Source organism: Dama dama, chromosome 25 (genome assembly GCF_033118175.1).
Source record: "Dama dama isolate Ldn47 chromosome 25, ASM3311817v1, whole genome shotgun sequence".
Classification (NCBI taxonomy): domain Eukaryota; kingdom Metazoa; phylum Chordata; class Mammalia; order Artiodactyla; family Cervidae; genus Dama; species Dama dama.
Window position 1 is genome coordinate 53,200,345 of NC_083705.1, and position 288,358 is coordinate 53,488,702.

The window sequence follows — 288,358 nt, forward strand, 5'->3', positions numbered from 1 at the left end:
AAAGAAATCAAAACATGTGACACACATAGAATAGCTATTAGATTAACTTTTGAGGAAACATTTTTCTTCTCTCAATTCTCTACAGCTTCTGTTATTTGTATGGGCAGCCTCCTCTTTTGAAGCTTTGAGATAACTGTTTATAACAAATTTCTTTGATTTAAGAATCCCTGCTTTTAGTAACTAAGCTGTTAATACCAGGCTTTTCAATATCAAACTTTCTCAATTCATATTTTTCTTTTCAAGTTTGGAAGAGCAAATGCCATTATATTTTGTTCTTTTATAAATCAATAGACTAAAACCTAAACATAGAGCCTGAATTACTATGAGGAGTGAACACAGATACATAAGCTTCCTTCCTGATATCTAAATGAAATATATCCCAATGAAGAAAATAGCAGAAAAGAAGAGTGTAGTCACTAAAATTCAAAAATTTAAAAACAGGGAATTCCCTGGCAGTCCAAAGGTTAGGTGTCTGAGCTGCCAGTGCAGGGGAATGACTTCAATCATTGGCCTGAGAACTAAGATCTCAGCATAGTCAAAAATAATAAATAAAATAAACTTGAAAACAAGTGGCTGTACTGTTTCACTAAGCAAGGCAAATTCAAAAATTGCATTTGAAAAAAATTAATATAAATGTAAACTTTAAAAAATTCATAAATATTACATAAAATATTTAGCGACCTTTGAAGCAATAAGTTCAGTTCAGCTTAGTTCAGTCACTCGGTCATGTCCAACTCTTTGCTATCCCATGGACTGCAGCATGCCAGGCCTCCCTGTCCATCACCAACTTCCGGGTTTTTCTCAGACTCATGTCCACTGAGTCAGTGATGTCATCCAACAATCTCATTCTCCATCATCCCCTTCTCCTCTTGCCTTCAATCTTTCCCAGCATCAGGGTATATTCCAATAGGTCAGGTCTTCGCATCAGGTGGCCAAAATATTGGAGTTTCAGCTTCAGCATCAGTCCTTCCAATGAATATTCAGGACTGATTTCCTTTAGGATGGATTGGTTGGATCTCCTTGCAGTCCAAGGGACTCTCAAGAGTCCTCTCCAACACCACAGTTCAAAAGCATCAATTCTTCAGTGCTCTGCTTTCTTTATAGTCCAACTCTCACATCCACACATGACTACTGGAAAAGCCATAATTTTGACAAGATGGGCCTTTGTTGGCAAAGTAATGTCTCTGCTTTATAATATGCTCTCTGGGTTGGTCATAGCTGCTCTTCCAAGAAGAAAGTGTCTTTTAATTTCTTGGCAGCTGTCACCATCTCCAGTGATTTTTGAACTCAAGAAAAGAAAGTCTGTCACTGTTTCCATTATTTACCCATCTATTTGCCATGAAGTGATCAGACTGGATGTCATGGTATTAGTTTTCTTAATGTTGAGTTTTAAGCTAACTTTTCACTGTCCTCTTTCACTTTCATCAAGAGGCTTTTTAGTTCCTCTTCACTTTTTGTCATAAGGATGGTGTCATCTCCATATCTGAATTTATTGATATTGCTCCCAGCAATTTTGATTTCAGCTAATGCTTCATCCAGCCCAGCATTTCTCATGATGTACTCTGCATATAAGATAAATAAGCAGGGTTAAAATATACAGCCTTGGTGTACTCCTTTCCCAATTTGGAACCAGTCTGTTGTTCCACATCCAGTTCTAACTGTTGCTTTTCTGACCCGCAAACAGATTTCTCAGGAGGCAGGTTGGGTGGTCTGGTATTCCCATCTCTTGAAGAATTTTACACAGTTTGTTGTGATCCACACAGTCAAAGGCTTTGGCATAGTCAATGAAGGAGAAGTACATATATATTTTTTCTGGAACTCTCTTGCCTTTCTGATGATCAAACGGATGGTGCCAATTTGATCTCTGGTTCCTCTGGCTTTTCTAAATCCAGCTTGAACATATGGAAGTTCACAATTCACGTAATATTGAAGCCTGGCTTGGAGAATTTTGAGCATTACTTTGCTAGCGTGTGAGATGAGTGCAATCGAATGGTAGTTTGAGCATTCTTTGGCATTGCCTTTCTTTGGGATTGGAATGAAAACTGACCTTTTCCAGTCCCGTGGCCACTGCTGAGTTTTCCAAATTTGCTGGAATTTTGAGTGCAGCACTTTTACAGCATTATCTCTTAGGATTTGAAATAGCTCAACTGGAATTCCATCACCTCCACTAGCTTTGATCATAGTGGTACTTCTTAAGGCCCGCTAGACTTCGCATTCCAGGAAGTCTGGCTCCAGGTGAGTGATCACACCATCCTGAATATCTGGGTCATGAACACCTTTTCTGTATAGTTCTTCTGTGTATTCTTGCCACCTCTTCTTAATATCTACTGGTTCTGTTAGGTCCATACAATTTCTGTCCTTTATTGTGCTCGTCTTTGCATGAAATATTCCCTTGGTATCTCTAGTTTTCTTGAAGAGATCTCTAGTCTTCCCCATTATATTGTTTTCCTCTATTTCTTTGCACTGACCACTGAGGAAGCCTTTCTTATCTCACCTTGCTATTCTTTGGACTTCTGCATCCAAATGGGTATGTCTTTTCTTTTCTCCTTAGCCTTTCACTTCTCCTCTTTTCACAGCTCCTTGTAAGGCATCCTCAGACAACCATTTTGCCTTATTGCATTTCTTTTTCTTGGGTGATCTTGGTCACTGCCTCCTTTACAATGTCACAAATTCTGTCCATGGTTCTTCAGGCACTCTGTCTATCAAATCTAATCCCTTGTATCTATTTCTCACTTCCACTGTATAGTCATAAGGGATTTGATTTAGGTCATACATGAAAGTTCTAGTGGTTTTCCCTATTTTCTTCAATTTAAGTCTGAATTTGGCAATAAGGAGTTCATGATCTGAACCACAGTCAGTTCCTGGCCTTGTTTTTGTTGGTGGTATAGAGCTTCTTCATCTTTGGCTGTAAAGACTATAATCAATCTGATTTTGGTATTGACCATCTGATGATGTCCATGTGTAGTCTTCTCTTGTGTTGTTGAAGGAAGATGTTTGCTGTGACCAGTGTGTTCTCTTGGCAAAACTCTACTAGCCTTTGCCCTGCTTCATTCTGTAGTCCAAAGCCAAATTTGCCTGCTACTCATGTATTTCTTCACTTCCTACTTTTACATTCCAGTCCTCTATAATGAAAATACATCTTTTTTTTTTTTTTTGCATTTAGTTCTGGAAGTTTTCTTGGTCTTCAAGGAACCATTGAACTTCAGCTTCTTCAGCATTAGTGGTTGGGGCTTAGACTTAGATTACTGTGATATTAAATGGTTTGCTTTGGAAACAAACAGAGATCATTCTGTCATTTTTGAGACTGCATCCAAGTACTGCATTTCAGACTCTTTTGTTGACTGTGATGGCTACTCAATTTCTTCTTAGGGATTCCTGCCCACAGGAGTAGATATAACGGTCATCTGAGTTAAATTCACCCATTCCAGTTCATTTTAGTTTGCTGATTCCTAAAATGTCAACGTTCACTCCTGCCATCTCCTGTTTGACCACTTCCAATTTGCCTTGATTCATGGACCTAACATTTCAAGTTCCTATGCAATATTGCTCTTTACAGCATTGGACTTTACATCCATCACTGGTCACATCCACAACTGGGTGGTATTGTTGCTTTGGCTCCATCTCTGCATTCTTTCTGGAGTTATTTCTCTACTGATCTCCAGTAGCATATTGGGCACCTACCAACCTGGGGAGTTCATCTTTCAGTGTCCTATCTTTTTGCCTTTTCACACTGTTCTTGGGGTTCTCAAGGCAAGAATACTGAGATGTTTTGCCATTCCCTTCTCCAGTGGACCACGTTTCGCCAGAACTCTCCACCATGACCCATCCGTCTTGGGTGGCCCCACACGTCATGGCTCATTAATTGGCTTCTAGAGATGTTCGACAATATACTAAGTGGCAAAGCAGGATTCCAAGATGGTAATAAAATATATGGTCTATTTTTAATTAAAACACTAATACGTAGAGCAACTGATAAATAGGTGATAGAAACATAGATGCATAGATAAAAGACATACAGATTAAAAGATGAATAGACAGATTTTTAACTTTGATTACAGAAGGTACAGAAAATTATATAAGAGGCTCTTAATGTTAGTACCTACATTGAAAGAAAGGGTTGGAAAAGAAAAGAAGGACAGAGAGGAAGAAAAATAAGGGGAAAAGGGGAAGTATAAAGAAATTTAAAGTTTCCATGATGAAAATAATATACGGGATATAATCTCATTTATTTAAAATTAAATGTGTTGATGACTTAAGTTACATGCTAAAAGATAGCGCTAGAAATTTTCTTTTATTTGAGTGATATTGAATAATCTCTGTTTAACTTTTAGAATAAGCATACGATGCTTATATACCCACTATTATACCAACACTATTTTAAGTAAAGAAGAAAATAAATAACAATATTTTTTACTAAATTTTCATTTTGTTTGAAACAAATAAAGTGCATTTACTGGCTAACTAGTTTTATTTCATGTGCTAAAGAGATACAATGATGAGTAAAACTCTAGGGATTTTTAAAATATATTTTTCTCTAATGTAGGTGTCAAGGGAATTTTTGTTATAACACATTATTTTCAGAAAATTTATCTGACTAACATAATCTGGATGAGCATTTCTAAGTATTTCCAAAGATTTACTCATGAGCCAGAAAAAGAGAAAAAAAGCTTTAAAATATGCTTAATACTTATAAATCATTTATAAATTGGTGTGTTCTTTTAACCTAATTCCTTACTAAAACTTATTGTAAATGTAGATACACATTTCCTATGTTATATATAATAAAATACATATAGTAAGAATTTACATTTTAGGTATAGTTCTATGCTGTATAGAAATTTTGTGGATGAAAAATCTTTCCAAAGGATACACGATATTACAGCTATGTTTGGCCAGCAGTGCCTAGAGTCGTGATGCATTTCATTGCCAATGAGCAGTTGAAGGAGACTGTATAGTGCTTAACAGAATGGGCATTAAATTTAAATAGAACTGATTTCTACTCCTGATTCTATCAACTGCCTAGCTAAGTAAATTTTGACAATTTCATTGACTGTTAGTATCCTTGTATTATATCAAGTGAAATCAACATTCACCTTCTAAATTTGAGATATTTGTAAAATACTTGTAGTTATTAATGAAAATATGCAATAAGTCAGTCATTGCTATTATGATAATCAGTTGTATCATTATGAGTGATAGCAGTAGCAGTTGCAATAATAATAATAACAGTGATATTCAGGTGACAATTATAAATATCAACAGAATTTTTAAAAAATAATAAAGAACTCATATAAGACATCCATGTTCTGCATGGTTTATGAATATCCAAAGACTTTAAGGATTCTGAGAACTTCCTGTTTTCACCATCTACATAAAGACAGGAAAATGTTGAAGGTCTTCAAACTGTGATGAAAAACAAAGAACAACTATGAATAATGAATCCAAAATTCTACTTCTGCTGCATTATTTGGTATATGCTTCAATCCAAGATCCCAGAGTCTGTCCATGGTTCATGTTTCATTGCCACAAACATGAGAGTAAACCTACTCTCTTTTATATATCTTTTTTTCCAAAAATTTAGAAAAGTATCGCTTATTGCTCACTAGAGCAGTCAGAGTGCATGCAGTTATGAATCAAGAGTAGAACAAGAGCATATGCAAAGAAATAATTTTGATAATGGGCCCTGGGATTAAACCTGAGTGAGCTGAGAAGTAAGAATCACAAAGGGGTGACAAACATTGAAAGAAGTTATGAGGTCAATGGGGGAGAGATCACAAGGAGAATTAGAATGATGGTCATAAGATTCAAGGAGGAATCAAAATAGGAAAATCAAAGCAAGGAGGAGTCAGTGTGTTGTGTGGAGAATCTAAGTGATTGCTGAGTTTATTAAAAATGATGGCAATTGTTGAAGAGAGTGTCATTTCACCATTGTACATTCTTTCCACCTTTGTCATGGATTAATTGCCCATATGTGTGTGGATTTATCTCCAGACTCTCTTTTCTGTTCTATTGATCTGTGTGTCCTTTTTTGTGCCAATATCATGCTGTTTTGATTACTGCACCTTTGTAGTATAGTTTGAGACCTGTGAAGGTAATAATTCCACTTTGTTCTTTTTCTCAAGACTGATTTGGCAATTCAGGATCTTTTGTGGTTTCATATGAATTTTAAGATTAGTTGTTCTAATTCTGTGAAACAATGAGATTAGAATATTTCTCACATCATATACAAAAACAAGCCCCCCATGGATTAAAGACATAAAAGTAAGACCTGAAACTATAAAACTCTTAGAAGAAAACATAGGCAGGACATTCACTGACATAAGTCATACAAATATTTTTTACCTGTTTCATAAAACAAAATCTAATAGCAAAAATAAATAAATGAGACTTAATTAAACTTAAAGTATTACAAAGCAAAACCCAAAAGATGACTTATGAAACAGGAGAAAATATTTGCAAAATGGGGGAAATTTTTTTAAATTATATGACAGAGAAGTTAATTTCCAAATATAGAAACAGCTCATACAACTCAATATTTAAAAAAAAAAACTGATTAAAAATGGGCAGAACACCTGAATACACATTTTTTTCCCAAATAAGAAATGCAGATGGCTAGCAGGCACATGAAAAGATGTTCAATATCACTAATCATTAGAACAATGAAAATCAAAACAACAAGATATTACCTCACAGCTGTCAGAATGACTGTCATCAAGAAGCCTAAAAATAGCAAATGCTGGAGAGAATGTGGAGACAAAGGAACCCTTACCCATTGTTGGGGGAAAGGTAAATTGGTGCAGCCATTATGGAAAACAATAAGGAAACTCCTCCAAAAACTAAAAAGTAGAACTACCATATAGTCTAGCATTTACATATCTGAGTATACAGCTGGAAAAAAAACACAAAAAACAACACTAATTTGAAAAGATGCAGGCAGATTCTTTACCATCTGAGATACCAGGGAAGTTCTGAATGTTCATATCATCCTTGCTTACAATAGCTGAGTTAAGAAAGTAACCCAAATGCCCATCAATACATGAATGGATAAAAAAAGATGTTTTATATATATAATGAAATATTACTCAGCCACAAACATTGAAATTCTGCCATTTTCAGCAATGTGGATAGATTCAGAGAAAACTATATTTAGTGAAATAAGTCAGATCAGTTCAATTGCTCAGTCATGTCCAACTCTTTGCAACCCCATGAACTGCAGCACACCAGGCCTCCCTCTCTGTCACCAACTCCCGGAGTTTAAACAAACTCATGTCCATTGAGTCAGTGATGCCATCCAGCCATGTCATCCTCTGTCATCCCCTTCTCCTCCTCCCTTCAATCTTTCCCAGCATCAGGGTCTTTTCAAATGAGTCAGCTCTTTGCATCAGGTGGCCAAAGAGAAAGACAAATACTGCGTGATATCACTTATATGTGGAATCTAAAATAAAACACAAATGAATGAATATGCAAAACAGAGACAGATTCACAGTATAAAACTACTGGTTGTGAAAGACAAGGGGAAAAGGGGGTGGAAATGAGGGATATGGGATTAACAGATACAAGCCATATGTATAAAACAGACAAGCAGCAAGTGTATACTGTATGGCAACAAGAATCCTAGCCATGATCTCATAATAGCTTTTAATGGAGTATAATCTGTAAAAATACTGAATTACCTTGCTATACACCAGGAACAAATACAATATTTTAAGTCAACTATAGTTCAAAAAGGACTTCCCTGGTTTCTCCGCTGGTGATGAATCTGCCTGCAATGCAGGAGACCCTGGTTTGATTCCTGGGTGGGGAAGATTCCCTGGAGAAGGGATAGGCTACCCCACTCCAGTATTCTTGCCTGGAGAATCCCCATGGACAGAGGCACCTGACGGGTTACAGTTCATGGAGTCCCATAGTGTTGGACATGACTGAAGGGACTAGGCAGCAGCATACTTAAAAAAAATGATGATGTTGGTGGTTAAAACTAATAGTAAGAAGAAGAAGAAAAGTAGTAATAGTAAGAAGCAGCCGCAGCAGCAGAAGCAGCAGCCAACCAAGTACTCAGTTTCAATGCATGAGGATTAATCATCTGGCCATTAATAAAATGATTTCAACAAGGAGAATCAGGTATGATGAAATCTATGGCAAGAATGGATAGAAGAGTAAGGAAAAATGGCCCTAGCAATGACAAGCTAGGAGATCACTGATCCCAACTGGAGACCTGTGGAACTCCAGGCTATGGGAATGACACCATTTCTCAAGTGAGAAACATGAAATGGAAAAGAATCTTCAGACAACAGCATGGTTTGAGTTAAAACAGGGAACTGAAAGTAATGTTCAAAGAAAACTCTGAGAATACAAAGGATTTCCTAATGTCAAACAGATCTGCCAGTGGGCATATTTGGAACAAGGGAACTCTGATGAGATTTGGGGATACCTCAAATCACAGAGTGATAAAAATCATGATGATGGTAGATGATTAGAGAAGCTTCAACTGTTGTTTTCTTGCATGCATGATCAGTTGTGTCTTTCTCTTTGCAATCCCATGAACTGTAGCTGTCCAGTCTCTTCTGTTTACAGAATTTTTCAGGCAAGAATATTGGAGTGGGTTGTCATTTCCTCCTTCCTGATTCAGGGATTGAAGCCTTATCTCTTGTGTCTCCTGCATTTCAGGTGGGCTCTTTACCACTGAGCCACCTGAGAAGCCCTGGAGAGGGCCTGATTTAAGTAGGAATGTGGGCAATAATGGGGTTACTGTAGTAGGTTGTTTAGGGGAAAAGAATAGCTTATAACTTTTGCTTCATTCCTGAGTATAATCTTCATGGGAGATTGGAGATATACATATGATAGTGGTACACAAAAGCTCTTGTGCAAAGCCTTTTGAGCTGAGAAAGAGGAAATAATTCTTTCCCAGCTAGTGGTCTTAAATCCCAGGATAGTCCTATGTGTGGTGTCATAGTGCAGGAAGCCTCTCACTGTTGTCTCAGTGCAATATCCATGCCTTTATGGTCCTAATTAAATGATGTAGGACAAATTGTATTTTAAAAAATTCACTTGAGTATCAAGGTTATTTTATTCATTAATTCTTCTTCTTTAAAAAGGTTTTTCTACTTCAGTGCAAGATAAACTAGCAGAGTGACTACTTAACTTTTTCAATGTCTTTCTCAACAAAAACATCAATCTCAGGAATAGCCAGGTGAAAGAGATACATAGGGCATGGTATGGGGAAAAGGTTTGGAGCTTCCATGTGATAGCCAAGAACACCACTCTCCTCAAATTTCCACTTTTATACCATCTGGATGCTCTCCAAATCTGGTCTTTTTGGTTTTCCTGTGGAGGTTTCATTCAGTTCAGTTCAGTTCAGTCTCTCATTCATGTTCGACTCTTTGCGACCCCATGGACTGCAGCACACCAGGCCTCCCTGTCCATCACCAACTCCTGGAGTTTACCCAAATTCATGTCCATTGAGTTGGTGATGCCATCCAACCATTTCATCCTCTGTCATCCCCTTCTCCTCCCACCTTCAATATTTCCCAGCATCAGGGTCTTTTCAAATAAGTCAGCTCTTTGCATTAGGTGGCCAAAGTATTGGAGTTTCAGCTTCAGCATCAGTCCTTCCAATGAACACTCAGGACTGATCTCCTTAAGGATGGACTGTTGGATCTCCTTGCATCCAAGGGAATCTCAAGAGGCTTCTCCAATACCACAGTTCAAAAGCATCAATTCTTTGGAGGCTTTGTTACATAGGTATAATTGATTAAATCATCAGACACTGGCCATTGAGTCAATCTCCAACTTCCCTCCCCTTCCTAAATCAAGGGAGTGGGACTCAAATCTCCAACCCCTATAATCACATGTTCTGAGCTCAGGCAGGACCCTCTGGGGCCCCTAAGCATGGAAATCTTTCTGTCCCCTGTTTCCTGACTCTAGCCTTAATGACCTTCTTTGAGTTCCAAAGGATAGACTCAAGTAGCTGCTAATTCAGGAAGGGAGAGGGAGGCAAAGACTATGGAAGAACAAGCCAGTAAACGAAGAGTGCTGTTTTGAGGCAGGGTCCTGGCGCAACCTCAAAGGATACACATACCAATGTAATTAACTCCTCTAAGGGGTCAACCTCTTTGAGAATTGGACCATAAAGAAGGCTGAACACTGAAGAAATGAAGCTTTCATACTGTGGTGCTGGAGAAGACTCCTGAGAGTCCTTTGGACAGCAAGGAGATCAAACCCGTCAATCCTAAAGGAAATCAGCCCTGTATTTTCATTGGAATGTGATGCTTCCGATGCTGAAGCTGAAGCTTCAATAACTTGGCCACCTGTTGTGAAGAGTCAACTCATTGGAGAAGACCACGATGCTGGGAAAAATTGAGGGTAGAAGGAGAAAGGAGCAACAAAGGATGAGGTGGTTGGATACTATCACCGACTTAATGGACATGAGTTTGAGCAAGCTCCAAGAGATGTTGAAGGACAGACAAGCCTGGTGTGCTGAGGTCCATGGGGTCACAAAGAGTGACTGAACCACAACAAAGAGATCAACATTCTTCATACCAGAGAAAGACACCACCCTCCATGCACGTTGCCTTAAAGTAACCAGAAAAACTCATTGAGAAGATTGTGCATGCTCAGTCAATTCAACCGTGTCCAATTCTTTGCAACCCCATGAACTGTAGGCCACCAGGCTTCTCTGTTTATGGGAATATCCCAGCAAGAATACTGAAATGGGTTGCCATTTCCTCCTTCAGGGGATCTTTCTGACCCAGGGATCAAACCCTTGTCTCCTGTGGCTCTTGCAGTGGCAGCAGATTCTTAACCACTGAGACACCCGGGACGTGCCAATCTTTTCAGCATCCCTCTACGTAAAGCATTGCCATGAAAGTTCTCACTAAATCCCCCTGGCTTGGGACTTTATGAGGGCAGAAGTCCACTGTGCCCCTCTTTGCCTGGCAAACCAATAAAGCTATTCTTTTCTACTTCACTCAAAACTCTGTTTCTTAAGTTCAGTTTGGCACTGGTGAACAGAAACAGATTTTGGCATCAGTTCTCCTGTCATCCAGCCCCCATCCTTAGGTGTAGTTTAGTAGTCACCTCACTGACCTAAGAAGAGGTACCTTTTGGATCTTACTATTTAGGGAATTCCAATGATTTTAAGGAGCTCTGTGCCAGAAACCAGGATGAAGATATATATATATATATATATATATATATATATATATCTTATTATATATCACAATATCATACAGGAGTAAGCCAATTGCTTTGAATCGTGTTATATAGATGAGCCCCCAGGTATGAAGACACAGTATATTCAAAGACTAAGGAAAAAAAAAAAAAACCACCAAAACACAGGATTTTTTTTTTTTTTTTTGCAATAAGGTAGTACTTTTAAAGTTCCAAATAATTAAGAAAAATTAATTCAAGCTAAAGTTATATTGAAAAGAATAATTCAAATAACATTTTATATTTACTAGAAATGAAATATACTCCTACTACTGTTAATAATGACGATGATTAATAATTTTGTGCAAACTTTTTGCTAAATATTTATAAACACTATACTAAGTATCAAAAGCTGTTTTGTATAATGCAGAATGCTACTTATATTTGAAACTTAAAGATAGCTATACACATAATATAAAGTAATTTTCAGTAATCCCAAGGTTTAGGCCTCCTATTTTCAAATGCTCCAAATCACTGTGACAAAGGATAGAAAGGTAGGGGATTTCTGAGACAGTAAGATAGTAACCATTTTTTTAGTTGGCAAGTTCCAATCTCCCACCTCTAGAAGTAGTAAAAATAACTTCAAATCAGGCAACAGAATGTTTTGTTGGATTTTGAATTTCACACAAAACAGCCTTTCCCTACAGTTGGGTTTCCGTGGGAAATGAAATGCATGCGACTTTAGGGATTTAAAGCTTTTATTTGTGAACATTCACCTTAAACTATGATAAAATATTTTGTTTGGTTCCTTTTTCCCACTTTACAAGCATTACTTTATCAGCATTAACAGAGAGACTTCTATAATATGTTTATTTAAAGGAACAAGGAGACCTGGAAAAAATGAATATAAAGGAGAATGTGAATTTTATATTAAGTGTCTTTGCCTCGAGAAAACTCTCTTAGCCTCTGTGAAAAATTCACTAAGCTGTTCTTAACCACTTGGATCTATCCAGTCTTGGACAATATGCTTTATTTCTTCTTTCACTTCCTTCATTTGTAGATAAGTTAAATCCCTTTTTGCTGTTGTCCATCTGTCGCTAAGACATCAGACTCCTTGCAACCCCATGGACAGACACTCCAGGCGCCTCTGTCCTCCACTATCTCCAGGCGAGTTTGCTCAAATTCATGTCCACTGAGTAGGTGATGCTGTCTAACCATCTCTTGGTTGAGGGCTGGATGGTGTCCATTTCCTACACTTTAAATTCACAAATATTTAAAAACTGTGTACTATTAATTAAATTATCATGCATTAGCTATGTCACATTTTATTTTGGGACAACTGGAACTGTATTTTCTAAGTATTTATTTTCCCTTTTAAGAAAGGAATTTCTATAATGCACATAAATAACAATACCTCAGATAGGCAGCTCTATTATCTGCACTTCATGGATAAGCTTCACCACTGGGGGGGAAGAAGTGGCAATTTTATTTTTATTTTCTATTGTCAGTGTTCCTTTGAAGCATCAAATAGAATATTGATATTTTTGACACTTATGCTATTTACTTACTGTGATTTAACGAGCCGTTATAAAGTGAGCCATATTCTCACTATGCATTTCATACAACTATTACTAGAACTTCTTTTCAGAAGGATTTATCTACAAATCAATATTTCTCTTATTGTGCCATTTCCAGAAGTACTAAAGAAACTTCTCTTCTGAACCAAGATTTGATTCTGTTACAGTTTACCCTCTCTAATAGTTGTACAATATATAGCAGCAAATCTAACAGGTGGAATATTTAGTTTTTATGATGTTGCTATGGTCACAATTATATGTGGACATTTCCAAGAAAGGTAGAAAATACAATTGCATTATCAAATAATAAGCAAAATGTTATAGAAATCTGAGATCATGATTAAAATCATTTTCTTTACTGAAAAAATCACGTTAAGATATTAGATGTCTTAAAATTATTGTTAATGAAAGATTATTTTAGTCTATAAACTCGGAGACACAGATAAAAATTCATGATCACTGATAAATAGAATTTAGATTCTTTCTCTTCCTTTTCTTAAACTTTGAAATTGAAACAGGTAGTCATGAATTCTGCGGGGACTATACACAAAATTCCTTATGAGTATCCACACTGTCCATGTGATATATATTTGCTGCAGATGATTTACAGGTTACAGACATGCTGTGACCTTTCTCTCCCCACTGCAAACATATTAAGCAGAGCTGATTAACGGAGACGGAAAACACTGGGTTGTTTTCTCTAACGGGAGTCTTTGACAAAGCCCTCTTTGAGCCCTCCCACTTCATTCGCCTGCAAATCGCCGTGCCTAAAGAGTCTTTAGTCCCCAACCCAAACCTGGAGCCCTGCAGCGCCATCAGCGGCAATATCTTCCTATGTGAGGGACGTCTCTTATTAATCAGAAACGCTGAATGGAAACCAATCAGATAGAGAGTTCCTTCGGCTTCAGCTTCCTGCCTGTCTGAGTTAAAAGTGATGCTCGCTGAAAGAGGAAGGCACATTGAGACTTAGGAAGATTCAGCTGAGAAAATACTATAAAAAGAGAAGAGAAGGAATGAGAGAGAAGCAACGCCGGGATCGTCAGCGCTGAGCAGGGCTAAACTCAATTTCATTGCGGAACAAGGTAAATGTCATTTACTTTGCTTGACATTCTAAGCTATTTAATTTTTGCTTTCTTGTAATGTAGTAATACAAATAGTGCTTTTCTCCTAGTTGCTATATTTTGCTCTTTCGTTTTCTCTCTCAACATTTGAAAGCAGGTAAGAGTCCATTTTTTAGTATTTGGATAAGATTAAAATGCTCAGGGAAAAACTTGCAATGTTTGCTTCTTATTTTACTTTTACAAAACTGATACCACCAAGGCTCTTTTTATAGTGCTCAAATTTGCATATGGAGCTTTATTAAAAAAATAAAACTAAACTTCACATCATGTTGATTTGGGTGGCTTTGAAACATATTAATTTTGTTTGTGTGTACTATTATTAGATTAATTTGAAATAGACTCCTGTTTTTCTCATAACTTTTGCTTACATAATTTGAGTCAGAACTGTCAAAAATAAAACCATCTTGATCATGTCTTAAAAAGTGATTTATTTTTAATATTAAAATGAAATGGCATAGAAATAATAAAAATACCACATATATAGATAAACATAGGATGCCAGGATAATAGTAATCACTTTACCTGGTGAAGGAGGTTTCTTCACATATTTGTGGTTCTCACTCAGGTCAACATTCTGAATGTGTACATCTGTTGGCTATAATTGTTCTCCATTATTATGGGCAAATGTATCTTAATGTAATAAAGCCAGGATGAAAACCACAGGAGGGAGTTTCAAAGGCAAAATTGGTGTGTTTTATTTGAAGTGATATGGAAAATGCAACAACTTAATGGAGCTTTTTTTTTTTTTACCTTGCATGCTCAATGTAACCCTTCACATCAATTATATTTTCAAGCACGCTAATCTCTAAAAAGCCATGATGAATTTTAACTAAAAGGTCATCAATATTCTATAGCACTTACATTTAGATACTGTTAACAGTGTATGTTCTCAGAATCTATTTTAAATGATAAAAGTGCACAAAAGAACAGTGATCACCTGTAGTAAAGTTCACATTTATTTGTATTATCAACTTTTGGAAGTCTTTTCTGGGAGACTTGTAATATAATATTGTGTTGCATATCTAAGAGATTAATAATCAAGATTTTTTAACAAGGTCTTTGAAATCTGTAGCATAAAAAATGAGTGATTTTTGTAACTGCCTAAGGTGGTAACTTTTGCATGACAGGAGGAAATCTCCATGTGGCTCTCTATTTTTCTGTGGAAATAGAATGTTGCCCATCTTCAGCCATTAACTAAGAATGAACTTGATGATTCAATGTTCTTAACTTGGCAAAAAAGTACAATTTAAAAACCTCTAGCATTCAGTAGAGGATGGATCCTATTTTCAGACTGAGACACTGCTTCATTACCTAGTCAGTGCTATGTCAAGGGTAGACATCATTTGTGTAACTACAAAACTTGTTAATACAGGATTGAACAGTAGATATTTTTTGAAAAATAAAGAAAATGAAATAACATGCTATTCCAGCACATAGCAGCAGAGAAATGGGACTCAACACAAGCAGCATGTATGTGTGGTCTTGTCGTCAAACATATTATGGATTCAACTGAAGTTTTCTAAAATGAAGTGAACAAAGTAATTGTATGCACTTAATAGATATATGCTGAGGTGTTGAAATGCTGTCATCTCTGTATTTGTTTTGAAACATGAGAAAGTGTAAGATAAAGCTCATGATATGAGAAAATCTAATTCTGGAAATAATGAATAGAAAAATGCTTCAGAGGAAGCAGATTAGTAGTATCAATTTAGAAAGAATTCACTAACTTTAAGTCAGAAAGGTTTGTTAGGACTGAAAAGCAAATCATTTAAGATCATATTACTTTCTAGGATAGAAAAATGATTTTCCCCTTATACTATTTAGAGTTTAAGAACAATTTTGATATGGTTCACATAATTATACCACCAATATTGTATTCGTTGTATAATTGGAATAAAAATGTCTTGTACCACAGCCTATGTATAAAAGATTATGGTATCAAAGTTAGCTTTGAAATTATGTCTTTAAATGTTATGTTGCTCTACTTGATGAATTACATGTTAGATGAGACGCTCTTCTGAATGTCACCTTGTGTAAAAAGATTTCATTGGGTATTTGTTATTTTACTGTGACCCTCATACACACAAAGTTTAGTCAGTTTAAAGTCCCTTCTTTGGTACATGCCCTAAATACAAAAAAAAAAAAAAAAAAAAAAAACCTTCATCTGAGATTTTTATTCTGCTGAGTTACCTCTTTATAGACATCAGTAGTAATCTAAGGCAGACATGCATTCCCTACAATCTTTGCACAGTCTGGAGGGGCAGTTAATCAGAATGCTTTGGACAATGCTTAAAATTACATAACATAAAATATGTGAGTAATATGGCAGTATATTGTATGCAAGAAAATATAAATTAAGCTGTGTTAATTAAAAAACATGCATGTGTGTCATGAATAAACATTGGCTGTAACTTGTTCTCTATGAAAGTGAACAGACTGGATGGATAATTGTTTAGTGTTAATACAAATGCTTCAATAAACTATATCATTAGTTTGTTATACTCTTTATTTTAAATATAAAGTATAAATAAATCTAATGTTTTTAAAAAACAGAGTATGATACTTTAAAAATGTCCAATGTGATATTTTTAGTATTTGCACCTCTGACTTCAAGGACACATATATAAGTATCTTATAATATATATTCATACAACATATATTATAATATATTATTCTATTCTATTATAAAAGCTCTAGGTAGGTTCTTAGGCATTTTACTTGCTAATTTATCTACTTAGGTTTTCTTAAGAAAGAAGAAAACATTCTAAATGGTACCAAAGGGTATTGGTCTTAGCTTTGTTTTTACCTAATGTAAATTTATGAATAAATTATTTTTACTGTAGAATAAGACATTTCTTAAGGTAAAGAAATAATTTCCTTTGTAGCTTGCATATCTGTTTTCAAAATGAGCTGTGTCTTAAAATATACCTGCCTCAAACCTCTTAATGTCTATGACATCTTATCCTCTTATTTGGGTGTTAACATAAAATCCTAGAACTTTAGAAAAGCGGTTTTAACCACCTACAACTTTGATGTTGCACAGGAAAACTAAGGTTTAGGAAAATCAGATTATATAACCAAGGATGTCAAATTATTTATGAAAATTGTCAACACTTTGTGAAAATATATCATTACGTGGGAACATTATGTGAAAGTTGAGCATGAGAATCATATCAGGGGTACACACACACACACACACACACACACAGTGACTAGCTGAAAATACTAGATTGTTTTAAACATCCTGAAAAAGTTTATTTTTTTTTTTTTCTTATGAGTCACTTCAAATTCCTCTGCCTGGAACTACCATTATCCTCATCAATAAAATAAGGAAAGGAATGCACAGTGAGGAGAGTATCTTTATAGCACTCTTATACATTTTCATAGCAGTCCTAATATGTTAATGTACTTATCCCTAAATTTAGCACTGCTGAGAGATGGTCTTATAGCCACATTAAGAATGCAAAGTGCCTGAGTAAAAGAAGGATCTCTGGAGCCTAACCAAGACATTTTATATTAACACTATCAAGACACCTCCCAAAGCATAAAAGTCATAATAATGGATCTTACTACTTATGAAGAGCAAATGGAAATCTCATGAGGTTATTGTTGCTGTGGTGTGTGTGTGTATAACACATAGTCTTTATGCTACAGTCCATGGGGTCACAAAGAGTTGGCCACAACTTAAGGACTGAACAACAATTTATTTTTAAGAGAAAAGGTGGAGACAAGGAGAAGGGAGAAGAACTGAATATTTTCTTAAAGTGACATCCAAGGTTTTCCTTTTTTTCCCTATTCAATCACTTTGCTAAATTATAAATCAATTGCAGGAAGAATGGCTGTACTCATATTCTATATTTCTATTCATGAGCAAGATAATTATTGGTCTTTCTGATTAATCAATGAAACACCAGAGCATATGATTGTTTTGTAAGCATTAATTAAAAAACCTACTCCTTATATCACTGTCTGAGATTAACATTTTGGAAAGAATGCAGATAGCAGTGACTAGTAGTTGTTATTTGATTCTTGAGTTTAAAGATGAATGTGTAAGAAATAGATACACCTGATAGAATTTATATTGGAATATGTCAAAATCACTACACTTTATGTATTATTAATAGAGTATCCAATGAATATTCATATTTTCCTCATATTTACTGAAACAAGATCTTAGGAAATTCATAAAAAACAAGAAACAATATTTACAGAAAGGAAGTGTAATAAGGATGACAGCAATGCATAGAAATGTGTAATCTAAGAAAATAAACACCAGTAATTCTCTTCCTGTGATAAGAGATATCATGTGAAATATAGTGCTTTTATGAACTAGGCCCTCAATACTACAAGTTTTCAAAGGGTGTTTTCCTTCAGACAAATAATTTCTTTATCATCTATTTTTTTCTAGCAAAACAGGTTATTGAACTGATTTAATATAATTGCTTTAGATATTTTTTCAAAATATTAACACCTATGTGTTATAAACACGCCACAATTCAAGGCTCTTTTCACTGTAATGGTAATTAAGCCACAGATGAAACACTGGTGAACATTTACAGGTCAAATTACAAAGTAATATCTGTCTCTCTATGCTGTGTACTGTGTTTGGTCGCTCAGTCATGTCTGACTTTCTGGTACCCCATGGACTATAACCTGCCAGGCCCCTCCGTCCATGAGGACTCTCTATGCAGGAATACTGGAGTGGGTTGCCATGCCCTCTTCGAGGGTTATCTATCTATATCTTTATATATTTATCTATGCATCTCCATCTGTACGTATTTCTGTATCTGTATCTATAGGTAGATCTGTGTGTATGTGTTTGTGTGTACCCAAAAATAAATAATGGAAAAAATAGAAAGGAATAACATGATCAATTGTTTCTATGTACAAATTATTATAGCCTTTAAATTAGTAGAATGGTGTAATATTAAACAGTAAAAATCTATTTTATTGGCAATCATGGATATTATGAACAAATGATGAAATAGGAGTTAAAACTATGTTTTAATACTGGAAAAGTTTAAACACAAAGTTCATGTTTTATGGCTGACTTTTTTAGATAAGGAGAGTTACCCTTGCATTTTTTAAAACCATAACTAGAAATAATCACCTTCCATTTGACGTGCACAATTCTTGAAGACTTCATAAAATTATAATCTGTTTACCCAATCGTATGGTGGGTAGAAAATAAAGTAGGAATTTTAATGCTATCTAAAGCCAAATTGGTTAAAACAGATTATTTTTATTGGAAAATAACATCTTTATTATTTATTTAAAATATAGAAATAGCACATCATATATGATGACATTTTAAATGATTTATTTGGTCATTTTTAGCCTCCAACTAATAAAAAAAAAAAAAAAAACTAATATAAAAAAAAAAACTATTTGGTCATTTTCCATAGTTGAGGGTGTCAATAGCCATTTTATATTTCTTGTATTATTGAGTGAATTAACTGTTTGCTTATCCAAATTTTCTTTATAATAAAAATATGACACTAAGATTAAATACCATTACTTTATGTCATATAACTTATATACAATAATTTAATAAATCAATGAAGGATAAATATGTGTATTACTTCCAGTCCTTCCAGGTTAATTTTATAACTTAGCATACTACAAATTAACTATGCATGTACCGAGCAGGGTTGAAATAGGTTTAACTATTAGAATAAAAGCAATACTTTTCCTTCTCCCCTAAATCTTGTCAGTTTATCTAGGTGATGTGACATTTTATATATATTGTCAATTCAGTTATGCTTTTTTGATTACAAGAGCATTAAATAAGATTCAGGTTTGTATTTCTGCTAATACTTAACTCTTCCAAAGACTAAATAATTAATACTATTATAATAACACATATGAAAATCATCTTTCTTAAATGTTTAACTTAGAATTAAGTTTCCTGATGCAGTCGTTAACAATGAAGAATGTTATCATATCGGGAAGAAATAATTTTTTTATAATTAAAATTAACTTTGGTCAATTTAGAATAGGGAGTTCTATTGAAATAAAAATAGTGAATAACAATAATAAGCTTAAAATTTTTAGTATTATAGTTATTTTAGCTCTTTAAAATGAAGATTTTTTAAATCAATGCTATCTATATCTATATATTTAAATGTCTCTCTATATATTGAATATATATATATATATGTATATATATATCTCATGTGTCTAAAACTCACTACTTTGGACCTGAGACCTATGTTAAATTTTGCTTTCAGTAGGTAAATAAGGAAGATTGTTTTATTTAAATAAAAAAGTTTTAATTTTGGAAATTTAGAAAATTGATTTCAGAAAATTAAGTGGGCAATTGTTCTAATAGAATTTTTTAAAATAAATATATATCAGGAAACTACTTGAGTTTATAATTACAAATGCCCAAAGATGAATACTGAAACTGATAGAGACCAAATGACAGAATGGAGACTAAAAAAGTAGTGAGATTCAATGGCAGACTCAGTAGCAGAGACACACAATGATTTAATAATGATGCTATCATGAGGGTCTGATGTCTCCCCAAACCTTCTTGTGGTTTGCTGCTGACAAATGAAGGATTATCTTTGTTGTCATTGTAACTCTTTATTTAAACACAGGCATAAAGATTCCTCTCCATTTCACTCAAGACTAAACTGTGTTTATTGAAGTTTTACATTGAAATTGAGCTTTAAGCATTTTCAGGGAGGAATAAAATTTTACTTCAGGATAAATAGGTCCATTGTGTATGTCTTGCATTATACTTCAATGACCATATTATTAAATTGCGGGTTTCCCTGGTAGCTCAGTTGGTAAAGAGTCTGTCTGCAGTGCAGGAGACCAGGGTTCAATCCCTGGGTAGGGAAGATCCCCTGGAGAAGGAAATGGCAAACCACTCCAGTATCCTTGCCTAGAAAAACCCATGGATAGAGAAGCCTGATGGGCTGCAGTCCATGGGATTGCAGAGTTGGGCACGACTGAGCGACTAACACACACATTAAATTGCACTCGTCTAAAACTATAAGAAAATGTAGGTAAACAACCCAAATGGAAAGAATGTTGAGTAAATTCTACCCCAGAATGACAATTTAATTTAGATGGTGGGCTTTGACAAACATATCTTTATATATTTATAACTAATATTTTTATATAAAATATGGATTTGACACAGATTTTAGAAAACAAATAACTATAGAATTCTATATATAGTCTTACAATGCAATGACATTCTATAAATAAGAGATGTTTTATAAACTATCAGTGATACACATTTTATTAAAATTACAGCTCTATATCATTTTTCTAAATGTAATCATTTAATGTTTTTATTACTTTTCATCCAGCATTTTGACTTATGTCAATGGAACCCATATGAAATTAATCTTTATCCCCAAGATGACAAAAATTTTAAGTATTAAGTAGTCATTTTACTAAAAGTAGATTTTTTTTTTTCTTGGTCATGCCACACGGCTTGCCCTTGACAATGAAAGCACACAGTGAAACCACTGGTCACCGGTGGATACATTCTCAGTCGCTCAGTCATGTCCAACTCTCTGTGACCCCATGCACTGTAGCCTGCCAGGCTCTTTTGTCCATGGGTTTCCCCAGGCAATAATACTGGACCACCAGGGAATTCCCACTAAAAGTAGCTTTTTAACCTATTTAATATATAGGAAAGTAAGCATATGTTAAGATTATGTAAAGAACTTTTTGTCTTTAACAAGTGATTAAAATGTTCTCAATGATAAATTCACTGATAAGATACATCAAGTGAAGGAATGACAGAGGATGAGATGGTTGGATGGCGTCACTGATTCCACCGACATAAGTTTGAGAGGACTCCGGGAGATAGTGAAAGACAGGGAAAGCTGGCATGCTGCCTTCCACGGGGCCACAAAGAGTTGAACATGCCTTAGCCACTGAGCAAGTATATAAGTATTTAACTATATATAATGCATTAATTTTCTAATATGCTTGGTGACATGTATTGTGCTGAAAATGTTAAATATATTTCTCCTTTAACTATGACTATTATCTCTGAGGCAAAAAAAAAATGATCCACATCCATCTTCTTTTAACCTTTCACTTCTGTTTGAATTCTGAATTGTTTGGTGGCTAAAATAGATTTCATTTGAGTTGTCTGTTTCCCAGTGATTTCTACCAAATAGAATGTAAATCTGTACTGATTCATGGAAGGCAGATTTTTTTTTTTTCCGATGCAATGACCTGTGATAATTTATTTCTCTTGCTGCTTTTAACTACTTTAGCTTTCTTACCTTCAATGAAATTTTAGTTTTCTGCTATTTCTGTTTCCCTGTTTACTGCTTTGCTCCTTCCACCTACCGCTACACCTTCAGTTTTTCCTACCCCTACACCTTCTCTAATTCCAAGACAGAATATATTTAACTACAAGTGCTTTTTCATTCTTCATTTGGCTTGCTTTTCAGGGAGATGATTCAGTGAACTGTAACAGAAAAGTAGCCTAACTCGAGGAGCTCCTTAGATGTGACACTAATAAAAATTGGTCAGTATATTCAACGGGTGATTTTATTGATGGAAACACTTCTGATCCATTCCACTTCTCCCAACTTTACCTTCTAATTGACTGGATGTGGGCCTTATGGTGGTGGTTTAGTCGCTAAGCCATGTCTGACTCTTGTGATCCCAGGAACTGTAACCCGCCAGGCTCGTCTGTCCATGAGATTTTCCAGGCAAGAATACTGGAGTGGGTTGCCAGTTCCTTCTTCAGGGGATGGGCATTATGGGGAGCTGAATATTACCGAGGTCACAATTCATTAAGACGAGATAAGTGGAACAAAGAGAAATGGTACTACTGACTAGTGGGTTTGACTACAAGTCCGGGAATGTAGCCCTGACTTGCATTCAGCTGCATGAAGATTTTGGAGAACCATTAAGAAAAATCAGGACTTGAAACTGGTAAGGCTGTTTTTTATATAGTTAATATACATAAGGTGTATGTGTGAGGAGACAGATTAGCAAAAGTATTTTCATGCTGACTGCTCAAGAATCCCAAAACTGATACTTATGAACTGTTCACATTAAGAAGCTGATTGTGTCCCATTTTCATTTAGTGGAAATGACAGCCCATCTTACAGTTCGCTGACACTGGTAGAAGCAGTGCTTCTCATAACCTCAATAGCAGAATGTGTTGTTCTAAATATGTGCAGGTTTATTGAGAAGTCTGTTCAGCATCCTATATGCATCCTTTATGTTCTTTTAAGCTCACTATCAAGAGAACAAGATCTGATTAGTTGTAGAAATTAATTTATCCATTGGCTGATTATTTCATTTTCTTAGCTTTGAATTTATTCATCACTGAAGATCTGCTTCACTTCTAAGGCTCTGTGCTATTGTGGGACATGTGCTGGGAAGACCATCGCATGAAAATCACTTTTATTTCCAAACAGCTTCAGTTGTTAGAGAATCTCCTCTTGCCATAAGTGGCAACATTTATCTTTACTGTCTCTCTTTATTTTTTCTTAGTTTTCCTTGGTATTAATTTTTATTTCACCATTATGTAATAGTATTAAAAGAAAAGCATTAAAAAAACATTGTCCAGCCTATACTTTCCTTTCAGTGTGAACAGGCCTTGTTACTTCAGTTTTAAAATAAGTAACATTTTATAGACTGCTATACCATTCCAGTTGCCCTGTGCAAATTGAACTCTTGTTTGATATTATCCCAAAATTGAAATCAATAATCCTAATATGAAATAGGGAGCATACAATAAGTTGGACTATAACTTACAAGCTACTTTCCAAGTTAAGCTAATACCATTTTTCTATTCTTCTTCACTGCTTTCAAAAGACATACATAGAAAAAAATGTCTTTATGATTTGTAATTCTATGATACAAGGCAAAATACCAAATCCTAAGAGATAAAATACTACTCATATCTTACATTGATCTTTTACTGTCTTGTCCTTCAACCAGTCTTCTTATGAAAACTTTCATAGCTCTTTTCTCCAATAAGATAAGAAATTTTACTTGCTCACCTACCCAACAGTATGTTTAATAATTTTTTTTTAACATATACGCTTCTTTTTTTGGATTTCCTTTCTATTTAAGTCATCATAGGGCATTAAGTATCCCTGGATTGGGAATATCCCTGGAGAAGGGAAAGGCTAGCCATTCCAGTATTCTGTCCTGGAGAATTGCAAGGACTGTATAGTCCATGGGGGTCACAAAGAGTTGGACATAACTGAGTGACTTTCACTTTCACTTTCTTTTCTTTTTTCACTTTCTTTTCAGGGCATTAAGAAGAGTTCCCTGTGCTTCACACTAGGTTCTCATTAGCTATCTACATTATGCATATTAGTGTATATATATGTCAATCCCAATCTTGGTCTGTTCTCTAGTATGTTTAATTAATGATATATTCCACAAACTATAATCTTGTAAATTAAGAATATATCTCAGTAACTCTTTCTCCCTTACCTCTAACCCACCCTTCATCATATCTAGAAATACATCAGTACTTCTCAGCCTTGGATCTGAGTCTTCAGCAATTGGTCTATATATTTTAAATTTTTCTGCTATATTATGAATCTTAAAAGTATGTTCACAGCCTTAAAGGGCCCAAAGTATACATTTCAAATGATCAAAACTATCCTGGAAACCTTATAAAAATATTTATGATTTGGTGTGAGTTCCATGGAAGAAAGACCAAAGCTTTCATGATATTTATGGAGTTTTTATATTGACCTCAAAGATGTGGACTGCTTAACAGTTTATAAGTTAAAATATTTGTAGTTAACATACAAGTTTATCAAAACAATAGCAAAAATGCACTTGACTGATAGTATAAGTAAATATGCAATCTCTTCCCAGCTCCATTTACAGGTTCTGTCTTGTTGGTAAGTTATCTTCTTTTCTGGGTACAAATTTTCTCATATATTGTAAAATGCAATGAGCAGGAAGTTTAGATAGGTAATATTTTATGGTCATATGGGCAAGCAAAGTCCTGGAATCATACATATAAGAGTAGTTTTACTATACACTTCATGTATGAGGATGAGAAAGATTTTTAATGAGTCAGGGCTCTTGGAACTTCCTGGGTAAAGATATTAGCAATACCTACATTATAGTATATTATGAAGAGACACTACTGATACTATAACAACCACTGTTATTGTTATTAAGAATGTTATTGCTCAGGTTCATTATATCTAGGTAAAGTGTATTGAAACGTTCCATGTAGAGAAGCATAAGAGTGACCTAGCTTAATTTGATGACTACTTTCATTGTTTTTGGAATTAGATAAGGTAAATCTGAAAGTCACATACATTATCAATATAAATATGCATGTTTATCATGTGATTTCTTAAGTTGACATAGCATACAATGACAATATTTTACATTTTGAAAAATTATGTGGTATAAATTTATACCATATTTAAAGTAAGATAGGATATGTACAGTCATAGATTGAATACTATAAAGTTTATTGCTTCAAGTTAGGATGAGTACATTACACATGGACCTTGACAATGTGAATGAGTTATGAAAGTCTTTTAAATCAATGGTGATAACATTTCATAGTAACTCATATCATCACATATTTTAGCCAGGTATTTAATTTTCCTTTTCTATCATTTTTATGGTCTTCTACCTTTTATTCTTTGAATTACATTAATAACTATAAAGTGAATGACATTCTTGACCTTAAAGTGCATAGAGTTTATAAAGATGGTTTACTTGTATAAGAATTTTACTATGATTTGAAAAATATAGTTAAAAATGGTAATAATGATTGCAAGCTTGTGACATTCACTAAAATTAACTTGTAAGCTATCTTTGTGATTAATGTTACTGATTTGATGGTTTATTCTTAATCCATGTAAAATGGAGTTAATATTCATAAAATATAGAAACTATTAGTTATATTTATTAAATATTTACTATGCAGATAGCACTTTTCTGAGTGCTAAGGTTAATGCAGTAAACATGATACAAAGTGCTTCTAGTCATCAGATTGTACTTTCTTGGGGAGTAATATAAATAATAAATTAGATAAACATGGTACTGATGAATGCAAAGGAAATAGGCAGTGGTATAGAGAGGTACTGAGGGGGGTGGGGTGGAACTTATCAGTGTAGTTAGGAGCTTTTTTTTGAGGTGATATTTAAAATGGTTCTGGATGGTAATATCATAAAAAATATCATTTTAGGCAGAAAGAATGGCAAGTTCTAAAGTTCTGGTATGTTGATAAATTTTGCTATTTTTTATAATATTCTGATTATAAATGCTTTAATTTATAAAAATCAGGTTGTTATATTATGTATACTTAGATGCTTATAAGCTTCATAATAAAGATATGAACTGGACATTTCCCATTTTTCACCTATTGGTAACAATGTACATTCTCACATTTTTCCTTGCTTCATGAAACAAATGGTTCTGATATAATAGTCATCTTTGTATGCATGCAAAGCTAGACTTTTATTAAATGTTACTATTTATATAATGGTAGGAATTTCAGACTACTATAGAATATATAAATATTAACTCTTAGTGTCCAAAATGTTTATTTCTCTTTTTTCTCCTGGTTATAAGTTGAAGATCCACTGAATCTAAGGCAGGAAAGAGTATCTTATTGTAACGAGGACATATATATCTGTATATGTCTCTGTATATTTCTTTATCTATAATAAGGGACAGTTAGTCTTACAATTCTCCAAAGGGGAAAAATGAACTCCATAATAGGTTTGATCCTCTTTTTTCCTAAATATTGAGGGAAATTCTATCCTTCTTGAAGGCACTAAGCGCAGCAGGGTATGTTCTAGAATTGTCTCGAATATCTCCAAATGTTGATTCATTCCTATCTGTGTGATTATTCTGAACATAATTTTCATACTTCTCTAGAGTTTCCAAAAGAAAGAGTCTAATTATGTGGCTGGATTTTTTTCTCTACTTCTGAGGATCTGCTGTCCTACACGTTCCACTTTCATCACTTTATTATGTTGTGCTTACCTTTATATTCTGGCATATAAAGTTCAGTTTCTCTTTTGTTACTCGTTTCCTCTTTTTTGATGATCTGTGATTAAAATTTCAGAGATAATTGTATTACTCTCTTATTTCTTTGTTCCAGGACCCCAGACAATCTTTCAGCTGGTGCTCAGTATTTTGAGCACCAACTAAATTAGGTTGTTGATGTTGTACAGTCACTCAGTCATGTCTGACTCTCTGACCCCATGGACTGCTGCACACTAGGCTTCCCTGTCCTTCACCATCTCCTGAAGTTTGCTCAAACTCACGGCCATTGAGTCGGTGATCCCATCCAACCATCTCATCCTCAGTCGTCTCCTTCTCCTCCTGCACTCAATGTTTCCCAGCATGAGGGTCTTTTCCAGTGAGTCAGCTCTTCACATCAACTGGCCAAATATTGGAGCTTCAGCATCAGTCCTTTTAATGAATGTTCAAGGTTGATTTCCTTTAGGACTGACTGGTTTGATCTTGCTGTCCAAGGGAGTCTGAAGTCTTCTCCAGCACCAAAGTTCAAAGCTACAATTCTTTGGTGCTCAGCCTTCTTTATGGTCCAACTCTCATATCTGTACATGACTACTTGAAAATCATAGCTTTGACTAGATGTCTAGACCTTTGTTGGAAAAGTGATGTCTCTACTTTTTAGTACGCTGTCTATGTATGCCATAGCTTTTCTTCCAAGAAGCAAGCATTTTTTAATTTCATGACTACAGTCACCATCTGCAGTGATTTGAAGCCCAAGAAAATAAAATCTGTCACTGTTTCCACTTTTTCCCCATCTATTTGCCTTGTAGTTATGGGACCAGATGCCATGATCTTTGAATGTTGAGTTTTAAGCTATCTTTTTCATTCTCCTCTTTTACCTTCATCAAGAAGCTCTTCAGTTCCTCTTCACTTTCTGCCATAAGGGTGGTGTCATCTGCATTTCTGAGGTTGATATTTCTCACAGCAATAGTGATTCCAGCTTGTGCTTCATCCAGTCTGGCATTTCACATAGTGTACTCTACATAGAAGTTAAATAAGCAGGGTGACAATATACAGCCTTGACGTACTGCTTTGTCAATTTTGAACTAGTCCATTGTTCCGTGTCTGGTACCAACTGTTGCTTCCTGACCTGCATATAGGTTTCTCAGGGGGCAGGTAAGGTGGTCTGGTATAGTTGATCCTAGTCATATTCTCTTGGATCCCTGATATACAATGTATTTGTGGAGAAATTGACCTTTGACCTCATCAAGGACTGGTTGGACACCCTTCTTTAAAAGCACCTGTCAGCACAGTACTCAATGTACATGTATAAGACTACACCATTTGTGCAAAATATACAATTATAATGACAAGATTCTCAATCCAAATGACATGTAGAAAATATGCTTATCTTTCACAATTGTGTTGATTTTGGCTAAAATCTCATTTGCAGTTATAAAACAAAAATGAAAACATACCCAGTTTAGAGTTTTAAAATTATATTATAAAAAGTTATTGGATGTTTTCAGTAAAGAAACACAATGGCCTAAGTATTTTGGGTGAATTGTGCTTTGCTAAATAATTCCTTCCATAAGTTCTACATTGCTTAATTATGAAACTGATTCATATATCATATTGGAAGGTGTGTTATTTATAACTTTTGATTTGATGCTAACTCTGTGTTTCCTATATTCCTCCTTCTCCCTTTCCCAATGCAAATCTGGCTGCCATTCTTTTGAGCTACAGAGTAGGGAACAAATCCTATTTACTTAAGTGCTAACTGCAATGGTTAAAAGCTTAGATTCTTAAGCCAGAAACACCAGCTTTATCTCTTGCCTCCAGTGTGGTCTCAGGAAACTTATTTTATCTTCCTAAAATTAAATTTATTCAGGTGAAAATGTGGACAATTGAATCATTAAAATTATTGCAAGAGGGATTGTGATAATACATACATCAAAGTGATCTCTGGTGGCCTTGGCTTGCAGTGGCTCGAAGCAGGGCTTGGGTTCCCATCCAGGGACTGAGGTCAGGTCTCAGCAGTGAGAGCACCAAATCCTAGTCACTGGACCCCATAAGAGTCTTGGCCTTTCAGCTTTGCAGAAAAGAATTCCCACAAAGATGGAAAGTAGTGAAAAAAGTAAAGTATTTATTACAAGGAAAAAAAGTCCAGTACATGTGGATATACATACGGGTGGGCAGACACACAAATGAGTTCAGAGAGAGTTGCTGAGTCTTCCCTTGTGGTGGCCTGAATTACTTTTATGGGGTATTTCTTCCACATTTTCTTAACCAATAATTCTGACTTGCTTGGTTCAGAGTCCATATTTGGTATATCTCAGGATCCTCCCATGTGTGTGTACATATCACCTAGTCAAGATGGATTCTACCAAAGAGGTCTATGGGTAGTGTCATCAATTGACACTTTTCAACCCCAAGGAGCCTTTCTGCTCCTGTGTAGTCAGGAAGATCTTCGGACTCTGAGAATGAGAAATATGTGGTCTCTTATCTTCTATCTGGGCAGGACCCAGGCTCCTCCCTCAATTTTCCTGCTATTCTTATCTTGGTGTATTGTTCCACAGGGGACAAATTTCCCAGTGTTTCACCCTGGGTCGCCATCTACCTCCTGCCTCAAAAGTGCTTATATAGTAGCCATTTAATAAATATTAATTTTGCTAACTATTCTTGTTATATTCACAAAATACTCAAACTGTCAGTTTCTAATACTGTTTTTAGAGAATTTTACCCTTGTATTTGGAAAAATGTAGTTATAAAATCCTGTACATGTTTCAGGACTTTTCCTGTCTAAACTTTTATCCATTTTTTTTTTAAGAAAGAAAACTCACCTTTAATAAAGAAAATGCCCAACTTCTTATGTATTTCATAACACATTTCCAAATACATTAAACAAGAATGGACAAAACTGCAAGACTTTGAGAATCTATGTTTAGAGTAGCATTATTTTATTTTAATTTTTGAATTTTTTTTTTTTTAATTTTTGGCTGTGGTGGGTCTTTGTTGCTGTGAGGGCTTTTCCCTTCTTGCGGCACACGGGCTTCTCACTGAAGTGACTTTTCTTGTTGTGCAGCGTGGGCCCCAGGGCACTGGGGTTTCCGTAGTTGCAGCTCCTGGGCTCTAGAACACGAGCTCAGTAGTTGGGGTGCACGGGCTCAGTCGTTCCATGGCATGTGGGATCCTCCAGGATCAGGGATTGAACCTACATCTCCTGCATTTGCAGGCCAACTCTCAACCCCTGAACCACCAGGGAAGCCCCAGATATTTTATTATGAACTTGCTCAGTGAGTAAAAATGTCATTAGTAAGACAGTCTAAAACACTCTTAAGAAGCTTGACCATTCAAATACTGATGAGCCCACCCAATACTGAAGAAATGCACAGCATCTTGAATCACACGAGGAATTACAAAAAATTGGCCACATACTTACTTTATCATTCTAACTCTGAGTTTTAAAACCTCCCCCAGAATTGCCCAGCAGTCCAGTGGTTAAGACTCTGCACTTCCACTGCAGGGGGCCTGGAGGGTTTTTTGGCTACAGCATGTGGGATCTGAGCTCCCCAACCAGGCCAGGGATGGAACCCATGCCCCCTGAATTGGAAGCGCAGAGTCCTTCAGCTGAATCGCCAGGGATGTTCCGGGCCAGGAGTTCAATCCCTGATTGGGGAACCAAGATCCCGCAACAGGTGTGGCAAGGCCAAAAACGAAATAAAAGTAAATAATAGCTTCTACTTAAAAACAAACAAACAACAAAACTCCCCTGAAATGCTTCTTAACCAAATTAGGGCTTTGCTTTATGGAATAAATTTAGACATGCAATCTACTGCAGCCATGAAAATCCCCAAATATGCCATTCAAATACAAGAGTGAGAAATTGTGTATTTATATTTGAGGATCGTGTTACTGTGACCATGACCTTCATTTCAATGATCCTCAAGTTGCATGAGCTAACTCAGGGAATATCATGCCATTTCCAGAGCGAAACAAAGGAAAGAACAGGGGACTTGGTTAAGAGAGAGTAAAGAACATTCTCTTCTTTCCAACAGCCCTCCAGGAATCCAAACCACCTCCCTCCTTACTGGCAATAAGCTCCATTCACCATCAGATATGAGAAAGTCTGAGAAAGGCATTTCTTTTCTTTCTTTCTTTCTTTTCTTTCTTTTTTTTTTTTTTTGCTGCATGGCATGTGCGATCTTAGTTAACTGAAAAATCTTAGTTCCCTGAAGAGGAACCTTGCAGCGGAAGCGCGGTCCTAACCACGGGACCACCAGGAAAGTCCCGAGAAATGCATTTAAAAACATTCCACAGGGACTTCCCTGGTGGTCCCATGGTCAAGACTCATGCCTCCACTGAAGGGGGTGTGGGTTCGACTCCTGGTCAGGGAACTAAAACCTAACATGCTATGTGGCGCTCCCCTGCTCCCCCCACCAAAAAAAATCCAACTGTGCTAACTCTGGAAAAACAAATCTATGTCCCTTCAGTAAAGAGGATGAGAAGAATGTGGTCAGGCAATGACAGAACTGGTCCCATCATGAGACCAAAATGAAAGTCAAGACAAGTATCTCCTATCAGTACCACAAAGATCACATACTCTGATCATAATGCAGTCAAATCAATGGACAGAAATGGCATCACGAAGCACAGCAAACCTGAGTTTAAATTAAACGTAGCTCAAACAGTAATTCACACGGGTGCAGTGATGCATCAGTGAAATGTTATGAAGCTCCTACAGCTCAAAACTCACGTGGCAGAGCTGAAAGGATCTGCAGTGGGGTAGTCAGCATTCTTGTGGGATTTTATTAGAAATGGTGGCAAATACAGAATTTTGGTTCTAATGGAAGGAAGAGACATGGATAATGCTAGTGATCAGAACATCTACCCTGTTTCTCTCCTACTATTAGGGGCTTCCCCGGTGGCCCACCGGCTAAGAACCTGCCCGCAAGGCAGGAGACGCAGGTCCGATCCCTGGGTTGGGAAGATCCCCTCGATAAGGAAATGATAACCTATTCCAGTACTCTTGCCTGGATAATTCCATGGACAGAGGAGCCTGGCGGGCTACAGTCGATGGGAGTCTCAGAGTCAGACACGACTGAGCTTAAGACTCATTTGTGCCCTGCATGTGAAGAGAGGGAAATAAAGGCTTTCTCAAATCTATTACTGATGAGAGGGTCTCTCTCCAGGGTTTGGTCACATGTGTAAAGTGAGGGATGAGTATGTAAGGTGTGCCCACATTCCTTAATCCCATATGATGCCTCGGCAGTGTGAGTTTTGTTTTTTACTTTTTTGGCCCTGCTACATGGCATGTGGGATCTTAGCTGCCCCACCAGGGATCAAACCTCTGCAGTGGGAGAGTGGTGTCTTACCCACTGGACTGCCAGGGAAGTCCTACAGTGTGTCTTTACAGGAACTGTACATTTGAGACACTGAGGGCTTCCCCATATTCCCCTTAAAAAAATAAAAGTATGAAATCTCACATTTCTGTAAGATCTGAGAGTTCAGAGAAGACGTTTCCATCTTTGTTCATTCACTGAGCTCCCTTCCACCACGTCCTCCTTCTGCACTCAGTACTTTGAGAAAATGAATGAAGGCTTCTCCCCATTCCTTTCATCCGCAGACCCTCTTCAGGTGGGTTTTAAGACTTGAAGAATTAGTGTAGCTTGTCCCACATTCCTTACATTTATAGGGTTTCTCTCCAATGTGAATCCTAATATGTTCCTTAAGCTTTGAGGACTTGTTGAAGCTTTTCCCACATTTCGGACATTCAGAGGTCTTCAGGTTATGATTTCTCATATGTTTATTAAGGTGTAAGATATATGTGAAGGTTTTCCCACAATTCTCACATGCGTAGGGCTTCTCTCTTGTGTGAATTTCCATGTGTTTCTTAAGGGACGATTGATACACGAAGGCCTTCCTACAGTCCCTGCACTTATAGTTTTCCCTCCCATCGAAGTTCTCCTCTGCCAATCAGAACTCGGAACAGGGACAAATGTCTTCCCATTTTGATTATTCTCATTATTTGTCTCTGCCTCGTAGGGTTGCGTCTGCCCGGCAGGGAGAGTTATTTAGGAAGGTGTTTTCACACTGATGAGAATGACAAGGTTTCTTTTTCAGGGGCATCCCTCGTGTCCTAAGGGAGATGTCTTCCCCTAAGGCTTTCCCACGTGGACAGTATTTGTGGATGCTCACGCCCATGTACATTTCAGCCTGCATTGAAGCAGGTCGTTCTGATGATCCATCCGTGCCTTTGATTTCAGCTCTGTCTGAGTTCTCGCATGTGGAATCCATGGCATTTCCTGCCACTTGAGTCGGTCATCTTCGTTGTTTGTAAAGATTTTTTGATCACTGTGTAAGAGGAGAATTTGTTTCAAGATGTCTGGGTTACATCTGGGTTATGTTTTCTTGTGGAATCTCCCTGTGATGGCACAATCTTCTGGCCAGGGTTAGAGATGGCCCTCATTTCGGGATATTCCCAGAATGCAATGGGAAAGGCGTCTTTCTCGTGGGCAGCTGCAACTTGTTTCAATGTTCACCCTCCTTGCTTGCCCGGCACCTCTATTCTATGGGACATCCAGTCTTCTCTGAGATCGGAGAGTCGGGAACCGCTGCTCGCCAGATGTGCTCTGTTCACTTCCTGAAACGTCCGTTTAGCAAGGTTGTTCTGCCGAGGGGTCAAGTCTTTGGTTTGATGTCGAGTCGCCCAAAACAGGCCAGGTGACCACAGGTCTCCAGGATCACATCTCTGTAGAGCTGCCTCTGTGCGGCGTCCAGCAGGGCCCACTCCTCCTGGGTGAAGTTCACAGCCACATCTTTGAAGGTCATTGAGTCCATTTCCCCAGACAACCGGCTCCTAAACGGGTCTAGACTGCTGGTGGCAAGCGCTCATTCCAGTCCCAGAGGTTTGCAGGGTGGCAGGCGGAAGGAATGGAACTGCTTCCTGATCCGCATGCCTCACTGTGGACGATGTCGAGGGAAGGAGGTAGAGGCAAGCCCTAAACTTTTAAAATAAGGCAGAAAATGAAATATAATTGTACCTCCAAATAATTGACTGAAAAGATGTTTTTGCCCTGTGCGGGTTTTACTTGATTAGGCAACATATTTTTTCAAAAGAAATCTTCACTGACTTTTAAAAATACCATACCATCAATCATGAAAGCAGAGAGTAGGAGTAACAATAAGAACATATTGGAAACATTGAAGAAATGTTTTAAATTATGTAAGCAATCACACTTTGAAAATACACAGAGCACTAAAAAAACTCCCAATTATCAGAAGATGAAAAATATGTTTGAAAATGCATGAAATGGACCTTGAGAGCTTGTTTGGAGGTTCTAGCAGGGGAGCGCAGCTACTCGTATACCCTTGACCGAAGACCGGTCCTCCTCTATCGGGGATGGTCGTCCTCTTCGACCGAGCGCGCAGCTTCGGGAGGGACGCACATGGAGCGGTGAGGGAGGAAGGGGACACCCGCCTAGCCAGCCAGATCAGCCGAATCAACCCTGGCGATCAATGGGGTGACAGAAGTCACAACCAGATCGCCCTCACATCCAAAAACTAATCAACTCTGCATATAGAGAAGGAACAATAGCCTTATGCCAATTGTCTCTGCTGTCTGCAAGAATGAAAGTGGGGTTGACTATTTCTAAAATTTTATGTGATGGAATTACATTGCAATCTAGTTTAGTAAAAAAGAAAAAGAGATGGGGCTAAAAAGACTGGAGATAGGGGCTCTGTATTCATTTACCACTTTGAAATGTCTTCATTTTGAAAATGATTGATGGAGATAAGAAGACTTCTATCTCCATCAGAACTGAAAGGGCTTTTTCAGTTCTGAAGTCAACTAAATTTGTGAAAACAGTTATATTAATATTTAACATTCTATTATTTCGCTAACAAGCTTCCATCTTGTGGGGAAATAAAAAAACAGAACAATGGAAATAAGACAGTTTGAAAGTACCCAAAGACCTGGTCACTATGTGCTTATACACGGTCCTTTTGAAGGCCTTTCCTGAGATGTGGATCCCTCTGTGTTGATGCCCACTCTAGTATTAGAGCAATAGCTTGTGTTCAATTGATATTCTCCATATTGCCTAAGTTTCCCACGTTGATATCAGACTTTATTTACTTTAAAAATATGAGTTTGAATTTTATTATTGTCACAAATATTCAGAAATGTATTAATTTATCATGTTTACAGCACCAAACATTCTGTGCTTCTTCAAGCACATTCACAACTATTGTATTGTATTTGTATTTATATATAGCTTATTGTATACAATAAGTGATACATAGTTTATTGTATAAGCTATGTATGTAGAAATACATAGCTTTCTATAGAAATTATCTTGTTTTTTGTTCAGATAACTGAAATACTGTAATCTACTCATTTGATTGAACTTATATGCATGTTTCTGTAGTTATAAAATTATTTAACACTATTTATGTATTTTTATATATGGACTTCCCTGATAGCTCAGCTGGTAAAGAATCCACCTGCAATGCAGCAGACCCCAGTTTGATTCCTAGGTCAGGAAGATCCCCTTGAGATGGGATAGGCTACCCACTCCAGTATCCTTGGGCTTCCTTGGTGGCTCAGATGGTAAAGAATCTGCCTGCAGTGTGGGAGATCTAGGTTCAGTCACTGGGTTGGGAAGATCCCCTGGAGGAGGGCATGGCAACCCACTCCAGTATTCTTGCCTGGAGAATCCCCATGGACCGAGGAGCCTGGTGAGCTCACCATGGACAGAGGAGCAGAGCGGGGCAGGCTACAGTCCGTGGGGTCCCAAAGAGTTGGACACAGCTAAGTGACTAAGCACAGCACAGCACTTGTGTGTGTGTGTGTGTATTTTATTATTATTATTATTTTTATTATTTCTGTAGTATAGCAAAGATTCCTTGAAATGGAACAGTTTGCTAATGCAAAAGCTCAATCTTTGTGAAAAAGAAATTATGTCAGTTTCCCAGTTTCAAAGATAACAATTAGATTCATTTAAAGAATATGTAATTCTAATATCAAGTGAATTCCTAAAAATACACTCAATTTGTAAATGACTAGATTTAAAAAAAGAAATATAGGTCAGTTATTTCTTCTAGACTTAAATATTCATATCTTTCAATAATTCTATCCTTGGATATCATCATGTCATTGGTTTATGTCGAAAAATATGTCAGGCATTTCAGATGTTAGATCCCTCGTTTAAACCTAGAAGAATTTGTTACCCTTAACTATGTTTTATTTATCATGCTATCAGAGTAGTAATAGCATAAATGTGTAAGATAAGTTCTCCCAAATCGCAAAGGAGCAACACCCTCTGTTTCAATGTAATGTCTTGAGGAAGCATAACAGTACAAGTATTTGATAGTCAATTAAACATTTTGCTTTCACAATCTATTTACATGAAAATTAATTATTTATAGGTAAATTATTTCATCTCTGTGATTTCCTACTGGACTTAGAGATTTCTTTATGATGTTTTGGAGAAGGAAATTAAACTGTACACTAAATAAATTAATCCCACTGTAAAGTAACATTTTGTAATAAGGAACTACAGGCTCTATTTTTCTTTGGCAATGAACCTTTATTAATAATGGTATCTTGCCCTAGTCTATGGGGAAAATGGATCGTAGCTGTGCCGGATAAAGTTCACATATTATTAGTATATAAGATCTCTTTGCCAAAGATATCACTGATTATGTAAAATATATACTCTTGGTGTCCTTTTTTAAATCCATCATATTTTGTTTTATTTTAATTGTATTCATGTAGATGAAAACAACCTCCATGTTATTGGCCCTATTTATACGAGTATAGACAAAAATCATGTGATTCAAGTTACTTGAAGATTATGTAATTTCTCTCTTTATAAGACTCAATTTTTAAGAGTTTGCATAATGTAGCAATGTTAATTTGTCAATATCAGACCTAGTTAAATTTACATCTAAACACATGCCTTCAATTCCTATGTGAAATTTATCCATTTATAAAACCAAGCTATGTAGCACAATACTTTAGCGCCCTCTTATGGTTGGCCCAGATTGCAATATGAAAATTACAAGAAAATGCTCTAATAGGCTTTCATTTCTACTGTCATTTTATATTTGAAACAGTACTTATTTCATTGTTCCTGCATAAAATGAAACATCTAAATTACTTTTATAATAAAATTAATCAAATCTATTTCTGGACTATTTTTACATAGGTAAATGCTAACTTATTGGACACTTCATTTTAAAGTTAAAGATATATTTTGTCACAGTTTTACAACACATCATTTAAAAAATAGTATTTACTTAATTTTTTAGGTTTTAAAATATTATTTCTCCAAATAAAACATGAACATATATATCACTTATATGTGTTTCCTAATATCTATCAATACTCATGTCTCCAAATCTATATTCTCATCTGGATTCTCATCTATAGTTTCTAGCCTCATTTTTCCAGTCTTCATATTTGTGGCTTTCTTTCATAACCTATACTTAATCCTCGTTCCAGTTTTCATGATTACATCAAACTGAGTCCATCCCTCTAAATATTTCCTTAAAACTTCTGGGACTGTTTCCAAGTTCTGAGTTTCACCTATTAGTACATACTTAGGATCCCTCTTCAAGTTTCTCAGCTGACCAATGCTCAGCCCCAATAGGCCTCTGCTGTTTTCTCTCAGCCCTACTAATTCTAGGACATAATAGTAACTAATAATAATATCAATAATGATAATGTAACACCCTTAAGGGAAGGATGGGCTTCCCAGGTAGCTCAGCAGGAAAGAATCCACCTGCAATGCAGGAGCCATGAGTTTGGTCTCTGGGTCGGGAAGATCCCCTGGAGGAGGGCATGGCAACCCACTCCAGTATTCTTGCCTGGAGAATCCCACGGACAGAGGAGCCTCGCAGGCTACAGTCCATAGAGTCACAAAGCGACTGAGCACACACACACACTCAGTGAAAGATAGAAGAACAAAGATTATGTTAAGGAACAAAAGGGAAGAAAAATTACAACGAAGCACTTCACTGTTGTTGTTTAGTCTCGAAGTTGAATTAGACTCTTTTTACGACCACATGGACTATAGCCCACCAGGCTCCTTTATCCACGGGATTTTCCAGGCAAGAATACTGGAGCGGTTGACATTTCCTTCTCCAGGAGACCTACCCAACTCAGGCATTGCACTCACATCTGCATTGTAGGTAGAATCTTTATTGCTGAGCCCCCTGGGAAGTCCTGCAGTTCACTGATGAATCAAAATAGTTCCTGCAATTTCCCAGAGCTTGACTCTAAGAATTCTTCTTCCTTTGCTCTCAGCCTGCTGACTAACCAACAGGTATTGCCTTGACAATAATTGTCATTTGTGACCCCCAAATCCTCAGTTCTTCTCAGACTATAGAAAGAGTTTAAAGGAAAAAAATGAAATAAGTTGGGCTTCCCTGGTGACTCAGTGGTAAAGAACCCGCCAGCCAATGCAGGAGATGCAGGAAACTTGAGTCCGATCCCTGAGTTGGGAAGATGTCCTGGAGGCAGAAGTGGCATCCCACTTCATTATTCTTGCCTGGAAAATCCCATGGACAGAGGCGCCTCCTGGGCTACAGTCCATGGGTTCACAGAAGAGTTGGGCATGACTTAGCGCCTAAACAACAACAACAAAATAATTTACTCTAATATTATCTCAGAGATGCCAATATTTTTGAAAATTACATTATTAAAGAGTACACATGAGCATTTGGAGTTTTTCATTAGAAATCACAAGGCCATCATTTAACCTTTATCTACATGACTTATAAGGCTTTCTGTGCATGAGGACAAATCACACCTTTGAATGAGATAATCTAAAAAAATAATACTATTATCTTTGTCAATGATATTTTGTCACTAATTGCTATCCAAAGATCAAAAGTATTTTGCACTGTTTTCCCTCCTAATTTGGGGTATATATAAAAGTACTTAAATGTTTATGCTTACTATGTGGTTAAGTGAAGATTGTATAAATTTGAGAAACCTTCTGTATATAGTATGTGAAAGCCAAATTCCTTTATCTCCTCCTGTAAATAAACAGAGACCCAAATCACTTTGATTAGCTTTCCATTTTTTTTTTTTTTTTTGGTTATCCTTGTTTATGACATTTGTAACATAAGAATTGGTTCAAAAAATTTTTAGAAAGAAAATGAATCTTAAACTGTTTCTTTTAAAAAAAGAATAAAAATTAGAATTACTGTCTTTTGGCCTTATTAGAACCAATATCAGCCTTTATTATAAAAACCAAAGACAGTATAATCTCTGTCACAACATATCATAAGAGGAAGAACATATGTGTTAGAAATAGTTGGCTCTGAGATTAAAATGGTAGCATGGGTTACTAATGGAATTGAAAATTAGGCAGAAGGATTTGAACCTGATCTAGGTGGCAGCACCAGAGGCTGGTCTAAACAAGTAAACGAGAGTTTATTTACAAACATGTGCTTGGAAATGATATCATACAGTTTCATATTCCAACCCAGTCTTGCTCTAACTCCAGTCTTAGAGGAGTGATTTGATCCTTCTGAGGCCCAATTTATTTCTGTATAAGAGACTCATAATAGTTTTTCATATGTATTCCTTTATGAGTCTTGATGAAATATACCTAAAAAGAATGTGTGTATTATGATAAAAGTAATATTTGGCAGAAAAATATTTTAAGAAAAGCACTTTGACACATGTATGTCAGAAATCAAAGAATAAGGAATAGAAAGAAGATAATAACAGTATAAATAATGAGTTCCTATATTTATTAAGCTTGAAGCTTATACTATTGAAGTTGTTCTTCAACTATACATGTTGAAGAAGAGGAGACAAAGAGAAGAAATTAATGACAGAACTTGATAATACTCTGGCACTGAAACTCCGAATGATCTTCATTCAGCCCTTTGGAAAACGATCAGGGATTAATTCCAATGAATAAAAATATGTCTCTCTTCTCTATGGATTAAGGTATGATGTGTTTTTGTAACTTTATGCTTCCTTAATTTTCTTTTAATTTCACCAAAACTCCATAAATAAAAAGTTAGCATATCCTAAGTTTTAGGTTCTTAAAAGCATTTTTGACAGCTCATTGAAAAGAAAAAAATAGAATTTTACTTCATGAGTGATTTCCACATTGGATTTAAGTTACCCTTGGATTTCAGAAGGCAAAGAGAAATATCAACAATCTCAGATATGCAGATGATACCACTCTAATGGCAGAAAGTGAAGAGGAACTAAAGAGCCTCTTGATGAGGTTGAAACAGGAGAATAAAAAACTGGCTTAGAGGAGAACAGGATGGCGGAGGAGTAGGCGGATGTGGATCTCTCTCCATGGATACATCAGGAATACACCTTCAGACACAGAAGCACACGCAGAACACCAACTGAGAGCAGACAGGAGTAGCTGACCAATGGAAAAGAATATATAGAACCATGCAAACTGGTAGGATTCAAATGAACTAGGGGAAAAACAGGAGTGTTAGAGGGAATGGACCTGCCCTCAGCAGGTCCGGGAACTGAAGCAGGGGTCAGATCCCCACATCAGGGCGATTGGCTGAGTCAGAGGAGAAACATTTAAAGCTGAATGTGACACAGCTGATCTGTGGCAGCCTAAATGGAATGAGAATCAGACAGTCCTTGCCACAGCCATACATACCTTGGATAGGAACGCCTACCCTGGAAGGCGCAGGAGCTGGATGCTGGAGTTTAGGGATTCTGGAGCCATCCCAAGATAAGGGCTGCTGTTGACTGCAGGGAGATGGATTGAGGGGATGTAAGGGAGGAGATTGTGGCAGGAAGAGGGAAGTTTATAGTAATACAATCCTACCTCAAGAAACAAGAAAAACATCAAATAGACAACCTAACTATACACCTAAAACAACTGAAAAAAGAAGAACAAAACCCCCAAAATTAGTAGAAGGAAAGAAATCATAAAGATCTGAGCAAAAATAAATGAAAAAGAAATGAAAGGAACAATAGTAAACTAAAAGCTGGTTCTTTGAGATGATAAACAAAACTGACAAACCTTTAACCAGACTCATCAAGAAAAAAAGAGAGAAGAATCAAATCAAAAAAATTAGAAATGAAAAAGGAAAGTTTACAACAGACAACACAGAAATAAAAAGGATTATAAGAGACTATTATAAACAACTATATATCAATAAAACAGATTACCTGGAAGAAATGGACAGATTCTTAGAAATGATCAGTCTTCCAAGACTGAACCAGGAAGAAATAGAAATTATGAACAACCTAATTACAAGCACTGAAATTGAAGCTATGATAAAAAAAAAATCTCCCAAAAAACAAAAGCCCAGGGCCAGATGACTTCACAGGAGAATACTATCAAACATTTAGAGAAGAGGTAATGCCCATCCTCTAAAACTCTTTCCAAAAATTTCAGAGGAAGGAACACTTCCAAACTCATTCTATGAGGCCACCATCACCCTGATACCAAAATCAGACAAAGACAACACACACAAAAAAGAGAACTACAGGCCAGTGTCACTGATGAACATAGGTGAAAAATTCCTCAAGAAAATATTGGCAAACAGAATCCAGCAACATGTCAAAAAGCTCATGAGTCGTGATCAAGATGGGTTTATTTCAGGGAAGCAAGGATTCTTCAATATATGCAAATCAATCACTGTGATACACCATATTAATAAATTGAAAAATAAATGACCCAATCCAAAAAATGGGCCAAAGAACTAAACAGGCATTTCTCCAAAGAAGACATACAGATGGCTAACAAACACATGAAAAGATGTTCAACATCACTCATTATTAGAGAAATGCAAATCAAAACCACAATGAGGTACCATTACACGTCAGTCAGGATGGCTACTATCCAAAAGTCTACAAGCAATAAACGCTGGAGAGGGTGTGGAGAAAAGGGAACCCTCTTACACTGTTGGTGGGAATGCAAACTACTACAGCCGCTATGGAGAACAGTGTGGAGATTTCTTAAAAAACTGGAAATAGAACTGCCATATGACCCAGCAATCCCACTGCTGGGCATACACACCGAGGAAACCAGATCTGAAAGAGACACGTGCACCCCAATGTTCATCACAGCACTGTTTATAATAGCCAGGACATGGAAGCAACCTAGATGCCCATCAGCAGACGAATGGATAAGAAAGCTGTGGTACATATACACCATGGAATATTACTCAGCCATTAAAAAGAATTCATTTGAATCAGTTCTAATGAAATGGATGAAACTGGAGCCCATTATATAGCGTGAAGTAAGCCAGAAAGATAAAGACCAATACAGTATACTAACGCATATATATTTAGAAAGATGGTAGAATTTAGAATTTAGAAAGATGGTAACGATAACCCTATATCCAAAACAGAAAAAGAGACACAGATGTACAGAACAGACTTTTGGACTCTGTGGGAGAAAGCGAGGGTGGCATGTTTTGAGAGAACAGCATCGAAACATGTATATTATCAAGAGTGAAACATCACCAGCCCAGGTTGGATGCATGAGACAAGTGCTCGGGGCTGGTGCACTGGGAAGACCCAGAGGGATGGGGTGGAGAGGGAGGTGGGAGGGGGGATTGGGATGGGGAATACATGTAAACCCATGGCTGACTCATGTCAATGTATGGCAAAAACCACTACAATATTGTAAAGTAATTAGCCTCCAACTAATAAAAATAAATGGAAAAAAGAGAAAGATTAAAAACCATATTATACTCTCAATAGATGCAGAAAAAGCCTTTGACAAAATCCAGTACCCATTTAAGATTAAAACTCTTCAAAAAATGGGCATAGAAGGAACCTAGCTCAACATAGTAAAGGCCGTATATGATAAACCTACAGCAAACATTCTCAATGGTGGAAAACTGAAAGCATTTCTCCTAAGATCAGGAACAAGACAAGTGTGTTCACTTTGCCACTATTAATCAACATAGTCTGGAAGTCCTACCTACAGCAATCATAAAAAGAAATAAAAGGAATCCAGATCAGAAAAGAAGTAAAGCTTTCACTGTTTTCAGATGACATGATACTGTATGTAGAAAACCCTAAAGATAGTATCAGAAAATTATTAGAGCTAATCAATGAATTTAGCAAAGTGTGGGATACAAAATCAATACGTAGAAATCACTTGCATTTCTATATACTAACAATGGAAAATCAGAAAGAGAAATTAAGGAATCAATCCCATTCACCACTGCAACAAGAACATTTATATATCTAGGAATAAACTTACCTAAGGAGACAAAAGAACTGTACACAGAAAATTATAAGACACTAATGAAAGAAATCAAAGACGACATGAACAGATGGAGAGATATTCCATGTTCCTGACTAGGAAAAATCAATATTGTGAAAATGAATATATTACAAAACACAATCTACAGATTCAATGCAATCCTTATAAAATTACCAATGGAATTTTTTACAGAACTAAAAATAAAAATTCATAATTCATATGGAAACACAAAAGACTCTGAGTAGCCAAAGCAGTCTTGAGAAAGAAGAATGGAGCTGGAAGAATCAACCTTTCTGACTCCAGGTTACACTACAAGCTACAGTCATCAAGACAGTGTAGTACTGGCACAAAAAACAAAAAATGTAGACCAATGGAACAAGATACAAAGCCCAGAAATAAACCCGTGCACCTATGGGTACCTTATTTTTGACAAAGGAGGCAAGAATATACAATAGGACAAAGGCAGCCTCTTCAATAAACGGTGCTGGGAAAAGTAGACAGCTACATGTAAAAGAATGAAATCAGAACACTTCCTAACACCATACACAAAGACAAACTCAAACGGATTAAAGACCTAAATGTAAGACCAGAAACTATAAAACTCTTAGAGGAAAACATAGGCAGGATACTCAATGACATAAATCAAAGCAAGATCCTCTATGACCCACCTCCTATAGAGTAAAGGAAATAAAAACAAAAGTAAACAAGTGGGACCTGATTAAACTTAAAAGCTTTTGCGCAGCAAAGGAAACTATAGGCAAGGTGAAAAGACCCTCAGAATGGAAGAAAACAATAGCAAATGAAACAACTGACAAAGGATTAATTTCCAAAATATACAAGCAGCTCATATAATTCAATGCTAGAGAAACAAACCCAATCAAAAAGTGGGCAAAAGACATAAACAGACATTTATCCAAATAAGATATACAGATGGCTAACAAACACATGAAAATATGCTCAACATTGCTCATTACTAGAGAAATGCAAATCAAAACTAGGATGAGATATCACCTCACACCCGTCAGAATGGCCAGCAACAAAAAGTCTACAAAAAATAAATGCTGGAGAGGGTAGGAGAAAAGGGAATGGTCTTACCATATTGGTGGGAATGTAAATTGATGCAGCCACTATGGATGGTCGTATGGAGATTTCTAATGAGGTGGATGAAACTAGAAACTATTATACAGAGTAAAGTAAGTCAGAAAAAGAAAGATAAGTATTGTATTCTAACGCACATATACAAAATCTAGAAAAATGGTGCTGAAGAATTTATTTACAGGGCAACAGTGGAGAAACAGACATAGAGAACAGACTTATGGACATAGGGAGAGGGGAAGAGAGGGTGAGTTTTATGGAAAGAGTAACGTGGAAACTTACATTATAGTATGCAAAATAGATAGCCAATGGGAATTTGTGGTATGGCTCAGGAAACTCAAACAGGGGCTCTGAATCAACCTAGAGGAATGGGATGGGGAGGGAGATGGGAGAGAGTTTCAAAGGGGAGGGTATATATGTATACCTATGGCTAATTCACCTGGAGGAGGGCATGGCAACCCACTCCAGTATCCTTGCCTGGAGAATACCCATGGAAAAAGGAGCCTGGTGGGCTAGAGTCGATGGGTTACAAAGAGTTTGGCATGACTGAACAACTAAGCCACACACTTGGCAGATTCATGTTGAGATGTGACAGAAGACAACACAATTCTGTAAAGGAATTTTCCTTCAGTAAAAAAAAGAAAACTGGCTGAGAATTCAACTTTCAGAAACAAAGATCATGGCATCTGGTTTCATCACTTTAAGGCAAATTGAAGGGAAAAAATAGGAAACAGTGACAGATTTTATTTTCTTGGGCTCCAAAGTCACTGGGGATGGTGATCGCAGCCATGAAATTAAAACAAAAAAAATGCTTGCTTCTTGGAAGGAAAACTATGACAAACCTAGACGGTGACGTCAGCATCACTTTGCTAACAAAGGTCTGTATAGTCAAGGCTATGTATTTTTCCAGCAGTCATGTATGGATGTGATATATGGACCATAAAAAAGATTGAGTGCCAAAGAATTGATACTTCTCAATTATGGTGCTGGAGAAGACTCTTAGACAGCAAGGAGATCAAACCAGTCAACCCTAAAGGAAATCAACCCTGAATATTCAATGGAAGGGCTGATGCTGACGTTTAAGATCCAGGAATCTGGCCTCATGGTGTGAAAAGCCAACTCATTGGAAAAGACCGTGATGCTGAGAAGTTCAGGTCAGCTCAGTCTTGTCTGACTCTGCAACCCCATGGACTGCAGCACGCCAGGCCTCCCTGTCCATCATCAACTGCCAGAGCTTCGTCAAACTCCTGTCCATTGAGTCGGTAGTGCCATCCAACCACCTCATCCTCTGTTATCCTCTTCTCCTCCTGCCTTCAATCTTTCCAGCATAACAGTCTTTTCAAATGAGTCAGTTCTTCACAGCAGGTGGCCAACGTATTGGAGTTTCAGCTTCAACATCAGTCATTCCAACGAACACTCAGGACTGATTTCCTTTTAGGATGGACTGGTTGGATCTCCTTGCAGCCCAAGGGACTCTCAAGAGTCTTCTCCAACACCACAGTTCAAGAGCATCAATTCTTCAGCGCTCAGCTTTCTTTGTAGTCCAACTCTCACATCCATACAAGACTACTGGAAAAACCATGGCCTTGATTAGATGAACCATTGTTGGCAAAGTAATATCTCTGCTTTTTAATATGCTGTCCAGGTTGGTCATAACTTTTCTTCCACGGAGTAGATGTCTTTTAACTTCATGGCTGCAGTCACCATCTGCAGTGATTTTGGAGCCCAAAAAAAATAAAGTCTGACACTGTTTCCACTGTCTCCCCATCTATTTGCCATGAAGTGATCAGACCAGCTGCCATGATCATAGTTTTCTGAATGTTAAGCTTTAAGCCAACTTTTTCACGCTCCTCTTTCACTTTCATCAAGAGGCTCTTTAGTTCTTCTTCCCTTTCTGCCATAAGTCTGGTGTCATCTGCATATCTGAGGTTATTGATGTTTCTCCCAGAAATCTTGACTCCAGCTTGTGCTTCATCCAGCTCAGCGTTTCTCATGATGTACTCTGTATATAAGTTAAATAAGCAGGGTGACAATATACAGTCTTGACGTTCTCCTTTTCCTGTTTGGAACCAGTCTGTTGTTCCATGTCCAGTTCTAACTGTTGCTTCCTAACCTGCATACAGGTTTCTCAAGAGACAGGTCAGGTGGTCTGGTATTCCCATCTCTTTCAGAATTTTCCACAATTTATTGTGATCTACACAGTCAAGGCTTTGGCATAGTCAATAAAGCAGAAATAGATGTTTTTCTGGAACTCTCTTGCGTTTTTGATGATTCAATGGATGTTGGCAATTTGATTTCTGGTTCCTCTGCCTTTTCTAAAACCAGCTTTAACATCTGCAAGTTCACTATTCATGTACTGTTGAAGCCTTGCTTGGAGAATTTTGAGAATTACTTTACTAGCATGTGAGATGAATGCAATTGTGCAGTAGTTTGAGCAATCTTTGGGATTGCCTTTCTTTTGGATTAGAATGAAAACTGAACTTTTCCAGTCCTGTGGCCACTGCTGAGTTTTCCAAATTTGCTGGCATATGGAGTGCAGCACTTTCACAGCATCATCTTCTAATTTGAAATGACTCAACTGGAATTCCATCACCTCCACTAGCTTTGTAGTGATGCTGGGAATGATGAAGGCAAAAGGAGAGGATGAGATTGTTGGATAGTATCACTGACTCAATCAATATGAGTTTGAGCAAACTCTGGGAGATAGTGAAGGACAGGGAGCCCTAGCATGCCCCAGTCCATAGGGTAGCAAAGAATGGGATATGACTTAGCAACCTAAAAACAACTCAGGGGAAAATTATGTGGCCAAGCATTCTAAAATTTTTTCCTACAATGGATAGAATCAAATCCTCAGATTTTTTACCACAACCATTGAAAAACTCAAAGTTCACAAATAGCTAAACTTAGATAAGCATTCTTATAAGACAAATATCATATGTGTTTTAAGTTTATTGGCCAAATGAATTCCTTTTCTGAAATGATGGTAGACTCTAAAGTGCACAGTGTTTAACCTTTTTGTGTACATATCCTCTACCTGTGTACACACAGTAGCATTTTGTGATAAGTATACATATATATTTTTTTCATTGAACGACAGTCCTTCTCAACTGTCTCACCTCTATCTACTAGTCTATTGATTTCAGATCTGTGTTGTATTAATAGAAATGAGTTTTAAGTGCATGGTCAAAACCCATACCTCATATTCCATCAGTGTTCTGGAAAATCCTAGATAAAGTTTATGAATAGTGGCTAATCAAATACCAGTACTGTCTGTTATAGATTTATTGAAATGTTCCAGTATCTAAAGATGGTTACAATTAAGGAAAGTAATAAACTGCTCAAAACCTGTAAAATATGCAGAAATTAAAAGGATAGACTATCTCACTAATACAACGATATGTTAGTGCACATTGAGTTTGACTTTATTCAATCCTCCTATTTATGTACTTATGTTAGTTCTGATGATGATGATGATGATGATGGTGTCTCATTAGATTAAGATGGTGAAATCATGGACTAGAAGTAGTTGTTCTCTAAGTTATTATCAGGAAATAATGATATACTGGATCTTCTGAGTTGCAGTGTTGGCACAGGTGATTCTCATATGCTCAATAAGCAGAATTCTATTAAAAAAGACAGCTGGGTTAAGTATTTGACAGAGTATGTGGTTACAATATTATGTAATGGAAACATGAATTAATTCTGGGAATCACTATTAATGCTCAAGAAACCAGAGCATATATTAGAATTTATATCTAGTAATAGGTATCTTCCTAAGAGGTAAACATTTGAGGGCATTTTGACTTTAGTTAATATATTGGAGAAGACTCTTGAGAGTCCCTTGGACTGCAAGGAGATCCAACCAGTCCATCCTAAAGGATATCGGTCCTGAATATTCATTGAAAGGACTGATGCTGAAGCTGAAACTCCAATACTTTGGCCACCTGATGAGAAGAACTGACTCTTTTGAAAAGACCCTTATGCTGGAAAAGATTGAAGGCAGATGGAGAAGGGGAGGACAGAGGATGAGATAGTTGGATGGCATCACCGACTCAATGGACATGAGTTTGGGTAAACTCCAGGAACTGATGATAGACAGCGAGGCCTGGCATGCTGGAGTCCATGGGGTTGCAAAGAGTTGTACATGACTGAATGACTGAACTGAACCGAGTATATTACATTTAGTATTTCATATCTCTGACACTTAATGATGCTATTTAAGCAGTAGGCATATATTCCTTTGGCAAATATACAGAGAAAAAATTTTAAATAAATTGATTTTATCATATAGCTTACTTAAACAAGTTTCCTATAGAGAAGGATCCATAGCTGGAAGAATAAGAAGCTCAATAAAGTCTGACTTTAGAAGTTATTTCTGACCTATCTTTACTTCTTGGAGTTTCTCTTATAGCAAAGAAAATATATCCTAATAAAGATTAATAGTGAAACTGAAGTGACATAGCATGAATTATAATTTAAACTGAAAATAGTAAATATTCTCTGCTTGGGATTCAGTGGATTAAGAAATATTTCAAAGCTTTATTAACCTCATTGGCTGTGCAGCATCTCTAACTAAATTTTTAGCATTTTTAATGTTACAGTGCCTTAAAAATGAGATCCAATTATGTGCAATATGTATAGAGTGAAAGATAACATGTTGAAGTTGTCTGTTATAGTTAGTTGTTCCCTAACATCCCATTCCTTAATATACAGACTCAGTGCATTGAGTTACTTGAATTCTTGGTCCATTATTCTTCCTCCAAATCAAACCATGATTCTACACTAATCTCAAGGGTACATGATGAGGATAATTAATTTTATTATAAAACACTTTGATTCCCAGGTTATATTATTTATTGAAAAATCCGTAAGAAAACTGGAGGAGGTAAGAATGGCAGATGGGAATAAAATAAAAATAAATCAAGAAACAAGAAAAGGTCCTTGTATGATCTGATAATAATTACAGTTCATGAGCTGAGAGTATAATTTATTCAGCCCCCTGCCCTTGAGGTTGGGCACTGAGGTAAGAACTGAGTCTATTCTTTAACAACCTTCCTTATAAATTCATATGTGTGTAAACACACACACACACTCATACACACATACCCCAAAATGTCATATTTGTGTCAGTTTTACTACACTCTTCTTTGACAGTTTGAACAATTCTTTGACAGTGATAGTTTTAATCTTACCCTTTGATTTATTCAAAGTAAAAACTATCTATCATGGAATTATGTTAAGAAAGGAACTAACCTCAGTAACCTCATTGATTCTCAAAATTCATGCCTCTTTGTTTCAATTACCGCATAATTGTTGTGTGGTGGACGATAAAACCAGACTTCCCAGGTATAAATCTCGATTCTCACTGAAAAGTCGAATGCCTAAAGGACAGCCGGGAGCACAGTTTTAGTCAAAATTTGGCATATTAACTTCCTGCAACAAGGTATACTGCCATCATGGGGAAACTGGAGATATTTTGGGCAGAGGAGTTAAGTCTGTCATATAGTTTGGGGGTATGCTGGGGCATTTGGAATGTGTTTATAAAAGCAGGGATCAACACTAATTTAGGTAATACCAGGAAACTGAGGCAATTCTGTACATGTATGTTACTTTCTATATGGTACCTGGGAAAACAGTTTGAAGTTGTTTTTGATAAAGACATAGTAACTAAAAGAGGAAGATATTTGGTCATTTTGAGGGTGCCTAGTGCCCAAGAATTTTATCTTGTTTATTCATAGAGGGAGCTCATCTAGTGATGGTATTCTGCTAAATTTTTTGTGCTCAGCAGAAGAAACCACAACCTCTTCTTAGTTGCCAGAGCAGATACCAGCTGTCAACTCTCAGAGCTGATTTTAATTTTCTCCCTTATCACCTAATGGATGTTTATCTTGGACAATTTATTTAAACACTCTAAACCTTCATTTGTGTGTGTGTAAAATAGGAATAATATAGCACTTCATCAAGCAGGTTTTGAGACTGTTATGTGATTTAAGATAGATTCATCAGTCCTAAAGGGCTAAGGTGTTCAGGGAACTTAAACAAAAATTTTAATTTTTTTCTCCCCCTGTTTACAGTATCTAGTGGGGATGTCAGGGAGCTCCTGTAGTCTTCATTTTGGGTCCTAGTGGGAAGTCCTGCTATTTGGTATGGCAAAGGGAAAAACATAATAGCAGGATTATTTAGCAGTTCATACATTTTCTTCCAGAAAGAACAGAGATCACATCCACTCAAACTTCAGTGGCTAAATAGCTATAAAGAACTTCAAGATGGCAGTGCAACATAGCCCCAGTGGACTAGAATTTGGATAATGAGCTGTTTGTGAACTGAACAGACACATTACCAAAACTGTGAGGCACTTAGAACAGTGCCTGGGGTATAAGATGTGCTTCAAAATGCTAGATATAACAATAATAAATAACATTATTATCTTCATTTTCCTTCCCTCCATAAGATTTCATAATAATGACTTACTTATCATATGCGAGTTTATTTTCAGATGAACTTTCCAGATGAAATAAACACTGGATTTTTAATATCAGTGTCTGTTAATGACATATGAAGCAATTTCTTTGTAAATTTATTGTGTTTGAATAGGTGGTTTGCAAGGGAACAATGATAATGTATTTTTACCCTAGATTATTTGTAAAGTTTAGTGAGTATTTGAAATTTAAAAATTAGGGATGGTACGTGATTAATGCTTTTTTCTTTTTTTGGCCTGTTTAGATTTTATTGACTGGTAAAATTAAATAATCTGTAGATCCGTTATGAACCTGCCAAGTGGTACATTAAACTCATGTTATGCTGTGACTGTGAACACTAATTGAAAACATTACCATAGTGATTGCTATAGTAACATTTAAATTGGCATCAGTGCCAAGCAATCTTTTTTGTTGATCTGATAGAGATTAATTCATAGTACATTTCAAGAATATAAATGAAATTTTGCTGGTATTTTCATTCATATGGGCTGAAAAAAGAGCTTGTGTATATGTTCATAAAATAATAATTCTAATAAAAATTGCTTAAATGCAATTTGCCATGTTTCATATATGATTTTATATTTTAATGACATCAGAGTACCTCATATAGTTTTCTTCCATAATATCACACTATATTTTCAGTTTGAAATATAAAAGAAATTAAGATATACTCTAGGTAATTCAATATATAAATATTAAGCATTTTAAGTCGATTAAAGTGTTTAATCCCTCAACATATACTTCTAATCTTCTCCTCTGCTCTGTGCAAGATCATTTAATATAAAGACAGGAAAAGCCTGTTCTGGTTTTGAATAACAGTCTGAAAAAAGAGAGTCATATGTAATTTAAAGATAGCTAAACTTAATTGAGCTTTTTCTAAGCTTTTTATGAGAATTAGCAACAAGTTCATGAGTATTAAGTTTTACAAATTAAGAAACTAAGATGTAGAAAGAAGTTAGTGTCTTATCTAAAGTTACACTCTGATAACTAGTAGGGAACATAGCTTTCTGAAATAATTCCAATTTATGGTCCTAAAAATGCTTTATGTTAACTCCCTTCACTGAATATTATGTACTCATTGATATTGAAGCATCGAAAAGAAATCTCTTAACTTTACCAGTTACAGTGAAGAAAATCTTACAAATTGGTAATAAATATTAATATTTAGTTAGCACTGTATTAGTTTCCTAGGGCTGTTGTAACAAAGCACAGTAAACAGGATGGTTTAAAAAAAACCTGAAATTTATTATTTATTATTTTACAATTATGGAACTTAGCTATCTGAAGTCAGGGTATTTGTAGGTCTCTACTCTCTCCATAGACTCTAGTGGAGCAGCCTTCTTTATCTCTTCCAGCTTCTGGTAGGCTGTCGTGTGGCAGCACAAATCCAGTATTTATATCTGCCTTTCCATGGCCCTTTTTTCTCTACATTAGTCTCTTCTCTTCTCATAATCCAGTCATGTTGGATTAAGGCCCACACTAATTCAGAATGACTTCATCTTAATTTGGTTACATCTTCACAGATCCGATTTCCAAATAAATTCACATCCATAGGTGCCAGGGTTGAAGACTTGAATATATCTTTTTGGTGAACAAAATTCAACAGGTAACAAGCACTCTCATAGGCAATCGTCCAGACTGTTGACCAAATATTTCTGGATTTGTTTCTTCCAAATACATTGTTAGACTGTCTTCCTTCCTAACCTCTGAATTTAAACATAACCATGGCATTTGTTTTGCACATTAAAATATGAGTGTAAGTGAGTGTCCCTCTTCTGTGTGGACAGCCTAGGGGCCAGCTTGAGAGACTCCATGATCCTTTTTCCTTCTCTTGGTAAACCTGGGGGCATGGAGATGGGACGTCCTTTGCCTTGGGTTCCTGGTGACAAGGTTTATTACAGCCTCCCAGGAAAACCACAGTGTTGTATATCTTGAGCAAGAATAAGCATTTGCCTCCAAGCCACCGTGGAACAATGTGACTGGTTAATAAATATTTGCTAGAGCTCATATGCTGTCCCAACAACAACAACCCAAGCAATTTGTAACACTGACTTAAAGCCTGGCCATTCAGCAGTCAAGAAAGTCTTGTCAGAGTCTCAAAATGCAGAAATTCATTTCATACAGGGTTGTAATATTTGGCAAAACTATCACCTGTGATAACTTGGAAGGTAGATTCTGGGCCCAGTGAGCTTGTAGCCTGAGTGGAAATGTGGAAAAACAGAGTATCAGTAGAGTGTACTTGTCACTAAGGCTGTGTCAGCCAAGTACTATAAAAAAACAGATAAATTCAGAGAGCTATTGCTTCCCTTGTGGCTCAGCTGGTAAAGAATCTGCCTGCAATGCGGGAGACCTGGGTTCAATCCCTGGGTTGGGAAATCCCCTGGAGAAGGGAAGGACTACCCATTCTAGTATTCTGGCCGAGAGAATTCCACAGACTAATGGGGGTCTCAAAGAGTCGGACACAACTGAGCAACTTTCACTTTTCAATGCCAGTTTGTTGGCAGGAAAAGGAGATGGCATGAATGGAGTACTGGCAGGTTGAGAAAAAGATGCAACCTTTTGATGCTCTTTCATAAAAGAGAAGTAATATTTTGTGTGAAAATGGCTGATTCAAACTTATCAATGATAAGTAAGTGAAATTGATGTGTATCAATACTAGGTGGAGATTTTCAGAAACTGAATGCCAAAGTTACTTTTTTCCTACCTTGGCAAAAGTGAAATCAGAGATTGGAGCAGGTCTCCTTCAGCCTGAAATTCTGATAAAGTTGAAGTAGAACAACCTTCACTAACTGACCGATTATAAACATGCTGTGTGTATAGGAGGTACATATTATTATTTTACTATAAGATTATCATTGTATTAACTAGCCCATTCAAACTAGCAGTGAGGAGCTATTCCATTTAATATCAACTAATTAGTATCAACTAGTGTAACACAAAACACTAAAAAATGATTATACAACTTTTGCACTAAGGCAACTAGGGAACTATTCAGGACTGCCTAGCTAGGACTTGAAACCAGAAATTTGTGCTTCAGAAGTCATGTCCTCAAATAATGACCTGTTATAACCTAAGTTTTAACATTTGAATAGTTTTCAAGGTTGACTCTATAGATAAATAAAATCACAGCAGATATTAGGACATTTGCAAATATATTCATCAGTAAGAAAAATTGTAGCACCTTCTAGTACTTAAAAGCTAGACCACTTGAATTTTTTTCATATTTAGAGACCATTTGAATAACCCAGGTAAACTATAATCTGCATTTACTAATAAAAGCATTGCAAAATATTAATTGTATAGTGAAGACTGTAGTTTCAATTCAATGGGCAGCTTCTAGTCCCCATATTTTTGATCACTTAGCTTGATGTCATCACCTCCTCCTTCATATGCTTTCCTCTCTGGGCTACAAGAACCTTCCTCCACCCACTTTCAGTTTCTCTGTCCTCTTCTTCTACAATCTCCCCACTTCTTTCTCTCAGACAGACACAGCTGAAACAAACCAGCCATGCTATTGCCAACTCATTGGAAAAGACCCTGATGCTGGGAAAGATTGAGGGCAGGAGGAGAAGGGGGTGACAGAGGATGAGATTGTTGGATGGCATCATTGACTAAATGGGCATGAGTTTGAGCAAACTCCGGGAGATAGTGAAAGATGGGGAAGCCTGGGTGCTGTAATACATGGGGTCACAAAAAGTCAGACATGACTGAGTGACTGAGAAACAGCAAAATTGCTTTAGGATCTTTGATTTGGCTATTTCTATAACTGGGCTTCCCAAGTGGCTCTAGTGGTAAAGAACCTGCCTGTCAATGCAGGAAACATAAGGGATGTGGATTTCATCCTGAATCAGAAAGATCCCCTGGAGTATGAAATGGCAACCCACTCTGGTATTCTTGCCTGAAGAATCCCATGGACAGACGATCCTGGCAAGCTACAGTCCATAGGTGGCAAAGACTCGGACACGACTGAAGCGGCTTAGCATGCACGTGTATGCATATAATTGAAAGAACACCTCCTACATATCTAATTGGATGTTTCCCCTTCCTTCAAATATTTATTCAAATAATGCTTTCTTAATAAGACCAACCTGGAATGTCACTTCCCTTCCCTTGCTCAGCCTCTATATTCATATCCCACTGTATTGCTTTAAGTTCTTTCATTTAGTTCTTTCATAAGATTCCAGATTAGCACTTATAGTAAACCGTGGATGTGCTTATGCCTGTAAAATAGTTAATGTGATAGTTTGCAATGACCCTCTCAAACCTCTCATTTAAAGTTTTCTAGACAAATGCATAATGTTTTATTGCACATTAATGTAATATAATTATATAATGACCTAATCAATAGGTCAGTTTGAGTGAAAGAAAGAGTTTAATTAACACAGATCAACCGTATTTCAAGCTCTCTTTATGCACATGATGTTATTTAATCATTATACCTTCTTTTAAGATAGACTTATGATTCCTATTATAGATATGATGAAAATAAAGACTAGTTAATAAATTCCCCTATGCTTATAAAAAGTTACAAACTCAGGATATTAACCCATATCCCTCTTCACAATTGCTGTTTATTCCACTCTTCTGACTACATCTATAATGTCAATGTAAATATATTTTTTTTCAAATTTTAAGTTCTTGTTACTTTAAAATATGGAGTCCATACATTTAAACTGGGAAACATTACATTAATATCCATACTAATTTCTTACTGAAGTTTCAGTTCAGTTCAGTTCAGTTCAGTCGCTCAGTTGTGTCCAGCTCTTTGCGACCCCATGAATCGCAGCACGCCAGGCCTCCCTGTTCATCACAAACTCCCTGAGTTTACTCAAACTTATGTCCATTGAGTCAGTGATGCCATCCAGCCATCTCATCTTCTGTTGTCCACTTCTCCTCCTGGCCCCAATCCCTCCCAGCATCAGGGTCTTTTCCAATGAGTCAACTCTTCGTATGAGGTGGCCAAAGTATTGGTTTCGGCTTCAGCATCAGTCCTTCCAATGAACACCCAGGACCAATCTCCTTTAGGATGGACTGGTTGGATCTCTTTGCATACTGAAGTATAACATATCCCAAATTTGTATTTATAGGTATCAATCTACAGAAGTTTTAGAAGTATCTGTGACTTTATCATTAATAGAAATAAAATAACATTCTAAATATCGTGTTTGCTCACTTTTTCTTTGTAAATTTTGGAACCAATCATATCTGCTGCTAGGTCTTATTATTTATTGCATTACTTAAGAAGCATGTGCATTATTTTATCATATATGTGGGTGCATGTGCTCAGTTGTGTCTGACTCTTTGCTACCCCTATGGACTGTAACCTGCCAGGCTCCCCCGTTCATGGAATTTTCCAGGCAAGAATACTGGAGTTGGTTGCCATTAGCTACTCCAATGGATCTTCCTGACACAGGGATTGAACCTGTGTCTCCTGCATTGGCAGGCAGATTCTTTACCACTAGCACCACTGAGGAAGCCCTATTTTATCACAATCAGTTTTAAAAATAGATTGATAGCTGTATTTTAATAAAATTGATCTCTATTTTAGTACTACACATCTTATTTCTTAATTCATGCATTAAAATATTGCCATTAGATTGATAGATTCATGAAAGAAGTTAAAATTCCTGTTTAAAATCCATGTATGTGTATTAAGTCACTTCAGTCATGTCCAAATCTTTGAAACTTCATGGTCTCTAGCCTACCAGGCTCCTCTGTCCATGGGGATTCTCCAGGCAAGAATACTGGAGTGGGTTGTCATGCCCTCCTCCATTTGATCTTCCCTACCCAGGGATCGAACCTAGGTCTCCGAGATTGCAGGCAGATTCTTTACCGTCTGAATCTTTACCTGGTAAAGATTCCTTTACCAGGGAAGCCCTTAAAATCCATAATACATATTTTTTTATTAAACTATTAACTTCCCATCTGTATATGTACATGGTAATTAGTATAAGTGCTTGCATATTTGTTTTGTAACTTGTTCTTCCATAACTACTTAATTTTCCCTCCACTCCTCTGTACTTCCAAGCATATCCCACCACCCACTTGATCCTGGAATCTCCTGCTCTACCCTAAGACATAAGCTGGGCAGCAGTTTGGTGTGAACTGCTGCTTTCTAGAGCTACTTTGGGAGAAAAGCTGTGTAAAATCAAATACAGTTTTAAGCATGGACACTTTTTAACACTGTGTTCTTTCTTAAATGAGAAATACTTAGTGTAGGCTGGTGCATGTGAGACACTTATTAACTTGCATCTGTCACGTTCTGATGTTCATTTTTGACACTGGAAGCTAATATGAAACCACGAGTAGAAAATGTATTTATACCCTTCTCCACTGATTAAAAATTTGAAATATAGAATTTTATTTCCTTTTCCTGATAGATTAAATATTATTCAATAAATCACTTGTAATCTCAGTTACCTCTTCAGATATGTGTCATAAGCACATTTTCTCATGTTATAAATGTAGAACACATTCTTAGATTATAAACTCCTTAGAATATAAACCCTACCTGATGAGAAGAACTGAGTCATTGGGAAAGACCCTGATGCTGGGAAAGATTGAAGGCAGGAGGAGAAGGGACAACAGAGAATGAGATAGTTAGATGGCATCACTAACTTGATGGACATGAGTTTGAACAAGCTCCGAGAGTTGGTGATGGACAGGGGAGCCTGGGAGGCTGCAGTCCGTGGGGTCACAAACATTCCAACATGACTAAGCAAATGAACTGAACTGGAATGAAACTCCTTAATGAATCTGCAGTTCTGTTCACCTAGAAAAATGCCTAGAAGAAGAGTAGGCATTTTGGACATAGTTGGTGAAAGAATTACTAAGTGGATTTTTTGATGACTTCATGTATGATCTCATATTACATGTAAGTTGTAGTCTTAGACAATTAGTTCATTTCTATCTTTCCCCCAGTGTTTCTGTCAGGATATTTTCAGGAAACAGCATATCGAATGATTGTGAAGGACTTAAAAGGGTGTTTGTTGTTGCTTTTGCTTAGTTGCTAAGTCATGTCTGGTTTTGTGGACCCCCATGGACTATCGCCTTCCAGGCTCCTTTATCCAAGGGATTTCCCAGGCAAGAATACTGAAATGGGTAGCCATATCCTTCTCCAGAGGATATTCTCAACCCAGGGATGGAACCTCCATATCCTGCACAGCGGGCAAATTTTTTACCACTGAGCCTCTAAGGAAGCCCCCAAAGATGGCATGGGTAGGGTTAAAGGAATTGATTAAGGATGGTGCAATGTTTGGACTGTGTTGTTGGAGAAGACTCCTGAGAATCCCTTGGACTGCAAGGAGATCAAACCAGTCAATCCTAAAGGAAATCGGTCCTGAAAATTCATCAGAAGAACTGATGCTGAAGCTGAAATTCCAATACTTTGGCCACCTAATGCGAATAACTGACTCATTGGAAAAGACCCTGATGCTGGGAAAAGGCAGAAAGAGAAGGGGACGACAGAGGATAAGATGGTTGGATGGCATCACCGACTCAAAGGACATGAGTTTGAGTTGGTGATGGACGGGAAGCCTGGCATGCTGCATGCGGTCCATGGGGTCGCAAAGAGTCAGACACAACTGAGCGACTGGATTGAATGTTTCGGGTGTGCGTGTGCATGTGTATGTGTGTGTGTGTGTGCGTGAGCATATACACACACATGCGTGTGTGTGTTATTTTAAGCACTGCTTCACTTTCTGGCTTCCTTGGTGGCTCAGACAGTAAAGAATCTACTTGCAATGCGGGAGACTCAGGCTCAGTTCCTGGGTCAGGAAGATCCCCTGGAGAAGGGAATAACTACCCACTCCAGTATTCTTGTCGGGAGAAACCCATGCGCAGAAGAGTCTGGCAGGGTTACAGTCCATGGGGTCACAAAATGTACGACAGGACTAAGCAACTAACGCTACTACTCACTTACTGGCACTACAAAATGCTACTGGCTTATTTTGTATGTTTCCTGCACTAGTCCTACAATCAGACATTTCTCCATGAATCCCCAGTTCCTTTAATTTGGAAAGTTGTATTAGAAACTAATATCAGTGTACTAGGTGAGTTCATTGGTACTGGATAGTATTGCTGGCAAGCCATCTCAACTAATAAAGTAAGGGTTACATATACATGTACTTCATAGGTGTAACCCATATCTATAAATATTTCAACATATAAACATCTGTCTTTACATTAAAGTACATAAGTTTTCACTGATGTCTCCATTTCTAATCTGTTACCACATGGATTATGCTGTCCTCATTTCCTTTATTGTTCGGTCACTAAGTCATGTCTGACTCTTTGTGATCCCATGGACTATAGCACACCGGGATCCTCTGTCTTTCACTATCTCCATGAGTTTGCTCAAATTCACATCCATTGAGTTGGTGATGCTATACAACTATCTCATCCTCTGCCTCCCCCTCCTCCTTTTGCCATCTATCTTTCCCAGCATCAGGATCTTTTCTAATTAGTCGGTTCTTCCCATCACATGGCCAAAGTATTAGAGCTTCAGTATCAGTTCTTCTGATGAATATTCAGGGTTGATATCCTTTTGAATTGACTGGTTTGATCTCCTTGAAGTCCAAAGGATTCATTCCCTTGCTTATCTGTAAATTCTCACAATAGCAGTGAGAAATGTGACTTCCAATATCTGCCATCCAATTACTTAATTGTTCAATTTTGGTATATACATAGAGTTGCATAATTTGTAACCTATATCCTTAGAAGAAACAACTTTATTGGCTAGAAGGCAATGCATATGTTCAGTTTCTTTCCATTTAGTCTTAGTGACTCATTCCAAAAGTTGTTTAGAGCAGCACCTTTCTCCCCCCTCACCACCCTTCACTCAAGTGGTTTCATATAATTTTAATGTTAGATTCTCTTGTAGTAGCCTGCATTCCTTCTTGGATTCAACCTCTGCAGTTTTCAATTCCTAAATGATTTTTTCAAGTGCATAAATTAAAGCTAATTCTTTGAGTAAAGTTGCATGGGTTTTGACAAATGTATAATGTCATATAGGCCACTGTTGTAGTATCATACAGAATTCACTGTTCAAAAGTTCCCCTTTGTACACCTATTCATCCTTATTATCTTCCTCCCAAACCATCACAACCACTGGTTTTTCTATTGTGTCTGTAGTTTTGCTTTTTCCAGACTGTCATTCAGTTTTAATGATTCAGTATTTTCAAACTTGAGCACTGAATTTTAACATTTCACTTATCACAAGGCATTTGTTTTCTCAATTTTGTGAGTGACTTGATAGCTCATTTCTTTATGCCCCTGAATAATATTATATAGGTATATCCCATTTTGTTTACCTATTCACCTATATTTTGTGCCAGTCTGAGCCTACTGATAAGCAGTGTCATGGCTAGATCATCCCTTACATTCTTATTATGATTGCAAAACACTCTCAGCACCAAAAAATCAAAAAACTTTGAAAAAAAAAAAAAAGCCCAAAGGTTTATTCTCACAACTCCTGGAAAGCACATGGGACACCTGAGCCCACATACCTATTTCCTGGTGGGGAGGAGGAGTTGAGGGAGAAAAAGACACACACACACACATATACAGAGATAGAGAGAGCAAGAGTAAGTCAGCTAGCCAGTGCATACTTCTGGAGTTCTGCTTTTACTACTAGGGAGAGTGAGGGCTTAGGGCTTCTCATTCTTTATTGGTGAACTGAAAATGTAACAGCAGAAATTTAAAGGGTAAGAAGAGAAAAACAAGTGGCTCTCAGGTTGTGAGAAGTGTTGAGTTTGGTGACTTTTAATTTCTATATGAGCATAATTATTCTTTCCTATGGAAAGCCTTCTCTTCATCTAATTGCCTTCATTTTCACAGACCCACTGTTGTGCTTTGATTTTTATTCTTCCCTCAGATGAAAGTGTTGTATGTGCTTATGCTGATTAAATGGTGTGCATTTCCCTTAGGCTTAGTATAGTCCAAGTTTACGCTGCATGGTATGTCATTTTGCCACACCAACTTGAAAGTATTTTTGTCCAGTTTTGAGTGTTTAAGAACACAGAAGCAAAAATTGTCTCTCTTTGTGATATCAAATTCCAGCAACACCTTACTAGCCAACATTCTTAAACAGGTTGTGAACATATCTCTTAACAGTTTTTCCATCTCTGACCCTGACTAAAATGATTCACTTGTAAGGCAGATCCCCCGATTAAAATATGTCCAAAATAACACCCCCTAACATGTCCCTTTTTTCTTTATCTTGTTATATTATAGGGGGGAACCTCAACTGAACAGATACAGTAGTATCTTGGCCAACTACAAAGGGGGCATCTGTGTAATAGATGTTCACATATAAGTTTCGATCTTTTTGGTCCCATTTAGGGCACAGAGTCGGACACGACTCAAGTGACTTAGCAGCAGCAGCAGCAGCAGGGCACTGATATTGGGGAAAAATTTGCTTGCCTATCTCCTTTTGTTTGAGAGTTGATGTGTTTTCCAGAAATCATAGAGAGTCATCCATTATTATTTATTTTTTAATCTAGAACACTATTCTTACAGAGTATTTCTCTTAGATTCTGCCAATAGATTGTTTACATGTCTTCAGATTTTATAATTCTATATGTACATATTTATATCCTGTTATGTATTTAATATAATGTTATCATTGTTATTTTGATAGTTTATTGTCAAAACCTGTTGTAGAACTTCCTTCAGACCCAAGTTTATACTCTGTTTTCTAGAGAAGACCTAAAGCTGAATTTTTAAGGCTTAGTTTAGTGGTGATAACTGTTAAAGTTTGCTTATAGAAAGCTGGAAGTTCCTATTTCTTTCATTAATTTCTGGTTTTGTTTTGAAATAGGTTTACCAGATTTAATTAGATAAAGATAGAATCCCAAATATCAAGATGCCAATAACTGAACATGAAATTATTGAGAAAGAATCAGTAAATTATTTTAGAAAAAATATATATATTAAATAAATATAACAAAATGATAAATTTCATATGTATATGTGTATTTATATAGTAAATATGAGAAGTATCAATTACTATGAAAAATAGATATGTTAAAACATAGGTTCCTAAATATTCAATAGATCCTTGATTAAAAGACTTACAAGACTTGTAATTTTGGTGTCTATTCACATTCATAGTATTGATTCTTTGTATATGCATCATTTAACTAGCTAAACTGTTAGACTTATCTCACCAAACAGTATAATAAACTACAATAGTGTGTTGGAAAGATCACTAGACAAGCAGAAAACAACATATGTATGCCATTTGCCAAATCCACAGAGTAACTGGGTAATCAGAAATATTGATAGTTTTCTTTCTCTCTCCAAACTTTATATATCTCATCTGGAAAAGGATTCAGAATATACGACCATAACCCCAGAGGTTTATTTGTTGTTTCTTTTGCTTGTTTGTTTGTTTTCATTTAGATAAATATGTTAATGTGTGTGGAAGTAGATTGTTGACTACAAATCTTAAAATAAGATACTAAAATCAATCATATACACTTGTTTTGTGTGTACATTTTATCTCAGAAACTTTGCCTGAAAAACATGGTTGGAAATTTGAAAATACTTTGTCTGAGTTAAGGATAAGAAATAATGATATAATTCAAGTCTGGTTGGTAGTTTTATATTATGAACATCCTACTTAATCATAGTAATTTACATTTTTTCTTGGTTCACGAATACCCAACAGTCATTTTTCTCAAATGCAATTGAAACATAATTAAGAGAACAAGAGAATGATAATAAAATAATTTTCAGTTTTTAAAGTTAACAACACTTAGTGAATTTCTTGATTACAAAATCAAGATTGAACCAACCTTAAAATATGGTACTTCACAATACATCTGATGTTTTTTATTTATCAACAAAAATGTGATTAAAATGCAGAGCATTTTAGGCTGATAGAGATAATTAACCATAGAAAATTTAGTAACCAGCTTGTTGCTATTGAATAAATAAAGGATATGAAGAATTTTTAATAAACCCTATGGGATAAGAGCTTGCTAAATTTAAAAACAAATACAATAGAACCCTTTATGATGTGCACTATTGTTCAAGAGTTGAGAAATGTACAGGTGTTAAATTGACCACACAAGGGGGTACAATAATTTTTCCTAAAGGTGAATGAGTTACGCTTAGAATCATGAGGAAAATAAAGAAGATATTTAATAAAAGGGCTTCACTGTTCAGTCTATAATTTATACCAGTCACTGTGTGAAGTTCATACTTAATCCCATGTTATGCAAACTTTTATGAACATCAGTCTTATTTCACTGCAGCATGAGTTTTACTTGTTAGAAAAAACACTGAAACTCTTTTTTTTAAGACGTTTTTTCCACCAGAACTCTTTTAAAAAGCACATTTCCTCCCAGTTAATCTCTTTCTGTATCTTTATTAGATACTTATGCAATCAGATATCATCAATCTCATATTTGATCCCTGGCTCAAATGAGGATTATCCAATTTAGGCATGAATCAACTAATAAGTTAATTTTACAAATACTTATTAAGTACCTATGGTATATCAATAATTGTTTCATGCAGGACACAAAATATCCCACAACCATCCATTATAACTAGACGAAACTGTCAATAAACATATAATCTACTAAATGAAATATATAATTAAAATCATTGTAAATTATATGAAAGAAATAAATGGATGGTATGAAAGAAATCAATAGAGACTGAAGTTGGCTAAGCTATTTTTGAAAAGGTTATTTTGGAAGATTTTGAAAGAAAGCAAAATATGACATAGAAATTGAAAATAATGAGAAGGTGTTGACTATGGATGAACCAGGTAACATTGTTCAAGGTCAGAGTGTGAGTAAGGCAAAACCTTGATTTATGCAAGCATTTAAAGGTCATCAAGGAGGCCTCCAGATAAGTTGCATGTGAAGCAATATTTCTTTACAGTAGTACAATTAATACCAGGAACACTGATATCAGTCCAACAGAATTCAAGTCCTAGGCCCTTCCGCTTTCCCACAGATTCCTGACTTTCTGTGATATTAGCAAGTTACTTCAGTTCCAGTTTACCCCTCTTTCTAGTATGGTCATACTTTCCTTGTAATATGGTTATGAGGAAAATATAGAAACTGTGTTTGAAAAAAGACTTAGCACAGTGCCTACTACACAGAAGGCAAGTTGGAATAAATGTAAGTTGCCAGCATCACAGATGTTAGTAGTATATTTCTGGAGCAGTAGAGCCCAACTGCAAGTGAATGCCTGGCTTTAGTTTTTAGTCTTTCTGTTGCTATTTATGTGAACTTGTGCAGCCAGTTAAACTCTCTGTGCCTCAGTTTCCTTACAATATGAAAACTATGAGGAGTTATAGAAGACTTTAGTTTAAAAGGTTGCCATAAACTGATAAATTAAACTATATAAAGTCAGTAGACCAGTGAATAACTTTGATTCCTATTATTATGCTGAAATGTTAGTAGTAGCAGTAAAAAAAAAAAAAAAAAAGGCTTCATTTTGACCAAGAACAAAGAGAAAAATGAAACAGTTTTTCTAATGAATCTTCCCCCCTCCTGATATAAATGACACTCAAAAGTGGCTCAAGATTTTGCTCAATCATTTGCCTAGTTCACAAACTAATAATCTAATACAATAATTTATTCCTCCTTTATTTAATACTTTATAATCAATACAAGGACTGATGCTGAAGCTAAAACTCTAATACTTTGGCCACCTGATACGAAGAACTGACTCATTAGAAAAGACCCTGATGCTGGGAAAGATTGAAAACAGGAGGAGAAGGGGATGAGAGGATGAGATGGTTGGATGGCATCACCGACTCGATGGACATGAGTTTATAAAGCAGGTTCTGGGAGTTGATGATGGACAGAGAAACCTGATGGTGCTGCAGCCCTTGGGGTCGCAACAAGTTGGCTGCAACTGGGCAACTGAACTGAACTAAATCAATGCAATCAACATTCTCTTTTGAATATTGACTATGAAGATTTTATTCTGGTCTTAGGTCTGGTTCCCCAGAAACAGGCAAGGATTTGGGTGCAAGTGATTGGTTAACAGATTGCTTCCAGGTCAGGAAGTGTGGGAGAGAGTGGGAAAACAAGACAAGAAAAAGAGTCTAAGTGAGTGTTATTTCAGTCAGTCCAGGCTCAGCATGATTCTTTAGGGGAGCTGCGGGATCCAAATAACATATTGGTTTTTAATATTTCTGCACCTGTTAAACAGTGGCTCAGGGATTCCACGAAAGACAGTTGTAAACTCGCAGGCACTTTAGTCTCCCTGTGCCTGTGGGCAAAGTGGCTCCAGTAACCAAGGGAAGTCCTTCAAAGAGAGTAGCAGGTGCAGGCCATTAGAAGCAAAGCATACAAAAATTGCAGTGCATGAAGTGTGTGTATGTGGCCATATTAAAGAATCAAAGGAAATCTGAGCAGAGATTCGGTGTCCACTTCAAACCACTTCTCTGTGAGCTATCATCATCACTTTCTGGATTACAGTGATAGACTTTAACTGTCTCCCTGAATCCTTTCCTATCCTCTAACCTGTTTCCCAGTCTGTAGCCAAATTGGTCTTTTCTAAGCATGGCATGTAAAGCCTTCCAAGAGCTTTCCATTTTGCACTGAAATGAAAGCAAATGTCTTATGATAGATTATAGAGACCTGTGGGATGCTGGCCTCTGCCTGTCTTTGGCTCCATCTAATACTGCTGAACTTTTCAGCTTAAAGACTTACATTCTACCTAAAATAGGTATCACAGAACAAATGACAGGAAATGAAGAGCGCTCTTCAATTTCTCATGGAAATCTCTCAGTGGAAAGAAACAAGGTTACCCAGTGTAGTCTACTAAGGAAGTGTGATTATTTATCAAAGTGAGTTAACAGCTATTCTTTTTTTTTTTTTTTTGTCATACATTGATATGAATCAGCCATAGATTTACACGTGTAACAGTTATTCTTGAGATTCTCTGACTGCTCATTTTCTACCATACTATCCCTGATAAAGAACTTCCCTGGTGCCTCAGACAGTAAAGTGTCTGCCTACAATGCAGGAGACCCAGGTTCAATCCCTGGGTCAGGAAGATCTCCTGGAGAAGGAAATGGCAACCCACTCCAGTATTCTTGCCTGGAAAATCCCATGTGGAGGAGCCTGGTAGGCTACAGTCCATGGGGTCGCAAAGAGTTGGACATGACTAAGTGACTTCACTTTCAATTTCATCCCTAATAAATAAAATGTGGGGCATAGTCTAAACTACTGGCCATTAGATACTTTTCATTAAATGTTTTGCAAGTATTATTTGCTGTTGTGCTATTCTGAAATTTATTTCACAGTTTTAATGGTTGTGGTTAAATTTACCAGTTTCCAGTAGTTTACAAGATTACTACTAGTTATGTAGAGTCAACAGGAATGATCAATGAACAATCTATAATGAGGTTGTTGATGGAAGTAATAAACAATCTATTGTAAGAAAAATCAAAGGGTCTTCTCTGAGCCAAATGGAGCACAAGAGCTCCAGAGACACTGAATCAAGAATTTGAATTGTGTTTTGCTGGACTACAAAATGGTGACGACTGATAAAGACAAAAATCTTTATGTGTTAAAAATTACATAAGCTGCTTGTCAAGAACTAGGACTGGAACTGCAAGAAGTAAGGATGCTTGTTAAGCAAGGATAAGTTGGTGTCCAAAATGGTTGCAGAGTTAAAAGGGAAGACCTTGAAACCATAATGTTGCAGCTGCTAAGGGATGTTAATTTGAGAACGACTGGTGTTGTTGAATCTGAATCAGGAAATTCAGGTTCTTGGTGATGCAGGAGCATGTCTGAAACTATGTCCATTTTGGATGACTAAACCGCAATTACTCTGTTTTGGTTTTCAAATGTACTCTCGTCTTAAATGGTTAAAACAGATTTACAATGTATGTTCAATATACCACAGGTAGGCTTTTTTAATTAGCATAAAGTTCAACTTAAATCATGTATAAGCCAGAATGACTTTCTCATACCTCAATAAGTGAAAATTTCTCCCATCAATAAAAATTATCACCACTCATGCTTTCAGAGTTAAAAACAATAACATGACTTTGATTTCTCTCGTTCTGGAAGAGTGTGTAGATTTGTGGTTACATATGTGTATTTTGTTAAGTAAGAACTTTTTTAAAAAAATAATAGGTATGGAAATTAGAGTACATATAGGTTGACAAGCCAATAGGTCTGTACCATAGCAAGTATCCATTCTTTATTATATTGGTATGCATTGGGAGCAAACCTCATTGATTGATAATGAAAACACTAACATGCTGGGGAATTGTATGCTAGAGCTGTGCTGATTTACTATAAGCTACATGTATTATATTATGTAAAAATAAGTTTAAACCTGAGAATCTAAAAACTAGCTCCAACATGTACTATCTGTAAGAATTTTGTCAAATTAGTTAATTCTTCACACCTCAGTGTTCTCATAGGTATATGCTACTATAAAAATTTAATCTTTGTATTACAAATAGCTATGACTTTGTGATAAATGTTCAAAATAAAATAAATAACTACTTTATGAGACAGGTACTGATTTTTCTCTTTTTATAAAAGAAGTAGTTGAGACCTTGTGATGTAGGTAAGTATCCAGAAGTCTCAGATAATAAGGGATAAGCCAAGCTTGTGGGTTATACATGAATTTTATGACTTGATAACTGCAACTAAATCCACAGGTACATAGTCTAGTACTGGACATTTGGCCTAGGCCAGGTAAATTAGAGTCCATTTCTAGGATTTTTTTTGTTTTTTAAACTCAAAATAGAAAAGGCTATCAGTTGCTTTCTCCATTGGAAGATGTTGAATCTTAAATTCATGTATTTGCAGATTTCATCAGGTTGAGAAGGCTTAGGTTGAAGCCAGAGAAAAGTGAGAGAGAAAGAGAAAGGAAAAAAAAAGAACTCCAGTACCCAAGGCCCTAATTCTCAGTTTTCATGAGCAGGAAGGGCCCAGTTGCTTCTCTATTCCTTTCATCCTCTCCTTTCCACACTTAATTTGATTTTATAATGTAATGAATTACTTATTTATTTTTGCCCGTACTAGTTTGAGATGGGTTGTTCTTGCTTATCAAATCATTATAATTAGCAGCAACATCTCAAATGTTCTAGATTATATATGTTTCAAATTAAAGCAAAGTACTAATAGATAAAATTAATTTTGAAATACCAAAACATTAAAAAATTCTGCATCAAATTATCTCATAGGTAGAACTGCCTATCTAATTTTGCAATACTAATTTTGTGTTTTCCTTTTTGTTATTATTATTATTTGAAATAAATATGTGTTTTTTTAATATTAAAATGTTCCTGAACAGGAGGAGAGCACATTCTCCTTGCTTACTCAACTGATATTTGGGGAAAAAGTTATTGATTGTAAAGGATCAACCTTACAGTGCTAAGTAATTAAAGACACAATCCAAAGTATATTTGGTATAATTTAATTTGCCTTGAGGCAACATCTCAATATGTTATAGAAGAAAAACAAAAGGGAAAGGAGAGAAAGAGGTGGAAGAGGAGAAACAGCTTATGAAATTTGGTAGACTATGGACAGAAAATAGTGTTCTTGCTCATATATATTTATATATTGGTAAATATTCTACTTTCATTGGTCTTGAGGACTTTAGGAACTTGATATGATCTTTTGTGTATTATAGAGCTTACTCTTTTTCAAAATAATGAATATTTAAAAATATTAATATATTCACATTTACATGTCATAATACAGTAACAGTAATTCAGCTGTTTTCTGTTTATTTTTTCCTATATATTTCTCCTTTACTATTGATACAAGTTTTTAATGATAATCCATTGATATACATCAAAAATATGTCAATAATATATTATTTATGACATCTAAATAATATTCAGAAAAGTTTTGCAGTTTACAGGTTATATGAAAAAGAAACACAACCTAATAAACTATTTTTCTCCTACTACTTTTCAGGGAAAAAGACAGTACATTGAATTTGTTTTCCTGCTGAAGCCACAAATAATGAGGACTTATCCTTGCCTATCACTGTTCATCTGGGCCTATATGTATCATACAACTGATGCTATCCCATTTCAAGAAAAAGGTAACAGTGATTTACCAAGTGAAAGGATACTGGGTCTGACACAAGATGATGGTAAAATGCTACATCGCACCAAGCGTGGCTGGATGTGGAATCAGTTCTTCTTGTTGGAAGAGTATACAGGTACAGACACACAATACGTAGGCAAGGTAAGAGTTTTTGTATGATAAGTCTAGAAGTTGAAAGTGATAGTTATTTTTTACATCAATTTTCCATGTCACTAATTATTTTAAAGTATTTGACTAATGGCAATATGCAGAGGTATCATGTTGTCAATTCATTCAGTAGGATAATGTGGGGAATGTGATTTATTTAGGTAGTTAGATTAAATCAGTATTCATAGTAAGCCTCAAAGAATAAACAGTTTGTGAACTTAATTCACTACTGACCAGCTAGATATGATATAATTTTATGTGCATGTATCTAAAAGATTTTTTTTTAATTCTTTGAAAATTAAGTCATGAGTAAAAATAATTTGATGCATTATATAAGGTGAAGTAAATGCAATTGTAATATATAATAGTTGCTAAAGTATATTAGTCTCTGCTGATGAATAATTTGTTGTTATTAAGAATAGTATGAAGTATATGAAAAATAAGTAATTTGAATACTTCTAGATGCCTCTGTCTCCTAATCAGTCAAAATGAACTATATCTTGCCTATAATCCAGACCGAAGGATTTAAAGCAGAGGGAAGAAGAAAAGAAAAGGGGGAAAAAAAAAAAGAACTAGGAAAAAGACACTACCCTTAGACAGACTTAATTCCATTCCAGTTGCATCAAGTGAAAACTTACTCATTAACAATCAGGATCAAATGGCATCAGGGAATACATAGCTCCCTTCTTGTATCCAGTTTTGATGAAATAGAGTTATTGCCTCTCTCCTCTTTCTGCTCTATCTTGAAATAGGTGACATTATTTCTGCCATCCAGAATTTTCTGATTATCTATTGTCCTCTTACCAATCACATTCATTCTATTCCACACATACACTAATTCTTTTTTTACACTGTGAATTATCCCATTTATGCCCAGTGCTGAGGTAGTTTCAAATTCTGAGCATAAAACAAAACAAATAATTATTAATACTAACATTTCCCATTAGTCATGTATTTATTTATTTTTATTTTTGGCACAAGACACTAGAAGTGACTCTAATGGTATAAATATTGCTTGACTCACTGGCAACTTGGGCAAATAGGATAGAATCAGACAAAAATGAAAATGTGAAAAGTACCCAGTATTACAAAAGTTATGCTTATTGCTATTAGATCAGAAATATTGGTGAAATAGACAAAATCTTGCTTAATTCTTTACTCTCCTTGTGTGACAGAATATATTTTTTTCAAAGGCAACTTCTCTTATCAGAAACCTATTATTTCCTTTTCTTTTGATATCTCTCTCCTCCGGTTCCATAAGTCATACTCATTTTGCTCCATGCATTTCACTTCCTGATTCTTTTTTCTCTCTTATTTTGCCTTAGGTTAGCCACATGGCACCCTCCAAAATCCCTCATTTAATATCACTTTTCACACTATATTTAATAACTCACATCAGGATATTACAAGTTCAACTGACAAATGTTTATGTCTAAGGACTTGAAATTGCCTTATGATTCTTTTCCTAAGGCAATGTGTAAAGGACACATTCAGTTCATGGGGCCTTGCACAAAGGGATTTATCCTTGGAGATTCACAGATACAGAAGAATAGATACAGATAAAAAGAGATACTAGTAATCTTAAGGTAATCAAGGCTCCTCTACAAGCACTTATTTTTAGCCATAAACAGAAATATTTCTTTCTAAATATTAATTGCACATTGATTAACTGATCACCATTACTGCATTGACATTTAAAAATATACATTATGCTTTAGATCTTCTTGCTCCTTATTCATTTTTAGTTAGTTCTATAATCTGTCAAAAAATAGTGAAGTGGGTGCTGCTTTTATTAAGTTGCTTTTCATAAAATATTTTATCCCTTATCTCGGGAAAGTAAACTCACTTTGATCACGGACAAGTTTCAACAAGATCATGAACCCAAAATAGAAAACACATTAAAATAGCAGAATTTTTCACATGAGGATATTCAAACTAAAACTATGTGTCAAATATTTTTATATAACCAATGGAAACAATACTCATATGAAAGAAAAACTTCAACAAAATAAAACACTTTTTGGAAAAAAAAATACTTTATCTCTTTTGTAAGAAGACCTTGTCTTAGATATGCTGTCACCACCTATTTAGTTCATTATAAAAATGTGATTTCAACTACTCCTTAGCATTTATTAAGCTTTTCTGTTCTGTAAGTCACTCAGTTGGGTCCAACTCTTTGCAACCCCATGGACTGTAGGGAACCACGCTCCTCTGTCCATGGGATTTTCCAGGCAAGAATATTGGAGTGGGTTGCCATTTCCTTCTCCAGGGGTATCTTCCCCACCAAGGGATTGAACCTAGGTCTCCTGCATCACAGGCAGATTCTTTACCACCTGAGCCACCCAGAAAGCCCTATTAAACTCTTAATCTCTGTAAATTCTCTCCTAATCTGCTCTCCTGGCATTTGACTTTATTGCTAACTTGCATATACAGCTTGGGAAAATAAAGTTCAGCTCTCAACCTTGAACTTGGTCAAACACTTGAGTTATGATGACAAATTAATCTTTTGAACACAACACATATTGTCTTTTTGACCACCTTGCTCTGGTTGCCTTGGGTGAACTTAACTTAATCTTCAAGAATCCATTGCAGTGGCAACACCTTGAGTGAAGACCTACTATATTTACCATGCGTCAAGATTGGGAAAGAATAGGAGCTTCTAATGGGAAGAAATTTTCAAAGGTTTTTTTTTTTTTTCCTTATTTTTCAGAAGCTAGGTATCACAGAATATGACAAGCTATATTAATGTTTAACTGATATAAAATTGTAGAAAGGTAGAAGTGTATCTGATCCTTGGTTGTAAAATCTAGGGTTCAATCCTGAATTTAAATTAGTCTTAGAACAAACTGAATTAGTCTTAGAACAAACAAAGTGGCAGCCATGAAATTTCATAAATATACAAGTGTACACACACTAAACATGAAGCTTACAAGGTTCAATAACAGTGCAAAAGTTATAAGTCAGCTAACTTTCCCAAACTTCAGATTCTTGTTAGGTTAAATTAAAATGTCATTAGTGAAAGTCGCTCAGTTTTGTCCAGCTCTTTGCGACCCCATGGACACCAGGCTCCTCCATCCATGGGTTTTTCTAGGCAAGAGTACTGGAGTGGGTTGCCATTTCCTTCTCCAGGGAATCTTCCTGACCCAGGGATTGAACCCAGGTCTCCTGCATTGTAGACAGACACTTTACCGTCTGAGCCACCAGGGAAGTCCTAAAATGTCATTAAGATTTTTTTTCCATTTATTTTTATTAGTTGGAGGCTAATTACTTTACAATATTGTAGTGGTTTTTGTCATACATTGACATGAATCAGCCATGGATTTACATGTATTCCCCATCCTGATCCCCCCTCCCACCTCCCTCTCCACCCGATCCCTCTGGGTCTTCCCAGTGCACCAGGCCCGAGCACTTGTCTCATGCATCCAGCCTGGGCTGATGATCTGTTTCACCCTAGATAATATACAGGAAACACAAAAAGGTTGTATAAACGTGAACCCAAAACAACAAAGTAAATGGCAACGGGACCATACCTATCAATAATTACCTTAAATGTGAGTGGGTTGAATGCCCCAATCATTAAGATTTTTAAACTCCAAATTCCTGTTGTTTCCTAGGATTGTGGAGGAAGGGAGCTGAGTCTGTAGCTAGGAAGTGCTAATAAAAAACTTTAAAATTTCATGTGGATAAATCCAAGGGTTGGGATTGCATACAGCAAGAAACACGCAGACACACACCCCTAAATAAAAGCTAGTTTAATGGGGTGAAATTAGACCACCACTATGAAATGCTGAAAATTCCATGCTGTGATGTTTTTATATACATCATGGGATGTGAATCCCTGTTGAACTAGTGTACGAATTCATCATGAGTGGAGCACATTCTGGGATGATCATTTTGTTTTCAATGTCAGGGTGTAGTGGAGGACTAAGGGGTGAATTGTGAGGATATTTTTATAAGGAAATATTGTAGAATATTTTCTTATGTCATTTCAGGTCTTTGTAATACAAGAGAAAAGTAAAAAATGTTGAAATTAAAAGCATTTTTGTTTTCACAATAATGCAAGCTGAGGTTTACTGACTCTGTTTTCTGCAACGAGGGAAACCTTTGGTTCTTATTCTTGAAGATTACAAAGTCATAACAAAGCCATGTAATTTCCCAGTAATGTGAATAGATGTGTGATTGAATTACTTGGGCAATACTAATATTGCTCAAGAGAATAATTAAAGCAAATTTAAGAAGTATAGCAAAGGCTCCTACTATTCTTATAGAGAAACTTCATACACAATTGATTTTTTATACATTAGGTTTAGATCTTGAAAAATCTGTACTTATGGATTAATAATCAACTGATCATATGTCTATACTTAATTAGCAGGATTTAATTTTATTATTTTAATATTTGGCTGTTAAAACACATTTATTGCATGAAGAGACAAATTTACAGATATAGCAATTATTATTATTATTTTTTTAAATAGCTAAATAAATCTTTAATATTTCTAATTGCAAATGTACAGAAATTGCACAGCCACACAGTCTTAGAACACCAACAACCTTCTCTGTACATTATTACATAGTTAGAGTCACAGCTGGAGGGAGGCGCTCTGGCCAAGACTCCAACATTTGCATTTTTTTCCTTTTCACATACTTACAAAAGGCGGGGCGGGAGGTGGAGTAGTGGGGCTGGGGGACTGGGGGAGTGTGTAGAAAAAGAGGGGCTGTTTCCCTGGGGTCTGCCTCATGCAGACGGATGGGGTGGGAGGGGGGCAATTATTATTTTTGAAGGAAATTTTAATATCCATAAAATAATTTTAATATATCAACTTAATTGACAAATATATTTTAATTCAAAGATATGTAATATTTATGCTTACTTTGCTCAGGGCAATTGTTGAGCTGCCTATTAATAGTCACCATCTAAATTCAAGTTATCTTTTTTACAGAATAGCTGTCAATTATTTATCGTTTTAATTCAAAAACATGTACTATTCCATAGCTGAAATCATCCAAAATGTAATCATAAAATTATAAACTAGAAAAGAGCTTTAACATTCATGAAACTCTTGGTTGCAGCTGGATAGTATTAATGTAGGTGTTAACAAAAATGAAGCAAAACAGAAGTACCGATTGTCAAATGATTAGGAGTCAGATTTACATTTGATTAAGTATCAGGTGGTGGAATAACTCTCTCTCTTGCACTTTTATAGGTTGATGTGTTCACTACATATTAATATTTCCCCCAAGATAATATAAAATATTGTTCTTGGATAGGCGATTTTCTCTTAGGCTTTTAGGTAGAATATGGCGGTATGATTTGTACAGAGACAGAAATAAAGACTGAAATTTCCTGAAGGCTATTTGATAAATGGTTATAGAACATTATAGTGTTTTTCTGAATCTAAATAAATGATCTTTATAAAGGTTTTAGAATGTTATTACTTATGGTGCAGTCCAGGTAGCAGCTGCATCTGATTTATGGGCACATTGTATCCCAAAAATGCTCTTTATAGGTTCGTTCTTTAAAACTAAGGACATATGAGAAAAATATTAAGCATTAAGGCGAGGTGCTCAGGAGAGTCTACAAAGGCTTATTTCATACTGAATTCTATACAAATCTACTTTTACAACAGAGTCCTATCATTTCCTTCTTACTACCAATCCCCTCACCACCTGTACTGTAACACCACAGCCCTGTACCACTGTATCACCACAGTAAATAGACTTTTCACTTGACTTTATTTAATTTTTAATTCTCAGAAATACGTTGCACACTATTTCTTTCTTTTTTATAGTTGCTTTAAATGTTGTCTTAGCTTCTTCAGTATAACAAAGCGAATCAGCCATTTGTATACACATATCCCTTCCCTCCCTGTTGGACCTCCCAACCTTCACCCCTTCCCATCCATCTAGGTCATCAAAGAGCACCAAGTGAGATCCCTGTGTTATAAGGCTCCCATTAGTTTCTTGAATGATATCAATCTCTTAGATAAAATGTCTATGGAAGAATAACCTAAATTTACTTAAGTAGAATTCAGTGTTCAATGTCATTGTGTATTCCTGCTTTTGTTCTGTGTTCCCATAATTAAATAGCCTAAGCTCCAGGCAAAGTGAAAACTTTCCTTTTCAAAATACTTGACCTCTTTCTGATCATTTCATAGGCCCTTTTCCAGGAAGTAGCTAACATTTTTTCCCATAATCTCATCTTTTCTCTTTTCCTTTAAGTCCTACGTCAAGTGCTTCCTCCTACATGAAGCCCATCTTCATTCTCCCCAGTTAGAATCTACTGTCAAAGTTATGAAGTCATCCATCAAAACTGTATTTATAGCAGAATTTTAATTATTTTGGTTTACTAGCTTATTTCTTATACACAATAAGTGACCTTTGGACTTTGAATTTGTGTTAGATTTTCTTTTTATTTTCTCAAAGTGTTTGACATCATATATTTACTCAAATTAATATTCAGGTGCTATCTCAATAGATTTTCATTGAGTATTTATTAATCTGGGTCCTGAGAGATTGACACTATATATCACAAAAACAGCAGAGAAAACTTCAAAGAAATATACTTTAGAATCACTTTTACTCCAAAATAATTACTACCTTATAAATTATACTGTAAATGGAGTCAATATTTTATATTTTATAATTGCTTCCAACATGTTTACAATTAAAATAGTAATCTTACAACATTGTAATCTCCCATGCCTGTAGGACTTTAGTTTTAGTTTTGTTATATATTTTCCTCCTGTATGTATTTCAAATTGCTTCATACCGTGCTATCATTTATTATTTAGGCATTTTATTACCTGTTTAAAAGCAAAAGAGTTTTAAAAATTCATATTATATTAAGTGATTACCATTTCTAGCCATGCTTTTTATTTTCTTGTGTAGACCTTAATTCTGTATGTTATCATTTCCCTTCAAACCAAAAACTTCCTTTAGCATTACTTCCAGTGTGAGTTTGCTGGAAGCAAACTTTTTTAGCTCTTTTTAATCTGAAAATATTATTATTTCACTTTTATTTTTGAAAAAAAACATTTTTCATTGAATATTGAAATATCAACTGATCTGAGAGGTTTTTTTTTTCTTTTTTCTTTTTAGCACTTTAAATTTTTGCTGCATTGCACTGTGGATTCTATTTCTTTCAATAAGAAGTCAGTCATTATTCTTATCATTGTTGCCCTTATATAATTAGCATTTTTCTCTGCTTGCCTTTAAAGTTCTGTCTGTATCATTGACTCTCAACAGTTGATCTTTGCAAGTATCTTACTTTGATACATATGTATGTTTTATTAATCTTGTTTGAGAGTAACTGGTTTTCTTAAACCAGTGGTTTTGTTTTAATCAAATTTTAAAATTAACAATCACATTTTATGTCCTGTTCTACCAAATTAATAAACATTATGGATATGTAGATTTAAACTACTCAAATACCAGAACAACCAAGAATAAAAAGACAGAAAATTCCAAGTGATATGAACAAGCTGTAACTCTCATGAATTTATGTTGAACTATGAAAGCTAGAAATATTAAAGGAGACCAAAATGGAGAAGTACAATGTGCTTAGAGGTTAGAAGATTAATTAATAATATAAAAATCAAATATCATCCAGTCAATACTCCTGTACATTTCTTTTATCTTTATTTTTAATTAATTTCAGACATTTGGAGGGTCAGTCAAATTGTACAAAGAACTATATATCATTCAGCAAGATTTACCAGTTATCAATATTTCACCCTAGTTGTTTTATCACTCAATTTGCTTTATAGTATGGCTGAACCATATCAATTTGTCATTATTTCTGGGATTTGTCTCTTCTTGAGCTCTATAGGAAGTTTGATGTAGTTGCAAACCCAAAATAACTTGGCAATATTAAACTCTTCCACTTCCTACTGGCGAAATCCACAACTCCTTAGCCTTCTTGCTGACATTCTCTACTGTTTATGAAAGTCAGGTATTGTTCATGTAAAGTTTAGACATCAACTTAGAGATGTTAACAGAGACTTGAGGGTTCCGTTTTCTGTTACTGTCTCCTCCTTAAGATTGTGCTCTCTAGTGTCTGTCTACTCTGGCAAACCCAAACTCCAACCACCGTCTCCTCAGCCCAGTGATATTACTTCTTCCTGCCTGGGGTCTAATTAAATATTCCTAACTCTATCACTGGAAAGTACCCTCAGAGGAAAAGTCTGGTAATGATGTGGTTTAGGCCACAAAAATTTAACTCTGAGTCAGAGGCTTTGCAATACCACCTCTTTTGATTGGTGGTTTGTGTCATCAAGCAGTTTTGTCAGTTTGTACATCTGTTGGGGTCATACATTCATAATTATTCTCAGCGGATATATTACAGTGCAGCTACCTGTGAGGATAAAACTCTGAATATCGATTTTGAAAAAATGCTTCATGATGTGACGATGCTTGTTTCATGAACCAGTTCAGTTCAGTTCAGTCACTCAGTTGTGTCCAGTTCTGTGACCCCATGAACTGCAGCACACCAGGCTTCCCTGCCCATCACCAACTCCTGGAGTCCACCCAAACCCATGTCCATTGAGTCAGTGATGCCAGCAACCATCTCATCTTTGTTGTCCCCTACTCTTCCTGCCTTCAACTTTCCAGCATCAGGGTCTTTTCCAATGAGTCAGCTGTTCACATCAGGTGGCCAAAGTACTGGAGTGTCAGCTTCAACATCAGTCCTTCCAATGAACACCCAGGACTGATCTCCTTTAGGATGGACTGGTTGGATTTCTTCGCATTCCAAGAGACTCTCAAGAGTCTTCTCCAACACCACAGTTCAAAAGCATCAATTCTTTGGCACTAAGCTTTCTTTATAGTCCAAATCTCACATCCATACATGACCACTGGAAAAACCATAGCCTTGACTAGACAGACCTTTTTTGGTAAAGTAATGTCTCTGCTTTTTAATATGCTGTCTAGGATGGTCATAACTTTCCTTCCAAGGAGTAAGCGTTTCTTAATTTAATGGCTACAATCACCATCTGTAGTGATCTTGGAGATCAGAAAAACAAAGTCAGTCACTGTTTCCACTCTTTTCCCATCTATTTGCCATGAAGTGATGGGACCAGATGCCATGATCTTAGTTTTCTGAATGTTAAGCTTTAAGCCAACTTTTTCACTCTCCTCTTTCACTCTCATCAAGAGGCTTTCTAGTTCCTCTTCACTTTCTGCCATAAGGGTGGTGTCATCTGCCTTTCTGAGGTTATTGATATTTCTCCCGGCAATCTTGATTCCAGCTTGTGCTTCCTCCAGCTCAGCGTTTCTCATGGTGTACTCTGTATATAAGTTAAATAAGCAGGGTGACAATATACAGCCTTGACATACTCCTTTTCCTATTTGGAATCAGTTTGTTGTTCCATGTCCAGTTCTAACTGTTGCTTCCTGACCTGCATACAGGTTTCTCAAGAGGCAGGTCAGGTGGTCTGGTATTCCCATCTCTTGAAGAATTTTCCACAGTTTGTTGTGATCCACACAGTTAAAGGCTTTGGCATATTCAATAAAGCAGAAATAGATATTTTTTCTGGAACTCTCTTGCTTTTTCGATGATCCAGCGGATGTTGGCAATTTGATCTCTGGTTCCTCTGCCTTTTCTAAAACCAGCTTGAACATCTGGAAGTTCACGGTTCACGTAGTGCTGAAGCCTGGCTTGGAGAATTTTGAGCATTACTTTACTAGCATGTGAGATGAATACAATTGTGTGGTAGTTTGAGTATTCTTTGGCATTGCCTTTCTTTGTGATTGGAAAGAAAACTGACCTTTTCCAGTCCTGTGGCCACTGCTGAATTTTCCAAATTTGCTGGCATATTGAGTGCAGCACTTCCACAACATCATCTTTCAGGATTTGAAATAGCTCAACTGCAATTCCATCACCTCCACTAGCTTTGTTCATAGTGATGTTTCCTAATGCCCATTTGACTTCACATTCCAGGATGTCTGGTTTTAGGTGAGTGATCACACCTTCGTGATTATCTGGGTTGTGAAAATCTTTTTTGTATAGTTCTTCTGTGTATTCTTGCCACCTCTTAATATCTTCTGCTTCTTTTAGGTCCATACCATTTCTGTCCTTTATTGAGCCCACCTTTGCATAAAATGTTCCCTTGGTATCTCTAATTTTCTTGAAAAGATCTCTAGTATTTCCCATTCTACTGTTTTCCTCTATTTCTTTGCATTGATCGCTGAGGAAGGCTTTCTTATCTCTCCTTGCTATTCTTTGGAAGTCTACATTCAAATGGGAATATCTTCCCTTTTTCCCTTTGCTTTTCCCTTCCCTTTTGTCACAGCTGTTTGCAAGGCCTCCTCAGACAGCCGTTTTGCTTTTTTTCATTTCTTTTTCTTGGGGATGGTCTTGCTCCCTGTCTCCTGTACAATGTCACGAACCTCCATCCATAGTTCATCAGACTCTCTGTCTATCAAACCTAGTCCCTTAAATCTATTTCTCACTTCCACTGTATAGTTATAAGGGATTTGATATAGGTCATACCTGAATGGTCCAGTGGTTTTCCCTACTTTCTTCAATTTAAGTCTGAATTTGGTAATAAAAAGTTCATGATCTGAGCTACAGTAAGCTCCCTGTCTTGTTTTTGCTGACTGTATAGAGCTTTTCCATCTTTGACTGAAGTCTTATTACAATATTGTAAGACTTAAAAATGTTTCAAATATTCTAAGTCAAAGTAAACTCTTTTTCCCAAATGTATACTTATTATTTCTTTTTAAAAGTTGATTATATTAGGTAGGACTGTCAGAATGTTTTACATCATAAGTGTTAGTGTGAATCAATTTCTTACTGTGATATGTCACTTTAAACAATACAGTCCTTGGTATTTTAACATTCTCTGACATGTTAAGAAACATGATGGTTCACTGATTTCTTCCTGGAAAAGAATTCAGACCTTTGAAAGGAAATTTCTTGTGACCATTTGCAAATGTTTTCTATTCACATCTTGTCTGGACCAGCAAGTCTATTTTAGAGTCACATTTCTGCTTTTCCATTCACATATCAAGTACCCAACAAGAAAAAGTTATAAGTGACCTTTATTTCCAGGGAAGTTTTGAACAGCTGCATTCAATCTACCAGTACATCAATGAGAGCATGAGGGCAAAGGTCAGGTTTCAAGAGTTAGCCTGTATCTTTTGAACTATTTACTCTTCCACTGTGTATGTTACCGTTATGTAAAATAAACATAAATATTATCATTTTGTTTTACTGCATTTTGTAAAAATAGTTCCATTTTATCTATTCAGTTTGATTTATTCCCTGAAAATATAGATTCTTTCCCCCTAGTTCAGTGTCTGGTATATATTAGAACTCAGTTCCATGTTGATAGTAATCTAGGTTTTTGAGCACTGGACTGTAATGTTATCATCAACTGTTATAATCACTACACTGATTAACCAAGATAGAGCTAAAACTGAACAGGCGAATAGCTTCTAAACCCACTGAATGGCATTAATGGAGTTTTGCAAAAGGAAAAATAAATCACATGCCATGCCTTTTTACTTATTCATTTTCATAGGTACATAAATCATTATTTTGCTCATTAAAGATGGCCTTTTCTTAACATCAAACATGATTTTAACAAAATGGAGCAAAAGAGGAGAAAAATAAGTTTTAAAATATATTTTGCAAGATAGTTAACTTCGAGCCACATTAAATAATATAAACATTACATGTTATTGTGTTAATTTTCAACATAATTTAAAAAGTAAAGATACATTATAAACACTGTTGTAACCTTAAATTCATTCATGTTAAACATGTTAAAACAGAAAATCAGGTCACAATTAAAAATGTCCACAAAAAAATATTTATTAACACATGTTATTGAAGGTATATTAGGTAGAGAGACACTCAGATCAGTGAAACTTGTTACAATTATTTATAAAACTTTGGTCATGAAGGAAGTTGAAATTAATAGTTATTGTTCTATAATCATATGCTTTTGATGAGTTTAAATTGTCTCAACTGTATATCAATACAGTTGATATATATATGTGCCTTGCATATATATGGAAGGAACTGTATATGCCTTGCGCTGCTAATCTTCAAAGAACTTTTTAAGTGAAAGAGTAAAAACTAAAATAGATGTTATAAAAGTGACTACACACTAAAATACAAAAGTAAATGATATATTTATGCAATCAGATATCTAAAGGTTCTTCCACATTAACTTAGGTTACTTAGGAGTTCCAATTTCTTAAACCATTACCTGAAATCATGAAATAAACTTAATATAGAGAGCACATTGAGTAAATGATCTTAAAGCCCCATCTCATGATCAGGCATCATTTCAAAGTTAGATAAAAAAAATATAAACTCACTATTACTTTGCTGCAGTTAGCAGTCCTAAGAATAAGACTCAGTGTTCTCATTCCTTAGTATTTCCCTCTTGCCTGCAACCTGAGTCACAAGTGCCATACCAGAAGAAATTTTTAAGTGTTTGGCCATGTGCTGCAAGTCCTGACAAGAATTCTTTTAATATTTTTTCCTCCCATGGACACTGAAAAGCATACAGTAGAAAAGGGATACAAAATATATTCAAGGAACATCAACGCATTCAGTTTATCATTGATGTCTCCTCTTTTTATTCCTCTTGTGTGATTGATTGGTTCTATTGATTTGTCTTCCAAATTCATAGGTGTGGTGACATATGTGTTGCTTCTGTCAATCTTCAGTCTCTCAAAGTCTCTAGTCAGCTTTCTTATACTATTAAATTCCTAACAAGTCCTATTACTCCCTCTATTGTTTTTTTTTTTCCCCTTAACAATTTACTTTTCTATACCTAATTAGAGTATTTTTTCTAAATTATGAGTCACAATGTTATCCTCTCCAAAACTTTTTAAATGGTTCTTACTTAGGAAAAATGCTCACATGTTGAGATTATCATTCTTTTATAGCTCTTAACAGTTGAATATTCACTATTGTGTTGTTGTTTAGTTGCTAAATCAACTTTAACTTTTTTGCAATCCCATGGACTGTTGCCCGCCAGGCTCCTCTGTCCATGGGATTTCCCAGTCAAGAACACTGGAGTGGGTTGCCATTTCCTTCTTCAGGGGATCTTCCCAATCCAGGGATTGTTTCCTGCATTAGCTGGTGAATTCTTTACCACTGAGCCACTAGGGAGCCCAATATTCACTATTATTCATGGCATAATCACTCTTTATTTATTTTTCCATTTAATACCCATCACTCCACAATTTATTTATACTCTCAGTTCTATTCCCTGTTTATCATTTTGTTCAATTTAAAGGGTCTATATTTGATATCACTCTTTATGATCCATTTACCCATCTGCCATGTAGAAGTTACTGTTTTCCCTTTGATATTACTGTATATTTTATAGTTTTTTTTAAATCATAGAACAATTGTATTTCTCTCTGTGTATATGTATTTGTATGCAGATTGTTAAAAAAATAATTACTTTTCAATGTCAATGATCCTAGTATAGTACAGGCACATGTACACATGAACACACATACATGTTAGAGAAATAAGAACAGCTTTCTTTGTAAGGATATTAAACTTTGTAAGTGAATAATCTAAAGTGAATTCTGTTGTTAAAGTGCATTTTAAGCATGTGGTTGAATTTAGAGACATATACAAATAATATGATATAAGACAATGATTTAATCTAAACTCCTTTCTTTCTGACTTATGGCTTTTTATATTTAATGAATTTTATGCACTGAGAGTACAATGGATAATACTATTTCAAGTTGTTCCTTCTAAACAAGTATTTCTCTAAAGTCAGAATAAAATAGTGAGAGTGATAATACATTACTGTAGTTAGCACTCCCCCGAGTATAAAAATTGCCTCTTTAAAATGATGTGTTCAAGGCTATAACCTTCACTTGTATTCTATGAGATATAATATGACTGATGAATGAATCCTAATTTTCTCTCATGTCATTTCATTCCTGGTTATGTGCTTCATCTTGACCATTTTTATGGTGAATAATGCTGGAATCATAGAGTACACATTCTCTTTTCTGACTTTCCGGTCAAGGCTAGAAATAGAGACTCTCTTTTTAGCTTTGCATAAACCTGAAAAGAAGCAGAGTTTGCATTTATGTCACAAGGAATTTCATAGAATAAAAGGTAGCTGAAATGTGTGAATTGTGATAAGAATGGCCTCTCCTATGTCAGAAGCATTTTTTGAGGTTTTTACTTGGTAACATTCTTTTCCTCGCTATGGATCAGAAAATTTAGAGGAAATGAAAAGTTTATGTTGGTATTCAATTTGAATTATATGTGAAGAGCCCAGGACCATTCTTATTATATTCACAGTAGACATTTGAATTACTGTAGGACTTGCAACATTTATGAGAAAAATCATCTTATTTATATGTATACAGGTATACAAGACAAAGTCAAATTTGCAAAAGTGAGTCTTTTCTCAAGTAAATAAGGCTTATTCTATGTAAATATATGGAAAAATTCAGTGAATGCATAAAATGAAGTTTACTAATGAAAAAGCTTCAAAGTGTACTCAATTATTCTGTCATACTGCTTTGGAGTTGTTGCAATGATTTAGTTATTTTCTGTTTATTTTAGGCTAACAAGCCAAGTAAATATGGTATAACTTGAACAATGAAGCTTAGTCATAAATATCCAAGCGATACAATATTGGAAAAATCATTTACATGACATGTGAAACCACATATGTCATGTATATTGTGTATGTGTGTGTGTGTGTGTGTGTGGTGAGTTTGCTTTCTCTTATATATTTCTAAGGTTTGGTAATTTGTTAAGAAAAGAACTATAAATAAATCTATAAGGCTTATTCTTTACAATAAAATAATGTCCCTTATGGTTGCTTACTCATCTGACTACTTGAAAAAGTTTAATTGATTAGAAAGAACAGTAATTTAAGGTCAGTAACTACAATTCCAATTATACGTATAAATAAAAACTCAGTGACTGCCTAATTTTGTGACATTTCTTTTGAAGCAAAAACCTGCCATTTCTTAAAATATTAAAAATTCAAGATTTACTAACTATATTTTAAACATTCATTTTAATTTAAAAATTCAAAGTGCTATTAGAGATGCTTAAATTTTAAAATGGGTTTTGTGATGAAGAAAGTTTGAGACTATGACTTATGTTAAAAAAGATATATATGTATTTAGTCTTCACATACATATATATGTATATAAATTTGTATCCCACCCATCAATAGAAGACAAGAAAAATATAAATCTAAGATTCTTGATGTCAGTAAAACAGGAAATATGTGTTATAATATGCCAATAAAACGGAAAAGTTAATTAAAATAAATAAGAAACATATATATCAGGCAAAGGAAATTTTGAATTTTAAAGTATTAACACAATATAATTAAACTCTACAATTATGCATTGATATTTGTTAGTTCTAGCACTATGCTGTATGACATCTAAGGCTTACAATGAATGTTTACAGAATTCATATGGTCCAGTGACATTGATATCAGAAGCACATACCCAAGGGAAAAAGCTAAACGTTTTTCACAACCCACTTTATTGGAATCTCTGTTTTTGCTTACTTCCTTGCTCTAATTTGTCACACTGTAATTTCAAAAATTTTAAATGATCACCATCCAAAAATGTTTTCTGTTCAATTAACATAAGAACAGATTCACTTCACTCACAATAATAAAAATAATATCAAAACAACTATTAAATATAGTTCTCCAGTGAGCCTTGTAGAGATGACAAAGGTTGAGACCTGGCAAGGGATTTGAAGTGTATTTCAGCTATCAGTATCCAAAAATAGCAAAAGACAAAGTAGTAGTTAATAGTTGATGCTGTGATTCCCCCACCAGAAATGTACCCATTAGATACAACCTCAGAGATATTTGAAGATATATTCACATGGGCATTTAATATATCTCACTGTATATAATAGCCAATGACAACAAAACCAACCTGAACATCCATTCACTGAATGTTGCTTACACACAAGAATGAACAATTTCCCCACAATGTATAATGAGTATATGGAACTACTTTAAATTATACGAGAAGCTATCTGAGATAAATTATTTAGTAAAAGAAAAAGTAAAGAAAAAGAAAAGTGTGGGAGATGAAGTTTTAAGAGGACAGACAGCTGCAGTTAATATTGAATATTTATACCTTTGATATATTCGACTATATTTCATGTCAATAAGGTGAGGACAGAGTTATCTTTATATCCACTTTGTTTTTATATTTTCAGGTTATCTTAATTCTTTATCATCATCACATGTTCATTTCATAGTAAGAAAGATGTATACATGTATAAATGTATACATACAATTTTGCCTGACATGAGATCCTGTCGAGACTTGACCCCATCACTCTTTTTAAATTCTAGGTGCTTCCCCTGCCAAAGGTTGGGCTGCCTAATCATATCAAAATCCTTATTGTCTTCACATCAGATTATGCTTATACCTCCAGCATTTTGTAAATGGTTGGTTCTTTCTTAAGTGTCCTGTAATATCTCCCATCTCTTTTGTTTTCCATCCACTGGATATAACACATATTCATATTTCATGATTACCTCATATATCCCCAATTCCAGAAAAGTTTTCCTCAAATCCTTCCTCTCTTCTCTCAACATATTTCCATATATACTTCAATAACAGCATTTTATATTTCCTTTGTTTGCATGTTTCACATTACACTAAAATGTAAATCCATTAAATTAATATTTATGCCTTTATCTCTGCATATATAATGTATTGCACAGCTGCTGATGCACAGTAGTGTCTATAGTTTGCATGTAGTGAAAAAATAAAAGAAGAATATAAGAAATAATATAGATATTTAAAAGGCTGGATGTAGTTTAGAATACATATTTGAGTATCATTCATTGTTTCCCGATTTATCTTTACTAGTATATAAGTTCCTTTCAGTAGGCATTTTCATTCATGTATTTCATTGTTGGGTTCCTAATGTCTAAAACGATACCTAGAATATATATATGCATATATATATATATATATACACACACTATATATATATATATAAACATATATTCCAGTGATTTCTAGGGATCACTTCATAATGTCCAGTGGAATACTGTATCATTTTTAAAGGAGTAATTACCAACCTGCAGTAATGATCAAACGATACATGGTAAAATTCAACTTGCATTTTTATCCATCTCTCTAGGATAATACATACAAGAATGAAGTAAAAGTTCCTCGTTTTCTCTATTTCAGAAACATTTGTAATAAGGCTAACGGTTGCTATTGATTGAATGACTGAGTGATGATTGATTTGGTGTTAATGTCACATCTTTGTAGCAATCTATAAGTAATAATTAGTCTGTAATGCTCTGTTTGGGCTCAAATATCAGCAATGAATAGTTGCTGTCACTGCAAACCAGAAAAGACAGACTGACATTCAATGCCGTTGCACTTAGCCTTATTTTCTCTATATATTTTGAGGAGGGGATTGTAGCCAGAAGCTCAGTTAGCTGCTATCCTACAAAGGGATTTAAATTATTTGGGTTCTATTGTATGCTCTATGTTTTCCTCTAGGCAAAATAAGCACTATTTCTTTAAAAGGACAAAAGTCAAAATGCTGTTGATTATATTATTACTGATAGTTGTAAATGATCAATTCTAATATGATTTAGTGAGTTATCATCAATTCTTATTCAGTACTTACAAGGACAAAAGTTAAAATGCTGTTGATTATATTATTACTGATAGTTGTAAATGATCAATTCTACTATGATTTAGTGAGTTATCATCAATTCTTTTTCAGTACTTACATATAGATAGCTCATAGTAATTATATTTGTAAATAATAACATGGGTAAATTTTTACTTTTATGCTCTCATGAATCACTGCAGATTAACTTGTTTAAAGAGAACAGATTTTTTTTTTGTAGAAACATATTGACTTAGTTTTTATGAGGGTTCTTTATATTAAGAAAATAATTCTTCTTTAGAAAAAATGTTAAACAGATTAGATATGGAGTAAAAGCTTTAGAAATAGAAAAGTTTGGGGGATTTTTGCTCCTTTTGGTGAATAGAACAGAAGAGCACAGAGGTGAGGAGACTACTAGTGACAGAAGACTAACCGCTTGGATGAAAGGTCCATAAAAGTTCATAACAAAAGCTTACATTTGGTAGCAAAAGGAACTCTAAGATAATGAACACATAGTACTAAATTTCTGTATAGTGGTCAAAGTGACTCAGTGCTAGGTCTTCCATGCAATAAACACAATCTTCTACAACAAAGTTAAAATTATGTATGGATTTGTTAGTAGTTATGAGGTAGAATTATTAGGCAGTCAGTGTAAGGTTGGAGGCCTCAGTTCTTTTTCCTTTTTTTTAATTTCACCTCATTTTCTCACATAAGCGTTTTGCTCCATTAGCCTGAAGCTATACTTGTTGCTCCAATCTAGGCATTCAGAGGAATGCCTTGCTGGTCTGGAGGATCATAAAACATTCAGATCCAGGACAAAGCAATCATTAACTGCCGTCCAACTTATCAAGGAGGAAAACTCCAGATGGATCGTTAACTCTTCAACATCTATCTGGCCCCTAAATAATGGTCTGGGGTCTTGAGAAAGGGTTGAGGGCTGGCACTCAATGTCTGGAGAAACTAAGAAACTGGGAACCCAAAGAAGCCATAAAAACGACAAACTGGATGTGGTGATATTTAACTGCTTGGTCAGAAATTACATATATGGGGCTCTGAGCCTAATAAAAATGAACAGATCAATTCTAATAAAGATATAAACTGTTTTTATCCCTGCTTTTGCAGGTATTTCACCCCCTCTCAGTGTCTATGCAGAGAGTTTTGTATTTCTATCCTCTAAAATAAACTTTCCCTGTGTGAGTGTTTGCGAGTTTGTGCAGTTCGTTATTCAGCCCCGCAAACAGAATTTGGTTTTCTGTCTCAGTTATATTGGTTGGCTCATTAGTTAGCTTGGGTTGAGATTAAGTGGATTAAATTTTTTTCTTATTTAATTTTCTCTCTCTCTCGCTCTCTCTTTTTTTTTTTTTACTTCAAAGTGTCATTTATAAATGGGATTATCTGGAAGACACACAAGAGGGGAAGAGTTAAAGCGACAGAATATAGGCATCTTTGATAAGTGTTCAGTTAAATGGAGAGGACTTTGCATTTCCAGAGGACATTAAAAGGGGTCAGTGAAGTTTTATCTAAAATTTAAAAGATCAGAAGATACCAGCAGATACCCAGTTTAAAGCTGGAGCTGTATGTTTGAAAATGTATATCACCTAAAGAACAAATGAATAAACTTTAAAGTTTCGAGATCATATGAATTTTCTTCTCTTAAAATTTCCCTACCCAGGAATTGAACCAGGGTCCCCTGCACTGCAGGCATATTCTTTGCCAACTGAGCTATCAGGGAAGCCCCTCTTAATATCTACTAGTCATTAAAATCTTTAATTAAAGATTAAAACTACCTTTTAGTTTCAGTCTGTATCCTAATTGAACTACTAATAATGTCCAGAAACTTTTACTTTTTTTTTTAAAGTAATTGGCTGTCTTCTTTATGCTGACAAAAATGTATCAATATTATTCTCAACGTAAGCCTCCAGCGACATAACTGTACTATCAATTGGAAAGTCTAATGTGATGTCTACACTTTTTAGTTGTTTTATAATGACATATGGAAGGTAAACTCTGTGTCCATGAATGAATTATCTTGATTTTATCCTCATGTTTAACTAATAACTTTACTAAGTATAGAATTTATTTTCAAAATAACTTCAACTTGAACATGAGCAGCATCAATCACTCCTTTATCTTTTAGTGTCCAAAGTTGTTGATGAAAACATACCTGCATACCTGGGAAGATGATCTCCTCACTGGAAGCATTTAGGATACCTTTTCTTTATGTAGTGGTTTAAAATTTAATGATAGCAGAGGAGAAAGAAAATCATAAGTCAAAAGATCCTAATTCTTACGTTTCATCACCTTATCACTTTTAAAATATTTTAGAAATATTGTGAATATAAAAATCAATCATTTTGAAGTATATAATTCAATGGAATTTATTTCATCTTCAGTGTGCAACCATAACTCCTATTTAGTTTCAAAACATTCTATTACCCTCCATATAAACCCTATATTCACAAAGCAGTCACTACCTAGTCCCACACCTCCAGCCCTGTCAACCACTAACCTGTTCTGGATACCTCATATAAATGGAATCTATACAATGTCATCTCTTACTCCTGTCTCCTTTAATTTGGAATAATATTTCTGAGGTTCAACCACACTGTAGATGAGATCAGTTTTTAATTTCTTTTTATAATTGAGTGACATTCCATTACATGAATATACCCCATCTTGTTTATCCATTCATCCAGTAATTAATGTGGTTCCACTTTTTGCTATTGTGAATAGGGCTGCTATGAACATTTAGATACACATATTTTTTTCAATACATGTTTTTAGTTTGGGAGGATATACCATTAGGAGTGAAAATTCTGGGCATATGGTAATTATACTTTTAACTGATGGATGTTACAAAAACCTTTTCATGTTTTGTTGGTCTTTCATACATAATCTTTGATTAAAAAAGTTATTCAAGTCTTTTACCCAATTTTTAATTGTATCATCCTTTGGTGTTAAGTTATAAGAATTTTTTACGTAGTCTGAATACTGGACACCTCTCAAATATATGTTTTGAAAAATATAAGCTCCTATTATGTAAGTTACTTATTTTACTTTTCTGATATGTCTTGGTGCACAACAGCTTTTGTTTGTTTATTTTTATTTACCTATGACATTCAATTTATCTAAGTCTTTTGTTGCTTGTAAGGATGTCATATGTAAGAATCCACAATCAAATCCAATGTAATGGAGATTTACTTCTATGTTTTCTTTTAAGAGTTTTATATTTTTAGTTCTTAAACTCAGGCCATTGATCTATCTTGAGTTAATTTTTGGCACCATGCTATTTTGCCCATACTTTTGTCCAGTCACTCTTATTAATATTTTTGCATAGGTTTTTATTAAATAGATAACTTCTGGATTTCTACTTGTCCTACTTTCATTGTAAAATATTCTACTAGGGTATATGTAAGTTCTGAATGTAATAAACATACAATTTAGATTTTTAAAAAGTAAATTTGTTTTCACTGTACTGATACAGTATCTCCTGGATACAGTTTTCTAATCTTTATTTGCTTACTTTTAAGTCACCAGTTTTCTTCAAACCTATCATTAGCATTTTTGTCTGTTCATATCCATGTCTATTATTATAGCCACTATTCCTGAATTTGTAGGTGATCTTTCCCTCTGTGCATATGAAAGATCTCTACAGAATAACAGGCTTTATCTCATGAGGTACTTGTGGGAATCATAAGGGCAAACAAGGAGATCATTGTTTCCTTAAATAAACATGGGAGACTAGTGTAAGATATATTTCTGATTTTTTTAGAAAGACTTGTTTCAATCTCTTGTTTTATTCTAAAGGTAAACTGCCTCTTTCCTCCATGTTGGTTAGGGAAGAAGGGTAACAAAAATCAACCAATCAAAGATACCATTGCCTAAAATATTATTTGATTAAGTTCTTCAATATTCAACCTTCTTATTTTCACTTTTCTGTTAATCTCAGGGTTTAGTGTATATATTTAGTTTTATATATATATATGAAACAAAAATTAAACAAGCTTCTCCATTCCTCACTAGAGTATTCTTTTTATCTGCGCTTAGGTCTCTTTTTCTTACAGAATCATGTTAGTAAATCTCACTTATTTGCTCTGCTCTAGGACTTGGCTAGAATTAACTAATGCATTCATCTTTGTTCTCAATATTACTCTAAATTCATTCACTTGAGTATTTTTTTTTTTCATATTTCATTTGGCTTGTGAGAAAGAATGGGAAACTAAAATTGCTTCTGTAATCTATCTTTTTAAACTCAATGTCTCAATGACTTTGAAATGTGAAAAGGAAGTTAGTCTCTCAGTCTAAGCTAGCAGTCATGTCCTATTCGCCCTTCCATGGACTACCCATGCCTGCCAGCCTCTCTGTCCATGGAACTCTCCAGGCAAGAATACTAAAGGGGGTTGCCATCTCCTTCTCCAGGTGATCTTCCTAACCCAGGGATTGAGCCCAGGTCTCCTGCATTTCAGGCAGATTCTTTACCAACTGAATCACTAGGGAAGCCAAATGACTTTGAGATAATCTTTAAATAGAATCTACATGGAAAATAATGTATTTTGTTTAGAATATAAGAGGTGTCAGAATGTATTAATTAATTTGAAGTAGAGAAAGCATAAATTTGTATAGCATGAAATCTGCAGCATGCCTGTATTTGTGCATTAAATTTGCCATTCAAAGAAAAAAATATATTTAGGTAATTTCAAATATTTATGGGACTATCAATTTGACAACAAAAATAAGTTGACTTTATTATTCGCAACATGCTTTTAAGACCATTTTTTCAAACAGTAACAGATTCACAGACATAGAGAACAGGCTGTAGTTGCCAATGGGGAGGCAGGTGGAGGAGGGAAGGACTGGGAGTTTGGGATTAGCAGATGCAAACAGGATGGATAAGCAAGGTCCTAACACAGGGAACTCTATTCAATATCCTGTGATAAATCATAATAAAAATGTACAAAATATATTAAAGAAGAACATCTATATGTGTGTAACCAGTTCACTTTGCTATACCACAGAGATAGACACAGCATTATAAATATTTTGATAACAATTATTTAAAAATTTAAAAGAACCATTTCTCATTTATATTATATGTAAAAATTTCTCATTAATACTATATTAAATGTTCTCAGTATCACTCCTACAGCAAACCTGATTACAAATTTCAAAGAAAAGTTTGCTCCTTTTAATATTTTATATATGATATCAAAATCCACTAAATATATTAAAAGTTATATTAAAATTCAATTAAATAAAGGGACCTTTTTGAAGGACAAATAAATGAAATTTAAGAATCAGATGTACAGAAATTACTCAATTTATCCCACTATAGTATTTTAAGGACATATTAAGACTATGCATTAAGAATAAAAAGTTAATTAAATGTCTTCAGATAAATTAAAAAAAGGACATGGAAGGACAACTTCATTGAATTATGCCTATGATTATGTTTAATATTCATTGAGCACTAACCATGGTCTAGGAACTTTTCTAAGTTTTTCCTACATTTTAATGAATTTATTTCTCAATTCTAAAAATGATTGCTGGTATTAGGATGATTTCATGGAGATGCAGATGTTAAGTCACTTGCTAAGGTCACACAATACCAACTTGCAGACCTAGGATTTGGGTCCAGTCTGTCTGTCTCTCAGATACATATTTTTAACCGCTACACTCTACTGATGCTTAGTGTAGCTTAGTGTATGATATAAAAATAGGATATTTACTAATATAGTAGGATATAATATAGTAGATATTTATATAGTAGGTATATACTATTATATATATGTATATGATACAGTAGAATAATTAGTGTAATAAACTGTACCTGAAAATACATGATAAGCAGAATGATGGTCCCAAATATGCCTATATTCTAATACCGAGAATCTGTGATTTTTGTACAGTATGGAAAAAGAAAATTTGAATCCTTCTGATGGTCAGAGGGAGAGGTAAGGAAAGAAAGAGAGAGATGCAACTACAAAAGAAAGTTCAGAGAGATACCATGTGAAAATAATTTGACTTGCCATTGTTAGTTTTGAAGATGAAGGAAAAGCTTGTAAGCCAAGGAATCAGGCAGGCAAAAGAAATTTAAAAACTCAAGAAAATGGATTCTCCCTTATATCTTCCAGGAAGGAATGCAGCCCTGATGGAATCTTGATTTTAACCTAGTTAGACCTTTTAGACTTTTGACTAAGAGAACTGTAAGAATTGGAAGATAATTAATTTGTGTTACTTCAGGTCATTAAGACTATGGCAAATGGTTACAGCAGCAACAGAACAGAATGGTTGAATGATACACTACTGATGTTTGGTCTTAGTGTACAATGACTATTTGCATACATGCTAAGTCCCTCCAATTGTATCCGATTGTGAGACCTTATGGACTGTAGCAAATGAGGCAACTCTGTCCGTAGGGTTCTCCAGGAAAGGATAGTGGAGTGGGTTGCCATTTCCTACTCCAGGAGATCTTCCCAACCCAGGGATCAAACTCACATCTCTTGTGTCTCCTGCATTGACAGTTAGATTCTTTACCACTAGCACCACATGGGAAGCCATAACAACTGTTTAACAGTTTGTTATGGTAATGTTCTAACAGCCCATTGTAAGTTGTTATTTAATTTGAAGTTTATAATGACATACATAATACAGTCAGCATTTGATTTTTATGAACCTTTGCTTCAGTTATTACAATTAAAAAATTGTCATTCATTATTCTTTATAATATTATAATTATCTACCTTCACCTCAAGAGGTGGGTTTTTAAGATCCAAAGAGTGGTGATTTAATTTTCCAAGAATGGGAAAAATTAGGTAGTTACCAAAAAGACAAAAGCTCTAAACTCCTCAGCTGTAAATTTCTCTAAATCTAGTTAGGGTGAGAAATAATGTTCAGAATTGTTAATTAATCAGAAATGAAGGAAGTCGTGGAAAGTGTTGTTGTTAATTGAAGTTTACATACTTGTAAGAGGAATGAACAATGATGAAGAGTCAATAAATTGTGGACTAAATAACATTCTGCAGTAAAATGTTAGCATGACCGTGGACACAGTAATTCATCTGTCACTCCAAATTGAAGGGGTTGTGCTCAATTATATTGAGATCCATGGTGAATAAAGAAAGACAGTATGGTTACAGTGATCAAGGAGGAAAATAATGCCTGGATAAATCTGGAGAGATAGAAAGAGGCAAGGCCATGTGGGTTCTTGAATGCCATGGTAACCTTTTGCCTTTATTTGTGTGTGTGTATGTGTGTGTGTGTATGTGTGTGTATGTGTGTAATTTAGCACAATCAAAAGATGAAAAGATATGAATGTGCTTTAACCAAGCAATTTTCACATAACTGCTTCTATTTTGAAAAGAATTGGTCTGGTTGTTGTGTGGAACATGGGTTCTAAATAGATTCAAAAAGACTGATTAGGGGTTCACTGAAATACTACAGATGATCAATAGCAGTGGTCATAACTAAGATGTTAGCAGAAAAAAAAAAAATGTCACCATAAGACTAAGGCAGATTGAATGCAGGGGAAGAGAAAAAGAGAGAAAATACCTTTGTCATGATCCGTTGCACTACTGACCACAATGGAGTCTCCTGGAAAAGGCAAAGTGAGGGGATGAGGAGGAAATGGCTCAGAGAGAAACACTCAATTCCTATGGGGACGTATAAAGTTTTAAATGGCCTATTTGTCACCCTGATGGGTATGAAAGGCAGTCATTTCAATGCTAGGTTTGAAAAGACAGTGGAAAAATTAGCATGGAGATATCACATGTGATACCATTCGCATAAATTGGTATGTAAAGACATTCAAATTGGTAAACGACTTAGGGAGAAAATATAACTAGAAGACGGGGATATGGGCACTTCTATTATAATGACAAATTCTTTCAGGTAGTATCCATGGCAATGTCTAGAAGAAAATGCTTTATGAGCACACTTGCAGTGCACTGATGCCTAAGTTTTCTTTTAAAAATATTTTTGAAGTATAATAGAGAAAAAATTTAATAGAATGATAGTCAAATTTTTAAATTCAATCTGTAATAGTAGAATCAAAATTATATAATGCCTATTTGTATCAAATTACTATCTCATTAGGTTTTCTAAGGAAGAATGTTTGATGTATTATGGAGTATGAACTTTAATGTTTTTCAATAAAAATGAGGAAATGTGTAGGAGAATTATAAAAGCTTCTATAAACACTGAGGTTATACTGAAGTTAATGTGAAGAATCTACTGCAGGCAATGTGTTTTATTCTGATACTGCATAGAATATCAGTTATATAGCATGCTTCCTAATTACATAATTTATTTTAGTTTATTATTTTGAAAACAGCCTTACTGTTTAACTTTGATTATTCTTTCCTTAAACTGTTCATTCCTTAAGAAATGGACACATTTGGGGTTAATTCCCTGAACATTAGTCTTAAGGCAAATTGTTTTCTTCCTTTTTATTTTTTTAATTGAACCTATGCATTGAAGATGAAAGTTTTGTAGGCACATTTGAATCAATAAAAAATGGAATCTGTGAGAATAGCCTTGGGATGTCACTGATTAAGAAATGACAAATGGCTTACGAATAAAGAGTTAGTCTGGAGAACTAAAAAAAAAAAAAAAAAAAGAAATGACAAATGATTGTCTTCTCTTTCTGAGCTAAGATAGGGAATTGTCAGATCAGAGATTTTGCCCATCAGTAAGTAAGCTTTACTGATGGTTTTAAGGACACCATACAGTCTATGCTAAAATACAGAGGGAAAGGGGAAGGGCACTTAGTGAAGATTCCAAGATCCCTAAATGATGCCTCTCAAGCCCACTTCTGAAGAATAGATCAAGGTAAAAAGGACAGTCACTTGCTTTATAAAACATGGTGTAATTAGGTTATGAAGCATTTCCATTTTATACTTATATAACTTACATGATGTTTTCCAGAGAGTATGTTTCATTATTCATAGATTCTTTAATATCAAAGGCAACCCTAAACCAGGTATAGTCTAGTACAGCATTTTAAAGATAAGTATTCTCCTCATATTAAACACCATTAGTTTGTTTTTAGGATATCTATTCTTAGCATGTTTGCAATGAGATTAGATCATCTTCTTTCATTCTAAGGAGTGTCTCTTCATTAAAGAGAACATTTTATAGGTGAACTATTTGTTAGTCATCTGTCCTCCATCATTATCTTCATACTGTATGTTTTATAGACACATTTTCATTTTCTGTCTTATGTTTTGTATTATATTTTCTACAAAGACTAATCTTACTAACATGATGACAATGAATGAGATTTCTTAACTTATATTAAATAGGAATTTCCTTTGCAAAACTTGTTAAACATCATATGTCTTTAGAGTTGTTTTAACATTTTTTGTCAGTGCAATTACTCTTATCCTCCAGTGACCACAATCATTTGACCTTTCTTATATATGCTGATGTAAGCCTTTATTCAATGTTTAATTTTCATAAGGTCAACTTTACTTCCTTTTCTGGACAAAGTTTTCACAGGCCTTTGTTAAGGGGTGGCTTCAATTAAGATCAAAAAAATCTTTTCTCATTCTGAAGAATTATCATTTACACAAGTCTGGTTTTAATTTAATTCTATAAACCTATTTTTGAAGCATTTGTTCTTTGTATAGCTTTGTCATAGAGATTAATGTTGTAGTTTCCCCATGTACTATACGGTTTGACTGATGAGATGGTAACTGAAGAACATTATGGTGTGAATTCTGGGGTGCACTTGGTTTGTGAACTTAACGGTGCCCCAACAATAATAGGAAGATGTTTTGGACACTAGTGTCCACACATCAGTGTTTTACACAGTTTATCTATATATACCTGATAGGGATGGCACAGTTTTGCTCCTCTGTTTATTCAAACCCAATGAATTGAATCTTGCAATTATTTTAGTTGTGATTTCAGGCTATTAGAAAACAATAGTAAAGATCACATTTCTCTCTGATGAACCACTATTCCCTTAAGTTTAATATAGCATTCACACAATTGGACTTCCTTTGCTTGGTTCTCTAAGCCACACAGTCACTGGCCTTTAAACCCATCAGGGATTGTATCTGATCCCCTATGCTTGTAATGAATAAGCCCTCTGCCACCACTGTTGGTGGCTTTGCCAAAGTTATTATCAAATTAATCCATATAATTAGAGCTTTGTTTTCTCTTAAGGCCAATTTCCAGTCATTCCTGGTCTCATGGAAAATAGCTTTTCTATAGCATTTATTTGTGTTAAAAAAGGACTTTTTCATCATCCTGACAACATTCTAGGGCCATATTTCAATCCTACCAAAACTCTCCAAACAAGATCCCAATGTACCCACATAATAGTTGAGACAATGAGGCCCATGCTTATCAAGTCACCACATATGTTGTTACCATGAAGGAATGAACAGGAGTTCAGTCTTTCTTCTGTGGGGATAACAAGTCCTGAGGTTTCTCCCCTTATTGTCTTTGGTCATCATTAGACAGGAGGGGAATAACTAAGAGTATTACTCCCCTGTGCTGAGATGCTTATTTGGATACTGCATACTTGCATCACTCTCTAGTATTATAGTCCTTTAATGGGCAAACTTTTTCATTTATTATGTATTCTGCTTATACTTATAACTTATAAATTTTCCTTCCACCTAAGAATGATTTTTTAAGCTTAGTAGGTTTCCTTATGGACATATCAGTTCAGTTCATTTCAGTCGCTCAGTCATGTACGACTCTTTGCGACTCCATGAACTGCAGCACGCCAGGCCTCCCTGTCCATCACCAACTCCTGGTGTCCATTCAAACCCATGTCCATCGAGTCGGTGATGCCATCCAAGCATCTCATCCTCTGTCATCCCTTTCTCCTGTCCTCAATATTTCCCAGCATAAGGGTCTTTTCCAATGAGTCAGCTCCTCGTATCAGGTGGCCAAATTATTGCAGTTTCAGCTTCAACATCAGTCCTTCCAGTGAACACCCAGGACTGATCTCCTTTAGGATGGACTGGTTGGATCTTCTTGCAGTCCAAGGGACTCTCAAGAGTCTTCTCCAACACCACAGTTTAAAATCCTCAATTCTTCAGCGCTCAGCTTTCTTTATAGTCCAACTCTCACATCCATACAAGGCCACAGGAAAAACCATAGTCTTGATTAGACAGACCTTTGTTGGCAAAGTAATGTCTCTGCTTTTTAATATGCTGTCTAGGTTAGTCCTAACTTTCCTTCAGAGGAGTAAAGTGTCTTTCAATTTCATGGCTGCAATCACCATCTGCAGTGATTTTGGAGCCCAAAAAACAAAGTCAGCCACTGTTTCCACTCTTTCCCCATCTATTTCCCATGAAGTGATGGGACCAGATGCCATCTTAGTTTTCTGAATGTTGAGCTTTAAGCCAATTTTTTCACTCTCCTCTTTCACTTTCATCAAGAGGCTTTTTAGTTCTTCTTAACTTTCTGCCATACGGGTGGTGTCATCTACATATCTGAGGTTATTGATATTTCTCCTGGCAATCTTGATTCCAGCTTGTGCTTCCTCCAGCCCAGCGTTTCTCATGATGTACTCTGCATATAAGGTAAATATGTAGGAAGACAATATACAGCCTTGATGTACTCCTTTCCTATTTGGAACCAGTCTGTTTTTCCATGTCCAGTTCTAAACCTGCATACAGGTTTCTCAAGAGAAAGGTCAGGTGGTGTGGCATTCCCATCTCTTGAAGAATTTTCCACAGTTTATTGTGATTCACACAGTCAAAGGCTTTGGCATAGTCATTAAAGAAGAAATAGATGTTTTTCTGAAACTCTCTTGCCTTTTTGATGATCCAGCAGTTGTTGGCAATTTGATCTCTGGCTCCTCTGCCTTTTCTAAAACCAGCTTGAACATCTGGAATTTCATGGTTCACGTAGTGCTGAAGCCTGGCTTGGAGAATTTTGAGCATTACTTTACTAGCATGTGAGATGAGTGCAATTGTGTGGTAGTCTGAGCGTTCTTTGGCATTGCCTTTCTTTTGGATTGGAATGAAAACTGACCTTTTCCAGTCCCGTGGCCACTGCTGAGTTTTCCAAATTTTCTGGCATATTGAGTGCAGCACTTTCACAGCATCATTTTTCAGGATTTGAAATAGCTCCACTGGAATTCCATCACCTCCATTAGCTTTGTTCATAGTGATGTGTCCTAAGGCCCACTTAACTTCACATTCCAGGATGGCTGGCTCTAGATGAGTGATCACACCATTGTGATTATCTGAGTGGTGAAGATCTTTTTTGTACAATTCTTCTATGTGTTCTTGCCACCTCTTCTTAATATCTTCTGCTTCTGTTAGGTTCAAACAATTTCTGTCCTTTATTGAGCCCATCTGTGCATAAAATGTTCCCTTGGTATCTCTAATTTTCTTGAAGAGATCTCTAGTCTTTCCCATTCTATTGTTTTCCACTATTTCTTTGCATTGACCCCTGAGGAAGGCTTCCTTATCTTTTCTTGCTATTCTTTGGAAGTCTACATTCAAGTGGGTATATATTTCCTTTTCTCATTTGCTTTTCATTTCCTTTCTTTTCACAGCTATTTGTAAGGCCTCCTCAGACAGCCATTTTACTTTTTTGCATTTCTTTTTCTTGGAGATGGTCTTGATTCCTGTCTCCTGTACAATGTCACAAACCTCCGTCCATAGTTCACCAAGTACTCTGTGTATCAGGTCTAGTCCCTTAAATATATTTCTCACTTCCACTGTATAGTCATAAGGGATTTGATTTAGGTCATACCTGAATGGTCCAGTGGTTTTCCCTACTTTCTTCAATTTCAGTCTGAATTTGGCAATAAGGAGTTTATGACCTGAGCCACAGTCAGCTCCCAGTCTTGTTTTTGCTGACTGCATAGAGCTTCTCCATCTTTGGCTACAAAGAATATAGTCAATCTGATTTCAGTGTCAATCATCTGGTGATGTCCATGTGTAGAGTCTTCTCTTGTATTATTGGAAGAGGGTGTTTGCTATGACCAGTGCGTTCTCTTGGCAAAACTCTATTAGCCTTTGCTCTGCTTCATTCCATACTCCAAGGCCAGATTTGCCTGTTACTCCAGGTGTTTTTTGACTTCCTACTTTTGCATTCCAGTCCCCTATAATGAAAATGACATCTTCTTTGGGTGTTAGTTCTAAAAGATCTTGTAGGTCTTCATAGAACCGTTCAACTTCAGCTTCTTCAGCATTACTGGTTGCAACATGGCCTTGGATTACTGTGATATTGAATGGTTTGCCTTGGAAATGAACAGAGATCATTCTGTCATTTTTGAGATTGCATCCAAGTACTGCTTTTCGGACTCTTTTGTTGACTATGATGGCTACTCCATTTCTTCTAAGGGATTCCTGCCCACAGGAGTAGATATAATGGTCATCTGAGTTAAATTCACCCATTCCAGTCCATCTTAGTTCACTGATTCCTAGAATGTCAACATTCACTCTTGTCATCTCCTGTTTGACCACTTCCAGTTTGCCTTGATTCATGGATCTAACATTCCAGGTTCCTATGCAATATTGCTCTTTACAGCATCAAACCTTGCTTCTATCACCAGTCCCATCCGCAACTGGGTGTTTTTTTTTTTGTTATGGAACTGTAGAGCTGGTAATAAAAGCAGTCTCAATAACACTTGTCTACTCCCATCCTTGTCTCTAGGCAGATGAGGGATTTAAAAAGTAGAGAATATAGGCCAAGCCCTGCTACTTGGTAGTAGGACTGCATTCATATGTAGTCATAATTGGGTCACAAGAGTTGATATTATGACTGATCCCAAAATACCTTTAGAAATATGTGCAGTAAATTCAATAACATCAAAATCAGATCTTAGACATTCTTTAGACATTGAACATTTTAAAATGGGTTTGGCATCACTGGAGAAGCTGAAATGGAAGAAAATTTTTTATTAGATGGAAAGATGGAGTGTTTTATAATTGCATGTCCCTATTCTTCAATCCCTACCCCTAGCTTCTACAAACAATTGTTGTTTTTAATAACAAGTTTTCCTATTGCCAATTGATTAGAGAAAATCTCTGCATGTTATATGTATTTTGATAGATTCATAAAATGTCTCCCTGACTCTTTCAGTATAGTAATAACAGTGTAAAAATTGTGTAGCTTGAAGAGAAGAAATGCACCCATATTGGCCGCATTGATAGAAAATTGCTGTTCTAATTCTTGACTTGTATTCTCTGATGTATGTCTGTTACATGATTAGCAAAACTGAAATAATAGTTGGTGTCAGGCCTGGCATAACTCATATTTATAACCCTTAAGGCTACCAGCAGAGGTTGTGTGGTATGAGCTATGAGTCTTCATTCTTGGACACTTCAGCCACAGCCATGTTCAATCACTTTCTCTTTGGTTGATACTGGATGAAGTTCTGGACATATGAGACATTTTGAAGGGAGTTACAGGAATTTGTTATCTCTCAACCTAGCAGGGATTGACTGAGTCCTGACATGTCTTTTCATTTCATAAATCCAAATAACTAGCTCTATAAATCTAACTGGACTTCCCCGGTGGCTCAGTTGGTAAAGAATTCACCTGCAATGTGGGAACTCTAGGTTCGATCCCTGGGTTGGGAAGATCCCCTGGAGGACTCCAGTATTCTTGCCCAGATAATCCCCATAGACAGAGAAGCCTGGTGTGCTGCAGTCCATGGCACCGCAAAGAGTCAGGCACGACTGAATGACTAAGCACTGCACATAAATCTACCTAGAGCACTGCCCTAGCATTCCATTGCCTTCTTGACTTTCTGTTTTCTATCAGTTTTGTTTAAAGAACACCATTTTATAGTGATTTTAAGTCACACTTTACATAAAATGAAAAGAAAACTGTTAGACGTGAGAAGAACAACTATCTATTCTTAACAGCTTGGTGATGTCATATATGTTTACATGTACTCTCACACACAAACACACACACACATACATTTGTGACCACTTCTCAGAACAAAGTATAGAATTCTTATCATTTCTGAAAGTGCCACTTTGATCTTTCCAATCAACCTACTGATACTTTGATTTATTATCACCATAAATAAGTTTTGCCTTTGTTTGAATTTTATATAAATGCATTCATACAAGATATTCATTTGTATGTTTCATTTGCATATTTGACCTTTTTTAGTCACTGTACTATATTTGCAATTTATACATGTTTCTGAATGCATCAGCATCTTGTAGTTAAATGCTGAGTGCTGTTCAATTTTATGGATATACATAATTTGTTTATCAATTCTCCTATTAATGATCAGATTATTTTGAATAAAATATCTTTGAACAATTTGATAAAATAAAATAAATATGAACAATACAATATAAAAATGTTAAATAAATGTTTAAGTGCACATTATCATACACAGGTACATATCAAGGAGTGCATATACTGTCTTTGGATAAGTAGGTAATTGACTTTGTTAAAAGCTGCAAAATCAGTTTATCAGACTGATAAAATAAGTTACCCTTCAATATGGATAATGTTTTGCATAGCTTGTCTTTGTCAGTTTAGCTTTCAATTTCAGATGTTCTGGAATATTTTAGTATTAAGTGTTCAAGATTGAAGCATTTTGATAAAGAATAACATTTTTGAGAATGTTTTTAAGTTTAATTGACTGTTCAAGCAACTACTCTTATGAAATGCCTGTTGTCCTTTTATCCATTTTGTATTGGTTGGATTCTTTGTCTTTTTGTTTATTGATTTCTAGTATTTCATTTTATAGAGATGGGATCCTTCCTAATGTATGTAATCCTGCAAATACTTTATTCCAGTCTATAGCTTGATTTTTATTTTCTTTACATTGATTTTTTTATGACTTTGTATTTGCTGTTTTGTTTTTAATTAAAAAAAAATATTTTTTAAAGTAGTTTTGTTTTTACTGAAAATGGATCAAAAAGAAGAGTTCCCCTCTCCATTCACTCCATATAGCTTACCCTACTATTATCATCATGCAATAGTGTCACACATTTGTTAAAATTGATGTCAAATATTGTAACATTGCATATAAATAAGGCCCATAGTTTAGATTAGTTAACTCTTTGTACCATACAGTTCTATGGGTTTTGACAGGTGGAAAATGTCTTGGATCCACCATTGCTGTGTCATACAGAGTGTGTGTTGTGCTTGCTAAGTCGCTGGAGTTGTGTCTGACTCTTTGTGACCCCACGGACTTGTAGCCTGCCAGGTGCCTCTGTCTATAGGATTCTCCTGGCAAGAATACTGGAATGGGTTGCCATGCCCTCCTCCAGGGGATCTTCCTGACCCAGAAATGGAACCCACATCTCTTATGTCTCTTGCATTGGCAGGCAGGTTTTTTTTACCACTAGAACCACCTGGGAAGCCCCTTGACATACAAAGTAGTGGAATTTGAAAATCCTACATTCTTCCACAATTCATCCCTTACTTCCCCGAGACCCTGGCACCTCTGATATATTTTAATTTCTAAAGTTTTGCCTTAAAAAAAATTTTTCCTTTTTACAGAATAAAATATTTATACTGTGTGTAATCTTTTCAGACTAGCTCCTTTCACTGAGTAATATGAACTTAAACTTTCTTTATCTCTCTTTTTTTTAAAGGATTATAATATATTTTTCCAGAGTTGAGAGAAAATATAATATAGAAAATATTCAATATAACAAAGAAGGGCAGAAAAAGATTTAACAGATAAGAAAAGAAACAAAGAACCAGGGACATGAATAAAAATAATTGCAAATATGGCATATATTAAACAAACTATATCAATAAAACTTCTAAGTTTGAATGACTTAAATATACCAGATAGAGAATGGTTAATAAATATAAAACATCACTAGATGCTGTCTAAAATGAACTCATTTTAAATATAAGTATACAGAAAGGTTAAAGTGAAGAGATATGGATATTCCAAGCAAGTAGTAACCAAACTTTGAACTATCTATATCAATTTCACAAAGCAAATATCAGATCAATATTCTTATCAGGAATAAATAGGAACAATACTCAATGATAAAAAAGGTCAGTTCTCCAAGAAAACAAAACAGTAGTTAATGTGTATGCACATAATAACCATATAACATCAGATTACGTTGTCTTTTGATGACTGAAGGTTAGCTTCTACTAAATCAAAATTATTGTTTTATTTTCTTTATTGGTAATGCCTATTGGTTCTTTAAAAGAAATATTTGCCTACCTTGTGTCATAAAGCCATGGTTTCTTTTTCCAATATGCTTTTTTTGTTCCATTTATCTCATTCGGCTCTGTGTTGTTCAGTGCACGGTCATGTCCAACTCTTTGTGACCCTATGCGGTGCAGCAAGCCAGACTTCCCTGGCCTTCCCCATTTTCTGGAGACTGTTCAAACTTATGTCCGAGTCAACTCTTATTATCAGGTGGCCAAAGTATTGGAGCTTCAGCTTCAGCATCAGTCCCTCCAATGAATATTTAGGATTGATTTCCTTCAGGATTTACTGGTTTGATCTCCTTGTTGTCCAAGGAACACTCAAGAGTCTTCTCCAACACCACAGTTCAACACCACATCAATTCTTTGGTGCTCAGCCTTGTTTATGCTCCAACTCTCATGTCCATACATGACTACTGGGAAAACGATAGCCTTGACTAGACGGAACTAGACTTGACTTGACTAGAATTGTACAAAAAAATCTTCACAACCCAGATAATCATGATGGTGTGATACTCACCTAGAGTCAAACATCCTGGAATGCAAAGTCAAGTGGGCCTTAGGGAGCATCACAATGAACAAAGCTTATGGAGGTGATGGAATTCCAGTTGAGCTATTTCAAATCCTAGAAGATGATGCTATGAAAGTACTGCACTCAATATGCCAGCATATTTGGAAAACTCAGCAGTGGCCACAGGACCGGAAAAGGTCAGTTTTCATTCTAATCCCAAAGAAATGCAATGCCAAAGAATGCTCAAACTATTGCACAATTGCACTCATCTCACACACTAGCAAAGTAATGCTCAAAATTCTCCCAGTCAGGCTTCAAGAGTGTGTGAACAGTGTACTTTCAGATGTTCAAGCTGGATTTAGAAAAGCCAGAGGAACCAGAGATCAAATTGCCAATATCTGTTGGATCATCAAAAAAAGCAAGAAAGTTCCAGAAAAATATCTATTTCTGCTTTATTGTCTATGCCAAAGCCTTTGACTGTGTGGATCACAACAAACTGTGGAAATTCTTCAAGAGATGGGAATACCAGACCACCTGATCTGCCTCTTGAGAAATCTGTCTGCAGGTCAAGAAGCAACAGTTAGAACTGGACATAGAACAACACTGTTTCCAAATCGGGACAGGGGCATGCCAAGGCTGTATACTGTCACCCTACTTATTTAACTTATTATGCAGAGTACATCATGAGAAACGCTGAACTAGATGAAACAAGCTGTAATCAAGATTGCTGGGAGAAAGATCAATAACCTGAGATGTGCAGATGATACCACCCTTATGGCAGAAAGCGAAGAACTAAAGAGCCGATATGTGAAAGTTAAAAAGGAGAGTGAAAAAGTTGGCTTAAAACTCATCATTCAGAAAACAGAGATTATGGCATCTGGTCCCATCACTTCATGGCAAATAGTTGGGGAAACAGTGGAAACAGTGGCTGACTTTATTTTTTGGGCTCCAAAATCACTGCAGATGATGACTGCAACTATGAAATGAAAAGACGCTTTCTCCTTGGAAGAAAAGTTATGACCAACCTAGACAGTATATTAAAAAGCAGAGACATTACTTTGCCAACAAAGTTCCATCTTGTCAAAGCTATGGTTTTTCCAGTAGTCATGTATGGATGTGAGAGTTGGACTATAAGACAGCTGAGTGCCAAAGAATTGATGCTTTTGAACTGTGATGTTGGAGAAGACCCTTGAGAATCTCTTGGACAGCAAGGAGATCCAACCAGTCAATTCTAAAGGAAATCAGTTCTGACTATTCATTGGAAGGTCTGATGCTAGCGCTGAAACTCCAATACTTTGGCCACCTAATGCAAAGAAATGACTCATTTGAAAAGACCCTGATGTTAGGAAAGATTGAAGGCATGAGGAGAATGGGATGTCAGAGGATGAGATGGTTACACGGCATCACTGACCTAAGGACATTATTTTTTGTAAACTCCGGGAGTTGGTGATGGACAGGGAAACCTGGCATGCTGCAGTTCATGGGGTTGCAAAGAGTCAGACATGACAAAGTGACTGAACTGACTGTACTGTACTGAAGCCTAGTGTGGGATATTTTGAGCATTACCTTGCTAGCTTGTGAAATGTGCAATAGTTTGAGAATTCTTTAGCATTCCTCTTCTTTGGGACTGAAATGAAAACTGATCTTTTCCCGTCCTGTGTACACTACTGAGTTTTCCAAGTTTGTTGGCATATTGAGCACACACTTTAACAGCATCGACTTTTAAAATTTGTAATAGCTCAGTTGGAATTCCATCGCCTCCAGTAGCTTTATTTGTAGTGTTGCTTCCTAAGGCTCACTTGACTTTGCACTCTAAGATGTCTGGCTCTAGGTGAGTAATCATACCATTGTGGTTATCTGGGTCATTAAGAGCTTTTTTGTATAGTTCTTTAATGTCTTTAATCTCAAATTAATTATTATGGATGATGTGATCTATGGATGGAGTTTCTTATTTTTAAAAATTGTGACCCCATTGACTGTAGACTTCCAGACTTCTCTGTCTATAGAGTTCTCCAGGCAAGAATACCGGAGCATGTTGCCATTTCCTCCTGCAGGGGATCTTCCTAACCCAGGAACTGAACCAGCATCTCTGGTGCCTTCTGCATTGGCAAGAGGATTCTTTACCACTGAGCCATCTGGGAAGCCCCTTTCTTTCATAGTACTGTACAATGCAAATTTATAATACACAAGAAACACAAAGATAAATAAAACATTTTTTAATCCCACAGTACAGTACTTTGAAAAGTACAATAAGCAAGCAAAGTCGCTCAGTCATGTCCAGCTCTTTGCGACCCCATGGGCTATGGCCTACCAGGCTCCTCCATCCATGGGATTTTCCAGGCAAGGGTACTGGAGTGGGTTACCATTTCCTTCTCCAGTAAATAGCTGGCAAACAAGGGCTGACTTCCAATGAACAGGCAAGAAGAGTTACTGACGGGAGGAGGGAAAGCAGTTGAGAGATTGTAGAGCTGAAGGATCATTAGCAATAGGAGATGGAGGACAAGCTACAATTTCACTCATGCTTGACATGGATAGAATGAATGGTTCTCATCTTTGAAAGTTCACAACTTGAAGGTTCATATGTAGGAGACTTCCTGTAATATTTTTAGAATATGTCTTTAAATTACGGGAAAGATACAAAGATACTGCAGTTAGTTCCCAAATACCTTACACCCAGTTTCTCTTTCATTAACCTCTTACACTCCAATAGCCTCAGTTCAGTTCAGTTCAGTTGCTCAGTCGTGTCTGACTCTTTGTGACTCCATGAATCGCAGCACACCCGGCCTCCCTGTCCATCACCAACTCCCAGAGTTTACTCAAATTCATGTCCATCGAGTCGGTGGTGCCATCCAGCCATCTCATCCTCTGTCGTCCCCTTCTCCTCCTGCCCCCAATTCCTCCCAGCATCAGGGTCTTTTCCAATGAGTCAACTCTTCACATGAGGTGGCCAAAGTTTTGAAATTTCAGCTTCAACATCAATCCTTCCAATGAACACCCAGGACTGATCTCCTTTAGGAAGGACTGGTTGGATCTCCTCACAGTCCAAGGGACTCTCAAGAGTCTTCTCCAACACCACAGTTCAAAAGCACCAATAGCATAGTTCCTACAATTAATGAACCAATATTGACAATTATTATAATTTAGTCAATTATTATTGACTAAAGTCTACATTTTATTTGGAGCCCCTTACTTTTTACCTAATATCTTTTATCTGTTCTCCACTGCATTTAGTCCTCATATTCCTTAGAATTCTCTATATTGTGTGACTGTTTCTCAGACTCTCTTAATTTTTTATTACCTCCAAAGATTTGAGGAGCCCATGTTATGTCTTTAGTAATATGTCCCTCTAATAGGATTTATTTGATGCTCATTTTCACGATTATACTAAGACTATGTTTTGGGGAAGAAGACCACAGGGATAAAGAGGGGTAAAGTGTCATTTCACCACATCATGTCAAGGGTGTTACTGTCAAAATGATGTATTACTGTCAGTGTTAACTTAGTTGACAGTGTTTGTCCAGTGTCTCCTCTGTAAAGATACTCTATTTTTTCCCTTTCCTTAGTGTGTTCTTGGGAGAAAGCCACTATGTTCTATCGACATTTAAAGGGTGGGACTCATGCTTCACCTCCTTGAAGGACTTAAGAACACACTCTCAATGGAACTTGTTTGCATGTAGGGAACTTTCTGTATTAATATGAGTGTACAGCATTAAGTGAACCTACCTATTCTTTGTGCCTAAATCATTATTTGCTGTTTTAATTATATGTGGACAAAAAAATGACTCAATAGGCTCATCTATTCTAAAATATCATAATTTTGATTATATATAGAAGAAATAAAGCCTGATCATTCCCATAATAAAATTCAACTGTGATTTCAATTTGTCTACTACTTTTTTAAATTTTATGAAATGCACTTCATGTATTTTGAACTCTTTTGGTGGCTCAGCTGGTAAAGAATCCTCCTGCAGTGCAGAAGACCTGGTTTCGATCTCTGGGTTGGGACGATCCCCTGCAGAAGGGCATGGCTACCCACTCCAGTATTCTGGCCTGGACAATTCCATGGACTGTATAGTCTATGGAGTCACAAAAGGTCAGACATGACTGAGTGACTTTCACCTTCGTGTAGTTTTAAAATTTCTTTTAGTTCCATGCACAATAATTTTTGTTACATCTTAAGATAATTCTCCTTTTATCATTATAAAATATTCCTCTTTATCATCTCTCAAAGTTTATTTTGTTTGGTATTAATATATCCCCACATATATCCTTACAATTATTATTTCCTATGTTTTTATTTCTTTACTTCAAATGTATTTGTACTGCTACATTGAAGTCATGACTGTTGGAATGTATGAGTAGTTAAGTATTTTTTAGTGGATTCTCATAATCTCTTAATTACTTGAGGTTTTAGTTTGCTAATATGTACTGATCTATTTGTATTGTATTTGTTCTACTTGTTCTTTTTTTAACTCCTTCTTTGTTTATTGTCTTTGTTTATGAAAGTGTTCCTGTCTCTTTTCCCCTTCTTTCTCCCCTATAGTTTAAATTTCACTATGATATTTTCAGCTTTATCTTCTTATATTATTTAGTGGTTGTGCTAAGGATTATAGAACAATTACAAAGATAAAGATAAGTATCCATCCTTAATTTATATCCAACTAGAATATGATGCCCTTATTACAAAACATTATAACTTTGTAAAAGTGCAATTCCAGTTACCTTTTACGCACTATATAGGTTATTTCTATATAATTTACTTTTACTGTATTGTATAAACTCCATAAGACATTGCTATTATCCTAGATTTAAACAATCAATTGTTTTTAAGGAATATGTCTAACATCTCATATTTACCAACTGTTTTTCCCTTTCCAAGGATTCAACCTAGTATTACTTCTATCCTAAAGATATCCACTTAGTATTTTTTTAAATGAAAGGCCTATTTTAGTGAATTCTCTGAGTATTTTTCGCTAAAATGTTGTTATTTCTTCATTTTGGAAGGTTATTTTACTCAACAATTTTGCATTTCACTAATTCTAATGTGAATCCAGCTGTCTTTATTGCAGGATTGTTTCCCTGAGCATATGTTTATTTTTTGATGCTATAAAGATCTCTTTGTTCACAATAGTCAGTTTAAAAGTGATAAAAATAGTAAGAAAACATTAAAACATTTGCAAATTAATAATACACTTCTCAATAACTAAAAGAGGATATCATAAAAATTAAGAAACATGAATTTATTCTCTAAAACTTAGTTTTCATTGATTAACCTTGGTGTGCCCCCATTTACATTTTTTGTAATTATTTTCATTGAAATTCACTGAAATTGGATATATGGCCCAATGCCCATCACTAACTTGGAGAATGATCACCATTATCTCTTTTAAAAATTATTCTCTGCCATACTTTTTCCTCTCTTTTTAACTACAAATATATTAATTGGTTCTCTAAGTATATATACTTTTGTTAGTTCACATATCTGAGTTATTTGCTTCCATTGAGATGGAGATACAAACAGACACACATATATATGTGTTATGTATATATAATATTTTTCTCCTGATTTTGTTGTTGCTCATCTCCTTAGTCGTGTCTGACTCTTTCATGGATCATAGCCCACCAGGATCCTCTGTCCATGGGAGTTCCCAGATAACAATATTAGAGTGGATTGCCATTTCTTTCTTCTGGGGATCTTCCGGACCCAGGGACTAAATCTGCCTCTCCTGCTTGGCAGTGGATTCTTTACTGCTGAGCCAATTGGGAAGCCACTATCTATCTATCTATCTATCTATGTAATATTACACATATATATATATATGTATATAATTTTCCTTTTACTTTACTAATTCATTTAAATTGCTATATTGTGGGTATTATAGATGATACAGTGTCTTGTCAAGTTTTGATTCTAGAAACTATTTGAATGGGTCTGTGTTAGTCTTATTTTTCTTAGGATGTACTTTTTTACTCATAGAACACATTCCTTTCTCCTGAGGCATGGGTTTTCTCAAGTCTTAATGCCCAAGATGCTCACTTAAGATGAACTTTCTGGTTGTGTCAAAACTCCTATCTGTTCCCATTCTTCGCAGTGGCTGACATTATCTGTTAAAATCTTAGATCCCCAGAAGTGTCTTTTGCTGGGCCTGCCTCCCTGTATATGTATAGTATAAGATTCTACTATAAATTTTAGCAGAAATCTTACAAAGTTACCTTGGTTAGGCCCTTCTGTGGTTCTCTGGTTCTCTCCTCTTGGTACCCTCTCCAGGAAATACATGCCACAATAGCAGACCTGGATTCTGATCTCTGTTTTCTCTGCAGAATCGCTAATCTCTGTACACAGGCTATAAATCCCTACAATAAAGCTACTCCCAAACAAATCCTAGAGTGAATATATATATTATTCTGTTGCTTCTCCTCTGCTCTTCAGTTCCTATAATCAGAAATTTCATATATTTTGTCCAGATTTTTACTTGCTTACTATGAGAGTGTAAGTCCAACTAATGTAATGTAGCTTAAGCTAGAAATCTTTATGGTGTAAATATATTGCATATCAGTGGCTTTCTCTTTAGGTTTTATTTACTCTAAAATTGGATATTAACATAAAGTCATGAAGGCATTACCTAATATAAGTAAATTTAAAGATAAAAAGTTGTTTTATATTAAATCAGTATGCAAAAAGACACTGTTAAGACTGATGCACAATTTACTATTTTTGAAATGTATTTTAACATTATTAAAATATCAGAGATATATTGTAATTGTTATCAATGATTATTTTTTAGCAACTCTCAGGAAGAGCTCTTTGGCTTTCCTCACTAAAGTATGAGCAGAATGTTAGAAAATTCCAAATATAATTTTTAAGGATGTATAAGGATTTTTTATAAGAGTTGGGCAATATGGCCTACTTTTGCATTTAAAAGCACTTTCAACAAAAATTAAATGAGCAAACAATGAAAAGATCTTTACTTTTAATTTTTAAAGGAAAAGTGATTAGAGGTGAATTTGCTTTGATTTTGCAAACTTTTGCTTCCAAATGTTGTATTATTCTGAGTTCTTCAGAGAAACAGAAGATATATAACATGTTATATAGGTTATATATATGTATACACACACACACACACACACACACACACACACACATACACACTGCTTGAAGCTCTGTCCACTGGGAGTATTTCTTTTCAACACTGTCCTACAAGGATGTCTCAGAAAATGATTGTAGTGTTACAGTCCAGCTTACAGTGATGCCTGAAAATCATGAAGAACACTTTTTAAACCAGACCCAAGACTTTTCTTCTTCTGTCACCTGAAGAGGGAACTTCTCATGAGGCTATAAATGCAGGCTGGGTAGAGAAGTCCATGTAGCAGAAGTGGGGGCCATGGGCATTTGGGTCACTTCTTTCTGTCCCTTAACTTGGGTTTTTGGGGGCATGTCCAGGCCTGATCACATATGAACCAGTTCCATTTGAGGATAGAGTGCTGTCGTTCACACTCAACTTTATGGCTCGATAGGTCAGACAACACACAATTCGTGAAGAGCATTTCAGACTGCGTGGTCACTTGGTACCCCATGGGTTAAGAAATTAGTTTGTAAGCCTCCATAGTAAGCCAAGAAGTTTTTCTCAAAAGGAGACTAGTTATCCACAGAGGAACAAGGCAGGGCCTTGTTCCAAAATCAGGAGGGTCTGTAATGCAATTCACCTATCACAGGCTCCAACCAAAATCTCTACCTGCCACTGCTACTTTAAGAACTTCTGGATCTATAGGGTTATATGGCCAAAGTGATGGAGTAGCTTGCACACCAGACCAGACCTATTACAGTCAAAGCCAATAGTTTTTCAGGTGACTTGGTAAATGGATTTGGAGAAAACACCCAAATGAGGAATACGCTGCCTCCAAAATCTGAAGAGGCCCGCTAACCCATTGTGCTATTTTTTTGGTTGTAGGATGGGTCAGAAGTGACAGTGTGGTATTTAACACAGGGTGGGTTTGGGGACACATGGGGTGCAGTATGAGATGAACTGCAGGTAAAATTCCATTGATCACCCAACTTTCATCCTCCTCTATTCAGGTTGGCAGATCACACTGATACTTTGCTTCTCCTGAAGTTGATGTCAGTTCAATATCTAGTAATAACTAACTGTTTAATTATTTCCTTTTCCCCAGTGCATAGTTCTCCTAAAAAAAAAAGCCATAGTGTTTTTCGGGAAGACTTGGAGAAAGAATAAGAAATGTTTGATGTATACTGGGGTCCATCCTCAAGAAAACTTAGCATCTGTTTTATTCAAGGGATTCTGGGTCTGTAAACTGGCTCAAGCCTGGGAAATGATTGATTCTGTTTTTATGATTCATGCTGGTGTTTTGCTCTCTTACCTTGAACGTTTTGGCTTTTATAGGTTAAGTATGAATTTAGTAGCCCTCCTATCCACTTTTTGGAACACCATAATCAGTTAGCCAATGCCATAGATCTATGTGAGTCAGACCATTCTGCTTAACTCAGCTGACCACTATGATAATCCTGCCACCTATCTTTTGCCAAGTGAGTGTGCTTAACCTCTGTCACTCTGGGATCCAATTACTTCCATTGCACTTAGGTTTCCCAGTTCAGAAATAGCAAGTCCATTGCATCACAGAAAACAGTGATAACAAAGCTCTTCAAGGATGACTGGGCACCCTCATAGGTTTGTATCCCACAACAGTGATGAAAGATATGTTTTCTGTACCCTGTCAGTGTGGGCGAGTAGATGTTAAATAACAAAGTTACTCTAACATTCCAATCTCCCTTAAGACGATTTTCCTCCCTTTATTTTCCTCTGGAAAACCAAGACAAATACAGATTTTATTTATGTAAAATATAATTTATATATACATAATGTATATATATTATAAATATACATAGCATTAATTTTCTCTGGAAATATATAATATATATATATGTAACATATACATGTTATATTATTATAGACCAATATGTATTTGTATTATATTATTATATAAATGTACATATGTAAAAATTGGCTCCCATGATTATGGAGCCTGAAAAGTCCTAAGATTTGCAGTTGGCAAACTGGAGATTTAAGAATGTTGATGTACTGGTTTAAGCCCAAGTCCAAATACTTGAAAACCAGAATCAATCGTGTAACTTCCAATCTGAATAGAAGACAATAGACAGAAAGAGTAATTGTCCTTTATTTAGCCTTAGATGAGGACACCACTTAGGAAAGGATAATCTACTTTAGTCTGTTTACAGATTGAGTTGTTAATGTCTTCCAGAAGTATCCCCATAGATACATTCAGAATTATGTTAAACCAAATATTTAAATTGATTTACAAAATTAATTATCAGTTTAAAATTTTAGCCTATTTTGCATGTGCATGTTTAATTTTTTCTAATTTTTGAAAGTAAAAAGCATTGTAGCAGAGCAAAACTAAAAATGATACTCTTGGAAAACAATAGCATTTGAGATATTTATCCATAATTTATTTTGCTTTCAATGTATTTATTCAAGTCTAGAAGAGGGAAGAAAGGTATGATGAGGAAATGAAGACTACTTGGTTTGTTGATGCCTGGAGAAAATAATTACATTTGGTACTCATTTCTTAAGGCATTTTATGTTGGCTTTGCTTTATAATAGATAAACAATATTTTTAAGATTTCTATTTTGTCATGATCCTAAAAATGCTAATTTTGAAGTTTATTTTTATCAGTTATTTATATTTAAGCTATGGTAGAATAAATTTTACTATTGATATCTATCAATTCTAAATATATAATTCAAAATTAATAATGTATTTTTACATTTGCTTCATTAATAATGTATTTGCTTCATTAATAATGAAGCAAAAATTAGTATTTTAAGATAGTGGCTTTTGTTTCTGTTATATTTTACCAGAGAATAACTTTTGAGAACTTTCACTTTTAAAATGAAATTGTGAATTAAAGCCATTAAACTGTGTTTGATTTTGTGTAAAACAATTCTTTAAAAGTGGAATTTTAAATTAACAGAATAAGAAATATTATGAAATATTGGAACAGGGTTTAGAACAGGTAGGGATTGAATAATAAAATTATTTCAATGATGTACTACTTCATTGAATGTAATGGTTTCTAAAATAATATTATTGTGTTATTGAAAGGATTTATTTTGTAACTAAAATTTAATATTTTCAGACAAAATACTTATTCTGAAAGTTTTGTATTTCCATGAATATTTTAATTTCCCTTTGGTCATCACCCTTAGTCCAAACAGTGTGATATTATAATACAGAATTTTCCTTGAAAATTTAAAAATTGAATATAGTATGATTCAGAAAACAAAAAGGATAGTTTCTATCCTACATAAATGTTTTTCTAGACTTCAAAATATTTTGAATGAGTAGAAAATCTTTGAAGAGTAAATTGTTTCCATAAATGATTGAATCTAAGATGTAGATTCATATATAATTCAGTGTGATAGATACAGGTTCATTTTCTTACATATTTTAATAACCACAACAGAATGTTAAACATTTATTAAATGCAAAAAATAAAGGTATAATATAACATTTATTATAGTATTATTCTAATTATGTTAAATGTATGGAAAATAGTGGGAAGGATTTAGAAAAATCAAAATTAATTTTCATTTGTATATACATATATAAAATTTCTACTGAAATTTGATGCTACAAACCTGTTTCTGCTTTTTGTTTTGGCTACTTATTAATAATTTCCATAATATAAACATGGGATGGTGTCCCTGACATAATGCACAATATTTACACTACTATATTTAATATTCCACAATTTTCAGTAAATTGTAGCATTATCCCTGGATTACCTTTGTTTCAGCCTGAGAATATATTTGACAATATTGATAATTTACCAATATCTCAAGTTTGTTTTTTGCTGTGTATAAATATGTATTTGGCTTCCCTTGTGGCTCAGACAGTAAGGAATCTACCTGCAATGCAGGAGACCTGGGTTCGATCCCTGGGTTGGGACGATCCCCTGGAGGAGGGCGTGGCAACTCACTCTGGTTTCTTGCCTGGAGAATCCCCATGGACAGAAGAATGGTGGGCTATAACCCATGGGGTTGCAAAGAGTTGGACACAACTGAGCGACTAAGCTCAAAGTGTCTTAACAGTCTAGACTTGACTCTACAATAGAGAGTTAAGGAAAGCATCCCTAAGAATAAAAATTGTAAATGAAATTTGATAAACATTTAATTAAGGGAAAATGCAGAGAAGAGGAAGGGTGTTAAAGGGTGAGAGAAACATCTGCAAGCATGAGGTATAAAAGCTAGAACAAGCCTTCTGAGAAATGAAGAAAACAAAACAAGGCAAAACAAAGCAATTGATATGTATCGAGTGTATAGCAAAGTGGGTGAAGGTGACAGGAGCACTTCTGGAGATGAGAACAAGATTATGATTAATGCATAAATAAGGCTACAGAGTCCAAGCAAATAGAATAACAATAAAAGTAAAGATTATTAAAAAAGAATATTATCCCCTTTTAATAGAAGTGCCTTAGACTAAACACACACACACACACACACACACACACACAATTTGCCTAATATGACAGAAATTTGCATTAGACTAAGCCTGATTTCTAAGATTTTAGATTCATATTTTTTATGTACTATACCTGGTTGGAGACTTTTTTGCTGCAAAGTAGTATGACTACACTTGTGATGTAGAAAAATCAACTTCTTTAGTACAGAAAATTGTGTGCAGTAGAAGGAGAGGGAAGTAGTCATCAATCCGAAGACTGCTGCATTGGTCCAGATAAGACCAGTGCAGGGTGCTAGCCACAGAGATGATGACAGATGACTAGGCGGGGAGATATTTCAGAGAAGAAAAGTCTGCATATATTTATTTTAATATTGGGCTTAAAAGTAAAGAAGGGGTAAAGTATGAATCCCAAGTTTGTAATTTTCGCTACCATAAAAAATAGATTCAAGTGCTCAAATAGTTCAAAGATGGAATAAGATACCAAAGATAGGTGGAATCAGAATGTACCGGGAATTGCAAAGTAAATGAAGGAAGACAATAGAGCAGGGGATAGGCTGGAAATGACTCAAGGTACAGAATAGTGTTAGGTTTGAAAAACCATGGTTTCCCTTGTGGCTCAGATGGTAAAGAATCTACCTGTCATGCAGGTAGGTCACCTGGGTGTGATGCCTGGGTCCAGAAGACCCTCTGGAGAAGGGAATGGCTACCCACTCTGGTATCCTTGCCTGGAGAATTCCATGGACAGAAAAGCCTGACAGGCTTTGGGGTCGCAGTCCTTGGACGCTCAGAGTCGACCCAATAGAGAGACTAACACTTTCACTTTTGCAAAATCATTAGGAATTTTTCCAACTGAAAGTTTCTGTAAATATTGATACATGGTTCATGTGTCTGTTTTAAACACTTGATGAAAAACCGTCATACTAAGAAGTTTACTTTTAAGAGGGGAATGAATAGAATGAAGATGCATAAGATTATTTAAATGGCCAATGGAAAGGTTCTGTGAGTTTTATATCCCTTGAAATTTTAAATGTCCATAAAACTTCTCAATTCCCAAAAAAATGAGAACATTCTGGTAGAAAGAGTACTCTTTTAAAGTCATATAGAGAAAAATCTGTGAGACTAAGTTTAATATTCTATCTCTGGTCAGTCTTTGATGACAGAGCCTGTGTATTTGCAAGCAATATTATACTGAGAGAAGTAAAATCATTTAAAATTATGGCATATAGCCTAAACTTATCATAATAAGGTTTGAAATTCCTCACATTATCTCTTTGAGTTCAGTGATTTTAAGTGTAATCAAGAGTATATTAATATTTTACACTTAAGATCTAAACTAATAGATTCTTTTCTTGTTAATATGCCAGACATTTAAATCTTGGTAGTATTCTATTCAAAAATATTGTGTGAGCACTGTGTTTTGAAAATATATTTTACTTTATTTCAAATTAATATATATGTGTTTTTGAGAATGATAAAATTAAAATGTTTAATCTCTCCACAGTGAAAATTAAGATAATGACCTCAATCATTGTTCTAGTGATGTTATGTGGAGATAAATTGATATTTGCCAAAATTATTTTTTCTGTAATAACGATGCATATATTTATAGACTCTTCCTTTCTACCTCCCTGAAGCTTCACACTGACCAAGATAAAGGAGATGGAAATTTAAAATACATATTAACAGGAGATGGGGCTGGCAGTCTATTCGTCATAGATGAAAACACAGGAGATATTCATGCGGCAAAGAAACTAGACAGAGAAGAAAAGTCCCTTTACGTTCTTCGTGCCAAGGCTATAGACAGAAAGACCGGGCGGCAGGTGGAGCCTGAATCTGAATTTATAATTAAAATTCATGATATCAATGACAACGAACCAAAATTCACAAAAGACTTGTACACTGCCAGTGTTCCTGAAATGTCTGGAGTCGGTAGGTATATGCTAATTCATGTAAATTAAGGTTTTTATTTTATTTTTTGCTAAGGTAGTTATTATGGACATACAGTTATGAGATGTGATCTTTTTCAAGATAAGAGCTATAACTGAAACTACTAATTAGTGTTAGCTAACTCACTTCTAATGATTTTCAGTTGTGTTTCTTAACAGTTTTTGCTATTTTGTAACTGATATTTAAGATGATTACTGAGAACAATTATTCCACTGAATTTCAACCAAGTTTTTACCTCTACTCAACTGCCATTCAAATGGCACTCAGATTCAATGTATTTTTGCCTGAAATGAAAAGAATAGTGTCAGCAGTTTTAGAAAGTTTTGCTTGCATTATTTTGCATAATAACAACAAATGGTTGCATTTGACAAATTTCTTTTGATAGTCTCATTTGATCATTGAAACATCTTCATGTGATAGGCATGAGAAATAGAACTTTAAATCCCCATCCTGTTAATTAGGAACCCTGGATTCAGAAAGATTAAGTAACTGAATTAAGATCAAATAACCTGGCAGCATATCAACAATATTCTAATTCTTTTTCATGTTATTTTAGCTATATTCCACACAGAATGATTAGTCTAAAAACTGAAACTAATAATTTCGTTCTTTAAGGCTGCCCATAATTTTAAATGCCTTTTGTTATTATGCAATATTTTTATCTGTAAAGGTCATTACATTTAGCTATAGTTATATGAAAGGTTAGATTTGTTAATGAGATAGTAAAAGATGACTCAAATTATATTTCTAATAAAAACACTGAAAAACATGCGATTGATTTTCAAACTTTGATATTTAATTGAATATTATTTCAAAATCAAGTATATAATTTTGACATTGTTGTAATTAATACCTAGGTCAGTTTAAAACAAAAGACGGAAAACAAACTTATGTATACCTTTGCTGAGTGATTGATGTTAAATATTTTTTAATTATGTGTGTCATCTAGCCAGAATAACCAAAAGTTTGTAAAGAAGTTTTTATTTTTTTCTAAACTGAGATGAAATCTCACCTGAGGAGGGGAAAAATCTGCCTTTTCAGGTATTCATTCCAATAATATGAAAAGCATTAGTCAAATTAGAAAGGAGTCCTGTGAAATCATAAAGCCTAGGATGAAATATGAGTGGTTGTATTTTCCTTTAAGATTTTTATATATCTGTTAGCTTGGTTCGGTTACATAGAAAGTGCTGCGTTGGTCCATAAAAGTTGACCAGTGGGTTAATGTAGATATACAGCATGTCTCTTTGTAGGCTTATATTTGAGATAAAGATACATATAAAATTATGTTCTCCATTTCAGTTTCCTATTGATGTACACTCTACAGTTTGGTTTTCTGATTAATACCCTTCAACAATTGTAAAACTTTTTTTTTTTCTTGTATGTATGTTATTTTGTCAGATGTTTTGACACATAATAATACAAAAAGTGAAACTGTTGGTTGCTCAGTTGATCTGACTCTTTGCAATCCCATGGACTGCAGCCCATCAGACTCCTCTGTCCATGGAATTCTCCAGGCAATAATACTGGAGTGGGTTGCATTCCCTTCTCCAGGGGATCTTCCCCACCAAGGGACCAAACTTGGGTCTCCTGCATTGCAGACAAATTCTTTACTGTCTGAGCCACCAGGGAAGCCCCAATGGTACAAAAATGTTCATGTCTTGTCTTTCTCCAGAAGATTTGATATACCTATAAGATATGCAATTATGCAAAATCATGCAAGCAAAGCTGTCTAAAACTGCTGACACTATTCCTTTCATTTCAAGCAAAAATACATTGAACCTGAGTGCCATTTCAATGGCTGTATATTCCCTAGTGGCTCAGACAGTGAAGAATCTGCAATGCAGGAGACCCAGATTTTATCCCTAGGTCAGGAACATCTGGAGACGGGCCTGGCAACCCACTCCTGTATTCTTGCTTAGAGAATTCCATGTACAGAGGAGTCTAGCAGGCTCTAGTCCATGGGGTTGCAAAGAGTTGGACATGACTGAACAACAAACACTTTCACTTTCATAGAAGTAAAAAGTATAATTGATATGATAGAGGTGTTTGAATGTAATAAATTTGGGTAATTGACTTAACACCAAATGACTTTTTAAGTTTCCAAACTATTAATTCATCTTTAAAAACAGAATATTTACTTATCAGAGACTCTTTATATTTAAACTCAACTTGTATTTTCTCCTATATTATTTTATATTATTTAATGTGATATTATCTTCTACTCAATATGTTTTTCTAATCTACCAAATTCAAAGATAGTCTTTCTCATTGAAAAACTAATATCATCTAGATTCTATTAAAATTTATCAAGTGTGTGATGAGATCAGAACTAGACTAAGTGCTTCTCTGTTTTATTTTTCACAACTTTCACTTGTTCAAACCTATATTAAAATATAGAATATATAAGTTTATACATAGGAGAAGGCTTGCAGATTATCTTGTCCAAAAAGCCTTTCATGTAAAGCAATCTGTATTTCATTTATATAAGCTTTAAATTATGGGCAGTACAATTTCTAATTACTGTAAACCTTAAATACGAGAATTTGGGTCATTGCCAATAACATTACCTGCATGTCTACAATAACAACAAAACCGAGAAGTGTATAGGTGGTGGCTGTGCGGCTCCAGTTGCAGATTTTGGTACTGATAAGCAAAGATTTAAGAACTACAGGTGAATCTTGATCCCATTCATAGAGAGAGAAGTAGCGTTAGTCATTCAGTCATGTCGGATTCCTTGTGACTCCGTGGACTGTAGCCCGCCAGGCTCCTCTGTCCATGGAATTCTCCAGACAAGAATACTGGAGTGGGTTGCCATGCCCTTCTTCTCCAGGGGATGTTCCCAACCCAGGGATGGAGCCCAGGTTCCCTGCATTAGGCAGATTCTTTACCATTTGAGCTAACCAGGGAACCCTGCCCCTTTATAGAGGATAATTATTATTCTTTATTACTAATATTGACATTATTGCACTAATTGATTCTTCCTTGCCCCACTCATAGACTTTGTATGTGTATCTATTTTTAAACAGAAATGTGCACATTATAAACATCATATGTATATGTGGAAGATACTTGGTTTAATTACCACTCTTAATAAATAAGTAAAAATGAGTCTAAAAGAATTAAACTGATTTGCTCAAAAAAATACAGAGACAAATTGTTACTATACTATCTTTAAAAAGGAAAAAAAAAGTTAATAAAATAAAGAGATAGCTGGATAATCGTAATACTTTACAATTTTTCTCTACTATAAAATAGTTATGATTATTACGCAAAATGTACTTTGGAAAACTTCTAATTTTGTTAGATTCTTAGTGACTCTTTGAAAGTGAATTTTTTCTTATTGTTTTAATTCAAATTTATAAAAACATTAAATCTATATAAGTATAAGGAAAGGGGAAACTGCATTTTACAATAAGAATTTAGGTCTATTTATCTATATATGTATATATATATATTTCTTGTATATATGTATATATTTATTGTGTTTTTTTGCAATTCTTCTACCTAATTTAAAGGAAAATAAAGATTAATTCATTATAGGCTTTAGATGTGATTTTCTCCGCTTTTACCTGTAAAAATTATCATTTACAGAGAAATATAAAGGGTGATACTTAGAAATTTTGTCAGGTTATGTGTAGCCCATATGTTAACAGCTAAAGCCTAAATATAATCACATAAAAAAGAATATCTTCTCTCTAAATGAAGTAATTCACAATTATTTAATTATAAACTTATTATTAATTTTAAGCTTATTTTCACTATATTAGTGATTTTAATTTAAACCCAATAATTGAAAATCTACTTTTAACTTTTTTGGTAAATTAAGTATAAGATAATAAAGTATATAAATTCTTTTTTCTCATTTTATCTTTCTTTCCAATGTTGCAGTCCAATGTTCTCCTTTTAAGTGTTCCTTTCTATGGTATCATTTGTTTTTATTAATACATTTGTCTTTTTTTCTCTCACAAAATCCTCTGCATGCTTTTTCCCTCTGCTTCTTCTTTCTGTCAAAATCATAAGCCATATTTCACTTTTGTTCTCAGAATCATGTGTCTCAAAATAAAATGAATCTGGTGGCAAAAGAAATTTTATGAAATCAATGAATTATCAATTTGAATTTAGCATCTTTGTTATGATTAATAATTCATATTTCAAATAATCCTCAAATATGAAAACAATTAATAATCTAACATATATGCACAAAACTTGTTGTTAATAGCTAAATTCAAATGATTCCAATTAACTCTTGAAATCTGAAACACATTAGCAACTTCTTATCAGAACAGCTAATCAGGGTAATACATGAGGCTATATGGTGAAGGAAAATGGGATACACTTTGATTTAGATATTTGTAGCAGATTCCTATACTTTATGTTTTCCATTTTTTGTAACCATTATACTTTGGTTGAAGATTATCTATCAACTTTCTATATTTGCATGCATTCATCTCCATCAAGGCAAATTCCTACTGCATAATTTTGGAGGTTTCTCATTGACTGGGTATTTCCCCAACTCGTCCCTCAAAAACTTATCCAGTTTACCTCCCACACCATCGCCCCCAACAAAGAATGTATCGGTAGTTTTTCACAGATCACACAATTAACTCATCAATGAATGCTTCATGTCCTAATCTAGGCTCTATGTTAGAGGTACATTGCCAGTAGATTCAATGATATGTTCAATTATATGACCAGACAGGCCATTTAGTGCAGTGTTTAGGATGAAGTTTCTTCAGACTGGCTAGCTCAAATCCCATCCTATCACCTACTAGCTATGTGATGGTGATCAACCTCGACATGCCCCAAGGTTTATATCCCATGTTTATCATGAGGATAAAATAATAACATAAATCAAGCACTGAGAACTCTGCCTAGTCTACGTTAAGCATTTTGTAAATGTTAGATCTTGTTATGACTTTGTACTAGGAACTCTGTTGGGCTTTAGAGATAAAATGTTGAACAAAAGTAGACAAAAGCCCTTGCCTTGGGAGATTTTACATCATACAGGACAAAACGTACAAGTAACATCACACAGGACAAAACCTACAAGTAACAAATGACATGAATTTGTCATTCAGGTTTCACTACATTTTACTTAATATTTGTTTAATAAAAAAGTAAATATTTATTTTAAATTATTTGAGAATAAATGAAACATATAGCTGCAAAAATTTACAGGGCTATAAAAATCAATGTAGTCCCTTTTAGTCTTTTATAAACAAACATTTATAAAATTAGGACAAAAGCACATAAACAACTTTCTATGTAATTTTATCACTAAATAATATGAATTGCAAAATATTCTTACATTTATGCAAACAGAAAGCAAACCAAAAAAAAAAAAAAAAACTGACCTTTCCCTAAAGTTCAGAACCCTACATATTTCTCATTTGTTCATTTTTCTAGTATAAATAATATATTAGTGATATGCTATTAGTGTTCATTAGTGTTTAACAACATTCTAATTATTGCCATGATTCTGAGAAGGGAAACAATATTTTATATGGGCTTTTGTGGCATTTTAACCACATTGATTTCCATTATTTAATTTATTTAATGCTTTTAGGTTAAATAGTTTTGGGTAGATTCAAAGATCACATACCCATGATAAAGAACAAATAATCAGAACCAAACTTAACAACAAAAAATAATAAAAGTGTCACAAAAGTATAGAGGTGTGTTTTTACTTACTACGAAATTATAGCCATAGTCAAAATAAAATGAATCTAGTAACAAAAGAAATTTATGAAATCAATGCATTAAAAATTTGAATTTAGCATCTTGGTTATGTTAATAATTCATATTTCAAATAATCCTCAAATATGAAAACAATAATCTAACATATATGCAACAAAAGATTATATAAAAATAAACATAAATCAGAAAACATCTATAATTGAACTTTTGAATATTATTGTGGGTGGAAATCACTTTAAAGATTTCTGCTTTGGTCTAGCTCAGATATAAGTTGATGCTTTTTAAGTGATAAAATAATACACCTAAGATTGAGTGAGTTACAATGTGTCCTCTCACAAGATATACAAATTCCATTGCAGCTGAGGAAAACAGAGGCTTTAAGAGGAAGAGATCAAGTTCTCATGTTAATTAGTTTTGAGAAAACATAAAATACTTGCTAAATTCATGTGTTCAGATATATTGATGAAAAATAAAGTTGTTAGTATAATCTTAATGTGCAATATATTAGTTTCTATAATCTGCACATACACACAAATTTTGAGAAACATTCTCTACAACTCATTACACAAGCTCTGCCTGTGTAATGTATGTGGGGTATTAAAGTAGGTGACAGAGCCAATACAGAACTCACTTTTTCTAAAGGCTTTCAAAATCTATGTAAGAATCAGAGTCAACAGTTTGAAAAATTGCATGTAATATACTAGAAAATGCTCTACAAATTCATTTTGCTCAAGGAATACATGTAGGATTTATTTGATGGTAATTTTAGAATCATGCCTTGAACCTTTATAGAGTTCTAGAATTATAGAAAAAGTCCATCAATATATTACATTGTATTTAGCTCCTGAAATTAGCCCCTTTAAAGTTCTTTTATCTTTTAAAAATAATGATATGTGATGAAGTTAAGAGAAAACAATTGAATTTTTACAAAATAAAATTTAACCGAGAGTAATGGTAAATTATAGTATTGTATAAGACAATTATACACTTTCTTAAATCTGGAAGGATATATCTACTGATTTACACAAGTGTAGAAAATAATACAAAGCATATCAATAGGTATGATTATATATGACAATGTTAACTACATTTTAAAAAGAAGCACAGACACAATACACATATAAATCTTGCATACCAAAAATGTTGGCAATTTTACGTCTTTTGTTTCTTTCTTCATGAAAACAGGGCCCCTTTGTTTTCATTAAATTTACCATATATAGTTAATTTATTAGAATGAAAGCAGCAAGAGTGCTTTCATCGTTGGATTTATCTTTGTTGTTGTTTTTTTTCCTTACTTTTATTTTTTTTTATTTTATTATTATTATTTTTTTTTTTTGTCATACATTGATATGAATCAGCCATAGATTTACACATATTCCCCATCCCGATCCCCCCTCCCACCTCCCCCTCCACCCGATTCCTCTGGGTCTTCCCAGTGCACCAGGCCCGAGCACTTGTCTCATGCATCCCACCTGGGCTGGTATCTGTTTCACCATAGATAGTATACATGCTGTTCTTTTGAAATATCCCACCCTCACCTTCCCCCACAGAGTTCAAAAGTCTGTTCTGTATTTCTGTGCCTCTTTTTCTGTTTTGCATATAGGGTTATCATTACCATCTTTCTAAATTCCATATATATGTGTTAGTACACTGTAATGTTCTTTATCTTTCTGGCTTAATTCACTCTGTATAAGGGGCTCCAGCTTCATCCATCTCATTAGGACTGGTTCAAATGAATTCTTTTTAATGGCTGAGTAATATTCCATGGTGTATATGTACCACAGCTTCCTTATCCATTCATCTGCTGATGGGCATCTAGGTTGCTTCCATGTCCTGGCTATTATAAACAGTGCTGCAATGAACATTGGGGTGCACGTGTCTCTTTCAGATCTTGTTTCCTCAGTGTGTATGCCCAGAAGTGGGATTGCTGGGTCATATGGCAGTTCTATTTCCAGTTTTTTAAGAAATCTCCACACTGTTTTCCATAGCGGCTGTACTAGTTTGCATTCCCACCAACAGTGTAAGAGGGTTCCCTTTTCTCCACACCCTCTCCAGCAATTATTACTTGTAGACTTTTGGATAGCAGCCATCCTGACTGGCATGTAATGGTACCTCATTGTGGTTTTGATTTGCATTTCTCTAATAATGAGTGATGTTGAGCATCTTTTCATGTGTTTGTTAGTCATCTGTATGTCTTCTTTGGAGAAATGTCTGTTTAGTTCTTTGGCCCATTTTTTGATTGGGTCATTGATTTTTCTGGAATTGAGCTTCAGGAGTTGCTTGTATATTTTTGAGATTAATCCTTTGTTTCTTCATTTGCTATTATTTTCTCCCAATCTGAGGGCTGTCTTTTCACCTTACTTATAGTTTCCTTTGTAGTGCAAAAGCTTTTAAGTTTCATTAGGTCCCATTTGTTTAGTTTTGCTTTTATTTCCAATATTCTGGGAGGTGGGTCATAGAGGATCTTGCTGTGATTTATGTCAGAGAGTGTTTTGCCTATGTTCTCCTCTAGGTGTTTTAGAGTTTCTGGTCTTACATTTAGATCTTTAATCCATTTTGAGTTTATTTTTGTGTATGGTGTTAGAAAGTGTTCTAGTTTCATTCTTTTACAAGTGGTTGACCAGTTATCCCAGCACCACTTGTTAAAGAGGTTGTCTTTTTTCCATTGTATATCCTTGCCTCCTTTGTCAAAGATAAGGTGTCCATAGGTCCGTGGATTTATCTCTGGGCTTTCTATTCTGTTCCATTGATCTATATTTCTGTCTTTGTGCCAGTACCATACTGTCTTGATGACTGTGGCTTTGTAGTAGAGTCTGAAGTCAGGCAGGTTGATTCCTCCAGTTCCATTCTTCTTTCTCAAGATTACTTTGGCTATTCGAGGTTTTTTGTATTTCCATACAAATTGTGAAATTCTTTGGTCTAGTTCTGTGAAAAATACCGTTGGTAACTTGATAGGGATTGCATTGAATCTATAGATTGCTTTGGGTAGAATAGCCATTTTGACAATATTGATTCTTCCAATCCATGAACACGGTAGGTTTCTCCATCTGTTTGTGTCCTCTTTGATTTCTTTCATCAGTGTTTTATAGTTTAGTAAAAGGAATCCAGATAGGAAAAGAAGAAGTGAAACTCTCACTGTTTGCAGATGACATGATCCTCTACATAGAAAACCCTAAAGACTCTACCAGAAAATTACTAGAGCTAATCAATGAATAGAGTAAAGTTGCAGGATATAAAATTAACACACAGAAATCCCTTGCATTCCTATATACTAACAATGAAAAAACAGAAAGAGAAATTAAAGAAACAATACCATTCACCATTGCAACAAAAAGAATAAAATACTTAGGAGTATATCTACCTAAAGAAACAAAAGACCTATACATGGATTTATCTTTGAATCCACACTTCCAGTTAGCAATAAATGTATTAACTGAGAATTGCATGAGCACTGTATTTAGTGAAAACTGGTTTTTGTCACAATATTTTCAACCAATTAGTGCATAGTCACCTTTATGATAAATTTTAATTTTGATTGTAAGATAGCTCAATAACAATATTATTCAGGAATATTAAAATTTTAAAAAATTAAAAGATGAGTCATTTTAGCAGCATAATTTAAACAGATTTCTTGAAAAATATACCATGGTCTAACATACCTTTATTACCAGTAATATGTTTTCATAAACATGGCTTCAAATTTCCAAGTATTAAAGTGTCTATCTTTGGGTGGGAATTCATGCAGGTACATCTGTTATACAAGTGACTGCAACAGACGCAGATGACGCCAACTATGGAAATAGTGCCAAAGTGGTCTATAGCATATTGCAAGGACAGCCATATTTTTCAGTGGACCCAGAATCAGGTAATAACATTTACTTTCTCATTATGTAATACATCTGGATGCACAGTTCATTTTTAGATTTTTACATACTTAAAATCAATCTATTAAGTATTGTGTTTTTATTTATTCCTAATACTTACTCCATGGAAACATAAGCAGATTTCCTATTATTTAAAAAGATTTGAAACCTTAGCCCTTGAGACTAATATTTATTGAGTTTAAATTTATGATGCAAAATATAGAATTTCACAGAGATTGAACACATTATGTATCTTAGAAATTACCAAAACCTAAAAAATGTGACAATCATCAATATTAAACAAGCTGATAAAGTTTTTGACTCAAGTTAGTTTTTTTTAATCAAAATGATAATTAAATTGATTTAGCAAAACCTGTTTCCTAAACAATTGCCCATGGAAGAATTTTGTCTGTTCTGTGACTAATGTTAAATTGGTTATGGATTGGAAGACTTATCTAGGTCCACTGACATGTTATCATCTGCATGTTCTGATTAATTTCTGCAAAATGGATCTTGCATGGCTTAATGTTAAAACACGATGATTGAATTGCAAAATATGTGTTTACTTTTTCCAAAAGGTATAATAAAAACTGCATTACCAGACATGAGCAGAGAAAACAGAGAGCAGTACCAAGTGGTTATACAAGCCAAAGACATGGGAGGCCAGATGGGAGGACTTTCTGGGACCACCACAGTCAACATCACTCTGACAGATGTCAACAACAACCCTCCTCGATTTCCCCAGAGTAAGAGAGGTTTCAGTGATATGTGGAAAGTTTCTCAAATACACTGTCAACAGTTAAATGTTTTTGTTCCTAGTTTATGCATACAGATGAATCCACAAACCCTCCTTCAACAGAATGTCACAATTTCCCTCCTATTAAAGTGAAGAATCTGCCTGCAATGCAGGAGACACAGGAGAGGCAGGTTCAATCCTTGGGTTGGGAGACCCCCTAGAGGAGGAAATGGCAACCCACTCCAATATTCTTGTCTGGGAAATCTCATAGACAGAGGAGCCTGGTGGTGGACCGTCCATAGGTTGCAAAGAGTCGGATACGACAGAGCAATGAACACTTCATTACTTCAAAGTGACTGTGATCATTTTTATCATTGAGTAGTTAATGGAGACAACAAGGAAAGGAGGTTTTTTTTGGCAACTTTAATTATCCTCTTCTACTTTTTGAAGAGTTATGAAATTTTCCAGCCTAGCTTTCCCAACATTCCCTATGATCCTCTAGTTCTTTTGATTATCTTTTCCCTGGTTATGTGTACGGACTCTCAAGACTGACCACTTGGTTTCAAATCCATGTCTGTCACTTGTCTTGCCTCAGTTCTCTTGTTTGTACATAAAAACTGTAATTCCTTATTTAGTCAATTCTAAAACAGGTTTGTTGATGCTTTAATATTTCTGAAATCAAGTACTATATTAAAATAAATGCAAGTTAGTTTAATCGGCCACATTTTTCTGTTTTATTCACCCATAGCCTTATGGAATACCTTGGTTGTGATGACATCTGAGCTATGTTAAAAAATCTCTGGTATCTGTTACCTACTTGTGAATAATTACACCAGTCTATAGCCTTTCAGTTGTAGCCATTTTTAGGTATGCATGTTAAACCATGGGTTCTTTGCAAGCCATGAGGCCCTATAAATATAGATTCTGATTCTCTGCTGCAAATATTTCCATTTTGCAGCAAATAAAAACATAAGGGGTCCTTTCTTGAAATGTTCTACTAAGGACCCTTACAGTTCAATTTCTGACATTGATTCCAATGCAATAAAGCATTTTTTCAAGCTAATCAAATTTGAATACTTGATGATACAGCTCTGGATGGTGGACATATACATATGATAAATGTTAAAAAATAAACATCACTGAGAATATGAATAATAAGCTTAATTAACATAAACCTAAAATTTGAATTCAGTTTCCTTAAATATAAACTGAAAGGGTATGATGTGATGAATTCTCAAATGACTTGCTGCTCTATAATTCTCTGATATAATATAATTTTAGCAGAAGGCTTGGAACTGTAATAGTAATAGCAGAAATGATCTTGCACTCAGAAATGAACTAAGCATCTTAAAGACATAATTTCATGTAATCTACTTAACAAACATACGAGTTAATTGCTATCATCATCTCGATTTTATAGATGTGGAAATTAAGGGTTAAAGAATTTAACTAACTTGCCCAGTGATGAGAATTCAAATTCAGGGTAGCTAGATTTAGAAGTCTCTCTTCTTAAGAACCAAGCAAATTGGAAAGAGAACAAGACTTTGAAGTCAGATAGACTTAGTTTTGCTTTCTGCATTTCCCAATTTTACAGGGTGATTTCCTTGAGCCTTATCTCTGAGGACAATATACCTGCCTTCATTCTATAAGGATGAATGTTAGAATTAAATGAATTAACATAGAGGCGTTTGGCCTTATATAGACATCAACACATATTAAATGTTTAAAAACATTTCTAACTTTCATTAATATTTATTGTGATATTTTCCAATTATCTCTTGAATAAACCCTCACAAACTTAAATGCTTTGGGGACAGCACAATGTAAAAATTTCAGGAGACAGAAACATTCATATCCCAATAAAAGACATTAACAAGCAAAAAAGAAAAGAAAGAAAGAACTTGTCACGCAAGGATTTATTTTTTTTTTCTATTCCTGAGTTAGAATATAAGAATAAATGTATGTTCTAAATAATTTATCACATGAATAATGTGTAATGATGATACTGAACACTTCAAATAAGCAGTAAACAACTGCTTTCCTGCTCTCTTAAGTCAAAAAGTTCTGGATTCTAACATCAGGACTACCATCTATTATCTAAATAACCTTGAGATATCCACTTAATCTTTCTGGAACACAAATTTCTCATTTATAAAATGAGAGAGTTCTGCCTTTATAAATTATTTTCCCAACTTAATAAATCTGTAATTTTTGACAGCTTACAATTCAATATGATGAAAAATTCTCCTAACAAAATTAATTTAAGTAAAAAAAGCAGAGGAAATAAAAGTTTTTGTTATCTAAAGATGAAACAGCTTTGATTTAATTTTCAGGTACGTATCAGTTTCATTCTCCTGAGTCTGTACCTCTTGGAACTCCTCTTGGAAGGATAAAAGCCAATGACCCTGACGTGGGGGAAAATGCTGAGGTGGAATACAGCATTGCTGAAGGAGATGGAGCAGACATGTTCGATGTCATCACTGACAAGGATACACAGGAAGGGATTATAACTGTCAAACAGGTTTCTTCTTGCTGTCTTCATTTTTTCACTGAGCACTTTATGGTTTATTTTTGCTTTTTAGGTAAGAAAGCCTAGGATTTATTTCTTCCATCTTTTACATGCTTCTGTCCTTCATATAAATGGGAATAGCTGTGATTTCTCTTCAAGTGAGTTAAGCATCTTTATCACTGACAAAATTGCTATAAAGCTTCAACAGCTTGTGCTTAGAATAAACAACAAGTAAAACTAAGATCAAAAAAAAAAAAAAAAAAAAAAACAAAGCAAAAGAAAAAAACTAGGATCAAGTAATCTCAAAAGTCATTTTTATATTTCTCCATGACATTATTTTGCCATGGCAATACTCTGGCCACCTGGCGTGAAGAGTTGGCTCATTGGAAAAGATCTTGATGCTGGAGAAGATTAAAGGCAAAAGGAGAAAGGGGCAGTAGAGGATGAGATGGTTAGATAGTATCACTGACTCAGTGGGCATGAATTTGAGTGAACTCCGGGAGACAGTGAAGGACAGAGAAGCCTGGTGTGTTGCATTCCATGGGGCCGCAAAGAGTCACACAGGACTTAGTGACTGAACAATAGCAACAGTGCTATTACTTCATGTACATTTCCAGATATTTAAATTTCTATGTGTGATGCCTATTAAAATAGATGAGGGTGGAAGATACTTAATTTTTAAAGCAGTGAAGGAGAACATTATAAAATGTTACATAGTATAATCCAGCTAAATATTGACTACATTACATCACACTAATTTTATTGGTTTGATTCAATTCAATTCTTGTTTTCCACAGCATTCAGATTATTGATTTTTTTCTTTTTAAAACACAAGTTTTAGAACTGTAGGACTTAAGGAAGCAACTTATATGAATAGCCTGATAAATCTCAATTTTATATTTCTGCTGATTTCAAACTTTTATAACTTAAAATAATAATACATAATATAGTAATAAATAAATAACCTATTTATTTATTAGATATTTCATTTACCCATGACCACCAAAATGTAAAATGCATTAATAAGTGCAAATCAGTATTAATGTTATACTGTTACATTCAACTACTCTTTATAAACATGTAAGGCAAAAAAAAAAAAACCACAAGAAAGTACTAACTTATTTGATATACTCATGAAGCAAGAATTGGGAAATTTATTTAACCAAAATTACTGGAACTACTGGAGGGTGTTTATTACATTTTGATATTGTCTCTGCTTGTTATGTCTGCTATGTTGTACTAATTTTTGTTACTTCATTTCACTTCAGAATTTAGATTTTGAAAACAAGGTGCTGTACACTTTAAAAGTGGATGCAAGTAACACTCACCCTGATCCACGATTCTTACACTTGGGACCTTTCAAGGACACAGCTGTGGTTAAAATATCTGTGGAAGATGTAGATGAGCCTCCTGTGTTCAGTAAAGTCTTCTATTTGATAGAAGTAGATGAAGATGTAAAGGAAGGCAGCATCATTGGACAGGTGACAGCATATGACCCAGATGCCATGAACAATTTAATAAAGTAAGTGTTTTGAGAAAACCTAAGTTTGAAGATATATAACAATCACTCACTATTTACAAGTTGTGTGAAAAAAAAAACATACAATACGTGATCAAGTACAGTAATAAGACCAAATGCTTCCATAACAAAGGCTCTTAGCTGTACTGCCTTTTAAGTGCTCTGGATATACTGATTCCTTTGATTCATCACGCTTTGGGCTTCCCTGGTGGCTCAGGTGGTAAAGAATCTGCCTGCAATGCAGGAGACCTGGGTTCAATCCCTGGGTTGAGAAGATCCCCTGGAGAAAGGCATGGCAACCCACTCCAGTATTCCTGCCTGGAGAATCTCCATGGAGAGAGAAGCCTGGCTGTCTACAGTCCATGGGGTCGCAAAGAGTCGGACATGACTGATCAACTAAACACACACATCACTTAACAAAGCAGCTCTTATTATTTTATCTTTCTGCAGATGATAAGACTATAGCACTGAGCATTTAAATAACATGCCAAAAAATTAGTCAGTGGAAAAGCTGGTTTGAGGTTCAAGCTATCTGGCTACTGTGTCCATGTTTTAATCCATTAGGTATTGAAGTAATTCTTATCCCACTGTCCTTCTTAGATAAATCATAGTTTAAATAATAAGAGATCTAAATAAAATGTTCTTCTAGAAAAGTTATTAAGAGATACCTGGAAAATTGATGAAATAACTTTGAAATTAGTCCCTAGGCATATTTTACATAAAAATTTTTGGGAAACAAATTATCAACTATATTCTATTAGTAACACATAGGATTGATAAAGACAGTAGTGATACTTGAGAACAGTGAAACTATTAAAATTAGTATTACTTGTGCATAATAGTGTAATACTTTCTCAAAGTTTGAAGATTATATTAACCATTCCAAAGCTTTCAAATGTGCCATAAATTATGCTGAAGTGAAGTATAGTGAAACTTGCTCGGTCATGTCCGACTCTTTGCAATCTCGTGGAGCGTATAGCCTGCCAGGCTCCTCTCTCCATGGAATTCTCTAGGAATATATATATACTGGAGTGGGTAGCCGTTCCCGTCTCCAGGAGATCTTCCCAACCCAGTGATCGAACCCAGGTCTCCCACATTGCAGGTGGATATTTTACCATCTGAACCACCAGGGAAGCTCAAATTATGCTTAAGGAGAATATAAATGTAATTGTGATATAAATTGATAAATAGGATGGGTGGATGAAGATGGGCAGGTATGCTGATGAAGACAAAGAAGACTAAAGGAGCAAATGCTATACTGTTTGTTAATGTGTGACTACTATAATAAAATATCTAAAATTATATTTTGCTTAAGATTTAATTTTCTACCCAACAAGTACTTACCATGTAGCATAGGCAACTGTTCTCAATATCTTGTAATAACCTATAATGGATGGGAATGTATAAGAAGAATATATATATTTACATGTAGTATAAACTGAACTATTTTGCTTTATACCAGAAACTAAAACCACGTTGTAAAATGAACTGTATTTCATATAATTTTAAAAATTTAATACTAATTAAGGAAACTAAATAATTAATATGTTTTGGGAATGCCCAAATTTCCTACAATTCATGTCATATATCATACATAGAAAATCAATGAGAGCAACACTAAATATATAGGCATTAAATTTAGCTTAAGATGTAATAACTATTCATGTTAATTTACAAAGCAATATTTTTTGCACTAAATATACACTAAGCTTAATTTGTTGGTTAATTAATATATTTTTAAAATAAACAATTCATGAAATTTTAATTCGTACTTAGTACTCAGAGTTTAGCTTGAACCTTTTGGCTAGTTTTAGGTTAATTAGAAGAGAATTTATGTAACTTTCTTTCTTAAGTAAATGTTCAGGTTCAAATCATATATTTGTATATTGTTCAACATTAATTTAAAAACATAATACCAGAATGAAAGATTATTTGATACTTTTATATCATCATACAAAAAGAGTATTAATTTTGCATTATCATGTTGTATAAAACTCTTAAAATGAAATAAGTAATCTAGTTTTCCGATGGTCTACACATATGCTCCAGCAGGTTTACATCCAAAATTATGTTTATTTACTTTTTATTGAAATTGAGTGTGGCTGATTGGCTTTGGCATCTCTTATATGTGAATTTATTTTTTTAAGTAACAAAAGGAAGTTCAGAGTGTTTTTGTGTTCTTTGTAGTATTGAAATAGAAATAATTTACCATGTATATAAAAATGCATAAGGGACTGTAGATACCAATAGCTATAAATGCTCCGTAAACATCTATTCTTGATAGATTTTGCAGTTTCCAAAAACATAGTAGTCAGTGTTGGCTGTGCCTTCATTTAGACCTAGTATTTGTGATGCCAAATGTTTATGCTTAAAATTCCACATTTATGTTTTCAATAAAGTCATTGATTTTACCTTTTGTCAGTTAACAATACCCACTGTTAGAAAGTTTTAGACAAGTGACAGGATATTGACTCTTTTAGATTAAGAACAGTTTATTGCCCTACACTGAGCATTCCCCAGTATAAAGGAGACAGCCTCTTAATAATCTTGTCTCATTCATTTGGTATATCTTGCATATAGGAATTCAGTGAATGTTGATTAACTTGAGAAAGGCAAGCTAATTTTCCATGTTGCCAAGGATATTTGTTTATTTATTCAGATAGCATCAGGATTTTATTTAGTTTAATCATTTTAACACCCCTTTCTACACAAAGGTTTTAATCTTTTTTTTTTTTTTTTGGTTTTAATCTTTTCATTGAATCAAGTGATAAGCAACAAAGTGCTTTTCTACTCAAATGGTGGCATCAGATCCATGATATGAGACTCAAATATTTTGTCTATCTTTTCCTCTATAAAGTAATTGTTATTTATTGTGCCCTTGCTATGAACTGGGAACTATCCAAAGTATCAGATCATTTAAATCTCATCACAACATTATAAGGCAAGCACATTGCTATCACTTATATTTTTAAAATAAACTATTTTATATTAGAGCATAGTTGATTAACAATGTTGTATTAATTTCAGGTGTACAACAAAGTGATTCAGTTATGCATATGTGTGTGTGTGTGTGTGTGTGTGTGTGTGTGTTAGTCGCTAAGTCATGTCCAACTCTCTGCAACCCCTTGGACTATATCCCGCCAGGTTCCTCCTTTCATGGAATTCTCCAAGAATCCTGGAGTGGGTTGCCATTTCCTTCTCCAGGGGATCTTCCCAACCCAGGGATCGAACTCGCCTCTCCAGTGTCTCATGCACTGCAATTGATTCTTTCCTTACTGAGCCATCAGAGAATTTCACAGACTTAGAGAATAAATCTGTGGTTACTCGAGGGGGAGTAGGGTGAGAGATAGATCGGGAGTTCAGGATTGACATGTACATCTGTATTGTTAAAAATAAATAGAGATAGAGATGCAAGGAGTTTAAGGAGCTTTGCCAAGGACCCTATACAAATAACTGGCAGGCTGAGGATTCAAACTATTGTTGATCTGAATGCACAGCCAATTCTTTAACCTATATAATTCTGCTTTCTAGGCCTGATTTTTAGAGATAATTAACAACATTTCACATTTATAAACTAATATGACTGAATTCAGTAGTACATAGCAGAGCCTCAGGGACAAACTTGTACAAGAAGCAACCCATGGCTTTTGTCCCTCAGAATTTGGTTTAGTTTTCCCTTGTCTTTTCTTTCCATTGTCCATAATAGGGATTTTTTTTTTTTTTCTTCTAGTTTTATTGAGGACTGTGTTGTGGGTTGTAACTTCTCTTTTTTCATTTCTAATTTTATTAATTTGGTCCCACTCTCTTTTTTCTCAATGACTCTGGCTAAAAGTATATCAGTTTTGTTTATTTTTACAAAGAATTAATTCCTGGTTTTGTTGATCTTTCCTATTGTTTCTTTGTTTGCTTGTTTTTTAGTGTCTATTTCATGTATTTCTGATCCTTATAACTGCTTTTCTTCTACTAACTTTGGATTTTCTTCTACTAACTTTGGATTTTATTTTTTGGATTTTATTTACTGTGTCACTCTCTTCTGTCCTGTGTATTAACTGTTGAAATGTTGACTGACAGCCTATGGACATTCCCTTATATATAACTTGTTGCTTTTCCCTTCCAGCTTTTAATTTTCTCTCTTTAATTTTCTCATTTCATTACAATATGTCTTTGTGTGGTCCTCTTTGGGTTGATCCTGTTTTGAACTCTGTACTTCCTGGCCTGGATGCCTGTTTCCTTTCTCAGGTTAGGACATTCTTCTGCTATCATGTCTTCAAATATGCTCTCTTCCTGTTTCTCTGTTTCTCTTCTTCTGGACCACTAAATATGAATCTTATGGTGCTTGATGTTGTACTAGAAGTCTTGCAAGTTTTCCTTCTTTATTTTTATCTTTTTTTTTTTTCCCCTTTTTGCTATTTATCTTCAATTATTTCCACTACTTTGTCTTCCAGATTGTGGTCAATTCCTCTGTATCAAATAATCTGTTGATTTCTTCTGGTGTATTTATTATCTCAGTTATTATATACCTCATGTTTGTTTGCTATTGTTTTCTAATTGCTCTATCTTTTCTTTGTTTCATCATTCCTATTTTCTGCCTTGTTTGGATTAATACTGTGCCTTATTTGGCATTCTTCAATATTTCCTTTTTTAATATCATTCTTTTCTTGCTGGGTATAGAAATTTAGATTGAGGGTAGTTGTTGCTTTTTTATAGATCTAAAGTAAATATTTTGAAATGTCTTTATGTTTATTTTTGTCTTAATAACTTAGTTGTTCCTTAGGATGCATTGAAATTTTGTTAAAAGCTTTAAGCAATTTGATTATGATGTGATTTCTATAATATGCTTCATATATTTTGTACTTGACATTTATTAAGCTTCTTGGATCTGTGAGTTTATGACTTTTGTCAAACTTGGAAAACTTTTCTACCACTCTTTCTTCAATAATTTTGCCCTACGTTCCTCTCTTTCAGATCTTTTAATTTTAATTATGTTAGGTCTCTTGAAAGTGCAACACAGCTCACTGGTGCTCTAATTTTTTAATCTCCCTCACCTTAGTCATTTTAAATAGTTCCCATTCATTTTTCTTTTAAAGTTTACTATGTTTTTTTTTTTGGCAATACCTAGCCTGCTTTAATTCCATCATAGGATGATTTTCAACTCACAGACTGTAGTTTATTTTCTAGAAGCTTTATGAAGGATATATATATATATTTACACACACACACACACACACACATATATATATATATATATCCTTATTCTTTCCTCTCTTTGCGATTGTACAGACTATAGCCTACCAGACTCTTCTGTCATAGGATTCTCTGGGCAAGAATATTGGGATGGGTTGCCATTTCCTTCTCCAAGTTAAATATTCAGAATGCATTTAAAATAACTGTTAAAATATCATTGTCAGCTGATTCTGTCAACTGTGTAATATCCAGGTTAGTTTTAGTTGACAGATTTTTGTTTGCAGTCACATTTCCCATTCCATACTCACCAGTGATTTCTGATTGCACAAAAAGTATTGTGTTTATACTGTGTTTAGTGTGTGACACTTTATATTTTTATAAATACTCTTGAACTGTATTCAGATGCGTGGCTAAGTTACTTGAAATAGCTTAAACCTTTTGGGTTTCGCTTTAGCAGCCCTTTGTCTATAACTGGTTTTGCCCCATAAATCAGGTAAGACATTTCTGAGTAGTCCAACAAAGCCCCATGAGTGGTGAATTTTCCATTTTGGCTAGAATTATTTAACTAGAATTATTTCCAGACACATGCCAATTCAACTTTGCTCCTGCTGGACCTTATAATTGGTTACATCTATGGAAGCCATAGATTTTACTTGTTCTCTTATGTATTCTGACCAGTACTCAGCTGGAGTTGAGTGGGATTCTCTTCATATTTTTGTGGTTCACAGTGAAGTTCTATCCCCTGAAGTTCTCTACCCAGAAAATTGTAGCCCACATTAGTCTCCTTGGACCCCCAGAATCATCTCTTGAACTCAAGGGATTGACAGGCTCCACCTGGGCTCCCACTTCTGTGTTATTGCCTAGAGACCCTCCCAGGACAAAGTCACTTTTAAGGATTGCATCATTTTTTCCTCTTTCCCCAGGAATTACACTCTCTGTCTCCTGGTATCCAATACTTCAAAAATAATTGTTTCATATATTTCATCTGGCTTTTAGTGTGGAAACAGGTGGTAAATCTAGTCCCTGTTATTTTATATGTGAGAACATTCGTATCTTTTCAAGCTTTCAGGTTTTCAAGATTACATAATTATAGCCATTCATTTTAGAAAAATGTATTGCACAATTTTACAGCAAATAAGATGTCTATAATTATCGCCTCAGTAGATACACCAGTGCTATTTATTCTACTTCCATCAAGTATTTCATCTTTCAAACAACTTATCATCTCCTAATTATTTATTATTAAGTAGAACTACTATAATATTTATGGATTTATGTATTTTACTAACTGTAAATATTTGCTAATATAATTACCTTTCTTAATAAACTTCTATTGTCTATACACACACACACACACACACACATATATATATATATATATATATATATATGCAGTGGAGTGAAAGTCAGTCAGTTGTGTCTGACTCATAGTGTGTGAATCTATATCTCACACATTATATCTGATAATTTCCACATGATCCAATTTCAGGAGAAAAAATTCTTGGTCAAAGACTGACAGTAAAACTTGCAACCTTTTTTATGATACATAAAAGTGGCTGATACATTTTTAAATTCATAGCTCTACCTGAAATATTTACTTTTATAGGGTACTTAACATCTTCAAAAAACAATGAGCTGTAGTTTTACCTGTAAAATCTCAAGAATTGTGACAAAGGGAAGAAAAATATTGGGGGAACACATGAATTTGAAATTATGCTTCTAAATTTATACTGCCAAATCTAATAAAATATTGGGCCGTGCCTGAAAATATAATATTAAACTCATCTTGCTAGCATAAAAATGTATGCTAAAAAAAAAAGCTTTGTATATTCAATTACAGTGTGAAAAATAATCGGTAATTCAACCAGAAGACAGCATTGTAATATTTGACTCTTTTGTTTGTCTGAATCATTTAGAAGGATGACAGAGCCGATAAACATCATGGAGAAGCATTTTACAGGGAGAGTTTGGGAAGTAATTCTCACCCACCAGTAAATCCGTCCATGAAACATATTTTCTGAAATACAGCTTCCACTTGCAACATAAGATTCTGGTTACAATTAGCAGTTGTTGTCAACTTTGCGTCACCTCATTAGTTATCCTGGATTTCCTAAGTTTTAAGGTTGATTATAGCTTTACAGTTTCTGAAAGAGTATGTTGTCTCATTTCACACCTATTTTATGCTCAGCATATTTAAAATTCAACAAATTTTGGAAGAAATCAGTTCTACAGCAGTCATGCAGAGAAGTAAAAAACAAACTTGCTGGTGAGAAATTTAGTTATGTCACAGTAAAGTACATGATTCCATAATAAACTGGAATAAGTGCCTTCATCTATATTAGTATTTTCATAATGTTTGTTTGATTTCATTACAGAGAATAAGATAATGGTAATTTCAAAATTATGTCACTGGTATTTCCAGAAAATGTTATGAATTATTTGTTTAAGCAGTATAGCCACATTCTCAAGGAAGGTTTCAATTTGTAGCTGGAAGACACATTTCTGGAAAGCAGTAGCTGAAAAAATGATGAACAAACTCGCAGCCTAAGTCTATTCACTTAGTGGAAGATGTCTGGGATACAGAAAAGGGAAAGGAATGCTATCTCTGACATATTTCTGCATATTCCTGATTTGTTGATTTGTTCTGGTGTCTGTAATTTAACTGACATTTTTGTAGTAGGTGAAAATACAGAGATCTTCTATGTGTTTGCTTTTTTTATTTTTAAGAATCTTTTTTTTTTTTTTTACATTGGAGTATAGCTGATTAACCACGTTGTATTAGTTTCAGGTGGACAGAAGAGTGATGATGTGCTCAGTCACTCAGTCCTATCCGACTCTTTGTAACCCCATGGACTGTCACCTGCCAGACTCTTCTGTCCATGGGGATTCTTCGGGCAAGAATACTGGAGAGGGTTGCTATGCCCTCCTCTAGGAGATCTTCCCAACCCAGGGGGTGAACCCAGGTCTCCAGCATTGCAAGAGGATTCTTTATAGTCTGAGCCACCAGGGAAGCACATTTTCTTATACCTATAAATATATTGATTCTTTTTCAAATTTTCCCATTTAGGTCATTACAGAATATAAACAGAATTCCCTGTGAAATAGGTCCTTATTGGTTATCTATTTTATTTATTTATTTTTAAACTTTTTATTTTATGTTGGGATATAGCCGATTAATAATGTTGTGGTAGGTTAAGGTGAACAGCAAAGGGACTCAGCCATGCATATACATGTATGTGTTTGATTCTTAATTGTAGAACTTGAAAAACAAACAAACAAACACACAAACAGCAACACAGAAAACAAGCTAGAACCAGGTCTTAGGTTCCACAGTCTCAGCTTTCTTGTGACCTTTTGACCTTGCTATTTTTGCTGCCTATATGATTAGCTCCTGTTTCTGCATAAGTTATTCATTCAAAAAATCACGCCAATGATTTTTTAAACTTATTATTAAAAATTCAGTATAAGGAGATCAATAAAAAATTGTTTTATTAAATAATCTGCTGAGGCATAGAGACAGTTTTGTCTCACATTGTGTTTATCAGCCTCCTCTTGGTCATTTGTTGTAATCTGGTGTATTTATTATTAAGAGGTAAACCAGAACATCCTATTCTGTGTTCAAAATAGAACATTGGTTGCTAAATAAATGAAAATTGTCTCTGGGCTTTGAAAAATAGCAAGACATAATTTGCAATGGGGCAAACTTATAAATACACACCCAGAAGTTTGCAGTGTTAATATTAAAGTGAACTATTTATAAATCATCAAAGTGATTCCTCTTCATGAATTCTTAACTTGAAGACAGTACCTTTCAAGGTTGAACCTAAAAGTGGGGCAGCCAGAAACATGGACTTGTTTTGATGCCACACAAATGCCAAGTCAAAGCTAGATTTATGAAATGTAAGAATTATTAATTATTCCACAATCACAGAAACTCCCACACAAATCTCTAGGGCAAGTACTAATGGGAACAAAGAAATTTTTATTTTCCTCTTGATCTCTGATGCAAATGATAGGAAGAAATCAGAAATCTATTCAGCAACAAGCATATTATGGTTAGCTACTGAACATTCCAATCATAGGGATAAAAATATAAAGGTGAATATTATGAGTTGAGTTTAATTCAACACATAGATGTGATTGGGTTGTGCTCTTTTACTTACTTTCTTTGTGGTTTTTTTTTTTTTTTTTTTTGGATTGTTTGTATTGATAAGTAAAATTTGGTCCAAGTATTTTAGGAAAAAAAAAATTTTTTTTTTTTTAAATATTCCAGTAACTCTCAGGCTACATTAAGGGCTAAATTTTAGGAAAATTGAAACCTAGAAATAGAAAACACTCTATCTTGCTTCATTTTAAAACAACTTAAGCAATAAAAGACCTTCCCTGATGGTTCAACAGTAAAGAATCTGCTTGCAAACAGGAGATTCCAGTTGGATCCCTGGCTCCGGAAGATCCCCTGGAGGAGGAAATGGCAACTCACTCCAGTACTTTTGCCTGGGAAATCCCATGGATGGAAAAGCCTGGTGGGTTACAGACCATGGCGTCACAAGAGTTGAACCTGACTTAGCAATTAAACCACAACCACCACCAAGCAATAAAAATTAAAGAGAAAATTTCATATGACTTTTAGTCTTCATTTTAATACACTGATGTTTATTAAAAAAAAAAAAAGAAGAACTATCTCAGATCCTTTGCTGACAATGAATTCTTAGTTATAACCCAGCATAACTTTTGTCTCTAGGAAATATAAATATATAATACACACACACACACAAACACACATATACATGCACACTAAAATGCACTTATATAATTCTTTTTGTATCTAGGTTTTATAGGATAGGTATTCTTGGACAGGGACCAAATGTCACTTGGGTTTTTAAAAAAATCTCCAAATTCTTTTTGTAACAACTGTGCAGAAAAATTACAATCATAATTATTGCAAAATTGTCCTCAGTTGCTTCAGTTATGTTCAACTCTCCGACCCACACACAGACTGCAGCCCACCAGGCTGCATGTCCATGGAATTTTCAAGCAATAATACTTGCATAGGTTGCCATTTCCTACTCCATTTGCAAAAATAATGGGATACTACCATTTCCATATAGCTCTACTGTCCATTGCACAACATGTCCAAAGGAGAACAAGGAGGTGACTGACCTGGTTTCATATCTGGGAAGTGAAGTACAGAAAGAAATCTGAGAACAAGTATACAAAGCTTTTAGCTTTCCTATTTTAAGATGAAATCCAATCTATATACATTATTGTGTATATTTCCACATGCCCAAATACTCATTTTGAACTGTATTTGTGCGTTTGAGATAATAAATTTACAAAATTTAGCAGAAAATAAATTACATAAGCACCATCACATACTATACTGTTAAACTTATTTTTGAAATCTGAGTTTACTAATGGATCCGTTAAGTTAAGCATATTTCTTATAAAAGTAGACTGTTATGTGTATTTTATTACAATAACCCAAACATAAAAACATAGCCTTTACATAAATCCATTTTCATCCAATATGTCAAAAATTGCCAATGTTTCACAATGTTTAGAAACCTAAATATCTATTACTAATTTTTGTCAAAGTAAGTGCCCAACAATGGATATATTACAGAATTATAATGGGAGTTGTTAATTCCCAAACTCACCAGATTAAAAGGGAGTTCATTTTGCTAAGTGTCTTTAAGAGAGACCTAGAAAAATGAGGATGCCACTTGACGCTGATTAGTCTGTTAGCTCTCTGCCGTTGTCGTTCTTTTAGCTGTCCTTTTACTAACCAATTTATCCCATGGTCTATAACCTTGTTATACAAAACCTTGTCAATGGACTTACAACCTGGATCCACCTAAGCTTGTTAGAATTGCAGAATATTCTGAATCAGAATCTGTTCTACCAAGATTCCCATTAACATGTGAGATGCACTTAGGTTCTTACATGGCTCAATTAAACATTCAACAGCAGAAATTTAAAATATGCAAAAATGGCAACTAGTACGGTCTAACATGGCCTGATGTAACTAAAGAATTTTCATGTAAGCTAGAATTTTACTTTTCTGCCTTCTTTTTCAACTTTTAAGGGTTCATAGGGTTAATCTGTAGCTCAAACAGTAAAGAATCTGCCTGCAATGTGGGAGACCAGGGTTCAGTCCCTGGATCAGGAAGATCCTCTGGAGAAGGGAATGACAATACACGTCAATATACTTGCCTGAATAATTCCATGGACAGAGAAGCCTGGCAGGCTACAATCCATGGGGTTGCAAAGAGTCGAACAGAACTGAGTTAGTAACACACACAAATAACCAAGTTTAATCTCCCATCTCAATGTCTTTAACCTTAACCACACCTGAAATGTTACTTTTACCATGTAAAGTAAACCGTATACAGCTTCCAGGGATAAGGGGATAGACATCCATTGGAGGATAGTGGGCATTATTTTGCCAGTCACTGAATAATACAAAGTTTAGGATGACATCTTACATATATACCTAATGAGAGAGAGTCATGTAATTCTATGGTCCTTTGTCATTTCAGTTTTTATCTGAAATAAGTTAAAGGGAGAGAATGGAGCAGGGCATTTGATTCAGGTGAAATAATCCTTGAACTGAGAACCATTCAAGACCCATGTATTTTACAACAGCCTCTGCATATCCACTTATAAGTACTCTGTGGACACACATTTTCATGTGTTATTTGCAACTTAATTTCAATTTATCCAATGGAATTGATTCTATCAAATTTAATATGGCTGTTTAATATGTCTCAAGTACTGCAATAGGTTTATGATAGGATAAATAAATCAAGTGACTATTAAAAGCTCACTTAAAAGCTGCCACAGGGACTCACAAATGTCAATAATGACTCTGAAGTACACATAATCATAGAATAGTAATAATGAAATCAGTCAAATGTATCAAATTGTCTAAATGAAAATTACACTAAATAAAAATTCAAGAAAATCATCAGTATTTTACTTGTCACCTTTATCAGACCACTGTGTGAATTGCCTCTAACTTTATGAAATGGTAGATGAGCTGTAATCTTTTTTTTTTTTTTTTAGATTTTTTTTTTTTTCTTTTATTAGTTGGAGGCCAATCACTTCACAATATTTCAGTGGGTTTTGTCATACATTGATATGAATCAGCCATGGATTTACACGTATTCCCCATCCCGATCCCCCCTCCCACCTCCCTCTCCACCCGATTCCTCTGGGTCTTCCCAGTGCACCAGGCCGGAGCACTTGTCTCATGCATCCAACCTGGGCTGGTGATCTGTTTCACCGTAGATAGTATACAGAGTGAAGTAAGCCAGAAAGATAAAGAACATTACAGCATATTAACACATATATATGGAATTTAGAAATATGGTAACGATAACCCTATATGCAAAACAGAAAAAGAGCTGTAATCTTAAAACAGTGCCTGGAATGATGAGTCTATTTCCTGCTAGGTACTCTGTTGATCGGCATACTGACATGGACCGGATTTTCAGTATTCACTCAGAAAATGGCTCTATTTTCACTTTGAAGCCTCTAGACAGGGAATCAACTCCTTGGCACAATATAACCGTCACAGCTACAGAAATAAGTAAGTTGGAAATACATCCATCTGAGCACATTATTTTTCACCAAAGTCTTAAAATAATAGCATTAAATAAACTTTTTCCTGAGAGGGATGATTTTATTATTAGAACTGAGAGAAATTACTTAGAGTGTGTCGGATTTTTAACTTATTTTAAGAATTACCAAATATTCATTCATTTTAAATTTGGCTTTCTTTTACATCTTACTGTAGAATAAAACATGGTCTAATCATAAAATAATCAGTCTAAGAAAAGCATATCTTACAAATAATATTCACTCTCAGTTATATTCTCCTCATTCTATCATGCTTTTCACTTGAGCCATGTAAGAAAACTGAGATATACATCAGCAATCCATTCAAAAAGTGAATACCCTAGAAATGATGTGTTGCTAAGTTACAAATGGGGCAAAGAATACCACTGCTACTCTGTAAATGTGGCTAAAATCTTACACATGTTCTCACTGCAGATAACTCAAAACAAAGTAGCCACATTCCTGTCTTCATCAGAATTCTAGATATAAATGACCACGCTCCAGAATTTGCCATGTACTATGAAACATTTGTTTGTGAAAATGCAAAACCTGGCCAGGTAAGTTATAAACTTAAAAAAAATTTTTCCTCTTTTTTTCATGAAAGCTATTGTCAATTCACCTTGTCATTTCTTTATCTCCCATACCAAACAACTCACAATAACCTTAAAAATATGAATTTTTTCATTTATTTTTATTAGTTGGAGGCTAAGTACTTTACAATATTGTAGTGGTTGGGGATGGGGAACACATGTAAAAATATGAATTTTTAAATATTTTATATAATCTCTGACATAATAGGAAAATTATAATATATGCTTTAATTTATATACCAGGTATATAATAGATATCACATATATAAAAGTTCCTACCTGGATTCATATTTATACTGGTAGTGATATATAATCACGAATGGGCTGAAAACATATTATTAAATAAAACAGGAAGTAAGAAAATAAAATTGACCTGGGTTAATATGAAGGAAACCATAATAATTTGTTGCTGATTACCTTTGCCACTTTCAGTTGCTCAATTAGGTCATTTTGGTTTGAGATTAGTTATATTTTGTCTGTTTTTTCAGCTTTAATATTAGTGAGATAAAAAAGATTGTACAACAGTTACAAGGTCATCTTATAAAGCAATATTTCAGACATCACTAAAGTAATTTTAGGAAAATGCTGACTATGTCCACTTTTTATACTAATGTAGTATTTTATCAATGAGCCCCCTAGTATGGACTTAGAGAATACACAATAACCACAATGGTGGATACATTAAACTACTGCGGAACTCTACTAATTCTTCATCACAGAATGTTGGACTGTGATACCTGGAAGTGATGAAACTATTTGTTTTTTGTAGAAGAGAATTTGAAAGTAATGGTAATTAAATGACTGTGATTACAAATCACACAGATGGCAGACCCAGGACTGGAAAACAGGGCCCCCGATGTGTGGCTTTGTATTTTATCCACGATAAAATGCTCACTAGCATTTCACTGCCCAATCTGTCATTTGCTGTTCCATCTTCCCACTGTGGCACACCTCTGACCTAGAGTGAGCATGGCTGAGAGGTGCTATAATTTCTCAAATTCAACAGTGTATTACAAAACTTTAGAAGGCTTTATTCGTAGATTCTTCTAAATTTTGCAGCTACCTTTAAAAAGAAGAGCAAACATTTTGAATAAATATGCAATCTTATTGTAATTATGACACCCCAAAGCTTTAAAATCTTCTGCTTTCTGGTATTATATAGCATATTGCTCATTTTTCCAAAACTATATTTATAGTTTCCTTATTCTCTAGGAGTGGTTGTGATAATCACTTTTTTTTTTAAAGATCCATCTGTTATGTTCTTTGCTTTTGAAACAATCATTGTCTAGTGGAGGCAAGATGTTGGTGACCAATTCATAATAAAATGGACTGGTAGTATATATTAAGTCAAAAGGCAAAATATATTGACTTGATCTAATTTTGGATTTCCTTTCTTGGCTACAATAGTGGCCAGGAAGCAGACAATGATTCACAGAGGTGCTCTGCAAACTAAGACTTGATTGACATTTTTTATTCCTCATTAAATAAGTTACATTAGACAGAGCTATAAAAAACGCTGGAAAATTTTCTCAAAATGGAATTTTTTTTTTGTTTAGTTTCAGTGATATATTTAAAGCCCAAACGCTGACTTTAAATGTCTTGTAATAACAAGAGTTGCTTTTTGTGCTCTATTTAATTGATTTTTCTTTGGTTTTAGTTGATTCAGACTGTCAGTGTCATGGACAAAGATGATCCTCCCCGAGGCCACAAATTCTTTTTTGAACCAGTGCCAGAATTCCCCCTCAATCCAAACTTCACCATTGTAGACAATAAAGGTACAAAGCATTTTTAAGATAATTATGATGAAACATTAAGAGGCAGAATTTAAAAGACTGATCTGACTTTTTTTTTTTGTTAACAGATAATACAGCAGGAATCATGACCCGAAAAGATGGGTACAGCCGCAACAAAATGAGCACATATTTGCTGCCAATTTTAATTTTTGACAATGATTATCCGATTCAAAGCAGCACTGGCACACTCACCATTCGTGTGTGTGCTTGTGATAATCAAGGAAACATGCAGTCCTGCAGTGCTGAAGCCTTGGTCCTCTCTGCTGGCCTGAGCACTGGAGCTCTCATTGCCATCCTCCTCTGCGTCATCATACTGCTTGGTAAGTATGCCCCAGAATGATATGCCCCTGTGATATACTCATTCAATTCAAGGAATTCTCTTCTTCATTACCCAGTGCTTGTGTACTGAAAAACACTCTCCTTTATAGCTAAAGAGGGAAAATTTGAGCTTGTTATTAAAATTGTTCTTCTGATAAAAAAAATGAATATTTAATGGGGGCTAGGTCTAGCTTACAAGAGACAAAAAACAAGGATATAATAACTGGTGATATATACAGATATTTTAAAGTACACTTTATATATGTATAGTGTTTAGTGTGAACTAATATGGTCACATTTCAAATGGTACTTCATTTAATAATTGATTGAATTTTTATGTCAACTAAGGTAAATACTTTCATTCTTCTACAGAGGGTTAGATAACTTACACTAAGTCACTCATTCAGAAAGTGTTCTAACTATCATTCAAACCCAGATTATTATTTGTTAGGATTCACCTTTCTAACCATTGTCCTCAAAACAAAAGACTATTTTACAAATGAAGTTCCTAATATTACCATGTATTTCATACATGGAATTAACCAGCCCATTTAAGTTGTCACAATAATATAGACATTTTTTCATAATATTTGTTATATGTAGTTTCAGTCCACCAAAGAAAATGCTTAAGTTCATTTTTAAAAATATCACTATGACACTGTGACCATACCTACTTCAGCAATATTTTCTAAATCAAGTCATGCTTCCAGTTGCAAATGCTTTGAGTATGCCCTAACAGGACAACAATTTAATTCAATTAAATGGTTGTTCCACTGTAAAACATTCCCCCAAAACTTGTTTCCATCAAATACTCATCCAAAATGAATGCTTAGGGCAGGAGCGCTAGCCAAATTTATGTTCCAGTACTCATATGTGTTGGCTCCTTTTCACTGCAAATCCCTTCAACCTATCTGGATGTGGTCCCTTTGGCCAGATATTCTTGCAGGACTTCAGCAGGGAACTGATTCAAGTGAGGGGAAAACATTTGTCCCAGTTATGATGGTCCAACTATTTAGAAAAACAATTTATCAGGGTGATTTTGAACTTACACAATACTACCATCAGCAGCAGCAATCTGCATGTCCACGTGCTATTAGAAATTTCAGCTCCTCTGTAAAATATTGTTGTGTCCCTATGGAGATTAAATTTACCCTACCCTTTCAGCAAAGTGCTACTGAGATCATGCTGTTTTATTTGCTAAAATAGTTCTACTTCTCTAATTTAGAACAAGATGGAAATAGGTATATTTTGTTTTTTCCTTAATTCCAGTATTAATATAATACATACACACAAAAAGACATGCATATGAGGGAATAATATTCATCTGCCAAAATAAGTTTAGATATCCTAACACTATTCAACTAAATCTCTATGCAGAAATTCTAGAAGGCTCTTTTATTCAGAAAAGTTTGCCATCTTTCTGACCTGGGCAATATGGATGGCACACATTTCATATATTTTACCTTTCAATTTATTATCTAAACATGGAATTATCTTTTATTATCTTAGTCAGAATGTGTTCTAATTCATAAGGTTTTATTATAAACTTTCTTAAGCACTCTTGCCATTATTTCAAGCCTTTATACTAATAGCTCCACATAGTTGCTATATTTCTGTATTTAGGAGATCGGCTCTGCAAGGTGGCTATAACAAGGGCCATGATATTTTAGGCCTATCCTTTCACAGTTTAAAGAAATGTAGTTCTTCATTTATATCCATGACACAAGGCAGGGGTTAAAACCTAGGGCAGGACTTCTTAACCCCTTTGGTTCCTTGAACACCTTTGGTAGTGAAAATGAAATCTGTGAACCATATTAGAATAATAATTTAAACTTATTAAATAAAACATGTAATACAAAAGGAAATATATATATATCCAAATTAAACAAAAAGCAGAAAGAAAAATGTGCTTATATATGCTTTGTTTTAGTGCAAGCCTAATGATCATTCGTGACATGTCCTAAGTATAATGAAATATAAAGTATCTATGATTTCCATTGGTTTGACAGTCACCATACTCTTACTATCCCTATAATTTATGCTGATATTTATGACAGAAAGTGCTACATTCAGGTTATAAATTAGTAAAAATAATGAGGCATTTTTTTCTATTCCTTATCCTAGCTTCTCTGAATTGCATTCACATACCCCAGATTAATAACCTCAGTTGAGGGAAAAGAAGCAGATAATTTTGACCTGGCAAAGGAGATAATACTCAGAGCAGATTCTAAGGGCCATTTGTGAAAATGCATAAACTTTATATTAGCTAAGAAACCCTTGAAGCCATTTGACTATACCATTGTTGTGCTACACATATAGAGAATTTATAAATTAGTTTGGACTCCCCAGGTTGTGCTAGTGGTAAAGAACCCATCTGCCAATCCAGGAGATGTAAGAGATGTGGGTTCAATCCCTAGTTCAGGAAGATCCCCCGGAGGAGGGCAGGGCAACCCACTCCCGTATCCTTGCCTGGAGAATCCCACAGACAGAGGACCTTGGTAGGCCACAGTCTATAGTGTTGCAAAGAGTTGGACATGACGGAGCGACTGAGTACACACATGTAAATTAATTCATTGAATATTAAACTTGGAAAGAACCATCTTGTTCTAATTCATGGCTCACTAGATTGGTGGATTTCAGACCTATATTGAATTTAATTAACACGCTCATCCTTTAATAGGAGAGAGTAAAGATATGTCTCGTTTTCAATGGATAGTTTTTTATAATGTGTCCAGCATGACTCTGAATATAGCTCAGCACCAAAAGCCTGCTTGGTGCAGGTTAGTAAAGATATTTCTAAGGATTTTTTTGTTTTCTTTCTACTAATTAGTACAAGGTGAGGAAAGTGTTTTGGTCAATATAACAATAGCATTGGACAGGCCTTAATGATAGTTACAGGGGCATCAGGGCCATGGTGAAGTGCAGTCTCAATGAAAATTAGTTTCTGTAATCTCAAAACATAGATTGAAAAAAATTAAAGATAGAATTTGAGCCAACACTTTTCTTATTTTTCAGTTAAACATCAGTAATACCAACAAAATATTTTCACTTTCCTAAAGTAAGAGAAAATTTGCTTTTATTTCTCCCCAGCAATGTATAAGTATGCTTGGGAAATTTTTCTTTATATCATTTTAACTTTTCTTATATATAAAATTATGGACTTTGTCCATTTTCAATGGAAAACATACCTTTTTGGAAATCACATAATCTTTCTTACATTTTTAAATGTAATTTTTAGTTTATAAATGTATTTATCTTGCAAATGTTTGTTGTCAAACATTTGCATATGGTTTACATTTCACTAGTATAAAAGAAATAAGAAGGCATATCATATGTGGGGAGGGTTCCCAGTGTATGCTGAGGGACCAGCCTCGAAGCTTGAATACCACTGTATAAGTCAAGAAAGTCCTTAGAAGCAAGGTAATTTTTGTAAGATGAGTAGAGGGTAAGGATGAGTTTAAGTTTGAATTTAATATTGTAGCATATAGAACTATATTTCAGATTTTAAGCAGGCTTTCAAAACCAGGTCAATAATGGGAATGGATGAAACCATGATATATATGTGTGTATACATATCTATAATGTGTGTATACATATGTATATACAATACACATGACACATATTTACACATATATGCATATAAGGCATTTATGTGTATATATGCATAAATTTGAATGTTTTGCATATATCCTGAGTCATTAAGAAAGCATAAAATTTGTGCTCCATTTCTCTTGTAATAATAATGATTGTAGTTTTAGAATTTTAATATTTTGAAACAAATGTGCATTGAGGAAAAGTGAGATATTATATACTCAGTTGACTAAATGCATTAGTCATAATTAAAGTTTTTCAATGCCTCAGCCCTATAGAAGATTGAGTCTCAAAAGCAAATAAATGGGACTGTATTATCTGCTTTTTTTTTTTTTTTGTTTTCTTTTCTTTTCTTTTGTCAATATAGCACATCCAGTCTTTGGCCCAAATTATGCTGCATTTGTACAGAGTAGTTAGTCTTTATATCCAAATGAACTTAACACCTCTTTCACCACATCAAGGTCACAAACATAGGAGTATGCTGTATTTAAACCAGAATTATGGAAACTCACTATTTTCTCTCTGTCTCTTTGTTATATTTGTTTTTTGTTGTTTTTTGTTAATAGTTTTAGTTGTGCTTTTTGCTGCATTGAAGAGGCAAAGAAAAAAGGAACCTCTGATAATTTCAAAAGACGACGTCCGGGACAACATCGTGACCTATAACGATGAAGGCGGCGGGGAAGAAGATACCCAAGCTTTTGACATCGGCACATTAAGGAATCCAGAAGCAAGAGAAGATAGTAAACTTAGAAGGGATGTAATGCCTGAAACAATTTTTCAGATAAGGAGGACTGTACCTCTGTGGGAAAATATTGACGTACAAGATTTTATCCATCGAAGACTGAAAGAAAATGACTCAGACCCGAGTGCACCTCCTTATGATTCACTGGCAACTTATGCCTATGAAGGGAATGATTCCATAGCAGATTCCCTCAGTTCTTTGGAATCTCTTACAGCAGATTGCAACCAAGATTATGATTACCTCAGCGACTGGGGGCCTCGTTTTAAAAAACTTGCTGATATGTATGGGGGTGATGATAGTGACCGAGATTGAGTATGGTATGACTTCACGGATGTCGGTGGAAGTACTCTCTTTGCTACTAGATGGAGTGGCCTGCATTCTCTTCCTTGGAGGAAATTTTTAAAAAGTTAAAATTACAAACAATACGTAGGTGTTGTCTTAGTAAGAGTTTGCTTAATCAGTAAGTTTCTGTGAATGAATATGAATGACATAGATTTTAAAAAGTAATAATAACCAGTTCACCCTCTTTGCCTAACAATCTCTGAAGGAAAGTATATCACATCAATAATCGATAACATATACATAAAAGGCTTTTTGTGCCTTTTCTTAGATATAAGAACTTTATAAATAATGTTTTCTTAACTGACTTACAGTCACCTTTACTATTAAATGAAACATTGTGCAACTGCTTTGTAAATTAATATAAAAAAATATATCCCTAAAGAAATAGGAATGACTATTACTGCCATATTTATTTAGTTGAAGAATGTCTTTGTGTTAATTCATTCATATTTTTATAAATGTATATTTATATTTTTGTATTTTTATGAAATAAAATAGTATTTATAAAAATAAATTTCATTTTATTTGATTCCTATTAGTACTTCTGATATTGCTTTTAACATTTTTTAAACATCTTTAAAAGTAAAACATGATTTACTCAGGGAAAAAGTAGCTAAATTATTGCATGCAATTTGGAACTAGAGTATCATGGGACTATAAAAAACTTTGGTACAGATTGTGATTTTCTGCTTCAAGCTCTCAAATATGGACAAGTGTTTACCTAGCCAATGATGTCTACCCACTGATTAGGATGTGAGGCACTTGGAATATAAAATGTTATAAATATATCTGTGAATAATTAACTAAATTTTTGTACAATTCTTTCCTATGGGATTAACCAGTGAATTTTATCTGAGAGTAAAGTATGTGTCAGTAATGTGTTGATGCTAAAAAAATCTAAACCTTCCTTCAACAATAATATATTTCTCAGAATGAGAAATTATAGTTCTGACTTTCCTTTTTATGATTAGATAATTCATGGACTATATTAATCATATGGGTAATATTTAAATATGTATTAATAAATTATTGGAGTCTTTTGGCTGATAATTTTGTTGAGATTGGAAGCCATTGTATTTGAAGAAACCTTAAAAAAAAAAAAGAGTGACATGTAGATTGTAGATAAGAAAACTTAAGGAATGTAAAATTTTGCTAATAATTGGGATTGTCCAGAAAACAGATTATAGATACCCTAAGACATGGGAAATAAACAGAGAGGGAAAATAATATGTAATAATCATTTGCAAATTTTGAAAGACTGCAATTCAGAAAGCTTGCCCTAGTCTAGCCTGGAGAATAAAACCTAAACTAAAAGAAGCTTCATGAGGAAATTACATGATACCCAGTTTCTATGTCATGAATTACCCTTTTCTTTCTTATTACTCCTCCTTTGAAGAGCAAATGTCATGGCCAGGGTGATTTCTAGATAGAATTTATGTAAAAGTTTGGCTTTGACTAGTCTGTTACCAAGTCTTTTAAAATAGCTAGCACTTATCAAATTATGACCCTTATGCATTGTATTATGTTACTATATTGGAAAATAGTTAAAGACAAAGACTATTTCAATAACTTAACCACCAATAGCTAACATATATTAAATATTTAATGCTAATAAAACAAAAATATACTTGGGTCCTTAAAAAATAGGTGAAGATTTTCTTATCATTGGGATTGTCCAGAAAACAGAAAACTTTTAGTTCAGAGAGTATTAGTTTTCACTTAAAAATAATTCCTTTCCCTATTGCTAGAGACTTTCCAGTATAAATCAGACAAATATTTGAGGAGGATTATATAGAGTGGCTTAAGGTAGTCAGAAAAAATGAATTTGATATCTATTAATGCCTCACTTTATTCTATAATCACTAGAGGGATAAGTGACAATAGCAAACACATTCCAAGGAGAGCCATAATTACTGTATAAGTAAAGTCTGCTTAAAAGAGAAGAGATTATGTGAGATCAGAACTAGGGGAATAGGCAGTTACATTCGCTGCCTGGTTTTACATGCTATAAATACTAAAAACACCACACTAAACCCAGCTTCAGTTGTGATCTATAATTGCTATGAGAAAACCAGAATGATAATAGAAAAGACATACCAAATTTCTAAGCTCGATTGTAAATAATTGTTAATTTGACTACATTTTTCAGCAATTAAATAATGAATTTAGTTTTAGGGTTCTGCCTTTCCTTGATCAGAAAAATCACTGATAAATTACTGGAGTCTTTATAAGGGCAGAGCTACAGACTTCATATTTTAAATAGATATGTGATTGTGTCTGCTATAAATTGGAGGATCAGATTCAATCAAAGAAATTACCAGGTCTGTGTAATACTAATTCTTACTACAATTTTCCAGTAATCCTTAAAATTCCTACAGTGTAAATAATGCCTTTGGGAGTCAGATCAGATTTTATTATTTCCAAACTGACAAGTAAAAAATTGTCTATCTTATCCAAGAAAATATTGATAATATTTACCCTATTGAATTTGGTTAATTTGATTTCACTAAATGCACACATTAAACAAGATAATATTAGTTTCCATTACTTGATTCTTTTGGATGGTGGAGTTGGTAATATTTGAAGAAAATTAACACAATGTGTGCTTACTTTTCAAACAAAATAAATTAATTACTTTGCTTACTCATGAGGTAAATTAAATTAAAACCATTTGAATAACCATTTCTCCAAATTTAAAGTTTGATCATTGTTTTATTTTAATGTTTAATAATTTTCAGGAAACTATAATATCTGTCTATATTCATATCTGAATATTTTTCATTGAGAGGAACCCATCTACATTGTTATAACTTTAACACAATCTGAATGCTTTCACTTTCAATCCTGTTATCTGACAAAGGAAATAAATTCCAATGGCTTAAAAATCAAGCTTAGTAAGAAAAATATCATTAACAACAAAACAAGCCAATAAAAAAGGAAAAAAAAAAAGTAACAGCATCTTACCTTAGCCAAGGTTGAAATGGTCCCAGTCAATTATTCCCTTTATTCTCGATAAAGTACCACAATTGGCTCCCAAGATTCTTCATTATTTGGGGTTTTCTTTTCTTAATATGTTACTCTTTTCTTTCTTTCTAACTCTGTATTTAGGAGTAATCCAAGCCTGAATGTTTTTTCCCCTCTATTTAAATGTTGACGTTCTTATCTATGGATAAAATACATATCTCTATCTTGATATAGATGTATCAATAACTACAAATGTAAATGGAAAATTTCCAAATTTCCACTTATCTTTACCTCTTCTTTTATAATCCAAATATGTATATATATATGTATATATATAAAGCTATTGTAAATTTCCACTTGTGCATTTAATTAAGTGAGATATGTCCAGATTTTAACTTATAGTTTAAACTCCTGAATCTGTCCTATTCTCTACCTCTTTTATATAGGTTGATGGCAATTGATCCATCTACTTGCCCAGGCCCAAACCTTATAGTGATCCTTCATTCCTCTCATTCATATTCAATATTTTAGAAAATCCTATTGAATATACCTTCAAGTTTACTTAAAATATAATAACTTTTCATCACACTTCTTGATATAATCCTGGTATAAAAGGCTTACCTTTAAACTCAATGCATGTACATGAGTTTGAGCAAACTCTGGGAAATAGTGAAGGACAAGGAAGACTGACATCTTGCAGTTCATGGAGTCTCCAGAGTCAGACACGACTGAGCGACTGAACAACAACAAAAGTTTTACTTAGACTACTGCAAAATGTTTCTAAGTGTTTTTGCTCCTACCATCTACTTTGAATGTCAAAATGGATTGCATTTCTTTTTATTTTTTGCTTATTTGTTTCAATTAGGTAAGTGTGAGCATCTCATCTCTTGATTCAAAATTTATCAATTGCTCTTCAAAGTGAGAGTCAGCCCTCCCAAATGATATGTCATTTGAGAACCATGCTATCTCTTTGATCTTATTCTTCTCTATTTCCTTAATTTATGTCACTTTAGTTATTCTGGGCTTCTTGTTATGCCTTAAAAAATGCTAAGCTCTTTCCCTTTGAACTGACTGATCACTCTTTTAGAACAATCTTTCCCCAGATATTGATGAAGTTAAAGAGTAACTTCCTTTAAGTCTTGGGTCAGATGCCACTTTCTAGATGAGGACTATATTAAACAATCTTGAACTGGGATCTCCTGCATTGCAGGCAGATTCTTTACTGACTGAGCTATGAAGTGAGCCCTTATTAAACAATCTATTAGTATTTAAAACTGCAGTCCTTCTAACCCATTTCTCCTTTCCACACTTATGTTAAAGTTAACATTTTCTCAGCAAATACTATCATTCAACATTATATACAATTTGTTTGTCATCTAGTTGTTGTCTGCTCATTTCCACTAGAATTATTTTTGGTTCATAGCTTGTAGGATAAGGAGAGACTGAAGAAAGAGGCAGGCAACTCCAGATTAATAGGTGGCAGTTTTAATAACCAAGAGATCTTACATATGAGATCTCCCTTTGCAGTTGTAAGATAAGCAGATCTCCTCACTCACCCACCAAAATCTTAAGACATTTCCATAGTAGACTTACCTGGGTCTAGTCATGTGTTCACTCCAGATGGTATCAACATATCTTATTCTCTCAAAGCTGTGTTTTTAAGGCAGTATCTTGGTGTGGGATGGTGAGCGGAAGGTGCTTTCCAAGGGTGGAAAGTATATGTAGAGCCTCCAATTTCCCAGTCCAGTGTGCCGGTCAAGCAGGAGTCACATCCTGTTGATAACCTCCTCCAGCAATGACTGGTATCTTTGGGTAACAGAGGAATTTCATATATTGCATTCAATAAAATATCTCATGTGTCTAGATTAGTATCTTATTCTTTGTTGAAAAGCAACAAATATTTTACAAATGGGGAATGTCAGACTCAGTATTTAGATGTGATAGCTAATTTCATAAAATAATATAAATGCATAAGAGATTAAAATAAAACAAATGTAAACAAAAATGATTATACTCAAATTTATAACAGTGTAGTATGCCTTCAACATGATGATGATTATAGCCTAGAGTTTTAAATCTAAGTACTGTTTACTGAACTTCAGTTGATCATCATCAGTCACTATTTGAAAAGACCTTTTAAAAATTATTTTAAAAAATCAATAATTTTTCCACTTTTGCTTTTTAAGAGACTTCACAATGAACTAAAATTACATGCAATGATCGTTGTTTATCAAAGAAATTGGTAGTGAGATTTTACTAGATTTTAGGCCATCAGTACCAAATGTGCCAATCAAAACAGAAGCCAACACAAAGAAGAAGTAAATATATTTCTTTTCTTCTGTTTTAATTATTTTTGAAGTCTCCTAATCACTATACTGTTCTCAGATGACTATTTTCTGGCACATCAGTAGTAGAGTGAAGGTGAAGGTAACTGACTAAATCTAAGAAAACATTTTCTGACTTAAACATGTATAAATTTAGTAATAACATTTTTGAAGAAGAAATATCACTTGAAGGCAATTTATGTGGAATAGAAACACAAATTATTTAAATCTATATTTTCAAAATAGCAAAGTACCAACATCTGATTAGCACTCTTTGTTGCTGTTGTTTGATGGGCTATTGCTAGTTAACTTAGGTTGAAGACATGAATAAAAATCACCGTATTATTGCCAACATTTAAAATTCAAGATACTTTAATTTATTTCCTCTAGATTTTCTTGAAGAATTTAGTAGTCAAATTAAGTATTCTTGCTCTAATGTTTATTTGAGTTCATGTTTATTAACAGTTCATTTCAGAAATTGCCAGTTCAGGTCTAGAGAAGTTTTCTTTTAGATATTTTTATTTTCTTACATGTATGTGTGTGTGTATATATATATATATATATGTGTGTGTGTGTGTGTGTGTGTGTGTATGTATATATATATATAAAATTTTGATAGCAATGTTTTAAATAATATATATTTTAAATATCCTTTCACAAAATTGTGGCTTCTGTTTTCACTGTAATTTATTTCAATATACTCAAAATGATGTATAGTATGATTTATAGTTTCCTTGCTATTTTTCTTGGTTTTCTGTGTGTCTGTATTGCCAGTTTAACTCCAAACTCTGTGTTAATAGTTTAAGCACAAAAAGTAGGGGACCATCTTTAGTCCTTGAAGAAAACTTTCCTTCTGTCACTAAACCACTCCATTGGGGTGGATTAATTGTCCTGTATACTAAGTATATCCAGCTACCCTCTCTCCTGATCAAACTGGTCAGTCCAGGATATATTCTTCACAGTTAAGTCCTGATTCTCACATGCCATGTTCATTTGCTTTCCTTGCTCCTCAGCACATTTAAAATAATTTGGCCAATGTATCTACCTAGTGATGGCATTGCTTAATTATATCTATATTACAGTTCCATTATACTTTCTTCCAATTTTATTGAGATTAATTAAGATACAGCACTGTATACATTTAAGATGTGCAGAATACTGATTTGACTTACATACTTTATGAAATGATTACCACAATAAGTTTAGTAAACATCTGTCATCTCGTATAGATACAAAATCAAAGAAATAGGAAAAAAACACACTGTTTTGACATGAGAACTCTCAAAATTCAGTCCCTTAATTTTTATGTGTAATGCGGCTGTTGTTCAGTCACTCAGTTGTGTCCCACACTTTGCGACCCCAGAAATCGGTGTCACTTCTCTCTTGCGCCTCACTCCCCATTGGCTCTGGCGCTGGCCCAGCCACATGCAAGTTCCCTTATATGTAATGTACATCAGTGCTCATTATGTTTATCGTATTGTACATTGTATCAGGAGTACTTATTTATCTTATAATTGGAAATTTGTACTTTTTGACTACTTCCATCCAATTCCACATTTCCCACCTCCTGCCTCTGATAATCACGATCTGATCTCTTTGATTTTTTGTTTTTGAAGTATAATTGACCTGTAACAGTATTTTAGTTTTTATAACACAAAATAATGATTCAATATTTCAAAATGATCACCTTGATAAGTCTGTTATCTATCACCAATTGAAAATATTGTGCAATAATTGACTATATTCCCTACACTGTAGATTTTATACTGATAATTCATTTATTTTACAACTGGAAACTTATACTTCACTATCTCTCAACTATGTCTTTCCCCAACAAGCCAAACCCCTCCCCTCTGGCAACGACCTTTTTGCTCTCTGTATCTATGACTCTGTGTTAAGTTATATTTATTCATTTGTTTTTACATTTTTTAGATTCCACATAAAAGTCAAACTATATAGTGTTTATCTTTCTCTGTCTGACATTTCACTTAGCCTAATACTCTCTAGGTCCATCCATTTGTTGCAGTTGGGAAGATTTTATTCATTTTTATGTCTGAGTAATATTCCATTATATATGTATATCTGTGTGTGTGTGTGTGTGTGTGTGTGTGTATATGTGTGTGTGTGTGTGTATACATATATATATATATTCATATATTCATATATTCACACATATATTCAAAGTGGTCTGTTAAAGGTTTTGAAAAGTTTTGTCTGCAACATGGGAGGTATCTAAAATTACACAGAGAAGTTCTAGATAATGATAATATTGAAACTGAAGGCATCTAAATCTGCAAAAGCAAAGTAAAACAAAACTGCAATATATTAAAGCAAAGTATTAAAAATATATAGTCTGTTATAGTATAAAATAAACAGTTCAGTAGAGCATATATAGCAAACATTTATTTTGCAATTATAGTGAGTCTTGGTTCTTTATTATCATTCTTTAATGGCATGAACATCAAGAATAGGCTGGATGGAGCAATGGAAACTTTCATCATTTAAATGTTTAATATTAAATAACAATATATATTATAATCTCTACTTTATAAAAATAACTAAATAAGTCAGTACATATTTCATTAGTTATTTAAAGGTAGAAAAATGCTAGGATAATGTTCAAAAACTCACAGAGAGCAAAACTAAGATGCAAAAATGTGAACAGTATTTCTGCTGGTCACTTCTCCTCAGGTGGGAAAATTACATGTGATGGGAGAAATTCCTATCAGAACATGCAGAATGTTGTATGTTATGTTCTGTTATTACTTTGCCTTTGACAATAAGTAATATGGAAATGTGTATAGAATTGTTTTATATCTGTTCTACTTTTCCTTAAAAACTAAAATAGTTTATTTTGAATCTTCTGTTAAAAAGAACTTGAAGGCAGGTAAGAGTGGGAAGTTTGTTCTGTTTCCTTACACAGGATTTGGGCAGAGAAAACACAATGAAAGAACAGGGATTTGAGGTCAGAGTGAGCCCTTACCTTCTAAATTTCCACACGATGCTTTGAAACATTTGAAAGAGCACTCTGAGTTAATCTGTGGAGCAAACAAATATGGGGCCTAGAAGCAATTAAATCCAACTCCAGGAATGGTTATTCTACATCATTTCTGCCTTTAGCCATACTAATTCTAAAGAGGGCAATCTGAAACTTAAGCACCTCCTACTAGGATGAAAGAAGAGAAATGGGCAATGCTGACACTAGGTACATACCTCTTTCTCTGGTCACTGGATAAATTATATGTTTTTATTTATCTATTTTATTGCCATGTGTAGTCATCTAAATCACAGAGGTAAGCCAGGCTAGCCCTTGATGGCCCTCCCTTCTGCACCCCCTACACCCATATTCCCCAGCATGTTTTAAATCTATCTAAATCCAAATATTTCTCAAGTTCTGAGACAGCTTTCCCCTGATGAAAGTTCCAAATGTTGCTAAGGGTAAAGCTAAAATAATATTGTGCTCAATAAACAGAAGCTCACATATTGATTCCAAGTCATTATTGGCATCTATATAATGAAATATTTTGAAAATGTAGAGGAGTGCCCATACATCATCTGAGTGTGTTTGTATACTCAGATTTAAATATTCATAAGAAAAAGAATACTTTAAAAGACAACTGTCCAATCAATGGGGAACAGCTATTTGTGAAGCTTAGACTACTTTAAATATCCCCTTGTTTTCCTGTATTGATGCCATCATGCTAATAAACTATCTAACTTATTAAAAAAAAATGAAGCAAAGAGATTCACACTTGTTCCAGTTTCAGAGATGTTGATGTATTTGCTTAATGAAAAAAGGCATCTTATCAAGAACTAATCATCATATGATCTAGTTCTTACCTGGGTGTTATTTATTGAATTAGCCTTATGAACAGATGGAAATGTCAGTCTAGTGTCACTAAGAAAAGAGACGTGCTCTGAAAATTTGAGTTGATTATACAGATCTAAGCATTAGTTAATAAAATAGTGGGGAACTTATTGCCATTTCATGGTCTGTAAAATGAATTCTTTAACCTTCCAGCAATAGTGAAAAATCATATTCTGCATTTTTCATTAATAATCTACTCATACTTATTATCACCAAAATTATATTAAGTATTCTCAACCTTATTCATTAAAACTTTAATGCAATAACCATTAGTTTTTCTCACTGAATAGCAAATAATTTAGAAACAATGTTGAAAGATATTTAAATGCAAATCTATGTTAAATGGAAGAGTGATCTGAATTCCTGAAAATTTTGATTTAAAAATTGACTCTAATTCAGTTGAAACTAATAGAGCTAAACTTCTTGCTGTGAGTTCATATATGACAAATTAATTAATTAGTGTGATTTGCTATTTTCAGCAGCGTAACAAAAATATGTTCTATTTATTCTCTAAATAGTCTATTCATCTTCCTTTAAGAATAAATATGCACATCATCAGGCAATAGAAGCCTATAAACAAAATACTATTTCAGAAGAAAAGCAAATGTGTACTTAATTTTAGGCATCTATTGTTGATATATTTCTGCATATGTGGCAAAACATCTATGTGAATTGGGATGAAGGACGTGAATTTAAAATTACAAGAAAATTCTGCTCATCTTTGACGGAAAAGCTCTTTTTGCAAACTCACACGAGGTTCCAAGAAGAAAAGAAGTAAATGTAAGTGATCAAAAAGAAAAGCCCCAAGCTAAAATGTAGGTGGCTAACCTCAAAAGTTAATTATTTTCAGAATTTTTTTTTAAGATTAGAGTACTGTTTTGAGATAAAAGGGAGAAAGCTTATCCTTATGCTTCAACTATGAGGAAAGGGAAATTACCTCATTAAATTTTAACTTAAAATCCCGATTAAAATAAAATCAACGGAAAAATAAGTTCGAATCCACAGAGAACCAAGATGACAACAATTTAGGTAATAGTATGCTGAAGCTGAAACTCCAATACTTTGGTCACCTAATGAAAAGAACTGACTCATTTGAAAAGGCCCTGATGCTGGGAAAGATTGAGGGCAGGAAGAGAAGGGGTTGGCAGAGGATGAGATGGTTGGATGGCATCACCAACTCAATGGACATGGGTTTGAGCAAGCTCTGGGAGTTGGTGATGGACAGGGAAGCCTGGCATGCTGCAGACCATGGGGTCGCAAAGAGTTGGACAGGACAGAGCGACTGAACTGAACTGATGCTCATATAAACATTCCCATTTTCTCTTACAGCATTCATCACCTTCCTAGACAAATGTTCTTTGTGAAAATAAAGCCTATCAGTGTGTATTGACAGGAAAGAAATAAGTAGCCAAGGAAACAGTAAATAAGAAAAAAACATGCCTCCTTCCCTGGTTTACCTTGCTTCTCTTATTTATGTTTTTTACTATGTATTTTTCTTTCTTTTTTTTTGGTATTTGTTAAGTGTCTATCATCATTAGCTTACTTAGTAATATACACAGTCAAAGGAGAAATCTTCAGCTCTGAAAATGTATGTAATGAATAGGAACATGCTTGTGCATGTATTATGACTCTGTCAAGTAAAAGGGGGCAAAATATATTCTGGAATCAAAATCCTGATGAAACTTCTTAGAAATTTACTTCCTTGGAGCAACTATAAAATTTTAAATGGCAAAGAGATAAACTATAAACATATATATCTGATATGAATGTATATATCAGACTATGCATTTTATCATATTCACATTAGCATCTCATATGAATTTTCAAGGGAAAATAAAAACAAATACTTAAACATATAAGCATTACAAAAATTATTGCTAAGACCGTTATAGTAAAATTCGTACTATACCAAGATGTAAGTGTTTACATGGACTTTATCATGTACATGTGTTTTAGAAGCAAGCACATAACAATAGGGTTCATACCTCCAAAACTTTGTGTCTAATACAAAATATATTCCCACTAAGACAATGATGGTCATATTTTTTGTACTGACACAATTTTAAATATTAAAATTTTAATATCACATCTAAAGGAATTAAAAAGCTCAAGACAACATAAAGATTTTACCTTCAAATCATCTTCTTGTCTGGCAATTCTGTTAGAATTGTCTAGTGACTTGGCCAACTGTCTTCATACTTACAAATCTAATGATCTCCTTTTCTAGGCAAATTAGTCATTTCACTTCAGGCAAATTCTCTGTGCTTTCTGTGCTCCTTCATATGGTATTTCAAAAGTTCTGAGATAGCCTTCTTTGCCCTCTTAAGGCCATGAAGAAAGTGGGGAACGCAGTGGGATTGAGAAGCTGAGATGCAGCTGCCATCTTTTCCACAGGCATAGTTATCCCAAACTTTGTTCTTATCCCACCATCATGGGCTATTTCAGTATCATAGCCTTAAAAATATAAGCAGTAGTAGAAAGAGCCTCCAGAATTTTGCTCACCATTTAAAATCAGGAGATACATGTTGGACATTCCTTAAAAAGTCTTCTGGTCCATTTATTCTATTCTGCTTTGATGAAAACAGCACTAGAGAAAAATCACTTATTCAGAAGCCGAGAAAGCATCCAATTAAGGAGTCAAAGGAGGCCAGATTGTCTTTTTTTTTTTTTCCATTTATTTATATCAGTTGGAGGCTAATTACTTTACAATATTGTAGTGGTTTTTACCATACATTGACATGAATCAGCCATGGATTTACATATGTTCCCCATCCCGATCCCCCCTCCTGCCTCCCTCCCCATCCGATCCCTCTGGTCTTCCCAGTGCACCAGCCCTGAGCACTTGTCTCAGGCATCTAACCTGGGCTGGCGATCTGTTTCATCCTTGATAGTATACTTATTTCAATGCTGTTCTCTCAGAACATCCCACCCTCGCCTTCTCCGGCAGAGTCCCAAAGTCTGTTCTGTATATCTGTGTCTCTTTTTCTGTTCTGCATATAGGGTTATCGTTACCATCTTTCTAAATTCCATATATATGCATTAGTATACTGTATTGGTCTTTATCTTTCTGGCTTACTTCACTCTGTATAATGGGCTCCAGTTTCATCCACCTCATTAGAACTGATTCAGATGAATTCTTTTTAATGGCTGAGTAACATTCCATGGTGTATATGTACCACAGCTTCCTTATCCATTCATCTGCTGATGGGCATCTAGGTTGCTTCCATGTCCTGGCTATTATAAACAGTGCCGTGATGAACATTGGGGTACATGTGTCTCTTGCAGATCTGGTTTCCTTGGTGTGTATGCCCAGAAGTGGGATTGCTGGGTCATATGGCAGTTCTATTTCCAGTTTTTTAAGGAATCTCCACACTGTTTTCCATAGCGGCTGTACTAGTTTGCATTCCCACCAACAGTGTAAGAGGGTTCCCTTTTCTCCACACCCTCTCCAGCATTTATTGCTTGTAGACATTTGGATAGCAGCCATCCTGATTGGCGTGTAATGGTACCTCACTGTGGTTTTGATTTGCATTTCTCTGATAATGAGTGATGTTGAGCATCTTTTCATGTGTTTGTTAGCCATCTGGATGTCTTCTTTGGAGAAGTGTCTGTTTAGATCTTTGGCCCATTTTTTGATTGGGTCATTTATTTTTCTGGAATTGAGCTGCAGGAGTTGCCTGCATATTTTTGAGATTAATCCTTTGTCTGTTGCTTTGTTTGCTATTATTTTCTCCCATTCTGAAGGCTGTCTTTTCACCTTGCTTATAGTTTCCTTTGTTGTGCAAAAGCTTTTAAGTTTCATTACGTCCCATTTGTTTATTTTTGCTTTTATTTCCAATATTCTGGGAGGTGGGTCATAGAGGATCTTGCTGTTCTAATGAGATGGATGAAACTGGAACCCATTATACAGAGTGAAGTAAGCCAGAAAGATAAAGACCAATACAGTATACTAATGCATATATATGGAATTTAAAAAGATGGTAACAATAACCCTATATGCAAAACAGAAAAAGAGACACAGATGTACAGCACAGACTTTTAGACTCTGTGGGAGAAGATGAGGGCGGGATGTTCTGAGAGAACAGCATTGAAACATGTATATTATCAAGGGTGAAACAGATCGCCAGTCCAGGTTGGATGCATGAGACAAGTGCTCAGGGCTGGTGCACTGGGAAGACCCAGAGGGATGGGATGGGGAGGAAGGCGGGAGGGGGAATTGGGATGGGGAACACATGTAAATCCATGGCTGATTCATGTCAATGTATGGTAAAAACCACTACAATATTGTAAAATAATTAGCCTCCAACTAATAAAAATAAATGAGAAAAAAGAAAATAAATCTAAAAAAACAAACAAAAACGAACAAACAAACAAAAACAACAATAACAAAAAGAGAGAGAATGAAGCCCCCAGTGACCAATGACAATAAGAAGACTTTCCACCATTTCCAAAAGAGAATATGGAGAAAAGCAATGTGACAGGAACAGAATTTAGAATAGCATTCCTAGTCAGTACCTGTGGGTAGATAAATTTGTCTAGTACCACACCTATATCAAGGGGAAAGGGGCAACAATATTTTGGCATCTCTCTACTCTTAGCTATTACAGGTGCTTTCCACTGGCTAAACCCTCAGAAGCTAAAAGACATTAAGGACCAATGATGCAGTCACACACTACTAGATTTTAATATCCTGCAAGACAGAGCAGGTCAACACAGCAGATCAGAGAAAATTTATCTTGAAAGACATTAAAAAAGGTCTCTAATGAGAAACGTTAGAAAAGCAATAAAATTTTAAAAAATTAACCAGAAATTAATATTTGAACTTATTTGCTTCAGCTCTCTTTTTGTATTTTAAATAAATAAAATGTAATAGAAATAGCTAAAGCCCTATCATTAGCCTATCTTTTCCTTTCCTCCCTATCTATAGGTCAAGATAAAATTCTAGGGACTTTTCTGGTGGTCCAATGGTCAAGCATTTGCCTTCCAATGTAGGGGCCACAGGTTCTATCCCTGGTCAGGGAGCTAAAATCTCACAAGATGCAGGGCAATTAAGCCCATGCACCGCAACTATGGCGCCCACACTCTAGAGCCCATGTTTTGCAACAAGTGAAGCCCCATATGCTACAACTAGAGAGAAGTCTTCATACCTCAACAAAACAAAAGATCCCCCATGCCACACCTAAGATCCGACGTAACCAAATTAATAAATACTTTTTAAAATATTAAACAAAAAAACAATATTTAGTGGATAAATTTATGTGCCAGGCATTGTGCTGTTTTATGAATATACATGCAATTATTCCTCTTGAAAACATTATGGGATTGGTATTATTATTATTATCCCTGCTCCTCAGTTATGGAAACCAGATCTCAGGAGTTATTTTTTCAGAATCACTGAGCTAAAAGGAATAAGATTGAGGATTCAAACAAAAGACACACTGGGTCCAAAGTATATGATTTTATTCACTTCTCTGCATTGCTTTCAAAAGATTTTACATTATCATTACTGGGAAAATAAGTAATGCTGACAGCCCTGGAAACCTAGAGATGAAAAGCACCACTGAAATTAATTAGCAGAAGTTAAAGCAGATTTTCAAAGGAACCTAAGTATCTGGAAATATAAGCACTGTACCCCTTTCCCACAAATATTGAGCAGATTCAGCCATGGGTTACCCCTATAAACATGCTCAGTCCTTGGAAGAGATAGTTATGCTCATTCTAACTTTGGGGGTTCCATAAGAATTCTCCGCTAACATCTGGCAGAAAACTCTAACATAGTGCTTTACCCTAAAACTTGTTTAATACATACCCAGTAGCTGTTCAGTCAGCAGGTCACTCAGTCCATTGGCCTAAACATGTCTCCCATGAATCTCCTAAGGAGGTTCTTCACAAGCTGAATACCTGAATGTGTCAACCCATTTCAAAGGACCCAATCATGCTGAGCATTGTCATAACCCAAGGCAGATTTTCTCCTGTCCCTGAACGAATTACTTACTGGAGTGTACTTTGCTTCAGTGAGTTTAAAAGAAATTGTCATATAAGTTATAAATCAAATGATAATCTGAAGAGAAGACAATTTCAAATTATTTTTTGAAAAACCATATTACCAGAATAGTCAATCCATATTAGTCTTATGCTTTCAGTTTTTGTAATAAAGTTGGCAATTTATTTCCAATTCTATATGTTTGGAAAGGGGCTTCCCAGGTGGCATTAGTGGTAAAGAATCCACTGCTAATGCAGGAGGCACAAGAGATGCTGGTTAGATCCCTGGGTCAGGAAGGTCCCTGGAATAAAAAATAGCACCCCACTCAAGTATTCTTGCCTGGAACATTCCATGGGCAAAACAGCCATGGAGGGCTACAGTCCATAGTGCTGCAAAAAGTTGGACATGACTGAGCAACTGAGTATATCCATATGTCTGGGATGGCATTACGAACTTCTGTATCAGTTATAATAACATTCTGTTAATAATACAACAAATCTAAGAAAAAAAATTCTACATGTATAGAAACGTATCATTATAAAACACTCTAAAGTTCCAACTATGATTAAGTAATTATTCTATACTTAAAAAAAATTCTACACCAAAAAAAATCATTTTAGAAGAGTTAGATCTTAGTGTTAGAGCAAAAACATTTTGTTTATTGTGTTATTTTCTGTTGTACAACAAAGTGAATCAGCTATATGTATACATATATCCCCACCTTCTTGAGCCTCCCTTCTACCCTCCTATCTCACCCCTTTAGGTAACCACAGAGTAACTGAGCTGAACTACCTATGGTATATACAGTGGAGAGGTATATATAGATAGTGATTCCTCACTAGCTAGCTATATTTTACACAGTGCATATATATGATGGCAAACAAACACAGGAAAAGATGTTCAACATTGCCCATTATTGTTGTTCAGTTGCTCAACTCTTTGTGACCCCATAGACTGCAGCATGCCAGGCTTCTCTGTCCTTTACCATCTCCAGGAGCTTGCTCAAATTCACGTCCATTGAGTCAGTGGTGCCATCAAACCATCTCGTCCTCTATTATCCCCTTCTCCTGCCACCTTCAATCTTTCCCAGCATCAGGATCTTTTCTAATGAGGTGGCTCTTTGCATCACGTAGCAAAAGTATTGGAGCTTCAGCATCAGTCCTTCCAATAAATATTCAGGGTTGATTTCCTTTTATGATTGTCTTGTTTGATCTCCTTTCAGTCCAAGGGACTCTCAAGAGTCTTCTCCAACTTCACAGTTCAAAAGCATCAATTCTTCAGCACTCAACCTTCTTTAGGGTTCAAATCTCACATCCATACACGCTGCTGCTGCTAAGTCGCGTCAGTCGTGTCCGACTCTGTGCGACCCCATAGACGGCAGTGCACCAGGCTTCCCCGTCCCTGGGATTTTCCAGGCAAGAACACTGGAGTGGATTGCCATTTCCTTCTCCAATGCATGAAAGTGAAAAGTGAAACTGAAGTCGCTCAGTCGAGTCCGACTCTTAGCGACCCCATGGACCGCAGCCCACCAGGCTCCTTGGTCCATGGGATTTTCCAGGCAAGAGTACTGGAGTGGGTCACCAGTGCCTTCCCCGCATCCATACATGACTACTAGAAAAACACAGCTTTGACTACATAGACATTTGTCAGCAAAGTAATGTCTCTGCTTTTTAATATGATGTCTGGGTTAGTCATAGATTTTCTTCCAAGGAGCAAGTGTCCCTTAATTTCATGGCTGCAGTCATCATCTGCAGTGATTTTGGAGCCCCCCCAAAATAAAGTCTGTCACTGTTTCCATTGTTTCCCCCTTTATTTGCCGTGAAGTGATGGGACCAGATGCCATCATATTACTTTTTTGAATGTTGAGTTTTAAGCCAGCTTTTTCATTCTCTTTTTCACCTTTATCAAGATGCTATTTAGTTCCACTTTGCTTTCTGTCATAAGGGTGGGGTGTCATCTGCATTGATATTTCTCCCAGCAATCTTGATTCTGGCTTGTACTTCATCCAACCCGGCATTTTGCATGATGTACTCTGCATGTAAGTTAAATAAGCAGGTTGGCAATATACATCCTTGACATACTCTTTTCCCTATTGGAACCAGTCTGTTGTTTCATGCCCAGTTTGAATTGTTGCTTCTTGAACTGTGTACCAGTTTCTCAGGAGACAGGTAAGGTGGTCTTTTATTCCCATCTCTTGAAGAATTTTCCACAGTTTGCTGTGATCTACCCAGTCAAAGGTTTTAGCATAGTCAATGAAGCAAAAGGAGATGATTTTCCTGGAATCCTCTTGCTTTTTCTATAATCCAATATATGTTGGCAGTTTCCTCTCTGGTTCTTCCGCCTTTTCTAAATCCAGCTTGAGCATCTGGAAGTTCTCAGTTCAAGTACTGTTGAAGCTTGAAATGGAGAATTTGCCCATTATTAGGTAAATGCAAATCAAAACCACAATGAGATATTACCTCACACCTGTCAGAACAGCCATCATTATAAAATCTGCAAACAATAAATGCTAGAGAGAGTGTGGTGAAAGGGATGCCTCTTGAACTGTTGGTGGGAATATAAATTGATATAGCTGCTATGGAGAACAGCCTGGAGACATCTAAAAAACTAAAAATAACATTGATAATAGTACACTTGCAAAACAAATGTAAGGATTACTATATTCCTAGAGTCTGAAGTTAATATATTCTCAAAAAATATTATATTTTGATAATTTAGTGCGATATAGTACTTTATTCATCATTGCACCATTTCAGTAGAATATATGAGAGAATGATCTTATATATCTAAAATAAACAACTCCTATTTCTTGGTAATAGGCTGTCTTAAAATACAGACAGAAAAATATGGTACATTCATGAAGTTCAAAATTGAACTGAATTCATATCCCAAGTGAGATGTATATTTTTCCTTTTGGTTTTAAAAATTTAATAAATTAAATTCTTTTCATATAAGCTTTGAATGTACCAGCTACATTTTATTTTTCTATGGCCATCTACTGCACCATTGTGGAGGTTCCAGGAGAGCACAGATAAAATCCTTATTTGCTTATCTTTAGCACACAGTACATACCAACACCCTGGAATTAGTTTACATATGTTTGTTGTTACCTGAGTGAAAATATTTGGTATGAATGTTCCTTGTTCTCAAAGAGTAGAACAAACTAGAAAAACCTTATCTTGTAAAATTAAGAGGGTATTCAAAGTGATTTTGTAGAGAGAAACTTAGATGGCAGACACAGATCTTTCCAAAGGCTTGTCTCCACTAAAAGGATATACTGAATAATAATAATAAAGTTAAACTCACTGACTTATCCTTTGTTAGCAAGAGAAGCAACAAAAAGATAAAAACTGCAAAATGATCTATGAAAACTTCCTCACAACTGTGCTTACAGGATCAGTGAACAAAAGCCTGAGAGAAGTATTGCTCTTCTAAGACACGATGACAAAAATAATTCATTTAAATGAAGAGGATATTTGGAGGAGACCAGATTTCTGAGAGGTTACTGAGTGGCAGCCCTGTTAAATAATATCACTTTTAAGGAAGTAAGACATGAGTAATTGATCACAGACAAAACACTTACTTGATTTTATATCTAAAGAACATTGTTTCTCTAAATCACTAGGATGAATCACCAGTTGGCATTCATTGCAGTCATATACCAGCGAGAGCAGATGGAATATAAAATGGTATGAAACATGTCTACTGAGGAAACAAGCATTTTAAAAGTTAATGAAAGACAAAACAACAAAAGTATAAAGTAGGCTGAGTGAATGTTAACACAGCAATTATAGCATAAAGAGAACCCCTACACATCTAATGATGATCCCAATGGTAAATAATGATACTAGGAACAATACTGCTAGTAATGTTTACATCATTTTTGAAGCATCATCTTAAGCACTTTAGGCATATCATATTATATGATCCTATAGATAACATTTGAGAGATGTGCTTGTGTTAATCCCATTTTCTTAGTGAGATAAATGAGACTCACACATTATAAAACTTTAAGAAATGGCAGATACAGCATTCAAATTAAATTCATCCTACTATGTTAGATTATACATTTTATGCTATAACAATTACATTAAATCATATTTCAAGTTTTGAATTATTTGTGCTCACAAATATATAAGTGATACAAGATATTTTAGTGGAATACCTGAAAACTTACTAACTCAAGAAATATTTTAATGCTTACTCCATACCAGGCACTTTGGGTATTGGAGATGGACTAGTAAACAAAAAAGATGACACCTTACCTTATTTGTTACCCTACTTCAAGGTGCTTATTATTTTAGTAGACAGTAGTCAATAATTCTTATTGAGTATTTATTATGGCTTTGCTACTCTTCTCAGCATTTTAAATCTATTAATTGATTCAATCTATCATTGAGCTAGGACCTGCATTTCTGGTATAAAGTAAGCAGACACAGATTAGATAATTTGCTTTGGTTCTCACAGTTAATAAATAATTAAGCTGGAATTATTCTCCAGTAAGTTTGTCTCTGAATTTTGCAGATGTAGCCACTGTTTAATTACCCAGGGATAGCTTATCAGCTAGCTAGCATAGGTTCTAAACTGCTTGCTGTGGTCAACCCCAAAGCCTGCTTCACTAAGAATAAATAAAATAATGGAATCTAAAGATGGAAACCCTTCTTGAATAAGTTAAATATTATCATTTATATTATGAAGATATTCTAGCCTCATATACAAGCCAGAATTCATGGAGCTAGAGATCATAAAGAATAAGAGCCATGCCTTTGTGAGGCAGTACTATCAATTGACTGTAATACTGACCTTGATTTATAATATGAAAAAGCAAGATATTGCTATATTTTAAGTAACTAAATTACTGTTGTATCTCTCTGTTATAGCCTCACTTCACTATGACCAAGAAATATAACTATTAAATAATTTAGTTCAATTCTTTGCAGTTTATAGAAAAGGGTATAATTAACAGTATCTATTTATTATGCTCCAAATATAGACTAGGAGCAATTTTAACTTTCAGACATTTACTAAATATTATTCTCAGTGACACTGCAATCCTCATACAATTTATATGAAATGCCACGTACTTGTAAATTCTTTTTGGAAATCCAGCTTTAGCATCCTACTCATCACATGTTCTCACTAGCATGCAAACATGCAGACACACACACATACATACACACCGACCAATGAACAAATGCCTAGCTTATATTCATTTTCTCTTTGTCACCTTGACAACTATACTCAATATAGCTACAACACAGGAAGATTATAAGGAACAAGAGCTGGAAACAAGAGATTTTGCTTTGTTATTATGAGTGTGAATAAAAGCTCTGACAAACCTAGACAGTGTATTAAAAAGCAGAGATATCACTTTGCTGACAAAGGTCCACATAGTCAAAGCTATGGTTTTTCTAGCAGTCACGTACAAATGTGAGAGCAGGACCATAAAAATGTCTGAGTACTGAAGAACTGATGTTTTCAAACTGTGGTGCTGGAGAAGACTCTTGAGAGTCTCTTGAATAGCAAGGAGATCAAATCAGTCAATCCTAAAAGAAATCAAGCATAAATATTCATTGGAAGGACTGATGCTGAAGCTGAAGTTCCAATACTTTGGCCACCTGATATGAAGAACTGACTCATTGGAAAAGACCCTGATGTTGGGAAAGATTGAAGGCAGGAGGAGAAGGGAGCAACAGAGGATGAGATGGTTGGATGCTATCACTGATTCAGTGGACACAAATTTGAGCAATCTCAGGAGATAGTGAAAGACAGGGAAGCCTGGCATACTGCAGTCCATGTCACAAAGAGGAGGACTTGACTCAGTGACTGAACAACAACAACAAATCGGTGAAATAATGTCAATAAACCATGTTGCTGCGGTTGCTTAGTTACTTCAGTCGTGTCCGACTGAGCGACCCCATAGACGGCAGCCCTCCAGGCTCCTCCGTCCCTGGGTTTCTCCAGGCAAGAGTACTGGAGTGGGTTTCCGTTGCCTTCTCCAGAACCATGTTACTATGATTCAAAATATGAAAGATAAAGAAAGAAAAGACAGAATATTCCGTATAAAATTTTGAGAATTGATAAACAATGGCTCTTTTATTCTATTTTATTTAGTTGGTATGTTAAAGAAAGGATGCCCATGGTATGTAATACAAATGCAATTGCTTCTTTAAAATTAACGTAGAGAAATATGGTTGTAACTACTGGTTTTGTCTAATATCTGTTACTGTCTTCCTCCAAAGTAGTAATCTTCTGCTTAGCAAATGGTCATGAACAACGACTATCATACTTCAGTGTCTCTTGCAGTAAGTGTGGCCATGTTACTGATGCCAACCATTAGAATGTGAGCAGGATGCCTGTGGTTAGCTTCTGGAATGGTACTCTGCCTTTTCCACTGGATTTAATGCAGGAAAATTAGAAATGTATGTTTAAGTGTAAATAACAAATCAATATACTAGTTCAGATTTTGCATGATAAAGAGATCCATTTCTATCTTGTAAAAATTTGCTACAAGTTAATAAATGTTGAAAACATGGTGACAATTCCCTGGTGGCTCAGTGGTAAAGAATTAACTTGCCAATGTGGGAGATATGGGTTCAGTCTCTAGGTTGGGAAGATCCCCTGGAGAATGGCATAGCAACCCACTCCATTATTCTTGCCTGTGAAATTCCATGGACAGAGGAGCCTGGCAGGCTACAGTCCACGGGGTCTCAAAAGAGTTGTACATGTCTTAATGGCTAAACAACAATGACAATTCAGCTATAGGTTTTTAGAATATTCTATTCCTCACAATTATTGAAACTATGAACTCATTTTAATACCAAATACTCTTAGCTGGTCAAGGCAGGATGTTGTGGATTGATCATTTGTTATAGAGTTTAGTTCCAACATATCTCTCATTTCCCCCTTCACTGGGTAGCTAGTAGTCCTGACCTTTCTGGGTCTGGATCATAAAAACTTAAGAAAAGTGGAGGTAAGAAGACTGCTATAAAAAGCTCTTTCTCTGTGTGGTCCACATCAGGTACATGTAAACAAACACACATACACTTGGGACTTTGCCCACAAATGTTTGTTTTCCAGATGTAGCAGGAGGCTTCCCCAATACAGCTTTTTCAAAGTATTTCATCAGTATAAATCTTATACCCTCTGATATTCTTAGGCAAAAATTACTTCTGTTAACAAGTAAAGAAGAAAGAGCATTCACATCCCAATGGCTTAATTCAACAAGTGAAGTTCATTTAATGCTCATCAGTTCAAAGTGGTTATACTGAAGGTGATTTTCCATACAGCCATTAAATGAAATAAATCAGGCCATTCTATTTTACAGTTATAGCAGCCTTTGCTGCTATAGAAAAGGGTATAAAGGCCAGGAAGGAGAGATAGACAGAGAAAGAGAGAGGAAGGACTTTGGGGGAAAGACATGAAAGTATTTTATCTAACTCTTGTCCACATTGCAGTGCCCAGAATGTAAACAAACAGCCATGAGTAAAGGAAGTTGGCAACTGTCATCTAGATATAATCTTAGGGAGAAAGACAAATGATTTTAGTGAATCAGTAGCCAAAATAATAGCTATTCTCTGAATAAAGTTCAGACCACAGTGTCTGAGAAACTTCATTGATACCTCTCAATCTCTTCTATAGGTCTCACTTAGTCCTTCGATCTAGACCTACATTGTAAAACAGACTTTTCCACCCTGCTTCTTTTCTAAATATTTTTGATGGAATTTTCGATCAGTTCAGTTCAGTCACTCAGCTGTGTCCAACTCTTTGTGACCCCATGGACTGCAGCACGTCAGGCTTCCCTGTCCATCACCAGCTCCCGAAGTTTACTCAAACTCATGTGCAATGAGTCAGTGATGCCATCCAACCATCTCACCATCTGTTGTCCCTTTCTCATCCTGACTGCAAATTTACCAGCATCAGGGTCTTTTCCAATGAGTCAGCTCTTCGCATCAGGTGGCCAGAGTATTGGAGTTTCAGCTTCAACATCAGTCCATCCAATGAATACTCAGTACTAATTTCCTTTAGGACTGACAGGTTGGATCTCCTTGCAGTCCAAAGGACTCTCAAGAGTCTTTTCCAACACCACAGTTCAAAAGCATCAGTTCTTTGGCACTCAGCTTTCTTTATAGTCCAACTCGCACATCCATACATGACTACTGGAAAAACCATAGCTTTGACTAGACAGACCTTTGTTGGCAAAATGATGTCTCTACTTTTTAAGATGCTGTTTAGGTTGATCATAGCCTTTCTTCTAATGAACAACAATCTTTTAATTTCATGGCTGAAGTCACCATCTGCAGTGCTTTTGGAGCCCAAAAAAAACAGTCTGTCACTATTTCGATTGCTTCCCCATGTATTTGCCATGAAGTGATGGGACCAGATACTATGACCTTAGTTTTCTGAATGTAGAGTTTTAAGCCGGCTTTTTCATCCTCCTCTTTCACTTTCATCAAGAGGCTTTTTAGTTCTTCTCTTTCTGCCATAAGGTTGATGTCATCTGCATAACTGAGGTTATTGATATTTCTTCCCGGCAATCTCGATTCCAGCTTGTGCTTCATCCATCCCAGCATTTCATATGATGTACTCTGCATATGAGTTAAATAAGCATGGTGACAATATACAGCCTTGATGTACTCTTTTCCTGACTTGAAACCAGTCTGTTGTTCCATGTTCAGTTCTAAATGTTGTTACTTATCTGCATATAGATTTCTCAGGAGACAGGTAAGATGGTGTGGTATTCCAATATTTTGTAGAATTTTCCATAGTTTCTTGTAATTTACACAGTCAAAGGCTTTGATGTAGTCAATGAAGCAGAAGTAGATATTTTTTCTGGAATCTCTTGCTTTTTTGATGAACCAACGGATATGGTAATTTGATCTCTGGTTCCTCTGCCTTTTCTAAGTCCAGCTTGAACATCTGGAAGTTCACAGTTCACTTACTGTTGAAGCCTGACTTGTAGAATTTTGAGCATTACTTTACTAGCCTGTGAGATGAGTGCAATTATGTGGTGGTTTGAACATTCTTTGGTATTGCTGTTCTTTGGGATTGGAATGAAAATTGACCTTTTCTAGTCCTGTGGCCACTGCTGAGTTTTCCAAATTTGATAGCATATTGAGTCCAGCACTTTCAAAGCATCATCTTTTAGGATTTGAAATAGTACAACTGGAATTCCATCACCTCCACTAGCTTTGTTCCTGGTGAAGCTTCCTAAAGCCCACTTGACTTTGCATTCTAGGATGTCTGGCTCTAGGTGAGTGATCACACCATCGTGATTATCTGGGTCATGAAGATCTTTTTTGTACAGTTCTTCTGTGTATTCTTTCCACCTCTTCTTAATATCTTCTGTTTCTGTTAGGTCCATACCATTTCTGTCCTTATTGAGCCTATCTTTGCATGAAATGTTGTGTTGGTATCCCTAATTTTCTTGAAGAGATCTCTAGTCTTTCCCATTCTATCAGTTTCTTCTATTTCTTTTCATTGATCCCTGAAGTCTTTCTTATCTCTCCTTGCTATTCTTTGGAACTCTGTATTGAAATGGGTAAATCTTTCCTTTTCTCCTTTGCCTTTAGCTTCTCTTCTTTTCTCAGTTATTTGTAAGGCCTCCTCAGACAACCATTTTGCCTTTTTGCATTTCTTTTTTATGGGCAGCTGTTCTCCAGTAGCATATTGGGCACCTACCAACCTGGGGAGTTCACCCTTCAGTGTCCTATCTTTTTGCCTTTTCATACTGAAATTTTGGATAAAGTACAACAAATTTGTCTCCAGAAAAATCATTGCTATTAATTTTTCTTTGCAAGTTTATTGCATAAGTTTTGGCATGAGGTTTATATCCAAGGGATTCCAGACTCATGTCGGACTGTTATGGCAACAATTATGACAAGTTATCAATTTGTACTTGGGGTTAACATCACAGCATTATTTATATCACAATTCCTCTGGTAGGATTTCTGGTTTAACATCTTAGAGAAGAGTAAACTCTTAGAGAACAAGAATAAAAGTAAGATTTGAGAGCTGAAGACACAGGAAAGAACTGAGATGCTAGAGAATTCTGAGAAGATGAAAATCAATGGAGCTCCAAGCATATCTGGAAGTGTTTTTTAAGGTAGGAGAAAATGAAACTAGTTTAAAAAGAAAATGAAACTAATTCATGCAAATTCGGCAATCCTGATAGATTTCTCAGAAGAACTTGAATGAGTGTCTATTAACAGCTTCTGTTTTCTACTGAGTATTACATGGGAAGTGCTGAAAAGGAAAGTTCGGAGAAAATTATGAAACTTTGAAATAGCTGATTCCAGAACATCTCAAACATTTCATATTTCATGACATATCTATTCATAGACCCACTACGAATAGTCTGTGGTCAGTGTAGGCAGAATTACCTGCACATTCAATGAAGATACGCACACTATGCTAGCATATTATAGGGTCCAGATTTCAGTGCTGAGAATGGACATGTCAACCAACATTTAATATACTAATTAAAAAAACTATGGCTTTCTTTGACTATATCTATTTAAATACTGTTGAATTTATTAATTCAATATAAGTCACATGAGAGGGTAGTCCTAATACATTTTCTCAAGAGCTAGTAATTATTACAACATTCTTAAAGTAATAAAGAAAAAAGCAGACAATGTCCATTCAATTTGTTCTCTCTTTAGATATATGCCATCAAACAAAACAACTTTAAATGATCATGTTGAATGGATATGCGTATGATTGTGGACTGAATCAATTTCAGTTTTGCTGTCAGATCATACTACAGGAAGAAAAAATATATAGAGGTTATGGTAAGGGCAAGACTGTTTTCCAACACCTAAGAGATATGTACTTACCTCTGAACACTAAAAGCCAAAGTCATATTTTTCCTATATCTGATTCAAATAAATTTACTCTTTTCCCATGTGGTGAGTTTATCAGATGTCCAAGGCAAAATGATTGGCCCATTACACTTCAGAGAGAAAGAGTGAGGGCCAAAAGTATAATCCTTTGAGGTTCACAGGATTTAATGGTTATTTATTGAAGGAAGGGTTCCAGTGTACTCATTTAAGAAAACAAAAGGATTCTGCAAGTTCAGTTGAAAGAAAAGTTTTCCCCAAAGCCTGCAGAAGTTACTGCATGTATCAGCTTAAAAGAATCATTTCCAATCTCATGTAAAATCAGCTTTTTTGCATTAACCCATTAATATTTTTCATAATATCAGTACCATTTAAGACAAATATCTGCCTCAGAAGTAAATGTGGGGCTCAGTAATATTTCTTTTGATATTGTCATCTGAAATTCTGAGTTTCTTCTTCTGAATTCTTAGAACTATATATCAACTAACACTATAAATGTGAGTCAGGTTCATAGCAAAACACTTGCATTAAATTGACAATAAAATTCCACTTTCACTTTTTCAGATGGTTCTCTGACAATCTGTGCACTTAAAATAATTATTGAAAATTACTAACATACATTTTATAGAAAAAAGTAGGAAAATGCATCTTGATTTAATTAATCAACAATTCCAAGGCTGAAAAATTCTCCAAAATGAAACTAAGTTTTTATTCATCATAAAGGGTTTATTCCATGACAACCAGGGACAATTCAGTTCAGTTCAGATCCGTTCAGTCACTCAGTCATGTCTGGCTCTTTGCGAGCCCATGGACTGCAGCATACTAGGTCTCCCTGCCCATCACTAACTCCCAGAGTTACTCAGACTCATGCTCATTGAGTCGGTGATGTCATCCAGTAATCTCATCCACTGTCATCCCCTTCTTCTCCCACCTTCAAATCTTCCAGCATCAGGGTCTTTTCAAATGAGTCAGCTCTTTGCAACAGGTGGCCAAAATATTGGAGTTTCAGCTTCAACATCAGTCCTTCCAAACTATTCAGAAATGATTTACTTTAGGATGGGCTGTTTGTTTGGATCCTCCTTGCAGTCCAAGGGACTCTCAAGAGTCTTCTCCAACACCACAGTTCAGAAGCATCAATTCTTCAGCACTCAGCTTTCTTTATAGTCCAACTCTCACATCCATACATGACTACTGGACAAATCATAGCCTTGACTAGAAGGACCTTCATTGGAAAAGTAATGTCTCTGCTTTTTAATATGCTGTCTAGGTTGGTCATAACTTTTCTTCCAAGGAACAAGCATCTTTTAATTTCATGGCTGCAGTCAACATCTGCAGTGATTTTGGAGCTCCCCAAAATAAAGCCTGCCACTGTTTCCACTGTTTCTCCATCTATTTGCCATGAAGTGATGGGACCAGATGCCATGATCTTTGTTTTCTGAATGTTGAGCTTTAAGCCAATTTTTTCACTCTCCTCTTTCACTTTCATCAAGAGGATCTTTAGTTCTTCTTCATTTTCTGCCATAAAGGTGGTGTCATCTGCATTGGAGTAACAGGCAAATTTGGCGTTGGAGTACAGAATGAACTGGGCAAAGGCTAATAAGTTCTGCCAAGAGAACGCACTGGTCATAGCAAACACCCTCTTCCAACAACACAAGAGAAGACTTCACACATGGACATCACCAGGTGGTCAACACTGAAATCAGATTGATTATATGCTTTGCAGTCAAAGATGGAGAAGTTCTATACAGTCAGCAAAAACAAAACTGGAAGCTGACTGTGGCTCAGATCATGAACTCCATATTGCCAAATTCAGACTTAAATTTAAGAAATTAGGGAAAACTACTAGGCCATTCAGGCATGACCTAAATCAAATGAAATTATACAGTGGAAGTGAGAAATAGATTTAAGGGACTAGATCTGATAGACAGAGTGCCTGATGAACTATGAATGAAGGTTCATGATATTGTACAAGAGACAGGGAGAAAGACCATCCCCAAGAAAAATAAATGCAAAAAAATGAAGACACACTCAAAACTATTCATTTCACAGCCTTACAAATAGCTGTGAAAAGAAGAGAAGCAAAAAGAATGGAGAAAAAGAAAGATGTATCCATCTGAATGCAGAGTTCCAAAGAATAGTAAGAAGAGATAAGAAACCCTACCTCAGTGATCAGTGAAAAGAAATAGAGGAAAATAATAGAATGGGAAAGACTAGAGAACTCTTCGAGAAAATTAGGTATACCAAGGCAACATTTCATGCAAAGATGGGCTCAATAAAGGACAGAAATGGTATGGACCTAACAGAAACAGAAGATATTAAGAAGAGGTGGCAAGAATATATAAAAAGACTGTACAAAAAATATCTTCATGACCCAGATAATCACGATGGTGTGATCATTACTCACCTAGAGCTAGACTTCCTGGAGTGCAAAGTCAAGTGGGCTTTAGGAAGCTTCACCAGGAACAAAGCTAGTGGAGGTGATGGAATGCCAGTTGAGCGCTTTCAAATCTTTAAAGATGATGCTTGAAAGTGCTACACTCAACAGGCCAGCAAATTTGGAGAAGTCAGCAGTGGCCACGGGGCTGGTAAAGGTCAGTTTTCATTCCAGTCCCAAAGAAAGGCAATGCCAAAGAATGCTAATTCCCGCACAATCACAACTCATCTCACATGCTAGCAAAGCAATGCTCAAGATTCTACAAGTCAGACTTCAACAATATGTGACCCATGAACTTCCAGATGTTCAAGCTGGCTTTAGAAAAGACAGAAGAAGCAGAGATCGAGTTGATAGCATTCACTGAATCATCGAAAAAACAAGATGGTTCCAGAAAAACATCTATTTCTGCTTTATTGACTCTGCCAAAGCCTTTGACTGTGTGGATCACAATAAACTGTGGAAAATTCTGAAAGAGATGGGAATACCAGACCACCTGACCTGCCTCTTGAGAAATCTGTATGCAGGTCAGGAACCAACATTTAGAACTGAACATGGAACCACAGACTGGTTCCAAATCGGGAAAGGAGTACGTCAAGGCTGTATATTTTCACTGTGCTTATTTAACTTATATGCAGAGTACATCATGGGAAACGCTAGGCTGAATGAAGCACAACCTGAAATCTAGATTGTCAGAATAAATATCAATAACCTCAGATATGAAGATGACCATAGACAATAAGAAAATAATAACATGAATTTATTTGCTCAGCTTATTTTAATTGACATAAGTTCCCAGTTTAAGTCAACCAAAATATATTGTATTATTTACCCACTATAGAATGTAGTATGAAGAACTTAGTTTAAGGCTGAATGTATGTTCAAATACATCAAGTCTTTACATTAAATACTATATATTTTACATAAATTAAAAAAAAAAAAAAACACAAAAAACGTATCATAGCCTAAGTGTAGACATTCAATTTTCTTTCAAGGCATTCCCTGGATAGTTTTTATTTTTATTTTTTATTTTTTTTTGGATAGTTTTTAAAACTCTCTCTTTTGAGATGTATTTTTAGAAGTTTCTTTCTTCTTTCTGAGCCATCTTCATTCAAATTTTATTCCTTTCCTTGACTGATTTTTGCCTATTTCTCTATACTTTATAAGCAAAAGATTTCTCTGAAATGATTCAGTGTGTAAAACGGATGTTTCATTAAACTTTCATTTCACTTACTGAGAAAATTTGTAAACACTGTATGTCCCTTGCTTTTTCATGCTTTCTTTTTGCTTTTTGAAGATTTTGCTTCTGTCACTAATTGTGAACTTTTGTTCTTGTATCTTCATCTTACTTCATGTAATACTACCAATGCAAAATAGATATTCTCGTGTGTACTGTGATCCCTTTGTAACTTATTTTGGAGTGGTTACTTTATCCCTTTTTGCACAGTAGGAACACTATGTATTTTCCTTAGGACTCCATTCATTATATTTGGATTAAAAAAAATGATGCTTTGCAAAATAACAAAAGGATGATCAGAATTTCAGGAAACAAAATTACTCTCCTGTCAATGAAACTTCTGGTCAACTAATTCTAAAGTGTCCCAATTATAGCTCCTGAGCAAGATCAAAGACATCCTTAGATTCAGGGAAGGAGGGAATGGAATAAGAACACTTTCACTTTTCACTTTATATGATTCACCCGTGAAGTTTTAAATGGTCCAGCATAACCTAAGATCTACATTGGCAGATGTCTCAGCATGCCGTAGTGCACAGTTTTTAGATAAACGTAGTCACAAGCATTAAACAAAAGACTCTTGTACTGAGTTTTTGGTGATAAGATTGAAGATATAGGCTTATGCTTTGAAATTTGTAGCTAAAGACTTTTGCAATCTATGCCACTTGAAGAAACAAGACCATTGAGGCAGTGTTAGAACTTATTGGGGGCCCTTTAAGGTATCAAAAATTTTAATGTGTGTGTGCGTTTTTTTTAAGCTGATTTAAGTAAATAGTTTATCTAATGCCTAAATCTGCAAAGCCTACAATAAATATCATGTGAAATGGTTAAGTGTACTTTAAAGCTACTCTCTCCCATCATAGGACTTATTTTCCTATATAGAAACTTGTATGATGGTTGTTTTCCCTAGCCAACAATATCTAGTCTTCATTGATTTTTGTATACCAGTTACTCAATGTCATGCTAAACATATGAGAGACACTGAGAACTATTAATTTATATCAAGAAACCTTGAATAAAATTGAGTTTTAAGGTTTTATAAATGAACATAGAAAAACAGTAATTGATTGCTTATCTGGAAAAACAATGATTACCCATGCTAATTTGTTCCTGTGCAAACACATTTTAATTATATTCTGAAATCGTATTTTAATGTTTGCATATTTCTAGACATACTTGGGTTTTCTATAACCTCTGAAACGTTTCTTTCATTTATTATTCATTCATTTGTTTTTTCAGTCAATTGTTTATTTAGAAGTGTGGGATTAATATGTGCTACAGTCAGATTTATGCATCATTAATACAGCTATGAATAAAAATGAACAACTTTACTGTAGTCATATTCTAGTGGATGCAGCTTCTATTCTAATCAATAGACAAAAACAAATGTATAGATAGTAAAGAGTGTAATGGAAGGTTGATTAAGTTATATGAGGAAAGTAAATCAGATTAAGCAAGAAAAATATTTTTTTGTAAATGTGTATTATTTTATACAAGAGTATTAGTAAAAGTCCCCCTAATGTGGTAATATTTGAGCAGACAGGCACTAGACAAAAAAAAAATGAGAGGGAAAAAAGTATTTGAAAATCCCAGAGGAATGTTTCCCAGGAAGAGAGAAAAACAAATGCAAAGTCACCAAGACAGGAATTTGTATGAATCTTTGAAACAACAAGAAATCCAGTGTGGCAAAATGAAAGTGAGAAAGAGGAAGGAAGAGTTAAGAGATAAGGTTATAAGCATAGACGTGGCTCAGATCCATACATGCTGAAAGAGTGCCACATGGTATTTAGATTTTAGTCTGAGTAGCATTAGGAAACCCCGGAAAATTTTGAACAAAATTGTGCAGTGTATTTTCAAAGAATCAAGTTTGGTGTTAAAGACAAGGATGGCTGCAGTGAAGGTGGTAAGAAGTGGTCAGACAAGGTGTACATTTCAGTGGACATCAATGCCATTGATGTATTGGTATGAAATATGATGGAGATGGCTTGAGGATGATTTGCCAGATTTGATCTGTGCAAGTAAAGAAAAAGGGTCATTTTCCTGAAACTGGAAAACTGTAGAGAAGGTATCAGTTTATTGGGAGATGATGAAAAGTTACATTTTTGCACATTAAGCTTGAAGTGTTTTTTAGGCATCTAACTACAAGTCCTTAAGACATAAGGACATACTTTCATGGAGTTTAGGAGTAGACTTTTAGGCTGGACGTATGACTTTGCAGCTCATCAGTGTATAGAACATTTTAAAAGTGTAGAGACTGAATATGATTATCTAAATAAAGATCAGTTTGTCAAACACTGTTGACGGTTGAGAAAGATGAAGTTTTCAAATTGCCCATTGAATTTGACATCCAGGGTCTATTCATGATTTCAAGAGCTATGTCAGTGGACTCATGGGGGAATGAAGCATGAATGAATGTTTTTTGAAAAAGAAAGGGAAAACTAAACCAGAAAATTTAAAAAAAATCAACTTTAAATCATTTTCTCTAAGTGACAAGTCAACAAAATTTATGTTAATTGGAAGGGGTTCAGAGTCAAAGGAGAGTCTTGAAGTTGGGAGATATTAAAGTAAGGCATCTGTTGATGAAAATGATTCAAAAGGACAAAAGCATACTAATAGAGGAAGTAGAAAGCAGAGATAAGTTCTGAAGTGATGATAAAGAAGGGAAGGGAGAAAAACCACAAGTGGATATTTTTGCCTTAAGAAAGACTGAAAACAGTGATCCATTGTGATAAGAAGGAAGACAGAGAACAGATTCAGATAGATTTGATAGTTTTGGTAGTAAGTGCAGGTAGAAATTTTCTTTTCAATGCTTCCATTTTTTCTTTGGAAGAGAGCTAAAGTTATGTTGAAACAAGGAAACAAAAGTCTTAAATGATAAAAGAGAGAAGAGAAGATGTGACATAGGTATCTAAGAGTGCATCACTGAAATCAATAAACTGTACTTAAATTAATTCTTTCCAAAATAAGACCACTTACTCTCTTTTGGGGTTTCCCAGGTGGGACTAGTAGTAAAGAACCTGCTTGATGGTCAATGTAAGAGAAGTAGGAGAGGTGGGTTCAATCCCTGGAGGAGGATTCCCTCCAGGAAGATCCCCTGGAGGAGGGCATGGCAACCCACTTCATTATTCTTGCCAGGAGAATCCCATGGACAGAGGAGCCTGGTGGGCTATGGTCCATGGGATCACAAAGAGTTGGACAGGACTGAAGTGACTTAGCATCCAGGCACTCACTCATGCATGCGCTCCCTTTTACCCTTTCAAGACTCTAAGCACTGGTAGAGTAGAATTGACCCCAGGTAGAATTTACCACTCTTTGTTTTTGGTTACCTTTCTTTTGGGTTGTTTGACACTGAGTTTTGCTCTCCTCCTGTAACACTCTCTGGCACATTAGTTTATCTTGGTCTCACTCTGATAGACTAAGTTATTCAAAGGTTATAACGCTTGTTTTACAGTTCACGGCATGCCCAGGGCTTTGCACATAATATTATATTAATATATGTTTCATTAAAGGGACAAATGATATTTCATACAATGATGAAGTATTGATTAAGAGATCCAATTTGAAGCCTTCATCATAAGTTTAAATATCAGACAGTTCCCACAGCGTGATATCTTGAAATAGTCCAAATTGAACTATTTACATAGTCACAGATATCTAGGGTTTCAGCAGAAGTGTCTTCAATAATCTACTTGAAGTACTTAAATGTCTTTGGTGCTTCCCAAGCCTAAATCTTCACTAATAAAGCAAATCAATCAAACATTCTTTTCTTGGTGGAGGGACTTTATTTTGGCCTATACTTGAATATGTAAGTATATAGGAGTATTTCATTCAGATTCCTTGTGTTTTGTTCCCGATTAGATTGGGATTTTCACTTGAAATTTAAATATGTTCCTAAATAGTTTAAAGATCAGCACTAATTTCAGAATAGAGGACATATTACTCATTCTCATAACAGTCATATTTGAGAGTGAATTTTAGAGTGTGATTGAATTAAATTTAGTTGGGACGAACACAGTTTTAATAACTGTTCTATATTGTCAGCCAAAATTACTTTAAAAATTACTTCTAGCCAAATCTGCTTCCATATATAAAACTCTTTATCATAAAATACTCTTAGCCATAGACCTACAATCCACATGCCTGCTTGAATCACTTCCTGGCTGACTCAAAGACAAATTAAACTGAACAAGACCAAAATAAGTCACGATCTTTCTACGATCAAAAATGATTATCTTCCAGCACTTCCTGTCTTAGTAAATGACAACTGAATCCAACAATGATACAAGCCAGAAGCCACAATATCATGTTTTCCTGAATTATTCCTTAATCAATCCATCATCACAATTCTCTCAATTTTGCTTACTCTTAAACACTGTTTAAATGTGTCTCCTTTTTTTTTTCCAAATGCAAAACTGCATTGTTTTTTCAAAATACTGCGCAATCTTGCTTGGATTTCTGCAACAGCCTTTTAATTTGCCTCCAAGTATCTTGGCCTCTTTCAAACCATTTTATTTATTCTGTATATAGGAATAGTTACACAAAGTTTAAATCTTATTTATGTTAGTCCATATCCCCCAAAATTAAATAAAATATAAAGATCAGTGCATTCTCATTGTTCTCAAATTATTTAACATGACACAGAAGGTCCGACTCTTATATGCCTTTCCAGTTTTGACTCAGATACACTCCTCATCCTCTCTGAATATTAGGACAAAAAGCCCTTTTGTCCTTTTTACATTTTTGCAAATATGATGTGCTTCGGTTCAAAGACACTTAGCTCTTGTCTCCATCGCCTGGGACACTGATAACTTTGCCTCACATATTATTCCACTTTGTCAAATTATATTTTTCTTTCCAATTTAACATAAAAGTCACATCTCCAGAGAAGATTCCCCCGGTCTCTCTGAAAGAACTGCTCCTCTTGCATCATTTCAAAATTGCATATGTGTTTGGCTCTTTGTGACCGTAAAGACTGTAGCCCACCAGGCTTCTCTGTCCTTGGGATTCTCCAGGCAAGAATACCGGAGTGGTTTGCCATGCCCTTCTCCAGGGAATCTTCCTCATCCAGGGATGGAACCCATGTCCCTTACATCTCCTGCCCTGGCAGTCGGGGTTTTTATTAGCGCTACATTCAAAGCCCTTTTTTTTTTTATATGGATTCAGTGTTACATGTACTGTTTCACCAGAGCTATGGTATTTTACATATATTTGTGTATTTTGTGAATATCTGCTTGATTACTGTGTATCCCATTAGACAGGGACTCCACAAGTTTCAGCAGGCCCTGCGTGCTTTGTTCACAATTATTTTAGTAGTGTGAGTGAGTGAAGTCGCTCAGTCCTGTCTGATTCTTTGCAACCCCATGGACTGTAGCCTATCAGGCTCCTTCATCCATTGGATTTTCCAGGCAAGAGGACTGGAGTGGGTTGCCATTTCCTTCTCCAGGGGATCTTCCCAACCCAGGGATGGAACCTGGGTCTCCTGCATGTAGGCAGAGGCTTTTTACCCTCTGAGCCAGCAGGGAAGAGCCTATTTTAGTAGGGTCTACTTCAAAATGAGCTCATAGAACGTCCATTAAATAGTGCTGAGCAGATAGCTAAATAAAAGTACACAGATACACTTATGTAGAGCAATAATGCTCCATAGAATATATAATAACTTCCCAAAGACAGAGCCATTATAGACTTATTAGAAACATTCCGGTTTTAGACTAACAAAAACATGCTTTTTTTTTTTTTTCCTTCCTTTTTCTCTACAGAAGCAAGGTGCCAGAAGCAATTCTGAAATCAATTGTGCAAAATTGCACAAGCTAAAAGAGGATTCTGCAAACTTTTTGTTTGTCTGAACAGATGGCAGCTGCTCATATAAGAAAATAGATGTTATATAAAAATAAATAAATAAAGCAAATTAAAATCAAATAACAAAATATATTTAGGTTAATGATATATCTGTCTAAAGAGGAAACACTTATTCCAATGATTGCTCATAAATCATTGCTCAATTTTCAAATTGTCTTCATCTAATTCGAAGCAAGTTCCTTTTCCAATGGAGAAAAGATAATTATTTCCTTATATATAATTCTTATATATAATTTCCTTATATATATATAATTCCTTATGTATATATTCTGCTGTGTTTTACAAGAAATAACATATATAATGTAATATTGAAAACTCAATTTACTACACATTAAAGTTTATTAAATTAAGTATCACATTTCTAATCACATGAATTTTAAATAGTATTAATGGAAAAGTTTCATAAAGGAAATATTTTAAAGAATCAAGCTTTCTAAAAATTAATAGAAGTTTTGTAAAATATACTTCAGCCTTAATTGTATGGATAACTCCTTCAATTTTTATTCTGTTTTTGTTACAGCTTAAGTACAATAGTCTATCCTAAAGAAGAGGGACAATTGCATTTCCCTGGAAGCTTTGCCAGTCACTAGCTACTTGGCCTTGGGCAATGCACACTGGCATCTTAGAACTTGTTTCCTTATATCTCAGATGAATGTGCTACTCTTGATTATTTCTAAGGGAACATTCAAAGCCCTGATTCTGCAGTTTGATTTTCTAATTCAAATAGAATACCGTATTAATGTAGTCATAGATTTTTATCCCTGGAGTTTCTTTAATGGGGGGAATTAGAAGAGCTTAAAGAAAATCACAAAAGTAGAAGCAAAAAGGGTAAGTAGACCTGGGGATTATTTCCCAATTTAGATTTTGTTGCTGAGAGATTGTTTCCATGGTACAGATTCTGTCAAAATCCCTCAGAAAAGATGTCTCTATTACCATTATTTGCTCTGACAGTATTAGCTGTTAACAGCCTTATACCTCCTTTTCAAAACAGAGACTGAAGCAAGGACAAGGAGTGGAATGGTGTAAACTCATTACTGTGCCAAAATTTAATTCAAGCACATTATCATTTAAAAACTATAATCTTGTGCTCTCTCAAGATGAGATACTCACTCAGGGATACTGCATCATTATCTTTCCTCAGAGACCATTAAAAAAAGTTCTCTGCAGGGAAGTGAAGGCCAACAAAAATCACCATCTCATCTATTTAAAGCTCAAACATGTTGCATCTTTCTACATATTAATTTATTTAGAAAGTAAATAATTTTTTAATTTGAAAAGTTAATTTTATGTAGCAAACCAGATATAAATTACACATTTATATGTATGTGTGTCCATACATGAATGTATGTGTTTACCTACAAACACATATTACAAAGCCAGAGCATGTATTGTTTAATAAAATTGCCCTCTGACACACTTTCTCTAGGTAATAATGAATCACAGATACCTATCCAAAGAAATTAATGAAGAACTTACTCTTTTAAATAGCTAATTATTATTTATATGGAGTTTATGTTTTAATTATATGCTTGGAAACACTATCATCAGGTAACCTATTATTCAACAAGTTTTTGTATACTATATGTATTTTTTGTACCCTGTATGTATCAGATTGTTGAGTTCTGTTGATCTACCATTTTGTTAAAATTAATCACATAATGAACTGTGTCATGCTTTGATGTCAATTGTTTTGTTCTGAATTTTTGTCTTTCTCATATATTGTACATACCAGAATAAAGAATCTAAAACAGAGCAGGCCAGTTTGTTTTAGTATAAGAGTTACATTCTATACAACAGCATATCAAACTGTACATTGCATATATTAATATTTTTAATTCTATTCTTTTTGTGAGATATCTGAGACCTCATAGTTGATGAATTTAGATTGAAAAGTATTTTTCAATGATTAAAATTAGTATATAATGTTAATGCACTTAATTTAATCCAAAATAAAATGCTATTTAGTGTTCTACTCCAGATTATTTAAATTTAGTCTATAAACAATGTAGTAATTGGGAAATATTGTTTTTTTTAATAAATAAATACAAATCTCAAGCACATGCATTTCTTTCCATTTGAACTTTGATTGAAATAACTTCTTTTAGGAATTATTGTGAATGGTTTTGGTTTGCTCTTCATCTGCTTGTTTTTGCTCTTAATCCATGGTTTTCATATCTCAACCCTTGTAGTGCTTGCATATCTTTCTTTCTCCTCTAATTTATCTGTTATCCTGACCCTCATTTTTACTTATGTTTACTTTGTCTTTCCCTTGCATTCATAGCTTTATTTGATCCACAATTTTGACATTCCCATAAGGACTTGAGTGGGAATTACTTTACTCAAGATTTTGGATCAACATAAAAGCATTGGCTACTGAAAACTCCAGATATCATATGAAGGGAATTAACACGACAATTTGTCATGGTTCTTGCAAGAATTGGCTGCAAGAAATGGAGAGCTGGCCATTCGCCATTCTCACTCCCTGCATCTAATACAAATGGTCTATGATTCGTGGCTTAGCTCAAAATTCAGGTGATATAACCGTACTTCCAATAGATTTAAAATATTCCATTCTGATACTCTTTTAATCACCAGGGACTGGCAGATAGGATGGCAAATTTAATTGATGTTTCTCATGTTTCTTCACATCATATCATATCTCCATAACATATCAATATGAAAACACAGAACTCTTGGTTTATGGTTGATAAAGAGTAGGCAAATTTCCTTGTTTATGTTTTATCAAACAAGGAGACTTATACTCTTGTAATGAGTAAATATCCTTTCCTTAGAAGATTATAGTGCTCGCTTTGGCAGCACATATACTAGAAGATTATAATATACTTGTCCCTAACAAGTGGTCACTTGCCCTCAGGGCAGAATAGTTTTCATAGAACTCTGGGGTAAGAGCATTGATTCTTAATTACATTTCATCAGTTATGTTTTTGCCTGCAATTTAGAGACAAACTACATAAAGAGCTGCAGATCTTTCCAGGCTTTTGGTGCAAATTCTAAACTTTATTTAAGCTACTTTTACTAATTGATAAAATTGAGCTGGAGGATCAAGAACCCCTCTCTTCTTCCACGTTTCCTGTAGCAGGAATGAAAAAAGTGGCAGTTCTTCTGTAAATAGCACTGGAATTATTTCCTTCTCTCTCTTTTCACCTTTCTGTACTTCCTATAGCTGAGGAAATGGGCTACAGAATTATCCTTTTCCTGCTGGATTAGAACTTCCAGCCAGCAACCAGTGTCTTTCTCTTTGTGTAATGCTAATTTTTTCAGTCTCTTATCTTTGCAGGTGATTGTATGATGCTGTTATGCATTTAACTCTGCCTCTTCTTAAATAAATAAGTATATATATATATATATATGAGAGAAAGAGGCTTCCCAGGTGGCTCAGACAGTAAAGAATCCACTTTCCAGTATAGCAGATGTAGGTTCATTGCCTGGGTAGGAAAGATTCCCTGGAGAAAGAAATGGAAACCCACTTCAGTATTCTTCCCTGGGGAATCCCAGGAACAGAGGAAGCTGGTGGGCTACAGTCCATGGGGTCACAAAAGAGTCAGACACAACTTCATGACTAAAGAGCAACCACATTTGTGTGTGTGTATATATATATATGTGTGTGTGTATGTCCTAAACTTTAGGAGCTCAGTGAGTGGCCTTATTTAAAGATGGAATCTTTACAAAAGTGATTGACTTAAAAAAGGTTATTAGTTTGGGTTCTAATTCAACACGACAGCTGTCCTTATTAAAAAAAAAAAAACAGGAATTTGGAAATAAAAACAGACAATGATGACGGAAGATTATGAAGAAACACAGAAAAATGATAGTCAGTCATCTGCAAAGCAGGCAGAGCCTTGGAGCAGAATGCTCTCTCTGCAAGAACAAATAGAAATTAAGAATAAGAGTTTAATTCTCCTTCATAAATAAGGATGGAGGCTTTTCCTCCACTGTCCTGTTTTTAGATGATTTACTTTAGAAAACTTGCAAGTATAAGTTCTTTCACTGCCTCTTTGAAATGTTGTAAATATTTTTTAGAAACTAAATGAGCCTTTTGTCAGCTCTATGTCCCAGGAATATCTTTTTTAGAACCTGGGAGCCATCTCTCTGAAATCTATACGTCTAAAGAGGTAGTACTGCAACATCCCAGATTTTTTGGTAAGGTAGGAGCTTAACCTCTAAGGATACTTTTTTCTAAATTGCAAAGCTGTCTCATGTTGCAAAAATATGAGAAGTTTGTTTTTCGTCTTCATAATGCCAGTTAGGTAACACCTGATCTTACCAGATGAGCCTGGAATAAACTATGTGTGAAAAATGGTGCTGTTAATACTCTTAATTCAGGACTAATTATTGCTCACCTTGAGAGCATGTATGTAATGGGTTATTTCTGCTTGATTATATCAAATGATTTTTTTTTTTAATTCTGTCTTTGCAACATCTGAGGGGATTACCTGTTAGAGCACCATATTGTGCTTTAATGCTTCAGTATCAGTATCAGTTCAGTCGCTCAGCAGTGTCCGACTCTTTGTGACCCCATGAACCACAGCACGCCAGGCCTCCCTGTCCATCACCAACTGCCAGAGTCAACCCAAACCCATGTCCGTTGAGTCAGTGATGCCATCCAACCATCTCATCCTCTGTCGGCCCCTTATCCTCCTGCTTGCAATCTTTCTCAGCATCAGGGTCTTTTCCAATGAGTCAGCTCTTACCATCAGGTGGCCAAAGCATTGGAGTGCTTGTTCAGTAGTAAAAGTAGGAACTTCCCTGGTGGTGCGGTGGATAGTAATCACCTGCCAGCAGGGGACATGGTCTCTATCCGTGATCTGGGAAGATGCCACATGAGACGGAGCAACGAAGCCCCTGCATCACAACTACTGGCGCTCTAGAGTCTGTCCTCTCCAACAAGAGAAGCCACCGCAGTGAGAAGTCCGCATGCACGGTCACACAAAGAGTAGACCCCGCTCACTACGACTAGAGGAAACCCAGAGAGGAACAGCCAAGACCCAATCACAGCCAAAAATAAATAAATAAATAATAAAAAATATTTTCTTTGTCTAATAACCTATATGTTTTTTTTGGGGGGGGGGAGGGATAGGATTTTGCTTTTAATTATATTTCCCCCCAGTATTTCACATTCCTCAGAAGGAAATGAATGTGGAAAAAGGAAAATCAACTCTTTGGTTTTGTATTCTAACTTCTACAAATTTGAAACAGTAAATATCTGTTGCTTAATCCATCCAGTTATTTGCAGGGAGCCATATCAACAACCTCAGATATGCAGATGATACCACACTAATGGAAGAAAGGAAGGATGAAGTAAAGAGTCTCTTGATGAGGGTGAGTGAAAGAGGAGCATGAAAGAGCTGGCTTGAAACTCAATATTCAAAAAACTAAGATCATGGTACCCAGTCCCATCACTTCATGGCAAATAGATGGGGTAAAAGTGGAAACAGTGGCAGATATTATTTTCTTGGGCTCCCAAATCATCGTGGACAGTTACTGCAGATACAGGATTAAAGGACACTTGCTCCTTGAAAAAAAAGCTATGACAAACCTAGACAGCATATCAAAAAAGCAGAGACATTGCTATGCTAACAAAGGTATATATAGTCAAAGCTGTGGTTTTCCAGTAGTCATTACGGATGTGAGAGCTGGACCATACAGAAGGTTAAGCCCTGGAGAATTTGTACTTTCAACTTGTGGTTTTGGAAAAGACTCTTGAGACTTCCTTGGACTACAAGGATATCAAAGCAGTCAATCCTGAAGGAAATCAGTTCAATAATTATTAGACAGGCTGAAGCTGAAGCTCCAATAATTTTGCCACCTGATGCAAATAGATGATTCATTGGAAAATATCCTGATGCTGGGAAAGATTGAGTTCAGGAAGAGAAAGGGGCAACAGAGAATGAGATGTTTGTATGGCATCACTGACTTAATGGAGATGAGTTTGAGCAAGCCCCGAGAGATAGTGAACAGGGAAGCCTCGTGAACTGCAGTCCGTGAGGTCACAAAAAGTAGGACATGACTTAGCCGCTGAACAACAACCCAGTTAGTGGTACTTTGTTACAGCATCTTTAACAAACTAATTAAATATTAAGATGAGGGTTTGAGTTTAAGACCTGGGAAAACTTTAAGACCTTAATTCAAGTTTGTTTGACTTCTATTCATTGGTCTATGCTATCCTAAACATACATTTCCTTTTAAGATTTCACGGGAAACATGATGTTTCCTGGGCTTTAATAACATAACACTTTCCTAACATACATTCTACCATTATGAGATGGAGATTTAATACCAATACATTTGTCACCTCCTGCATTAGAAATCAATATCTAATAAACATATTGTTGACCTCTATAAAGGAATCCCCTACTTAAATCTTTACATGTCTTTAAGCCTGCAAGATTTTTCAGCCATTCCACAGCTTGTTAAGAATCGATCCCCAGTTTGTGTGAAAGTTGCTCAGTTGTGTTCAACTCTTTGAAACCCCATGGACCATACAGTCCATGGAATTCTCTGGGCCAGAATACTGGAGTGGGCAGCCTTTCCCTTCTCCAGGGGATCTTCCCAACCCAGGGACTGAAGCCAGGTCTCCCACATTTCAGGTGGATTCTTTGCCAGCTGAGTCACAGAGGAAGCTCTTATTTAATACCCACCAGTTTAATACCCACCCAAATAATGTCATGATGAAAAATGATCAGTCAAAAGAGAAATTTTTAGATTTCTTTTAGCAACCAATCAAAAAATGTTTTGGGGATCCTATCATGTTTGCAAGTAAATGTTTTGCATAAATCAAGCACCTACACGACACAGAGTGAATCGCTGAGCCCTCTCCAGAGTGATATGAATCTCCCTTTCCTCACAAATTAATATATTCAGATGTGATACAAACTATTCTGTTTTAGCAGTTGTTTTTGTTCCTCTTCAATGCCTCTGCTTAGGAAGATCAATAGTTAGATAGAAATAGCTTTTTATCTTTTTATCCAAGACGGTGGAGACCACAGTAAAAATAACAAAAAGAAAAATAAATCAAATTTTTGTCTAAGACTTATCCACAACTTTTCAGTGTTAAATGGTTCCTAACTCAATTGCTAATATGGAGAGGAATCCAAGCAGTTCTCCACCTGGCCCAGAATTCTAGGCCCAGGGCAGGATGTATCATAAATAAGGGACAGGGAAATGTCTGTGGAAATGAGCTTGGGTTTTTTCTCAGAATAAACATTTGTTTTTATTCTGCCCCTTTTTGTTTTCTAATTCAAGTTACAGAGTAGTGTCAAATACATATAAAATTGAACAGAAATATGGAAATGCTTTTCTCAGAAAAACTAATACAAAGGGAGAATGCCTGGATCTCAGAAATATATAAGCATCTCAAAATCAAATGAAAAAAGAACTTTTCTTTTATGTGGTGAGGAAAAGTGAAAGTCACTCAGTCATTTCCAACTCTTTGTATAGACCCCATGGACTATACAGTCCACGGAATTGTCCATGCTGAAATACTGGAGTGGGTAGCGTTTACTTTTTCCAGGGGATCTTCCCAACCCAGGGATCAAACCCAGATCTCTGCATTTCAGGTGGATTCTTTACCAGCTGAGCCACAAGGGAAGTCCAAGAATACTGGAGTGGGTAGCCTATTCCATCTCCAGGGGATCTTCCTGACCCAGGAATTGACCCAGGGTCTCCTGCATTGCAGACAGACTCTTTATCAAAGGGGCAACAAAAATCAGTAAAAGCTTATAGCAGAAAGTTGTGCAAGCAAGGGGGAATGATCAGTGGAGCCTGAAGGAAACAGTATCTCTCTGCAGTCTGTCAGTTCCCCAGATGAGCTTTCAGTTCTTGCTTAGATTGGGGAGAAGTTAAAATTCAGTAACTTGCAGGTAGGAGAGAAACCTGAGGAACCTTTGTTCAAGATAAAGCAAATGTCACTAAATGGCAACTGAGACAATTCAGTTAGCGGAGATGAACACCTTTTCTACTCCAGGAAATGTGGCTCCTCTTTTCAGAATGTTACTATAATGGGCAAAAGCTACTTGGTATTTTTGTGGACCAAATTCAGGTTTACTAACACCAACCCAACTTCTTCAGCAATCCAACCTTTCTTTGTGAGAAAACGCTCCCTCTGAAACATTATCCCAAGCAAACCCATTAACAATTATTAGGAGCTAAAAATAGAATCTGGGTAGTAAAATAAAGCCTATTATTTTTTATTTTCCTTTGTGTTTAACATTCTCACTTGCTCATGGGGTGCCGGTTACAGAGGTCTTTTCCTGGCACTTCAGGCCAGAGTTCTTCGTGCCAAATGGCTGTGCCCGTCACCTCAGCTCTGGGACACTCAGTTCAAGATGGCGGCGGGCCATTGCAGACACGTTACGCCTGGCACTGCTCTCCAGAGCCTGAACAACACAGCTGCACCAGCCCCACTGAATTCTGCTCACTTCCCTTTCCACTGACTAAGCCCTAGGAAAGGGGCCACCCTACAGCCTGTTGGGTGTAGTTAGGACTTTGGAGCCTGAGGTCACACTTCTTCATCCTCTGGTTAAAAACTGAAGCTTTCCTTTGCTTCTGAACCAAACTCAGTCTTGTTCTGTTGGCTCAGCTACAGGACGACATTTGTAAGGGATCGACTTGGAAGGCTGCCTGATAACAACTTCACTAGATCATTTATTTGGGGAATCACTTATAACATCCTCTACACTTGGAAACTGGAAAAGCTGTGAAGTCTCAAAACCAGTCTCCAGGGAAACACTGTGTGTTGTTTTTTTGTTTGTTTTTTTTCAACTTTTTTAAACCTAATATACAGGCTCCTTTAATCATTTTGTGTTAAAAAAGTAAACAAGCAAAAAAAAAAAAAAAAAAACAGCAAGCAAATGTATTATTATCATTAACAAATAATTATTTAAGTATGCTCTTTAATGATGCTTTATATTCCATGTGACTTGAAGTTATTTAAAAATTTAGTGCACTTTATAAATTAAAGCAGCCTAAGAAAAAAAAAGTACAGAATTCTTTTTAAACAAATACTTTTATCAAGAAATGTCAATTTGTAAACATGAAGTTTTATTATTTTTTTTTCTGAAACAGTAGGGAGTAACTATGACAAAGATGATGGAAATGCATAAGAAATACATTAATAATGCAATGAGAAAATAATTTTACTAGAAAAAAGGACAGGTGTAACCAATGTCAGAATTTTCTTAATGATGTTTATACATATATATTTACAATTATATAACTATTATGGATAATCCTTAAGGATAGAAAATATAATTTAACTCTGAAAATTGTTTAGTCACTGAACATTGATTACCTGCTGAAATATCTGAATCTATGAAACCACAATGTTTCCTCTTTTTTTTTTTTCAGATTTCTCATTCTCAAAGTTCTCATTATTGCTCTCTGGATCCATTTTTCTCAGAGATTGGCTGTGTGTCTTGTTCTTATATCCTTAGAAACATTGGGCTTAACTGCAGGTGTTGTGGGAATACATTTAAGAAATTTAGAGAAAGGCTATAATGGAAATGGCCCAGTTGGTAGAAAAAATCCTTGTCAATAGTGTATCTGGAATGATCCATGTTACTAGCCTGGAATACAAATACAATTACCTCACTTTTACTTATTCATTTTCTTGCTTAAGCACCTACCTGCCCTCAGTGACAGGAAACTCCCTTACTTTAAAAAGCCTTCCTTAACCACCCTACTTGGGCAAGAACACTAGGAACTCAGATCAAAGAAGATTGGTCCACCTTCAATAAGTCAGGGAGAGAGAGAAAACCCAGAGGCATGACCAATCTACTAATGCCTTGGCTTGTGTCTCTGCCACATGGATTTACAGGTGGTCTGGCACATTCTGATCTCAGGAAATTTGTTCATAGTTTCTACAATGTGAGGCGAGCAGAAGTAACGCAGCTTAGATTAGGAGTAGGCCTTCCTACTTGGTAAGATTATCAGGCCACCTGGATACAACCAATTAGCTTTCACTTAATACTGACCGCTGGTTGCCAATTGGGAAATTAGGAATGGGGGCAGAAATCCCCAGGAAAGTCCCGCGCGTGCGCGAAAGTTTTGAACAATGAAATTGCTTTGCAAACTTGTAACCAATCCGCTTAAACCAACTACCAACAGGCGTGTGCTCACCCTATAAATTTGTGTAACAGCTTGGGCTCGGGGCTCTCTCTGACCCGCACCACTGCGTTGGTTGCGGCGGAGAGCCCTGGCTCGAGTCAGTAATAAACTTCCCCTTTTTGCCAGTTGCATTGTCTTGGAAACCTTCTCTCTCTCCGCTCGGGGATTCGGACATCGGGCATAACATACAATACTCCCATTAATTCAACACTTCTCTTCCCATCACCCCAGCAGCATCCCCCTGAACTCTAAGGACACCTCTCTTTTTGATCACACTCACATACTGAGATTACCCCTACCCACACCGAGGTTTAGCTCAGGCCAGGTGGGCCGTGCTTTAGAAGAACTCAGCCCCACTCTCTTGAGGTGCTGGAATAAGTCTTCCCCATGGAGCCTGGTTTGGTCCTCTTCCATGGGACCATCTCAGCACAAAGTGGAAAGGCAAATGTTAAATAATAAATATACATACCTATACCTACACACAAATTTTCACTGGCAAGAACTGCCTATTTGCCTTACATGTTTATAATTTAGAGGGTGTTTTAAATCTTTGTCTATGATAGAGCAATATCTTCCAAGGGACTGTTCTTGGCTATGCAGTAGGAGTTGCACCTCATTCCAATACTAAATTTTCACAGAGAAAAATCTGCTTCAAGACTGTGGCTATTGAGTGAGACCAAATAATCATATTTCAGGGTTTGAATGCTCATGGTGGAGGAGCTAATTACTAGTTGCATCTCCCCCAGCATTTGATAGTTTTACTCAGCATTTTTGTTTTGTTTTGTTACATATGCAACTGCAAATGATTGATACCCAAAATATATAAAGGATGACAATGGTCAAGAAAGAAATAGTGCAGTAGAAAAATAGGCATTTTACAGAAAGGAAATCTAAATGGCTAATAAGTCTTATTAGTAACCTTGAAAATTCATATGAAAATTAGGAAATCCATTTCACACCCACCAAAGCAGTAAAAAAAAAACAGAAATAGGGCTGAAGGGATGTGAAGGAATGAGATGCCTATGGGAGAGCAAGTTTCCTCAACTCCTTGGGAGGACAGTGGTGCTCACCAACCACCATGCTGTTCAAATAACCATGCATATCAGCAGGTTGTGGGTTGCGATGTGTGCATCTGCCGCTGGGGATGAGCAAGGCCTTTCCAGGACTGGCTGGTGCAAGCAGCCCATTGCCCTAAAGGTGGTCTCATGCCCCCAACTCCAACACATCTCAGAAACCTTCCTAGTCTCCACACATTGGAAGTGTGAGCTTGTGGAGAAACTGCTGCTTCCCCAGTTGTAATGGGCATGGTCAGCGCCTCATGTTGACACCAGTGAGCCTGCCCCTTGGTATTCATGGCCCAGGTTGTCCCTCCCAGACCTAGTGAGGCCAACCTGTATAATGACACAGATGACTCTGGAGCACTGGGACTTCCTCCTGGCTCTCTTGGATCACTTGCTGTGGGTCCTCAGCTGCCGTGTTGTAAGGACACTCGAGGTGTCCCATAGGGTGAAGGCCCCGTGATGAAGATCTGACACCTCTGGCCACGGCAGTATTAACTAGCCAGGCTGTGAGTGGGTCCTCCAGACCCAGGCAAGCCTTGGCCAAATCTTACTGCCGTCTTAGGAAGGATTGAGATAAGCCACCCAGAGAGGCTGCTTCCTGACCCTCAGAAATGATGTAAGATCATAAATGTTTACTTTTTTTAGCAGTTTTGGAGTGATTTGTTATGTAGCTAAAGATAATTGATAAACCTTATCAAATGCAGATTCTCTAATAATCTGCTGCCAAAGGGCTAGGGTTGGCACTTCCGTGATGCCAGTGAGCCAGCTCATGGTCCAAGATGAGGAGGAGGATTTGGCTTCTGCTCCCACTACACTGAGAGGCAATAACACAAAACAGTGTAGAGTCAGCAGCCTCCGCACTTCAGAAGGGGTCAGAACAGCCAGGCTATGGGGGCCAGTAAGGACAGCCCAGTATAAGAGTGGGAACCAGTTTCAAGTGCCAAGCTTGATGAGAAAGGATGCATAGTGGACCCTTGGAGCTTCTGTAAGCCTGGATCCTCTTGGTGAGTTCTAGTTACATTTAGCTCAGAATTTGCTCTGTGGGCTCCAGAAGGTTCTAAGTTCTTATTAATTTAATGTTAGTCACTCAGTCATATCCGACTGCTTGGGTCTCCATGGACTGTAGCCCCCCAGGCTCCTCTGTCCATGGGATTCTCCAGGCGAGAATACTAGAATGGTTAGCCATTCCCTTCTCCAGGGGATCTTCCCAACCTAAGGATAAAGCCTGGTCTCCTGCATGGCTGGCAGATTCTTTACCATCTGAACCACCATGGAAACCCTGTGAGTCCTGTTCCCATTTAATTCTTAGTTTGCTCTGTGGGCTCCTATAAGTTTGAAGTTTTAATATCTTTTGGTGTAATGGTGAAAACTTATTTAAATGTGCTTTTAAAGACCTGTTTAAAATTATTTAGTATAACTGTATTTAGTTATATTTGAAATAAAAAAAAAAACACTATTTAGTTATGTTTGTAACATAAAGAAGAATAAACTGCAATCCAAAAATTTATTGACGCAAAACATCACAATAAACCATAAATGTAGAAGTATTTATACAATTTGCTTTCAGGTTAAAATGTTTTAATCAATTATGAGATCTCAGTGTATAAGATACATGTGTATTTGACAGGTCACTTAAATATAGTATCTTTTTTATTACTTAAAGGAAACATAGTTAAATATGTAGGAGATATTGTAAGCAAGAAAATCCCTTTGATTCTTAAATTTGTATAAATAATGTGATAATCATATTCCCCATGTATTATTTTTACCACTGATTGCAATGGCTGCACCACTGTTTTTAGCTTAATTGTTCTTCAATTTGTTGAAAGTATTTCTGTTTAGAAATATTACTGAATAAACTAACACAAATATAAAAAGATAAGATTACTCATTAGTAATTGATAAATTAATCCCCAAATTATTTTTTAAAATAGAAATTGTAGCATCCTGAAATATAGATTTGCACTAGGTGTAAAAATAGGATTATGGGGCTCATGTCAGCAAGTGCTAAGAAAGGAGTCACATTTTAAAAATATGGGCAATGAGGCTTGTCATGTTGCTATATTATACACAACTAATAGCTTCTAAAAAGAAATTTGTGTTTTCAAAAGCCATTGTCACCTGCAAACATCTCAGCATGAATTAATTTCTTAGATTAAGAATTTGTGTCTAAACAGAATACTACAGGGATGAGAGATGACAGTGAGGAAAGCAATATTATGATCACTGGGGAAAGTACTGAGCTGATTCAGGAGTGACCTAGTGGTACAACATCAGACGAGTTATTTTACCTTTTAATTTCTCAGCCTCCTATTTACAAAGAAGGGTTAATACTTGCACTCATTATATTTGTAAGACGTGGGTAATTTGTTTTCAGAATAAGGTATTAGCCTATTACTCTGACATCTCCAGATGAGATAATCAATCACAAGAAATTCAAAAGTAATAATTATATTTGAAAATAAAATAAGTATTATGAATGTTAGGTGGTTCTAATCCACAGTACACAATTAGGAACTCATGAGGCCAAATGTGTTTCAGATTAGAAATTTTAGATTTCAAAATTCTAACTTGATATATATATACTCTATATTGATTATCCCCTAACCAAACATAGGTATGCAATGAAACATGAATATTCATTAAAAGGGATAAATGAAAACTATAAATATTTCATACCAGTTCAGGTCTTATGTAGATGACTAATATAAGTAAGTATTTTAAACTTTGCTTAAAATTTTACTGCAGAGATTAAATACTATGGAATAAAATAAAGATATTAATTACTGTGGGAATATATTTTTATCCATCTTTCCACCTACATGTGTGTGTGTGTGTATATATATATATATATATGTATATATGTAGATAGGTAGGCAGATAGTTATAAATATATATTCTACATACTAGAACAAGAGAGTTGGAGAAAAACAAATATTATTTATTTTGAATAAATAAGTGAAATGGAGTGCTATTTGGAGATATTATCCTAATATGCAGTTATGATCTGATAATCTAGAAGACAAAGCACTTATCTAAACTTTAGCATCATTGAAAGGCATAGTCTCTTGATTTTTGAAACAGAATTTGACCTTAGACCATATATAACCCACATTACATACATCACCCACATTACATACATCACATCCTGAGAGTTAGGGGAAATTGACGGCAAGTATTCATCATTATTCAAAGTGAATAAAAAGTAATAACATTGACAAACATAAAGTACACAACAAGAGTCATGCCTACTTTGTGGTACTGCCCAGTTTTTTATAATCCTATGCAAGAAAAATTTAGCATTCTTTTGTTTTCTTTCCTTTGTGCTTGTGTTTACAGTTTGCTTACCTTGTTTTGTTTGCCTTAAATGTCATTTCTCTGGTTAATAACTTCATGCTAATTAACCACTTGAAACTTTAAATGGTTTCCAATATTTAAATCAATAAACATACTAAGTATGACTATATACTCCAAAGAAAACTCAAACTTGAGTTAAAAATATAGTAGGTCAATAGCCTTAGTGTGTTAGTATAAACCTTCCAAGGTGTAACTGTATTTTTTTTCATTGTTTGCCCTTTTTCACAAGAAAAGTAAGATTTTCTGAATATTGTTTACTATATATTGACAGATGTGCTTTGATGAAGAATAATGTTTCAGGAAATGACTAATTCAGTTGATTTACATGAATGAGAATTTTATACTTCAGATATTTGTCCTCAAACTTTATGACTCCTTTTTGTTAAACAAGCACATTTTTATATAACAAACTAAACTTTAAGTCATCAACTACATTACTGTGAGGTACAGATTACTGAGTTCTTGTTAATAAAGATTCTTTAAGAATTAAGCTGGCTGGATGAAGGATGGAGTAACAAAATATCCAGAAGATTTTCTAAGGGAAAGTAACTGTGTTATGTGTTCACTTACCTTATTTCATTTTAATATTCCAATAACAGTATCATTAACTTCATCACATGTGAAGAGATTAGAACTCAAAAGAGTGACATTTTTGTTTGACATCAAAGAGCTAATAGATAGCGTAGCTAAAACTGACTGGATTCACAAAAACCTACATTTTAAAGTATATTCTTTTTTAACATTTTCCTATTGAAAGTTACTGATAAATTGTCATGAAATTGCAATACTATTTTCTTACATTTTTTTTGCAGAATTATTCTTTTGTGTCCTTTTATATGTGTATAATTGATTTCATATATATAATATAGTTATAAATCCTCAAATAAGCCTCTGTAAGTGTGCATCTGAGACCTTGAGCTGATTTATCTTTCTCTTGGGGCCTCCGTAGTCAAACATATAGGAGACTTCCTTGGTTACCTAAGCATCAACATTTCCCACTTGAATCTTCCTTGCACCAGTGTCTAGCTCATCCCTCTGCAGGTTGAAAATGCAAGTTACTGGCCAAATTCTTCTTCTCTCTTATAGCTAGAAGTCAGACAGGAGGCCTACTTCCAGCTGACTAAAGATGAAGTGAAATAGGCTGGGAGCTCCTGAAAAGTCTGATAGACTAAAAGATGAAAAAAGGAGTGACAAGCCTTGACCTTCCTCCTAGTGGACATTGTTTTGGGAGCACTAAAGATTAAAAGCCATGCTCATCATCTAAAGGAAAGGACAAAAAATAACAGAAGCTGACAAAAATCCCAAAATTATTGACTGATATCCTTGGAATCCACTACCCCTCGATTTATTAGTATTGTTAAGTAAGTAGATAAATAAATTAACACATGGATAAGATTCACTTTTCAGAAACTTTTATTGAAGTATTCTATCATTTCAGCCTAAAATTACCTTAGCAGGTAAAAGGTCTTGAAATTATCAGTTATCATGATGATTTGGGGTTGTGCATTTATGAAACCTTCCCTCATTATTTGAGTTAATATTTAAGAGATCATATATATTTAGGACTGAGTTTTACCTGAATGCTAAGAATAACTTTCTACAAAAACACAATTATAGAAAGGCATGCTAAAGATTCAGATACAAAGATAAATCTGATTTTGATGACAATACACTTTATCATTTTTATAGCTTTATCTTATACCTTGATTAATGAATGGTAAAGTAGTCTAAAATAACCTTTAAAATCTATTTTTTCTAGTATCTGCTTTCTACCATTGCAAAATTCTGTGACTGTTTATGATCTTGCAGTTTATATGCATGGATATGTGGTACATTTTTGCCACAACTAGAAAAATAAGCTGAAACTTCCTCTTAGTAATTCTGTGAAACCAAAAATAAGTGGCATATTCATCCTAATGTTGATATATTTCCCAATTGGAATTGATTTCTTAAACAGCCTTCCAAGATTTCTAAAGAATGATATTCACAGCGTCACAGCTTCATTACACTATAAACTTGAGTTTAGCTTTTCCTTCTCAATTTTTTTAGACAGTCCTACTATGTTTAGGACAAATCATGAGAACCAAGTGACTCACTAAAATATGGCTAGCCAGCTGTTTCAACCATTACCTAAAACTGAAGGAAAAAGCTTTCCCTGACTTTTAGAATTTGAAGGAAGAAAAAGCAAACAAACAAAATGTAAAAACAAACCATGACATCATTGAAGACTTTAGCACATGAAAGTACAATGACTGCCAAACATTATTATCTTAAGTTAATATAGAAACACTTCTCAGTCACTGGAAGAAATTTATCTTCAAGACTGTGGCTTCCCAGGTGGTGCTCATGGTAAAGAACGTGTCTACTAATGCAGGAGATGTACAATTGTGGGTTTGATCCCTGGGTCAGGAAGATCCCCTGGAGGAAAGCGTGGCAACCCACTTTAGTATTCTTGCCTGGAGAAACCCACAGACAGAGTATTCTGGTGGACTACAGTCCACAGAATCACAAAGTGTTGGACCTGATTGAAGCAACTTAGCATGTACAGACACACATCTTCAAGGTGGTTTGGAATTATCGACACCGTCTTGCATAATGAAAAGCTTTGGAAAAATGCTGGAGTGTCGGTTAGTTCAGTAGCTCAGTCACGTCCGACTCTCAAGACCCCATGGACTGAAGCACGCCAGGCTTCCCTGTCCATCACCAACTCCTGGAGCTTGCTCAATCTCATGTCCATCAAGTCCATGATGCCATTTAACCATCTCATCCTCTGTTGTCCCCTTCTTCTGCTTTCAATCTTTCCCATCATCAGGGTCTTTTCCAGTGAGTCAGTTCTTTGTATCAGGTGACCAAAATATTGGAGTTTCAGCTTCAGCATCAATCTTGAATATTCATTGTCTGTAAGTGAATATGACATATTCCTTTAGGATTTCCGTTAGGATTGACTGGTTTGACCCCTTGCAGTCCAAGCTGGAGTGTAGACTGCCCAAAACACTTGACTTTCTTTTGTCCTTGAGTCAACCTTCAAAGCTCAGGAATCATCTAACATTTTAAAATATATCAGGCAGGGGATCCAAATTTGAGTGTAAAAAGGTTTTCTTACTAGAATGAAGACAGTTTAAGAGAGAATGTGACTGCTGACTCTCATCACCATTCTATTAGACAGTATTAAAAGGAATGCTAATAGTAATCAAATCTATGCATGTATATTACTTTTAATAGCACTTTAGTAAAAATACTGAAAGTATTGCTACTGGCTATCATTTTGTTTTCAGCTTTCATTAGGTGCTATGCTACTATTTTTCATTATTTTGCATACACAAAATAGCAATCAATTTATTGCTAAATAAATAGATAATATTATAAATGCCTTATGTATAATGAACAACCTAAAATCTATATTATTGGAGTGAAAATTATTCATTTCATATGTCTATCTACCTGCAGATAGATATATCCATGTTTAGACAGATAGGAAAGTTGATGATCAGATGCAATGAGCAACTGTTTCAAGTGGTGTTAGAACCTGATTTAAATGCAGATCTGTTAATCTAAGGCACTGCATGATTTTGATTTCTAAGCAATATTCCCTATGTCTGTGATAGGTTTGAGGTCAAAAAGCTAGAATATGATGCGAAACAGAGAAAGGAGGTCGGGAATTATATTTGAGCCAAGGAAATATTATTATGCTCAATTTTCACAGATAAATCTTGCTAACTATGAGGTGATTCCGGTTGAAACCATCAGTATGTATCAGTGCATGTAGATATGCATGCTTATTTCTAATTAATAAATGATTAAAATATAGTAACTATTGTTAGAAATTTTTGCTGGTTAAAGTAAGAGAAAGAAAAAAGAGGAAATTCACATTTATATGTAAGATCTCATGATTGAAAAGAAGATACTGTGATGAAGTGCAGAAAATATTAGCACAATTCTTTGCACAAAGTAATAATTGATAATTAATACATATTTTAATTGAATGATAAAAGGAGAAAATAGTGATAAGAAAAAAAAGAAACTGTCCAAAACAAACAAGAAATAACAAACCTCAAGAATATATAACATTATACATGCTATATAATACATATAACATATATTATATATATATAATATATATAACATTGCTGCTATAACAAATCACCACACATTTAATAGTTTAAAACAACACAAAGATATTATCTTACAATTTTGGTTGTCAGAAGTACAGAATCAGTAGCATGGGGATAAAAGCATATTGTCAGAAGATCTGGTTCCTTCTAGTCTCTAGGGGACAAGGAAATGGATTGTCCCTTTTCCATTACCAACTCCCTGAGCTTGCTCAAACTCATGTCCATCGAATTGGTAGACATGATGGGACAAAGAATGGATTATTATTTCCATTCTTCCCTAGCTGCTACAGGCTACTTTGATTCCTTAAGTCACTCTGCTTCCTGCTCAAAGCCAGCAGTAAGCATTGCGCCTTCTTTCCTAGATTCTTTCCTAGCTTCTAGAGGCTACCTTGATTCCCTTAAGTCACTCTGCTTCCTTCTCAAAGCCAGCAGTATTGCACCTTCAAAACTTTCTTGGCTTCCCCAGTCACATTTACTTTTCTGACTCTAATATTTTATAAGGAGCCTTGTGATTACATTGTACTCACCTGGAAAATCCAGGGGAATCTCATCTCAGTACCATTAATCTTATCTGCCCCTGCACACTCAGTCGTGTCTGACTCTGCGACCCTGTGGACTGTAGCCCACCAGGTCAGACGAGAGTACCAGAGTGGGTTGCCATTTCCTCCTCCAGGGGGTATTCTGAACACAGGGACTGAACCTGCATTTCCTGCACTGGCAGGAGGATTCTTTACCACTGGGAAGCCCCAATCTCATCTACAAAGTCTCATCTGTAGAGAATATGCTTGCAATGCAGGAGACGTTGGTTTGATCCCTGGTTTGGGAAGATACCCTGGAGAAGGAAATAACAAAAATGACAACCCACTACATTATTCTTGCCTGGGAACTCCCATGGACAGAGGAGCCTGGTGGGCTACAGTCCATGGGGTCACAGAGTCTGATGCAACTGAGAGACTAACAATTTATTTTAATTTTAAATGTATAGTACAATAGCATCTTATCAGTGATTATTATTCAGGAACCATGGAATGCTTTTAACTATTGTTGATGATTCTGACATCCTTACTAATTATTCATAAATGCAAGTTAAATTCAATTTTTTTTCATTTTAAGCAAAAGTTCTTGCAATTAAATTACTTAGATACAACTGAGCTTGATTTTCTTTATCATTAAGCTTTCACTGTTACTAAAAAAGGTACTTATAGGAAAGTACATAACAGCTACCTTCCAGGACTTTCTTGCCTTTTAATTATTTTGGTGTCTAAAGGAGATTTGATCATTTTCTTTCCCCAGTATCATTTCTTTAAATCCAACAAGAAATGGATATATTTGCCAGATACAAAATACAGAAAAAATATCTAAATTCTCAAGCTTCTTTTCTCACAAAATTTTCCTTGGCAAAGCATATGATAACTCAGCAAATGAGGTAAATGTCAAACATGTTAAACAAACACACCCCTACATGCACTGTGACAAAATGATATAATCAGAGAAGATATTAAAATGTGTATTTTTAAGGAAGCAAAATATAATATTTACTTCCAGAAAAGTTTTGGAATACACATATAGAGAGATATATAAAACAATAGAGAACACTGGCATTAATAAAATAGGCTAATTTGTGTCATAACAATTCCTTCAAAAAGTCACCCTTAATTATTTCTTTGAAAGTGAAAGTGAAGTCGCTCAGTTTGTCCAACTCTTTGTGACCCCATGGACTGTAGCCTACCAGGCTCCTCTGTCCATGGAATTTTCTAGGCAAGAGTATTGGAATGGGTTGCCATTTCCTTCTCCAGGGGATCTTCCCAACCCAGGGATCAAACCTGGGTCTCCCTCACTGCAGGCAGATGCTTTACCATCTGAGCCACCAGGGAAGATAATTATTTCTTTAGAGTCTATTAAAAAAAAGTCCACAAAAGATTTTTCAACAGAAAAAGAAAATATAAGCAAGCAATGAAAATTTAGGAAACGCTTAAAAGTGAAAAAACAGTTTTATGATTTAATTTTTGATTCAATTTGTTGAAATTCTGTTCCATTATAGGAAGAGAAATGGACATGCAACCAGGTGTAGAGATAATTCCTTACTTATAAAGTGTGAGCAGGCAAGAAACTGAGGTGACAGAGCACTACAATTAATAATAAAATAGTAATAATATTAACAAAGCAATACCAAGCATGAATTGAAAAAGTAGTCATGCAATAAAACTAAACTTATAAAAATATTTATTAAGAAAATTAATATCTTGATGTCAATCTGGAATTTAGAACAGAGCTGAGAGTTAAAGAAGAAACAGACCACAGATTTAGAATAATTTAACACTGAGTTTGAATGAACAGTGTGAATTCATTTTTTAAAAGATCTCAACATTTCACATCAGATGTCAACAATATTTAATGTACTAAATTTTATGTTATATATGTGTTTATTTTATATCACATTCCTTTTTCCATGAGAAATTTCCAGCAACATTTTTCTTTTCACTTTGTCTTAATGAGAAATTTACTCTTTCTAATTATGTGGTAAATAAACTGTCAAAACTGAAATGTCAGTGCTTAATGTAAAAGTCAAAGAAAAAAGTCAGTAGCTATTTGTAAAATTATGTATTGAATACTTCATAGCTGTTACTTTAAAACAAACATTGTTGATACTATAAGCAGAAAAGCAAATTATTGAGTCATAGCTTCAAACAGAAAATAAAAAGAAAGAATAGCAGCTAACTGAACCAAAAAGATAACTTGTTCAGCTGACATCTATTAATCACAGGATGCAATATTCAGCTTTTTATTTTTTTCTGTTGAAACCCTACTGTAACTGCAAAAGAAAAGATTCCTAATGGAGACTGAAATATGGATATTTCACCAAGTATGTCACATTTAAATGTAAGGATTATTTAATATGGGTGTCTTGACCAGATCAATAATTACAAGAACATATTTTATTCTGGAAAATTAGGATTCAAATAAAAAAGTAAAGTAAAAAATAGAAAAAAAGAAACATAAGGAAAGAGTTCTCTTAGTAACCTGTTGTTACATAGTAGATCACTTCAGAGTATGATGGCTTAATGCAATACGCTTATTATTTCTCACAGTTATTTGATCTCACATAGTTTCTCTGGGTCAGAAAACCCAGTCCATAGGAGCTGGATTGTCCTGGTTAAGGATTTTTCATGAAGTTGTAGTTAAGAAGTTGGCTCAAACTGCCATTCTGTCATCACAAGGCTATAAACTCTGATTGAAGGACCTGTTTCCAAGATGGTTCCTCACTCATATCTAATCAGTTGGTTCTGGCTCTTGACAGAAGCCAAAGTTCCTGACCGTGTGAACCTCTCCAGCCACTTGAGTGTCCTCAAAAGGCAGTAGGCATCTGGTACAAGATACTAAAGGAAAAAGAAGGTGGAATAACAATTTCTTTGATAACCTAGCCTTGAACACCGTATGCTGTCATTTCCATATTGTGTTGATTATACAGCTCAGAGAGGGCTGTATAGTATGTGAATACCAGGAGGTTAAGTTCACTGGACCTCTTCTTGAAATCTGGCATCCACAGGAATGAACAAAGTTAGCTATTTTTGAAAAAAAAAATATATATATATATAATGTATATAATTTTAGTGCTAATTCTATTATAGAATCTGAACTGAAAGATCAAAGGTATCCTGCAACATGGGATTCATGAGCCATGAATTTGTCTCATTTTTTGATCCCATCCAAAATAAGTGAGTGCTGGGGTTTTGTATTAATCCATTGTTACACATAGTGAAGTGAAGTCGCTCAGTTGTGTCCGACTCTTTGCGACCCCATGGACTGTAGCCTACCAGGATCCTCAGTCCATGGGATTTTCCAGGCAAGAATACCGGAGTGGGTTGCCATTAGGATTCCCCAAATTTTATTCTGAATTTGCTACTGGGAAAGATCCTTCCCTGATAGCTCAGATGATAATGAATCTGCCTGCAATGCAGGAAACCTGGGTTTGATTCCTGAGTCAGGAAAATCCCCTGGGAAAGGAAATGGCTACCCACTCCAGTATTCTTACCTGGAGAATTCTTTGGACAGAGGAGCCTGGTGGGCTACAGTACTTGGGGACACAAAGAGTTGGACACGACTGAGTGACAAACACTTTCACTTTTCATTTTAGTTGCTGGGGAAGATTCCTCAAGATTTTTGAAGTTATTTAGGGGTGAGAACAACTTTTTTAGAATCTAATAAATTGTTCTATTAGGAGTGAGATTAGTCTTCACAAGGTCTGGATGAGTGAACTTTCTAATCACACATGAAGAAACTTTGATCCAGTCTTCAAGGACTCCACTATATCAAGAACTTGTGTGATTTAGAAAGTATAAAACTTACTTGTGGTAGGAAAACAAACTCTGAGTTCAGTCACATTAGAGGAGTGGGTCATTATAGTTTTTCTCTCCAGTCACATAATTACCCAAAAGAAGGAAAACTTTAAGGGAGATGGATGTGTGTTGGGGGTGAGGATTGGCCAGAGATTAGTCCCAGAGTTAATGGATGTTTGTATAATCACCACTTTTAGAAAATCTACTCCTAATATTGAGATATATTATTTGGAGGTATATGAAATATCCCCTAGGTTATTGTATTTATAACTTGTATTCATAAATTGCAAATTATATTCATTTTTCAGTCTCGTCATCCTAGCTGAATTTCCAGATGGCAGTCCTTCTTCATTTTCACTGATTTAATAATTCATTTTTACACCCAACTCCTGGACCTTCACAGGCATCCTCCCCATTTTACATTCAGTTTTAAGCAGAGAGATTTATTTTCTATATTGAAAGCCGTATGTAACCCTAGAAAAGTGTTCAATCCTCAAATTTTTTATCCTGATGAGAAAAACTTGTTGTTGGTGGTATCTCTGCCTTCCATTTATATATTCCATACTACCAATCTTCATCAGAAAGCAGTGGGTGTTAAGGTATTTTTCAACTTCTCACAATTTTTCAAGAGAAACATATGTGGCATAATTGTCTTATCATTTGAGGAATAAGTGAGAGTAAGAGTACTACAGTTTATATGAAGCACCTGAGCATTAAGAGTCTCATAAACAAATGCTCCCCTCTTGCTCTTGTCTTACGAATCTAAAATAAGGGATCACTGGGGCTATATCAACAGCGGAGATAATTGATTATGGTCATTTCACAAATTAAGAATGATTACAGGTTTATACCAAGCTCATCCCAAGTCACATCTAGTGATGAATTACCCCTTCTCTCTGTTTTGAGGAAAGTAGTAAGTAAGTAATTATTATTAGTACAAGGAAATATTAGAATTGAAAGGTACATGGAAGAATAGTTATACTGTAAATTCAGATTCCTTGTAATCTGTCTGCTAACCATACTGAATCTCTCACTAGAAAGGAACATCACCTGAAAGTGTCCTTCACACTTAAGTGTCTAGAATCTAACCTAATTTTGAGGTGATCATGGTAGAGTTCTTGTCTCACATATAATCTTATATAAGATGTTTATCCAGATAGCAGCATTTTAAAAAAATGTAGCTAAAAAGCATCACAGAACCTGGGAAATTTTTTACTTTGCTTTATTTCTGAATCTACTCCACAGACCTTAACATCAAATAGATGCCTTGTAATGAATGATCATATTTACTTATTTAGACAAAGTTAATCAGAAATATCTAATGTTTAGCTTGAAGCTTGGGTGTCTTAGCTTCAATTAGTAAAAACATTTACTAATGTTTTTAAGTATACTAAACTAATCATGTTAAAGATGAAGACTTTATTTGGACCTAACAAACCGAATTTCATCTAATTATTGAGATCAATTTTACTTGGAAGAAAGTAAGAAACTATTACATTTTCATTATTTCCTCTCATATATACAAATTCCTGTCTTCTTTTAAAACATTATTCTTGTTTGAAAGTCACTAACTAGAACACCATTAGGAAGAAAACCTAAAGCCCTCAAACTAAACCCGGGGTCATTATAATTCAATGTATATATTTCAGGATTTGGTTAACCTTGTACAGACCACATAGAGAATGGTCCTAGGAACATCTAGGAAGACAACCATCTAGAGAAGTGAGTAACATCATCAAAAGGCAGCCTTATTTCTGGACACAAACTTAATAATAAAGATGATGTTTAATTAAACATACTTAAGCACTTACTTGCTCAAGAACCTTATCTAACCACAAATTTTACCCAAGGATCTAGCCAGTTATCAACTATAATTTATAATAAACCAAGTTATGCTATTATTGGTCCTCACAGATTAGGTTGATAACTATAATCATCATTGAATATGTACTAAGTAGTTTTCTAGCTATAACTTCACCATGCCAGGGTTTATTGCATCAAACCTGTCTTTATGTACACTCACATTACTGCTCAATGATTTAATTCCTTACATAAATGCTAATATTGATGTCAATAAACTTACTCCAGATGCTTTGAAATCACATACTCTCTGATGGACCAGGCAGAAACATTTATTTTATGTAACTAAAAAGCAGAGACATTATTTTGCTGATAAAGATCCATATAGTCAAAGCCATGGTTTTTCCAGTAGTCATGTATGGATGTGAAAGCTGGACCATAAAGAAGGCTGAGTGCCCAAGAATTTATGCTTTTGAACTGTGGTGTTGGAGAAGACTCTTGGGAGTCCCTTGGACTGCAATATATAATGTAATATAGTATGCTAATTATAACTCAACAAAAAACAAAATTAATGAACATAAGATTACTTTGTTCAAATAAAATTATTTAACATACTAAAGAAAAATGTTTCACATAATATACTTTGAAATCACTCATTTAAACTACAAGAAAAGTAGACAAAGATTAGAAAATCATTTCAGGTACAGAAAGGTAAAGAAAGACTAAAGAGCAAGATAAAATTTACAATGGAATATTATTCTTCTATTTTCAATGCTGAGAGTTTTGCTTTTTCAGAGAGAATATATATTTTTACAATCCAGACAGCAACTCTCTAATCAAATAGACAGGTAAGAATACTGGAGTGGGTTGCCATGCCTTCCTCCAGAGGATCTTCCCAACCCAGGGATCGCACCCAGGTCTCCCTCATTGCGGGCAGATTCTTTACCATCTGAGCCACCAGGGAAGCCCAAGAATACTGGAGTGGGTAGCCTATCCCTTCTCCAGGGGAACTTCCTGACCCAGGAATTGAACTGGGATCTCCAGCATTGCAGGCGAATTCGTCACCATCTGAGCTGCCAGAGAAGCCCAGATATATATAATACATATAAATAATGCATACATACACACACACACACACACACACACATGCACACACATATATATCCTATAAAAATATTGTTTCTGTTTCATGGTAGAATTCTAATAAATGTTGGCATCTTCCTTCTTTGATAGTCTCATAATAGGGAAGGGACTCCATGAAGAGCAAAAAAAAAAATAAATAAATAAATAAAGAAGAAGAAGAAGAAGAAAATAAAGACTTTAGAAGACCTGAAAAGGGTTAAAATTTCAAGTATTTTTTTCATTCATTATAATCAGTATGATGATGATCATCATCATCATCACAATAACAGCATCAACCGAAACAAACACACATTTATTTTATACCTATAATATACCACAGAGATCAAAGTGTTTTACAGGTGGCATTTACTGTTCACAACCTCCCATGAAATGAAAACTATTCAGGACTCCATTTTTATAAATAAACAAAGTGAAGCACAAAGATGTTAAGAAAGTCACCCAGTACCAAATAGTGAGTAGAGGAATAGTGTTTTAATACATGGCATTTTGGCTTCAGTTCTCTTGATGACTCTTCACTGTCCCTTTTGACACATATAAAACCTTATCAAAATGCAAAATAATATGTATCTAAATGCACATTTATCATTTATATGATGCTCAGCTATATACGTGTCTGTTCTGTCTCAGTTTGTGAGCTCACCGATGGCTCTTGTCCTTCTATCTCCAGATTCTTTCTACAACACCCATTACAACAGATCTTTTATAGATGTGTGCTGAATTTTAACTCTAATTATTTTAAGGTAGTAGGAAATACATATATCAAGACAGAAATCAGACATATTAGCATTTTTTACTATAGTATGCTTGATAATTATTAATTTCTTGGACAAGTAGAGATATGTGGGATCAGAGAAAGGGACTGATAATACACATCATATATCTTTGATTTCAAAGAGGTGGTAAGAAATTATCATCTAAGCCTGTTGTCATTTCTAATATACCTTATTTAGAGCACAAAGAGTGTAAAAATACTTTTTTAGATTTAAATAGATGTAGAAAGGTGAAGGTTAAACATGGAAGTTAAGACATTCTTAAAATAATCTAAACTTTCTGGGTATGAAGGGAAAGGAGAGAGGAGACTAGAGAGACTGGAGAGATAGGAGAGAGAAAGAGATTTCTAAAAAAGAATTCACCAAATATATGAAAAGATAAGACATTTTTCTTGCTAAATGTGAATATTCATTTATGGAGACAACAGAATAACAGACTAAATTGGCCTAGTTAATCAAAGAGATATTGAATAGAAATTAAAAACTAGGTGGAAGCTTTCTAGAAGAAAGAAAAGCCAGAGATCTGAGTATTATATGAAGGAAGGAAGAAGATCCATAAGCAAACTTAGACAAGAAATAAGTACAGAGGGGATTTTTCAAGTGAAATGCCATATTTAGTGTACTGTGCAGTATGACCCTGCCCGCAACTCCATGCATCCTGAAGAAAATTACAGAAAACAAATTATGCTGGTGTGATTAGATGCCTCCCTGAAGCCAACAACAGGGATGAGTTTTATGTCAGAGCTGTCTGAGGCCAACAGGACACCCATCTATCTGGATTGCCTTCTCTAATTCAGCGGGCTTTTTTCCTGTTAGATATCAAAACTAAAGAAGAAAATAAATTACATGCTTTACTTTAAAGTTTGGGTGGTCTGCATAATTTTGAATGCTTTGATTTGCTTTAAATTGTTTTCCCTCTGAAATATTTACCATGTTAATATTACTCTCAAAAATGTCAAGGTTAAGAGAAATATTTTGTGCAAGTGTGTTGGTACCAGTGATATCAATGAGAAATATTAGGTAAGCTTATTAAGGGAGTTGTGAATAAACAGTGCACATTCTACAGCATTGATTAAAACACAATGTTATGCCTATAACTAGCCAGGTATCTTCACTTTACATGAATAAATACTCCCCAAAACTCTACTTCTAAAACATATTTTTATGATTTATCGGGAATAATTTGAAGGAACATTTGATCATCTATTTTCTGGGCTGTGTTGCACTTAGTCACTCAGGCCTGTCTCACTCTCTGCCACCCCATGGGCTATATAGCCTGCCAGGCTCCTCTGTCTATGGGAATTCTCCAGGCAAGACTGCTAGAAGAAGTTGCCATGCCCTCCTCTCCAGGAAATCTTCCCAACCCAGAGACTGATCCCAGGTCTCCCACATTGCGGGCATATTCTTTCCATCTGAGCCACCAGGGAAACTCAAGAATACTAGAATGGGTACCTTATCCCTTCTCCAGGGGAATCTTCCCAACCCAGGAATTGAACCTGGTCTCCTGTATTGCAGGTCGATTCTATATATTATTTAAAGTGCTTTTGAAAAAAAAAAAATCTGATAGAAATATTAGCAAGCTGGGTATTATTATGCCCCATTTTTTGTCCTTGAAGAAATCAAGATATGGAGTGATTATGTTTTTAAAATATTAGATCTAACATAATAAGTTGCCATAAACTAAGTGGCTTAAAATGACAAAAATTTACTTTCTCAGAATTCTGGAGGACAAAAATCCAAAACCAAGTATAAGCAGGACCATACCCGCCCTAACTAGTATGGATTCAACTCGAGCTCTCTGCAAAGATCTTGTTTCAAACAAGGTCATGTTCACAAGGTACTCAGAGTTAGATCTTCAACATATTTTTTGAGAGATATGGTTCAACTTACTACAGATGCCAAATTTTTTTTCAATCTATTATGTCATGGAATTTTTAAATTAACCCAAGGAGCTAAGTATTAGTGTTTCTTCTACTTTTATCTTTTATTTGAAAATGCTATAGCCTGGAAATAGAATACCTTATACGTAACTGTTCAGCAAGTAGGAGGTGGAATTGGGATCCTGATCAAGACAGTTTTACTCCAGAGATCAAAATCTTAATCAAGTGGAACATTTATATAATGTTCCAGCTGGATGTCACAGACAAGCATGTGAAACTGTGTTTCTAACTCCATAGCTTGCATTTTTTTTTTTCATTATGTTATTTCAAACCACATTGGTTTCTGTTTATTGTGGTTCCTCGGTAACTTTATTATTGAGAAATTAACCATAACCAATACCACATTTTTCCTTTCATTTTCCATTACTTGTTTCACCTGATACTTAGTGAGTTCCTCCTCTAAATGAGGTGTTTTTCTAGGCACTGGGGATACAGCACAGAATTAAACACAAACATTTCTGCCCTCACATACCATGTAGTAGAGTGCTATGCTACGCTCAGTTGCATCTGACCCTTTGCAACCCTTTGGACTGTAGCCTGCCAGGCTCCTCTGTCCATGGGATTTTCCCAGCAATACTGGAGTGGGTTGCCATTTCTTTCTCCAAAGAATCAGTATATTTCCCTGTCTAATACTCTTATCACAGGATTCAGTTCATTTGTAAAGAGATTTTTTTTTTTTTTTAATGTTATTTGTAGAAAGCATTAAAGGACAAATTTCAAGTCAGTTCCTCAAACTAGAAATAATGACTGATCCTACAACCTATAGAAGAAAATTTTAAGGAGACCAAAATGGTATGTAGAGCTAATCTGGAGGTACCAGGAATTTTTTTCCGAAATACATGCAGAATATTTCTGTCACAAGTGCTTGGTGTCTCTCTAGGGCCTTAGCTAATTTCGCAGCTCTGTTTAACTGTCAGCAGTGCCCGTTATTCAGTAATTGACTAGTAGTGAGGAGCTGGATGACCTTTGAAAATGCCAACATTTGATCAAGATCTGGTGTAAAAGTCTTCAGGAGACTGCAGATCTCCATACAGGATGTCACTGCTCCTGTAGCCATGATTCTTCTACTCTTGATGCCAAATTAATATTAATTTTTAGTTGATATCACATAAAAGTGCTAGTCGTTGTGTCTTACTATTAATACAAAACATTCTGAGTGAAAAGCTACAGGACTATCAGAAAATTAAAAAGTACAATGAAATACATTTGAAGGACACTTTTCCAGCTTATTGTTTTTGTGTTCCTTATGCACCTGAACACTGAAATGATTAAAATTTTATTTTGTAAAATATGTCACAAGGTTCTGTTACGTTCTTTATGTCATAGCTTAGAAAAAAAAAAAAGAATTTCAGGGGTATGTTTTTTTGTATGTTTGTTTTTGTCCCATGGAAGGGTTAGATCATTTTATGGGTACAAACAGCATCATTGTGTGAATTAAAAACAGTTATAATGGTAAAACACTCCTGATTCCCCCCCCACCTTTTTTTTCCCTGATTTTTTTAAAAGTACTTTGGAAATATTTAACATGTTTGACATCTATAGTAAGGTTAAATACCTTGAGTATTAGCAGAAATTAGTATGATATAGTCAAAATAATAAAACATAAAAATGCAACTTGGTATTTTTTAGCTATTTTTGACACTTAAACTAGTAAAATAATATTATTGGACTGAACCAGAACAATAATGAAATATTATATAAGAAAAAAAGTACATTGTGCTATCTATCAAATATTCTATGTATTCTTTTTTCTTGGACTATAAGGTCATATTGAGAATTATAAAAATAAATTATGTGACATTTAATATGGGACCTATTTTGGAGATCAGATTGATATCACTGTCTTCTCTATATTTTTATTAGATTTTATAAGAGAATTTTATTCCCTAGTCCCAATGCCGTGAAAAGATGGACTTCTCCAGATTTACTTTTTATCTACTGCATATTGTGATTATTGCTACTGACTTTGTTTTTAAATTATTTTTTTTTGCCTAGCAGAATTATATAGCTGATTTTATAGAATAAATCAACTAATTATACATAACAGAATAACATATATTTTCATGAACTAACTTTCCCTTAATTATTATAATTCTTATTTTCTCATTTAATATAATACTTCCTTTATTCTTACAAACACTATAATTTATAAATTAAGTACAATATAAACAAGTGAAACAATGAATAATCAGTGTAGTACTAAGAGAAAATCTACTAGCAGTTGTCATAATTAGGGCACTACTTAGTCACTCAGTCGTGTCCGACTCTTTGTGACCCCGTGAACAGTAGCCCACCAGGCTCCTTTGTTCATGGGATTCTCCAGGCAAGAATACTGGAGTGGATTGCCATTTCCTTCTCCAAATTGGGGTACTACTGACATTTGATTATTTTTCTCCATTTCGTTATGGCTATCAATCTACACACATTTCATTTTCAATATAAAAAGAAACTATTAAAAAGCCTAAGTGTAATAAAGTTTAGAAAGAGTCACTGACACATATTAGTGGATTTACTTTGTAACATATATTGTATTACTATAAGTATTCTCTATGCCACTTGCTGTACAGTTTTGGGGTTCAAATTACAGTTCAAGGCATCACCTACGGGCTTCACTATATTGTAGGGTGTTATGGCAAATGAAATGTCAGGAAAAAACAAATACCATATAATTTTGTTTGTATGTGCTATCTAAAAAAAATTAACAAACAAAATTAAACTAAAATAGATCCATAAATATAGAAAACAAGCTGGTGCTTGCCAAAGAAGAGAGAATGGGACACTAACAAAATAGGTGAAGGGGATTAAGAGGTACAGACTTCCAACTAAGTCAGTCACAGGGATGTAATGCACACTTAGGGAGTGTAGTTAATAATACTGAATCAACTTGTATGGTCATTGGTCTTATTGCAGTGATTATTTCAAAATGATCAAAATGCAAAATACACTGTATAGAAACATCAAATCATTATGCTGAATACCTGAAACTAATGCAATATTGTTTGCTAATTATAACTCAACAAAAAATAAAATTAATGAACATAAGATAACTTTGTTCAAATAAAATTATTTAGCATACTAAAGAAAAAAATGTTTCAAATAATATACTTTGAAATTACTCATTTAAACTACAAGAAAAGTAGGCAAATATTTGAAAATCATTTCAGGTACAGAATAGAGAAAGACTAAAGAGCAAGAAAAAATTTACAATGGAATATTATTCTATTTTCAATGATGAGAATTTGCTTATTCAGAGAGAATATATATTTTTACAATCCAGACAGCAACTCTCTAATCAAATAGACATTGAATATCTATTTATCCAGATGGTAAATACTTTTTCCTATAAGAATATATTACCAATGAAGTAAATGAAAGTTCATAAAATATTTTCCATCTGATACTGTGAAATAAAAGTTATTTAAGTAAATTTATTTAAAATGCAATGTAAAGATAAATATAGGTATGATTATTCTTTTCAGATTTGCATTCTTATCCTAAATATAAGACATACACTCTGATTACATTTATCAAAATATTTTCTATATAGTATACATTTCTTAAATAATTTTCAATGTATTTTACATCAGATTTTATATATTGGTAATTCATTAAATATAGCAAGACTGCCAAATCTCACACATTCAGAGTAACCCAGTTAAATTTTTTTTAAAATGTCAGTTTTTTAAAAGACATGATATACTTTCTGTGGGGTTGGTTGGTGAATTAAACTTTAAAGTTTATACGCTTCCCTGCAAAACACCCAAGGCAAAGGATAATAGTAGAGTCTAGGAAGATATTAGCTTTCAGAATTTTTTGATCCACAAAATAATTAAATTTTTACACATTGAATCTGCTTCCATTTTTGCCAATAACCCTATATGACATCAAACTTGGATTAGGGTTTTTAAAAATTAATATCAAATTCAATTATAGTGTATTATATTATATAGCTACAAAATTAACAAAAATGCATCAGTGAATCCAACATAATGCACTATATTGAAATAAATTTTGTTTATGCTGTGCTGTTTTTAACATATGTTTATACTGTAGATCTTGCAAAGTTGGCAATATCATTTTTGGGGAAAAGTCAGTATTTTACTGTGAGATAATATAATTTTTAAAACTTAGGTTCCAAAATATTCTTCCTTTATGAAACATGGTGAGGGTGAATGGTGCTTTTGTTTGGGTTGCTGTAGATTGATTTTGGCTTGTCTTATATTTTTTATGCACTTACCATTACAATCAGAAGTTGATCATGTTAATCTACTATTTAGTAGAAACTTAAAATACAGGGAACAGCTTTCCAAAGCATCAGCTACATTTCATGGGTATGGATTTTAAACATAACACTAACTCACATTAAAATTATTTTCCATAGGAAAAATACAAAAACAAAAATACACCTAAATTTCAGGCAGTGTTTCAAGCATTTAAAAAAATTCTACATACATGAAAATTAGCACCATTTAACAGAATTTGCATGTCTGCTTTTTTTTTTTCCAGTTTGATGTTTGGTTTCCACTTTGTTATATTTTTTCAAAATATATGCTAATTATTTAGCATCCAGTTTAACCAAATTCTAAATATTTCTTTAAAACTGATATAAGAACTCATTTATTTCAGTTAATTTAACCTTTATACTATCAAACATGGGATATTTTCATTTTCTAATACAGACTCGTATTTGACCTTTTTTATGACTGGCAAAATCTAAATGTGAATTACAGTCTCATTCTGACTTCTAATATTCACCTTAATGCAAATAATGTTCAGTTGCTTCAGTTGTGTCCAATTCTTCAGAAACCTATGGACTATATAGGCTGCCAAGCTCCTCTGTCCATAGAGTTTTACAGGCAAGAATACTGGAATGGATTGCCAAGCTCTCCTCCAGAAAATCTTCCCTATCCAGGGACTGAACCCATGCCTCCTATGTCTCCGGCGTTGCAGGCGGATTCTTTACGGCTCAGCCACCAGCAAAACCCATTCACCTAATGCACGGTGCTAAGTCACATCACTTGGGTCCAACTCTTTGCAATCCTATGGACTTCAGCCTGCCAGGCTCTTCTATCCATGGGATTCTCCAAGCAAGAATACTGGAGTGGATTGCCTTGCCGTCTTCCTGGACTGGGTGTTTTCCCAATCCTGGGATTCAACCATGTCTCATATCTCCTGCATTGGCAGGTAGGTTCTTTATCACTAGCACGACCTGGAACACACATTGCCCTTAAGAAGTGATACTAAATCATATTATTTCACTATTCAACTGCACAGTAAATTGTAGTTAGACAACTGTGATAGATAGTTTATAAATAGCGAAAAATCCTTCTTTTATTTAGTTAGGCCCACAGCAGTTTTAAGAATATGGTTTAATGTTAAAGCTGCACTGATTCATATTGCACATTGTTGAATCTGAAATGTGGTCTTTAAAATACTGAATTACATCATATTTATATATACATATGCACATTATTAAATTAACAATACCAATAAAAAGGGCCTAAATATTTTAAATGAATAGCAAATTAATTAAGACTGAATTATATTTTATAAATTCAAAATAATTTGGTAATACAATCTAAACACATTTAAAGGTATGTCTATATATTATTTTACATTTCTGAACTTATAATGATAGTAAGCAATAATAGAATCTAACCTTGATTTTCTAAGTTCAAATCAGATTTTTAAGTTAAAAAAAAATACAGTTTCCTACCCTAAATCATCAAAACTGAGAAAATCTATTTTGTGTTAATAATTTCCCTAATTTAAAATACATAGTTATTAATAAAACTGAATTTTGTATCTGGTAGAACCATAATAAAATATTTGAACAAAATTGAATTTCCAGGAAAATTCTCAAGCAATATATTTTTAAATAATTTTTATAAGTATCTTGCTTTATAAATCAAATGAAAACTATGAAGCAGCCAGTAAAAACTCTTAAACAGGAGGAATATATGTTTAATGAAATCAACAAAATCTATATTTCTAGGAAATTGCATCTATTCCTTTTCAACTTGGATTCATCCTAATTGTTGTTAATGTTACTTCCTAGGACCATCTAATTACAGTACAAAGAATCTTCCCATCCTGTCTCTAAAGTATTTTTTGTATGATAAAGTTACAGCAGAAGTAAGATAGAAGACTAAAAACTTAGTGCTAGAATGTGGCGCATATAAAGAGAAAATATCCCACAATTATAATGAAATAACTATTAATTGTTAATCACTTATTATATGCTAGGCAATATCCTAAGCCCTTTACATATACTAGCTCATTAAATCTTTCCACCAGAATTAAAGTGATGCCCATTCATTATCTCCCTTTTAATTTAATTTAATTTTTTTTTTGCAGAGGGTAAAATTGAGTAATACTATAGCTATATTGTATTGAAGAACATTTTCTCCAACTTTAAATATTTCTAAAGCATATATCTAAAAAAAATGATATCTTATGTATGGAAGAATAACTTATATAAGGCTATACAGATGTATTTGTTCAAGTTTAGTTTCAGCTCCAGCCCATCTGTCCTTGTTAGCTTAACCACAGTAAGCTAAGACACACTGCCTTTGTGTAGAAAGTAACTGAAGAAATAGTTTTACACTAACATTTTCATTTAAGACATTTAAAGTTTAGGTTTCAGGAAACTACTGACTAAAATAAATTGAACTATTTTAGGTAGTCAATGAAAGCCTTGATTCTAGGAAAATGCCACTCAATGCCCACTAATTTGGGAAAGATACTCATGGTAAATGAAATAAAAAAGGAAACTACTCTCAGAAAAATAAAATGTTCTTATTAATTACTAAGTCTATCATTCATTTTGTAGAGAAATAGTATTCAAATTAATATTAGAAATATATTCTATTGAATTTATATTCTATGTATGTAAATGCATTTAATTCTAAAGGCACATTATGTTTCACCATCTATATTATATGATTTCTCAGAATATACTTTTTAGTTTTATGCATTTTTATTGGACATAATTTATCTATCATAGTAGGAATAGTATAGAGTTGGAACATCCATAAATACCAATTCCAGCTATGAATCGGATATCAAGAATAAGCAGATCAGGAAGAAAGCAGTATTTGTAGAAAAATGTCCAAGTAATTCTTTTCTACTGGTATATTTCACAGCATATCTATGCAGCATAAGTACTTGCATTTTTCAGATAAACATTTTTCTTCTTTCTTTAAATTCAACATTGCATCAATAAAACGTTGCTTCCTCATGCTCATAGCATTATCTATCTATTCAGATTAATTCTGCTTTCTATTTTCTTTTCTTCAATAAGTCTTATTTTCAAATTTAAGTTGCCACCTTCATATTCTCCATGGTTACCTTTTTTTTTTCTTTTCTCTCTATTCCAGGACATTGCTTGTTTATACAGTGTCGAGTGTGGTGTCTTCACTTAAGCTACTGTATCAGAATTCTTCAATCAACACCAATTCTTAAACCGCCCTCAATTTGTAAAATGTTTAGTGCATTTGAAGAATATCTGGTATCTGAAAGTGAAAGTGTTAGTCACTCAGTCATGTCCAACTCTTTGGGACCCTGTGGACTATAGGTCCTCAGGCACCTTTATCCATGGAAATATCCAGGCAAGAATGCTAGAGTGGGTAGCCATTACCTTCTCCAGGGGATCTTGCCAACACAGGGATTGAACCTGGGTCTCCTGCATTGCAGGCAGATTCTTTACCATCTGAGCCACCGGGGAAGCAGATTTGTCATGTGGTTACATGCAAAACATAATATAGATTTGCATGATAAGCACTGAAACAGGCCATCACAGTTTGTCCAATAAGTTAAATCATCTTTTAAAAATAGTAAAGAAAGTAATTTCTCAACTTATAAGTAGTAAATATCTCCATAGAAAATTGTCATATTTTAAATGTCTGCTATAGATAAGATACTGGTGTGCTTTTAAAAAAGTATTGGTAATGATATAGAAAAAAATCTAGCTACAGCTATGAAATATACTCCCATTCATACATATTTAAAACAATCATATTTTTATGTTAAGTTCATTTAAAATTCATGACCAAAAACCACAGATAAACATTAAGTATTGCTTACTGGTTCTGTTATTTGATATGTCAAATCCTGCAATGACTCTTTTATCTCTGCCCTTTTCCTCAATTCCCACACATGGTCTTCTCTCTCCATTCTCCACATATAGTAGATGAACTTGTGTTGGAGAGCACAAAGTGGACCTGGGCGATGGGAGCTTTATTACCCTAGTCTTTGAAATGTACATTCTGCCCATTGTTTCCATACTTCAAGGATGCAGCCTTAAAGGAAGGTATTTTTGAGATCATTTATATGTGACTGAACTCAGTTAAGGCCTTTATAGAAATTCTTAAGATTCTGGTGGGCATTAGTGGAGAGTGACTCATTTTGCAGCAGCCCTAGATAAGCCTCTCAAGTAAGTTCCCTTGTTTATTAAAACTGCTGCCTATCAATCAGGAGCAGCCTGTTTCTTTCTTTGGTTTCTTCTTGCCCTCCATTTACCAGAGTCAGTTTCAAATCTCACCCTGGAACTCTCATGGTTTTGAGCCAACATTCTGCCTCATACGTTGTCAAGAAAATGTTATCTGTTTGTGTGTATTTAATTCATATTCTCAGCTCCCCATATGAAATTCTACCTGCTAACCTCCCATTTTTCTTCAACTATTTTGCTCTAAGAGGAATTTTAATTCTTTTGCCAAGAATTAATCTCTTCTTATAGTCTAGAATCCAAAGTTACCTGTAGTTCTAAAGATGTCTCTTGCCTATATCATTAATGTCGTTATCATTCTGTCTACATACAAATGACTACTAATATTTCCCCTCTAAAATGTACACACTAACATTTCTACTTCTAAACAGCTTAAATATATGACTTAAATTTTGTGATGGTCCACAAAGTTGCATTACTGGAAAACAGCATTAAAACTGAATGGCGAGACTTCCCTGGTGGCCTATTGGTTAAGAATTCACCTTCCAATGCAGAGGATGTGGGTTTGATCCCCGGTTGGGGAGCTAACATCTCACATATCTCATTCAGTTCAGTTTAGTTCAGTTGCCCAGTCGTGTCCAACTCTTCGTGACCCCATGGACTGCAGCACGCCAGGCTTCCCTGTCCATCACCACCTCCCAGAGCTTGCTCAAATTCATGTCCATCCACTCAGTGATATCACCCAGCCATCTCATCCCCTGTTTCCCCTTCTCCTGCCTTCAATATTTCCACATGCCTCATTGCCCTCCTGTCCCCCCCCCCCCAAAAAAAAAACAGAACATAAACAACAGAAGCAATATTGTAAAAAATTCAATGAGGACGTTTAAAAAATGGTCCACATTAAAAAAAGAAATCTAAAAAAACAAGAAAAAGCCTGAAAACCTGACCTATGTTGTATTAAATACTATTCTAGCCTCACATGTATATGTGTGGGTGTGTGCAGTCTTCTGTAGTCAGCAATTAAATAAACAAGGAGATCAGGAGATGGACTAGTGCATTGCTGTAAAGATGCCTTTATTTTTACAGAGCAAAAGCAGAGCTATACTCTTAGAATTCCACTCCAGTTTTTTTTTTTTTGTTGTTAATTAATTTTGTAATTGGAAGATGGAGGACGGAACGTATACACGAGCAGCATCAGACACAGTAGCTCCTTGAGCTAAAATATGGATTTCTAAAAAGATATATATTTTTAATTTTCCCATTCCTTAGCATAAATAAACAAAAATAGGACAATTGGTTATCTGATTTCATTTATTCCTAATCTAATCATTATTTTTCTTTTCTTTTTTCCCCTTCTTAGAACATGCCATTCTCTTTTATTTCAGTGTATTCTGTAGAGTGCTAGCTTTTCAGTTAAAATAGTTTCTTTGGGTTTTGGTAGTGTTTGCAAATGCTCAGTTATCACCTTTACCCTTCCACTCCTAAATCTTCACTGCCTGATCCCATCTTAATCCAATCTTCGTTTTTGCTTCTCTCCTGGATCAGATAACATAAATGGATTTCTTAGAACACCCTTCACATTTTATGATACCTTGTTTCCCATGATTGCAGTAATCAGAAGGTGGAATGAACAGCAAAATCAGTAAGGAAAAAAAATACATCAATCTCTTTTTTAGTCAAAGAGAATGTGACAGTGAGACTAGAGAGCAGCACTAGTCAAAGTTGGATCAGCATCTATGCAGCAGCAGCAGCATCTTCTGGACAAAAAGAAAAAATGTGAAATTATAGCAATAAGACTGCAATTAGTGAAAAATCAGTCACCTTCTAACCAAATTTGATTTCTTTTCAGGTCATTATTAGAAATCTAAATAAATAAGCTGAAAATATAAAGGATATAAGTATATAAGCTATAACAGTATTTATAAATCTGTAAGTTTCACTTAAATATGGTAATCTCAGTATGACTTGATATTCATAATTTTTAGAGAAGGAGATTATCTTAAATAATTGAGCTTCTGTTATAGATTAGATCTGTTAGATGTGTGTACACTTTTTTAAAAATGTTCACATTATGACAACTACACAATTTTTTCAGCTGATGTTTTATCCTGCCAACTTAAAGCAAATTTTATGAATTAGCCCTATAGTCACCATGTACAATAAGCAATATCATGTGTAATAGTTATTTTTAAATATAATAAATTGATACTTGTTTTCGTTAGTAGCTTTCTTCAAGATATATTAATTAAATTAGACATGTAATGAATTTAATCTTCATGTTTTTGTTTAAGGGATTTGAAATTAAAAAAAGTTTTCATCACTTAAAGTTATTGATAGAATTCTGTGTATAGTAAAGAGAATTGGACAGGAAGAGAAACCACTAATTGTATTCAAATGAACAGCACCCACCCTTAGGTGGAAAGGTTACAAGGCTACACCTCAGAATTTTATAGAGAGGGCAGTTAGTTTGGGCAGATATAGCAGACAGTAGCACACAATAATCACACCAGAGCTTACAAGTAATAGAGTGAGACATTAACTAGAGAATTTTATAAATTTGTATGTAAAAACAAAATGACCAGTCTTCTCAAGTCCTACTTCCTTTGGTTAAATATGCTTCCTCTTTATACAAGATCCATCAATGTATAGAAATCTGAATCTTATATCATTTATATGGAAAAAACAATATGGCAATATTAGTGAGCAATGTCAAGTTTATGATATGATTTTGAAAACTTGAATTCAACAAAATAGGTTTTAATCAAATGCTCCCAGATCATGATTTTAAAATTGTATTAAACATTTGTTATTGTCTGAGCCACCAGGAAAACCCATATGAAACATTAGATATCTTAATACCTCTGACTTGAGCATCTCAGCAAACTTCCTGCTCATTCTCCAAAAACTTGCCATGTATCTTTCCCTTGTTACTCAAAGTTGCTTCTTACTTCCTTTGAGCTAACTCAACTTCTGTAGTTTGGAGTCTTTAAAATATTTTTTCAATAAAGGCCAGTCTCTAGTTCAAGATCTTCTTGTATTAGCTGTTTAGAGAATAAAGTAGTACCTACATGATTACATATATTAATTTCCAGCCTCTCTAAACAGAGATGTGCGCACATACACACACACACACATAGACACACACTCATAATCTTTCCCTATTTTCTGCTTCAAAAGACCTTTTCATTTACAGGACCTAGAAATTAATTTTTTGAAAACAGATAATTTTCCAGGTGCTTGCATATTAATTATTGCCAAGTTCCACATGTGGGACTAGGTTATTCCTGGATCAAAGCCTGAAATGTATTACATTAAAAAATTATTTTAAAAGTCCATATGAAAATTCACATCTGTGTATTTCCTTAGCAAATCAGAGTTCATGTTATGTTACATGATGACTTTGTTATTTTTCAAATGTTATCAGTATTCCTAGGTAACACAAGGCAGTTAATAGAAATAAAATTAATTTTTTTTTTCTGTAAATGTCTCTCAACCTGTACTGTGATGATCTTTGTGGGAATATACCTCAAAGAAGTTTCCTGACATGATTATTTTCTTGGAGCCTCCTTGTAAACTAACCACTTTCAGCTTTAGGAAAGTTCACTTTCCAGATATGAGTCAACAAAGGGAAAAAGATAGAAGGGGAACATTTTACCTATTATTGCAGATAGTTCTTGAGACCTGTGTACTGCATATGTACATGTGTGTGATTTAGTATAGCTTAAATATTTCTCTAGAAATATTATCTACACTTTACCTGAGGCTGAATCTGAATCCTTCTCCTTCACAGGTTGGCAATTTTCCTTTCTTGGAATCACTACTTTAATTGGAAGATAGAAGCAAATGCACAGCTGTGAGAAACTTAATAAACATCTTCATTCACACAACAGTCTCTGCTGCTCATAATATATGAATCTTCCTGGATAAGAAGAATTGAAGGTAAGGATATTATTCAGAAGAACCTCAGATTGGACCTGGTACAATTTGATAAGAGTTCAAAATACAGTTCTGAAGTGTCTCTAAGAGATACATTAAATTGTTTTCTCCTCTGACCACACAAGGACCCAAATCGGGATTGGCATTGATGGTACTGGGTGTGGGCAGGGAGTGCTGCTTAACTGGTTTCGTCTAGATAAACTGTTTTGAAAAACTAAAAATACTGACATCTATTTCAAATAAATTCTAGTCAAATAGAAACCCCATGTTCCCTCTCTGTAAGTACTCTCAAATATGCCTAGAGAAAAGCAGAATTCACTGATACCAGGTAAATTCCCAATAGACTCATGTACCATAGAACAAATGGAATGTTCACCATATCTTCCAGAGGATGATTGTTGGATTCTTTCTAAACTTCCTGTTTCTTGTTTGCAGGAAAGAGTCTGAAGCTTCTTGATATCCACTGAGTACCAAAAAGCAGATTCAAACAGTTGCTCATCAGAAAAGTAACTGAATGCCAAAACAAAGGAAGAGCTATTAAGAAATAATAGTGCAAAAAAAAAAAAAAAAAAAAAGAATAGTGCAGAAAAAGAAAGCAGGGTTCTGGTTTGTTCATAAAGGATATACAGAACAATATCTTGAGTTTTCTGAAGAAATTAGGGCCAAAATATAGCTAAAGGATCGAAACTTCAGGCTGAGCACAGGAATTCTGGAGCATCGTCCTATTACCTCAGTTCAGTTCACTTCAGTCTCTCAGCCACGTCCGACTCCTTGTGACCCCATGGACTGCAACACGCCAGGCTTCCCTGTCCATCACCAACCCCCGGAGCCTGCTCAAACTCATGATCATTGAGTCGGTGATGCCATCTTACCTTCTCATCCTCTGTCACCCCCTTCTCCTCCTGCCTTCACTCTTTCCCAGCATCAGGGTCTTTTCCAGTGAGTCAGTTCTTTGCATTAGGTGGCCAAAGTACTGGAGTTTGAGCTTCAGCATCAGTCCTTCCAATGAATATTCAGACTGATTTCCTTCAGGATTGACTAATTTGATCTCCTTGCAGCCCAAGGGACTCTCAAGAGTCTTATCCAACACCACAGTTCAAAAGCATCAATTCTTTGGTGCTCAGCTTTCTTTATAGTCCAACTCTCACATCCATACACAACTACTTTAAAAACCATAGTCTTGACTAGATGGACCTTTGTTGACAAAGTAATGTCTCTGCTTTTTAATATGCTGTCTAGGTTCGTCATAGTTTTTCTTCCAAGGAGCAAGGGTCTTTTAATTTCATGGCTGCGGTCACCATCTGCAATGATTTTGGAGCCCAAGAAAATAAACTCTCTCAATGTTTCCAATATGTCCACTATTTCCATCCTACCTCACTATCAACCAATCCCAAGAAAGTCTTCACACAGTGAAAAATAATGATGACCCTGATTCCCTCCCAAATGACTAATTGTGATTAACTTCACCTTTCTCCCTTTACAGAGGTTCATGATTTCACAGAAATAAATAAAATATATATATTTAAAATATTTATTATATATTAAACATATATTTATTAATTGTACATAATTAATTATTATATATAATAATTATATATTATATTATATATTAAAGTATATATTATATATATATATAAATTTTATATATATATATATATACATAAAATACTCACTCCAATGTGTCTGGCTCTTTGCAACTCTATGGACTGTAGCCAGCCAGACCCCTCTGTCCATGGAAGTCTCTAGGCAAGAATATTGGATTGGGTTGACATGCGCTCCTCCAGGGTATCTTCTCGACCCAGGAATTGAACCAGCGTCTCCTGCATTGCAGGAGAATTCTTTACCCACTAAGTCACCAGAGAAGCCCATATACACATAAATACATAGACTAAATCACTTTGCTATACGCCTGAAACCAACACAACATTGTAAACCAACTAGAAATGTAAAAAGTGAAAGAGTTAGTCTCTCAGTCATGTCTGACTCTTTGCAACTCCATGGACTGTGGTCCACCAGGCTCCTCTGTTCATGGAATTCTCCAGGCAAAAATACTGGAGTGGGTTGCCATTCTCTTCTCCAGGGAATCTTCCCAACACAGAAATAAAACCCGAGTCTCGCACATTGCAGGAAGATTCTTTACCACCTGAGGCACCAACTATACTTTAATAATAAAAAAAAAAACACATTTATTATCTAGCAGAATCTTTGGAGTTGGTTTTCTTGGACACAAGTCTGCCTTCTCCCCAGGTTTTTTATCTCCTGAATACAGCAGCCCTTTTTTTTTTTCTAATCAACACTTGTCTGTTGAGTATTGGCTTTCGAGAGGTGAGCAGGTGAACCTGAGTTCAGTAACGAGATAATTATATTTAATAGGGAATTAGAAAATTCAGGCTAAAAAAGAGTTTCTTGGCAAGAAAACTCTAGTGATTCATGTGAATATTTGCCTGAAAGCCGAGGAGGATCAAGCTAATCAGTTCTCTGCCTCCTTCATAGTAAGATATTCTTAGAGGGGTTGTGCCAAAGCATGATATAAAATTGTTCCTAAAGTGAAGTAGTTTTCAGTTTAATCTTGAAATGAAAGGACAAAAATGTTCTGCAGTAAGTAGCAGGTAATTCTTTTATGTAATTCTCTCAAAGTCAAATGTGAGCTATTGATAAGTCATTCATCAGAATGAGGCAGGTATGTAGCTCCATCTGTGTGTCCGTGTGTGTGTGTGTGTGTGTGTGTGTGTGTGTCTGTGTATCACATTAATTGTTGCTACAGAAAGTAGATATAAGTATTTTAGATGATCACAGTGATGAGAATATTAAAAAATTGATAAAATCAAGAAGGCAGAGTTTAAAAGTTTTCTATTATTTGGTTGAGTGTCCTTATAATATATCTAGAGAATTTGGCAAGAAACTGCACATACATATAAACATATACACATATATACATATACACACACACATATATACACAGATAGACAATGTAACAGTATTTGCAATAAAGAAGCTGTTATTAGAGTAAAATAAAAGGTTTTCTTTTCTTTTCTCAGTAAAGACACTGAACATAAATGATAAAATATTACAGGTTAAACAACTAGAATCATTTTTAGAGATCATTCAATTCTTTACATACACATTTTGGAGATCACCTAAAATTTCTGTACAATATAACTGATAATAGTCTATTTAATTTGTGTTTGAATTCTACTTTTGAGGGCTTCTTCATTTGTGAGATACCTTATTCCATTTTGATGGATAGCTTGATTTTAGAAAAAAAAAAATCTGCTTATATGATTCTATTTACGCTACTTCTTAGCCCAAATTTTGCTTCTGAAATTACAACTTATATGAATATATATGACTTTCTCATAAAACTTCAAATATTACAAGACAAGAATATTTACCCTTTCATTCTTCATGGTGTTGTTTTCAGGTTTAACATATGTGCGTGCATGCTAAGTCACTTCAGTTGTGTCCAACTCTTAGCAACCAACTGTATGGACTGTAGCCACCAGGTTCCTCTGTCCATGGGACACTCCAGGCAAGAATACTGGAGTGGGTTGTTATGTCCTCCTCCAGGGAATCTTCCTGACCCAGGGATTGAACCTGTGTCTCTTATGTCTCCTGCATTGTCAGACGGGTTCTTTACCACTAGTATCACCTGGAAAGCCCTTAACATATGAGTGAGTGAGACAGTCGTGTCTGACTCTTTGTGACCCCATGGACTATACAGTCCATGGAATTCTCCAGGCTAGATTACTGGAGTGGATAGCTATTCCCTTCTCTGGGGGATCTTCCCAACCCAGGGATTGAAACCATGTCTTCCACGTTGCAGGCAGATTCTTTACCAGCGGAGCCATCAGGGAAGTCCCCTTAACATATATATTTGCATATATATATATATACACATATATACACACACACACACACACACACACATATATATATATATATATATACAGAATACAAAAATTCATATAAATCAGGTCTTAATGTTTAAACCCCTGCCAACTCCTGTTAACCCCGTGTTCTGTGCACAACACACACACAAAAAATAACTCCACATTGGCTTGATATCATTTGTTAAGGATATGGTGTTCTTCATAAGTTATTTTTCTGCTCTTAGTTGAATCTTACCCCTTTATGTATCTCCATGTTCATTTTCCTAATGCAAGCTTTATTTCTAATGAGACTAAAACATATTACCTACTTCATCTATATGCAAGGTATACTCAGTATGGGCTTCCCAGGTGACACATTGGTAAAGAATCCACCTGCTAATGCAGGAGACATAAGAGACGCAGGTTTGATACCTGGGTCAGGAAGATCCCCTGGAGTAGGAAACAGAAGCCCACTCCAGTATTCTTGTCTGGAAAATTCCATCAACAGAGGAGCTTGGCAGGCTATGATCTATGGGGTTGCAAAGTGTCAGCCACAACTGAGCACACACACACACACACACACACACACATACTCAATGTAATCTAATTCTCCCATGATGTCATCTCATATGAATGAATATTAATTCTTATACAAGACTATACTAGAGAAGTTTTCCTAAATCCCCACACTGATAGGTTATCAGTAATCACTCCTGTTTTCAGTGTATTGGGACTTAATTAACAGATTTCATATCCTAACTGGCTTCTTCTGATATTCTGAGGTCTGAAAATCATATAAGAAAGTTTTTTATCTTCTCTTTAAAATAAAGCAATGATGTGGTGGTGATGTTAGTCACTCAGACACGTCTGACTCTCTGTGACCCCATGGACTCTAGCCCATCAGGCTCCTCTGTCCATGGAATTCTCCTGGCAAGAATACTGGAGTGGGTTGCATTTCCTTCTCAAAAATAAAGTAATATCTATTTAATAAGTGTTTAAGATGGTAACAATAGGGAAAATTCAATATATTAATACTTTTATTCTGAGAGGTTTGTGATAATTTTTCAATGATTCAGGGCTCAGGTAAATTTTAAGCTTTATTTGGGTTCTAGAACTATGATGAAAACAGGATTATGCTTGAATCCTAGATCCAACACTTTCTAGCTAAACAACCTGGGCACTTTAAACCTTCAGAGTCTCATAGACTGCTTATGAAAAATAATAATAATAATAGCCACAGCTCAGAAATATTTTGAGAATTAAATGAAGAAAGCAGACAAAGTTCTTAGAAAGTTCATGGATACTGTAAATAAATGCTCAATAAATTCCATTTATATTTTTATTTTTTTCTACTACTAAATCCCTACCTAACATGAATTTTTAATGAAGTCCACACTGCCATCTATGTCTACATTTACATCTGTATTTATGCCTATATCCATATATAACAGTTTGCAATTGGAAGGTATGTAGAAGTAAAACAAACTTAATAATTGCATTAAGCTTAGATCTGTTCTTCTTTAATTTGAAAAAGGGACATCATAAATTTAGCTTGATATCATTAGTGGAAAGAATAGACAGGTATACTTAGAACTGAAGAATAAATTAGTCAGATTCAATAAGAGAGGAGAGAAGCAAAATAAATAAAATAAATTAAATATAGATATTTTATTATTGCCTGGAATTTTTATTTCATTTTTGACAGATTTAACTAATGAAGACTTCTAAATGACATTTTTAATTTTTGCTATAGAGGACTCCATATTTGTTCATTCAACATCTAATAATCAAATTAAAAAGTTTTTCTAAATTTGGAAGTATTATTTGACTGTATATAGATATATCATGGAAATTTTTAAGTTCGCAAGGTAAAAATTTTCGTAAATATAATAAAGATATTTTGACTTAGAAGCAATCATTTAGGGAATTGTGTGCTGATGTTATGTAATTATTTTCCTAGAGAGGAAAGAAGAATATAATCAAAGTGTATAAATGGTATCAAAATATGTAATAATAAAAAGTTCAATGACTATGAATGGATATGTCTAGATTTCAGGATGACATAGCAGCAGAATTAAATGATATTGATTGGTCAAGTATAATCACCAAAGCAATGAAAATCACAGTGAATTTTCTTGCCTAGTTTCTACCATATGAATTGATTTTAGTATTATATTCATTACAAAACAATAATTTTAATACTTTATATGGAATTTTATGCAATATTATCTCAAATATACATTTCAATTTTGCTGTGCTATGCTGTCCTTTGTTGATGTCATGTCTGACTCTTTGTGACCCCATGGATTTTAGCCTGCCAAGCTCCTCTTTCCATGGGGATTCTCTAGGCAAGAATACATGCCTTCCTCCAGGGGATCCTACCAAACCGGGAATCAAACTGGTGTCTCCTGCATTGCAGGTGGATTCTTTACCAGCTGAGATATCAGGGAAGCCCACATTATGTGAAATTAAAATGTCCTCCTCCATGGAATCCCTGGAAGAGTTTATTTCCATTTTACTTAAGTAAATTTAAGTTTCAAAAATGAGAGAGAATCTTATAATCTCTTATTTTTATTAGAGATGTGATGTAATTTCTTTCCCATACATTCTAGGAAGTAATCTGAACTTATACCTCAAGTTCTGTATTAATAATTAAAACTGAGGAACAGATCATCATACTTTTTTTTGCTGTACTGTTTTATCATATTTTTAAAATTAGTATGTATTCTAATTTTTGTATACTGTTAAAAGAGACAAAAATGATGTACATTAATTGCCTCATCAAAAGAAGAATTATGAAACAGAATTTTAAAATTTTTGCTTTTCCAGAAAGTTATTTCCCAAACTTCATGGAATTGAAATAAAAAGCCATTTTGTCCTGAGTCTGAGATTTCATGTGCAAGAAAATGCAATGTATTTATAGCAATAAATGATTTATGCCTCTAGAAAACTGGTAGAGGAACCTAGCAGGCTACAGACTATGGGGTCCCAAGAGAGTCTGACGTGAATTAGAAACTAAACAACAACAACAGGCAGCGTATTTTAGGCCAATAGACAACTTGAAATCTAGGCCCAGGTTTGCTTGAATGTATCCTTGGGAAGAAAAAAATTTCCCTTGATGATCTGAAATTTCTGTAAAAGTTATGGATTTAACTAGAACATTAATAAAATGTACATCAATGGTAAAATACAATGTTATATTTAGAATTAGAACTTAGTTGTGAAGTTCAGTTTAAACATTTAAAATGCCAAATGTCAAAATCTTTGTGCACTTATTATATAATTATTATTGCAAATGGCTTTCTTATGAGTCATAATTTTAAATATTTTTATCTTCATTATTTGATCTATTTAATCACTTCTCTGACTCCCATATACAGAGATAAAGCAATTCAAGTAGTATGGAAAAGTAGATTATATCTAATAGCTAACTATTAAACTTGTAGAAAGTGACACTCTGTATCACTGTGTGTTTTAACCATAGAGAAATTCAAAAACTGCTTTGGAAGATACACTTGGACATTCTATGACACTTCATCTCTACATGAATTTTATCATCTGAGAAAATATACTTGCAATTTTTCTCTCTTAAGTGATAATAAAGTGGTAGAAGAAGAAATTAAAATTGTTGACTAATGCAAAAATGTCAGGGCAGATGGATTAACTTAATAAATTATTGATTCAGCAAGGAGAAAATCAATAGCAAATTGTTGAACTTTAATTATAATGTTTGAAAAGGAATACGTCAAGGTTGTATAATGTCACTCTGTTTAACTTATATGCAGAATACATCATGAGAAATACTGGGCTGGGTGAAGCACAAGCTGGGATCAAGATTGCCGGGAGAAATATCAATAACCTCAATATTCAGATGACACCACCCTTATGACAGAAAATAAAGAAGAACTAAAGAGCCTCTTGATGAAAGTGAAAGAAGAGAGTGAAAAAGTTGGCTTAAAGCTCAACATTCAAAACTAAGATCATGGCATCCTGTCCCATCACTTATTGGCAAATAGATGGGGAAATAATGGAAACAGTGACAGACTGTATTATTTTGGGTTCCAAAATCACTACCAATGGTGACAGCAGCCATGAAATTAAAAGACACTTGCTCCTTGGAAGAAAAGCTATGACAAACCTAAACAGCTTATTAAAAAGCAGAGACATTACTTTGCCAACAAAGGTCCATCTAGTCAAAGCTATGGTTTTCCCAGTAGTTATTTGTGGATGTGAGAGTTGGCCCATAAAGAAAGATGAGCACTGAAAAATGGTTGGTTTTGAACTGTGGTGTTGGAGAAGACTGTTGAGAGTCCCTTGGACTGCAAGGAGATCAAACTAGTCAATCCTAAGGGAAATCAGTCCTGAATTGGAAGGACTAATGTTGAAGCTGAAACGCCAGTACTTTGGCCAGCTGATGGGAAGAACTGATTCACTGTAAAAGACCCTGATGCTGGGAAAGATTAAATGCAGGAGGAGAGGGGATGACAGAGGATGAGATCGTTGGATGGCATCACGGACCTGATGAACATGAGTATGAGCAAGCTCCAGGAGTTGTTGATGGACAGGGGAGCCTGGCATGCTGCAGTCCATGACTTTGCAAAGAATTGGACACAATCAAGTGACTGAATTAAACTGACTGAATTATAATGATAATTGCATCAAAATAAATATAGACTACAGTTACTAGACAGGGCTTCATTGATGGTTTAGAGGGTAAAGAATCTGCCTGCAATGCAGGAGACTCGGGAGAGGCCAGTTGATCCCTGAGTTGGGAAGATCCCCTGAAAAAGGAAATGGCAACCCATTCTAGTATTCTTGCATGAAATATTCTATGGACAGAGGAGCCTGGCAAGTTACAGTCCAAAGGGTCTCAAAGAGTCAGAAAGGACTGAGTGAGCACTGTACACAGTTAATAGACAAAGTTTAAAAACTGGATAAAATAAAAGGCCCAATTCAATGCTGTTTACAGGGCACACACTAAAATATGAATATACAAATAAATAAATAAATAAGACACAAGGTGAAAAGAGAATCTGAAAATGATATAGCATGTAAAATTCAGCAAAGAAAAATGGTTTAGCTATATTAGCACCCAGCACACAGATTTTAAATCAAGAGGTTTTCCTAAAAAAATCAAGACTGAAATTTCTTAAGTAACAGTGTATTATGGTCCACATGCTTTGTGCTGTGCTTATTCACTCATTCATGTCCGACTCTTTGCGACCCCATAGACTGTATTCTGCCAGGCTCCTCTGTCCATGGGGATTCTCCAGGCATGAATACTATGAACTAATAACACATCCTCAGCATATACGTGGATATAGATATAGACATATAAATATACATTGATGTAACTGTAGATCTAGTATAGACCAGATGGCAAGAAGTATAAGAATTTTAATAATTCAGAGCTTCTGAGGACTGCTATTAATCTTATTGTTTCTCTTTCGAACCTGGAGGGTCATTTTTTCTCTTGATGTGTTCAAGAAAGTCTCTCAACAGTTTGAATATGATGTGACTATTAATGAATGTCTTTGAATACATTCTACTTAGTTTGTTGAGCCTCTCGAATGTATGGATTACCATTTTTTATTAAATACTAAACTAAAGAAGATAATTTGGTCTTCTGCATTCTATTCAGGCTCTCAAAAGACTGGATGATGCCCACTGGCATTAAATCAGTCTACTGTTTCAAATGCTAATTTCTCCCAGAAACATTCATACTAATACATTCAGAAATAATTTTTTACCAGTCACTTGGGCATCCCTCAGCTTGGTCAAATTAGCATACCAAATTAACCATCATGATAGGTGTCTTCTCAAGTAAACTGCAAGTCCATTTAGGCTAGAATTCTGTTTATTGTGACATATATAGAGACTATACTTGAATATGTCTCAAATAAGTAAATAAGCAGAGCAAACTGAGTCATCAATGACACATATTGAATTCGAGAAAGCATTAAAAAGGAACTCATTTTCAGCAGGCAAAATTTTTAGTGGGACAAATAGTATCTAGAAATTATCTTTCAAATAGATTCAAATAAATTTTCCACTAATAATATGTTTCCCTTTTCAGGCTGCTTATTAAATTGCTTCTAAGATTAAAAGTAACAAATATGCTTATAGAGAAAAGCCAATTTTGGTATTATTGTTATTATTTATTATATATTCTTATTATTGATGTTCTCCTATATGAGGGCTTCCTTTCTTTACAGTATCACATACTACCAATGCACCAATAAATTTAAATTTGTCCAGAATTTCTCACTTTTATCTATTATTCTAACAAGTTCAAACAAGGACATCAAATTTTTTGGTTTGGAAGTGAATTTCTCACTTTGTCTCCATGCAAAAAAGCGATTAATATCATCTATTATATTCAGTATATATTCTAATATATGGCATAAAACTTGTACAACATACAAAGTATCAAGTGCATACAATGTTCAGTCCTATAATAAGACAAAAGCATGATAGATGATATTTGCAATAATAAACCAAGGTATGGCAAGATCTTAAAAGAATGCCTTTAAAAAAAATAAGCAAGCACTGAAATTCTGAATGCTTATCCTTATACTTAATCATGTATGGAGAAAAAAGGACTTATATTTTTGGTCTCATTCCTCTACTTGACAAGGAAGAAGTCACTAAATATTCCTGAATTCTATTTTTTATTGTCTTTAAAATAGCGTAAAACCTGTAAAATGTTCATAATGTTAACTTCAAGAGATTTATGTGAATATAAAAATTCTAATCTTAACAAGCAAATACTATTATGATCACCAACAGAAACAAACATTTTTGATAATGTATTCACCCTTTCTATGTATCACCTCATTTGTCCCTCATACATATCATATTAGGCATTTTCTATATTTTGGCTTGTTATAAAGGATGAAGAAGCTGAGTTCTGTTGAGATCACACAAACTGCTCTGGAGCGTATGACTCTACCTTTCAAGCAAGCATTTAAATGCATGCAATTTGAAGACTACTCTTAATGATAATCTGTAATATATGTGAACACTCTTCACTGGTAGCCTAATCATTTGCACAATCTTTTTCACTTACCCAAATAAACAGAAACTACAGCATATTCAAAAATCCATAAATTCAAAATAGAGGCAGCTAGCACTTGTTTTGCTCCTAAAGCCTGGTGAGGCTCAGCTGCAGGAATACAGATCAATTTGGAATATCACTCTCAGCACTTGGCAACAAAAATCTCAAAGTGAATGGAAAATTACAAGGGTTGGATTTATTCCATTTACCAAATGAAAACTACAATCTTATCTCCTTCTTAGTATAGAAGAATCAAAAATACCTCCTTCTGCAAGTGCCAAAAACTGCTTTTTGGACAATTACAGTACCAACTCTTCTTTTCCTAACTGTACATTTGTGGGTTTTATGTGCCGACCAATCAAGACTATTTGCTTCACTTAGAACTCCTCCTGCCAAAAAGGCAATTTTGTGTATAAATGGCTCCAATCTGGGAAGCCATCCAAAAGAAGCTGTTCAGGTGAAAAACGGTGTGATTTACATCCAGGTGCAAAACGTAAACTTAGCAACAGTTTGAAAATGCTAACTGAAGATATGGAGTAGAATTGAGTTAACTAGACAGGTATATCACCTTCCTTCTGGTATGTTAAACATCCTAGAAATGCTTTATTATTATTATTATTTTTAGATTTATAAGAATGCATCTTCCCTTGAGGTTTGCTTATGCTTTTGATTTTTAAGGAAATGGATATTAGGGTAATGACTCATGCCCCACAGAATCTAATGGTAAAAAGTATTAGTAGAGTGGAAAAGAGACCTGTCCTGCTTGACTAAAAACAAGAAACACTCCAAGGGGATGCATTCATATACCTAAAGATATAATGCAATTTTCCTCTTTCACTTTCACAGCTCTTCGTATAATAACTATGGTGTCTTTTATTTATTTCCTTATTTTTGATAGTATAAAAACAAAACAACCATATAAATCATCAAAAAACTGAAAAGAAGAAAAAGCCCTTGGTTTCTGAAAAAGTTCAAAATACGTCTACCTATAATACTGCCTCTGGATCATTTTAAAAGTTAAAAGGAAAGTATGAACCAGTGAAACTGTGAAATAATATATTGAATCATACTTTCTGGGAGGTAGAGGAAATGTTTCTCTCCTTTTCCTTGGGTAGTCTTTTAAGTTCTGATTGCTATCAGCTGTAGCAGGGATTTGCTAGAAAAATACAGATGGTAAGAAAGCTGAAGCGGAGAAGGCAATGACACCCCACTCCAGTACTCTTGCCTGGAAGATCCCAAGGATGGAGAAGGCTGGTAGGCTACAGTCCATGGGGTCGCTAAGAGTCGGGCACGACTGAGCGACTTCACTTTCCTTTTTCACTTTCACACACTGGAGAAGGAAATAGCAACCTACTCCAGTGTTCTTACCTGGAGACAGGGGAGCCTGGTGGGCTGCCGTCTATGGGGTCGCACAGAGTCGGACACGACTGAAGTGACTTAGCAGAAGCAGCAGCAGCAGCAAGAAAGCTGAAGGGACATCTAATGATTGGAATTCTAGCGCCAAAACAGTTATAAAAATGGAACCTTAAGAGCTCTGAGGGTTTTCCTGGTGGCTCAGATGGTAAAGACTCTGCCTGCAATGTGGGAGACCTGGGTTCAATCGCTGAAAAAGGAAATGGCAACTCACTCCAGTATTCTTGCCTGGAGAATCCCATTGATGGAAGAACCTGGTGGGCTACAGTTCATGCAGTCATAAAGAGTCGGACAAGACAGAGTGAAGAACACTGCTTCCAAGGGTTCTGAATCTCAACTTCCTTATTGTAAAATAATGCTTCAATGACTAACCTTTATTATATGGGCAAAATGACGTTATAGTTATGAAACTTTTTATAAAATGAATTTGTAAATTGGTTTTACAGGAATAAAAGGAAAAGCAATTTAAAATTACTTAATGAATAAATATAATGACTTGTACAATGTTATTAGCAAGTATCGTTTATATTCCAGGTGCTGTAAAATTTTAGATTCCCTATAAAAGGAATTTCTTGTCAATGGTTCTAACATGTTAAATGGAATGTGACATAATCTCCTCTAAAAATGAGAATTAAAGATATTAAATGTATGCATTTTTGGTTCTACATGCAATGTTCATTTATTCATTGTACTCAGTCACTCAGTCATGTCTGACTTTTTCCCATCCCATGACTGTAGCCTGACAGGCTCCTCTCTCCATGAAATTTCCCAGGAAAGAATGCTGGAGTGGGTTGCCATTTCCTTCTCCAGGGGATCTTCATGATCCAGGGATCAAACCCACGTCTCCTCCATTGGTAGGCATATTCTTTACCATTGAATCACTTGGGAAGCTTTAAAAGATAGTGCTACTATTTATCTAATAAGTAAGTAATAAACATAATCAGGCCTTTATGAAATACAAGGTAGATGCTTCTTTCATCATTAGTCATGCTTAAATTTACATTTTATTTTTGGCACACAATACACTCTATAACCTTCCCAATGGTCACGTGCAGTCATGAGAGTTGGACCATAAAGAAGGCTGAGCACTGAAGAATTTGATGCCTTTGAGCTGTGGTGCTAGAGAAGGCTCCGAAGAGTCCCTTGGACAGCAAGGAGATCAAACCAGTCAATCTTAAGGAAATCAACCCTGAATACTCACTGGAAGGACTGATGCTGAAGTTGAAACTCCAGTATTTTGGTTATCCGATACAAACAGCTGACTCATTGCAAAAGTCCCTGATTCTGGGAAAGATTGAGGGCAGAAGGAGAAGAGGGGAACAAAGGATGAGATGGCTGGATGGCATCACCAATGCAATGGACATAAACGGGCAAACTTTGGGAGGCATTGAGGCCTGCAGTGCTGCAGTCCATGGGGTGACAAAAATTGGAAACAACTGGGGAACTGAACAACAACGACGTTGTTTGACTTTGGATAACTGTTTGAGTTTCCTCTTCTTCATTTATAACAGCATAACATGACATGGAAGATAGAAGTAAGAGAGAAGAGGAAGGTATTTCAAAAATAAATTAGGGAGTAGTGGTTAAGACTTTGCCTTCCAATACAGGGGATGCAGGCTCAATCCCTGGTCTAGAAGCTAAGATTCCACCTGCTTCACTGCCAAAAAACTAGAACATAAGCAACAGAAACAATATTTAACAAATTCAATAAATACTTTAAAAATGCATGTGTTGTGCTGAGTTGCTCCAGTTGCGTCCAACTCTGTGCGACTCTATGGCCCGTAGCCTGTCAGGCTCCTCTGTCCGTGGGATTCTCCAGGAATGAGTATTGGAATGGTTGTCGTGTCTTCTCCAGGGGATCTTCCTGACCCAGGGATCAAGCTGAGGTTTCCTGCATTGCATGCAGATTCTTTACAGTCTGAACCACCAGGGAAGCCCCCTTTAAAAAATGGTCTTTATAAAAAAATCTTTAAAAAATAAATTTAAAAAATGAGGAACATAGATATCAAATCTATATAAACCTGAAGACATGAGTTTGAAAAAAACTTGATTAATAATATCTCTTTATACTAATTGATGAGCAGACCCAAGGGGAAGAAAGTTGTATGATGGAAATCACCTTGTAAATTTGTTTTGTCCTCTCCCATAAATAATCCTTAAACTGATATTTTTGTATATCTGCTCACATTCCAGTGAATTATTCTGACAAAAATTGACTATTCTCTTGGTTTATTTACTAATTAGTAATTATTAAAATATAGATATGACTATAATGTTTTATCTAAATTACTAATCCTAAAATTTGATCATTTTCACCAGTAATTATTGTACATTGACCAACTATATTGTATTTCACGTGCATTGGTTGGATAGCTTCTATAAAGCTCAATAAGCAAAATGTGATATTACTATAAGAGAAGATTGCAGACCACAGGAATGATATGTGAAGCTTATAACAGACCTAAATATTTAAGGACACTTGATTTGACAAAATGAATTTACAGGTTAGTGAGTAAAGGAAGACATTTTTAATAAATAGTGCTGGACAAATACCAATATAAATCATAGTTATACAATGTGTCCTCAAAAAGAACAGGAAACATAGACTTAAAATATAAATAGATACTACTCAGATCTACCAAAATTTCTTAATTGAAAGATGCATTTAATATTCAGTATTGGTAGAGGTATAAAACAACTGGAATCTTCTTACATGGCAGGTGAGGGTGTAAATTGGGACAACTATTTTGGAAATGTCTTGTACTTGATAGTATCCTAAAAAACTGAATATACCTATACCTCATGATTCATCTCCCTATTTATATAATATATGTACATGTTTACTAAAAACATGTACAAGTGTATTAGTGGAAACATCATTCATAAGGGAAAATATAAAATCAACTTTAATATTTATTAATTGCAGTGAATTCATATCATGGAATCAAATAAAAAACTAAATCCTGAAATAGCAAACAATAGCTAGGTGAACCTAAAAAAAAAGGGTAATCGTGAAATAGGCCAGTCATCAGGTACAGAAATGAACATGGAATAGGATCCCATTTAAATAAAGTCAGTAAACAGAAAATTTTAAGTTTCGAAGTCAGAATATTGGTTATTCTCAGATGTGATAATGATCAGAATGGGGCTCAAGGAGGGATGTGGTGTTGGTAATGCTGTATGTCTTGATGAAGACGTGATGTTAGAGGCAAGTTCCCCTTAGAACAGTACCATGGAGTTGTTCATTTAACATTTGTTCAAAGTATTTCTAAACTGGAAAAAAAAATACCAAAATTAACAGTACTTATTTTCTTCTAGTGAGAGACAAAAGGATTCCTTTTAGGTGTCCCCGTCCCCCCCCCACCGCCCCCACTTTTCATAGGCTATGGGATTTTTCAAAAGTTTAAGGGAATGAATTACTATTAAGCTGAAACTAAAATACTATACTAAAAAAAAATACAAAATTAGAAATTAAAATTGGTGGAGGAGGGAAGTAAGAATGACATAGATTTTGTAAAGTAAAGGGACATTCACTACTTGTATGACCTCATCTTGATAAGTAGATATCCCCACATGTGAAATAAAGCTGGACATATCCCAAAATAATATTAGATAAATATTTATGTGTGCAGTTGCTTTAAAAACTATTTCCTCAAAAAAAAAAATTTCCTCTTGCTCTTGGGTGTAAGCAAAGTGAAGCCATATATATATATGTGTGTATATATATATATATATATACACATATATATTATAATATTGCCATCATGAAAAAAACCTATGGTTTTTAACTGAAGTATGAGATAACTGGTAAATTGAATCTGGGAAAAAACTAAAAAGTATCAGAAAATGTCACATAAATACTCTATGGTTTCAGATTATTTTGTTGTTGTTATTGTGAATACACATAAGAAATTTAAATGCAGTATAAATAAGGTGGATTTGGGGAACAAATATGACTAGTTATCTGAATATATAAAAGCTACAAAACATTTTTCCTCAACACTTTAAAACACATACATTTGATATTAACTTATTTTATAACCTTAGTAGATTTTCAACGTAGGAAAATGTTGAAATGCACTGGAAGATAAAAATACGTTTAGGCCAGTAAAATACATTAATTTACTTGTTATTCATTTAAATATGCTCTTATAGTCATTTGCAAACATTGAGTTTATATCTGAAAATTTAAGGTAATGTTCCATGCCAATTGCAACACATAAATCCTGTCTGTCCTTTCTCTAGATTCTGAAGTCCTCCATCTGCCCTTTGGCTATTTGTTACTTTGTGGAACATTTATTTTTGTTTCCATAAATGCTTTAAATAAAAAGCCATTTAATCCAGTCATCTGAAGCATAACATATGCTTTTTCAGGGTTATCAAAATATCTTACTCTTCTTTTAAAGGATCTTAACTATGCAATTCTACTTTTGGGCTTTCTTCCAAACAAGACTAAAATAGAATTGCAGTTGCACAATAAACAAGAGTTGCTAATTGCCAATTTTGTAGAATTTCTTACAAAAAAAGGAATATCACTTCAAAATGTGTTTTGATGGAACTTTTTCCTCTCTATTCATCTTGTTTCTGATAACTCAGGACTATTTCTTTGCACTTGTGCATTTGAATTTTGCCTATGTTTTGAAAGATAAGTTTCTTTTGTTTAATTTTCTCTTCACTAAATGCATTTTCTGCTTTTCTATTCTAGAGTTAGAGCTATAGTAATTTTCAAACTTTGTAATTTGTCTTTACAACATTATGCTTACTTGTTCATCTTCAAATAGAGACTAAGACTCTTAAAAATAATGGTCAAAACAAATGATTTTAACATTGTAGTCAATAGAGTTTACACTTAAATTATTTATTAGTGTGTTGATGTTGTCTAGTGCTTTATTTATAGACGCCCCTCTGGATGCCTATGTCCTTAACTTTGAGATAAAATATCATCTTTTAAGAATGCCAAGTTGCTAATGACTAAAATAAAACTCCCAATAAAATAATATGAATGGCTCAGAACTTATTTTAATCTAATTATCCTATTATGGACTATGATTTCTATGCGAAATTTTTATGTGATTTCTATTTTTCTCCTTTGGAAAAATAACATATATGAAATTGATTATATATTAAAAGCATGGGAAGGAATGATTATTAGTGAAATCATTTGACCATGGCTCTGTTAGCTACTTCAACTGATTTTTTCTTAAGAACACTATGAAATAATTTTATACTATATATATGGCAGCTACTTAATATCTCCCAAACAAATCTCTTGAATAAATTTCTCCCACTAGCTTTCCCAAGATACAGAATTCTTTAGAGGTTGCTGAACAACCAAGCTGTCAACTTTGAATCAACTGAGAAAGTCTTTATAATATTGTTCTTTACCTAGAAACAACCCCTTTCATCCTCTGATCTTTTGCTCACTCATATTTTGGATCTAAATTTATACATTGAGTTTAGTACTACTTCATTCCTTAACTAGGTAAAACTCCTTTACTATATGTTTTCATATTTCCCCAGTGTAGTAAGTACAACCTGTCACAATTGAAAAAAAAAAAAGAGTGAAGTGGCTCAGTCATGTCCAAATCTTTGTGACCCCGTGGACTGTACCCTGGCAGGCTCCTCTGTCCGTGGGATTTTTCAGGCAAGAGCACTGGAGTGAGTTACCATTTCCTTCTCCAGGGGAGCTTCCCGACCCAGGGATCAAACCCCGGTCTCCTGCATTGCAGGCAGACGCTTTACCCTCTGAGCCACCAGGGAAGCCATAATTGAAGTAACATCTTAAGTTTTGGACTGTTCCAATGGACTGCAGTCTTCTTTAGGTGGAATATTTATTTATATTTCCAAGAACTAGAAATTTTGTTGTTATATCGATCATCATTGTTAATAGCTCAGACAGATGTAGATAAATCTATGAAATAAAAGACTAGTATTTTATGTGAGCTTTTCAATGGTGGAGGGATTCTAGACAGCAAAACAAGTGAGAGAACTTTCATAACTAAGAGTTTGTAACTAACACCAGGTTATAGATATTTGAAAGAAAATTTAGAAGAGAAGGGCTTCCCTGGTGGCTCAGATGGTAAAGAATCTGCTTGCAATTCACAAGACCCGGGTTCGATCCCAGGGTGAGGAAGATCACCTGGAGAAAGGAATGGCAATTCATTCTGGTATTAATTCCTGGAGAATCTCACGGACAGAGGACCCTGGCGGGCTACAGTTCATGGGGTCACAAAGAGTTGGACACGACTGAGTGATTAACACACACACACACACACCAAGAGGAGAAATCAAAATTTTGAGACAACTCAAGTCAAAATTGACTTAAGACATATTTGGATAAACTGTGTTTTGGATTAAGAGGTAGATCTTACAGGCAGCCCAGCAAGAAGACCACTGCTAACAATATGGCGGCCAAAGTCAGCTTGATCAGCTCTAGGAAGCCCTCTGTGGATCTTGATTTGTGAAAGTAGCATGTAAGTACGCGTGCTAAGTTGCTTCCGTTGTGTCCAGCTTTTTGTGACGCTATGGCCTGTAACCCACCAGGCTCCTCTGTCCATGGGATTCTCCAGGCAAGAATACTGGAGTGGGTTGCCATGCCCTCCTCCAGGAAATAATCCAGACTCGGGGACAGAACACACATCCCTTACATATCCTGCATTGGCAGGTGAGTTCCTTATCACTAGCGCTACCTGCGAAGTCTGAAAGTTGCATGACTGGTAACTAATTCCATTTTAAGCCAGAGAGGCAATTTCAGTAAAGAAAGCATGTTGGAGGTTGGATTTGAATGTGCCAATAGCTCTGCTGCTTGTAAGAAAAGTCTATGGCATTGCTTCTGGTTTTTGCAAAATCTAGCCAGTACTTTCACTCCAGAGGCAATTTTCCTGACGTATGCCACGTGCTAAGATAAAACCTTGAAGTAAGGCAATGAATTGCAGGTTGATATAGATATGAACAGCTGTTATAAGATTTAAAATGTTAAGACTCTTTAACAGAAGAGTGAGACATTGTTTGAAAGCTAAAGTAGTTATAAAAGAGAGCTTACTTTAACATAGCTCATGACACAGGTGAAGTGTGAGAGAATATAAACAGCTCTCACTGAGAATCCTGCCCTGGAGACCATGCCCTTAAGGAATTGTTAGGGGAGATAGGAAAGGGACCCTTCAGAGACCAGATGAGATTATATCAAGAGACATTGCTAATGACAACTTGTCAAAGATAGTCCTCAACAGACATTCTTAGAGAATAGGAAATGTAGAGAATTAGGATAGAATATTAAGTGTGCAGAATAGAATCTAAGTGATGGTAGACAACCTGGAGTTAAGGAATTCTAGTGCTGGTGCAGTGAGTGGAATGCTTAAGTCTTTAGAGAAGTGGTTTTGAAACTACAGAAAGGACTCCTGGATTATATAAAAACTTTTCAAGGAGAGCATGGGTGTGGCATGAAGTTATTAAAACTTGAAGTTTTAATATCCAACTTCAAGTATGTATTATTCTCCCAAAATCAATCTGCATGAGACTGTTCTTTTAAGAAGATGCAGATTTCCCATTCCTACTTTTCTGTTCACAGATACTGTCACATTCCTGCGATTTCTGGAATTCAGGAAACATAAAAAAAAGAGAACCCTCCAAAACATCCCTAGGATACTTAGCAAAATATACTGAAATTGATATTGCTGATATTAATATAATATTAAATAGTTCTAAAGACCTCATAGCAATTGCACTTTTAAGTCAAATTTCAACTCTTTGTTTTCTATGTATTTAAAGAGGAAATCAAAGCAATTACCAACGAAGAGATCATTATAATTCATTTTAGATTAAGGCCTTGGATGTAGTTTCATTGTCCTTAAAAGGAATAAACTTTTTCTGCTGACAAGACAAAAAAAAGTTGTAGTAAAGTGATGATGATGATGAAAGGATGAAAGTGAAAGTCACTCAGTCATGTCCAACTCTTTGCTACCCCATGGACTATACAGTCCATGGAATTCTCCAGGCCAGAATACTAGAGTGGGTAGCTTCTTCCTTCTCAGGGATCTTCGCAACCCAGGGATCCAGCCCAGGTCTCCTGATTGCAGGCAGATTCTTTACCATAAAAGAACACCATGTTTCTTTACTTAAAATTCACAAGTAATCCACATATCTAAATGATATTCTCCATGTCTTTATCTATATGAAGAAAATTATTAAGCTTTTAGATCTATAGAAACAGAATAGTGACTTAGAATTGATGGTCTTAGAGCAATGTGTGGAATTTATTCAAATCAAAGTACTTTAATTATGAAAAGTACAATCAATCTGAGCTCATCAAGAGATTAATTTTAAAAGCCCCTTTATGGTCAATGGCTATTTATCTAACTTTGAATTATTCCTACATTGTTTTAATCAATCAAATACAGATATACCTCTGAGACATTGTAGGTCTGGTTCCAGACTGCAATAAAGCAAATATCACAATAAAGCAAATCCCACAAATATTTTTATTTCCTAGTGTATATAAAAATAATGTTTATACTACTGCAGTCTACTAAGTGTGCAATAATATGTCTAAATAATGTACATACTTTAATTAAGAAATACTTTATTGCTAAAAGTGCTAACAAACACCTGAGCCTTTAATGAGTCTTAGGAGGAACATCAAAGATCACAAATTACCATAATAAATATGATTTAAAAATGATAGCAATAGATCTGTTTGATGCAAGATTGGCATGAACCTTCAATTTGTAAAAAAAAAAAAAAAAAAATTAATCTCTGAAAAAAATGCAATAAAGCAAAGAGCAATAAAATGAGGTATGCCTGCAATCATAAAATAAAAAAATCCAGAAAAATAGTTTTAGTGGTTAGATTCCTATTGGAACAACAGTAGTGATAGAAAATTGTTTAAATAGAAGTATCACGTTTAAATAGTTTTAAGTATTTCATATGTCAATGAAGAACATAATTTTATGAGAAAATAGAAATATACCTTGGGGAAATTGAAAACCATTTAAAGATACTAATAAAAATATTTGTTCAAAAATTTGTTCACACATTTAACAGATTTCTAATTTTATTAGAAACATTTTGTGTGTGTGAGTGTTAAGTCACTATGTGTGTGCTTGTATGCTAAATTGCTTCAGTTGTGTCCAGATTCTTTGCAACCTTATGGACTGTACCCCACCAGGCTCCTCTGTCCATGGGATTCTCCAGGCAAGAATACTAGAGTGGGCTGTCATGCCCTCCCCCAGGGATTTTCCTGACCCTGGAATACAACCCTCATTTCTTACCTCTCTTGCGTAGGTGGGGTCTTTATAACTAGCACCACCTGGGAAACCCAGAAACATTTTAGATATACAGAAAGGTAGAGGGACTAATACAATGAACCTACAGCACCCATCACACATCTTCAAAAATTATTGATATTCTACAACTCCATTTCCTCTCTCTATTCACGGTACTGAAATGAAAAATTACAGACCTCACATTCTTTTGCAAATAATAACATTCACATTTGTTCCTAGCATACATTTTAAAAATGTAAACACAATAAATTATCAACAAAATAGATAATAGTCCTGTAATGTTATCAAATACCCATTTGATTTTCAACTTTGAAAAATATATTGACATTGCTTTAAAAAAAATTGAGTTATATGAATCAAGATCCAAATAAATTCTGGAAAACTCATACCTTATATTTGGTTGATATAGCTAAAGCTTCATCTAACATATAATCATTTATTCTGTTTTCTTTTTTGGAAAATTTCTCACCTTCTGCCTATAGTTGCATGCTTCCTGGTTTGTTTCTTAAAATCATATGTTTAGCTGTATGATTGACCCATTTATTTAAATACTCCCAAAGTATCTCAAAATCAGTATGGCTAATGAAAAAAACCTATGATACACAGTGATCCCAATTCTATTTTTACCATTTATCTTTTCTTTCTCTGTAAATAGCGCCATCCACTCTTTGCTCAAGGGAAAAACTTGAGTTATCTAGGCAAGAAGGCAGGAATGTCTTGCCATCTCATACTCCAGGGGATCTCCCCACATAGGAATCACATCATCATCTCTTGTCTCCAGCATGGCAAGCAGATTCTCTGCCACTAGTGCCACCTGGGAAGCCCCTTAGAATTATCATGAGTGCTACATAAAATTCCTTGGAGGACTGCTTCCTCTGAGACCATCCTCAGCAGAGAAATGTTCTTGTGAAACAATTCATGAACCATTTGATTAAAATGGGAGATGATACATTTTGAAGAAGGAGTAAGCTTTTACAAATACTATTTTTCTGCTGTCACATAAATTTTTTCCTATATCCCCGAGAACTGGTATGTCGTTCAGTGTCTAACTCTCCATCCTTGGTTCTTCATCACTTGACAAGATTTAATGTCCCTATGTATTAGTTTTGAACCATTAATTTTATTCAGTTCCTTGACTTTCTCAACTTCAAACTCTTACATAGACATTCAAATATTTATAGCTGTAGTCTTATAATAAATCTTGTTAAAACACTAACTGACTTAATGATGAAAATCTTTCATTCAAATAGCATAATCAGGGATAACTATCTGTGTGTCCATTTTTAGTAACCCTAGATTTCTAACACACATGCTCCTACTGCATTTGTTATGTGGACTTATTAAAATATTATCTCATGTTTACTTTTATTCCCTAAAATCTTTTAACTGTCTTTTACCTCATTTCCTACTCTTTTTCTATGTGTATCTTTACTATATGGGTTATTAACAGAGTATATGCTAAGGTTCCCCTAATAAATATATCAAAAAATAATAGCAGTGGATTAAGCAAGATATACATTTATTGATTTAGCACAGGGTTCTCAAGTTATAGTCAAAGGGCCAATTCAGTTGGAAAGCTGTTTTGCACACTGTTATCCAGGAAGGAGAAAATATTTGAATAAAAATAAACAGTAACAACAAAAAAAATTCTATCATAGTCTGACCATATCTTTATTACCTTCTGTGAATAACTTGTATGATAAAATCTCCATAATATTGTTAAATTATATATTTATATGTATGTATGTTTGTATATTTCTGTATTCTATCTTACAGTAATTTAAGAATTAAAGTGAAGACTGTCCTTTTTCCCCACATTGCCAATTTCTAACAGCATTCTTAAAAATAGTAGACACTAAATAGATATCTGTTAGATGAATCAAGGAATGAATAAATTGTGAATAAATGCATGAATTGAATAATTCCTTTTTGGAATTTTCTAAGCATAATACTCATTTAACATGATAGCTTTATTTTCATTTATTGCATTTATTATCAAGGTGTAGTGAAATTCTACATCATTTCACAGATACTAAATACTATGATATACATTGTATATTTTTATGAATGAATATTTACTTAATAATTGACTAGTAATTGATATTTTCTATATTTTTAGTTTTCAAAGGTCAGAGAGAGGCAGGTAAAAATATGTGAAATGGTCAAAAGATATAAACTTCCAGTTATAATATAAACAAGTCCTAGGGAAGTGATGCATACGGCATGGTGACTATACAGTTAACAATACTGCATTGTATATTTGAAAGTTGCTGAGAGTGTAGCTCTTCAAAGGGTTATCCTGGTGATTATTTTGTAATATATGTGTATTTTGCATCATTTTCTATACCTAAAGCTAGTGTCAAGTATATCTTAATTCAAAAAATATTTAAAAGCTATTTGTGCATATAATCTGGTGAAAATTATATAATATATGTAAATGTCAGAATTTATGTATATATTTAATACTCAATACAATTTTCTATGTTGACTTTTAATAGGTTATGAAATGTTAATATTCTACTAATAATATAAAAAAAATCACTTATAACAGAGCTGCAATAGCATCAACTGTTAGAAAGTGTAGAACTTTTCAGGTACTCATGATCAAAACAACCGAAAATCAGAAAGATGTTAGAACTATGCTGTTTGAAAAAGAAATCACTAGCCACGAGTTCCCCCTCACCCCATTTTATTTCTTTGGTTTAAATTTGTTAATTGATTTTAGATAATTTAAAACTTCAGTTTCCTATGATACTAACCACATCCTATGGGTAAATAGCCTTATAAGTCTCAGTTCAGTTCAGTCTCTCAGTCATGTCTGACTCCTTGAGACCCCATGGACTGTAGCACGCCAGGCCTCCCTGTCCATTACCAACTCCCAGGTTTGCTAAAACTCATCTCCATCAAGTCAGTGATGCCATCCATCCATCTCATCCTCTGTTGTCCCCTTCTCTTCCCACCCTCAATCTTTCCCAGCCTCAGGGTCCATTCAAATGAGTCAGTTCTTCCCATCAGTTGGCCAAAGTATTGGAGTTTCAGCTTCAGCGTCAGTCCTTCCAATGAATACTCAGGACTGATTTCCTTTAGGATGGAACGGTTTGATCTCCTTGAGAGATCTCCAAGGGACCCTCAAGAGTCTTCTCCAATACCACAGTTCAAAAGCATCATTTCTTCAGTGCTCAGCTTTCTTTATAGTCCAAATCTCACATCCATACATGACTACTGGGAAAACCATAGCCTCAAATAGATGGACCTTTGTTAGCAAAGTAATGTCTCTGCTTTTTAATGTGCTGTCTAGGTTGGTCATAACTTTCCTTCCAAGGACCAAGCATCTTTTAATTTCATGCTGCAGTCACCATCTGCAGTGATTTTGGAGCCCAAAAAATAAAGTCTGCCACTGTTTCCACTGTTTCTCCATCAATTTGCCATGAAGTGATGGGACCAGATGCCATGATCATTGTTTTCAGAATGTTGAGCTTTAAGCCAACTTTTTCACTCTCCTCTTTCACGTTCATCAAGAAGCTCTTTAGTTCTTCTTCACTTTCTGCCATAAGGGTGGTGTCATCTGCATATCTGAGGTTATTGATATTTCTCCCAGCAATCTTGATTCCAGCTTGTGCTTCACCCAGCCCAGCGTTTCTCATGATATCCTCTGCATGTAAGTTAAATAAGCAGGGTGACAATATACAGCCTTAATGTACTCCTTTTCTTATTTGGAACCAGTCTGTTGTTCCATGTTCAGTTCTAACTGTTGCTTTCTGACCTGCATACACATTTCTCAAGAGGCAGATCAGGTGGTCTGGTATTCTCATCTCTTTCAGAATTTTCCACAGTTTATTGTGATCCACACAGTCAAAGGCTTTGGTGTAGTCAATGAAGCAGAAATAGATGTTTTTCTGGAACTCTCTTTCTTTTTTGATGATCCAGTGGATGTTGGCAATTTGATCTCTGGTTCCTCTGCCTTTTCTAAAATCAGCTTGAATCTCTGGAAGTTCACAGTTCAGGTACTGTTGAAGCCTGGCTTGGAGAACTTTGAGCATTACTTTGCTAGCGTGTGAGATGAGTGCAATTGTATGGTAGTTTGAACATTCTCTGGCATTGCCTTCCTTTGGGATTGAAATGAAAACTGACCTTTTTCAGCCCTGTGGCCACTGTTGAGTTTTCCAAATTTGCTGGCATATTGAGTGTAGCACCTTCACAGCATCATCTTTTAGGATTTGAAAGATCTCAACTGGAATCCCATCTTCTCCACTAATTTACATGTCTAGTGGCTACCATATCATAAGAACAGATATAAAACATTCCCATCATCACCAAAAATTCTGTAGGAAAGCACTGTCGAGAGTCCAAGGTACTCCACAGGAATCAGTTAATGGAGGATGTGGGAAAGTGTCTGTATATTCTTTCCCAGAGAATCCCATGAAGGGAAGAGCCTGGCAGACTATACTCCCTGGGGTCACAATAGTCAGACAGGACTGAGTGACTAAGCATACATATGTGGGAAAGTGTCTGTTTACATAGTGAGTTTTTTTTTTTTTTTCTTTTTTTTCCAGGTTGAAGGTCAACAAACCATTAGGAGAAGGCTGAATCTAGCCCACTGCCAATATTTGCATGGTCTGCAAAATAAGAAAATTTTCAGCGGAGAGGGTGTTCTTACTTTTTAATGGCACATGGAAATTATTTGAATTTCAAATATCAGGGTTGATGAATGATTGCTTGTTAAAACATAGCCACTCACATGTATTTAAATATTGCTTTTCCTGGAATATAATCAATATAGTTGAGTAATTGTGACTAAAACCTGAAGTCCTCTTTATCAAAACATTTGAGGGTCAGGATAAAGAGAGAAGCAGAATGAAGAGAAATAGGAGGTAGGAGAGCTGGAACCAGGTAAGTAGTAGAACCCAATAGATTTTCATATTTCATCTGTTATCCTATATGTACATTATTTACAGAAATGAGTTATTCACACTGCATTTTCACAGTAATATCCAAAATACTGATGATTTTTATAAATATGTTTCTTTTACAAAGTGAGAAATGGGAGGATTTGGGGAAAATTTTAAAATCCAATCAGTAAAATGGCTTATTCAACTATTTAAAAAACTACATTGGCTCTAGTAATTTTCTGGTAGAGTCTTTAGGGTTTTCTATGTAGAGGATCATGTCATCTGCAAACAGTGAGAGTTTTACTTCTTCTTTTCCTATCTGGATTCCTTTTACTTCTTTTTCTGCTCTGATTGCTGTGGCCAGAACTTCCAACACTATGTTGAATAGTAGTGGTGAGAGTGGGCACCCTTGTCTTGTTCCTGATTTCAGGGGAAATGCCTTCAATTTTTCACCATTGAGGGTGATGCTTGCTGTGGGTTTTTCATATATAGCTTTTATTATGTTGAGGTATGTTCCTTCTATTCCTGCTTTTTGGAGAGTTTTAATCATAAATGAGTGTTGAATTTTGTCAAAGGCTTTCTCTGCATCTATTGAGATAATCATATGGTTTTTATCTTTCAATTTGTTAATGTGGTGTATTACTTTGATTGATTTGCAGATATTAAAGAATCCTTGCATTCCTGGGATAAAGCCCACTTGGTCATGGTGTATGATTTTTTTTAATATGTTGTTGGATTCTGTTTGCTAGAATTTTGTTAAGGATTTTTGCATCTATGTTCATCAGTGATATTGGCCTGTAGTTTTCTTTTTTTGTGGCATCTTTGTCTGGTTTTGGAATTAGGGTGATGGTGGCCTCATAGAATGAGTTTGGAAGCTTACCTTCTGCAATTTTCTGGAAGAGTTTGAGTAAGATAGGTGTTAGCTCTTCTCTAAATTTTTGGTAGAATTCAGCTGTGAAGCCATCTGGTCCTGGGCTTTTGTTTGCTGGAAGATTTTTGATGACAGTTTCGATTTCCTTGCTTGTGATGGGTCTGTTAAGATCTTCTATTTCTTCCTGGTTCAGTTTTGGAAAGTTATACTTTTCTAAGAATTTGTCCATTTCATCCAAGTTGTCCATTTTATTGGCATAGAGCTGCTGGTAGTAGTCTCTTATGATCCTTTGTATTTCAGTGTTGTCTGTTGTGATCTCTCCATTTTCATTTCTAATTTTGTTAATTTGGTTTTTCTCTCTTTGTTTCTTAATGAGTCTTGCTAATGGTTTGTCAATTTTGTTTATTTTTTCAAAAAACCAGCTTTTAGCTTTGTTGATTTTTGCTATGGTCTCTTTAGTTTCTTTTGCATTTATTTCTGCCCTGATTTTTAAGATTTCTTTCCTTCTGCTAACTCTGGGGTTCTTCATTTCTTCCTTCTCTAATTGCTTTAGGTGTAGAGTTAGGTTATTTATTTGGTTTTTTTCTTGTTTCTTGATGTAAGCCTGTAATGCTATGAACCTTCCCCTTAGCACTGCTTTTACAGTGTCCCATAGGTTTTGGGTTGTTGTGTTTTCATTTTCATTCATTTCTATACATATTTTGATTTCTTTTTTGATTTCTTCTATGATTTGTTGGTTATTCAGAAGCGTGTTATTTAGCCTCCATATGTTTGAAGTTTTAACAATTTTTTCCCTGTAATTGAGATCTAATCTTACTGCACTGTGGTCAGAAAAGATGACTGGAATGATTTCAATTTTTTTGAATTTTCCAAGACCAGATTTATGGCCCAGGATGTGATCTATTCTGGAGAATGTTCCGTGTGCACTTGAGAAAAAGGTGAAGTTGATTGTTTCGGGGTGAAATGTCCTATAGATATCAATTAGGTCTAGCTGGTCCATTGTGTCATTTAAGGTTTGTGTTTCCTTGTTAATTTTCTGTTTAGTTGATCTATCCATAGTTGTGAGTGGGGTATTAAAGTCTCCCACTATTATTGTGTTACTATTAATTTCCTCTTTCATACTCGTTAGCGTTTGCCGTACATGTTGCGGTGCTCCTATGTTGGGTGCATATATATTTATAATTGTTATATCTTCTTTTTTGATTGATCCTTTGATCATTATGTAGTGTCCTTCTTTGTCTCTTTCCACTTCCTTTATTTGAAAGTCTATTTTATCTGATATGAGTATTGCGACTCCTGCTTTCTTTTGGTCTCCGTTTGCATGAAATATTTTTTTTAGGATATAAAATTAACACACAGAAATCCCTTGCATTCCTATATACTAACAATGAAAAAACAGACAGAGAAATTAAGGAAACAATACCATTCACCATTGCAACAAAAGAATAAAATACTTAGGAGTATATCTACCTAAAGAAACAAAGGACCTATACATAGAAAACTATAAAACACTGATGAAAGAAGTCAAAGAGGACACAAACAGATGGAGAAACATACCGTGTTCATGGATTGGAAGAATTAATATTGTCAAAATGGCTATTCTACCCAAAGCAGTCTATAGATTCAATGCAATCCCTATCAAGCTACCAACGGTATTTTTCACAGAACTAGACCAAAGAATTTCACAATTTGTATGGAAATACAAAAAACCTCGAATAGCCAAAGTAATCTTGAGAAAGAAGAATGGAGCTGGAGGACTCAACCTGCCTGACTTCAGACTCTACTACAAAGCCACAGTCATCAAGACAGTATGGTACTGGCACAAAGACAGAAATATAGATCAATGGAACAGAATAGAAAGCCCAGAGATAAATCCACGAACCTATGGACACCTTATCTTTGACAAAGGAGGCAAGGATATACAATGGAAAAAAGACAACCTCTTTAACAAGTGGTGCTGGGAAAACTGGTCAACCACTTGTAAAAGAATGAAACTAGAACACTTTCTAACACCATACACAAAAATAAACTCAAAATGGATTAAAGATCTAAATGTAAGACCAGAAACTATAAAACTCCTAGAGGAGAACATAGGCAAAACACTCTCCGACATAAATCACAGCAAGATCCTCTATGACCCACCTCCCAGAATATTGGAAATAAAAGCAAAACTAAACAAATGGGACCTAATGAAACTTAAAAGCTTTTGCACTACAAAGGAAACTATAAGTTAGGTGAAAAGACAGCCCTCAGATTGGGAGAAAATAATAGCAAATGAAGAAACAGACAAAGGATTAATCTCAAAAATATGCAAGCAACTCCTGCAGCTCAATTCCAGAAAAATAAATGACCCAATCAAAAAATGGGCCAAAGAACTAAACAGACATTTCTCCAAAGAAGACATACAGATGACTAACAAACACATGAAAAGATGCTCAACATCACTCATTATTAGAGAAATGCAAATCAAAACCACAATGAGGTACCATTACACGCCAGTCAGGATGGCTGCTATCCAAAAGTCTACAAGCAATAAATGCTGGAGAGGGTGTGGAGAAAAGGGAACCCTCTTACACTGTTGGTGGGAATGCAAACTAGTACAGCCGCTATGGAAAACAGTGTGGAGATTTCTTAAACAACTGGAAATAGAACTGCCATATGACCCAGCAATCCCACTTCTGGGCATACACACTGAGGAAACCAGATCTGAAAGAGACACGTGCACCCCAATGTTCATCGCAGCACTGTTTATAATAGCCAGGACATGGAAGCAACCTAGATGTCCATCAGCAGATGAATGGATAAGGAAGCTGTGGTACATATACACCATGGAATATTACTCAGCCATGAAAAAGAATTCATTTGAACCAGTCCTAATGAGATGGATGAAGCTGGAGCCCATTATACAGAGTGAAGTAAGCCAGAAAGATAAAGAACATTACAGCATACTGACACATGTATATGGAATTTAGAAAGGTGATAACGATAACCCTATATGCAGAACAGAAAAAGAGACACAGAAATACAGAACAGACTTTTGAACTTTGTGGGAGAATGTGAGGGTGGGATATTTCAAAAGAACAGCATGTATGCTATCTATGGTGAAACAGATCACCAGCCCAGGTGGGATGCACGAGACAAGTGCTCCGGCCTGGTGCACTGGGAAGACCCAGAGGAATCGGGTGGAGAGGGAGGTGGGAGGGGGGATCGGGATTGGGAATACATGTAAATCCATGGCTGATTCATATCAATGTATGACAAAACCCACTGGAAAAAAAAATAAAAATAATAAAAAATAATAAAAAATAAAAAAAATTAAAAAAAATAAAAAATCCATGAAGAGAATAAAAGAAATTATATGAAAAAAAAAAAAAAAAAACAAACTACATTGGTTAGATTGTCAAATATTATTAAGAAGAAAAGGGTGAAGCAGATCAATTGTATGGTGCTGTGTTGTGCTTCATTTCTGACTCTTTGTGACCCCATGGACTGTAGCCTGCCAGGCTCCTCTCTCCATGAGGATCCTTCAGGCAAGAATACCAGAGCGGGTTTCCAGGCTCTCCTAACCTAGGGATTGAACCTAGGCTTCCCACACTGCAGGTGGATTCTTTACTAGCTGAGCTGCCAGGGAAGCCCCAATTGTATGGCTGTTGTTGTTAGTCACTCAGTTGTGTCCTACTCTTGGTGACTCCGAGAACTATAGCCTACTAGGCTCCCCTGTCCATGGGATCCTCCAGGCAGGAAACTGGAGTGGGTTGCCATTTCCTGCTCCAATTTGTATGGTAGTGAAAGGTAATTAGACTACTGTTGGTGATCATTTTGTAGTGTAAACAGATGTTGAATTAAAATGCTGTACACTTGAAGCATATCATGTCATAGGTCAATTTAACTTCAATTTAAAAATAAAAGAAAGCAAGGAATTATATATAACTTTACATATATATATATATATATATATATATATATAACTGCAGCCATGAAATTAAAAGATGCTTGTTCCTTGGAAGAAAAACTATGACAAACTTAGCACAACAAAAAGCAGAGACATTACTTTGCTGACAAAGGTCTGTCTAGTCAAATCTATGGTTTTTCCAGTAGTCAGGTATAGATGTTAGAGTTGGACCGTAAAGAAAGCTGAGTGTCAAAGAATTGATGTTTTTAAGCTGTGGTGTTGGAGAAGACTCTTGAGAGTCCCTTGGACTGCAAGGAGATCAAACAAGTCAATCCTAAAGGAAATCAGTCCTGAGTATTCATTGGAAGGACTGATGCTGAAGCTGAAACTCCAATACTTTGGTCACTTGATGCAAAGAGCTGACTCATTAGAAAAGACACTAATGCTGGGAAAGATTGAAGGCAGGAGGAGAAGGGAAGGACAGAGGACAAGATAGTCATTTGGCATCACCAACTCAATGGACATGAGTTTGAGCAAGCTCTGGGAGATGGTGAAGCAGAGGGAAGCCTGGCATGCTGCATCCCAATGGAGTAGCAAAGAGTCAGAAATGACACAATGCCTAAATAAGATATATATGACTAATTTAGAAACAGTGTTGTCCTTAGTGAAGAAATAGCCTTTCAATACTTTTGAGGGATCTATACTGCCAAATGCTCTTTTATTTTTACTTTGGTTTTGATCAGGCTCTGAGTTTTACTAACAAAAGAAGCAAAATCTTGTTAATTGATCTTAACCCATATGGAAATGCCAAGGTTTCTCATTCAGGCTCTGTGTTTGATTTGGGAAATTTGAGAAAAGCTTAATGAATCATCTCCATACAGTGGTGTGGGCTGGAATAGGGAATCAAGAAAGAAAAGCACAGTGCTGTTGGGCTACTAACAAAAGGACAGACCAATTAAATTAAGAACTGACAGAGCCAAGGTAATAGAAAGGAGGCATATATAATAATCCAGAAAACTTTAGAGTGCATCTAAAATAGGGCTTTGACAGCCCATAGTCTGGCATCTGACTTTTATTTTAGTGTGTAGTGTAAGATAAAGATAAAAAAGTTCTTAACCTTTGTTGTCATTCATCAGGGATTTTAAAATTAAACATAGACATACATAAGTGCAAAGTTCATATACACTTGCCTGTTTAAACACAAAAAGCATGTGCACAATACTCTTAAAGAATAGCAGTGCTTCTCAGAGAAAGTAAATCATCTATTCATATGCTGGAAGGGCTATTTTGATCTAAATATAAAATAATACACTCAAATTGACATATATATAAACAGAAATGCCCTTTATATTACTTTTTATAAAAAGCATTGGTCTAGTTTTTCATCTCAGCCTTCTTTGGTATAATTCAGTATGGTGCCTCTCTATATATAAAAACAACCAATACAGAAACACAGACCTTTGAACTTTGCACACTTGGTAATAAAGTCCTGAACTAAAATGTGTATCCAAATTCAAAGTGATGTTGAAATGCAAATGGGAGAGCAGAACACATATTAGCATTTGAAAATGTTTCCTCTTCTTATAAAGGCATGCTCACATCTAAATATGGGTGGGTTGATTATAGAAGAGTTTATTTTAGCCCCTGTGCTCCTATCCTGGGCCCCATCTAGAAATACTGACCCCACAAGCTAAAATATCTAGGATTTAATTTTGAAGCAGGCAATATCTTCATGTTTAACAGACTTAGCCACCTGTCCTGGAATTATGACAAATTCCATAAATACACACTCATACCCAGACACGGTCTTAGAAGAATGATGTTTTCCCACATAATACTAATTCATTTTTTTAGAAAAGTAGCTTCTGATTCCTCTATCTTGCTTTTAGTTGCAAGGCATCTGTGTGTTAAACACATTATATGAGGAGTAACCTAACACCAGTCATTGGATAGCTGTCTGATTTTCATTTTTGAGTGATTTAACTGAGCCATGAGGGAAGCCCTTAATATTTACATATATGCTAAAATAAAATAGCTTCTTTTTCTTTCATACTTAAAACTGCCCATATACCTGACTCCTGTTCTCATCACCACTCTACTTCTACTTTTTCTATGTTGCCGGTAAAGTGAAAGAATGCTTTGTTTGCTATTAACAGTTATATTTTCAAACTATGGGTATATCAACAGGGCTCCAGGGCAACTCTTCAGGATAAATCAGAAGAGATTAGAAGCTTTGATGTATCCTTCATGTTTAAGCAATTCCATTTTCCTCCTCTAATTCACTGTCCACTTCTCTATGTCTTCTATTTAGCTTAGAGAGATAGCTTTTTTCATAGTTTGGGGTATTGCTTTTTAGGAAGACCTTTAGTTATTTAATTATTTGAGGATAGAGATACAGGTTTTCCAACTACATCTCCTATGGTCAATAAACTTGTTCAATAACAATTTGTTCTATTACAATCTCTGTATAGACAGAGTCCACAAGATACTACATGACTAATTATCAGCTAATATATTCTACTGAAGAATTGACCAGAAGTTTTCAAATTACAATTAGCCAGTTTACTCTTCATAGTCCCTGCCTATCATGTGGCTCTTTGATTATTATGTTAGGTCTTTAACATAGGCTAGTTGAATTATCACCCAAGATTCTTCTCCCATTTGATACTTAGCCAAAGTTTTCTTTTTTTTTTTTTCTTAGTCAAAGTTTAAAGAATAAGTGGTAAAGACTTAGCCAAAGTTTAAAGAATAAGTGGCAGATGTGGTTTGGTTTTCATAAATTTTATATTTTATTAATAAGACTAGAAAGCAAATGTTGACATGTAGAATGGTCATCATGGTCTCTTTTATATAATTAAATGACAGACTTTAAAAAAAATTCTACAGTGCTTTACAATTTTAAAGTTTCACACAAATGATATCATGGTCTCTCTTTATATGGACATCTGGACAAATAGCTGATAAAATCCTTCCTCTTCTGTCTCATACATTGTTAAATGTGTTTCACATTGATTTAGAAGACAGGGCATATGGAGGTAAATATATGGCTCATATTAATAACTGAAACTAACTTGTCATTGGTGCTTCCGGGGGCTCAATGGTAAAGAATCCGCCTGCCAATGCAGAAGACACAGGAGATGTGGGTTCAGTTTTTGGGTTGGGAAGATCTCCTGCAGGAGGAGATGGCAACCCAGTCCAGTATTCTTGTCTGAAAAATTCCATGGACAGTGGAGCCTGTTAGGCTACAGTCCAAGGGGTCACAAAGAGTCAGACATCACTGAGCACACACACACTTAACGTGTCATTAATTCATATATCTAAAACCATTCAGCAATAACATCAACATCATGGATATCTATAGATATGCAAATTAATTAAGTCATTCTGTATCAATTAGTTACTGGAGAAAAAATAATGGACCACTGATGTCCCAAACTAAATGGTATTCAATAATAACAATTCATGTTAATGAGTCTACTCATTAATGAGTCTACTAATGAGATCTACTTTAGATTAGCTAATATAAGAAGCCCAATTTAGAGACTTTGCTTCTAGCCAGGTATCCCATCTGATTCTTCACTGCAGGCTAGTATCAGTGTATTGCAACAGTGTTTACTCTGCACCCAGATCAAGGAGCAGTAGCCCCTACTAAGGGAAACCATTTCTCCATGATGGTAGAGGCACAATAGAAACAGCTGCATATAACACACATCTCATTTGTCACAGTAAGTCATACGGCTGAGCCCATGGGCAAGCTGGGAGGACAAATAATCAACCTAACTTGTAGCCAAAGCCCAGCTAAACTGAAGTCAAGTGTTTTCTTAAGGAGCCAGGAGGTGGGAATGAATTATGATCAGGAATAATTTAATCTATCTCAGAATTTATTCTATTTATTGCATTTAAGTATATACTGTCTGAGGACACAATAAATGAAATTGTGTTTTTTGAAATATATGTATGTGTGTGTGTGTGTGTGTGTGTGTGTGTGTATACATTGAGAGAATTAGAGATGCTTAAATTATAACTATTGCACAGCACATTGAAAGTAAATATGAATCTTTTAAAAGAAAGACCATGAACTTTGTAATTTTCTATATTAGGAATCTACTCTTTTGAATTTTAATTATTCTCCTCAGTAAATTTAGGCATTTTATTAATCACCATGGGTAGGCACTCAAATATAAACACATGAAGTTTAGAGTTAATCAAATTGAATGCAAATGTTATTCAAAAAGTAATTAGAAGTACATTTTTGAAGGCATTTAATGCATTTTAAGCTCATATTTATACATGACCATTATTTTTTAAAAGTCAAAATTTTACTAAGTGAGTCAGTCATTAAAATTATGAACCAAAAACATACATAAGTATAATTATCTGTTTTAATCAAGAAGTCAACATAAATCAATTTTCTAAAGTATTGGAATAAACTGTATCTACTTTAGTTTTTTATTCAGTACTAAACAATGATTTATATTCAACTATTTACAAGAAATAGTTTTCATTTTAAAGTAGCTTAATTGACATGTGCTTTGTTGTGCTTTGTTGTCAGTCATGTCTGACTCTTTGAGACCCCGTGGACTGTAGCCCACCAGGCTCCTCTGTCCATGGGATTCTCCAGGCAAGAATACTGGAGTGGGTTGCTATGCCCTCCTCCAGGGGATCTTCCCAACCCAGGGATCAAACCCAGGTCTATTGCATTGCAGGCACATTCTTTACCACCTGAGCCACCAGGAAAGTCCAAGAACACTGGAATGGGTAGCCTATTCCACCTCCAGCAGATCTTCCCAACCCAGGAATTGAATCAGGGTCTCCTGGATTGCAGGTGAATTCTTTACCAGCTGAGCTACCAGGGAAGCCAGCTTAATTGGCACAGTTAGTTTAAAAAAAAAAAAATTCTTAAATTGAATTATATCTAAGGACTAAATTGAGGTATTTTAAAGAAACAATGTGAAAAGAAAGCAATCTGATATCAAGCACAATGATAGTGAATATGGGAGTACTAGGTACACAGAATATCACTTCTGTTGTAACACATATTAACTTGTAACTGGACAAAAGTCTTAGGCTTTCATATTGCTAGTAACAAATCATGCCATTTTAAAGTGTAATGTCATTATTTCAGGGCCTCCAGCCACTTCAGTCAAAAAAAAAAAATAAACTGCTAATAATCCAGATGTTTCATTTTAATTACACCAAGCATCTGGATATTTTGGAACATCTGTTTGGCTCTGTTTTACAACATACAATTTTAACTTTTTGATTTAACCATAGCATTTGTTTATTAAGAAATAAGTGGTGTACATACACATACCCATACCCATGTCTTGATGTAAAAATTATCTCTAAAAACAAACTAACAAATGTGTATAACAGGCCTTTTAAAAACCATATTTAATGACAGTTTTATTATGAGCTTAATAAAATATGCATACATATTGTTTCTATCATTGCAATGTGTACACACAGGTATGTGATATGTGTATAATCATATAAACAAGGAAAATCAGGCTGTTTAAGGTGACTAAAAGAATGGTGTCCTGTGGTTAGCAAAAAAGAAATCTATGTATTTGTTAGAAAGAAAATCCATTTTCCTTTAAATGCCAAACTCATGTTGTTTCCAAGAAAATATAAAACTTGCTATTGTAATTTAAACTCTAAAAATTTTAAAACCTGACACAAAATCTCTGTTGTTTTCTAGCAAATACATAGAAACACAAGTCCCTAGTCTACAGATGTCTGTTTAACTTGTATAAACAAATTTGAATATAAATTGTTAACTTAAAAACTGTTAGTGATCACAAATATGCTCTTCCTTTAAAAAAGTTTTAGAATAAAGCTGTAATACTTATAAAATGATGAAATTTATTTCATTATATAACTTTAAATTTCCTTAAATAAGCTCAAATATTATAATAACTAATTTTAAAACCTTGTTTGATAATAATGCCATTTTTCAATAAAGTATAGGTTGCCAGGGATTACTTAGAAACGTATAGCATTCACTTTGTAAACAACACAAAATGATGCAATGTTTTTATGAACACTTGAACTTTTACATGTGTAATTATGCCATAATTTGTTGTTGTGGTTCAGTCCCTAAGTCGTTTCTGGCTCCGTAACCCCTTACACGCAGTGCACCAGTCTTCCCTGTCCTTCACTGTCTCCTGGAGTTTGCTCAATTCATGTACATTGACAGTGATGCTCTCTAACCATCTCACCCTCTGCTGCCCTCTTCTTTTGCTTTCAGTCTTCCATGGCATCATGATCTTTTTCGATGAGTTGGCTCTTCCTATCTGGTGGACACAGCATTACGGCTTCAGTTTCAGCATCAGTCTTTCCAATGAACATTCAGGACTGATTTCCTTTAGGATTGACTGGTTTGATATCCTTACTGTGCAAGGGACTCACAAGAGTCTTCTCCAGCACCATTATTCAAAAGTGCCAATACTTCAGCTCTCAAAGACTTCTTTATGATCCAACTCTTACACCTGTATATGACTATTGGGAAAAACCAAAGCTTTGAAGCTTTGACTATATGACCCTTCGTTGGCAAAGTGACATCTCTGCTTCTTAATACACTGTCTAGTTTTGTCATAGCTTTTCTTTCAAGGAGCAACCATCTTTTAATTTTGTGGCTGCAGTCACCATCTGCAGTGATTTTGGAGCCCAAGAAAATAGAGTGTGTCACTGCTTCCACTTTCCCCCCTTCTCTTTGCCAGGAAGTAATGGGACCAGATGCCATAATTTTAGTCTTTTGAACTTTTTGAGTTTATGTTATAATAGCATGATATAATATATACATATATTTTTTTCAATGATAATTATTTAAATATATCATTTCCTATCTGGAGACAAATCCTGGCTAGTGTTTTGAATATTCATATTTAAATTTATTAACTGAAAAAATGTATAAATTAACTTTCTCTATATGGATAATGTGTGTTTTCTCTTCAAACACATCTAGTTAACACCAACTGTAGTAGATTTTTTGAAAATAAGCTTACTTATTCCATAGAAAGGTGAAATCATCTAAAATCAGACCATCTTGTTTACTGGTGTTTCGTATCATACTATCCTTTAAAAATTTACAAACACATTTTGCAAAATAAAATGTGTATATTGTTTTTCAAAAAGAGTAAACTTTCCTTTCCAAATCAAACAAACAAACAAAATAAATAAGGGTCACTAATGACATAAAATGATGAAGAGTAACACATCAAAATTATTTTAAATCAAAAATGTCTAAAGCCAATATTAATTCAACAGATACTTATTGATGTTTTAAAACACAGTGGCTCAGATGATAAAGAGTCTGCCTGCCGTGATGGAGAGCCAGGTTCTATCTCTGTCTCCTGGAGAAGGGAACGGCTAACCACCCCAGTATTCTTGCCTGGAGGATTCCATGGACAGAAGAGCCTGATGGGCTAGAGTCTATGGGGTTTGAGAATTGGACATGACTGAGAGACTAACACAAACTTTTTAAAATACCAATTTATGTACAAGTCTTGAATCCCTTTATATAATAAGTAAAATTTTCTTAAGGAATATAATACTGCCAGAATTAATTCAAAAATTTTATATAGAAATATTCACAGAATACAGTGTGGCATATAGTAAGGGTGGAGATATCTTACATGAATACTAGAAACTTCTTTTTAACAAATATTGGTCCTTAGTTATTTTGTTTACTAAAATACAGATATATCCACTCAGTTACATAAATTAATTTCATTCTCATATATAGCAGAACTGCACTGCTTTCTGTATGCATTGGTTTGAGTTGAAATAAAAATATTTCTAGTGTCATTGCTTAAGAGCAAGTTTAATTCTGTAGCTTTAAATTGAATCAATCACTAAATGCAAGAAAATATCCATGACAGCTCAGAAATACATTGAATGCTATATTGAAAGAACTTTAAAATAACAAAGAAGGATGGCTTTTACAATAAAGGGGAATGTAAATAGTTCTGATAAAACATATTTGTATTCAGAGGTTAAACATAAAACAAGATCAACAAAATCTGACAAACAAAATTATAGAAAAAAGATTCATCACAGGGATGCAGACATTTGGAAATGAATTACTATAAGAAGCAATGAATTTTAAAGCAATCACCATGCATAAAGTGGTTCAAAATAAGGGCCCTACTCAGATGGGCTAGGTTGAGTCAACTCTACAATTTCAGAGTATTATGACCTCAGACCATTTACTTAATCTCCTGGCACCATGTATGAAATAAATACACACATCGTATAGTTGCACAGATTAAATGAGCCCTTGTTCAGCATACTGTCTGGCAAATGGTAATTTCTAAATAAATATTAGCCATTATTTTTAGTACTATCAACAGATCAGATGACATATCTATAAAACAGGAGCTAAAAAATCAAAAGAGATAAATGGCTAAACTATTTTTATGAAAAAGATCAAGTGAAGAGGGATATGAGTAAGATTAAACAAAGATTTAAAATGAAGTATAAATGCAAAAGTAGGATTTAAGTAGCTTTTGGCATAAGCAGAGTTAAAATTAAGGCAACTTGCCTCTGTGATGTTTTCTCAAGATAGAAAAAAAGTAGGGGGGTAAAAAGGATGAGAATTGTAAGTATCACAGCTAATAATAGTGAAGGGAAAATTAGTTTGCCTAGTACAGCAAGATCATAGCTTGCTGTGTTTATCTGCGTGATTCCAGTATACTTTTCTTCCCATCAACTCCCATGACAAGGGCACTTTTTCCCTTTTCAAATGAACACCAAAGCAATAAAAGATTCCCGAATCTGCAAGCTCAGGTTCTAGTAAGCTGGAGAGTAACCAGAACCAGCAAACAGGGGAATAAAAAAGCCCTTTGCATAGTTGCTCAGTCATTTCTGACTCTTTGTGACCACAGGGACTGCAGCCCATCAGGCTCCTCTTTCTATGGGGATTTTCCAGGCAAGAATACTGGAGTGGGTGCCACAACCTCCTCCAGGGGATCTTCCCAACCCAGGGATTGAACCCAGGTCTCCCACATTGCGGGCAGATTCTTTACCATCTGAGCAACCAGGGAAGCCCAAAGAAGCCCTAGATAAGTTCATTAGTGCCATTTCTTTTTAGATTCCTGATATAAGGATATCAAATGATATTTTGCTCTGTCTGACTTCACTCAGTATGATAAGCTCTAGGGAGTTTGAGGCCAGTGTGTGTACACTGATATATTTAAAATGGATAACTAACTGTATAGTACAGGGAACTATACAATGTTATACAGTGGCCTGGATGGGAGGGGAGTTTGGAGGATAAAAGATACATGTATAAAGGGAGAGAGTCCTGCCTTCCATTAATGTGTGACTCTTTTTTTTGGCAATTTTTCCCCCCTACTCATTTGAAAGATGCACCCATAGGAGAGTTGTTGAAACTGTGTTTCAGTGGCCTTCACTAAGAAAATAGGTTAGGAGTTATTTTGCCTAACTAAAAGTTTTTTTTTTATAAAATTTAAATTGGTTTAATGTATATAAAGTAAACTTTGAAAATAGTAAAAAAAAAAAAAAAAATCAGTCACTATTATCTTTCCTCAGTTCATGTTTTGATTTTTTAAATGTATTATAATTGATTAGAAAATTGAAAATTAGAAAATTGAAAAAATATCTTACATATAATATAAATGAAGTATTTATATAATAAAAAACTTTAGATGTGTACCCAACAGACTAAAAAGGTCAGCTTTTAATTTCCAGTCTTGACAAAATGCAGCATATCATTTAATTGGAATGATGATTTTCTAAGTGACAACTATTTTCACAAAAAGGAAATTATCTTTATATATCTATACCTTTGTCTACATTAATCTGTATGTTTATGTATATGAATGTAGATAGTTGATTATATCTATATTTATCTATAGACTGTTCTATATATAGACTGATACAGAGACATGCGTGGATAGATGTAGTGATATATCCTAAGTATTATAAGCTTTGATGGTGTGAGATGTATGGACCTATATTTTTTCAGTGTATGATTTTACAAATGTTTATATCAATAATGAGTAATATTTGTACATAGTTTATCCTGACCAAATGCTTATAGATATAGTAGTAATAACTATCCTATTTTTTTCAGTTTCTAAGTTTACCTTGGTAGTAATTTCTATACTTCGAAATCTGCTGCTGTTGCTGCTAAGTTGCTTCAGTAGTGTCCGACTTTGTGCAACCTCATAGATGGCAGCCCAGTGGGCTCCTCTGTCCCTGGGATTCTCCAGGCAAGAATACTGGAGTAGGTTGCCATTTCCTTCTCCTACTTAGAAAACTAAACTGTCTTAATGGCTTGCTGAAGTCTTCTTTAACATTATAAGAGAAATGTGTTAAAGAGTACCCTAGAGGCCCAGTGATTAACTCTCAACTATCTTCAGAAAAGTCAGTTCATTTAGAATTCTACCTCCCTCAATTTTCTTAGTCTGTTCTAACCCATACATTCTAAATAGTGACAATTCATGCACACAATAATAACTCTGAGGTACTGTAAGTGTAGTTTCTGACTCTTCAAAAGGATAATAATATGTTTAACACTGGGCTAATTCTATTAAGCTCCAAGACTTTTAAAATAGCTAATCATCATATTCTCTAGAAAATATAATAATTAACTGAGATTTTTCATACCCCCTATAGCATTCTAGGTAATTAAATTTACTGTATGGAGAATTAATTTGAATTCTGTGGATAATAGAACCCAATATTGTTTTATTTTAAAAATGCCCTGGGCAGGTTTACTTAACTTTTGCTACTTTTTTTTTTTTCTCCCATTTTCATAGTTGCAGTATTAAAATGCAACTTGCTGAGTTAAGGTCCCTGACATGAAAAGGGAATGAATAAATGAGTGTAGCTGTTATAGTTGTTGCTATACCTGCAATTCTGTTAATATTATATCAGTTCATTCCATGACCTTCACTGATAGAGCTGATGAAAGCACCGTAGTCTAGTGGAACAAACATCAGACTGTTTTATATCTTTTCTCTATTCAAAGTCTGGATCTCACATTTATTAGTTGACTTCCTGAAATTCATTTTTTTTTCATATCTAATATAGGATTACAGAAATACTCTGCTCTATAAATATATTCATATATGATAGGAATTGGAGATTTATAACAGCTCATATAGTTATTATTTTAGGTAAAAACTCAATATAAACTAGGCTTAAGTAATTGACCCATTTTTTGAATGTTTATATAATAAGCATGCAAAGTTTAAGATTCAAAAGGTATGCAAATACTAATAGCCTTAAGAATGCACTCAAAAGTTTATGGAACTAAAATGATGAAGTATGCTTGAAAAGAGAGAAAGGATCTCTACTTCTTTTGTACAGACAATTCCATATCTATAATGAGAATCAGAAAGCATTATTTTTGTTTTGCGGGGAATAAAACAAGGTTATTATCTGTTGAAATGCCATTTCTTCTCATTATATTTTAAACAATGTAATCACTTTGTGAAAAGTTGCTTATGGGCTCGACAATTAATACACTTATAGTTTTGATGAAGATAGCCATAAACTAGTCTGCAATTACAACAATTGTTTGATTTTAAGAAAACAAAATGACTTCATTTTGTGATGAGTATCAAGGAAGCACAGTATGATAGCTTGCTAAGTTAAATATACAATATGCAAAATATTTTTGTTTTGAATACTGTTGACTTGCAGAAAAATAATAAACTTTCCAAATGCAGATGTTCCCACAATTATATAATTCTCAATGAAGGGTAGTGAATCAAAGCGTGTGTTCAAAATAGTCAAACTATTTTCACCTACAGATATACCTACTCAGTTTTTAGAGGGACTATTATAATATACAGAATATTTATGGATTTTTAAATTATTTATTTACAATTTAGTTACAGAAGTGTAAGAGTAAAAATTCAATAATAGATGCTTTTCTTCTAATAATAGATAAAAATGTCACTAAAATTCATGCAATAGTCATTCTATATATTTTCTGGAAAAACAGCTGTGTCCTTTAGCTACACTCTGGGCTCAACAGATGACATGTTTCATAGTTCTGTCAGGCAAGTGTGTGCTCTTCGGTTTGTCTCATCACAACAAAGATTTGGAGTGATGGACATTAAAGCCCCCCTCGGCGTGTCACAGCTCTCGGGTCTTGGACAGACCATGTTATAGCTCTCAGGTCTCAAACAGACCGTGTTAGAACTCTTAGACAAATCAGTGTTACAGCTCCATGTTACAGCTCTATTTTATTTAGATAATAGCAGGAAAATTCATCTTCGAGGCGTGAGAGCATGTCAACCCAAAGACACGAAGAGAAGAGTGCCCCAGCGCATAGGAGAGAGAGAAAGAGCAAGGGCGCCTCCACGCAAGGGGAGAGAGCCCATGCAGGCTGGGGGGAGGGGGGGGGGGGGTTGGGAGACAGAGAGAGAGCCCTTGGGCTCCACTTTTTATATGTTTTTTTTCTTCTCCCTGGGCCTACCCTGTGCAAATTGGGCTTGGCCAGGAGTGCTGTTCTACCTGAAGTCCTCACTCCAGTTCTCTGACCTTCCTTTACTCTATTTTCACGGGCTTTTCCCTTCCTTGTCTTTTAGCTACTGCCATTTTGGACTCCTGTTTTCTATTCTAACTACCTAACAGTTCTATGTCAGAGAAGGCAATGGCACCCCACTCCAGTACTCTTGCCTGGAAAATCCCATGGATGGAGGAGCCTGGGGGGCTGCAGTCCATGGGGTCGCTGAGAGTAGGACACGACTAAGCGACTTCACTTTCACTTTTCACTTTCACTCCTTGGGGAAGGACACGGCAACCCACTCCAGTGTTCTTGCCTGGAGAATCCCAGGGATGGGGGAGCCTGGTGGGCTGACTGCTATGGGATCACACAGAGTCGGACACAACTGAAGTGACTTGGCAGCAGCAGCAGCAACAGTTCTATGTACACTGAATTATCCATCGCAAAACAAATGAGTCAAAGTCCAAATTACTGAAGGAGGAAATAATATAGGAAGAGAACTGTTCTCTAAGCTCAAAATAAATATTTCAGTGTAAATTACAGAATGGTCAAATGATGGAAGAACATGAAGTTGATTTGAAATTGCAACAAATCTAGAAATCAAAAACAATAGGGGTGCGTGTGTGTGTGTGTTTGTGTGTTCAGTCACTCAGCCATGTCCAATTCTTTGTAATGCTTTGGAAAACAGCCTGCCAGGCTCCTCTGTCCATGGGATTTTCCTGGCAAGAATACTGGAGTGGGTTGCCATTTCTTTCTCGAGGAGATCTTCCAGACCCAGGGATTAAGCCTGCTTTTCTCACATCACCTATATTGCGGATGGATTCTTTACTGCTGGTTAATCCTAGCATACTATATTTAGGATAAACATTAGCATTATAATATGTTGTAGGTTGTTGAAGGGGAAAAAGTCATGCTAATCTTCAAAGTCATGCTATTGAAATAAAGATTGCACTGCAAAGGAATCAAGACCAAAAGATAGTTAATACTTATTATATAGTACAAATAGAAAGAAAATAGGTAAATATAGGTAAGTGTGCCATAATAAATAATCTAAGCCTTTCCTCATTTATTTTTCTTTCTTATTGAATTTCTGTTTTTCCATCTACATTCTCCTCTGAGAAGAGGCATTAGCTACAAACACTGTAGCCAGAATCAATCAAAGAGAAATAGAATTCTGAATATTTATACCAGCTATATATCTGAATAACTTGGGCAGATGTTTTGTTTGCTTGTTTGTGTTTATTTTGCTTTGTTTATTTTTAAATAATGGATAGCCTCATTACCAGATGGCTCTAAAGCACTGGTTCCCCAAAAGTGACTATTTAGTTTAACTTAGGAACTATATAAAATATGTTGCTAAATATTAACATATACTTATATTGATTGTAAAATTAATATCAATAATAATATACTGAATGCTAATAAACTGAGCAAACAACTTTGGAGAATGGAGCTGCAATGCAGAATACATTAAGGAAGCTTCTCCAGGGAACCAGAACTCACTAATAAAATAAATTTAGAACAGCACACTATAGAATTTTCCCTTGTGATATTAATGTCAGAAAAACTCCAAGAAAGACCTACAATCAGGGTAATGACTTATAAATTAGAATGGAAGGATGGAAATCAAGGGCTGCAAGAAAATTAAATTAGTTTGGATAGTTTATGTTAAATTGGTATGTGCTCTGTTCACAAAAGAAAGTGGAGCCTCTAGGTGGTGATCAGGTCATGAGGACAAATCTTTCATGAATGGGTTTAATGTCTTTGTAAGAGAAGCCCTAGAGACATTCTTCATTCCTACATGTGAGGGTAGAGTAAGAAGGTACCCTCTATTAACCAGGAACTAATCCTTCATCAGACACTTTGATCTCGGACTTAACCAGCTTCAAAGCAGTGAGAAATCAATTTGTTTATAAGCCATCCAGTCTATAGCATTTTGCTATAGCAGACTAAATACACTACCACAATCTCTGAATTTGATTTCAGTTACTCCAAATGGATTATTTCTTGTTGTTTAGTTGCTAGGACATATCTGACTCTTTTGAGACCCCATGGACTGTGGCCTGCTATTCTCCTCTGTTCATGGAATCTCTAGGCAAGAATACTGGAGTGAATAGCCATTTCCTTCCTTCCTACAAGTGATCTTCCTGACCCAGGGATCGAACCAACAACCCCTACTTGGCAGGTGGATTCTTTACTACTGAGTTACCAGGGAAGCCCAAACAGATTTTTCTAGTCACTGATAAAAATTGGTTGGAATCATGGCAAAGAAGAAACTACTAAGCCTTTGCTTTTTAAAATTTAATCACATGCATTCATTCCTAATCTATTCTCTTCCACAGTATATACTTATATTATCCTGTGATCTAAAGTCTGACTAGAAAATGTGGTTCCAGATTGAAATATATATGTAAATATTGATTCTCGCTAGTTGGTTTGAGCTAAATAGTCTCATCAATCCTATTGAGCATTTAAAATTTGAAGAATTAGGTCAAAAAGAACACAGCTTTAGTGGAAAATAAACTCATTTTGCTAAATCTGAAGATGCTACACTACTAATTTTGAGTGTCTTCACAAGATATAACTGTTGGAAAAACAACAACAACAACAACAATTCCATTTGGGCAGATTTTAAGACGCTATGACTGATTCTGAATGAAGCCACAAAAAAAAAAAAAAAAAAAAGGAGGAGGTAGATCATTTAGCCTACATCATTTAATAAAAGTGGCTTCAATTGATAGCTCTCATTTGTATCAAGATTTCTTCTGTAATTCTAGGGTGTCAATATAGAGTAAGGGATTTTTGACCTCTTTTCAAGATAAACAATAGAGTAACAAGCTTGAAAACAAATCACATGCCAGACCTTTATCACTGAAGAGATCTAGCTTCTTGATCAAATCAACACTTTCGTTAATCACATATGTTTTATGTTTATCTATTATGAGAAATTGTTCCTGCTTTTACTCAATTAACTTCACCACTTCCACTGTATAATCATAAGGGATTTGATTTAGGTTATACCTGGATGATCTAGTGGTTTTCCCTACTTTCTTCAATTTAAGTCTGAATTTGACAATAAGGAGTTCCTGAGCTGAGCCAAAGTCAGGTTCTGGTCTTGATTTTGCTGACTGTATAATGCTTTTCCATTTTTGGCTACAAAGAATATAATAAATCTGATTTTGCTATTGACTATCTGGTGATGTCTATGTGTAGAGTCTTCTCTTGTGTTGTTGGAAGAGGGTGTTTTCTATGACCAGTGCATTCTCTTGGCAAAACTCTATTAACCTTTGCCCTGCTTCATTTTGTACTCCAAGGCCAAATTTGCCTGTTACTCCAGGTATCTCTTGACTTCCTACTTTTGCATTCCGGTCCCTTATAATGAAAAGGATATCTTTTTGGGGTATTAGTTCTAGAAAGTCCTGTAGGTCTCCATGAAGCTGTTCAACTTCAGCTTCTTCAGCATTACTTGTAGGGGCATAGACTTGTATTTCTGTGATATTGAATGGTTTGCTTTGGAAACAAACAGAGATTATTCTGTCATTTTTGAGATTGCATCCAAGTACTGCATTTCAAAGTCTTTTGTTGACTATGAGGGCTACTCCATTTCTTCTAAGGGCTTCTTGCCCACAATAGTAAATATAATGGTCATCTGAGTAAATTAGCCCATTCTAGTCCATTTTAGTTCACTGATCCCTAAAATGCTGATGTTCACTCTTGCCATCTCCTGTGTAACCACTTTCAATTTACCTTGATTCATAGACCTAATATTCCAGGTTCTTATGCAGTATTGTTCTTTACAGTATTGGACTTTACTTCCATCACCAGTCACATCCACAACTGAGTGTTGTTTTGCTTTGGTTCCATCTCTTCATTCTTTCTGGAGTTATTTCTCCACTCTTCTCCAGTAGCATATTGGGCACCTACTGACCTGGGGAGTCCATCTTTCAGTATCCTATCTTTTTGCCCTTTCATACTGTTCATGGGGTTCTCAAGGAAAGAATACTGAGGTGGTTTGCCATTCCCTTCTCCAGTGGACCACATCTTGTCAGAACTCTCCACCATAACCTATCCATCTTGGGTGGTCCTATATGGCATGACTCATAGTTTAATTGAGTTAGACAAGGCTGTAGTCCATGTGATCAGTTTGATTAGTTTGCTGTGACTGTTGTTTTCATACTGTATACCCTCTGATGGATAATGGTAAGAGGTTTATGGAAGCTTCCTGATGGGAGAGACTGTGGGGGAAACTGGGTCTTGTTCTGATGGGTGGGACAGTGTTCAGTAAATCTTTAATCCAGTTTTCTGTTGATGGGTGGGGCTGTGTTCCCTCACTGTTGTTTGACCTGAGGCCAAACACTATTGGAGGTAATGAAGATAATGGTGATCTTCTTCAAAAGGTCCCATGCAGGCACTGCTGCAATCAGTGTCTCCTAACCCTGCAGCAGGCCAACGCCAGTCCACACCTCTGCTGGACATTCATTGACACCCATAGGCAAGTCTGGGTAGGCCTCTTGTAGGGTCAGTGCTCCTTTCTCCTGAGTCCTGGTGTGCACAAGGTTTTGTTTGTGCCCTCCAAGAGTCTGTTTCCCCAGTACTGTGTAAGTTCTGGAGGCTCTACTGTGGAGTTGATGGAGACCTTCTCCAATAGGGCTTAGGGCATATCCAGGTCTGCTGCACCCAGAGCTCCTGTCCCTGTGGCAGGCCACTGCTGACCCATACCTCCTCAGGAAACACTCAAACACTCAAAGGTAGGTCTGGTTCAGTCTCTGTGGGGTCTCCTGGTGCTAATAAGGTTCTGTTTGAGCCATCTGAGCATCTCTGGTGGGTATGGGATTCGATTCTAAACACAATTTCACCCGTCCTACCATCTTGCTGGGGCTTCTCCTTTGCCCTTGGATGCACGGTATCTTTTTTTGGTGGGATCGAATATTCTCCTGTCAACAGCTATTCAGCAGTGAGTTGTACTTTTGGAGTTTTTGTAGGATAAGATTAATGCATGTCCTTCTACTCATCCATCAACAATGGAAGTGACAAATAGATTCAAGGGATTATATCTGATAGACAGAGTGCCTGAAGAACTATGGACAGAGGTTCATGACATTGTACAGGAGGCAGGGATCAAGACCATCCCCAAGAAAATGAAATTCAAAAAAGGCAAAATGGTTGTCTGAAGAGGCCTTACAAATAACTGAGGAAGAAGAGAAGCTAAAGGCAAAGGAAAAAAGGAAAGATATACCCATTTGAACGCATAGTTCCAAAGAATTGCAAGGAGAGATAAGAAAGCCTTCCTCAATGATCAATGCAAAGAAATAGAGGAAAATAATAAAATGTGAAAGGCTAGAGATCTCTTCAGAAAATTAGAGATACCAAGGGAAATTTTCATGCAAAGATGAGCACAATAAAGACACAAATGGTATGGACCTAACAGAAGCAGAAGCTATTAAGAAGAGGTGGCAAGAATACACAGAAGAACTATACAAAAAAGATCTTCATGACCCAGATAAACACAATGGTGTGATCACTCACCTAGAGCTAGACATCCTGGAGTGCAAAATCAAGTGGGCCTTAAGAAGCATCGCTATGAACAAAGCTAGTGGAGGTGATGGAATTCCAGTTGAGCTATTTCAAATCCTAAAAGATGATGCTGTGAAAGTGCTGCACAACAGACTGTTTCCAAATTGGGAAAGGAGTACATCAAGGCTGTATATTGTCACCCTGCTAATTTAACTTATATGCAGAGTATATCATGCAAAATGCCAGTCTGGATGAAGAACAAGCTGGAATCAAGATTGCGAGGGGAAAAATCCATAACCTCAGATATGCAGATGATACCACCATTATGGAAGAAAGCAAAGAAGAACTAAAGAGCCTCTTGAAAGTCCACCCTAAAGGAAATCAGTCCTGAATATTCATTGGAAGGACTGATGCTAATGCTGAAAGTCTAATATTTTGGCCACTTGATGTGAAGAACTGACTCATTGGAAAAGACCCTGATGCTGGGAAAGATTGAAGGCAGGAGGAGAAAGGAATGACAGAGGATGAGATGGTTGGATGGCATCACTGACTCGATGGACATGAGTTTGAGTAAGGTCCAAGAGTTGGTGGCAGTCAGCGAAGTCTGCTGTGCTACACTCCATGGGGTCACAAAGAGTCAGACATGACTGTGGGACTGAACTGAACTGAACTGAACTTCATCACACACTCTCAAAAGTATATGTATTAGAGGAAAAAAAGATATTAGATGGCAACAAGAAAATAAAGATAAATATATACTATAAAACTTGCCAAAATTACCCTGATTTTGTCTATAGTGAATATTAAACAAAAATCTTTTAGCCCTATCTTTCCCTGTAAATGGAATATTTATGTTACACACAAGCTGTAAGTACTTAGGTTCTATTTATCAGGACAATCTTTTGAAAATTTCATGAATCTTACATTTCTTTACATAGTACACTGATTGGATTGCAGTTTTTGCTGACTTCTGTTGCTCTGCATTATCAAGAATAACTAGCTAATGTTGTGCATACATCCTAAATACCATTTAACTGTATCAGTAAACATATATTGCTGTTGTTTGAATGAAATTGAGAGCATTACTCAATATATGCATTTATTTACTGTTAAAACTGGAGAAAATATATAGATATTTAAAAGTGAATATCTAATAAGAAAAGACACTGAAAATATAGTTATACATATTTTAGTGGGTTGTATTATATTTAAGGACTTCCTGGTGACTTAGTGGTAAAGAATCTGCCTGCAATGCAGGATATTGGAATTAAGTCCCTAGATTGGGAAGAACCCCTGGAGAAGGGAATGATAACCCACTTCAGTATTCTTGTCTCCAAAATTCCATGGACAGAGGGGCCGGGTGGGCTATAATCCATGGGTTTTTTATACTTAAAGAGTATGTAGAAAATTTAAAAAAAATAAAAGGAACATAGCAAACTCTTTAACCTCAAATAATTCAGTTTGTGCAATGAGAAATCTTGTTGGAATACTATGTATCAAGTATCTCCGGACTAAAAATCAAATGCTTCTATGCATTGGCTGGAATTCAGGTGATCTCATTTGCCTTTGCTGATTCTGACATGGCTTGCTGAGGAGTCTATGAGATGCTGGGCTCCCTTGTGTGCTGATAGCCTGGGTTTGTTCTCTAGGCTGGGCTTATCTGGTGAAGCTTCATTAGATCAGCACTGCTGTCCGTGTTCCTTACTATGCTGATGAAAACAGTCTGCTAGCCCAGTCATATCCTTCTAACAGTAATGACAGGAGAACCAGAAAGAACAGGAATATGTATGCAATTGTCAAGCATCTTCCCTGCTGACAACATAGTGATCAAAGAAGGAAAATGGAATCAAACTGAGATAGTGTTGTGTTCCAGTTAGCACTGCTGTATAAAAAAAGAACCCCAGTCATAAGGGCTTAGCACAACAAGCATTGTATTATACATCACAGATTCTGAATAGCTAGAGTATAGGTTAGATTGGCTGGATGATTCTCTTACTTGATATGGCATTGACTTTTGTCACTGAATAGTTCTCAGGTAGTGAATAGGCTGAATCAGAGGATCCAAGTAGACTGCATTAACCAGTCTTGGATTTGGGCTGAAACGCCTGCAATTTTGTTCCCAGTGAGCACTGTTAACCTTAATGGGAAAATACAACCACTCATGCATGATGGTTCCAGAATAGTTAGAGTTTACATGGCGATTTCTTCAGAGAAAGAATCCAAAGCGAGACATGTAGAAGCTACAGGAACTTTTCCTGACTGAGACCCGGAAGTGGTGCAGTGACTATTACACCACATTGTATTGATTACAAGTCAGTCATAAAGCTAGATCTGATTCACCTGGAGCAGAATTAGACTTTATATTTTGTTGGGAAGTGGCAACTCACATTGTGCTAAGACATGGAAGGTGGGAGATATTGCGGATGGACACCTTTGAAAATAAAATTTTCCACATACTTAGAGTAAATGTGCATGGTAAAAATAATGGATATAGGTAGAGATAAAGAAATAGAACCATTAAGATAATTCATAAGAGAAATTTAAACTGAAATTTATAAAAATTTTAGTACTTTGTGATTAAGTTATTAGTTAATTAAATAATATAATATTCTTATTCTAATAAATATTCACTTTCTATGCTTTGTGCATTGTCTCTTTTGTATTTCAGACTACCTGAGCTAACACATTATTAAATTACCTATAAAATAATATGAGAGTATAAGCAATTTCAACTTTTAAGATCAATAATTAATATTATTTGTTATACAAAGAACATTTAAAATCATCTTATGTAGTTTCAATGAGGACATATATACATGTGTGTATATACACACACACATATATATATGTATATATATATACATAATGAGGACATATATACATATATATGTGTGTATGCATGTGTGTGTGCTAAGTCGCTTCAGTTGTGTCCAATTCTTTGTGACCCTACAGACTGTAGCCTGCCAGGCTGTTCTGTCCATGGAATTCTCCAGGTAAGAATGTTACAGTGGGTTGCCATACCCTCCTCCAGGAGATCTTCCCAACACAGGGATGGAATCACGTCTCCTATATCTTCTGCATTGGCAAGCAGACTCTTAACCACTAGCGCCACCTGGGATACATGTAATATAAAATACACACACACACACGTGTGTGTGTGTGTGTGTGTGTGTGTGTGTGTGTGTGTGAGAAACCTCAAAATTTGCTTTATAGCTTTAACTATAGGGATATTCTTTGCAGCATTTTTGTAATAACAAAATCCAGAAGGACCATAAATTTTCAAAATTAGAAATATAAAAATGTTTAGACCTTTTTGAAATGATAAAAAACTATAAAAACATTAAAAGAAGATAAACATATTTATTTATGAACATGGAAAGACTTTAATAATATTTTAAGTTCACTAATGTGTTTAAGTCAATATATGCAAATGTTATTGAGACTGTGAGCTGTTAAAAAGTGTCCATCATGTCCCAGTTTGTGCACATAACTATAAACCTCTGGAATCTTCAGTTAATAAGACCATATCACTAATAAAACAGTTTCAGTTAGATGTGCTTTGACTGATGCATAAAAATCTCCATACACACAGACATACTCCTTCACTGTCTTCTCTCCTTCCAGGAAACTGGAAAGGCAGTGATTTTAGTGACTTTAAAATCAACATCATCTGCCTTAAATGGTTACATGGGAAAGAAACAAACTTGTTCTTTAAACCATTACATGTTATAGATTCTGTTGTTCCTTTAGCTTAATTTGTTCCTTCACTTATTCAGTAACGTTGTCTTGTTTCTTGCTGTAAAATTATAGCAGCACAATGTAGATATTTTAATGTAGAAATTTCTCTAGAGCCACACTGTATGATTTTCAACCTTGGCTCTGACCCTTTCAAGATATGTAATCTTGGGTAAGTTATTCAGTCTCTGCCTCAGTTTCTTTAATAATAAAATGTGCATAACATAGTACATATTATTAAGAAATACTTCAATAACTTGAAGATGAAGCAAAATGATGGCTGAATGACCTTCTGGGGTCACATTGGAGCCTTGTCTATCAAGTAAACCCAAGGACAACTTTATTTTCAAGGAATATTCTATGTGCTATTTACTCTCAATGTACATGTTAAAATGGAGTTTTCTATTAATTTGACATTCAAAATTTCTAGTTATATATTAAAAAAAGAACCCTGTGTATTTAGGGCTATTATTGCCTGAGAGATATTAAAGGTATGTATCTAACCTTGTGATTTTGTGCCCACAGTCTTTCTTTGATGTCTATAAGTACTCAGTTTTTCAAGTATTCTTTGAACATTTTTTACTATATTAATGATTCCTCATTAGTGAATTATTTGTTTATTTCTTGGAAAATACAAAATATATGCAGAGTGGATACATGAGTGTTTAAAGAATGTATTGTATAAGATTGAACCAAAGTTAATCATACAGGCATATCATTGGATATCCTGACAAAAGCAGAAAGCAGATTTAGTAGCTTGGAAGAATAAAATAGTTAAAAGATGGTTTTCAAATAGAACAGGGGACTTCCCTGACAGTCAGGTGGTTAAGACTCCACATTTCCAATGAGGCATGGGTTTGATCCCTGGACAGGGAACTAAGATCTCACATGCCATGCATCACGGCATAAAAATAAAATAAATGCCTTTAAAAAAAAAAAATAAAAAGAGAACAGGAGATCTCAAGAAGAAGTTAATGAGCACAATATAGTTTTTCTTTCTTCTTTTATATCTCCCTAAATTCTCACATAAAATGAGACTAGGCAAGCAGAAGAGCAAAACCAAACACCCATTCACAACATCTAGATGAAAAAGTATCTTGACCAGCTAGTGAACCAGCAATAGCCACAATACCAGTATCGGTAAAAAGAGTAACTGTGTGGGAGGCATGGATATCAAAGAACTACAGAACCGTCAAATGCTCCCGACAGGAAAGATGTTGGGCCCACTGGAGGTGAGATGAAATCATGAGAGATGCTACAAGCACTAACATAAGGGTAAAGGAAGTGTGAGGAGGTTGCAAGGGATGAAGTAGCATGGGCCCTATGAACCTGTAATATTCATAAAATCTGGCTAGTCTGGACAAAGACCCCTGTACTGAGTAGAAACTGCTGAAAATAGAATCGAAATTATGCTAGGATGGAAATAGTGGAGGAAGAGAAACATGTGTAGCTAAAAGTGTGAGCAAAGACAGAGGTGGCTGGTCTAAGATAAAATGCCGTATTTTGTAAAAAACTTCACAGAAAAAAACAGAAGAGGGAGCTCTGGGGTTATGAAAGAAAAAAAATTTATTCTGATCACCTCCTACAGGAAAATCATGTGATACAAACTTGAAAGGAACAGAAAGTACTATGAAATAAGTGAACAATTAATACTGAAAACTTAGATTAAGAATCCAAAGAAATGAACAATAACAAAGAATGAATACAGAGATACATAAAAAACCTGAAGCTCAGACCAATACTTTATAACTAAAAAGGAAATTTGAAAAAGAAGGAGTCTATGAGAAAATCAGTAATTAGTATGAGATGACTGAAGAATAGGAAGATCCACAGAGGTGGCAAAACTCAAAATAATTAAAATGTGTTAATAAAATCCTTGACTAAATAAGAGACAGAAATTAAAGAATTAATTGCAACAAGAAAAATAGAAGATGAAAAGGAAAAATGTAAAAATGAAGACAAAATATATAAAATTCATAGAACAAAAAAATGTTAAAAGTTACAATTTAATAAAACAATTTTAAAATTTAAAAAAATAATCTTATGAAATGAAAAGAGTGGTAAAGAACTCTTTCAGAATAAAGACCAGATACATGGCAACACAATTTAATGCACGATACTGGATTGGATCCTGAAGCAAACAACCAACCTCCTCCCAACCAAAAAAAAAAAAGAGAGAGAGAGGGAGGAAGAGAGAAAGAAAAAGAAAACAGAGAAAGAGAGAGAGGAACCAAACAGAGATAGAAAGACACAGACAGAGACACCAAGAGGCTTGATTATGCAAATTGAAAGAACACATAATTACTCAACTGGGAAAATCAACCAAGAACATCCAATAAATAATACATATCCCAGATACATTTGACAGCAAAAATGATGGCACATTACTAACGTCTCCAAATTTGGGAAGATTCTCCACTAACTTAGGGTTTACATAAATGAAAGGCAAAAATAGTTGGAAGCTACTACTTCATAGATATTTGACAAAGAGAAAACCACTTATTTGAAAGACTAAGAATGTGATTATCTCTGTAACTCTTTGCTTCAAAGCACACTTCAAGATTCAAGATTTGTGCTCCTCAAAAAGCCAACAAACAAACAAAAGTTTGGTCACTCTTCTTCATGTGGGATTTTTTTTCCTCCCACATATGTATACATATCTTTCAAAAATGTATTAAGACTAAGTTGGAGGCCCACGTTTTCTGGTATTAGAGTTGAGGTCATCAATAGTAAAGCTTTATTAACAAGGTCTAACTAAGACTGTGAAATTTTGTGTACTGCTTTGGCTCATTGTAAAGGATATAGGGACTCCCCTGGTAGCTCAGCTGGTAAAAAATCTGCCTACCATGCAGGAGACCCCGGCTTGAGTCCTGGGTTGGGAAGATCCCCTGGAGAATAGATAGGCTATCCACTCAGTATTCTTGGGTTTCTCTGGTTGCCCAGACAGTAAAGAATCTGCCTGCAATGCAGGAGACCTGGGTTCTATCCCTGGGTGGGGAAGATCCCCTGGAGAAAGAAATGGCAACCTACTCCAGTATTCTTGCCTGGAGAATCCCCATGGACAAAGGAGTCTGACAGCTATAGTCTATGGGGTTGCAAAGAGTAGGACACGACTGAGTGGTTAAGAACAACACAGCAAAGTATGTAGACACTTACTCTAAAATTAAATTACAAACTCGAAAGCAGAGTATATATTGATAGCACAATTTTGACTGATCAACTCATTTTTCTGCTACAAATTCAAGCAATTCTACCAACATAAGATAGCTGAGTTTCTGGGTTTTCTTGTTTTTGTTTTGTTTCTTTCTTTCTTTTGAATAGTAGTTATTTCTTCCTGTATGTATGTATGTATGTGTGTATATATATATATATATATAGAGAGAGAGAGAGAGAGAGAGAGAGAGAGCATCACCCCTTTTATATTTGCCTTTACTTAAAAACACTCATATTGCAAGTATAAAAATGAACATTGGTTTTATAATTGTCTATATAAATATTAACCTTTTTATAAATAATATGTTTTACATGTGCTACTATAGCCTCTTGTACCTGTCAATTATACACACATTATTAAAAAAATAATGCCTGATAGTTGACAGGTTCATTAAATATGTCAGAGGCATGTAAGGACAGACTTTTCACAATATTTTAAAAAAAAATTAAATAAATGCCAGATTTTAAATATCTGACACATATCCATGAAGTTTCATCATATGTTAGCAATGTTTTGCTGATAGTCTGCTCTTTAAAAAGTTGGTAAATAAGGAGCAACAGTGAGAATTTAAGAAAACTGCTGTGAGATACTGCATTTAGAGTGTGACCTTTCAGTTGTCATGATGATTACCCTAAATATACACCAACCCAAGCACAAGAGGCCAACATATTGAGCAGTAGATATCAAAAAGGGGCTCAGGATATATAGTTAGGTACCATATAATTCAAGAGAGAAGTTTAAAAATGGAATCAGTAAAAGAACAGAATAATGCTGACGAGATATCTAAGACAGACAAGAAGATAGTCAACCACTTATGGTAACCTTACTGAGAGATATCACACACACACACAAACTAGATAGATTATGTGCTTAAAATAAAATTAGAATTTGTAGTATTATTTGGTAGTGCAAATTTAAATGGAGAAAATATAAGTTATGTGATAGAAAATAATATAAATTGTAACATTTATATATGTGGGAACATAGTATTATGAGATTATGGAATTTCCTTGTATGTTGTTCAAAAATTAACAGGCACAAAATATCTTACATAGTATGAGCAAAGGTCATTACCATAGAACTGGATCAAAATTCACTAGAATATAAGAAGGGGATTAACTCTTGAAGATTTGGAAAATTTACTTCTCAATAATTGAAAGAAACTTTGTCAGTAAATGTCTTTCTCCATAAATGAGAAAGTGTAGGTAAAACAAACAGCTGAGGGCAATGATATCTAAAATAAACTATAATTAAAATCTGAGCATTTTGGGAAAATATTTTGGAACTGGAGCAGTCACATGCTGAATCTCTCCTGTATGTTTATTTTTCTAAACAACTGAATAGCTTGTTGAAAAATCTAGTTAAGGAATTATCAATATATTTTAAAAGTTCATATAAGTGAATGCCTATCATTTGTGTAAAATTGTAAATATGTAAACATATAAATAATCTTTCTTTACACCTGTGATTGTGAAATAATAAGGCATTGAAAATGATCTCTACGATACTATAAGAATGGATACTTATCACTGCAGACTTTGGGCATGTCAATATAGGTTCATCAATTGTAACAAAGGTACCACTGTGGAGAGTTATGTTGAAAATGGAGGATACAGGCATGTGTAAGGGCAGAGCATGTACAGAAAATCTCTGCACCATTATCCCAATTTTACTGTGAACTTATAAGCGTTCTAAAAATACAATTAAAAAGAAAAAGAAAAACAAGATTGAGGATGTGATCACTTACATGGTTTACTTTTAAGAACATAATATGCTGGTCTAACATAATGTACCTATCTTTTATTTATATGTGAAGAGTCATCGTGTGAAATGCATTCCCTTGTTTGTAGAAGAGATTAAATATTTCTGGAAACTTTAAATAATGTTTCCATACTATATATAAAACATAAAAATTATCACCTTCTCAAGGCCTCCATAGAGATCAGTTTGACAGCAAGGTAAACATCTATGGCTGGAGGGTATCAGTGGAGGCAGAACTGTATTCACTACTTTGCTAAGGTATTGCTAGTAAACCACAGACTATTTTTGACACTATTGAGTGAAACATATTTCTCTGCATATAGTTACATATTATGAATATATGTATATAAGATCTATAAGACTTGGAATAAAGGTGAATATTAAAGTTCAGTATAAAAATGTTATATAAATAGCTCTTTTCAATAATAACTTATAATTCACTGTTTTTTTCCAACTAAAATGTTTTGAAAATAAAAATGGCTTTTTTTTTATTCTTATCATTTTTATTTTTATGCCACTAATTAGAAGTTGCAATTTACATATTATCTCCAGTTCTCTTCAACATGAAACAATCATATTAAATTATTTATAGTAAATTATATTTCTCTTTTCCAATTTACTTCAATATTTAACTTTTGCTAAACTTGTTAATTGAACCAATTTTAATTTAGTAAAATTTTATTCTCACAGAGATATTTCTCATGATAATTTAAACACCTTTTATAATATTTTTGCTTCTCCAATATTTCTTCTTATTTCTTTACACATATCATTCAAAAATATTCATTGATAATTTACTACATGTCATACAGTCTTACTATTGGGGTCCATCACTGAACAAGCAGGCTAGAGAACGTCCTCTAGGGGATATTATATTCCTTCTCTCAGGGTCTACAGTCATTGAATGCTGATTCATAATGTGATATAATTGATATAATTTGTTAAAGATTTTCTAATTTCAAAAAGATACACATCTTAAAGATACACAGCTTTAAAGTTCTCTTGATTCACGAGATTTCTGGAAATAAAGAACCATCAGGGAAAGGAAACATATATTGGGGCACTAAAAGACAATTTTCCTGTGTCTCTGCAATTCTGAAAGAGGAGTTGTAGCTATCATAAACAATGCTTTAACTGATATTGTACCTGATGCTTGCTTGCTTGCCAAATTGCTTCAGTTGTGTCCGATGCTGTGCAACTATATGGACAGTAGCCAACTAGGCTCCTCTGTCCACGGGATTCTTCAGGCAAGAACACTGGAGTGGATTGCCATGCCCTCCTCCAGGATTATGTCAGATATGCTGATAACACCACCCTTATGGCAGAAAGTGAAGAAGAACTAAAAGCCTCTTGATGAAAGTGAAAGAGGAGAGTGAAAAAGCTGGTTTAAAGCTCAACATTCAGAAAACTAAGATCATGGCATCTGGTCCCATCACTTCATGGGAAATTGATGGGGAAACAGTGGAAACAGCAGCTGACTTTATTTTTTTGGGCTCCAAAATCACTGCAGATGGTGATTGCAGCCATGAAATTAAAAGATGCTTGCTCCTTGGAAGGAAAGTTATGACCAACCTAGATAGCATATTAAAAAGCAGAGACATTACTTTGCCAACAAATGTCCCTCTAGTCAAGGCTATAGTTTTCCCTATGGTCATGTATGGATGTGAGAATTGGACTGTGAAGAAAGCTGAGCGCCGAAAAAATCGATGCTTTTGAACTGTGGTGTTGGAGAAGACTCTTGCAAGTCCCTTGGACTGCAAGGAGATCCAACCAGTCCATCCTGAAGGAGATCAGTCCTGGGTGTTCATTGGAAGGACTAATGCTGAAGCTGAAA

The 288,358-nt window shown here is 35.0% G+C and overlaps 1 protein-coding gene across 1 annotated transcript; it reads left to right on the forward strand.

The window, feature by feature from the left end:
• Positions 1 to 13,643: 13,643 nt before the first annotated feature.
• CDH9 (cadherin 9) lies at positions 13,644 to 151,983 on the forward strand. The gene is made up of 12 exons (XM_061129638.1): positions 13,644 to 13,804; positions 68,516 to 68,791; positions 117,197 to 117,491; positions 126,952 to 127,071; positions 127,648 to 127,815; positions 130,139 to 130,326; positions 131,583 to 131,836; positions 144,472 to 144,608; positions 145,073 to 145,194; positions 146,885 to 147,002; positions 147,089 to 147,340; positions 151,496 to 151,983. Exons 2-12 carry the CDS (start codon positions 68,564 to 68,566, stop codon positions 151,981 to 151,983), a joined length of 2,370 nt encoding a protein of 789 aa, XP_060985621.1. The 5' UTR covers positions 13,644 to 13,804; positions 68,516 to 68,563.
• Positions 151,984 to 288,358: the final 136,375 nt, after the last annotated feature.

What these genes read in the sequence shown, in the direction of transcription:
- CDH9 (XM_061129638.1), top strand. Translation starts at nt 68,564, where the DNA reads ATGAGGACTTATCCTTGCCTATCACTGTTCATCTGGGCCTATATGTAT. An exon ending in GCCATGAACAATTTAATAAA is followed by an intron (nt 131,837 to 144,471) that starts GTAAGTGTTTTG and finishes ATTTCCTGCTAG; the next exon opens with GTACTCTGTTGATCGGCATA. An exon ending in CACCATTGTAGACAATAAAG is followed by an intron (nt 147,003 to 147,088) that starts GTACAAAGCATT and finishes TTTTGTTAACAG; the next exon opens with ATAATACAGCAGGAATCATG.